The 288,358-nt window shown below is 38.2% G+C and overlaps 5 protein-coding genes and 1 non-coding gene across 12 annotated transcripts; 4 read left to right on the plus strand and 2 right to left on the minus strand.

The window, feature by feature from the left end:
• Positions 1-11,429: 11,429 nt before the first annotated feature.
• On the minus strand, positions 11,430-54,405 carry C7 (complement C7). 3 transcript variants are annotated; one of them, XM_039331825.1, is made up of 18 exons: positions 54,331-54,405; positions 40,538-40,593; positions 37,048-37,120; positions 34,984-35,125; positions 33,984-34,134; positions 31,952-32,090; positions 31,238-31,372; positions 29,251-29,494; positions 25,673-25,786; positions 25,071-25,237; positions 22,584-22,812; positions 21,393-21,564; positions 19,562-19,649; positions 18,862-18,994; positions 17,329-17,520; positions 14,944-15,040; positions 13,859-14,043; positions 11,430-12,643 (listed from the first exon to the last, which is right to left on the minus strand). In XM_039331825.1, exons 1-18 carry the CDS (start codon positions 54,334-54,336, stop codon positions 12,450-12,452), a joined length of 2,517 nt encoding a protein of 838 aa, XP_039187759.1. In that variant the 5' UTR covers positions 54,337-54,405; the 3' UTR covers positions 11,430-12,449. The 3 variants fall into 3 exon arrangements, with proteins under 3 accessions (XP_039187759.1, XP_039187758.1, XP_039187756.1); XM_039331824.1 differs by lacking the exon at positions 54,331-54,405 and adding an exon at positions 40,914-41,052; XM_039331822.1 differs by lacking the exon at positions 54,331-54,405 and adding an exon at positions 40,813-40,857.
• RPL37 (ribosomal protein L37) lies at positions 54,329-58,323 on the plus strand. The gene is made up of 4 exons (XM_039331829.1): positions 54,329-54,468; positions 56,329-56,464; positions 57,341-57,425; positions 58,206-58,323. Exons 1-4 carry the CDS (start codon positions 54,466-54,468, stop codon positions 58,273-58,275), a joined length of 294 nt encoding a protein of 97 aa, XP_039187763.1. The 5' UTR covers positions 54,329-54,465; the 3' UTR covers positions 58,276-58,323.
• Positions 58,047-58,126, plus strand: LOC120302841. Its single transcript, XR_005555237.1, has one exon. It is a non-coding gene; the product is annotated as a small nucleolar RNA SNORD72 (small nucleolar RNA).
• Positions 58,324-64,677: 6,354 nt separating the features above from the next.
• Positions 64,678-95,530, plus strand: PRKAA1 (protein kinase AMP-activated catalytic subunit alpha 1). Of its 3 annotated transcripts, none has more exons than XM_039331826.1 (9): positions 64,678-65,324; positions 78,457-78,598; positions 80,043-80,136; positions 82,833-82,977; positions 84,675-84,762; positions 86,479-86,703; positions 88,681-89,164; positions 89,277-89,403; positions 90,841-95,512. In XM_039331826.1, exons 1-9 carry the CDS (start codon positions 65,222-65,224, stop codon positions 91,083-91,085), a joined length of 1,653 nt encoding a protein of 550 aa, XP_039187760.1. In that variant the 5' UTR covers positions 64,678-65,221; the 3' UTR covers positions 91,086-95,512. The 3 variants fall into 3 exon arrangements, with proteins under 3 accessions (XP_039187760.1, XP_039187762.1, XP_039187761.1); XM_039331828.1 differs by lacking the exon at positions 64,678-65,324 and adding an exon at positions 65,340-65,452 and having other exon boundaries at positions 90,841-95,530; XM_039331827.1 differs by lacking the exons at positions 64,678-65,324; positions 78,457-78,598; positions 80,043-80,136; positions 82,833-82,977 and having other exon boundaries at positions 84,719-84,839; positions 90,841-95,530.
• Positions 95,531-97,383: 1,853 nt separating this feature from the next.
• TTC33 (tetratricopeptide repeat domain 33) lies at positions 97,384-136,997 on the plus strand. Of its 3 annotated transcripts, XM_039331807.1 has the most exons (6): positions 99,012-99,078; positions 99,433-99,449; positions 101,552-101,666; positions 115,339-115,420; positions 120,478-120,609; positions 135,711-136,997. In XM_039331807.1, the coding sequence occupies exons 3-6, from the start codon at positions 101,662-101,664 to the stop codon at positions 136,056-136,058; spliced, it is 567 nt and encodes a 188-aa protein (XP_039187741.1). In that variant the 5' UTR covers positions 99,012-99,078; positions 99,433-99,449; positions 101,552-101,661; the 3' UTR covers positions 136,059-136,997. The 3 variants fall into 3 exon arrangements, with proteins under 3 accessions (XP_039187739.1, XP_039187740.1, XP_039187741.1); XM_039331805.1 differs by lacking the exons at positions 99,433-99,449; positions 101,552-101,666 and adding an exon at positions 97,384-97,703 and having other exon boundaries at positions 98,849-99,078; XM_039331806.1 differs by lacking the exon at positions 99,433-99,449 and having other exon boundaries at positions 98,940-99,078.
• Positions 136,998-139,208: 2,211 nt separating this feature from the next.
• On the minus strand, positions 139,209-158,374 carry PTGER4 (prostaglandin E receptor 4). Its single transcript, XM_039331810.1, has 2 exons — positions 156,663-158,374; positions 139,209-142,173 (listed from the first exon to the last, which is right to left on the minus strand). Exons 1-2 carry the CDS (start codon positions 157,491-157,493, stop codon positions 141,586-141,588), a joined length of 1,419 nt encoding a protein of 472 aa, XP_039187744.1. The 5' UTR covers positions 157,494-158,374; the 3' UTR covers positions 139,209-141,585.
• Between the last annotated feature and the right edge of the window lie 129,984 nt (positions 158,375-288,358).

Consider the following 288,358-nt stretch of genomic DNA (forward strand, 5'->3'; position numbering starts at 1 on the left):
CTGCATATAAGGTGCCTCCTTTTGGTTAGACCAGTGTTTCTCGACCTTAGCAGCTTTAAGATGTGTGGACTTCAAGAATTTAAATATTAGAGGAGGTGATAAGCTGCTAAAATTGTTTGGAACTGTCATGACAAAGGGAGAAGTATTTTTTTATATTTCTTTTTTTCCCCTTTTTTCTCTGTATCTCTCCTCCCTTTTTTTATTTTTAATTTTTTCCTTAATTTGCATTCATTTCTTATCTTACTATTTTTAAACTTTAACAAAAAATATTACTTAAAAAGAAAGGTTGAAAAACCCTAGGTTTGACTGATATTTGTAGGGCTTTTATCCCTTCTGCCTCAGTTGAATTTCCTTTCTGTACTATTTGGCTTCTTCCTGACTCACCTTTTCTCTGTAATGGAGTGCACAAGCTACAGTCCATTACCTATAGACTGAATTAGATAATTCAGCCTTTTCTACCATCATGTTATTTCCTAAAGAAAGGTTCTTTATTTTCTTTCACAAGAGTACCAGCCTTACAAATACATGCTTTTTTAAAAAAAAATTATACACCTAATTTTAGTGTTCGTTTCCCTCTTCATTTTTTCAGGTTTACAAAGTTATCTGCTGACCTGGGTGGTTTGGATTGATGTAGTCTTTGTGAGGCTTCACCTGAGTTTTTGGAACTAACAGCAGGACCTAGCAGTTATTGGGGTGGAAGGGTAGCACTTTATGATCAGCAAACTGTGGCCTCTATCTAGAAGTCCCTTTTCCCCAGCAGCAGAAATAACTGCAAGCAGGAATAGGGAGTCTTTTGAAGAGGAAGAAAAGTAAGAAGGAAGCAGTAACAGCCTCTGGGGGAGCCTTGACCTTATCAGGAGGGAAACTTACTTTTCTTGATCAGCTGCATGGGAGTTTTCATCACCCCATATATTAGAGGACTGCAATCTTTGGCAATGACCAGAATAGAATAGAATAGAATAGAATAGAATAGAATAGAATAGAATAGAATAGAATAGAATAGAATAGACCTTGGAAGTCTTCTAGTCCAGCCCCCTGCTCAAGCAGGAGAACCTATACCATCTCAGACAAGTGACTGTCTAGTCTCTTCTTTAAAAACCTCCAGTAATGGAGTGCCCACGATTTCTGAAGGCAAGCTGTTCCACTGGTTAATTGTCCTCACTGTTAGAAAGTTTCTCCTTAATTCCAGGTTGCTTCTCTTTTTGATCAGTTTCCAACCATTGTTTCTTGTCTTGCACTCTGGTGTTTTGGAGAATAGTTTTGACACTCTCTTCTTTGTGGCAGGCCCTCAAATGCTGGAATACTACTATCATATCACCCCTATTTCTTCTTTTTTTTAAGACTAGCCAAATCCAAGTCCTGCAGCCTTTCTTCAAGTGTTTTAGTCTCCAGGCCCTTGATCATTTTAGTTGCTCTTCTCTGAACTTTTTCCAAGGTCTCAACATCATTTTTGTAGTATGGTGACCAAAATTGGTCACAGTATTCTCACTAGAGTTTTATAAAGTGGTACTAACACTTCATGTGATTTTGATTCTATGCCTCTGTTTATATAATCCAGGATTGTATTAGCTTTTTTGGCTTCTGCTGCACACTGCTGGCTCATAGTCAACTGATTGTCTACTAGGACTCCAAGGTCCTTCTCACAGTTGCTGTTTTTGAGCCAGGTCTTGCCTAATCTGGACTTAAACCTTTGATTTTTCCTGCCTAAATGTAAAACTTTGCTTTTCTCCACATTAAAACTCATTTTGTTGGATAGGGCCCATTGTTCACCTTTGTCAAGATCTTTTTGGATCCTGAGCTTGTCTTCTGGGGTGTTGGCTATTTCTGCCAGTTTGGTGTCATCTGCAAATCTGATGAGTTCCCCTTGTATTCCCTCATCTAAGTGATTAATGAAGATATTGAAGAGTACTGGGTCTAAGACGGAGCCTTGTGTTATCCCACTGCCTACTTCTCTCCATGTGGATGTAGTACATTGAGGACTCTTCGCTGAGTATGGTTTGTCAGCCAGCTATAGATCCCACTTTTGCTGTCTATCCCACATTTTTCTAGTTTACTAAGCAGCAAGTTGTGGTCTACTTTATCAAATCCCTTACTGAAGTCTAAGTATACTATGTCCACAGCGTTTCACTGGTCTACTAATTTAGTCACTTTATCAAAGAATGAAAGAAGATTGTTTTGGCATGATCTGTTTTTGTCAAACCTGTGCTGGCTACTGGTTATAACTTTGTTTGCTTCTAGTTGTTCGCAGATCTGTTTTTTGATTATCTTTTTCAAGATCTTCCCAGGTATTGATGTTAGATTGATTGGTCTGTAGTTTTCTGGGTCTGTTTTTTTCCCATTTCTTGAAGATGGGAACCACATCAGCTCTTTTCCAATCCTTAAGTACTTCCCCAATGCTCCAGGATTTAAGGAAAATATGGTGCAATGGTTCTGAGATAACATCTGCCAGCTCCTTCAGAACTCTGGGATGTAATCTGTCGGGTCCTGGTGATTTATATTCATCAAGGTTGGATAAGTGTTCTTTTACCATTTTCTTGCTTATTTTAATTTTTGTTTCTAGTTTGTCTTTTGCAGTAAGTTTTTTTTGGGGGGGTATGTTGGGCTATAATTTCTTTTTGTGTGAAGACTAATGCAAAGAATGAGTTAAGCAGTTCTGCTTTCTCCCTGTTGCCTGTTACTTCCTTGCCATCTTCTCTCTTTAGTGGATCTATAGTTTCCTTGACTTTTTTTGTTATTAATATGTTGAAAGATTTTTTTTTATTGTCCTTGATTTCTGTTGCAAGTCTTCATTCATTCTGAGCCTTTGCTTTTCATCATTGCATGTTCTGGCTGTTTGCTGATAATCAGTCTTAGTTATGTGTCCCTCTTTCTATTTTTTGTACTTGTCCTTTTTGTCTTTCAGTTTGTCAGAGAGAGCTTTGTGCAGCCATGCTGGTTTCCTCTTGAATTTCTTGTTTCTCTTTTTCAGTGGTATTGCGCTGGATTGGGCCCCTATGATCATACTCCTCAGAGTTTCCCATGCTTCTTGAGTTGTTTTCCCCTTTAGGATTTTCATCCATGGAATCTTTCCTAGGTTCTCTTTGAGATTGTTAAAATCAGCTCCTTTGAAGTTTAAGACTCTAGTTGGATTATTTTCTATTGTTTGTGTTTGCATTATATTGAATTTCAGTTTCACCCAAGGTTCTGGCAACTTCAATTCCCTCTATCACTTCTTCTCGATTAGTAAAGATTAGGTCCAGTATAGCTTTACTTCTAGTTCCCTCCTCTACCTTTTGGGTGATAAAGTTGTCGGCTAGGTTGGTTAAGAATCTGTTTGATCTATTTGTTTGATTTATTTAGCACTTTCTGGTACAACCTTTCAGTGGTTATACCTTCTACATCCGGAAGGGGACTACTACTGTTCCTATTATCTTATAGAGTTTCATCTTCTCTTTCAAGCTATTCAACCTCTAGGTGAAACTGCTGAGGAAAATCATTCAGAGTTTTGAAGTGATTTATCATTGTAGACAGAATTTAACAAGCTCCAAGAAAATAATAGACATCCTTTAAAATTTCTTACAGTCCATTACAGACTTGATGGGAGAAAACAAAGCTAAAATTAGATTGAATAAAGCAAAAATGCTTTTACTAAATAGGAAATTAGGTTCAGAAATTGATTTCAGCCCTTTTGGATATAGTTGAATGCCTCCTCAATAAGAAAACCAGCACCTTTTCCTCCTTAAGTGAAGAGATCTAATATGATATAAAGTTTAAAGTGTTAATCTAGGATTCTGCTGACCAAAGTTCCTGTTACCCTATGGCAGAGGTAGGCAACCTTGGCTCTTTTATGACTGGTGGACTTCAACTCCCAGAATTCCTGAGCCAGCATGGCTCAGTTTGGAAACCTCTCCCTTTCCCCTCAGCATGGCTGGCTCAGGAATTCTGGGAGTTGAAGTCCATGAGTCATAAAAGAGCCAAGGTTGCCTACCCCTGCTCTATGGTTATGGAAGTATATTGAGTGACTTTGGTCCAATATGTTTTATAGGGCTGTTCTTGTGGAGAAAATGCATATGAGAGTATAATTGTCAGCTCTTTGAGATATTCCAAACCAAAAGCATAAACCATGAGTACTAACACTATCTTTATTGTAAGGTTACAGTAACAGAATCTTGCAACTCTAAAAATATTTCTCCCCTTTTATTTTGATTTTCCAGAAAACTAGGGAGGGTCTCTTCTGAGATGCTTCCTGTTGAGTCCTTGGCAAAAAGCAGACACGAGAAGCAGTTGTAGTTCTCAGGTTTTCTTTTATTCTGCATTCAGCTTACAGGTGAAGGCTTCAGCAACGCCCAAAAGCTCCCAGCTTCTTATATAGGCAATTCCCGGGTCAATGGGTTACTTTTCCCGTGCCAGCACCCGCGCATGCGCACAGCTTGCACCTGCCCGGGACTGCCTGCAAACGCCCCGAGCCCGTTTGCAAGGCTCGGGACATAACACCCCTTTCCCCCGGGCTAAGACTACTACCAACATACAATTGTTTCTTGATGCAGTGTTCTATTCCCCAGTGCTCCTACTGTTTACTGGCTTTTGTTTAGCCAGCAATGTTATGTAATCCTCTAAGTACTTAGGAGATTTCCTTGCTCTCTGTGACCTTCTCAGCTCTGGGTTTCTGACAGGTGTTCCCTGACTGAGGGGAGACGTGAGCCTGTTCTCCTTATCATGCCTTGGTGCCTTCCAAGGACTGTGCCCCAATGCCTGGCCTGCTTGCTTGCCCACCGTGCTCGTCAGGCCAGGGCTTCTGTCACTTTGTGACCTGGTTGACCTGCCTAGCTGTAGGCCCTCGGGCCCGTTGAAGTGATAGCCACTGCTGGGCGTCTCTGTAGAAACTCCTAGGTCCATCCAAGACCTGTCAGGAGGCTGTCCATCCCCTAAGCCCCGTTCTGTGTCCGGGCTTGTGTGGGTTTCTGTGCCTTCCCAAAACTCAGTTGCTCCCTGATTTGGGCTAGAAGTGTTATGGTTGGGACTTGGTTCCTTGACCACCTCCCTGTATGTTTGACCCCCTGTAGGACTTGGGGTAAGGTCAGGCCAACTCTGGGGATTATGTGCCAGCTCTCTTGCAGGGTATGCTTTATTGGGACGCTCCCGGGTATCCTCCCTGACTGGAGTGCTGTGTGGTGTAGATGGATAGTGATTGTGCCCCCGGGGTGACTCCCTGGCTGGAGTAGGCGTGAATGCCTGATGATTGGGTAAGCCCCATGAATTCCTGTTTGGGGCACTCGCGGAATCTTGGAATGGGCCGTTTGTGGCTCCATCATTGGAGGTGGGCAGCAGCTCGTGCCCTTCCCTTTGCTCCAAAGGGTCCCCCTCCCCCCCTGGAAAAGACCCAGGAGTCTCAGCTGGAAGATCCCGCCTAGGGCGGAGTTGGTCGATGTGCCGGCGCAGGACACGACCATTGTCCAGGGCTACCTTGTAGGATAGAGGACCTGTGACCCTGGAAATAGAAGCGGGGACCCATGTATGACCAGGCCCGTAATTGCGAGTCCAAACCGGGGCACCCACAAGTAGTTGTCTAGGTGCCCTAGGATGTGAGGTAGATGAAGGCAGTCTGTCCGGATGCAACCGGTCAAGCTTCGTAGTAAGTTTGCGCCCCCAGCGAAGTTCAGCTGGGCTTCTCCCTGTAGAAGTGGATGGTGTGGTGCGGTAAGAAAGGAGAAAGTCAGCCAACCTGTGATGCCAGTCCCCATAGGTGAGTCTTTTCAAGGCGTCCTTTGTGATGCGGACCATGCGTTCAGCCATACCGTTGGTGGACGGGTGGAAGGGTGCAGACGTGGCATGATGAATCATGTTAGCCTGTAAGAAAGCTTGGAATTCGGAGGAAGTAAATTGAGGGCCTTTGTCAGACACGATGACATTTGGGAGCCCTTGTGCAGCAAAAATCCCCCTCAGTACCTGGATAGTCTTTGCAGTGGTGGTGGATGAGACAGGTACAACCTCAAGCCATTTTGAATGACTGTCAACGAGGACCAAGAAGAACTGGCCCTGAAAGGGCCCAGCGTAGTCAATGTGCACCCTAGACCATGGGGACTGTGTATCCTCCCATCTATGCACAGGAGCTTGGGGCATCTCTGGGCGAGAGCGCTGGCACAGGTGGCATGCATGCACCTTAGCCTCAATGTCCTTATCTAAACCAGGCCACCACAAGTGGCTGCGCGCAAGGGCCTTCATGCGAACAATGCCAGGATGACCCTCGTGGAGGGACTCTAAGATCCTAGTCCTCATTGAGGTGGGAATGACAACTCTGTTTCCCCAAAGCAGACAACCCTGAGAAGTGGACAACTCGTTCCTTTTGGACCAGAAACTCTGAAACTCAGGACTAGGGCAGTGCTCAGGCCATCCAGACAAAACCCAAGAAAGGACACGTGAAAGTGTGTGATCTGTGCCTGTTTCAGCGGCAACATCCCTGGCATTCAGAGGGGACTCGGGCAAGGCTTGGATGGATAGAATGTTGACAGCTGGCGCAGGGTCAGCTTCTACTACTGGCAGGGGCAATCTACTGAGGCCATCAGCATGGCCCATTTCTTTCCCAGGCTTGTGGAGTAAGGAAAAATCATATGCAGACAGAAAAATAGACCACCTAAGCATTCTAGGGGAAATGATTTGGGGAGTTTGTTTACGTGTGGTAAACAGTCCCAGCAGAGGCTTATGGTCAGTGAAGACCGTGAAATGCCTGCCATACAAGAAATCATGGAATTTTTTAATTCCAGCAACAACAGCCAGAGCCTCCCTGTCTATCTGAGCGTAGTTGCGCTCAGCAGAAGACAGTGTTCTGGAGTAATATGCAACAGGAACCTGAGTTCCATCAGACCTGAGGTGGCTCAGGACGGCTCCTACCCCTTAAGGGGAAGCATCACAAGCGATGCACACAGGAAGGGACTCATTGAAGTGTGTAAGTACACTGTTAGAAGTGAGTAAGGCCTTGACCTCATTGAAACTAGCCTCATGTGTTTGTGACCACTGCCACACTGCTTGTTTGTCTAATAGCCTGTGAAGAGGCTCAGCTGCACTAGCTTTATGTGGAAGAAAGGAATTGTAGAAATTTAGGAGGCCCAGAAAGGCCTGAAGTTCGGCCTTAGACTTTGGCCTACGTGCTTCTAAAATGGCAGTTAGTTTGGATTCAGCAGGGTGAATCCCAGCAGCATCAATTTTGAACCCCAGAAATTCAGTAGAAGGCACCCCAATTTTGCATTTGTCTTTTTTGAGCTTGAGGCCTGTTTTCCTGAATCTTAACAGAACAGCCCTTAGCCTTTCAGCTAGAATGTGTGTGGAGTCTCCTGCAATTAAGACATCATCAAAGTAGGGGCAAACCCCCGGTATGCCCCGTAGTGTGTTTTCCATTACGCTTTGGAAAATCCCAGGAGCGACATTCACTCCAAACTGTAGCCTTTTTACCTTAAAGGCTCCCCTGTGGGTCACAATAGTCTGAGCTATAGCAGCATCATCATCAACAGGCAGCTGTTGATATGCTTGAGCTAAGGTCAAGCTTTGCAAAAACGCCCCCCCCCTTGAGGGAGGCCAGAATATGACTGACCACAGGAACAGGATAGGCATGTTGCTGCAATGCCTTATTAAGAGTGCATTTGTAGTCAGCACAAATGCGAATGTCCCCATTTGCCTTTAGAGGCGTGACAATGGGGGTCTCCCAAAGGCTGGAATTAACAGGTTCTAGAATTCCCTGTTGGATCAGTTTGTCTAACTCAGTGTCAATTTTACTCTTTAAAGCAAAAGGGACCCTTCTTGCTTTAATTCTAATGGGAGTGACAGTGGGGTCTAGTTTTAAGGACACAGGGGATCCCTTGAATGTGCCCAGCTGGGGGCTGAAGACATCTGCAAATTCTTTGCAGACTTCCTGTAGGTCGAGTGTTTGTAAGCTGTTGAGCCCCGTGACGTGTATCCCCAAGGCTTCAAACCAATCGAGTCCTATGAGACTCGTTCGTTCACCCCCTACTACTAATAGGTCTAGTGGACCTTCAAAATTCTTATACTGTACGTTAAGGGTGGCCTCCCCCTTAACACACACTCTCGAATTTTGAAAGTCTGTTAACACAATGTCAGAAGGCCTTAATTTAGCCTGAGTTCCACTGCCGGAACAAATCTTCCTAAATGTATGCAAGGATATGATTGAAAGGGCAGACCCCGTGTCTAGTTCCATAGTTAAGGAACCCCTTGTAGCTTCACCTTGATTGACAGCTTTTTCTTGATGGGCTTGTGTGTGCCTGTCCTGAAGATTCTCCTTCGCGAAGCGCAAAAACCTACCCTATTCTGGCTGGGGACCCTGGTACCTTTCAGGTGCAGTTCTTCCTGAGGTTGTACCTTTCGTCAGCCCAGACACACAGCTGCAATATGTCCTTGTTTTCCGCACGCCCGGCAGATAGCGGAGCGGAACTTGCAGTCGGTTCTCCTGTGGCGACCTCCACAGCCGATGCACTTGAGGGGAGCTGAAGAGCTTCCTTTCTGATTCCCTTCCTTTGCGGGGTGGAGGCGGTCGACTTCCTCGTCCGGATCCTCCTTGGAGTTCCCTTGGACGTCCTCTTGGTGCACAGATGCAACATCTGGACTGTTCCTGATCGGCCGCATGTTCTTGACAGCGCCGCCTGCTGCTTATTCTGCGGTGACCTCTCTTAAGGCATCTTGGAAGGACAAGTTTTCTTTGGCGAAAAGCCTCTGTTGTAAATCTCGATGCCTTAAGCCGCACACGAATCGGTCCCTCAGTCGTTCTTCGAGGTCCTTGAACTCGCAGTGCTTGGCGGCCTTCCTCAATGCGGTGATGTACTCTTTGGCCGACTCTCCGGATCGTTGATCCCTCTGCTCGAAGGTGTGGCGCCATGCGATGACGGACATCTTGGGCTGGAAGTGCTCCTTCAATAGCTTCTTTAGATCTGCGTAGCTGACAGACTCTAATGGGACAGGTGCTGCAAGGTTCTCTGCGATTTCGAAGGTGTCTTGGCCGCAGACACAAAGCAGGGTGGCAGCCTTCAAGCTATCTTCCCTCACTTGGTTCACCTTGAGGTAGTTTTCCACCCTGGCTACGTAGGAGTCCCACCGCTCTGGATGTGAGACGTCGAACTCCGAAAGCCTTCCAACCTTTGCCATCTTCAGGAGATGGGTCTATCAGCCAGCCTACCCCCGAATGCACACTGGATTGGCGGGTAGCTGCCGAGTCAACTCCGTTCCGCCGCTCAGGACTCACTTGGGTAAGCTTACACCTCTTCCTTTCCAGACGATGTAAGGCATCCCATCCTCGTCGCCAGTGTTGAGTCCTTGGCGAAAAGCAGACACAAGAAGCAGTTGTAGTTCTCAGGTTTTCTTTTATTCTGCGTTTAGCTTACAGGTGAAGGCTTCAGCAATGCCCAAAAGCTCCCAGCTTCTTATATAGGCAATTCCCGGGTCAATGTGTTATTTTTCCTGCGCCAGCACCCGCGCATGCGCACGGGCGCTGGCGACAGCCTGTCTGGTCCCGGGAAGCTTGCACCTGCCCGGGACTGCCTGCAAACGCCCCGAGCCCATTTGCAAGGCTTGGGACATAACACTTCCCATGCCCCTTTTCTTTCTGTGGGCTTAGATACCTTTTGCATGATGATTTATAGGCTGTTGCTCTTCTTCCTGTCTCCCAAGATCATTTCCATGTACCATTACACTTATAAACATTGGTTTGAGTAGCTGGAGGAAAAGTAAGAAATAATTGTACTAAATAAATAATTGAATAGGTGGATATATATTCATCCTGGAATTTTTATACCAATCTTGAATATTACTGATTCCATTATATTTTCATTATATTTTGTTCCCTTAACAAAAGTGAAGGTGAGTGCCCTGAATTTATCATTGTGCCCAGTAGACTTTCCGAGAGGTTGAGCTGATAAACAATCCAAGTGAAGGAAAAGTGCCAAATCTGTTGATTAATGACCACGCTCTAAGTTATGGATTAACTTGAAAGCCCAATAATAGTTTTTACTGCAAATTATCTCAGCGATAGCAACAAAACTCATTTTCACATGAATATGCTTAGAACTGTAGCCATAAAGCTAGGCATTCTGTCTCTTGCTGAGATATTAAAAAAGGACTTATGATGGAAAGATACAGAAGGTTGCTTTATATCAAACTAAACTCAGAAATGAAGGTCTAGCAAATGTGCCTTATATAATCCAACAGACAATATGGACAGACATAAGAGGAGCAAAATACATTAGTCTGGAAGTAACAGTATAATAGATCATCTTTGTATGATCACTCTACAGTATTCAGGGATCTTGAGCCCTGAGCCATTAAAGAAGTGGGTGTATTATATATACAGTACTTCCAAAGTTTAAGCTAGACTTGCCTTTGTTCAATTATTTGTCTGAATTCCTGAGAGCTTTGAAAGTGCATAAAGGGCAGGACTATGCAATACTTAACTCTAATTTCTGCCGGTGTGTTCTACCCACTTCTTTTTCAGAAAAATCAAGGGAATCATGGAATAAAAAGGGGAAGAAGAGGAAACGTTATAGACAGCTCTATCCCTTTATGTAGTATCAAAACTTCCATGTTTCAGGGGAAGATATTTTTGTTGTCTGAGAATATAGATGAAGTTTTTATAAGTTTTACAAAAAAAGGGGGAGCTTCCAGAATATTCTCTGCTTCAGAAATATGTTGACCCTTTCAGTCAGAGATTTGTTATTTTTTCCACCAAAATTTAGCAACATGGTTTAAAGCTGTTTCTGCTATGGGGGAGGGATTGTATTAAGAGTAGAAATGGGGGTAATTTGCCTCTCACAAAGAAGTCTCCCATTCTCATCTCTAACCCTACCTTTCCAGAGCAAAAGAAATAGGTTGGACAGAGTGGCCACGCCTCACATTAATGGGTCACTAGAAGGTCTCTCATGACCCTCAAATTCAGAATGATAAAGTTCAGCTCTGAATTCTCAAAATTTCATCTCTCTTGCATTCAAATCATGAGAAGTCTTGGAGTAGGGGGGGGAGAGAGAGAGCATATAGCACATGACTGGAAGACTGCCTGCCATTTCAACCCTCTTGCAGGGGTCTTCAAACTTGGCAACTTTAAGACTTGTGGACTTTAACTCCCAGAATTCCTCAGCCAGCCAGGGCTGGCTAAGGAATTCTGGGAGTTGAAGTCCATAAGTCTTAAAGTTGCCAAGTTTGAAGACCCCTGCTCTATTGGCTTTTATCATTAGGTTCATTTAGATCTAAGTGTTGCAGGATGAAGGCTTCCTTTAAAGGCTGATTGCTCTTTTTAGCACATGGACTGATGATCCCTTATCCCTAAGCTGTACAACAATTGTTGTTACTCTATCACTATTGAGTTTCATGTTTGCTGAACTCCAAACTTGCTGAAATTCTTTTGAGCTTGTTCACAGATCAATAAAGGTAAGGCTTGTGAACAGAAATCACACTGCCGCAATTTTTAAAACATGATTTATTGACATGAAAAGTCAACTTCTGTGAATATTTCAGGATTGTTTGTTCAAAAATTTTATCAAAGTTTATTGTAAGATAAAGCTACAAAAAGAAAAGTTAGAAAGTTAAGAGAAAGGTGCAAAGAGAAAGTAACACAATAACAGGTGCAACTTCTAACTTTGTTCAGTGCAGTAGAGTACAAAAAAAAAAAAATTACAACTCAACCTTTAGTCTCACATTTCTCAACATTTCAAGCCATTTATATAACAACAAAGTCATTCTGATCATTAAAACATACAGTCAAAGTGATTTCAATTTCAAGCAAAAAGTCCAGAAGCAGAATATTTCAGGATTGTTAAAGAGATCTACAACCCCAACATCTCTTTCTTTGTTTTAGTAAGACAAGGTGAAAGAGATGTGGGTTATGTCAGGTGTCCAGAACCATCTGCCAGGCAGAATGCAGACCGCTACACACAACTGTTAGCCTGCCAAATGCTAACATCATTACAGTTGTTAGCTAGTCAAAATTTTCTTTATCCCTTAGTGCAGAAGTACTCAATTTAAATTCCCAGGCCTATAGAAGTGGAAATTATTAAAAATACTGTATAACTAAAAGTAATTACATTAACAGCAGTTAATTTGCAAACAAAATAATACTTAATTAGTTTTAAGGTCTTTTTCTCAGCTATTATTTTTTGGAATGTGGTCTTTAGCCTTATCAGTGAGGCCAAAAGTGATTCCTGATCAGAAAATGTTGAATATCTTTTTCCTACTGGGCTGCTCTAAATTTGGGGATATTCCTGCAATATGGATAAAATCCATATAAAATTGAGTGGGCTGATTATTTTCCAACTTTTATTTGGGAAGAGAATATACACCAGTAAAATATTTGCAAACCTTTCTTGTCATGTATTATTTAACAGAAAGAGATATTTTGCAAATTTCAATAGCACTGTCTCTACTTTTTTGCCTCTTCATTGTTAATCACATTGTTCACCCAGTTCTATTACCAATGACATTAATTATTGGGAAGTTTGTTGTATAAGACAAGGTCTTATGCTAATTACACTGACATTCTCTCCACTGCATCTAAGGATGCCGGCCTCGCATTCAGTCATAGTCTGTTGGTCAGGACTTCCATTCACACTGACACAAATGCTTGTTCCAGTTTCACCGCATTGTCCAGCTTCTCTGCATGTGCATGTGTTGGTGGACTCTAAATAATGAACAGTTGCAAAGTAGGAGGTTAATGTAATGAAAGCAGAAAATCAGATCTGTAATACACAAACCAACCAACTTCAACCAATTGTTGAAGTGAGAGTATTAGTTTTAAAAAAAGCCAAATTAATATGTTTATGGCTTGAAAGATATATTAGAGTTTTCATCAACAGTCTAGAACTATGCTGACTCAGGAATTCTGGGAGTTGAAGTCCATGAGTCATAAAAGAGCCGAGGTTGCCTACCACTGGTCTAAAGTATTCTCCCAGGCAAGGGTAACCACAGAGTATGGTCAGAAAAAGTTAAGCTGGTGGCCAAGATGATGTGATCAAAGCTCCAGTTATTTTTTATGTGTGTCATGTGTTTATATATATGCAACACACATAAAAAAACAGATATTTGATCACACTGTTGTAGCTACCAGTTTGATTTTTCTGAAGACTCCCTGCAGATACCTCACTTCCAGGATAAAACAAGAAGCAGCCATAGATATAATAGTCAGTGTGTGCACATGTGTGGTTGAATTCCAGTGACTGCCTGGACAAATTCATGTCACGTTTTCATGGCAGGATTTCAGCAGTGATTTGCCATTGTTTGTTTTTCAGGACTGAGAGACTGACCAGCTTAACATCACCAACTAGCTTTGTGCCTAAGGCAGGACTAGAACTCACAGTCTCCTGGTTTGTAACCCAGTGTTTTAATCACTAGATCAAGCTAGGTTTTGTAAGATATTGCTTGGTCCTAATTCCTTCCTCTGCTCTTTGCCTTGATAATTTTCCCTCTGAGTACTTTGAAGGGCATAACTGAGCTGTGGTGGCGCAATGGTTAGAATGCAGTACTGCTGGCTATTTCTGCTGACTGCCGGCTGCCAGCAGTTTGGCAGTTCTATTCTCAAGGTTGACTCAGCCTTCCATCCTTCTGAGGTTGGTAAAATGAAGATGCAGATTGTTGGGGGCAATATACTGACTCTGTAAACTGCTTAGAGAGTGCTAAAAAGCACTGTGAAGAGATATATAAGTCTAGGTGTTATTGCTATTGCTAAAATGGGAAATGTGAGAACATTTTTTAGCAATTCTGAAGGGACAAAAAATCCCTCTAGGGTCAACTTGAATGAAATTGGGGGGAGTGGGGGCAATAATCACCCTGACTCTTTATCAGAGACAGATCCAAATTTACAGTCTCTAGCTTTTGTAAGTAAGGAAAAATCTCTTACCATCACAATCTTCCCACAATTGACAGGAATCACAACTTCGCTCAGGTACAGTACGGTCTTTGCAGTTTTCCTCACCCACTAAAATGTATTGCCTATCCCTACATTCAAGGGCATGTAGCTTGCAAATAGTTAGCCATATGCTCCTCTGAGTTTTGGGGTCAGTAGCACAGACATCCAGCGAAGAGCTGGAAAGAAAAAAAATAACTCCAGCAAATCATCCACAACACTTTTCTGACTTTTAACAGCAGGTACACACTGTCTGAATCCTCCAGGCTGCATGAAGTCCTTGAAAGCTTAGGGTGAAACCTCCAAGCTCTGCTGCCAAATTGCAATTCTTAATATGCCAAAAGAGGACAGTATTACACAAATGGAATTTAATCATGTGAATTGTCTTTAATATAAATTAGCTGCATACATTCATTGACTAGTATGATGTCCTCAATCTCCATACATTTTCTGACTTTATGGTGGAATTCAAGGGCAAGTTCAGATGTAGCCTGGGGCTGGAAACTGTCAACTATCTAAGGACAGGATTGCCTTCCTCCCACCTCTCCCGTAAGCACTTCACATTCACTGTTTCGGCAGGAGAGGAAGGGTAAATAGAAATCATTTCCTCAGATCAAGCTCAACTCATCTTGTGTCAAAAATGCAGGAACTAAAAGGGGGAAATTATTGATTTAAAAACTTTAATAAAACAGAATTTTATATCGTTCTAGCTCAATGCCAGGCCATGTTAATGGCAGGGTTATGCCAGCAAGTCATCTGTGTGCATGTTGCTCCCAGTGGGCACTGTAAAAGATGGATATTTGTTTGAATAGTGCCACATTCACAGTAAATATCCTTGTCCTCATGGAAAACCCATGGGGTCTTTAATTTTAGCCAAATCAGTGCACAGTCTATTCAAACACCTCCAAACCATCCACTCCTCCTCCGAACTTCAAGGTAACTCCTCAAGCAGTTCTATCCAACTATGAAGATAAGTTCGTTTTTTTGCAAATGAAGCACCAAACTTTTTAATTCATCCAAGACTCACACATTTAAAATTTTAATTTAACCGAAATGGCGTATCTGTTAAATCCACTCACCTGCATTCGTTCGGCAACTTACAAACACACTGAGTCTGATAAACTCTCTCCCATGGTTGGCACTGAATCACTGTTGGATGTGTAACTGGAGGAACAACTGAAATGTAAGAAGAAACATAGCATCACTAGGAGAAAATGGGAAGCCAAAGCCAGCACAGCCTCAGGAGTTTCATCAGGGGAGGATACATGGACCAATTGTGAATAAGGGATATGATGGCAGCGCCTGGATCGGCTGCGGCTGCATTGGCTCTTGAAGGTGAAAAGTTTTGGGAGGGATATTAAGGGATATGGGCCACATGATCAGGAAGGTTTTGATGTGTTTGAGCAATGTGGTAGAACTAAGGTAACATACAACTGACAATCTTTGCTGGCATGGCGAGTTTCTAGCTGTTTCAGAACTGTTGGTGAGACCGTTAAAAGTCGTTTTTTTTGCTGTATGGAAATTTGTTTGGAAAAAAGAACCTTGGCTTTATGGTTGATAAGGTATGATAATTAATTGAATGGAATTTGAAATTTGTGTAATGAATTGAAAGGAATTAAGGTTTAACATTGTTTTTTTTAATTAAGTTAGTTATCATTGGAAGAAAAAATGAATGAGATTGCTGATAAAAAGAGGGCTGAGAGAGATTAAGAATTTTAATATATTTGGTAGAGATATTTGAAGTGATAATTTGTTGATGTAAAACAATATTTGATTATGGTAATTCTAAATTGATAAAGCTTTAAAACATGTTGAGTAGTAATAGAAACTTAAACTAGAAACAGAATATATTAAATCTATTATGTTATCTGTGAGAAATAGAGAGATGATAGCGAATGTATTAAGTTGAGCTGTTTTTGTATGTTTTTTTTTTTTTTACCTTGGAATGTTTGCTTACCCAAACACCACAGTGTGTCTTAAATATCTTTTGCTAAATTAAAAAACTAATAAAATATATTCAAAAAAAAAGTCGTTGGTGCTGTTTGAAATTGTTCTGCCAGCAGCAAGGTCTGACTGCTGGCCCAGCAATGGATTCTATTGCAAATCAGAGCTGTTTCCAAAGGAGGCAGAGGAGGAGAGGTTCCGGGGCTTACGGAGCGAAGGAACTGGATGAGGCTGCCGGCAGGCCCAGAGGAAGGGAGAGAGGCTTTTGGAGGAGTTGGTGATGGTGGCAGCATTCTCCAGGGGCGAAAAGAAGCAAGGCCTCTTTAAGGAAAAGATGGAAGAGTCAGGATCAGAAAAAGGAAAGGAGGCAAGATTGTTGTGCAGGAATACAAGCTAATTTGAGGGCTAATCCACATAGAGCTCTGTTTCCATCTGTCCTGTTTGCCATCGTTCGCTCCCTAGACACTAAAATGGACGATCTGAAACTTGAGCTTGCCACAAACAAGGAGTGTATATCGGAGGTGGTGACCCTTTGAGAACTATATGCAACGAAATTTCGTTTTGATGTATGCCAATTGGTGTACATTTAAAGTGACAATAAATTTATTATTATTATTTATACTTTAATGACAAAATTAGGGCTTAACTTTTAGAGCTGGGGCAGTTTTATGGCTATTGAGAGTCCAACTACATAACAACTGTGCTTATAATCACTTCATTAAATGTACTCTATGGCTACTGCAATTATAGGAAGGTTTAAACCAGGGGTGTCCAACTCTGGAAACTTTAAGACATGTGGACTTTAACTGCCAGAATTCCCCAGACTGGCTGGGAAATTTTGGCAGTTGAAATCTACAAATCTTAGATTTGTCATTGTCAAGGTTGGACACCCCCGGTTTAAACTATTGCTCTTTGATCATGATTAAAACAAAAATTATGTTCCACCATCCACTGCCATCCAATACCTATCCAATTTTAATATTTGCATTTTAGGATATGCTGTTGTTTTATACACATACATATAACATACAAAATAACTCTTATATTTTTAGGGCCCCCTTTTAGTCTTCTGAAACCCAGCTTCCTATCATTGGAAGAAAAATAGAGATTAAAAGAAATTTTTTGACTGCAAATTGGCTCATCAGAAGCAATCACTTCATGGAATACAATTATTGCACTCAAGCAAAAAATGGAGGGTACATACTTGACCTTGAAGAAAAGTTCATTGATATAAACTTCATTCATTAATTTTGAGGAATATAAAGTATACATACTACACTTAGGACAAGCAGTGTTTGGATCAGGGCTGGCTTAAGACGTTTTGCTACCAGAGACAAAAAGCTCCCTTCATTTCATGTATAACAGTTTGCTGGATTAGCAACTGGATTAAGAACAATATTTGTGTCTCTACCACCTCTAAAGATAGCTAATTAGCTTACGAGGCATAGATGATGATGGTGGTGGTGATAGCATCTACTAAACTGGTGCTATTTTTTTAACTATTTAGAACTGAATCATACCTTGGTTTTGGCAGTGGATTTGAGCAAGGTCAGGAGACCATTTCAGACTAGGTTCACACAGAAGAAGAGATGATCCTACCAGCTGCATGTCATTTGGGCAGGACAGGTGAATTTTCTCTCCAATCTGATAGGAAGGCTTCAGTGGATTTCCTCTCAGTCTTCCTTCAAACCTTGGTAAAAGACAAGCTGTTTCTAAGAAAAAAGAAAGAGGCAAAGACACAAATATTTTCAATTGCTGTTTTCTATTTTCCTGTTGAAGACAGTAGATGTTACCTTTTTTAGCTGCATCTTAAAACTGGATCAGAAAATAATAGAAGTGATATGAGTGTGTTGTATAAATTGTATGTACTGCACATCTATTTTTTTCTGTGTTTTTTTTCTAATTTTTCCCCTATTTTCTGTTCTTGTCCACATGACTTTTATTCTTTTATAATGTGGGTGATAAATAATGTTGACCCAGATTAGATCCCGACCTGTAAACTGAGGACTAATATTGCAGAACTAAAACTGGGCTATATTTTATCCAAGCATATGCAGTTATATGTGAAGAGATTCAAATGATCTTCTGAAATTTTCCAATCACATTGGAGTATAATTTCCAGGGCCCTTCGCCAGCGGCTGTTGGTGGAACTGCACTGCCCATGCCTTCGCCTTTGGGCTGCTGAGCGCCAGTCTGCACGCCTACTCGGTGCTGAGGCGCTAAGCTAAGGGTTGAACCTGGTGCTGTTTTGGCCTCACGGGGCTCTTTGCCCTCCTGGCTATGCTGCTCTGGGTTGCTCCTACCTGGCGCAGGGCGAGTTGGCCCAGATCTTCCAAGTGATCGCCATAGGGCCCCCCTGCTGCTGGCCTGCCAGAGGCCTTTGCCAGCGGATGCTGGTGGACCGGCAATGGGGGGTGCTCCAGTGGTCGCATGGAAGATCTGGGCCAACTCGCCTCACCCCACACTAGGGCTTACTTTCGGGGTAGGGCTTATATTAGACCCACTCCCTCCCACCCCAAAAATCAGCTGGGGCTTACTTTTGGAGTAGGGTTTACTTTTGGGAAAACATGTTATTACACCACATTGGCTCTAAAGTTAAAGCTAATGATGGGAAATTGGAGAAAGATAAAAAGAAGTACTTCTTTACCTAGTATATATTTAAAACTCTGGATCAAGGCCATTTCCTTTCCTATCAATACCTGACAAGTTGGTAAGAAAATCCAGTGAAGTCAATACCCTAATGCAGTGTTTCTCAATTGCAATAGTTTGTAAGATGTATGAATTTCAACTCTGTCTGGGAAATTATGAGAATGAGGTTGGGGAGGTTGAGAAACACTGTCCTAATGGATATCAACAAATATTGTTTCTTCTAGTTGAAAGGGCTTATTCCTCCCAATACCAATCTTTAGGGAATACCATCCAAATAGTGATATTATATTTATATCCTACTTACAGTCGTCCTAAAGTTATCTATTTGACCATAATGGGAACAGATACAGGACTAAACAGACTTTTGGTCTGCTCCAGCAATACTCTGCTCTTTTTATACATACTCTGGCAGCTGATTTCTCCAATGGTCCATTTCAAGCCTTCAGCACAGGTAGCAACTGGGTTTCCTACAATTACATATCCAGTGGTGCAAGCATAATGGATGCTTTTCCCCACAGGATAGAATGAATCAGCATCCTAGGAAAAACCAACAACCTTGAGAACCATTGAACCAAACAAACAAACAAATCTTTATATGCAGAATATTCTTACAGAATATATCAAACAATACAACAGTAGTTTCTTTTTCTTTGGTTTATGCATTTTTAAAATATCAGTAAAGTTGGAATTAAGTACGTGTTTCTGCAGAACAGTAATAAAACTGCAAAAAAAAAACCTCTAGCAGTAGAATAGTCTCTGCACCTTTGGTGAAAGTAGTTAAGAAGTCAGAACTTCTTGCGTATCTTCCAAAAAGAGGGACAGAAAAAGGTAAAGAGAGAAAATACTTCAGTAGATGGAAAGTAGTATGTCAAAGAATTGTGGTCCTTCTGTTCTAGCTGTCTTATTCAAGTGTCCTTCCCAAGGGGTTGAACTACCAGGGTCATGCTAACAGGAAAATCAGAGTGTTGCCATGCCAATGCACCAAAGAATACCAGATATGGGGCTTTTTTCTGAATAAGTCAGTATAAGATAATAGTCTAAGTTACAGCTCTGGATTGCACACAAATTTGGAATACAAATAACATTCTTTTATGTTTTACCTACTTGAACATATCCATTTTCCAAGTGAGGCGGTGATGGGCAGGATTCTCTGACAGTTCCAGAAGTATCAAAGCAGTGTGGCTCTATTGTTCTATAAAGCAAAACATGATATATTTGTCACCTTTCATTTCAAAATGCTTTGCTTTTCTATCTGTCATCTATGTCTGTCTGTCTGTCTGTCTGTCTGTCTGTCTGTCTGTCTGTCTGTCTGTCTATCTATCTATCTATCTATCTATCTATCTATCTATCTATCTATCTATATTTCTCTCTCTCTTCCTCATTTATTGCATTTCTACATTTTCCATCTCACTTAAGTGACTCTGGGTCGGTTTACAATAAAAAATGTACTGTAATATAAAAGCATAAACAAAAAGAGTTCAAACAAAAACAATGTTAAAAATTTAGCTATTAAAAAGTTGCAGAGGCAGAGGGAGCAGCCTCATATCATCAACCACCGCCAGGGTTGCATATTGCTCTTAAGTTCCCCCATGACAATTGACAGAGCCAGATCTTAACTCTCCTTCCAATGGCCAGAAAAGTGGCGGCCCATCTAGCCCCTGGGAGTAAAATGTCCCAGAATGAGGGGACTATGGCAGAGAAGGTTCTAATTGAAGACACTATTTCACAAGATTATTCAACATCAATATTATATATATATTTCTAAAACTTGGATTGCTAGCAAAGAATTAAGGGAGAACTGGAATAGCTATTTCTTCCCTCCCTAACACAGCTGGCAAAAGTGAGACAGAGCCTGTGGCCTAGAGGTTAATACATCTGCCTAACATGCAGACAGCCCAGGTTCGAATCAGAAGGGTATGTCTGGTTGAAAAGAGCTAAAGAGTTCAAAATAGCTATTCCAGTTCTCCCTTAATTCTTTGCTAGCAATCCAAATTTTAGAAATGTATATGATGTCACAGTTGTGACTGCTGCCTGTGGATGGCTCTAGTTTGAGCTGATACAAGGCAAAAGATTTCTCTCTCCCATATTTGGGCAACAGGGTGTAACATACAGCACTATATATATATATATATATATATATATATATATATATATATATATATATATATATATATAAAAACAATAAAATATATGAACACCAGGAAGTTATAAAACTACAGAGACAAACAATGAGGATATAGTTTTGAAAGAGGATCGTAAACAAAGAAATAGGGGGAGAAGAAAAATAGGGAGTACCAAGAAGGAGGATGAGGAGAATAAACAACATAAACACAGACAGTGCGCATCTAATTACGTGGAATTAAGGAGTCCCCCCGACTTACAGGTATGCAAAGAAGGGAGGAAGAGCTGCGGTACCAGCACAAGTAAGGAAAGTGAGGAAATTACAACTTGCAACACAGAAACTACGATCAAAATGCAGGCGGATTGGCTGGGACCCATGACGAGGTCAATAAGCCGGGCGCAAAGAACGCCACATCTATAAATAGCTTCTCCCATTGACTGGAGACTACCCTGATGATGCTGGCAGATGCCAGCAAAAGCTTGGTTTTATTCTGGTTTTATTAAAACTTTTTATAGTTTTATAACTTCCTGGTGTTCGTATATTTTATTGTTTAATATGAGTCTACCCAGGAATCACTGTTTTGTTTTTAATATTCTTAATATATATATATATATATATATATATATATATATATATATATATATATATATACACACACACACACACACATATATATATACATATAATCCTCTCTGCAATTGATAATAATTTTAATATATTTAATGCTGAATAGCCTTGTGTGTGATAGCATGCATCAATGTTAAAAATACTTTTGTATGTTGATCTTAAATTGATTATCAATAGTATTCCTACCGAAAATATTGCAACTCTTCATCCTCACACTGAGGGTTTTGAAAGCTTTCACCAATGCAAGATTTTCCACCACCCCTTGGGGAAGGATTATTACAACTCCGACTTCTGGACTTCCTTCCATTAGTACATGGGCTCCAAGAAGACCAACAGCTCCAGCCTCCATTAATGACTCCTGTAATGTGAAAGAAAAGTTCACCCATTGTAAAATTGTAATTTAACCCCATGTTCAGGTCTGGAACTGCAATATCAGATATAAGACAGAACACCCCTGATGCAAGTCCATCAGTTTTTCATTTTAATATCTTCAGAACCCAAGTCTTCAATGGAGGGATTTTTACAATGAATGCTCCTTTTTTCCTCTTCTTTTTCTAAAATGCTTTGTTTTCATCTTTTATTGAACGTGACTTGGTCTTTTCTTGACCTGGAGCCTCTATCAGTACTTTCTAGCATCTCCAACTAATAAAGGAGGAAGCACATTAAATTCTGTGAAGGCCCTCCTGTTGTTGTTGTTGTTTTCCTTTGAAAACATACTGTTAACTCATGCCTTTTGTTTTCTGCCAAGCTTCCTCCTTTTGCAGTTGGGATTCAATTACCTCTAAGTACTTGAGGAATGTATATAAATTATTTTCAGACCTTGTGCTACTTTAAGAGATAGGAGAAAAAGTCTGTTCTTCCTTATTCTGGAAGCAAGTTGTTCCATTGATTGATTGTTCTAATTGCCCTGATAGTTAGAACAATTAATCAGTGGAACAATTTGCCTCCAGAAGTTGTGAATGCTCCAATGCTGGAATTTTTAAAGAAGAGATTTGTCTGAAATGGCATAGGGTTTCCTGCCTGAGCAGGGGGTTGGACTAGAAGACCTCTAAGGTCCCTTCCAACTCTGTTATTCTGTAACTGGTACATAGCCAAAATCAACTTTAATGAAATGTCCACCAACTGGTATTAAATCCATCCTCTGTAGCAACTGGGAACATTTGTTTCAACTTCTGCTGGATAAAATACACATTTGTTTCAACTTCTCCTTGTAGAATGTGGTTTCAAGATTGCTCATTTGCTTTTCATAAATACAATAGCAGAACGTGATACCATACAATAGATGCTAATAAAGAATCAAGCGTGGAGAAGACTGAGCGTTACGCGTTGTCCAGACTACATTAAATCCCTGACTTCTATGAATGAAGAAATACTTACCTGGCTGATCTTGTACAAGAGTTCCCAGTTCACAAGCTGCTCCAAAGGTATATGGCTTGCAAAAACACAAGCACTGAGTTCCTTCCACAGCTGGCTCACCACCATTCTGACATGGCTTGCACTTGCAGGGGTCATTCTCACTCAAATAGTCTTCAATTGCTTTTTTCAGGTACAGTTTTTTGACTGAGGCACATGGTACTTCCTTCACCAACTCATAGAGGGGTGCCAGCTATATAGAAGGCACAGTTAAGAATTCCACTTTCTGGTGAGATACATCTGGTATACCTTAACTTGAGTTCTAAATTAAGTCTACACAGAATAATGAGCACTGCCTGTAACACTTCACATTTGCATTAACATCAAAAGGAATATATACCCACTCTCTCAAAGAGCTTTCCAAAATTCACGCCTACTGCATCAATGACCCTATCTAATTAGCCCCTTCTCCTTTTGCCAAGACTGATTTGATCTTGGGATTTGGGGATTATGGAGACATGACGAGGATGGGGAACAGATTAGCATAACAATTACTTGATAGAAAGAAGGATGAAAGGCATAACTGTGTAGTTTCTCTTTGTAAAATTTAATAATAATAATTTTATTAAATTCATTAAATGAATATGCTGCCAGAAGCCCATCAATTTCCTTTCTCTTTCTTTTTTTGTTTTTATTGTATAATTTTGCTATATTGAAAAGTTGTTATACAGACAGAGAGATAGATATTGCTATATATACACTTAATTTATGTACAGTAGTTACCTCACTGCAAACTGATTTCCTATCCCAAAACTTTTAACAGTAACTGTGACTTTTTAACAGCAGCCCAAGTCCCTTTTATGGTTCCACAGTACTTTAAAAGTAGATTTTTATTCTATAACCATTTTTTCAGTGCAGGGCTGGCAGATACATTTCTAAGGTAAGTTTAAAAAAACAAACAAACCAAAAAACCTCACACCAATAATATCAAAAGTGAAAAAAGGAAAGTAGAAAAATAAAATCCACAGTTAAAAGTAATTCTGATGCAAATCAAACCTTTTAAGAATTGAAATTACATTTGCCTTGCAAGATACCATCTGTTTAACATTTCTGAATAATGAAAAACAGAACAACTGCTTTGCATAATATAACATAAAATAAAGTAAAAGAGGATTCAGGCAAATGCTTCAGGGACAAAAAAACAGCAGCGTTTTGACACCAAAAATATAATCTGTAGAAGGGGGTGGAGGGAAGAGGAGGGAAGGGTTACAGTTATTTAGAGACTTATAATTAATCAGTAATCCATGATACTGCTTGCTGTTTGGTATTCAAATATAAGAGAATTTGCCTCTGTGGGTTCATAGCTGATATGCATTTAAAACAGATCTCCTAGCTATTCTCAGTACAAATCTATGTACATTTTTGCATAGTTTATATCTAACGTAGTATAATTTCTGCTTGCCCAGAAGGTAAAAACAACCAGACACTTAGACTAATTAAAATATTTTAAATAATTTGCTGACAAATGCAAAATGGTCACAATCACTTTGCTTTCACTTGGTTACTCTTCTGTTTAGCAAAGTTAACAGCAAGCTGTTTTTATTGTCAACGGCAATTTTAAGGAACCAAAATATAGGAAAGCAAAGCAAACATTTTATTTTTATTTGAAATAGGAAGGAATGAAATCAGCTTAGAGCTGCTGATGCTCCAATACAGACTACTGGGATGATATATATCAGGTGGCCATAGTTAGGTAGAGAGATTATGTGGGTCAGGAATTCATAACTCTAACCCTAACCCTTACCCGAGACTTCAGAGCTGTCTTTTTCAGCCTTGGCAACTTTAAGATGCATAGACTTCAGCTCCCAGAAGTCCATGCATCTTAAAGTTGCCAAGGTTGACAAAGATTTAGAACATCAGCAATTCCCATAAAAAGCAATCACATGCCCCCATATAATTGTTTCTTTTTTAAAAAATGCTAAAATCTGGTGTGAGATTGTATGCTACTAAGACCTGAGATTCTAAAATCTAACAAGATCTGATAATCTTGCAAGGTTTGAATCATCTTTTATAAAGCGCTTGAGAGAAGGATGCCTGTCTCTATATACAAGATGGCACCTCATACTAACTCCCAGAACACCTGGTGTAGATTCATGATAGCCTTATTCAACCTCAGGAGTTAAAGTCCATACATCTTAAAGTTGCTGAGGTTGAGAAACAATGTGAAATACAGGGCTAACATATTTAGGCTGCAAAAATCTAAATTACCACCAGAATAGTAGCAGATACAAAACACTCTGCTGCCATCTAGCAGTGATCAGGATGCATACAGCCAATATGGTAGGCCTAATGAAGTAAATGAAAATATTAAACAAGTTCCATAGACCCTTATGTATTTAGCAGTCATGGGGTAACCAGAAGCAAGATCCCATTAATTATCTTTATGTATGAAAATGCTGGGCTTTTGCTTATGCAAAAGGCTGTGCCAAATCTAACCAATCAAAGTCTTACCTTTTTTTTAATAACTTTAGGAAAAAGAGACACTGAATGAGCCCAGCGGGAATATCGTTCGGTATTTGCCACTGGATTGTTCACGTCTATGAAACTTAAGCCAGCCACAGTTCCAGGATCCCCTCCCTCTACATATGGGTCAGCTCTAATCTGATCATTGCGGACTCCTAGAAGGATAGGCAGATAGGTAGAGCATTTTAAAGTTGAACAACTTATATTGCCCAACAATATGAGCCCCATCAAAAGGATCGTTGTAAATCATGAGTGCTCTTTAAGAAGTTTATATTTAATAAAAATACAGAGCTTAAAAGAACTACATCCTTATTTTAAACACAGAATCCCAGCCTCTTTTAAGGCACAATGGACTGGAAGACTAGCAGTGGACAGCTGTGACCTTCTAGATGGCTATTTTGAAGAGAAAATGATTCTTATTGTCTCACAGCATTTGTACTTCGAAAGAAATGAGCAGAAATGTCTTACTCCAATAATATAGGAGTTTAGTATTTCTAGAATCATCCTATTATTTAAAGTCCTTTAATAACATGGAATGCTGACAGTGAACATTCTCATATTTTCCTGGGAATATACCTGTAGTCCCTTACCTGAAGATTGCTTCAAGACTTCATTGAGAGTTTCACATTCTACTTTCTTCTTCTTTACAAAAACATAATTGTACCCAGAAGTAGTGCATTTGTGCATATCTGTTAGACTGAGCCCTAATGAAACAAACAACCATCAGATAGGTTACATTGTACTAAAGTGGATTAGTGCACTCATTTTGCAGATTGATGGGTAGCTCTTGCAGAGTTATAGGCCCCAAGTTAACCCTATTATTTAAACAGAACAAATATGCTTACTTTAGGAATTAAAAGATTTTACTTTTCTGCCAAAACCAGTGGCAACCCACCGGTTTTAACAAATTATCTCGATAACGAATAGAATTTATGTAATTCAGGAATTCATAAAAGCAATCCATGGATGGAAAAGGAACTCCAATAAACCAAATACAGGCAGTCCTTGACATATGACCATAACTGAGCCCAAAAGTTCTGTTGCTAAGTGAGACATTTGTTAAGTGAGTTTTGCATCATTTTACGACCTGTCTTGCCACAGTTGTTAAGTAAATCACTGCAGTTGACAAGTTAGTAACATGATTATAATAATAATAATAATAGTAAAGTTGGAAGGGACCTTGGAGGTCATCTAGTCCAACCCCCTGCTCGGGCAGGAAACCCTACACCATTTCGGACAAGTGGCTGTCCAGTCTCTTCTTAAAAACTTCCAGTATTGGAGCATTTACTGCTTCTGGAGGCAAGCTTTCCACTGATTAATTGTTCTCACTGTCAGGAAGTTTCTCCTTAGTTCTAGGTTGCTTCTCTCCTTGATTAGTTTCCACCAGTTGCTTCTTGTCCTGCCTTCAGGTGCTTTGGAAAATAGCTTAATTCCCTCTTCTTTATGGCAGCCCCTGAGATATTGGAATACTGCTATCATGTCCCCCCTTGTCCTTCTCTTCGTTAAACTAGACATACCCAATTCTCGCAACCGTTCCTTATATGTTTTAGCCTCCAGTCCCCTACTCATCTTTGTTGCTCGTCTCTGTACTCTTTCTAGAGTCTCAACATCTTTTTTACATCGTGGTGACCAAAACTGGATGCAGTATTCCAAGTGTGGCCTTACCAAGGCAGTGAAGAGTGGTATTAATACTTCACGTGATCTTGATTCTATCCCTCTGTTAATGCAGCCTAGCACTGTGTTGGCCTTTTTGGCAGCTGCAGCACACTGCTGGCTCATATTTAAGTGATTGCCTACTAGGACTCCGAGGTCCCTCTCACAGTTACTACTATTGAGCATGGTGCCACCTATGCTGTACTTGTGCATTTGGTTTTTCTTGCCTAAATGTAGAACCTTGCTTTTTTCACCATTGAATTTCATTTTGTTAGTTAGTGCCCAGTGTTCAAGTCTGTCCATATCCTTCTGTATCTGAAGCCTGTCTTCTGGAGTGTTGGCTATTCCTGCCAGCTTGGTGTCATCTGCAAATTTGATGAGTTCCCCATCTATCCCTTCATCCAAATCGTTGATGAAGATGTTGAAGAGTACTGGGCCCAGAACAGAGCCCTGGGGCACCCCACTACACACTTCCCTCCATATAGATGCAGTTTCATTGAGGACCACTCGCTGAGTACGGCCGGTCAGCCAGCTACGGATCCATCTGGTGGTGGTTCTGTCTACCCCACATTTTTCTATCTTGTCAAGTATTAGGTTGTGATCTACTTTATCAAATGCCTTACTGAAGTCCAAGTAAATTATGTCCACAGCATTCCTCTGATCCACTAATTTTGTCACTTGGTCAAAGAATGCAATAAGATTTGTCTGGCATGATCTATTTTTGACAAACCCATGTTGGCTTTTAGTAATGACTTTGTTTGCCTCTAGGTTTTCGTTGATTCGTTGTTTGATTATCTTTTCCAGGATCTTCCAAGGTATTGAGGTCAGGCTGATAGGTCTGTAATTTCCTGGATCCATTTTTTTTCCTTTTTTGAGGATGGGAACTACATCAGCTCTTTTCCAGTCCTCTGGTAGTTCCCCTGTGTTCCAGGATCTTTGAAAAATATAGTTCAGTGGCTCCGATATCACATCTGCCAGTTCTTTGAGAACTCTGGGGTGTAATCCATCTGGTCCTGGCGATTTGAACTCATCTAGGCTGGACAGGTGCTCCCTAACCATTTTCTTGCCTCTCTTAACTTGTGTTTCTGTTTTGTTTTTTATGGCACTATTTTTGATAGGTTGGTCTGTTTTTTCCCTTTGTGTAAAGACAGATGCAAAAAATGAGTTAAATAGTTCTGCTTTCTCCCTGTTGCTTGTCACCTTCTTGCCACTTCCACCCACTAATGGACCAATCATTTCCTTCACTTTGTTAAGTGAATCTGGCTTCCCCGTTGATTTTGCTTGTCGAAAGGTTGCAAAAGGGGATCACATGACCCTGGGACACAGCAACAAGCATAAATATGAACCAATTTCCAAGCATCTGAATTTTGATCACATAATCATGGGGATGCTACAAAAGTCATAAGTGTGAAAAATGATCGTTAGTCATTTTGTAACTTTGAAAGGTCACTAAATGAACTGTTGTAAGTTGAGAACTACCTGTAATGCCATGAACTTTTGTTAAGGACAAAAAATGGGTTTAAGGAATACCTTAATAAAATAAATAAAATAAAATTCATAATGCTTACAAAATAAATAAATAATATTCATAATGCTTACATTTGCTAAATGAAACTAGCAAGAAATTTCATACTGCAAACCACTCCAGAAATAACCCTGTTTTCATGCCCATATAACATACTAGAGATTCACATAATATTATTTATAGCTGAAAACTTTATGTAGACAAGGTTTAACGAACTGGAATTTCAATGTTAAACAGGTTAAGTCAATGTCTCAGGGCCAAAGTGGATAGAAAGTTTTTAACGTCTGTAACCTAGGCACAGAGATATACTTTAAAAATGATTATTTTTCTCTCTTTGAAATCGCAGAAACAATGGATCTAGTATATGGCATGATTTAGGCATTGTGTTACAACACAATTGTGCATTTTTTTCATTTGGTTCTCAGAAGTGTTTTAAAGCACAACAGGGCATGAATGTAGCAACCTCATGGCAAATCTTTAAAGCAACCATAACTTTTCCAGAAACATGTTGTAGCTGCAAGAAGCAGCTGTAGAAATGTAAGAAAAGACCCACCTATATTGTACCAAAAGCAAACTCACTTAGTTGTACAATGCCATGACTTTAAATACAGAACTGCATATATTCAGGCTGTGGCTTTTAGTTTTCATCATAATGGGTCATTTTCTCTGCCTACTTTGCTCTAATTTATTAGGAAGGTAGAAGCTGCTGTAAAACATGAAATATTGATACTGGCACAGAGCTGTGCAGTAGAACATAAATACAGAGAGTTTCAAAACTATACTAATATGTGTAACCACCTACAAAAGCTCTTCCCACCTCAACCTACCCCCAATAAAAATAGTGAACTCCAAGACAAAATGATCACGTTTCTCCTTGACTTGTAAAAGAAGCCTGAACCAAACCAGTAAGAATCCAAAACCACATGCAAAAATAGAAGACATTTCACTCATAAAGCCTTGGTGTTGACAAATGAGTACAGTAAATGTTACCTCTTGAGCTAGCTTTATTTTTAGAGACATGAAAAATGGCTTTGTAATATCCTCCCAAAGATCCAGAATGCAGGAAGTGCGTTCCATAAAGTTCAATTAGTTGGTGATATGCATTATACTCATAGAAAGAGGGCAGTCTAGAAAGCTCTTGCCAGAAGGACTCCGCAAGGTTTAAAAATGTGGGTTGATTGTTGAGGAACTGTGCAACTTCCACTGAATTTTCAATCACCATAAGATAGTTACTCTGGAAAGATAAGACACAAATCAGGCAGCTCTTTTTCACAAGCATACAAAGAGGATAGACATGTCAATTGAATGGTACACTGCATGTACCATACTCGGGTCATAGTGTCAACCTGCACTCTTCAAAATTCAGTTATTGGAGCCTGCTATCCTGCATGTGCTATTCAGTAATATACAAACAGAGTCTTGTACATAGAACTTTGAAGTTTACAGGCAAATATCTGCATTTGTCTCAAGTTAGTCACATAAAACTCACCTCAGCCTATCAGTGGTTCAAAATGAACCTAACCTCTCCTCTCCTCTCCCAATGGCAGTCCCCAACCTTTCTAACTTGGCAGCCCGGCCCAGCATGGGAGAGGCGTGTGAGTGGCAGGCACCTGCAAACAGCTTCATTTGAGCGAATGGTGTGTGCACACGCCCTCCATTCTCATGAATGGAGCTTCATGTGAGCGGAGGGTGCTTGCATTGGTGCATGAAGCTCCATTCGCGCGAGTGCAACTTCGTATGTGAGAGCCAGTGCCCTCTGCTCGCACGAGTGGAGCTTTTCAGCTTGCCCATTTCTCCCATGGCCAGGTTTCAAACAGAGAGTTGGGAACTCCTGCTCTAGAATCAAGACCCAAAGACCAGTCCAAATGCTCTCAGCAACTGATACCATTCTTATTTTTTCATGCATATCTTGAACTTAATCTCTGTTAGAGTTATTAATGACCTGATATTAGAGATTTGTGAGACAATGAAAGGAAAATGTTGCTTCGTCTTCTTGCTGTCCAGAACACTGTTTATGACCGAGTACATATTAGAGTAAGTATTAGGCATATAGGAGGGCTTCTGGTCTTTCATGAACAAATGGATAATTATTTGTGGTTACATAGTTTACTACATGCTTTCTTGATTCAAGTCAATCTTGATTATTTGATCCAATGAGCATGTAATTTCTCTGTTTTTTTAAGATATAATTTCCAGTTTTGTATTTATGCTATTCTCTTAGAAAATGGTTTGAGATTCACATAATGTGAATAGCCAACATGACGATGATGATGATAGACTATGATGTCAGCCTTCCAGATAGATTACACTAATTCTACTTCATTGTAAGGCTTCCTAAATAAAATCTTGCAGGACTGAAAGCACATATCCTTTACAGCCCAAGAAGCTAGGGAGGTCCCTTCTGAGTCTCTTGCTCTGCCTACTACCAGTTTCTGGCTATGCCTTATTTGACCATTCTCTTGGCAGCATACCATCACCCCATCTTCCATATACTATTATAGATGACTGATTCTAGCAGAATCATTGGAAACAGCTTCTGTTAATAGAATAGGAGAGGATACGCTCCTTTCTGCACCTCTCTACCATCACTAAAGCAACCCCCAAATCTGTTGCAGATCATTCCATTTCCAGACCATATTTTTGATATTTGTTAGAAAATGAAGAACGCCCCTTTGCATTCACTAGCAGTTTAGTCAATTTCACATTAGGTGTAATACTTGATTAGTAAGGAAGCTGATTATTTCTTTTCTAGAGCCTCTCTTGAATGCAAAATGGGTCCTGCTGCCAGCAAAATGGAAACAGTTCTTGGCCTAAACATATTAGCTGAACTTGTATTTTGCTACAAGAGCCGACTTCAGATTGTTCTGAGTAATTTTGAAGATAATGTAAAGCTCTAAAAGACACCACCTCTCCTCCAAAGATAAGTCCGCTTCACTTTTCTGTCACTAGAGAAGGAAGAAAGCAAAGCAACACATACCTCTGAATGGTCTTTTGCATATTCTTTTTCTCTGTAGTCATGGAAATCATTTCCATTAGCGCGACCCTCTGTCTCTTTCATATAGGACCAGCTACTGTTGTAAAATTCAGTATTGAATTCATTCTCAATTTTCACCTGTACAAAGAAAAAAAAGATATTTGATGACTCATTAAAAACAATACTGTTACATTCTGGCTCTTGAAATGAATATAGATTGCCTCCATAATGCAGCTTTTGTCAAGATGAAATACTGCTGATATAAATGCTACAGGTGCTCCTAGAATTTGCAGCAAGCATCCTGTCTGGAAATATTGGGAGCTATTAATTCAAATACATCTGGAAGTTGCTGAATTGGAATAACACCAAATTAACTCCAGTCAATAAATGCAAATTTCCTCCTATTTTTTTATGACCACTGCCAGATGGGCAACCCAGATGGTGCCTAATGGTAATAATACAAGTGGTGAGATGTTGGGTTAAAAAAGTATTCAACCAATGGAAACAAGAAACAGTTATGTGGAAAAAAAACCTCCTATTCTTACTAAAGATATTAGTAGCTGCTGGTAGGAAGAGGTTGGATTAGCTCTTTATCAGGCTGTAGATAGCAGCTCCATATAGTCCTAACACAACATCTCTGATGTCAGATGGTATCTTTTAATGTCTGGTCATGGATAGATTAGAAATATATCAATAAGGAAAATAAACTAATCACACCTCAAATGTATAAGCAAGGACATTTTCACTCAGCCGATAATATTCTCTCCGGTCACCGCTGAAGACCTTCCGACATTGGCCACCAAAACTCTTAGTGTCAATGACCATACCTTTCATTTCACCAGTAAGGGCATCAAAGCTGCAAGCAAATAAAGTTATAATGTAACTATAAGTGCAACATCTAGAATGTGCGCTCTGGAACTAATCATTGATACATCTACAGTTAAACTATGGACAGAACAAGACAGCCATGATGAAGTTCTGTAAGCCACAAAGCTGATAGCATATAACAGCATGCTACATAAAGAGGAACGGAATTGCTCTCTGTATCTTATAATACTAAAACATTTTAATCTCTATGGCAACTGTCTTTGATAAGCTACATTTTAATCCCAAATTAACATAACAATGGCCAATCTCCTCTCATCTTTTTATTCAAATGAAGCCATCCACAAGGCCACAGTAATGCATAAAGCGTATAATTTATAGGCTTTGAAATAATATCCTAGCCTTTGTGCTGAAGTACCAATCACTCCATTAAGATCAACCGGCCAAGAGACTGGAGAAAAGCAGTAGCTATTTATGAATATCTCTGCTTCTGCAAAAACATGCTTAACCATGGTTTATTGAACAATCCCCAAATAACTGAGTTTATACAACATGCTGTATATCATGTCTTACAAACCATGGTAGCTGAGTGTACACCACATGCCAAACAACCAAAGCCAAGTGACCCCATTATTGCTCTGTATGATATGTCAATCCAGCAAAGGGGCAATCCAGAATAAAAGGCCCAAGCATTTCAGATGATATTTTTACCGGTTCTCTTCCTTCTTATAGGATCTATAATTGCTTTCCCCAATCTAGATGTCTTCCAAATATCTCAGCTAATTCCCTGAAATCTATTAGAGAATTCTGAGAATTAAAACATGCAAGTGGTAGGCATCCAGGTTGAACAAGATTGGCCTAATAAAAATTCACTGCCAAAAATATGAGTGCAACTGGCTGCTCAGTTTATGGAATTTGCTAAGTGAACTGAACAATTATTGAGCTATTTCCATACTGCTCTTACATATCTGAGCATTCACTTTCCTGCCTAAATCTTTTTTGACTTCAGGTTGGCGATTGTGGCTCAATTCAGACAGAAATGTTCTTCTTTCCTTCTATAAATAAAATATCAGAATAACCAGATAAAATGTTTTATTAAAACACAATGATGTGTTAAATGATCCTTAACATGATAGCCTAACATAACATGAAAACCCAACTTCAGTCCCTCAACTAAGGTTGCATAGGTTGAGGAGATGTTATGATCTAATTGTCCAGAAATTCCAACCTGGGAAAACAGTATCTGTTCTAGAAAAAAAATAAGGAATGGAATTTCTCTTTAGTCACAGTAGTAACAAAGAAACTAATGTGGATTATTACAGACTATCCTAAATTGTAAATATTGGATAGAGATGTGCAGATGTATATAAAAAGAACTGATGCTCTCAGTATGGAAATTGGCTTGAATTGCACCACAAAGAGATTCTGCAGGCTTAGGCAAAATGATATGCTTTGACTTCAGCCTTTAGCATGCTACTAATTCTCAACATAGGAAAATATATATTATTTATTTTATTCAACTTAGGTGCCGATCAACTCCAGTTGCTTACAACATTAAAAAAAAACCACAATACTTTACCATCCAAAAAGCATATCACAGGGACAAAAGGACAAATTTGGTCAACAACACATGTCAAAAATCAAAAGGGGCTCCAACCATTCCAATCAAATCTGATCTGAGTCTTCCTCCAATGGTGCTCCAGATGTCTCTTCTAGTACTTCATCTCCAAGAACTCCTTGTTAAACCAAGGATCATACACAGGGAGAAGCTGAATAAGTATTGGTTGAAAGAATTAAGTGGTCACGATTAATTGTAATAATTAATATAGTAATTATTAAACATGCTGCCCAGAGTTCCTCAACAAGGGATTGGTAAGTAAAAAGTATAACTTTTTCGTTCAGAAGAACAACAAAAGCAAATTACCCTCTTCCTGTAAGCATTACATTAGGAGGTGATCTAAGTGGGGGCTTCTCGTCACATATTTTCTTGACTTCTTCACAGTTATCTTCATCAGAGCCACCTTCCAGGCAATCTTGATCTCCATTGCACATCAATGATTTGCGAATGCATTGTCCTATTACCATAAAAATAGACAATAGTGATAGGTAAGATCTATAAGGAAAACCAGAATTGATGAATAAATTGACCTCATAAAAACACAGTGTTGTTTGATATCTTGCTCCGGTGTTTTGGCACTGGATGTCAACGCTGCAAGTATTTTATATTCTTGCTTTTGACAATATGCAGAATTGTCTGGTAAATGTGGGGTTGATGAGGAGCAGAGGGGGCATTGGGGGTGGGGCCCGGGAAGGAGAGAGGAAGAGGGCATCTGACCTTCACACTAATTGGATAATGTGAGGTATGGCGGCTGGTTTGGGGAGGGAACATGCTGGTGATTTGGCTGCTCAGGGGAAGAGAGCTTGAATCCTGGCGTCCCTCCGTTGTGCCTGTGCCGACATTTTGTAGCAATAAAAGACTTTGGGGAGAATAAATGCCTGGAGGTTCTTTGGAATGTTTCATTAGCCAGAACCACAACCCTGGGGCTTATTCAATGGTCCCTCTACCACAATCTGACAAACAAAGCTGAAATGTAATTCTGTTAGATAATTTTCTCTACTGTTTCTTATTTACTTCCATTTTCTGTCACTACAGAGCTATCTTTAAGAGATGACCAGGCTGAGCCCGAAGGAGGGGGGTCAAACATGTCACAAGTCCCTTTGTGCCCGCAAGAGATCTAAATCCATCCCACATTGAATGCCTTCTTAATTCCCGTTCATTTCCCTTGACCATTAGTAGCACAAATTTTTGCAGAGAGCTTAAGTTTGCAATAAATCTTTACCCTCATTTGAATTGCCCGAATGTTCCGATTTTCCCTAGCACTTGACACAATAAGCCAGTCACTTAAACTCTTTAAGCTGTATACCTGAAGAACATCTGAAACGGTCACCACATCCTTCTTCTGTTGGGCAGCCTCTTGTGGGAACACATGCACGAGTTTCAAATGAATTTCCTGAGCATGGATTTCCTTCAAACTGTCCATAAGTTGCTATACTTCGCCTGCGAATCTAAACCATAACACATTAATTTAGGATTGAAAAGGAGTGTTTTCAGTGAGAATATTCTCTTGGGCCTAATTCATCATGACACATGCTGATGGTTAGTGAGTTCTGGGAATAAGCATTTTTTTTCTTCTTCCACATTCTTTCTTTCTTTCTTTCTTCCACATTATAATTCTTTCTGAACCCTCCCTGTTGTTTGTATTAGTCCTGTTGCTGAGAGAGAGAAAAAAGAAAACGTAGAAAAAAAGCGTGCTTGTCTCTATTTTGAAAGTGGTATATGTCTATGTAAAATTACATACCCATCAAAATTAGGGACCAGTCACTTATTAAGAATTCATGTCAGAATAATGATAACTATACAGCCTTCTACAGCTTGACAGTCTGATGGATTGGATTTGAAATTATGGAATTCCACAACTAATTTTTTTCCTGGTTGAAAAAAAAATTGCCCTAGACAAGGAATCTGATTTTGCATGTTAGCTCTGTCTGTAATTTAATGGCCAGAGCAGCAAGCAGAGGGATACCTCAATTTCTGCACTTGCAGCTTGCTCCTGTAAACACATATCCAGAGAGTCTTAGTTAAAAGCCTGATACTGGGGAGAAGAGAGAGAAAATGAAAAAGAAAAAAAAGAGGATAATGAAATAAGTTGAAAGAACACAACATACCAGAAAATTCAGAAAAAAAATCTACTGTATATGTATTGTATCAATAATCAGCTGAAAATATAAATTAATCAGAATAGAGCTGGAAGGGACCTGGGACGTCTTCCAGTCCAACCCCCTGCTCAACAGGAGACCTTATACCATTTCGGACAGGTGGCTATCCAGTCTTTTTTAAAAAAAACCTCCAGTGATGGAGCACTCACAATGTCTGAAGGCAAGCTGTTCCACTGGCTAATTGTTCTAACTGTCAGGAAGTTTCTCCTTAATTCCAGGTTGCTTCTCTCCTTGATTAGTTTCCATCCATTGTTTCTTGTCTTGCCTTCTGGTGCTTTGGAAAATAAGTTGATCCCCCCTTCTTTGTGGTGGCCCCATAAATATGAGTAAAATGGTTTACTCATAGAGTATAATGAATATAATATTTAAGGCAACACAAAGATGCCCCTTGGACAATTCTCTAAAGTATGACTTCTTGTTATACTTAGAAGTACTATATATTGTTGCAATTAACAAAGGCAACTTATTACCAGTACTTATTGTTTGTCAAAAGGGAATACTAAAAAAGAAATGTAAGCTCATAGAGGGTAGAGCTGTAAGCAAATAAAAGTTTTTTTACATTGCATATTATCAGTGGCATTTCAATCTTAGCTTCCATTTTTTTTTTTTTTTTTTTACTTTCTGGATAGTACCCTGATATGATAGCTTCAACACTAGTTTTAACTCGCAAGTGCTAAACAATACCGTACCACTAAGCCTTAATTTAGCATCTCCAGTACAGGTAGTCCTTGACTTACAATAGTTTGTTTGGTGACCGTTCAAAGTTATGACAGCACTGAAAAAAGTGACTTATGACCATTTTTTACACTTATGACAGTTGCAGCATCCTCATGATCTCATGAACAAAATTCAGATGCTTGGCAACTGACTCATATTTATGACGGTTGCCGTGTCCTGGGGTCACATGATCCCCTTATGCGACCTTCTGACAAGCAAAGTCAATGGGGTGCCAGATGCACTTAACAACCGTGTTACTAACTGTACAACTGCAGTGAGTCACTTAACAACTGTAGCAAGAAAGGTCATGAAATGGGGTAAAACTCACTTAATGAATGTCTCACTTAGCAACAGAAATTTTGGGCTCAATTGTGGTTGTAAGTCAAGGACCACCTGTATATAATCTTCTAAGAGTCCAGAAATATAAATCAGCTCATGATTTTGGAGAAAGTTCCAAGCAATTAGATATGCAGAAAATGTTTATAATACTATACCTGTGTTTTAGTACAGCCATCACACTCTGACCAAGGACCATATGGATTCCATCTGCAGTGGACTGGATAAATGCTATTGGATATTATGTATGGAAAAAGAAAAAAAATATTGTCACTTATTGCAGCATTGAGAGAAGAGATATATCACAATAACAGAGTGCTATAAGATTTTTCATTGAAAAAGTCCTGAATTGGGAAAACCTCCTGATTGAAAAATTAAAAAGTTGTTGCCATTAGGTCTTAACATTAGCTATTTCTAGCTTTTACCTGAGGTTTAACTACAAATTTCTAGATACTTCCCACCTATCTATATAAATCTGGAAGTCTGAAAAGGTTAGTCAAATAAATATGGTGACCATGCTATAGAATTATTCCTAATAATTTGAAATAAAACAATAAAAAACGATAAAACCCTAAGTTAAACCATCCTACTTACAGGGTTATTTATATAGGAACAATCTTCATTTTCTAAAAAAAATCCTCATAATGTAGTACTGGATCAATGTTTGAGACAATAAGGGGAAAAAGCCAGTAATTTTTTTTCACTACCACCAGAATGTAATTTGGAGATAGAAAATGTGTATCACTTAGGCTCCCTCTCCCATTTATTACAGAGACTTAGTCTGGCAGTAGTTCAGTTCTGTAAAATCATTAGTTATGTTAATATCTTGTTGTGGCCTCAACAGTTTAAGTCTTTGAACTGGAAACACAAAAAGATATTCATTTTTTTTCTGATTTGCCCCTTCAAATTGTTTAGAAACGTAAATGGTATAATGAGGATTAAACTAGGGTGATTAAACTTTTTTAGGGTGATTTATAGAGCAATTAATTTTTTTTAATCTGGGTATTGGGTATTATTTTGAACTGCCTACGTAGCAGTTCAAAAGCATGCAAATGTGACTAGATAAATAGATACCACTTTGGTGGGAAGATAAGAGTGTCTTGGTGTATAGTCATGCTGGCCACGTGACCAAGGGAATGTCTTCGGACAATGCTGGCTAAGAAAGAGATGAGCACCGGCCCTAGAATTGGACACAACTGGACAGGGGAAACCTTTACCTTTCTTTACCTTTATTTTTTCCTATTCCACATGAAAATATTTCTTAGTCAAGAATGTCTGATGTTTTGTGTGTAATAAATACACAACCACAAACACATAGCCATATATATTTTTTAAGTTTTAAAAATAATATTTTTATTATTTTTATATATTTATATATTTTATATGTCTCTTTTGAATGTTATGTAGATGTTGCTTATCTCTAGGTGCCTGTTGATGGCCAATTTGTCTGAGTACCAGACTTCCAAGAATTTCTGTAATGTTTTTGAATTTGGCTTCTACATCTACAGTATATCTATATACCATACCATCCAAAAGAGTCAGTCAAATAGCCAAAAAGGAAACAAAAGATCAAAACATCTCCTCTCCAGCATTCAACACCCAGATAAGCAGAGATTATCGCTCAACCATCAAGAAGTAAACAATACCTTTGTCGATCTTGGACAACCCTATTCACGGAACTACCAACTGAGACAAAGTGGCTAACAATAAACTACAACTAATCAGGGAACCACCAAGACCATACCATAACACTGATGGGGCAAATCAGTAGCATATATAAGGAGAGAAAACTCCACTTCCTTAGCACTGATGATGTATTCTAGGGTAGTAATGAAACATCTGCAAGAAAATAACCAGGGTGAAAGAGCACCAAGAACCACATACAATCAAATACGCCAAGGATTCCCGATGTTTTTTTTTAAAGACAATAAAAAAGATCATATTTTAAAATGTAGATTATGTTAGTATTGCTGGTGACTCATTTTTTTAGATCCAGGGGATTATTTTTAAAATTACTTGAAGTAAACAAAATTGGATGATACATTTTCAAAATGGAGATGCACTGTATATCTATTTAATATGTGTAGACCAGTGGTTCTCAACCTTTCTAATGCTGTGACCCCATAATAAAGTTCCCCATGTTGTGGTGACCCCCAAGTGGGTGTGGCCACTAATAAGAGGGAGTAGGACAGCTAGGGAAAAGGGAAAAAATGGCGGATAGCGTGGTTTGGCGACCCCCATGAAATGGTCATTCGACCCCAAATGGGGTCCCGACCCACAGGTTGAGAACCACTGGTGTAGACGTTTACTTATGCTTGTGTTTATTTTCTTTTTCCTTCTATTTTCCTTCCCTTTTTGCATACAATTATTTTAAATCTTGTGGAAGTAATTTGGTCGGTTATTTGATTATTAAAGTAAATGACTACTAAATCCTTTAGTAGTAATTCCAAAGAAACAACTTGCCCTTTCTGCAGCTTTTTAAAGCATACATATTCCCCCCCCCCCAGGAAAAATGTAGCTATTTTAAACATTTGCAGCAGAAGCTAATCTTGCATTCCTGAAAATATAGGAAACTTAGAAGCAGAATACAATGATGATTCCACCTCCATAAACTTTTGTGAATTAGAGTGGATAACTAAAACCTTGTGTGGAAGCATTCTGTTCTCCAAATACAGCTTTCGCTCACTTTTATCTAACTGGGTCCTTGGTCCTTGAAGCCGTCATTCCCAACAGTGTCCTTCTGATATTGAAACTACCACTCCAAATTCTCACCATCATGTCTGAAACTACTGTAGCAGGGAATTCTGAGATTGCAACCCAAATGCTTCTTTATTTCTAGATAGACTGCTCAAAAGTGCTAAAAATTGAAACCAATTGTTTAGCACCAGAAACCACATGGGAAACGGCAATCTTAATAATTTCATAACATTGTGCAAATAAATGAGAAAGGGCTGTTAAAGCATTTTGTATGCTTTTAGAGTCCACTCCCCACTTGCTACCCCCAAGTATTCAACATCGGAACAGAGGGTTTACAGAGTAGCTACTTCGGAAAAACTCCCACACTTTTAACAAGAAAGTTGTTTCCTTCACCACCCAGCTAAAATAAAATAAACTGCCAATTGAGAAAAATGGATTTCATAAATTCTCAACTTCTAAACTGAACAAATTAGCTTCTCCTGTTCTTGGGTAGTGGGAAAATCTCTCCCTTCTAACTGGGAATTAAGGCAGTAAGTGGTGTTGATGGAAATGGAGCCAACAATCAGTATTTAGCAATACTCAATTCCCACCAAGAGGCAACCAGTGCAGTTTTTGGAGTGCTGGAGAACCATGATTTCTTAAGTGCAAATTCATTACAAAGTTTACTGGAAAACTTTGGACCAAGCAGCATCCTTCATCTGAAGCAAGCTCACACTTTTGTTCCAAAGATAAAAGGAGAAAACTAGGTATATTTCCTTATATACACAATGGGGTGGAGCGAGGGAGGTGAGAAAGAAAAAACAGGAGAAATGAAGTGTTTTTTAAAAGGCTATGGTTAGCTTCAACCTGAGCACGGGAGCTCACCTTTCATTTTTGAAGCACTTCTTTGCACATCCCATTTTTGCTTATTAAGACACATTCAGATTTATTTTTAACACAAATTCTACTTACCTTGAAAAAACAGGAAAGCAGCCTGTAATTTCTAATAGAATCAAAATGGTTAGAATCTAAAGAGAGAAGAAAAGGAAGAAGACATTACTAAAGGGATGTGCACTTGAACTAATATTTTTACCTAATCTTCCAATATATTAATGAAAAAAAGCTCTGCTGAAAGATGCTTTGCTAACAATACTGCTGTAGTGGCTTAACAACAACAACAAAAACAACAACAATATATATACATATATTCCAGTTACTGCTATCCATTCTCTCCCACCCCAATTTACCCTGTGTTTCTGGAGTTGTGAACCCATGTTGTCCTTTTCTGCTTATAAAACAAAGTCTATCTTTTATAGATTTATAGAGATTGGCTCAATGACTTTCTTACCTTCATGATTAGAGGAAGCCTGCCCTGCCCACCCAGCAACTAGGAAAGGGAAAACTTTCCTTTGAGACGGACTGCACTTCAGAACTAGGCGGGTCACTTGTGAGTCCAGTTATCTGGAAACTGATTCAGTGCTGGGCTGCTTTGCTTTTTCTTTCATAAGATAAACTCTAAGCAACACTATGGAATGCTAACACTAACTCATAATCTCTAGGGAGACAAACAGTTTGTTTTCAAGCTGTTCTTAAATTTCTGAAAGTATTCAAATTTAGTTTATAAATATTTCCATATCCTGCAAAGACCTGGAATGTAGTTCTGGAGAAATATTTAGAATATTTGGACAAAAACAGAATTTAGAAAGCTGTTGTCAAATCTATCAAAGCCAGGCAAACAGACTAGGTCTGCAAAAATCTAGATGACTGCTGACTCTTCAGAGCCATCTAGTGCTGGTCCAGAGTTTTGCATTCCAAGTAAGTTATGTAGCTTTAATCAAAGTTTATGCCATTTATTTTGAATGGTCACGAGTCACTAAAAGGCTTGGCTGGTAATAGTTCTGCCTCCACTTCTTTTTAACCAGAAGTGGCATGATATTCAAAGTGACAGGATTTCAGTTCAGGACCCACTGCATGAAAACAGAGCTCCCTAAAAAAAAGCAATTATTTTTATTCAATTATGGCCAGTTGAAATTTGAAAGTATAGTTCAATGTCACTTATTTAAACAATTGTCATCTTTATTTCCCAGTTGGTAAAATTGTATTTTCTGCATTAAATCCCCAGGTCTCTTTACTATTTATGAAATATAGGCAGGATTGGTCTTTTTTTTGTTGCATAGTATTTACTGAATATTGACCTCAAGTCTCAAGAAACACCAAAGTTTTAGATTCTTGCTAAAAAGGAAAGTAATTTATTATTTTAATTTTTCAAAAAGCTATATTGGTTTTTGACAAAAAGGAAATTCAGAATCCTTTCTTCAGAAGGAAATCCATCCCAGGGAAATCCCCTTTCCACTTTTCTGAAACTATAGGTATTTTTCAAACTTCAGCTATAACTTAGTCATAGCAGAATTTATTATATTTAATAAGAAAAATGGGGAGGGAAATTTTTGAATTAAAGAAGGAGTATAGGGAAATGTAATAAGAAAGTGAAAAAGAAATAAGAAGAATCACTTTTATGTTAGAAGGGCAGCAACAGTATACAAATATGTTAAATAAAATAAAGAAAAAAGTAATAAGGAAGTTATATTTATATTTTGCCTTCTCTAAGGTTACATAATAACTTCCTCGTCTCCATAATCTACCCTTTCTAATCATCAAATCTATAAATCATTCATTTTTTTTCCACAGAAAGTGGTTTTTCCAGTCACTAATAAATCTAGTTGTTGATCTGTCTCTAAGCAAAGGAGTTAATTTTTGCCACTGGTTCCCATCATTTTCCCCAACCATTCCTCTCTCATGGGTATGTTGCAATCTTTCCATTTTTGCACATGTAGTAATCTCTTAACAGTGATCATAGATAAAACTAATCTTCCATGGCTCTTTTTAAATTATCTGTCTTTTGTCCCAGCAAAAAAAAATAATAATTCTGGTTTCAGTTGAATATTAGTCTTTAAAATTCTTTGTATCTTTGCATGTATTAGAACTCAAAGTTTTCTGACTTTTTGACAAGTCTACTGGGTATGATATTGTCCACATTTCTAACATAAATTTAAAGTACCTTTATAAATTCTAGAAAAATATTTTCTGGAATCATATACCAATGGCACATAATTTTATAAAAATTCTCTTTTAACTTATAACATAGTCTGAATCTCTTCAACCATGTTTTCCCACTGTTCCAATACTATATTATAGTTAAAGCTTTGAGCCTATTTTATCATTTATTCTTTCACTTGTTCTTCCTTTGTTTCAAATTTCAGCAAGAGTTTACATATAGTTGGAGTTATACATTCATCATTTGTACATAATTCAGCTTCAACTTCTGTCTTCTGCTGCTCAATTCTAAACATCCTATTACATCTTTCGCTAAATTGTGCATATGAAAACCGTTGAAAACTCCCAGTTGCTATCTTGGTTTCATCTTATATTCTCTATGTTCTTGTTCTAAAAACTGTCAATAGATTAACCATTTGCCCTTACTGGCTTTTTCTTTCCTATAAAATGTTTCTTGTGTAAGAGACCCATAAAAACATTTTTGGGCACAGTCTGAGTTTAGATTTATTTCATATTTGCAATATGGCACTTCTAATATAGCGATTGTTAAAAGCTACATTAGTCTTAACTTTATTTTACCCTAGAAAACCATGCCATCCAAACCTTAGATTGTAATCTAGCTATATCATTCTCTTATTTCTCAGCAGCACCCATTTTTTTATCCAAACCAATAGCAGTTTGCAAAATACAACTCCAATCCTCCTTGTTCCTCAGCATCTTGGAGAACTTCATATTTAAACCTTTGCTTTTCCCCTTAGCATACAAATGGAGAGATATTTTTCTGACATTGTTCAAATGATGCATCAGTTGTTCAAATAGTTATTCGGATTGAAACAAAATATCATTCTAGGCAGTATTTTCATTTTTATCATAGAGATTCTTCCCAACAATGACAATTGTATTTTCTCCCATCCCAACATATCCTGAATGTGACAGGTGAGCTGACTCTGGACTTGAGGAAACATTATATTTTAATTCTTCACCTATGGTTGATTAATAACAAAAGATTATGCATGGGAATGCCTCTTCAGTCCCATGACGTTTATACTGTGGACTCCCACAAAGTTCAATTTTATCCCGAATGTTATGAATAAATGATTTTTTAGGCAATTTAAACTTTAGAATGAGCCATGTGCTGATTTCACTTAAATTTGTTTCTCATGTTAATCATAAAGACATGAAAAGAAAAAAGGCTCTGAATACTAAACATTAAAATGGACTGGATGAGAACTGAAAGACAGTTTTAAAATTAACGTTTGTACAGCATGCAACTATGTGGTATGGGTTACTTAGGATTTCTTTTACAAACTAACTGTAGGCTACTTTGATCCCATTTAAAAATCTTGAGAAAAGGAGAAAATCCAAATAACAGAAATTGACCCTGAAGAAAGAATAGTGAACTATAAACATTACTTTTTTTATCATTGGTATTCTACAAGATTTGTTCTTCTCTATTTGCCAAGGAAAAACATAACGCTTATAGCTCTTTATTATTTCTTAGTGGTTTAATCTCAGATTACCTAAAGGACATTTTGCTACATGCCTCTTTTCAAATGCTAAGTTTACCAAAAACAGCTTATTAAAATGAGATGAAGTAGTTGGTGCTCCGACTTTAGGCAATTCTCTTCCTTGGCACTATCTTTATTGTACCTGAGTCCTAGTGGGCTTCAAATATATTTACTTGTATTCCGTTTTTATTATTTTTTACAAATAATTCAAGATGGTGAACATATAGTAATCAATATACCTTACTCCTCCTATTTTTCACAAAACAACAACCTTGCAAGGTGAGTTGGCTGAGAGAAGGTGACTGGCCCAAGGTCAACCAGCTGGCTTTCATGCTAAGGCAAGACTCACGGTCTCCTGCTTTCTCATTTGATGCCTTAACCACGGTACCAAACAAATGTGCTAGACCCGCACTTTGTCCACTCCCATTCCTCCTGTGGGTTGATAGAGCTCTTATCTGACCATTGCCTTGACTGCAGCTCTTCCTCCAATCTCCCAAGGTTATTCTCATAGTCCATTACAGTAAGCAATCAATCCACTCTGAAATGTTATATGACACTGAGAATATACTAAGATGAAAAGGTTACAAGATGTTGCTAAAAATATAAACTGCAACAATGATGTTTACTGCAATATCGCAGGTCATTGAGGGATAACTTTGGGCCCACAAGCGTCTGCTACCCTCACCCACTGGGAAACTTGTGCAATTCCTCCATGGTCGCTAATCAATTCCCCAGCCGGAAAGGAATTGTTGGTCCTTTGCCAGTAATAAACCAAACAGTGGGGCAACAGATAACTAGAGCTCTACAATATACCAGTGTTAGCCCGCTGTGTTTGACCAGGTTAAGGAACAGTCATGGCAGGTTTCTTTATTATTATAGCATACAATAACAGAAACTTGAAAGCCTGCTAGAAATTCTGCTTTCCCATTTCATACCAAACAACCTCTAGGTCAGTGATGGCAAACCTTTTAGAGACCGAGTGCCCAAACTGCAACTCAAAACCCACTTATGTATCGCTGGGTGCTGGGTGGGTGTGGCCTACTCAGAGGGCGCAGCTACACTGGGTGTGGCAGTCTGGGTGAGCGTGGCCACTGGATGGGTGTGGCTGCAGTAGTCATGGCAGACTGGGTGGGCATGGCTAGGGTGGGTATGGTCACCTTGATGTTGCTTATGGGGAGGGACACATGTGAGAGCCGGGAAGGGCAGGGTTGGGGGAGATCCAGGGGGTCTATGGTGGGTGGGATGGTGGGCTCCCCAATGGCGGCTCCAGGCTGGCTTGCCTTAGGCCAGTGATGGCGAATTTTTAGAGATGTGTGCTGGGGTGATGGTGCGTTCCCACAGAGAGGGCTCCGCGTGCCGCCTCTGGCACGCATGCCATAGGTTCGCCACCACTGCTCTAGCTAGAGTTGATGAGAATCAGCTAAGTTTTTCATGCTTCCTTCTTTTTCAAAAGTAGGCAATGTTTTATGAAAGTACACCCCTCTCCATAATGGTTTGCTCATTCCTTCCCACTTCCTAAGGCCAGGTCTAGATTTCTTTACTTCATTATTAATTGATTAATATTATTAATACATTCATACTGGCTGGAATATTCTGGGAGTTGAAGTCTGCACAGCTTAAAGTTTTGAAGGTTGAGAAGCACTTGAATTATGTGTTAACATGTCGCTCACTTACATCATATGAAATTAGTAGGAGGAACATTTTATATAATCTGAAAACAAGGCGTTTATTTATCATCTGAAAGAATGATCTTGACTCCCCGTTACCATTGTTCTTATAAAAAAAGATCTTCATCAGTTTTCCTTTACAGTCATGGCAGTTTTAAAATAATGGCAAAGACTTAAAGGTCACATTGAATATAAAATGGAAAGAGCAGGTAATTTTTGGTGTGTGTGTGTATGTGTGTGTTTGTGTGTGTTAGAAATGAGTGGATTTTTGTAATACAAGTATTTTCATCTTTGTTTTCAGTCTAAGCTGCAAATGGAAGGGAGGGAGGAAAGGACAAAGTACACCCGAAAATCACCATTTTACTCCTAAATTTTGATGTCCAAGAATTTGGGGAGCTGCAACAGAGATGAGCACCATCCTCTAGAATGGGACGTGACTGGACAAGTGAAACCTTTACCTTTTCTTTAAAACAGAACAGGAAACTGAATATAGTTAAGAGGCTCCAGCTAATCCCTCCCTGGTCCAGTGGTCCTTTCTACTGAGGTATCTACTGCACCTGCCTGAACAGAAACATTAGAATAAGTCTCAATGAGGTTGAGGGGCTGGACAGAATTTATTTTTTCAATTATCAAATTTATATGCTGCTTATTCAACATGAAAAGCGACTCTGGGAGGCTTACAATTAAAATCATACATGTACAAAATATTAAAAATGTTAAATACAGAGGCAAGAAGCAAAAAAGTAAGACCACTTTAGAACTTAGCTTTCCCTAACAGCAGGTAAATCATAATTGGGACTCTGGAACTGCTATGGGGCTACACAAAGTGGTCTTTCCACTTGATGAACCTGAACCGGTAAAGGACTCTTTTCTCCTGTTGTACCAATTACAAGGGAAATGTACACAATTCTATTCTGCTGAGGAAATGGGCAGCTCCTATTTTGCCCTGTGGACAAAATTATATATCTCATGTGACCTCACTGGGGATTGCTCTGTCCAGTTACCTGACAGAAGACCCCCTGCATGAGATTTGCTTCCAAACATGCACAGGTAGAATTGCACTGTAAACACAACAAGCATCAATATGAAAGAAGTAGAAAGTTAAGGTAGTCCCTTGGTATTTAAACATTTTCCTTATTACTACATGGCTGTATGATTATTTTGGATCTATTTATTTATAACTCACATATTCAAAGCAGCCAACTGCTTGATAAACTAAACATCTGCTTTTGAATTATTTATGGTTTAAGTAAAAGTATTTCAGCAAGAGACACATGCCAAGATTGGCTTGGAATATCCCTTGGAATTGAGGTTTGCATATTTCTCAAAGATCATAAAAGGTTTATATATGGAATCATTCAAATATTTAAGAAAGTATTGTTAGCTTGTGGTGTCTAGCTTTCTATCTGTTCCTGTCTTTGTATTGTAGTGCAATAAATACACTGGTTCAACTATGTTAACTAAACTCAATTAGCCGAGTTACATTTTTTGACGTGTTCTATTTTTTTAGTCCTTTAACTTTTTTGTAATTACAATTGCATATATTGAAGTGACATATTTAATTTATATCCTACTTCTCTAGAAGAAAAAAAAACTGGCTTATAAGAACAGAGGATATAGTACTGTGCAAATATTATATATGAAAAAAAAAACATTCTGTACTACTGTGCTCTTCACTCCCAATCTCCATTGCGTAATGATACGGTACTACGATCAACAGCATTTAAAGCCATTGAGAGAACAAGGCTGTATCACCCCATCCTAGTTCTACCAAAGAAAAGCAACAAATGCAACCAATGCTCTCTTGGTACTGTATCCTGGCTTGAAACTGAAATAAAATATATCCAAATAATCAGTAGATTATTATAATCTAGAATCCTCTGACATTGAAGCCCATTTATCTTCTTAACAATCTTCCCCCCAAAAGAAAAACTTGGAAACTGGACAGACATTATTGCTGAGGCCAATTATGACTTCTTGAGAAGTCATTCTTCATAGCCAAAGAAATCACCCCCTTTCTCAAAGAAACCTTTCTAGTTTTCCATGGCTACAAACCAGACACAACACAAAAAAGCTAGATGAGGTACAGTATACACCTGGAGCGTGATGCATACTTTAAAATAAGACACAGCTCCTTGAATTTTATACAGAGGGAAAGTAGCTCCCACCTGGAGGAAAGTATTAGGGAAAAGATAATGCTCTTATTTCTAAATCCACAGCAAGTATTCCAGAGACAATGATACGGAGAATGCATTATCTATCAGGGCCACAAGTTAATTTATGCAATGATGTATTCAGATCTTTGGCCTGGGAAATGTAGATTATTATTTTTTTTGCACTCATGTTAGAAGCACTGAGGTGCTTTCAGGGTTCAAATGATCAGCTGGTGACATCACTGTTGCCCTGGGGATACCTAGTTGGGGGCTCCTTTCATGTCCCTGGCAGGAGCTGGATTGAAGGAGGAGCGCTCAACCCTTCCTCACAGAAGCTCTTGGCTCTCGAACGCGAGTTTGCTAATCTCCTGCCCAGCATTCCAACCACTTGAGCCATCGTGCTCCTGAGCCACCATACTCCATGTAGAATTGAGCAAAGTAAAACTGAATATAAAAGGAAGATAGCAATAGCAATAGCATTTAGACATATATACCGCTTCACAGTACTTCACAGCCCTCTCTAAGTAGTTTACAGAGTCAGCATATTGTCCCCAACAATCTGGATCCTCATTTTACCGACCTTGGAAGAATGGAAGGCTGAGCTGGTGAGAACTGAACTGCTGGCAGCCGGCAGTCAGCAGAAGTAGCCTGCAGTACTGCATTATAACTAGTGCACCACCACAGCTGAGGCAAAAGGATGCCTTGACCACCTCATTCTTCATTTATTTGCCCAGTGAAATAATTCTTTTCAGATGTGGTTCACTAAAATACAATACCATTAAGAAAATACTTCAGAAATTGTTGTATATTATTAATTAGATGACTTCTTGTTGCTTATGTCAGGCATCTAGTACTGGGATAAAAGAGAAGGCACTGTTTAAAAGTTGACAATAACTCCTACTTCTCAAAGGTGTATTCCTGTTAATAATCTGTTGTTTCCATATTAGTTTTCACCTGTTTTGATACGATAAATAAGATGTCTTTTTCCTTAAATTTCATTTTTTTCTTTGGGTTTTAATTTTAATTTTTGCATTTTACAATGTTTCCTATTTATGATCTGAAGGTTGCTGCTGATGAAATAATCAATCCCTTGATGCCTTTGACTGTAAACATACTCTAATCTCTCTCATTTCATTATCTTTTTGTTCCCAAATGCCAACTCTTTTTGCTTTATTACTTCTGCAGATGGCAAGGATCAAATAATGTCTGGAAAGAGATAAAATGCTGACTTGTTACATTTTAAGCTTGTGAAATTGGTTTTCGGCAAGCTCGTTTCTTCTAGCAAATGTCATCTGCCTTTTTCTAATTAGATGTAATTGGTTTCAAAGCTCTTAAGGTATTTATCACATTTGGGGGACTAATAGAACATGCCTGGGGGAATGTGCCTTGTACAAATGTGTCAAATGACATTGGGTTTATTTATTTATTTCTGTAGCCCAGATTTCTCTTTCTTTTCCCCTAAGGCAAGGGTAGGCAACGTTGGCTCTTTGGCACAGCTGGCTCAGGAATTCTGGGAGTTGAAGTCCACGAGTCATAAAAGAGCCAAGGTTGCCTACCCCTGCTCTAAGGGAATCAATTCTTTTTATCAAAAAAGAAACTTTTTGTGGCACTCAAAGAAAACAAAGGATTTATTGAGACCTTTCTGTAGGAGGTTAAATGCTGTATTTTTTTTAATGTAGTGTTTTTCCAAATACATTAAAAAGTATCTTAAAATGAATTTGAAGCTGAAAAGAGGATAAGGGTGGTGAAAAAAAACCAAGATGTTGAGGCGCTGGAAAGTGTGCAGAGAAGAACAACAAAGATGATAAAGAGTCTGGAGGCTAAATCATATGATGAACAGTTGAGGGAACTAGGGATGTCTAGCCCAATGAAAAGAAGGATTGAGGAGAAACATGATAACTGTGTTCCAGTACTTGAGGGGCTTCAGAGAGAAGATAGATTGACTTATTCTCCAAGCATCAGGAGGCAGGACATGAGAGAGATCCAATCTAGAAGAAGAAAATTTATGATAGTGAGAACAATTAATGGAATAGCTTGCTGTCTAGAGTTGTGGGTATTCTATCACTGGAGGTTTTCAAAAATAGACTGGACAATCATTGAACTGGGATAGTATAAGGCTCCTGTCTTGAGTAGGGCCTTGGACTAGAAGATCTCTGAGGTACCTCCCTTCCCTATGATTCTATGTTCTAAATTAGTGGTTCTCAACCTATGGGTCGGGACCCCATTTGGGGTCGATCGACCATTTCACGGGGGTCGCCAAGCAAGGCTGTCTGCCATTTTTTTCCCCTTTTCCGGCAGGTGCCTTACCTGCCTTGGGCTGGGCCAGCTGGTGGCCCAGCCAGTGGTCGGCCTGCTCCGTCTCTGCCGCTTGCCAGCTACGCCTCGGCTGGCGCAGGGGGTGGCACCACACATGCACGGCGCTCCCGGGCAGGGAAAGTCCTCGACCTACGACCGGTTGGGTAGTCCTCGACTTATGACCAGTTTAGTCCTCGACTTACGACCGGTTGGGGGTCGCAGCATTAAAAAGATTGAGAACCACTGTTCTAAATAAAGCTTGATCATGAATCTGCTTCCTGAATTGTGCAGTAGGTTTCTGAAAGTGGGTGAAATAAATGAAAACTAGTTAGAAAATATACACCTAAATCTTCATAGAGTAAAATGTATACTAATGCATATTACACAAACATGTATATTTTATACTATATTTTAGCACTATGCATACTATAGTACTATACTATACATTATAGTACATTTTATTACTATTGTTGTTAACTACAATAAACTGCAGAGATACTTTCCCCCCTTACTCAAGAAAATTCTATGGGCAGAATGTCTGTACAGAATGACTGTTCCCTGTGACAAAAGGAAAGCCTAATATTGTTTCTTCACTATAAAAAGAATTGGGAAACAATCTAGGAGTAGATTGGGGGTCTCCCATTTTCCTAACCTATTTCTTTTTTAAGAAAAGGTTTACAAATAGGGAACCATTGTATTTATATTAAGAAATAAAAGGAAATGTATTTTGCTATAATCTTCAAATGCAACCTTTCCCAGTCTGGTATGAGGGACGTTAGCGCAGAGAAGGAAATATTAAAAGGACAGAAAAATATATTTTTCCTCAAAAGGATTTTTAAAACCAGAAACCAACCTGTTTGCCCCAAGCAGGAGCCAGCCCTATACAAATGCAGATGTAAAATCATCAGAAAGTTGGAGCCAGAGAACTCAAGAAGACAAAGAGAAAATCTGCATACCCCACCCAAACTCTAGGAGTCATTAGACCCATCACCAGGGAAGCAAGATATGATAATACGATATCAAGGCCTAGAATAACACTCAGAAATAGCCTCAAAGTTCATGCCAGGAACAGCAAACTATTCCAAACAAAAGGCTAGAGGGGGTATAAAAACCCCTAGCCCATGTGCTCAGCTCCCCTTTTTCCCTCTGGTCTTTCCTGCAAGAACCATCTTTCTGCCTCTTCAATAAACTGTAACCTTCTTCCCAAAGCAGTCGCCATGTTGCTTATTTATCCCCGGCTTGGATGAACCAGGATGAAGACTTTACTTCCCACAGGTATGTTGTCTAACATTTCCACCATTTTATGCAATTTGAGCAATTTAGTAAAAAGTTTAATACTGTAATACATTTTAACATTGTTTAAATAACCAACGAATAAGTAAAGCAGATTAACGTAAGATTTAAAACCCACAGACATGTAAGTTTTTTCTTAGATATCTTGGAAACATTTATTTCCTGGACATCCTGGAAAACTAAAATCAGCCCTGGTTAGTTTTTGGAAAGAAGACCACCAGGAAAATCCCAGACTTGAACTACAGTTGGATTTTGGGGGGGGGGGGGGAATCCAAGAAAGCAGCAATGATGAACCATTGCTAGAAATCAAGTTCAGCTCAAAGGAGACTGTACATAACTCTATTTATGAAAGAAAGATTCCATATTTTTCCCATTTTCATTACCCCTACTGACTTTATTTACATCACAATAATTAAAATCATTGATTTCCCCTATCATAGAAATCCTGGTGTAGGTTTAAGTGCCAGTGAATTTACAAGATTGTAAATACACTGACCTCTGGTGGTCAATTGTAGGAGAACCATGTTAGTCTATTCAGAACTGGTTTGATAAGGTACCTGTAATGCATTTCCATGCAACCTATATCTGCATAATGATCCTGTTTCTCCCCCCCCACCCCAATTCAAACTGAAATCTGAATCAGTCAAGGCACTTGGTGTGACTGATAAAGTGAGCTGTAATTCACAAAAACCCATGCCTTTAGACATTTATTAGTTGGAAAAGTTTCCTTCTGATTTTTTGACTTCTAGTGACAAATCTGTGTGCTTGTCACACTATGTTATTCATAAACAATAATTACATATAAGTAATTATTGTTAAGCATTAACAGGACTTCAAAATTCATAAACAAAACACACAAATATCTCTTATTCCAGCCTGTTTTCATTGTCCCAAACTCACATCAAAACAGAAAATTTAATGCAGTGTTAACTACATAAAGGATGGTAGATTTTGACAGTGACAAAAGGATTGTGATAAATAATTAAACCTAGTGATTAAAATATGAAATAGGAGCAATATACCATGTTGTTGAAATGGAATAGCATGGGTTATTTCATCTTCTCATAATCACTTAAAGGTTTTCTGAAATTATTATTTTTATATGATCTTTGATACAATCTATGTTTGAAGATAATTTGTACTTATCCACCCCTTTTTCAATACCAGGTAGCAAATTTAGGGGAATAAACTAGAGTTATTATTTTAAAATTTTTATCTGTAAACATACAACCCCTTCCTCTTTTTCTTTGCTCCCAAGTCTTATCTCAGTTGTTGTTTTTTCTAATGTTTTTAAGAGTTTGTAAACCACCCAACAGCAATCAGGCAACATAATCAATTTAATAAATAAATTAAATATTAAATTAAATTAAATTAGAATAGAAGAGCTGGAAGTCCAGCTTCTAGTCCAGCCCCCTGCTCAAGCAGGAGAATCTATACCATTTCAGACAAGTGACTATCTCTAGTCTCTTCTTAAAAATCTCCAGTGATGGAGCGCGCACGATTTCTAAAGGCAAGCTAATTGTCCTCACTATTATGAAGTTTCTCCTTAATTCCAGGTTGCTTCTCTCTTTGGTCAGTTTCCAAACATTGTTTCTTGTCTTGCCCTCTGGTGCTTTGGAGCAGGGCTTTTCAACCAGTGGTACAGGTACCACCTGTGGTACATTGGCACCTGGCAGGTAGTACTTGACCATCCTAGAAAAGTGGTAGTGGGGGAGGGGAATGAGCTGAACCGGTGGCAGCACCGCACAAGCCTGAGCGAAAGATAGCTGGAGCTGCAGGGCTCAACGGAAGCGCCAGGATCAGTGCTGCTTTCCAGCTGATCAGTGCTTCTTCGGGGCTGTCAGGGCTCAGTGGAAGTGCCAGGATCAGCGCCAGGCTCCAGCTGGAGCTCGGCGCTGATCCTGGTGCTTCTGCTGATTCCTGAAGAAGCACCAATCAGTTGGAACGCAGCACTGATCCTGGCGCTTCTGCTGAGCCCAGAAGAAGCGCCGATCAGCTGGAATGTTGCAGCATTTCCAGGGTCTTGTGATTTACATTCAGATGCTTGGCAACTGATTCATATTTATGACGATCACAGTGTCCCAGGGTCATGTGAAGTGACCAAAACCTGCTGCAACCACCCAGCAGATGGGGGGGGGAATAAAAACCAAACACCCACCCACTCCACCCCCGCTGCCAATCCTCAACAGAAATGTTCACAACAGTGAAAACCTTGGACAGGAGGAAGAGCGCCGCCAGGCGGGCAGGCGTCTTGCTCGGCTGTGGCTTGGGGGGCACTTTTTAAAGTGCCATTGTAACTTCGAACAGTCACTAAGCGAACTGTTGTAAGTCAAGGACTACCTGCACTTTATTACTTTTTCCTTTTTTTGATCATCAAGTTTTTGACACCTTGCTAGGTGACTGGTGGTACTCGAATGTTGCCATATCCTAAAAGTGGTACAATGGGTGAAAAGGTTGAAAGGCCCTGCATTGGAGAATAGTTTGATTAAATTAGCATTATAGTTTGGAGGGACATTATCTCGGGTTACATTAATTCTTGGAATTGCATCTGATCAGAGGAGGCTTTATGGCTATATTTGTACGATGCTCCGAGGTACAAAGCAGGCAACTATACTTTACCCAGTTGCACAAACCAGCCCATACTGTATTTATAATTCAAGTGCCTGTGCGAAACTAGGTAACTGAGTGGCGCTAGCTAAGTTCAAACGAACCACGTAACGCTCCTCTGAGTCCCGCCCTGCGCAGAAGGCGCTGTGGACGTCATTTCCCAGCTAGCCCAAAGCCTGGCTTCTTACGTTCATCGCTTTTCCTTCCGTCCTGGCCTTGGCGGACTTATTCAGTGGGTGCTCTCTCTTTACCGGAAGCGTGTGGAAGGCATTGCGGAAGTGGGGGCGGAGTTAGTTCTTTCTTGTTCTGGCGGCTGAAAGAGAATGGTGAGTTGATGTTGTGCGGTGGAAAATCGGTTTCCATCCAGTGGTTTGGGAGACTTCTGTTCCCGTGATACGGGAGGGAAAATGTGCCCAGAGTTTATCAGACCTAGAGAAAGGGGTATTTTCCCAACTCGATCCCGGTTTCATACAATGGTTGACAACGGATGATTTCTGTCCCAAATCTAGGCCTAAGTAGAAGAACGGTGACTTTTCAGAGGTTTGTTGGGCATCTCTGAGATGGGGTGAAGGGCCAGGCGGTTCTCACTTTTAAGAGGAAGGAACAATTTACGAGGTTTTCTACGCGGTTGTTTGGGTTCAAGTTTTTCCTCTCAACTACTCTCAACTTCTTGTAGTTTCCCCAGAATGAAGCGTGGTTCTGCAATTCATTACGCAGAATTTAGAAGGCGGGATACCGTGTGTGGGTTAACAGGTTTCAATTACATCTCTTATTCAGAGGCGTTAGCTTGAGCTCTGGGATCTAGATACGTTGCAGTTAGATAATTCAGGAATCCTTTAGTTCAAAGGCGTAATAAGGGAAGGGCACGTAAAGATCTGCAGCTTTTGCTCATACCATGTCTTCTTCTGCTTTGCCGTTCAGACGTGCAGTTTCTTCCACCGTGCAGAGTTTGTGCCTGATCTATTGATGCTAGTTCTCCCAATGTGTGATCTGAATGTTTTGGGATACATTATCCATCAATCTTGATCAGTATGGGATATTGCAAAGTGTTCTAAATAGAGAACAGCCTGCTACTAGAGCCTATGTAGATAATAATTTACTAGGATTTAGGCAGTGAGTTAAGTAATAGTTAAGAGCATAAATATAATATCTTAGTGAATATTTGAGTTTAAAAGTGCTTTACGGTTGATCCCAGAATAACTTTAATTTCAGTGTTTTGCTTCACCTTTCTGGCTAATTTAATTTGTTCATAACTTTATATAATGGCTGAAATAATGCTATTAGTAAACCATGTTTTCCTATGTCAGGTAGGATTTCAATAATGTTGTGTTGTGACTTTTAAATCAGCATACATAGTATCTCTACTGTTAAATTCAGTTAATTGAACACTGAGTTACCTTTACATCAACACAGCTATAACAGCTAAAATATGACATAACAAAGGTACAAAACCTGTTAGGGTTGATGGGAATCTTTATTTTACTTTTGCAGTTATATTTTAGGAAATAATGGTTATCACCTTACCTTAGCCAGGAAGAGAGATTCTAAGATATTCTGCTCCTGAGATAGAAGGCAGTAAATAGCCATAATTATTGGTGACAATTGACAACTAATTCTCCATTAATTTGTTTACAGACTTTTGAAGACTACATACTTTATAAAAAATTATGACTGCCCATTTTAAAATGCATAGCTGTGTGGTTAACAATTTACTAAAACATTTTTTTAAAAAAAATAAAAGTAAAAAATAATCCAGTACAAAAGAAAACCAAGGTGCCATATAACAGACTTGCAAAATGGGCGCTTCTTGTCACTTCCCTGTCCTAAGGCCTAGGGATAAAGCTTTAATCCTTGTCTACAGACATGGATTTCTAAAGAGTTTTGTTGTACTTTTCAAATAAACATACAAAAAGATTTTTATGTAGAGAGAAAACATCTCAATAAATTTTGATAGGGTATTGCTTTGGTTTTGCTATCTAGAAGTTTGCTTAAAGTTTCCACAGAACTTGTGAAAGTGAATATTTTTCAGGCATGGTTTTTGACCAACTTGATGCAAAGCATTTTCTCCTGTTAGTTACTGTTGCTGCATCAAAGTGTCTTAAGAATCATCCAGATGTTATAATCCAACAGGTAAGAGTTGCAGTAATGTTATCATTTGTGTAAAGTAATTTCCATGTCTGTTTCAGACAAAAGGAACATCTTCTTTTGGCAAGCGCCGCAATAAGACACATACTTTGTGTCGGCGATGTGGATCTAAGGCCTACCATCTCCAGAAGTCCACCTGTGGAAAATGTGGATATCCTGCTAAACGCAAGAGAAAATGTAAGATTGTCATTTTTCAAAGTACAGGAAGTAACTTTAGTATTTAGAGCATGGAACTATGCATTGGCAAGGATGGACAAAGTGGGCTGCCGTTGATTCCCCCCCCCCAGAAAGTTAACTTGTGTCCCTGGGATTTCCTGATGCTTGTCCATTGTAGTACTAATTAGATCCATGATTAGTGGATCATGATCAGTAACATATTTGTCAACCAGCTACGGTTGGTTACATACTTCCATCTGCTATAAAATCCCTTCCCCACTAAACAATATTGCAATAGCAACTAGCTTCTTAGCAAGGTGTTAGGTATTCTGTAGGATATTTTTATGTCAGGCTTTTATTTATCGAATTTAATTCAAATGCAGTGTATCAACAAAATGCTTCATATCCTATTAAATTTCTCCTGATTCATTGCCTTCAAGTCACATTCACTATATGGACATACCTGCAGTTTTCTAGACAGCATTTGCAGAAATGGTTTGCATTTTCTTGTTCCTAGAACTGAGCAGAATGGCTATTGCTGACCTTTATGCCTAAAGAATGAATGGAGCTCAAGACTTCCGTGCTCCTAATCTAAAACAACCTCTAGACCAAATTGGTTTTCATCATAATTTTACTGTGTTTAATTTTTCTCTATTTGGAATTGTTTTCAACAAGTTATTACTGGTCTAAAATTATATCAAAAATATTTTCATTATTTTTCTCCTTAGACTTCTCAAAAAGTGTTAACATGAATGTGGGAAATAGAAGCTTGTACAGGGATGGAAACACTGAGGCTTGGATTTCTGTTGGGAATACAATGGGGCACTGTAACTGGAACTCCGTGGAGTAAAATGGAGTGTAAATTGTGTACCACCATTTCTCTCCCCCCCCCCCCAGATAACTGGAGTGCTAAGGCCAAAAGGCGCAATACTACTGGGACTGGCCGTATGAGGCATCTAAAAAAAGTTTACAGAAGATTCAGGTAAGATCCCTCTAAATTTATCTTGGCTGAAATTCAGAAGTATCAAGTTGTTTGGCCAGAACAGTGCAGCCAAGAGTTCCGAATCACAATATATCTGTTTCATGCGTATTCCTACAAATGCTATATGCCACCCAGGTTCATTTGTCTGTGGGTGTCCATATAAATAAATGATGCCGAGACTTTTAATGGCATCATTACCATAAGTACCACCGAGATTTTATCATTATTCCTTGCAAAAGCTTAATCAAATCTCTGTTGAGAGGAGCTTGATTTCTGATGGTTTCAAGATAAACTGTGTAATTTTGGGGGGGCCGCAGTGCTGAAGTAGTTTTGTATTGCCTTCTTTTAGGTTGTTTTATCTTTCCTGACGGTATCCCATCAGGAAAGTACTAATAAGGCTCCATTTTGATTGGATTGCCATTCCACACAAGGTTAAGGCAAATTCCTTTGGAGTAAATTTGAAATGTTTTCCCAAATCATGGTTAATGATTTATTTCTTTAGAACAGCTTTAAAGGACTCTAACCTTGTGCTTAAATGTAATATAATTCATCCAAATGATTTGGGAGTCACAACTTCAGCTTACTTTGATGTGCGAATGTGGTTGCTATATGGATTTTAGCAGCTTATCTGTGATGTTCTTAAAACCAAAGTCTGAACATCTGATTTCCTAAGTGATTTCATTTTGTAACTGAGATAAGCTGCTTTTGAAAAGAAAAAAAACACAAATAAATAGAAATGCTTAAATGCAAAAAGTCCTGTTTCTTCTTTGCCTTATACAGGAATGGATTCCGTGAAGGAACAGCGCCAAAGCCCAAGAGAGCTGCTGTTGTGGCTTCCAGCTCATCTTAAGGACTCAGATGTTGATTTAAAATAAATGGCTACTCTACAAAAACAAAATGTCATCTTTATGCAGTGTTCAGTTTATTCAAATTTGGTGATTCATCTTGTTCCTTATTAATCTGAAATTTGACTAAAATATGGAGTGTTTTTTCCTCACATATACAAAGCACATTTCTTAAATCAGATTTGTTTTAACATTCAGTGGAATGTTCATAATTAGGTCTCTGTTTTCATATACATAATGCCATTTGAGCTATAATTGAAATCTTGAACTGGTCAGACCTGTATTAATGGGAGATCCATTGTACTGTGATTTCTGTGTTTCAGTATCTGCAATTTGACTACAATTTCTACAGTATAATCTTAAGATAGAGCAGTGTTTCTCATCCCTGGCAACTTGAAGATGTCTGGACTTCAGCTCCCAGAATTCTCCAGCCAGCATGTCCACACATCTTCCAGTTGCCAAGGTTGAGAAATTGATTCCTCAAACCCTGTTCTCATGTGGTGGTACGCAAAGTGGGAAATTGTCCTACGGAAATGCAGAGCAAGATTTTCCCACATTCTGTACGTAGCACTAAAGGAAATAACACCTTAAGAGGTAGGGGCAATGAATAGGAAATAGCTTTCTTGTAACTACATGTAGTATTTGACTTACATTAATTTTGTGACCGAAGTTACAATGACTTATGACTGTTTTTCACATTTAATGACTGTTGCAATACCTCTGGTCACATAATCACAATTTGGATGCTTGACAACTGGCATCCATTTGACAGTTGCAGTGTCCCAGGATTATGTGACTATCTTTTGTGACCTTCTAATGAGCAAAGTCATGGGGAAGCCAGATTCACTTAATTGTTATTAACTGCAGTCATTCACCTAACAATGTGTGGCAAGAAAGGTCATAAAATGGGGCAAAACTCACAATCTCACTTAGCAATGGAAATATATTGGGCTCAGTTATAATTATAAGTCAAGGACTTATGCTTTTAGCCGTTTTTTTGTGAGATGGAAAAGTCTCCCAACTAATATTTAAAGAGCACTTGTACCATGTTCTCAAAATTGCTCAATAACCTCAAAAGTTAAGACAGTTGATAACAGTGGTTGGTATAAGTATGTCATAAAATTGAGTTCAAGTCACTCAAAATAAGAGTTCCAATAATTCTTTTATTGTGTTACTCAGACAAAAAAGCAAGGTGAACGTGCAATTAAACTTAATAGTTCTTTTATATATTACTTGTCTAATTTCAAAGTTAGCTTACTTCAATAAGCTATGCTAACTAGACTATCAAGAAACTACACCCAATAAGGCTACTCAAATAACTATGCCCAACAAGGCTATTCAAATACAGAAATTATACCCTACAAGGCTATTCAAATATCTATACCCAACAAAGCTACTCAAATTACTGTACGTATTGTTGCCCAACTAGGCTACACATTCACACAATACATACGGTCAAAACATGTGAAAAGGCTGTGTTCGAGTGGGCTGGGAGGCAGACTTTGGGTGTCCCCTGTTCCAGCAAGAGTCAGGCAGTTTGGTGTCTGGGTTCATTCCACTCTCCTCTTTATACCCAACTTGTTTGTTCTGAATTCATGTGTATCTTACCCTGGTCACATCAGGAACTTAACATTGTTACTCCCTGTTCTATGATTCCATGAAGAAATAGAATCCACTGTATTCCTTGCACCCACTAATGTTCCACCTGGTGTCAGCAATAATTCACTCTCATCCAAGATCCTGCTTTATCAGTGATACACACATTCCAGCAACGTGAGTTTCCCAGTGGGTTCAGGAAAAGGCTAGGTATGGTTGTACTATAGGCCCACTATACTCATGCCTTACTCTAATATATATTATACATTGTGTGTCATATTTGTAATATATTCATAGCATATAACATGTAACAAGTATTGGAAAAATTGCTTTGGAGACATGAAGGATTCTAATGAGCTGATAATTTGATGTATATGCTTGACCTATGGTTGGATCCAGACTTTGTCATGAGTGATCAAAATCAGTTGGGCTTTAAATCTTAAACGTAATTAATAAAATTTTTATTTAGTTAAGCACAACACTTAACAAAACAAAACGTAAAGCCCTATTGGCAGCAAAACATTACAGTATAATAAACAATATAAACTTGTCTTAATTCTAGCACAAGCATAATATAAATTTATAATGATTATCGACTCAATTCTTCTGGCCTCTCTGCCAAAACTAACCTAGTCTCTCAGAACACGACTGCGAGCAACAGAATTAAGTCCTTTTTGCAATTTTCACAAGATAATCTTTAATAAAGGTTCATACATTTACCTGTTCAGAGTATAACTAGGACTTAACATGTTCAGCAGTATCAGACTTGATAGTATGCTCCTAGGGAATGCATGTGATTCAGTAGCTCTGGGTGGTCTTTCAACATTAAAGCAAAAAAGTGCATTAGATTTCAAATATGAACTGAAGTGAGAAAAATCCCTATATACTGGCATAAAACAGGAACTCTGCAGAATTCACTTTTATCTGAATAGTGTTCGACATCAGTAACTTTCTTCTAGATTAGTGGTTCTTAACCTTTTTGAACGAATCGCCCCCTTGAGCCAATGAGGAAGTTGTCATCGCCCCCCTCCCCCAACATAACCTCTCAATCACAACATAGGAAATAATTCTTCAATTTATGCAAACACTTTTTGTTTTCTTTAAAATTGTCATCAGGACATATTGATGCAAATAATTTATTTCCAGTCTTTTTCCCATATCTCATATTCTGGCCAACGGTGCGCCACTGAATGGGTAGAGGCTGCTGCACAATGCGCATGAAGATAAGCGATGTGTCTTCACATATGTATGGCGTTCTGTATTGAAGCTAACTGGAGGAACATTTGAAAACAATTCAATCCACTAATAGCGAGCGATCTGATATTTTTGTACAACAGATATACAGCGATTCACTGTACGAAAAAGTCTCAAAAGTGTCCCCAAAACGTCTCGCTCCATTGCCCCCATATCGCCCCCTTTTCATTCCTTTGCCCCCGCGTCGCTCCTTTTCGTTCCATCGCCCCCCTGAAAAATGAAATCGGCCCCACAGGGCAATATCACCCAGGTTAAGAACCACTGTTCTAGATAAAGCTGCATTTTGGATGCTATGAGAATGTTTATAGAGACCATCGATGGGATGGTAGAGACTATATGTACTTAGCTCCTATGGGTTAATAGACAGTTGCTCTGTGCTGATGCTCTACTTTACCAGCCAAACATACAATAAAGTACCACTTTGCAGTAAAGTAGAAAAATCCCAGATTGATTTCCTTTCAATACTATTAAAATGGCAATTGGGTGATGGGAAAGATTTAGTCACTAAGTGGAGAGCATTAAAAAAATAGTGTGGAGAATAGATCTGTGCAAATTAGCTCTGATTCAATTCATATGGAAGGTTTGAGATTCAAAGTAGGCTTGATTTGAATACTGCATGATATGATATAAAATATTTGCCCATAGAAATAATTGGGAGACTTCCAGACACCTGAAGCTGCTTTATTTTTGGGGGAAGAATAAGATAAAAAGGGCAGAGATATTGAATGCCCTTCATAGGGTAGTAAACCCACTGAGGTTCAACTAGATGGGCTCAAGAGTTTTACTGAAATTAAAAATGTATTTCTCCATAATGTCTTTTTAGGGCAGACAAAGTAGGACTGGAAAAAATCCAACTTGGCTTCTAATGTAGTACAGTTTATAAATATTCAAAACACTATTAATAATAAGTACCTACTTCTTCCCTTGCTTTTTTGGAGTTCTCTGAGCTAGTGCAATCCCACCACTGATCTTTAGGTTTTGGAAGGAAGGAAGAAGCCTAGCACAGGTGTCTGGAAAGCTCAGGAAGGACCTCTTCCACATTGCCAAGATTTGATGGTATCACAGTTGCAGTCTGCAGGCAATATAATGCAGAGACAGTGGAAGCAGGCTGACAGAGTGAGATACAGTGCCACAGAGATAGATTGGCACAGAGTAAATGAATTCATTGCCTTGCTTTCATCTAGTTCTTAAAAGCAGGAAATGCTTCAGACCAGCATCTTCACAGATCAACTCATTATTATATGGAGAGACTTAAAGTAGCCTTAATCATGCAGTATCTAAAAATAATAATATTGGACCCAGAGTGTGCATGGACAGCCTTGAGTCCATATTCAGAGCTCTCAAAGATGAACTGAACTCCCATTTATGCTGACAAGATCATCAGGAAAGATGTGCAATGTTCCATTAGCACAAGAGAGAGAGCAGCATTTAATATTTCTTTCTGGCTGGCTGGTCAGCTACACTAAGGCTGAGAGCTGAGAAAGCTGAATGATGGCCAAAACAACATTAGCCTTACTAGCTGCAATACATGTTTGGAAAGACAACAAAGATCCTGGGCACTTAAATGGTCAATTAGCAAATTTCCAGTGTTAGCAGCAACCAATTGCTATTATTGGTTCTCACATTATGATATCTCAGTTCATTCACATCTCTAACCCCAATACATTTTTCAGAAAAAAACCTGTCTTATTAGGCTTATTAGGTATGTTTTTTAAATTTAAAACTTTCTCAGAGGAATTCTGAATGGACTGGACTCTCTTAAGATCACGGGCATTTGGATATTTTGGCCATAATAAACATTGAAATAAAATAAGATTAGATTATTTAGATAGGCAAACTTTCAGCCAGCTTTTCCTGGCACTTTAGGAAGATGCAAGTTCTAAAATATCTAAAAATTTCCTTTGCCTTTTCCTTCTCCCCCCCCCCTTCTCCACCCTTTCCTTCTCCTCTTCCTTTCCCTTTCCCTTTCCCCTCTCATATGACACTAGGTGTCTTATAATTTATAAAGCTAAAACGCATCCTTACAATAAAATTCACAACCCCACTATTCTATCTTCTGCCATGCAATTAGTTTCTTGCCTTCTTTCAGTTTGGCAACTAGGGTTTCTTACCAGAAGGACATTGAAAAACATCCTACTATAATTAGAAAATAACTTAAAACTCCAAGGTTATGGCTTGGTGATATTATTCTAAAAATTTTAATAATTTCAAGGATTGTTCTTGTAGAAGATTTTACAGTAAATTCCTAGTAATGTCATCACAGAAATAGTCCCTTTAATTCTTAGGAGAAGTAGAGCAAACTTTTCATTTTATTCTTTCAGTACAAGGCAGTAGATTTACACATTTTGAATGAAAAACTCAACTGGTCAAACATTAGCAGATCTGAAGACAAGAGCCAGTATGCTTAATATGCCATTGCTTAAAAGGAAACAAACCATTTGGGGTCAATTTCAATAGGGGTTTCAGTGTTGAAAATGCTGTATTTATCCCAGGCAAACCAAAGGAGGATTTTTTTTTTCTATTTTTAACTTTTCCAAAGCCTATTGAGCCTCTGTTCACAATCTCCATCAAAGAAAAGGTTAAATGACTACGCTCCAAGCTAATCTCCTAGAATATATTAACTATCTTTCCCAAATAATACATTCAAGTTGCAATGTTGTGCAATGAAGACCAAGTTAAACCATGTGGCCTGAAATCAATAATGGTGATTGTATTTTATTTGTCAGAATCTCAAAGTACTAAAAAAATAATAGAATCTCCCTAGAGTCTTAGAAACTTAGAGCTAGATTCAGCCCTCTAATTCACTGTGTTTAGTTCAGATCCTCATTTTAATTAAATGTGATTCAAGCAAATCTTCATTTAATCTCAGATGGGCAAACTGCCTGCCCATATATAAAATAGAGAATTTGGAGAATGCTCCAAATCCTATCACTGGCTTATCTTAAGAGATAGGATATAACATCTTTTTGGAGAGTGGATGCATTTGAAAATAATAAGCAGCAAAGGAAGGCAGTGGACCTGGCCAGGAGTTTTGGGCAGATCTATGCATTTGAGATTTTAAGCCTTCCTGCTTACATTTTTTTACATCTTCCCACTTTTCTTTACATTCCCTTGAAGAACTGGTAGGAAAATCATGTCCTTCAATTTCTAATTTACTCCTGGAGTCCAGCAGAATAATTTTCAGGGCTTCTGAAAGCTGAAACTTGGGTTTGGGGCTACAGATAGTCTATCTCTGATCTATGAGAGTTGTTTGTTAGGCTGAGAAGTTGCACTAAGCTATATAAGGCAATGGTTTGATATGAGATGTAGCAGCTTCCTGTTTTAGTGTTCTTATGTTTCCCAGTCTGATACTTTCTCCCTTTCCCAGGGAGTGCTATTGAAGCAAATATTTCAGTTATGATGGAAATGAGTATCAACTCATACAGGAATCGTGGATGTGTCAGCTCCATGGCATGGCCGGCATCAAATGGTTGCTGTGCAATTAAACCAGACATAACTGCATTTATTCAGTTCTATGCAGAAAAGTGTTTATACTACATTCTGAACTGTAATTTGGTGCTGGAGAATGGCTGGAGGATGCATTCTATTTTGCTTCAAGACTTATTCCTAAATGACATACTGTACGCAGAAAACTGGCAGTTATGTTCTGAAATAATGGGTGAGGGTTTGGTTTGGTTTTTTAATGGAAGAACTGTTAAAGAGCTTTTTATTTGCCCCCTAACCTGTTGCACCTTTTCTCCTGGATCCTTGGCCATAAGTCAATTTTTGATTTTTCAGTTTATCCTATAGTCCTGGGATTTACTAACAGCTTCCCCTCTTCCAAGTGTTTAACCAAATTCATCTCAGCCTTAGCTTGCGAACCAAATGCATCTGACTCAACAATAATCTTTGTGCCCTTCTTGTACAAAGGCAGAATAAAAACAATGATCCCATAATTAGGACTAGGCGCGGGCTTCCGCGATTCCGAGTCGGTCGGGCGCTTAAGGGACCGCATCCCTCTCGTCTCGTTGGGCTCCCTCGCCCGCCCCTTCACATTACACGAGTGGGAGGGGGGACCGTCCAGGCCCTGCTCTGGTGCGCAGGCTCGGTTTTCGGCGCAAGATGGCGGCGGCGGATAAACAGAAACATGAGCATGGGCGGGTGAAGATCGGGCACTACATCCTGGGGGACACGCTGGGCGTGGGCACCTTCGGTAAAGTCAAAGGTGAGCGCTGGAAAGAGAGAGCCGAGAAGCGGGAGGGCGGTGGTGGTGGCGGCCGGAATGGCGAGGAGACCGGACTGCCGGCCGGCTTCCCCGCCCCCCCCCCAGTTCAAGGGGCGACGGTGGTGAAGGTGAAGCACAGGGCTGCGTCTTCTCACCCGGAGGGGGGTTCTTGAGGGAAGCGCCCCCCATCTTTTTCTCCTGGGGGAAGGGTCGTTTAGCATTAAGGAAGGGTATCCGTGGGATTGCCCTCCACCCTCTCCCGGTTTGCAAGAACCCTTCCCCCCCTTTTTTAGGGCGGAAAAGGGGGTGATCTGATTATTACAGCGCACTGGAGCATCCTTCAATCCAGATCAGTTCATCCATCTAATCTATCTTTATCTAATCTCTGTCTGTCTTTCATCTTGGTGGGGTTTCACATCCATCAGCCCAGGAACATCCCCCCCTCCCAATCACACACTTTTGGCTGGGGTACTTTTAACTCTGCTCCAATAAGGAGCCTCCGATGGCTGCCGAGGGAGCGGCCCGATCGGCTTCACCCCCGCTTTTTTTTGCTTTGCTTTCCCCCAGTGGCCCCGAGGCCGGCTCGGATTCCTGCAATCTGACTGGAAACCGCGATCTTTCAAAGGGCTTCCCTGCCTAGGACTGCAAACGTCTTTTCTATATTGAGGGGTGACCCCCCCACGCCTGCTTTTTTATTTTAATTTTTGCAAGGGAGCCGCACAGAGTTTGTTCCCTTACGCGCTGGATTGCTGTGCAGGCAGTTGCAGCCTTGGGGATGGCCGTCTTGGGACGGGACTAGAGGAGGGAAGAGGGAGCAAAAATAGCGTCGGGATCCAAGTCCACTTTTAGACTCTCCCTGTTGCTGTTATACCAACCCCCTCCCAATTATGTTCTTCCTGCTGGGCTGAGTTCCGTATTATTGCCCCATCTAGTTTCAGCCAGTTCAGTGCTGCATCCTCTTGCTGTTCTCTCTTCCACCCCATAACTCAGTTTACTGAGATCTCTGTTGGAAACAATGAGTTAAAACGAGGAGGTAGAAACAGCAATAAAGGTGTTTGAGGTAGAAATGAGTTGCCTGTCCTTGGAACACTTTCAAGGAGGTTTTCAAATTCTCTTCAAAAAATGAATGGTTTGCCTGGAAGTGTTGCATTAAGTTGTATGTTTGTACCTATGTGCATGCCATTTCTACTTCATTTTCTTCAAAGTTTTTATTTTTAAATTGTGTTAAATGCTGTGTTTTTTCCAAAATAATAAATCTGAAATCACTGTTGAAAGCATGCTGAAAGGACAGATTGCCTGATACAGAACCTTAAAGGGACTTTGCTCAAGTGTTATTTAGTTAGTTAGTTAGGTCTTCATTGAAAGGTACAAATATTTTAAATCTTGTAATCAAATCCAAAGGCATTTCTGTGGATCAGCAAGGAATGTTGGTTTTATATGCTTGATAAGACAGGTTTTATTTACAAAAGTAACTTTTCTACAATTATATGTATTGATAATACAATAAATCCAACTTTGCAATGTAGTTAGGACTCATTGAAAGAATGGCAAGGTGTTTAATGTTATACTTAAAATGTGATGAACTAAATAAGAATTTGCTCTTCTAAATTCTGAAATTGGTAGTCATGTCTTCTTTGGGAGCATATTCCTCACTTGTTGCACTAAGATAGAGTCCAAGAAGTCATCAATATGACTTAGATCTTACTGAGTTAGCATACACATACAAAGATGTGTATGCTAATATATAGTCTACCTATGAATCAAGGACAGAGGAACATTTTGAAGGAGAATACTGTACTAATTTCATTCTCTTTTTATTCTGTAAGCATTTATATTCTTGTTCCTTTCATATTTTGGTAACAGCTTTTGATTTTCAAGATGGCTGTATTCTTTTTTGGGTTTAATTAGTCCATTGTGTCTTGTAAGTGTGATGTGTGGTATTGTGCTTTTCCAAAATATCATATGGAGAAAGGGGTAACTATTTGTTGCTTTAAAAGTATTAACTCTATCTGGAATTGTTCAGCTGCAGTATAGGTGAACCATAACAAAAACAATGCATGTTTTGTGCCTGACCCCAGGGAGTCTTGCTGTATTGTAAAGCTAAATAGCATACCATTTAGATCCTCAAGGCTGCTTTCATTATAGGAGCAATCTTGGAATTACTGGAACATCAATAATTCTGGAAAATTCCTGTCCTCAGGGATCATATAAAAAAGCTTTATTAGATGCAGCTGGTTAAATTGTGTACTCTTTTGAGCTTTGTCTGCAAAATTGCCATAATTATTTGATGGCTAACATTTGACAATATTTGCTCTTTCACAGCAGATTCTCTAGGCACTATCAGAAGTTAGACTAGTGGGAAAAATCCTTTTGAAAAAAGTCTGATTTTGCAGAAAAAGTATAACAGCATATTAAAATGCTGTCATTCTTTCAAAAAGAGATAAAGTGATAGATCTTTTGAAATGACTCTGGGGCTTTCAGTTCAATTCCAATTTTCACACAATCGTATAGAAATTCCTTCTATTACTAAATTGCATTGAAATTTTCAAAAAGTAATTATATATTTACTCTTTAATCAGCTCAATTTATGCATATGGCCATGTTCTTTAATTGGGTTTTGACTGAGGATTGGCTGGTTTTCTAATCCATGAGATACTCACCTGTTCATTAGAACAGAAGAAAACAATTGACCAGTTCTTGCCTTTGGTTAATTTGGGCCCAAATGCTAAGACTAAAGGGTTCTCTAATAAATTGTGATGCTAATAGACTAGAGCATTTATGACAGTCGGTAGTAAAAAGTAAGGAATGGATTCTGAAGTACCTTGTAAAGTAATTTTTAAGCTTACCAAACTAAAGATGGGTACAACATCTGAATTCATCTCCATTTTCTCCCTTCTTATTCAACATTTCCAAGTGATTTATATGCATGTCAGGTTGCTAGCTACTATAATACTGTACACTTTAGTTAGCTTAGCCAACAAGGTCAAACCTTACAGCTTGATTCTTCTGTGCTCCTTTAATAGAAAGTCTCCCAGAGCTAAAACAGAGGTATCCATTAGTGTTCCCAGTATGTGCATATGAGATTTAATTGATCGGATTACTTTGTGATACTATTAATAAGACAGTTAATTGGCAAAACTGCTTAAAAGCAAGATAAGAACAGCATCTGCAACATAGCTGTCTAATATATTTTTAAAGTAGATTATGCTACCAGATTAATCAAAATCTTAGTTGAGAAATTGACTCTGTTCCAGCAGTTGCTGTCTGGACAATGCTCAGAAATATTGTGCACATATGTTGTTATTCTTAATTGTAGACAGGATTTTTGAATTGGATGAATCACTAGATGCAAGATCAAAGTGCCAGCTTCTAATGCTTTTTTTCCCAGCAACTATGACTAATGCTAACATAGCTGAATTGGGATAAAGGGGAAAACTGATAACTAAGTCAAGACAAGTTCTCCATAGCTTCATATGTAGGAATCACTGTGTGTAATGTCTTTAAATCAGTATAAAACATTTATATTTGTCTCTTAACAGCATGCTGGAACACTTTGATTTTGAATTTAACAGCTTTGAAGTTTGATAGTATAGGGATTTGGACAAAAGACATTTGATTATTTCCTATATATATATATATACACATATACATCTTTTTCAGGGAATTACAACTGAATTGCCATTGAATGAAGTATATTTTGTAATACAAGCTCTTCCCACAGTGCTTGTCATGAAAATAGTTTTCTTCTAAGTGGCAGGAACCTGTCAGTTTGAATTACTTTTGTATTTCATGTTGAGCCCTGATTTAGATAGCTCCATAAATACTTAAATGCTTTGAGAATGGTCCTAGATCTTAAGAAACATAGGGCAAGCATGTACTTGACAGATTTTGACTAATGCAGTGCCATGCCTCAATATTGTGTTGAACTGACTTTATTTAATTTCTGTTTATAAACAAGTGGAATCTTGCTCTCAGCTCAGCTTGTGGTTCAGCATTTCTGCAAACAGACATGTAGTCTTTCGGCTTCAAAATGAATTTTTTTCCTTATTTCCAGGTGAACTACCTCAATCAGAAATGATTAACTTGAAGCCTTTGGATAATCCAGGACCTGACTTGTCCCATCTTAATCCTAATATAATCCAGTTATGATGAACATCCCTTCCCCTTCCCCAATTTAACTTCTAACAACAAAAAAATCAATACATAATCAAGGGGAGTCACAGCTATTATGCCTATCGAAATAAATATTTTCTTTCATGAACTTATTGACAAGTTTATATGAGACTCTATGTACTATATTCTTGAAAAATGTTCAAGATTCTTGATACTTGTAAGTTGGATTGCTTGACTTCTAGATGGAAGATCCAGTACTTCTGCCTTATATTTGGTGTGGCAATAATTTGCTGGAGAGTGGATTATGTGACCAATGTATTCTGGGATGTTCACACATTATAAAGCCAAGTTTGAAAAACACTGATTTAATATATATTTCCATTTGAGTAAGTCCTATTATAAGTATGCATGAAAGCAGGAGCCTACATCCTTAAAAGAGTTTTCTTGGTTTTTTTTCTGTCCTAAAAGATTTGAAATAAGCTTTGAAACTATTCTGGTGGAAAATTTAAATATTTTTATTGTCTTTATTTGTCGCTAAAATTTTTATTTTGTGTTCCAAATGGCAAGGAAATTTATATGAGGCAGTGCATTGTTTGTGTCATGCAGTTGCTTTGGAAAATGTTGCGTAGCACTATCTACAGTAAGATTGAGAGAAATGATAATTACTTTTTATACTGTCCAGACTATGGCAATTATGGTGTGTCTTTGCTGCTGCTAAATTTATAGTGTCATAGATCCTTTTTTAGGTTGATCCAGACTCAAGAGAGACATAAAAACACTGGACCTTGGACAGATGTTTTCTTTATATCTCTCTATAAGGCTTGGGGAGATGTTTTATTTTGTAAAAAGAAACATAAACATGATATATGAATGCTTCCTATATTCTTTTCTATTGCTATCTCTATATTGTGTTATTACTATGATTATTACAGTATGCTATTACTATTCAATTACTGTTATTTTATTACTCTTATAATTATCTATTATCCTCTGTACTATTACTAGTATGCATCAATGTTTCTTTCTTAAGCTTGTTCTGTCTTAAGTCCCCTTCTTCTCTCTGAGATTTCTTCTTATTCTGTTGATGGACAGCATGTAGAGCTTTTTTTCTCTCATTATAGTTTCTCTTGCTGGGCTGCTATACTTTTCCTCCCTTTTGGACCAACCATTCCTGAAGGGAAAAATACCTTTCATTTGGCTGCTGTACTCTGCTTGCTTGTGGCTGCAGAGTTCCAACATGCGTGTCTCTTCCCATCTTTCCATACACCTGTATTAAGGTTGCAGCTTTATTGGCATCTCTGCCATGCTGACACTGGAGAGAAGGCTCAAATGGGAAGTCAAAAAGGCAGCGCAGGGGCCTGCAGTTTTGCTAAACAGCCTCTCTTCCACATACAGGGAACTCTTATGTGCAAACATGGGACATTCTGTGGATTTCTGCTTAAGGAATTACATTAAGTGGACTGAACACCTTTAGAAAGATAATATTAATTGAAGGAATGTGGCTTGATGTTCTCTAAATTTTGTTGGACAGCAGCTTCCTGGAACTCTAACCACGTGGCCAAAGATGCAAGGTGTCAAAAGTTCAGCAAAATGTGGACATTCACAAATTCTTCATTAACTAATCTGATTGATTGATTGCCAGAGCTCCTTTGGTGTCATTTTTTTTATAGTTTACTGGACTGTATGTTTTCTGTTCATAAAAGCGTAAGATCTAGTTTTAAGCAAGACCCTTGACTGGAATTTGTATTTTATGTATCTTAACTTGGATTTCGCCTAGACTTTGTTGTGAAAAACAATATTTGTGTTCTAACATTGCTGTTTTCTCTTTTTGCTCTTCGGCACAGCTTTTACACTTCGGTTGAAGCTTTCCTTTGTAATGCAGGACGTATGCCAGGCTAAATTAATATTCTCAGCTTTGTTGTTGTGCTTTGTGGGGCGTGACAAGTTAAGGATAATGGGAACCCAGTGCAATAATATAACATTCATTCCTTCTTTAAAATTAATTACTATGTGCTGAAGAGAGACAGTGGTCATTCTGTCTGCAAAATCTAAAATCTGTCTGGGCTCAGCACATCTTAACCGAGATTTAGTTTGTTGAGAACCACTTCATTTATACTTGTAATGTTTGTCCATTTGTAAACATGGGGCTAATTATAAACAGTTGGTCAGCTGTGATAAGAAATATGCCCTGCAGAGAGGAAACTTTTGTTGAATGGAAAGATAGTTCCTTTTTTAAATTTATCATTGTATTCCTAATGGTCACTGGATGAGCTTGAGAGCAAGGCAAGCAACCTAAACTAAAAATGTCTTTGGATTATTTATTATTTAAATTGTTCATGTGCTACTCCAGTGGCTCTAGAGCATGGGTGTCAAACCTGCCATGTCACGTGACATGTTGCGACGTATCACAACTTTTTTTACATTGCCAGAGCTGGGGTGGGTGCAGCCCATGGGCCAGCAGTTTGACACCCTTTCTCTAGAGAGAGAATTATTAGTACAGTAAATATTGATGAACATTATTAGTGAAATAGAATGATATATTAACTATGAAGAAGTAGCATTTTCTAATCTCATTCTTTGGGGCAAGATGATCCTTCAAAAGCAGCATAGGGAATTCCTGACGTATAACCACAGTTGGGATTAGAATTTCCATTGCAAAGCGAGGCAGTTGTTAAGTGAGTCATGGACAATTTTATGATCTTTTTTGCCATGTTCGTTAAGCAAATCACTGCTGTTGTTAAATGAATCATGCAATCATTAAGCAAATCTGACTTCTCCCATTGATTTGCTTGTTGGAAGTTAACTGGGGAAGTTGCAAATGGTGATCACATGATGTGGGATGCTGCAATCATCATATACATGCTGGTATGTGCATTAAATACATGCTAGTTTCCAAGCATCTGAATTTTGATTGTGCAATCAGTCATGTGAGTACTAGTCGTAAGTTATTTTATTCCATACCATGGTAACTTCAAATGGTCACTGAATGAATGATTGTAAATTGAGGACTATTTATATAGGCAACTTTTATGCTGATTCTGAAAGTCACTCTTCTGCAGCCCCTAAAACATTCTCAGAATTTTATAATGTGGTTGGAAATTGAATACATGGTTTTCTACCATGTTAAGGCACAGGTATAATGCCAGATTACTATAGCAATAAGTGCTAAAGAGTTTTTAAAATGCAAAGATTCCTCCCCCCCATTGGCAAAAATAGACAATTCAGGCTATGCCCAATTCATTGTCACATGAATTTCCATCATCACTTTGTCCATTGTGGATTTACATTTTCTAAAATATTAAGTGTACATGGTTAGAGTGAGTAAGAGTTTGTTTCTTGACTCTCATCAAGAGTCTTGATGAGAGAAGGACTTTTGCCTCTGTTTTGACTTTTCCATACAATTATTGTAGGAATACTTGAACTGTGCTTTGAGCTTCTTGATTCAGATGCTGAGATGGAAAAAATGAACAAAATGTCAGTGCATTTTGAGTCACCCCTTTTGGAGGTGCCTGATTACCAGCCAAATATTTTTCTTCTTATTATTGTTATTAAAGTCTGCAAATAGACTTGATTGGCTTTTCTTGCAATCTTTGAGAAATGGAGCAATAAAGCTTAATGACTTCGTCTTTGAAAAACTGTGAGGCAACTGCCAATAGCAAAAATAGGAGGATTTCATTGCAATTGTCGAATAGCAACCTGGGTAGAGAAAGGTAATTTTGTTTTTTTCTTTCCTTATTTGGAAAAAAAAACTCACTTGAAATTCACTACTGTACACTCATTGTGTAGTTCCTTGTATTTAAGCTGCAGCTTTAATCACTAATGTCACCAAGACTTATCTATTCATTATTAATGTGTATTATGCCTCATTGTGCTACTTGCTGTATACAGTCCTTTGGTATTATTTTAAAATGGAAATAATTTTCACTGTTGGTTGTAGAACATGCAGTTCTTAACTCTGTCTTTGCAGGCCTAGAATCCTACCTGATCATGCTGCTTGAAAGTTTGATTGAAAAATGTGGAAATTGAACAATCTGTTGTTTTTCTCAAAATAATAATAATAAAAAGCACCATCCACAAAGAAATTAGGCATATTAAGCTTGATGTACCTGTTGTTCTAAGAGGGGAAGAAAAACAGATGGAAATTTCAGCTTTTTCTTGTCTGGTAATATGGTCGTGTCCTGACCATATGCCCTGCAAGCTTTGTAGGCTGAAAATAATACTGTATTTGCTTTAATTAAGGCAGAAGAACTTATTGTATTTTCTGGAATTCTAGGTTGGCCTTTGCCTTTTAACGGAATTATTTAGGAAAAGAGCCTTCCCTTTAGAAGAAATTAAAACAGTTTTTAGGTGTAACCCCTGTCATTCATATCTCTGACATCAGATATTAAAACTAAGTACGTATGACCTGGTCTGGTCAATAATAAGAATAAGATAAGACTGTAAAAATTGTATCCTTCCTTCCTTTCTTTCTTTCTTTCTTTCTTTCTTTCTTTCTTTCTTTCTTTCTTTCTTTCTTTCTTGGTTTTTTTTTTTTTTTGCAGAAATACAGCAAGGAGACTTCATTTCTCTTTGAGATATTCTTGTCCTAACAGGTATATCTGTTGAAATACATAGCTTTAGACTAAATTTGCAGGCTTACTATATTCTTTGTTTTGGCAAGTTTTTCATTGTTCTGGCAAACCACTTCCTTTCACAGAAAGCCCTATTTTTACACTTTATGAGTTCCTGAGATGTACTGTTTAAGGCAGTGACATCTATTTGTGCGTTACTGTACTTGTAGGAGACTGGATTCTTCGTTGTTTTTAAAAATCAGTGAGCTTCACTTAGAGTTTGGAATACCGAGTGGTTCAAAGATGTATTCTGTGAAGTTTTGATTCTTCTTTCTGTGTCATGTCACACCTATTTATAGAAATTGCAATTCCAAATATCTGTGTGCAATCTGAGAATATTACAAGTCATGTGGGCATGTGAGATTCTTCTATATTGCTTGTTTTAACTTCCCACTGGTAGATAGATTCATTGATAATAGTACATCTTTAACAAAGCGTATACAAATCAAATATGGAATATTTATTGCATGCAGAGATGCTGTAAATATATACAAGTAGTCTTCAACTTAGGATCACATTTGAGCCAAAATTTCTGTTGCTAAGCGACACAGTTATTAAGGTAGTTTTGCCCCACTTTACGACCTTTTTTGCAACACTTATTAACTGAATCACTGCAGTTGTTAAGTTAGTAACATGGTTGTAAAGTGAATTTGGCTTCCCATTGACTTTGCTTGTCAGAAGATAATCACATGATCCCAAGACAACGCAACTGTCATAAAGACATGCCAGTTGCCACACATCCAAAGTTTGATCAGGTGAGCATGCTGCAATGGTTGTAAGTGTGAAAAATGGTCATAAGTCACTTTTTTCATTGCTGTTGTAACTTTGAATGGTCACTAAGTGAACTGTTGTAAGTCAAAGACTACCTGTATTTGTCTGTCATTTTGAAATTGAAGCTGCTGTATTTGAATGTGGCCAGGGGTGTCAAACTCGCTACGTCACGTGACGTTGCGCAACATATCGGACCGGTTTTGCCATTGCTGGCAATGGGGTGAGCGCAACTTCCACGTGATCCATCCGGCCCATGGGCCGGCAGTTTGACACCCCTGCTCTAAGCCCATGGATACATAATTGTAAGTATCATTATTGTTATTAAGAATAATCTGTACAATATTTACAGCATTTTTCTCTTGTTTTCCATGGCATTGCTTTCATACTTTTCTTATAAGAGACAATTTCTGTTGGAAGCTAAACTTCAGTACACTTAATTGCTTGATGATTAAAAGGAACGCTGGAAGATTTTTGAGTAGAAGTTTTCATTGTGTTTTATAAATAAATGGGAAAAGCATCAGTTTATAATTTATGTAGCTCTACATTTTTCTGTTCCCAAAGACACTCATGCAAAACAAAGTTTGAAGTTTTCGTAATAGGAATGTAAAATCAAAAGCACAAGAAACAACCTGTGGGACTTATAGGAAATTATTGTATGCAAAATATAGATCTTGTAGTATGATTGTAGATAATTCACATATTCCAACTACAAAACAGGTAAAGTCAAACTACAAACAATATGGACTCTCAGTAGCATCTGACTTTTAATAATGAGAAGTTCATTGCAGCTGTTTTTAAAATCAGAAAAACTCTGCAGGATAGTGTTTTACCATATTTTATATAATTTCGTATATAGCAACATTTGACCTACTAGTGCTTTTTACCAGGATGATACAATACAGCTAGATTACTATTTAGAGATAGAATTTGCTGAACTCAATTGAAGTTGATATGGAACTTTTCAGTTTTTGTTGCTTTATATTCTGTTTTCTAAAAGTACATGCATTTTAATTATTATTTTTTGTAATAACATTTCCAGCAAAGTTCTTTTCGTAATAATAAATGCTTGTAATAAATTATAGAAAGATGGGGATGCACAATAAGAAAGGGTAATGGGAAAGAAAAATAACACCCTCTCATGGTTTGGAATAGACTATCAAGAGTAAAGAATAGGGAGAAATAGAAAAAAATAACTCATCATTTCCATAAAAGAAAATAGAGGTAATCAGATAGGTGAAATGCCCGCCCAACCCCCCCCCCCTTCAGAACTCCTAAGATGATTGGTTGGACACAATGAAGTGAATAATGATTAAAGGAAAGTTTATCTGTTAAGGTTTTTTTTCTATTCTTCTTCCTAACACGATTGGTGGAGCAAGTGGTGATAATCTGATTACTTCTGATTTTGAGGACAGAATTATCAATTAATCCAATGCTGCTTTCTCTCCTCTGCTATTAACAGTAGAGTAACATTGCCAGGAAGGTTTTTTTCATAAAATAATTTCATTACTTGCAAAACAGTCTCAGAACACAAAACAAGCCAATAGAATTGGGAGAATCAGAATCTCAGGAGAGGCAGATGTGGAGTGTTCCATAGGGAAGGTGCAGCAACAAAGAAGACGTATTTCCTGGATTCTACTAGATGATGCTATTTCATGGAAGGGACTTGGAGCATACCCACATGCAATCCCACATGTAACCAGAATGCCACTGAATTGAACCCAAAAACCTACTGGGAGCCAATGAAACTATGTACTAGTGGCATTACATAGTTGTGCCAAGGTGTACAGTCTATAAATTCTTGAGCATCTACAGCTTTTAGTGCTTTTTAACGGCTGTCCTGTGTAAAGCAGGATATAGGAATCCAATGGAGAAGTGACCAAGGCATGACTGACCACAAGCAGAGCCTGGTAGTCCAGGATTAGTCACATAAGATGGATTTGTGCAAAGGTCTTTCTGCCAAGGCTCCCACCTATTTCTCAAGCAGGAGTTGTGAGTCCAGAAAGATTTTCAAATTATGCACCGACTCTGGGTGAGTGTTACACATCCGTGTTTAGTGAAATAGTTCTAGATTTGGGGAACCCTAAATCACAGCCTATCAGTCCTATTAGGATTGAGTCAAAGCCTGTTATTCCCATTCAGACACTCACAACCATAATACACAGTCTTTAGCCCATCACTTGGATCGTTCAAAATAGAGAAGCATATTTGAGTATTATCAGCACATAGCCCTTTGCAATAAATTACCTCACCCAGCAATTTCATATAGATGTTGCTGTTTGGAGACTTGTGGGAGCCTTGAAGCTCCTGCAGAATAAAGACCATGGGAAAGTCGCCACCCTACCCTGGAATTATAGAGGAAGGAGAACCATTGTAAAAATGTGCCCTTTGTTCCCATCCCTCCAGATGGATTCCATATTCCATGAAAATCAGATGGATTTTATGTTCAGATGGATGATCAAGGAAGGCTAGTACACCAACCCCATTCCAAATGCACCATAGATTGTCTCGATGCTGTAACCCAGCCTAAAACCTGACTCAAAAGGGTCTTGATAATTTATTTTCTTCAAGAGCTGAAAACCACACATCTTCTCAAGAACTTTCCCTAAAAAGACTGGCCCAAAACTTCCACAGAGAACTCTAAGGCTATCAGGAGTGATCTGTTCCTGCCAAGGGACAGATGACAAGTCTCCTAACGCATCACTGCCCTGAGACAAAAACCAAGTTTGAGAATTGGGGTGGGGGGAAGTACGAGGCAAGGAATAAAACTTCTGTTGCTATAGTCAACATTAATAAAAGTAGTTTGAGTCCTTTGGTAGGATTGATTGGACATCACTCTTGCAAGTCTGACTCTGCTCTGTTTTTTTTCCGGTGCTCCCTCCCCCCAAATGAAATGTGAATTAGGGAGGTGTCTGCCTGATCCACTTGCACATATTTTCTTCTTGTTTTGCACTTAAGCCATACAGTATTTTTTCCCTTGTCACTTTGGTAACGGACATGGTGTATCTCTATCAAGGTCATTGTTTTTTACTCATTTACACATTCAACCTAGCAAGAACTAATGTCTCTCTCCTAGCAGCCATTTTTAAAGACTGCTTACAAGTTCAGATGTGCAACATACAGCGTTCTAGAGACACAATTTTTCATTTTCCCCCAGATTGTGCTGATCTGGTCATTAAAGAAATGGTCCTGCAGATTTTCAGAACAGGATTTGGTTTGTGGATGTGAAATATTCTACCTCTAGAATGGTATATTTTGTACACCTTGTTCACAATATTCTCTCAGAATCCTACATCTGTTCACTTACTCTGCCAAATAATATTCTCTGGATAAAGATGAAGTCTCTTGTGACTTCTGGTGACTATATGAGTCTGCCCATGTTGTTTTCTTGACAAAATAGTAGCATCTGGGAAAGGCTTTTAGTTCTGGGGGATCTTGAATGCTTTATAAAATATTGCTACAAAATCATACTGTAGATTTTTTGAATTTATTGTCCGAATCTAACCACAGAGATCTATAAATTTCTGCCTTTGCGTATTGTATGAATTCAGCCATTTTTTTATTATTCACTGATCCCTAGTTCAGCAAACAATGACTTTATGCAGTGTGCATTTGTTAATAATTGTTTATTTTTCTTGTAGTTGGCAAACATGAACTGACGGGGCACAAAGTCGCAGTGAAGATCTTGAATAGACAGAAAATTCGGAGTCTTGACGTTGTGGGGAAAATCCGTAGAGAGATTCAGAACCTGAAACTTTTTCGGCATCCGCATATAATTAAACTGTAAGTTTCTTTCAGAATAAGCTCTCTTATTTGGGGTGTTTCTTAAGAAACAGAGTATTCTTGTTCAATGGATAAAACAAATGTAGCCTGTTTTTCAGGTACAGTCCTGTTTACGTATTGTGGTATAAATCACTAATGGTAGACCACCATTTATAATTTGGATAGAGTTGGGAAACTGATTACTTCAGTATCAAATAAAGGATTGTTGGTAGCCATCCCAGTAATGAAAATAAATAGTGACTCAGTGCCTGAGAAGTGATGTATTTGGTGGCAAAAAGGAAGACAGGAAAGAAATATTTTTATCTAATAAGAGATAGGATTCCTTTTACCAAAACATGGGATGACAAACTGCCCCTGCCCTCAGAAGAGACTTAATGGTATGTAATAATTGCCTCGGGAGTCTCAAGCCAGTGTTGCTCTGTGTTTTGCCTGATGAGAAAAATACCGTGATTGTTATCTGAGTAAAGGAAAGGTTGTCCTTTATGGTTATAGAACAAAGGTCTTTAGTAGTGCAGCAGTTGAGTTATTGCAGAAGCTTCTCCTAGTCATTTTGTTTTTCTTACCCATTATGGCTTGCTGGGATTTGGTCCTTAGATTAGCAATTGAACTATTAAAGGGTAGCTAGTGGGAGTCGACAGCAGACATATATCTACTATCAGTGGAAAAGGGAAGGAAGAAGAGAATCAGATTTTGGAATGGGTCACCTAATAAGCTACATGTTTGTATTATTTATTTATTTGTATCCTGACTTTATTATTTTTACAAATAATTCAAGGCAGTGAACATATGCAACACACCATTCTCCTCCTGTTTTCTCCACCACAACAATCCTATGAGAGAGAATAACCAGCCCAAAGTCACCCAGCTGGTTTTCATGGCTAAGACGGGACTTGAACTCATGGTCTTTCATATGTTACAGTTTGTTGGTTATCCTAATAAATACAATTATGCAGTGACCTTAAATAGGCTTGTAAAGATTCCCCCTTTCTTGTGAAATTGGATTTTTAAATATAGTCAACTGATCAAATTCCGTGTCAAGTCCCATAACTGAATCTTCTTTGCTATCGGCTTCATGTTAAAATGTAATAATAGGAAGAGGAATTTTTAAGTCTAATGGGAGTCCTTTTCTAACATGTTTTTACTAAATTGCTTTAAGCCCTGGTAATGGTTAGGCTGCTATGGCAATTGCTGTAAAAATGTTACCATATGTGATGTGACCGTTAATTAATAGGAGCCATGAAGAAATTTAAAAACAAACATTTTTTCTTCTGCACTATGCTTTTGGTAGTGCTGATACAAAGGGAATAATCCTGTTTTAACTCAAGTCTTGGTTCTGGCTGAGCATGTATGTGATTGGGCTACTAATCTATGTGTAGTTTTTCAAGAGCCGTTTAATTTCATATACTGAATATATATTAGCAAATTAATTAAATGTTTTTCTCAGGTACCAGGTTATCAGCACACCGTCTGACATTTTTATGGTGATGGAATATGTTTCAGGAGGAGAACTGTTTGATTATATCTGTAAAAATGGAAAGGTAAGGAAGTCCAATTTCCCCAAAATGTCAGCTTTTCATTTTGAAGCCTTGCATTGTTCAGAGTTGGTTCAATTATGCCCCCAGAGTCTTTGTAAAAAAAATGTGCTCATGGTACATCATCTGTTCATGTGGGTGTTGGTCTTTCTCTCTATAATATGAACAAAATCCCAGTTGCACAGTTTGTAGGAATGAACAAATAAATCCTTCCTTGCTTGCAGTACACTTAGGCAATAAACTGTCACACTCTTCTGAACTTGCCATAAATTAGTGGTACTGTTTTCTATTATTTTGAATTTGGACACGCGCAAAAAATGAACTGAAACCTTAAAATGTTTCTAGAGATGGTCATTTCATAAAATTATCCCTCTGAAACCAGCTCCTATTGAAATGCATGGCACAGCCTCACCAGCTTTGCATAATTGATTTTACTTTCTCCAAATTTGTATCAAAAGTTGCCCCTGCTAATTTAAAGTAAAACACACACACATGTATATACAGGTAATCCTTGAGATACAATCACTCATTTATTGACTGTTCAGAGTTACAATGGCACTGAACAAGGGGGACTTAAAACTGGCCCTTGATGTTGCGACCATCACAGCATCCCTCCAGTCACTTGATTGTGATTTGTGTACTCAGCAATTGGCTCACACTTACGATGATTACAGTATCCTGTGGTCATGTGATTGTGACTTTTCCTGTCAGCATCCCACAGGCAAAGCCAGTGGGAAGTCAGCAGGAGATAACAAATTATTCTGGCTTCTACTGCTTTTTCTCTAGAGGAGCCATTGGGTAACATGGGATCCTGCATTCCATAGTGCCTGCCCACAGTATCACCTGCATTCTGTAGCACCTGTCTGCACTCTGTAAATGCTTGCCCAGGGCACCTGCCCAGCCATGCTACATAGTGCCCGACTGCACACTTTTGTGCCCTGCTAACAGCATCTGCCTGCCAATGCGTACTCTATAGCACCCACTCTAGCAGCTCTTCCCTGCCAGCCCGCTTGTCTGTGATGCGCTTTCAGCGCTTCTTCCAAATAGCTGTCAGGTGAGGTCTTTGCTTAATGACCTACTAACAACAGTAACAGGGACTGCTTGGATTGCCATTGCTAAGGGATGTAATCACTGGCAGCAAGTTGAGTGGTAAAAAAATTGAGATGATGATAATAATAATGATAACGATAACAATATTAATGTAATCATGTATGTGATTGGGCTACTCATTGTGCATCACTTAACATGAAACTTTCTGTCTCGATTGTCAACATTACCTGAGGACTACCTGAAGAAACATGGAGATGGATACACACACACACACACACACACACACACACACACACAAACAAATACACATTTATCAATGGATTTTCCAGGTCTAGATCTTAATGTCTCTGGAAAGTATTCCAATCAGTAGTTCTGATCATTAACCATTTACATCTTAGCAGTAATCCATGTAACATATTTTTTTGGCATTTGTTCAATTTTCAATGTAAAATACAGGTAGTCCTCGATTTACAATCACAATTGAGCGCCAAATGAATGTTGCTCAGTGAGATATTTAAATGAATTTTTGCCCTATTTTACGACTTTTCTTATTTATTTATTTATTTATTATTTATTTATGAGACTTATATACCGCTTTAAGTGCAAGCACTCTCTAAGCGGTGTACACCAGTAAGCAATGTATATATATATTTACATTGCCCCCAACAATCTGGGTCCTCATTTTACCTACCCCGGAAGGATGGAAGGCTGAGTCAACCTTGAGCCGGTGAGATTTGAACCGCTGATCTGCTGAACACAGTCAGCTAAAGTGGCCTGCAGTACTGCACTCTAACTGCTGCGCCACCTCGGCTCATGTTGCCACAGTCATTAAGTGAATCACTGCTGTTAAATTAGTAACACGATTGTTAAGGGATTAGCTATGGTTAGGAAAAAAAACCTTTGGGATTTGGGGGTGGAGGTGGGGCAAATTCTCACACAGTGAGATTCCCGAATGGAAGAAGAATGGCTGGATTTCTTCACTGTTATTAATAGAATGATTAATATTTCTACTATTGTAACATTGCATTAATTTTTAATCAGAAAATATGTCCCCATATTATGTAACATTACAGTTTCCATAGAATCTTAATTAAGTTTTAATGTTGATTTTTAAACCAGTTTACATGATTCCTTTTCAACAAAGTGAGTGTCATATATTTTCTTGATTGTGATTTATTAATCCCACCACCCTCCAGTCCTGTAAACTTTGTTGATGGAATATCAGTTTTTAACTCAGATAGTCATACACAGAGTAATGGTAAAAAAAAAAACAAAACAATTTTAGGACTGTGGCCACAACTATGTGGTAGAAGCCCTTCCCATTTTTAGATGTGTCATGAGCAGGGCTTAAAGAGGGAAAGTGCTTCAATCATAGCTGTGGCTGTCATCTTGACTGTTTTTACTCATCTTGTGAACACTGCTAAACTCAGAAACCCTTTTCCCTTCTTCTTCTCTCACCTAATTTTACTTATTCTTTTTCTTACCCTTTTCTTCTACATACACGTTCTTTTAAAAGTCCCATTGGAGAATCTGGTAATGCTGCAAAATATTCTCCTTTGTTACTAATGCTGAGACAGTTTGTGGTGTATGTGTGGTTTTTTTTTTAAATGTACTCTCTCTTTTTTGTCACATTTCCCCCCTCAAATAATTAGCTTGATGAAAAAGAGAGCAGACGTCTGTTCCAGCAAATTCTTTCTGGTGTGGATTATTGTCATAGGCACATGGTGGTCCATAGAGATTTGAAGCCTGAAAATGTACTACTTGATGCGCACATGAATGCCAAGATTGCTGATTTTGGTAGGTTCTGTTTAAAGCCTATCTTTATAATTTGCTTGTTTGTTGAGTGTTAAGATTCAAATACCTATTGCTACTTGGATGGCAATAGATAGCATCAAGGATTTGTCTACTTTTCTTCGTTGCCATCTAATGGATGGCTGGATTTTGTATTGCATATGTAGTAGCTAGGTCTATCTTAGTTGGTTTTAACAATAATATTTTACTTTGGTTTGATAGAGTTACGTGCTACATGTTACATGATTTTTTTGGGGGGGGGATGATGGAGAATGTAGCACTATTTCCTGTCCTCTATTTTCTAGCTAAGCTACTGATTCGGGGGCCAAAGGAGACTTAGTGACAGAATAGCACCTCGGGCATATGTTCAGATCAGAAAGGAGCATGCACATCCTCACGTCACAAACAAGCAGAGAAAGACAGATGGATTTAGAGTTATTTTATGAGCTTGTGAATAATCTCTTCTTAACTCTGTTAACTCATACATATAGAGATTTTCCCTCCATTGATACTTTTATTTAAGGGGGAGCATTCTTCCCTTTGCTGTCAGCACCCAAATCTTAAGGAGATTTTGGGAGGCCAGTAGAACAGAGTTAAAATTGATTCACTAGGGAGCATATTGCTTCTGATTCCAAACCAACCAAAAATCTACCTCCTTTATTTATAGCCTTTAGGCCAGAGAACACTGTAAGAAATAACCCATTAGCGTATAATTATTAATAAAACTAAAAAGATATAAAATAGAATAAAATTACATACCATATATTAAAAGTAATATTGATAAACGTAACATTTGCACTAATCTTCAGTGATAGATGGGACAGGTGGCATAAAGGTAGAACAAAATTGAGCAACCTGGAAAGATACATTAGAGCAGGGCATTTCACAGATTGTACCACTTTTAGAATATGGCAGTGTTCGAGTACCATCAGTCGCCTACCATCTCTCTCTCTCTCTCTCTCTCTCTCTCTCTCTCTCTCTCTCTCACACACACACACACACACACACACTTATCTCAACTACGTGATTCTAGGTGGCTATATTTAACTCTTGAATTATGAAAGTTCCACTAAGCACAATTTTCTGTTGTAAGGTTGAAATTGTTCGTTAGTTTATCTTATTTAAGTACTGTCTGCGAGCGGCCTTCTAGCAAATCTTTATTGATCTTGAGAATCTAAGCAGAATTTGGCCTGGTTTATACTTAGATGACATACTTCCAGGAAATTACAGCTCTGTAAGCTGAACAAACATTCTAGAAGGACATAATTGAACTATTTCCTTATTGTTACCAAGAAAATTATATCAGTATAATCACAAATTCCCCAGGAGTCATACTTGATTTGAAGAAATCTTTTGAGCTGTCAATAAAGTTGATAAAACAAATATGATTTTTTTTTTAAAAAAAAGTAATGCAATTTTCTTCACGTGTTTTCTTACCTGGCATTTGCATATTAGCTACTTAGAATAAAACTTGATCCTTTGAGGGCATTTGTCTCTTTCATATTGTCACATTTTTATAGAGGTTTTGCAGTATTCATTTCTATTTAGAGAACCATTAAAAAAAAATATTACACACGCGATTCTGATTTTATTCCTGCCTGTGGTATTGTCATTGAATAGGATAAGATCTGTTCTCCCTGAGAAGTTTAAATATCTGTTAATCTTTTTTGTGGGTCTTCATTTGAACTCTTGTGCATTTTCAGGTCTCTCAAATATGATGTCAGATGGAGAATTTTTAAGAACGAGCTGTGGTTCTCCTAACTACGCTGCTCCCGAAGTAATTTCAGGAAGGTAGTTTCTCTTCTTGGATAAATGTATATATGTATGCTCAAAATCAAAGCCCTGCTCTTCAGTGTTAAAGCTGCAAGGTAGATTGAGAAACTTCCAGGTTTGGAAATTTGAAATTCCTGGCTTTGATGGCTTCTTTTGATTATATCTTAAGTGTTTCTGTGCACAAGACAGTGATTGTGATGATCACACGTCACATCAAACCACGACTTAACATAACATATGGCAAATTTTTATTGTCCTTCTGCACATCAGGAGGACTTCTGGAATTTTAATTTTAGCTTGACCTTGTGTTTCAAACAAGCCAGATTATAGTATTTGAATTTGGGTTGTTCAGGCATTTATTAACTATAATTCTTAAGAATGATTTTTACTTTGGACAATATGACAACTATAAAAAATGCAGATTAAAAGCTTCCAAACTCATCATTCAGGCAGCGAGGAGGAACCTAGAAGTCAAGGCTTGCTGTGACGTGCACTTTATACGTTAAATCACCGATGCCCAGGATTTTATGGGCTGAGGGCAACTTTTGAAGGGTGGGCAAGAATCTGCTTTAGACTCTCTTTTTGTTTAATTATACTTAAACTTTAATAATAAAATTGGAATACAGTTAATAAGTTTTAATGTGATTAATATGTTTAATATAAATGTATATATTGCCTTTCTTTCATGGAAAATCACAATGTGCCAAGTATCTTTGAAAGAGCCTTAGGAAGCAGAAGAAGGTACTTCTGTGTTGGACCATGATGTGCAAACAAATTTCTGACTTGTCTAAGTTCAAAAATTTGTTTTTGCCGATATTAATTTTAAATGTTTTAACATACTAATTCCTGACCCTAGAAGAAGACAAACAACTCATTTCTTTTGTTTGAAGTTGCAAAAAATACAAGGTCCCAAGACTGGTTTCCCTTTTGGCTCAGAATAATTATAGCATGATATATATTGTCAGAAACACATTTTCCAGATTAGAAGGTTTCTTTCTGGCATTTTAATTTGGCAATTCGATAAAAGACTGTGATACTTTGAAAATGTTTTCAAGGTTCCCAGATTATTTTATACATTATACAATTCTGTGATTGTATGTTATATTGCTGAATATAAATTTGAACTACACTCTTCATTCAAGGAACTCCTGAGCATATTTTGTTTTTAAGCTCACAACAGTTCCTCAGTGTAATATGATCTACGCTTTAACTGCAGCTAATAAAGTCAGGAGTGAGCATGGTGTTTTGTATGGCATCATCTCCATGTGAGGGAAATGATTCCATCTTGTCTTTACCTTAAATTTCCTATTCCTCTTACCTTAAATTAGTCACTACATAATGCTAATGAGGGCTAAAGTAATCAAAACATGCATTTAACTACTTTCTGAAACGTAAGGGCATGGTTCTGTTGCTTTAGACACAATGACTAATCCTAGATTAAGCATAATTAGATAGAAAGGAGACTGCTCAGAGAAGGGGAGAAGCTATGTCATGCTACCAATGTATAAATCAGTAGACAATGTTGGACTTATATCAGCCCATTATATTTCTGACCATAGAACTGAACTCACTTTGCCAGTTTTGTTATTTTATATTAAAAATCAGGAGTTAACTGCATGGATATTAGTGCTTATGCAGTCTTTCACAGACATTGCTAAAAGGCTAATAATCCAGTGTAACAGTAGCTTATGTTTATTTTTTACTTGGAAAAAAATTATGATATCCATTTTACAGGTTATACGCAGGGCCAGAAGTAGATATCTGGAGCAGTGGTGTTATTCTCTATGCTTTATTATGTGGAACTCTTCCCTTTGATGATGATCATGTGCCAACACTTTTTAAGAAGATATGTGATGGTATCTTTTATACGCCTCAGTACTTAAATTCAGCAGTAATTAGTCTCTTGAAACACATGCTACAGGTGGATCCTATGAAGAGAGCTACAGTGAAAGATATAAGGTACCTTACGCATCTGGTTTTGTCACGGATACAGTTATCATTCTAAAACGGTGTGCAAGTTTTATTCAATTGTTGGCTTCACGTTGGCTTGGCTGTTGTATCATATTAAGCCATTTTGTGATTAGGCTGAGTTGAATCAAAAGAGAGTTGGATCAAAATTTGAGTCCAATACACTCTGAAGTCATGTTTGTTTTAGGTTACCTAAAGATTAGATCTGCAATAGAAAGCATCTATTTCTTTATTTGAATTAAGTGCACATTATCTTTGCATATGAATTGAACTAAATTTGTCTTCATGTAAATTATATATAAAATTAAGCCAAGATCTAAACTGGCTACCCAGAGTCATCTTGTAGGGAATATAAGGCATAAAAAAGAAAGAAAGAAAGAAAGAAAGAAAGAAAGAAAGAAAGAAAGAAAGAAAGAAAGAAAGAAAGAAAGAAAATAAACTAATGTTGTGTTATAGAATTCCCCAAACACAGGAATAGTCATTGTTCAAATTGTGTGTCATCAAACTTGTAGCCCCTAGAAGATCATAGAATCACATGGCCAAAATTTTTTGGTAAAAAAATGTTTGAAATTGAAAGAAGAGAGTATTTGTAACTCAGGGTTGAACTAACTATAGTGGGGATATCAAACTGCCGGCCCGTGGGCTGGATGCGTCACTTGGAAGCCGTGCCCACCCCATTGCCAGTAATAGCAAAACAGTGCCGATACGTCACGCGACGTCACGTAACGTCGTGAGTTTGACATGTCTGAACTACAGGGTCTTTGGTACACTGATGTTACCTAATTTGTTAATGAAAACAACCAAGCTCAGAGAGCATCAAGGCCCCCACAAATGCTTGAAAATTTGGCACCCTAATTTTCACTCAGTTTTGGGGGTTTCTGGAGAAGCAGTTTAAGTGCAAATAGGCATTTGAGATTTCTGGGAGACAAAGCAGTCCTGTTCCAAATTTTAACTCTCCCTCCGTTTCAAAAAAATTGAGTGAAGATTTTTCATCCTATTTTTTACAGTGATGACACCACCCTACCAGAAGGTCTTTTCCAGCCAACTAGCAAGTCAGGAAACTCATTCCAGGCCCCAACCCGGGAGACTTTCCTTACCCCTGAACAAATTGGTTTTCTCTCCCCTGATGTAGTTACTCTACAATTCTCATTATTCCTAATCAAATCTTTTTGGTTTATAACCTCTGTGTTTTGAGGATGGCCCAACTCAGTAAAAACAAACACATTCCAAATTCATGAATTGTTTTTAAAAGGTACTTAATGTACCAATATAAAAAGCATATTGTTATTTTATATTGCATTACTAATTTCATTTGATTTGTTGATACCTTTGTGAAATTTTACTTTAAAAGCAGTACTTGCAGAAAATCTGTTTCTTAAAAAAAGCTTCTTTTAATATTTTAAACTCCTATGCTGATTTTTAAAACTTAATTTTTATATTGTGTAATTAAACATAATGCTCTGAATATTTTTACAAATAACATTCATATGGAATATTCACACTGTAGAGGTTAAAGAAAAATTTAACATTTCATTGTAAGTGCAGTACTGTAACTTATTCCAACTGCCTGTTTTAATTATAAGGATGACTTATTTCATATCAGTAAGATCTTCAGATTTATAAAAAAAGAGGAACAAAATTGCTTAAAATTATAATAATAACAATAAAGTTGGAAGGGACCTTGGAGGTCATCTAATCCAACCCTCTGCTCAGGCAGGAAACCCTATACCATTTCGGACAAATGGCTGTTCAGTCTCTTCTTTATGTTTGAATCTGATGGTTATTACAGTCAAGCATCTAACTGGACTTTATTTTCAAGTTCAATGAAATCCATATATAGATTGGAAGAGGAAATGTTTTTACCTATTTTAGTATATTTTTTTCTGTGTAGTTTGCATGGTTTGTCAATAAAATATGGCAAAATGGTTGAACAGCTAGCTTTTAAAATAGTTCTTGCTTTGCCTCTAGGGAACACGAATGGTTTAAGCAAGACCTCCCCAAGTACCTCTTTCCTGAAGATCCTTCTTACAGTTCAACTATGATTGATGACGAAGCCTTAAAAGAAGTCTGTGATAAGTTTGAATGTACAGAAGAGGAAGTGCTAAGCTGCTTGTATAATCGCAATCATCAGGATCCTTTAGCAGTTGCCTATCACCTCATTATAGATAATAGAAGAATAATGAATGAAGCAAAAGACTTCTACTTAGCTACAAGCCCACCAGATTCCTTTCTTGATGACCATTTTTCCCGACCTCACCCTGAAAGAGTGCCATTTTTAGTTGCTGAAGTACCAAGGTCACGCCACACACTTGATGAGCTAAATCCACAAAAGTCCAAACATCAGGGGGTCAGAAGAGCTAAATGGCATTTAGGAATACGGAGTCAGAGTCGGCCAAATGACATAATGGCTGAAGTTTGTCGGGCAATCAAGCAGTTGGATTATGAATGGAAGGTGAGATTGCTTAAATTGTCTCCACGCAAATGGTGATTTCAAATAGAGATAATGACAATCAATGTAATGATTCTTTTCATGTTTTCTGCTAAGTTTCTACTTTGTTTCCTAGGTTGTAAATCCATACTACTTGCGTGTTCGGAGAAAGAATTCAGTAACAGGCACATATTCCAAAATGAGCCTGCAATTATACCAGGTGGATAGCAGGACTTATCTACTGGACTTCCGTAGCATTGATGGTATGTGAAATTGGTTATTTGGAGGCAGCCTCTTATGTAGCATTTATAAATGGGGAATAAAAATTAACTGTCTGCTTTCTGTGGTGCTTATGGTGGTGCTAATCTGGATCATGCCACTACAGATTTAAAATTAATTGCAAAAATTAAAATCCATAAAAACCATAAGTAGCTGGGATTTCATGTTGCTTCTGTCACTCATCCAATATCTGCAAACCAACAGCAATATATGCTTCATGGTCGGCACAGATAGAATCGTCAGAAACTGCAGTAAAGCACCACATGGGAAAATATTTCATCCATCCACTATATATGTTGATACATATAATAATAAGCTTTTTTGTGCAGTCTCAAGGCTTTTGATCATAACTCAACACAGCTATCATATATACTTCTTGACTCTAGATATTCAGAATCAATGGAATGGCAAACACCAGGGCAACCTGGTCTCTTAATTGGTTGGCCACTTATGGGAAAAGATGAGCTTTTATTAAATTTAGCAAAACCTTTCTAATAAATTTTAATAATAATCAATAGTGATAGGCACAATCCCAAAAGATCTGGACCAGCACTTGAATAGAATTGGTATTGACAAAATCCCCATAAGTGAGTTGCAAAAGGCACTTTTACTTGCAATTGCATCCATCCTTGGATGATACACTTAACACCATCAGACAACAACATCTGCCTATCCCAGAACCAGGGGAAGCACTCTCTAGATCAGGGGTCGGCAACCTTAAACACTCAAAGAGCCATTTGGACCCATTTCCCAGAGAAAAGAAAAACTGGGAGCCGCAAAATTTGTGCGTGTGCACACACGCGCAAGGGAGGGATTGATTGAAGAGTTTAATTAAAAAGAAATAGAGGCTGCTATGCATGAATTCTCTCTCTCTCCCCCTCCCTCTCTCTCTCCCTCCGTCTCCCTTCCTCTCTCTCTTTGTCTCCCTCCCTCTCTTCCCCCTCCCTCTCCCTCTCTCCGATCTTCTGCTCACCTGGCAAGCTGGCTTCACACTGTTCTCGGACAAGCTGACACACATTCTTATTGGGTTGGCTCTCTCCTGCTCTTGGTCTGCCAGTCCTCTTTCCCCACTCTGTGTGTGTGTGTGTGTGTGTGTGAGAGAGAGAGAGAAGGGAAACGCAAGTGCCTCTTTCTGTCCCTCTTTCTCTGCAAAAATGGCAGAGGAGGCTGGGAGCTGCAGGAGAAGGCTCAAAGAGCCACATGTGGCTCCGGAGCCGCGGGTTGCTGAGCTGTGCTCTAGATAGATAAAATTGCCAAATCCAGTCTAAACACCTGGCTTACTGTGCAACCAACTATAAACAATAATAATGGTAAAATATTCATTCTGGATTTATAGAACCTGGCAACTTTAACCTTTTGACTTTCTTACTAATTTTTCAAATTGTCCTAGCTTTTAATTTTTTTCTTTTTCCTTGTCCTAGATGAAATCATTGAAGGAAAATCGGGGACTACCACTCCCCAAAGGTCAGGCTCTGTGACTAATTACAGATCTGGTCAGAAGGACTCAGACAGTGACGTTCCAGCAAAACCATCTGATGCATCTCTTACCTCTTCAGTGACCTCTTCACTTGACTCTTCTACAACTGAATTGACCCCAAGATCAGGGAGTCACACAATAGAATTTTTTGAAATGTGTGCAAATCTTATTAAAATACTTGCACAATGATTTATAAGGTTGGCTTTTTTTTACAGCAATAAGCATGCCGAAAAAGAAAAAAAAATCATAGTCAAATGCTTCCAATTATAATCAAGTTACAGTTAACTTTGGCACTGAGAAGACTAGCCACATTGCAATTTGCACAGGAATTGAACTTGCATTTAGAAGCAGTCTACACCTCATACTGCATCCTTCCCAAACCAGACGTCCTCCAGATGTGTTTGCCATTCTGTCTGCAGATTAGGGAGGGCACATCTGGAGGTTTCCAGGTCAGGGAAGGCTATCGTTAATGTACCGAAGCAAATTACGATTAAATAGTCTACTGGTATGATGTGCAGGTACAAGAACAGTATGTTTTACATTGTGTATCATTAGGGCTTCACGGAGTTTGACCTTTGTATGCTGATAATTTATTCCTTTTACAGTACATGTGCTCATTTATGAAATCAAAAGGCAAAGTTTGCAAACCGTCTTTGCTTGTATTCTGTTGTATCAACAAAAGTGTTCCCCTGTCAAACAGCACTTCAGGCATCTGGCACTTACCCCAAGTTTCCAACAGCCAGTGGTGCACTTGAGTGGAAAAGACAAAAAAAAAATGGTACCCTGCTTTGACCAATTTGGACTTTGTTCTGAAAATGATAATACCAAATATAACAATGTCCATTTTAATTCCATGAAGAGAAAGGCAGGGTCTGAAAATCAGTTGCATGGGTTTTCTCCAACATCTGTTACATGTGACGAGTTTCAGAAGCACTTTGTAAATGGTGAGGTGAGTGGTGTTTTATTGTTCCTTGGAAGGCAATCAGAATTTATAGTACGTATGCACAACTTCTGACCATGGATCTAAGCAGGTGACCTTAGGGAGGATCCATGAGATATGGGGGTTTTTTTCCTCCCACCACAGCACAAGTGATCTGTGAGAATGATAATATGCTTGACCAGATTGCATGTTTTCCGACCCATGTTGGGTCCGTGGAAGCAGTTTTTTTTTTGCAATCACAGGATACGGATTCTGTGCCTGAATCTAAGCCCAATGGTTCCATGACTGATAGAATAGCCCAGACTGGTATATCCAGTTGTTGGAATCATGTCCTGCCCTGCCCTGGGATTTCATATAGCTGCTGTTTTCATATAGCTTACATACCGATCTCTAGCAGACAACTCTTCTAGTAAGAGTGATTTGGATTTTGCCTGTGTTGCATAATCACTTTTTTATACTGCTTTTATATATACCGAATTAAGATTTCTAAAAGTTTTGAAAGATGAAGTAACTTTGGTTTCGTTTTGATATGTATAGAACTTAACTGGTTAGGTCAGAAATGAGTCAGCTGCCACAAATTAAATATTCTTATTGAAAAACCACTAGAGAGAATCTCCCCCTCTCTGCTGGGTTGGGTTTTTTTTATTGGATAAAAGAGTTATTGGACTAATGAGTTAAAGGAAGTTTAATTTGAACTAATTAAAATTATAGAATGGTGTTTAAATGGAAATACTGTATCATGTTTCAGCAGTTCTTGTTTGGTGAACAAATAACACTTAATCATGATTTGCACAGTTTGATTATTCTTGGCATTTAAGTAAAGATTCCAAATGTATAAATCCCATTGAAATGAGATGAGTGTTTGAGTTTATTTTGCTCTCCTCTCTGTTTCTTTTCGTTACCACAACTGCTATAACAAACCAAGAGGTTATTTTTTCTTTTTATTGTTGACAGGAATTCTCTTTTATTTGCCCACTGTAAAGGAGGATTTATCTTTTAGTAATAATTCTTGAAAACCTCAGTTTATGTGACTTAACTATACTTGCTGAATTGGTCCTAGTTTTGTTATCAGTTGTGCTAATAGTATGGAAGAAATAGGAATCCTGGGATATTGTTCCTTGTCAAGATAAGAGAAGATAAGGCAGCTGTCAGAGTTTTCATTTTAAAAACAGAAAAGATGCTGAAATTGATCTAGCCATGGCTTTGCTTGGTACAGATGCAACACTTTAGTCAGGGGTAATGCAAATGCACTAAGTGAAAATTTCAGAACATAAACAAATCCTCAACTGTGATTTGATATGCATATGGTTAAGAAAAATCCATTAATATGTGATTATTAATGAGACATAGGGTAAGGTTCATATATCAAGCTATGGCATAACAGCTTCTGCCTGGCTTAGCATGTTGTATGACCCCAGCTATTACACTGTAAAGCTAGGCTAGTTGTAGCTTATTTAATAGGCTGTGATTCAGCAGACACGGATTATGATGTGTGTGCCCAGCCAATTGTGGCTTATTCAACAAACCATGTTTAAGCAAACAATGAAAAAGCAGTGTGTGAGCCTTCTTATAAGACGCACAAATGTCAGAAAACAGATCTCTTAATTTGTCTTGCTTAATGTGGTGCCTTTGGAATGTTTTGCAGTATGATTTCAATTATCACCAGCCTCCAATTTCCATGCTAAGCAGGGATAATAAAAAGTATACACCAGCCATTATCAAGGAGACACCAGCTTGGCTTCATCTTGTAAAGTCAAGTCTTCTACTGTCATGGGAATGTGTAGCAGAGGTTCCCAACTGAATTGTGCCAGCAAAGAATTTAAGAACAGCCGATAAAGTGATGCTTGGGTTTGAATACAATAATGTATATGTAGTGAGTTTGTACCAGCAACTCAAGATGTGCTGAAGAAGACTGGTTCAGTCTATAAATGCATGAATTCAGGAGAAGCACCGTTTTAATACTATAATTAAGTAGAGATTGGACTGCAAAATTTGTGCTATGGTCAGGAGGTCCTCAAAACTGTAGCCATGGATTTTGCCATGTGCTGGCCTTTTTAGAGGTGAACACTTAAGGTGATCTTATGTTATAGTTTCATACTTTATTACTTCCCAGAATTTAAACAGTAATTTTATAACTGTACTCCAAAAGAGATAAAGTGTGTGGGAGGGAAAGGGCATTGGGGTGTGTATGTGTGTGTGGGGGGGTTAAAAGGAGTCAGTAGCCAAATAGTGTTGCTGTGATATATAAAGAGAGATGGTTGTCTTGGGGACCAAGTAATAGTCCTATTCTTACTTTGCAACAAGAAAATAAAACTACTTATTACATCTTGCTCTGCTACAATTACTGTGATTTTTTTTATTTATGCAGTTAATGGAATTGTTAATATTGAACTTGGCAAATGGCATAAATGACCCTTTTTTTCTTCATAGCTCAAAATGTTTTTGGCAAACTACAATCTTAAATTTGGAAAAATACCTAAAAATAAGTGTGTAAACCATAAGTGACATGTTTCTCTGTTTCAGTGGATCCTAAAGTAAGTACAACCCGAAGTAAAATTGCTTTGACTTCAAGGGTTCCGTATTTTTAAATATGTCTGCATATTTAACTGTAGCTTTGGTATGTTTCCTGCTCAAATCCAGCTGAAATGAATGGAAGATATCTGCTCGCCTCATCAGTTTGATTTTATATTCAGTGTCTACATTAAGAAATGTTATCATGTATAAAACTTTTTTTTAATGTATGTAACTTTTATTGAATTGTTGGGGTTTGTGTGTGTCACATTATCAGGCCTTAACTTCTTTGGAATATGAGGCCAAAGTACATAGCAAAAAGGTACAGCTGCCTATTCTTAACTACAGAATTTTGTAATTTTTCTTTAAAAGCCATTTCAATGTCCCTTTTTAATTTTTTTGTTAAGTTGGGCAGAGGAATAACTTGGATGCATTCAAGCAAAAAAAATGAATCAATGTTTCGTAACAATTTTTAGACTTAGAGTAAAATATTGATGTTGAAATTACTTTTTTTTCCTTTTAACTAAGGCCTTGTGTGGTCCTATAGTGGAGGCCTATTTGCTGACACTTCTTAGTGACACAAGGTCAGGGCTGTTGATCATAAAATATGAGAGCTGCTTTGCAGAACTGACCATGATGGGAACTGTGAAGAAAAATAACCTGTTTTAAAAGTGAAAAATAACAGAAGTCTCTAGCTTGACTAAGCAGCATATTCAAATATTGCTCCTTTGGGCTCATTCCAGTAGAAAAGCCTTCAGATGATCTGTTTTTATTACAAACACTTCATAATTAATTGCTGAAAATGGGGGGGGGGAGAAGTAAGAAGTGGAAAATTTGTGCAATGTAAATTCTTAACATTGGTAAAAAGTAAAACTCCCATCCATCTTAGTAGTGCAATCTTTCCAAAGGCTGATTTTCACATGTTTTGTCATTTTTAACTTTTCAATCATATAAAATTTGAGATAATTTTGCCAATTGATTTTTACCATTGTATTGCTTATGAAATGGATGATCACCATTTCTCAGAAACAATATGTGCCTACTTTTATTCCATATTTTCTCTCTCTCTCTCTCTTTTGGGGGGAATCAATATTGAATGAAATTGCTTGTGATAGCTGTATATGACCTGTTACTTTTAACAAACATTAAACTGTATGCAAGTAAACTTTGAAATTTCATGGTATAGTTTCTTAGCTTCCTTAATATTTCTGTCAGTTCTTCTTAATTGTTGATGATTTTCTTAACATTGATGGAGGTTTACTACAGTTGGAGAAATATATTCGGCATTGGGTTAATAGCAACTTCTGATCCTCCAGTTTTTGGTGGAAGTGATAGCTCAGCAACAACTGAAGAGCCTAATCTCTGACCCCAGAGACCAAAGGATAACAATACTTTCAAGATGTGTTTCTGAGGAATCCCAGCCTTCCTAGAAATTTGTCAGGGTTTCATTAATGGTATCATTACCATTGCCAATCAGCCACCAAGGCTTGGGGGATTTGATGAGTAAGCTATAAATAAGTACACATAAAACACCTTCGTAGTGCAGACGAGCTCTAGTAGTTTGTGGGTATAGTAGTGTGAGATGCCTGGAAGGAACAGACCTGATTGCCTATTCCTGACCAAGCCCGGTATAATTTTCTCTGGCAGCTGTTCTCTAGATAGAGAAGCTGAAATCATGAATATAGCCTGATATGGTTAAGTCAGCAAAATTATTAAACCATAACCTAAGTACGAACTCAGCTCATTTTTATGTGGAGTATACGACCTACTGTATCCTTCCCCAAAGTGGATGTCTAGGACTACAAAATTATGTTGTCACCGCAATCCTAATCCAGTGAGAAATGATGGAAGGAAAACAACTCAAATAATGGTTTCATCATGGTGGTATTTGGAGCTGTATTGGCTGATCCAGAGAAGGATTTAATTAATAATTATACGGGAGATCATCCTCAAAGACAAACTATCTCCTTACTGCTGTCGAGAAAATTAGGCAAATTTGCCCAAGCAATTATTTGGAATCAAACTTGCTTTAAGACGGGTGTCCAACCTTGGTAACTTTAAGATGTGTGGACTTTTAACACCCATAATTCCCCAGTCAGACAAATTATTCTCTAAAGCACCAGAGGGCAGGGCAAGAAACAATGGCTAGAAACTAAGAGAGAAGCAACCTGAAACTAAGGAGAAACTTCTTAACAGTGAGGACAATTAACCAATGGAACAGCTTGCCTTCAGAAATTATGGGTGCTCTCATCACTGGAGCTTTTTAAGAGACTAGACAGTCACTTACCTGAAATGATATAGGACCAGGTTCTCCTGTTTGAGCAGGGGGCTGGACTAAAAGACCTCCAAGGTCCCTTCCAGTTTTATTCTATTTTAAGGGTTATTCTACGACAAAGGAGGCATCCCTCTTGCCTAAGGAAGGGGGGGAACAGATGAAATAAACCTTCAGGTGCTGCTTGTAACTCATTTTCCTTCATGATTCAAAGTTTTAAAAACTTTTTTAAACTTTGAATTATAAAAGGAAGGGTGATAAAAGAGGCAGTTAACAGTGTCTAGGGATTTCTGCATTCAACGTGCCCATTTCTTCCTACAACTCTTTGACATACACCTGCCTCACACACTACTGACATGACATAACTTGCACCTAATCAGGACGGTGTCATTGTCGGAGATAATGAAAAATAGAGAAAGAATGTGGATTGGAAAAGGGACTATAAATTTCACATTGTCTCTTCTAACCTGAGGATTGGGTGAGGGAATCTTGACCCAATAAAGCAGGGGTGGGGAACTATGCACCTTGTATGACTTCTGGACTTCAACTCCCAGAATTCCTGAACCAGAAATGCTGCTCAGGAATTCTGGGAGTTGAAGTCCACAAGTAATAAGTCGTTCCCCATCTCTGCAGTGCAAAGAAATCAAAGTCGCAACACGTTCTACGCAGCGAGTGAGACGGTTCAAGTTCTGATGCTAGCCAATAGTTGCAATCCGTGTCGGTTACGTGATTACATATCTACTAATATGCTCCTGCGGTGCAATCTCAGGACTCGGCTTGCTGTGGGACTGTATTGACTTTGGAGTTCCTCCATTGTTAATTTTATAAACATAACGAATGGTCTCATGGTCGGTGCACAGAACGTATTTTTCCTTTAATGGTGCTCCCCGACCTCCGCTCCGTTTCTCCCTCGACGCTAGAACTGACCTTTCCCGCCCCCCACACCGTAAAAGGAAAGCAGAAGTTGAGCATAGAGTTTGTGACATTGCGCAGAGCGCCGCTATTTCCGGGTTTGCCACTTCCGGTTGGTGGTTAGTCTACAAACAGAAACTAGGAAGACGTCGCTGGATTGGGAGGCTTCCAGGTAATCATGTTACCTTTCTTTCCACTGGATTCTGTCTTTTTTCTCTCCTAAATTTTACAAAGGAAACACATTTATTTCATCTTTTTACATTTTCATTATATAAAAGGTGGATTGGGATATTTGAAAAACAGCCCCAACCCATGATGACTGCCTTGTATTCCCAAGACTTTCGGAACTACAACTCCCTTAAATCCCACCGCGAATTGTAGTTCAACGGAGGCAAAATGCCTGTCATGCTTCCAGCAATGGCACATGTTGTGTCTGTACTGGAAGATACTATTTGATTAATACCTCTTCATGTGTTTAAAAATTTAAGAAACCCGAAGGGTGGGAATGCTGAAATTGGCCCTTGAATCTTGATTGTCTGAATCCTCGTGGATTTAAATGAGCTGACATATATCTAAACTCTGTCTTTGGCTAAAAATTATTCTGAAAGTAATAATATAAACATCCATGAAAGTAAAGGCTAACATTTTATGATTTAAGCCAACTTCTGAAACTTTAAGATATGTGGACTTCAACTCCTAGAATTCCCTAGCCAGCATCTGTGATTTTGCTTTTAATTCATTTGAACACCTGTAGATACCAAAATCATAAATTGTAAGCCAATTGTGTTAGCAGAAATTAAGACTTTTTTGAGTAAATAGATTTGTTACTTAGGCTAGATCAGTGGTTCTCAACCTGTGGGTCGGGACACCATTTGGCGTCGAACGACCATTTCACGGGGGTCGCCAAACAATGCAGTCCGCCATTTTTTCCCCCTTTTCCTTAGCTGTACTACTCCCTTTTATTCTATTGGCTTTTGAAAGCCAATAGAATAGACTCTCTTGAATAGAGTCTAATTCTATTGGCTTTCAAAAGCCAATATGAATTGTCCAGGCTGTCTCTGCCCTGCTGAGCCCGCCAAAAGTCCCATTCTGCAAACGGTGCTGCACCAGTTGAGTAGTCCTTGACTTACGACCGGTTGAGTAGTCCTCGACTTACGACCGGTTGGGGGGTCGCGGCATTAAAAAGGTTGAGAACCACTGGGCTAGATTACTTACAGTAATATGGATTACCTATGTAAATTGATGTGACAAATTGAAGTAGAGTGTTTACATATAGATAAAAATTATACAAATAATTAAATGTGCATTCTTTCTCAGTTTTCTGGAATGGCGTCCTTTGGATGGAAGAGAAAGATTGGTGAGAAAGTATCTAAGGTAACATCCCAGCAATTTGAAGCTCAAGCTGCTGATGAACAGGACCTGGTTGATGATAATGAAGTTGATTGGCTTCATGAGGCCAAAAGGAAAAAGGGGCTTCTTCTAGAAGACTGTGTAGCCCAGAGTAAACATCTGAAGGATGAAGGTGCAATTTTAGCTGAAAATGGAAGGTATGGCTTTCCCCCCCTCTAGATGTATATGTCCTGTTCCATATTAGATAGCTGCTTATGTTAACCCTTTGTTTTATTTAAAACAGTGTTGATATTAATGTTATATTGATGTTGTAATGATCTAAGTGTTGATTAATCCACAGTGATGGATTCATACATAATACTTTCATTATAAAACACGGTTTATGTATCACAGTGATAGGGTTCAGGATTCATACAACTTACTAATTCAAATGAGAGAAGTTCTGTTACGGTTTAATGCAAGTATGAAGTTAGTTAATGTCTTCTAATCCTAAGTTGTAGTTTTACCATTTACAATCATGTCTTTTCTTTTTCATTAATAACACTGTGCAGTTTCAGTAGTAACTTTGGTGAGTATTTTTAAGTTAAGTGAATAATTGCATTTGTTAAGTTAGTAACATAGTTGTTAAGTGAATCTGGCTTCCTCATTGACTTTGCTTGTCAGAAGGTTACAAAAGCTGACCACAGGACATTGCAAATGTCATAAATATGAACCAGTTGCCAAACATCTGAATTTTGATCATGCGACCATGGGAATGCTGCAATGGTCGTAGGTGTGAAAAATGGTCATAAGTCACTTTTTTCAATGCCATTGTAACTTTGAACAGTCAATTGTTGTAAGTCATGGACTACCTATATTGATGTATCGTTTTAATGATGGCCTCTTATAGAAATGGAAAAACTCAGATTTTCCAGATACTGCTTTTTTACTACTGGCTTGCCACACCGTTGGCCTGGTTGAACTTGTTTTACCCTGGATCAGGTGTATCCAACCTTCATGCAGCACTGGACAGTTAGTAATCCGCCCCCACATTGTAAAATTTTAACATTATGATTTATATACATTAATTATATATTTTATATGCAGCTCAAGATAATTCCTCTTCACTCAGTGCAGCCCAGGCAACCAAAAAGTTTAAACATCCATGTTAATAGATGTCCCTTTCTTTTATTATAATCAGAGGCTTTGTAAACTCTTATGTTCTGTTTTGCTATGCCAGTTATATTTAAACAAATAGATGAAAATATAAGTAACTGAACTGATTTAGTTACCATATTAAATATAAAGGTCAGAGTTGTTTTACATATTACATGAGACGGATTTGACTTTCCTTCTACCTCAAAGGAACCACGGTGAGTCACAACTCTAATAATAGTTTGTGACCCATTAATACTCCATACTTTAATGTTAAATATATACATTGAAAGCATCTCGTAGGATTTAAATTAAGCGGCCTTCTATCAAAAATGGACTGTTCAAATCTGATCTCTGCAAGTGTATTTATTTGGTGGGCTTGATATAAAATAAGGTAAATATTCTCTTAAATTTGACTGGATCTGATAATTATATATGTCTGCATAATTTCTTTGTCAACATAGAAGTGGTTTGCCAATGGCTTTTTCTGGGTTTTTTTTTTAAAGTTTCCAGTTTCCAGCTGTCCTGGTAATCTCCTACCCAAGGTTGAATTGTAATGTGCAAATGCAGAATATTAACCCTGAATTTAGAGCCTTCCAAAGATTATAATATAATTAGCCACTAGATGACAGTAGCACCCACTTTCATGCATCATTTTTAAGAAATATTTTCCTTTTGTGAAGTGTGTACAATTTATATTCATATTACTCCTGCCAAAGGTTGTTCTACATTTTCTATAGCAAAATTCAACTTATTCTGTGCTTTGTGACCAAGCACTTCTTGGTCACATAAGAGTCTGCTTTATTTCTTACAAAAAAAAAAAAGTAAATCCTTATGCTGTGTCAAGGGTGATTGGCTTCTTTTCAGGTCTTAAGAACTGAACTAACCACTCTAATTGCTGGCTTTTCAAAGAATGTTCTGGATCAGGAAAGCCAATTGGAAGGAGCTTCCTAAAAGGGCATCCTCTAATTAGGAGGAGGGGCAGTCTAGTGGATTCCAAATGTTTCAATAACCCCTCTTATCCCCAGCATCATGCCCAAGGACACAGATTCTGGGAGATGTAGCTTGAACCAACTAAGGGCAGCATGTTTTCTCATGCCAATTCTAAAATGTGCTGCATCCAAAATGCTATGGCGTCTTCAAATGTCCCTTTTGAGGTGATGAATGCTTTGATTAAACCATTCTATGTAGAACAGCTGATCTGGCATATTTCAGAAGAATTGTCCCAATATTTAGATCAGTCATCATTCTGAAATGCTAAAAAGAATTTTTCTGAGTACGGTAGTCTTTAAAGCTCATTTCATATTTTGCTTGCCTCGTGAAATGTCTTCAGTTCTTACCTGTATAACTTTGAAAGCATAATTTTTTGACACAGTCCTCATTTAGGAAGGTATGTAAGCCTAGTTTTGAGGTTCTTTTTGTAATTTTCTATTTGGTTAAATGCTTTTCATATCAGTGTATAAATATGTTCGTATTCTAACAAAGTTAGAATTTTTCAAAGCCCATCTTATCAAACTTTGGAAATGTTTCCTGCAGGAGTTTGATTATGCAACCTCTGTCAGATAGAGCAACTTCCATTTCAGTTTTGTGGTGTTGTGGATGAAAGCTGGACATTCAAGAATAAGACTGTCTGCCCCTGTAGCAAAATGAGGTGAGAATTACTGGATAGAATTGTGAAAGGGTTGAATATATTGCACCATCTAACATTGTAGCTGGAAGAATACCATTTTTGAATGCGTCTCCATATTTAGTAGAAAATAGTACTTTATATATAAAAAATGAGCAACTGGTGAGACAGGTCATACATAGGTGAACACATTGATTTTTGTATTAGTTCTCTGGTTGCAGGGAGTTGTCAGCATGGGGAATATTCAGAAACAGTTTCATCTATTCTGTTACTTCATCATTTTAGTCAGTTTCTTGTATAAACCAGACTTTGATTAGTATCCCACTGAAAGATTAATTAGAGCTATGTTTTGAAATAATAACCCAACATTGTAGAGTTTCTGGCTTATTGATGAGAAACATACTTACAGAAACGTACTATTATGCTTGAATTTGAGTTTGAAGCTGTATTAGTCTTTCACTGCAATGAATTGAACTGAGTTTGAAGCTGGTTTTCTCCTCCCTGATTTGTTAGAAGAACAATAAGTTAGGATCTGGATTCAGACATAACAGGAGTTCTCCCCCCCCCCAATCCATTAGTTTCTACCTAGTTCTATTACTTTTACTGGAAGAAAGAAATGGATGGATGAATATTAGCAAGTGCAGGTTTATTGTTGCTGAGCAATGGGCCAGCATTCTCAAAAATCTGACTTGTTCAGTTGAATGAAATGTTTGAATTATGTCTAGATAGAGCAATGAAACTGAAGTTATGAATCGCCTGCTAATGTTGAGTTGGGAATGGAGTAACTGAGGTTCGCATTCTGCCATGAAACCAATAGATCAGCTTGTTCAGCCATCATCTCTCAGTCAGTATGGCAATAGGGAAAAAATGAAGTGATCTTAAATATGGCCTTCAGTTCCTTGAGGAAATATGCATGATGTATGCATACATATGAATGATGTATGAAAGTGTAAAGTGAGGGTAAACTCTGCAGGGGTTTTTGCTAATGCAGGTAGTCCTTGATTTATGAGCACAATTGAGCCCAGAATTTATGTTGCCAAGTCCCATTTTACGACTTTTCTTGCCACATTTATAATAATAATAACAATAATAATAAAGTTGAAAGGGATCTTGATGGTCTTCTAGTCCAACCCCCTGCTCAGGCAGAAAACCCTATACCATTTCAGAAAATGGCTGTCCAGTCTCTTTTTAAAAAGTTCCAGTGTTGGAGCATTCACAGCTTCTGGAGGCAGGTTGTTCCACTGATTAATTGTTCTCACTGTCAGGAAATTTCTCCTTAGTTCTAGGTTGCTTGCCTGTTTGGTCAGTTTCCATCTGTTGGTTCTTGTCCTGCCTTCAGGCACTTTGGAAAATAGCTTGACTCCCTCTTCTTTGTGGCAGCCCCTGAGATATTGGAACACTGCTATTGTGTCGCCCCTAGTCCTTCTCTTCATTAAACTAGACCAGTGGTTCTCAACCTGTGGGTCGGGACCCCGTTTGGGGTCAAACGACCATTTCACGGGGGTCGCCAAACAACGCAGTCCGCCATTTTTTTCCCCCTTTTCCTTAGCTGTGCTACTCCCTTTTATTCTATTGGCTTTTGAAAGCCAATAGAATAGACTCTCTTGAATAGAGTCTAATTCTATTGGCTTTCAAAAGCCAATAGGAATTGTCCAGGCTGTCTCTGCCCTGCTGAGCCCGCCAAAAGTCCCATTCTGCAAACGGTGCTGCACCAGTTGAGTAGTCCTTGACTTACGACCAGTTGGGGGTCACGGCATTAAAAAGGTTGAGAACCACTGAACTAGACATACCCAATTCCAGCAACCGTTCCTTATATGTTCTTATTCTTATTTGTTAATCACTGCAGTTGTTAAATTAGTCACATGGTTGTTAAGTGAATCTGGCTTCCCCACTGACTTTGCTTGTCAGAAGGTCACAAAAGATGGTCACATGACACTGCAGCCGTCATAAATATGAACCAGTTGCCAAGCATTTGAATGTAAATCATGTAACCATGGGGATGCTGCAATGGTTGTAAATGTAAAAAACAGTCTTAAGTCATTTTTTTCAGTGATGTAACTTCGAACGATTATTAAATGAGCTGTTGTAAGTCGAGGACTACCTCTATATACCTTAGGTAAACAGCTTGGACATGGACATTTTCATCTAGCAATAAAAGAGGAAACCTTTTGCAGGCTCATTGAGTATTTTTCCTTCTTTGCTCCCATACTTTTAAAAATAATCTCTCCTCTCATTCTTGTCACTTGTTGGCACTTAAGCAGAGTTTGAGTTCTAGAATATTGATAGTTTTAAAAGCCATTAATTACTTTGCTTCCTGCTGCTTTACTGCTTTTCTGATTTAAAAGGAAGTTATGATGAGGGAGAAGGCTCCTAGGATTGCTTAAATCAGCTGATGTCTGGCCCAGTGACAGTATAAAGAAAATAATCACACTTTTTGCTGATAGGGCCATACAGTTATGCAAATTTGAAGTACACTTTCTTTCTAAAGCAGTGCTTCTCAACCTTTTTAATGCCGCGACCCCCAACCGGTCGTAAGTCGAGGACTACTCAACCGGTCGTAAGTCGAGGACTACGCAACCGGTCGTAAGTCGAGGACTACGCAACCGGTCGTAAGTCGAGGACTTTCCCTGCCTGGGAGCACCACTTGGGTGGTGCTGCCCCCTGCGCCGGCCGAGGTGTAGCTGGCAAGGGGCAGCGACGGCGTAGGGCGACCACGGCTGGGCCACCAGCTAGCCCAGCCCAAGGGAGGTAAGGCACCCGCCAGGCCCCACACGCGCCAGCAACCCTCCCTGTGCCCACCGGCCTCCCACCTCCCACCCCTGGCCCTCTTTTACTTACATTTTTAGTAGTTGCTCAGCAGGGAGGGGTGGAAACTTCCAGACAGCTCGCCTTCACTGCAGACAACTTGCAGCACTGTTTGCAGAATGGGACTTTTGGCGGGCTCAGCAGGGCAGAGACAGCCTGGACAATTCCTATTGGCTTTTGAAAGCCAATAGAATTAGACTCTATTCAAGAGAGTCTATTCTATTGGCTTTCAAAAGCCAATAGAATAAAAGGGAGTAGCACAGCTAAGGAAAAGGGGAAAAAAAGGCGGACTGCATTGTCTGGCGACCCCCCGTGAAATGGTCGTTAAATGGGGTCATGACCCACAGGTTGAGAACCACTGTTCTAAAGCTTTATATGACTAACAAAATATAATGCATTTTTTAATCTCTGTGTGAACTTTAGATAGAGTTGAATAACACTATATTGTTTCCGGGATTCTTCACTTTGAAATGTGGCAAACGTTGACTGAGGAGAAAGTTGCTAAGGGTTGCTCAATCAGTCAAGGACATTGGCACTTGTTGCATCAATACAGTGTGAGGAAGTGATATTTTTAATGAGCCTAATCTCAGGGGACATAAAATGGCTGTTTTATAGCATGTAATATTGCTATGCATCAACATCAGAAATGATGAAGATATGGCATGGATCTTTAAGGATAAATATTTGCTCATGACGGCATTGCAGGGACTGAGATTTCTCTGGGTCAAACCAAACACCGATCAGCTTCTTCATATGCTGTAGCCACATTTAACGTTACAAGAAACGCAGACTGTTATTTAAGAAAATCCTCTGCAATGTCTAGCCACACTTTCTCTCAGTTAATGGTCTCCTTTCTCTTTTGGAATGACTGAAGAACCCACAGAAACTTACTACAGGTAGTCCGCGTCTTACAACAGTTCATTTAGTGACCTTTCAAAGTTACAACGGCACTGGAAAAAGTGACTTACAACCGTTTTTCACACAACCGTTGCAGCATCTCCAGGGCCACATGGTCAAAATTCAGATGATTCACAACTGACTCATATTTATGACGGATGCAGTGTCCCTTATGACAAACAAAGTCAATGGGGAAGCCAGATTCACTTAACAACCATGTCCCCAAGTTAATGTCTGTGGTGATTCACTTAACAACTATGGCAAGAAAGGTCGTAAAATGGGGCAAAATTCACTTAACAAGTGTCTCTCTCAGCAACAGAAATTTTGAGCTCAATTGTAGTCATAAGTCGAGGACTACCTGCATATGTTCTTTGGAAGGTTGTTCCTGAATCTTGCATTTCTGACAGTGAACAAAACAATGTAGGAAAGCAGAAGCAGGAAATGTATAACATCTGTTAGATTGCTGTATCCACATAATGCATAGCATACAGTCATTAGTAGGAAGTCTCTGTTAAAACGTTGGTGTTAGATTGGCAGAGGCTGCAATATACTATTTCTTAGGAAAATCAGGCTTTTGATTTTATGTACATCATTATTATTATGATTCATCGCAGTCAGCCAGATGTTCAGAATGGATTTGGCATTTTTGTCTGCCTATCGAGTCCTTCCCAAAAACCTGGACTAGGCAGATGCAGATGTTTGATGGTGTTACAGCTATTGTGGCAGGATGTAAGCTCTTCCAAATAAAGCTGCCTTTTGTAATTGACTGATAGTGACTATGTCAATTCCAATGGTGTTCAAGTGGTCCTCCAATTGTTTTGAGGTTCATTTATATCCTGCCTTTATTTTGTACAACTCAAAACAAAGAATATAATGCTGTTGCCTTCTAGTTGCCCAACCACAACAATTTTATGAAGTGGGTTGGGCTGAATGACTGGCCTAAAGGCACTGAGCTGGCTTTCATGCATAAGGTAGTCCTATAACTCATGGTCTACCACTACAATAAATTTGCCTAAAAGTTTTTGAAATTAAGAACAGTTACCTTTCAGAAAACTTGATTGTTCAGTAAATCAGCCATAAGTGAACAGATCTTGGCTGCTTCAGTTCTAATTGTTCAAAGCTAAAGTTGTAATGAACTCATGTGGCAGATCGCCAAACCATTCCGCCAGTCACAGAATAATAAAAAGCACACATGCATCCATTGTGTCAAAGAGGCAACAGAATTCTTTTGCAATGTTACTGGTTATATAGTGAGGGATGTACATAGTGAGGTAAGAGACAAATCTTTTCAGCATGATATGACAGTTTTGTATTACTGATCTTTGAAAAGTGTCCCCCAACACACTTTTTAAAGCTCTTGAAAATCGGACTGAGCTCTCTTTTCAGATAAAATTAAAATGAAAACATCTTATTGCATAGTAGCCGTACATTGACCTGATTAGCAAAATGATACTCAACGATTCAGCCTGCAGGAAATGAGATATGTAAGAACTTGTTTGTAGCTGAGATAAAATTGAAAGAAATGGTTGTTGGTGCTTACGGCAACTGGAGGATTTTCTACACTGCAGATAAACTCAGAGTAATTGTTAGTGTGTTTGCCAATATTGCAAATAAAGGTGTTCAGCCTTTTTTTTAATAAAAGTTTTATTAATTTTTAAGAATTACAGTCTCTAGTGCTTAGCAAACAACATGTTGTCTGGCTTCAAATATTTAACATTAACTTCTTTAATATAAATCTGTTCAGTACTACACAATGCAGTATTTTTTTTCCCTGATCCTCCTGTCTTCTCCATATTTTTTCCATTTTCCCCTCATTACACAGTTACAATTTTTGGCACTATTAATGTATACAGAGTTAAATATAAGCATCTTCATCATATTTTGCTAATATACAAATAACAATAATATCAATTCATAAATCAATAATGTCAAATCATAAATCAATATCCTGTTTTTCGTACTCTTGTTAAGGTTTGATTTCCCATCAGTATTTGAAATATCTTTGTCAGTTATGATTTTCTCAATATTAATTACATTTATATAGCTAAAAATTTTATTCATATCAATACTCTTATCTTCATATTTCCCGTATTAAAAAAAAGAAAAAATGCTATCTTAGTTCTAAATCATATCTCTCATTATAAAAGTCTAACTATATCTAAGGGTCATCTGTTCTTTTAATCTTATTCAAACAAGTATTTAAACATATAATGCCCCCTCTAAAAGGTCAAATCTTCTGTTTTTTAAATCTGACTCTCACTTTGTTTGCCAAGTAGCTTTCCAAGCCTGGGCGATTACATCGCCCAGGAATTTTCTTTCTATTTTTGTAAAAGTTGCTTGGCATGAGGAAGGCAATATAGGTAGGGTATTTTTGGGGGAGAATTCCATCCATTTATATTCCTTGAATAACTCCCAGTTCCTTTCTCCCTCCATTTCTCTTTTAATTCCCTTTCTCCCAAGTTGTGATATTTCCCCTAATAGCTCTATATTCCATTTTTTAAAATCTTCTTCCTTGCCATCAGATATATTTTGCAGACCTAAGGGGTAAAAGGTCTTTTGCATTTTCATTGTTATAGCTAAGTCTTGCAGTATTTTGTTTGTATATAGTCGTTTATATTCCCTTCTTTTATCTCTTCCATCTCTTAATCCATTTCCTCTGTTTCATCTTCTGATTTCTGGTTTATTTGTTCATACTTTGCAGTCATTATCTGGGAACTTTTTAGTTGTAGATTTAATTTGGAGATTTGCTCATTTATATTGACTAAATTGTTTTTAGTCTCATGATTTTTTGTAATGTCCTCTTTGCATTCAACAATTGTTTGGTGAATTAGTTGTGGCATAGAATATATTTCTTTCTGAAAGGTGTTTGTTTTTTTGTGAGGCATCATTCCTGGAGATCCTCTAGTACAGTGTTTCTCAACCTTGACAATTTTAAGGCATGTGGACTTCAACTCCCAGAATTCCACAGCCAGCATTGCTTAAAATTGTCAAGGTTGAGAAACACTGCTCTAGTATCACCAGTCTCATTAAGAGTAGATCAAAGTTTCCTCTGGTTTTCTGGTCTTTATATGTATCCTATATAATCCAATAGATTCCAAAGTATAGGTTCAGTCCTGAAAGCAATATTTTATAGTGATCCTTTGTCTCAAGTATCCAAAAATTGTCAATCAGGCAAGGTTGTAATCCACAGTGTTCAAAGTGTTCAAAATGTTTAACCTCTCTGAAAACAGCTCAAAGGTTTCTCCCAGCCAGGCATAGTCCAAGGTAAATTTTTTCTTTCTCTGCCACTAGCTCTTGAAGTTAAAAGTCCAAGCTCAGTAGGTATTTATAATTCAAAAAAGTCAGAATGATAAGTATGCCAAAATATTTTCTTTTATTGCCAGCTATTCTCCCGAGCTAGGAATCACCCGGGAGCCAGGAAGCAAATTATAGTGCTATACACCAATTCACCACTAGATGTCATTCAAAGTCCATTTTCCTCTCTTAAAACAAAGGATTGATTTCTTATATTTTGCCTCAATGTTTTTTTTTCAAAGAGAAAATCTTAACAGTTATCTCAGTTCTCAAGTTTATCAAAACTGTAGCTTTATGTTACTTCCACTTCAATATTGTATGTTTCTGTCCCCCATAAAATTAAAACGCCACTTCTGTTTACATTTGGAGGTTTTAGCTTCTTGGGAACCTTTCCCAGGGAATTCATTTGTTAAATAATAAAGAAAGGATCAATATTCTCACCCAGTTCCAAATATGCTGTTTATGATGTATTATTTAGTGCTTTTTTCTTCTTCGATTGTCAGAAGCTAATGGCCAGCCACAGGAGTGTAGCTGGTCTTTCCCCTGCCGGTTTGGAGGGCTTTCCTTAGATCGAATGGAAAGACCACCATCTCTCCATGATCAACAAGGCACCCCTCCTTTTCATCGCCTCTTCGGGGTGATTTTAGGGCCCCCAACAGGGCAAAATTGGGCGTGGAAGGCAGAGCTCTGCCTTCCTGCATACCGTCTTACTGCGACGCAAACCGGAAGTCCAAGGTGTTCAACCTTCTATAAGCTTCCATTATCGGTGGGTTATTTTAGTTAAATTTATTACAGTCCCCCATCCTGCCAGTCTGTGTGCTCAGACTATAGTCCATCTTCCCCCATCTATTCCCCCTAGATAAGCTTCAAGTATTCCTAGTAAGCATTTTCTGCAGGATGGGGATGATGGGAGTTGTGGCTCAGTAGAGTTCAAGAAACTGCCTTACTGGAGGGAAGACCAGTCAGGGCTCCACAAAACCCTGTTTCATTCTTCCATTATTGTGTGGAAGAAATTAGGGCCAAGGAAAGACATTGCCCTAGATTGCAGCTGAGTTTGAAATTCTATATCAGTATCTTTTCAAACTTGGCAACTTTAAGATGTATGAACACAGTAAAAATCTTTTGAGGTTGTTTTCTGAAATCCTGGGTCCCCCAATAAGTTAGCCTACTAATCCCATCATTCATACCAGCATTACTATGCCATATGGAGTATTTGGTGGTAAATCCTTAACAGGTATAGATGCATTGTGAGAGTTCAGTGAGTGGTTTTATTTATTTTTGATTTCCAATAAAATAGCTTTAATGAAAAGCTCTTTTTCTGAAAAGAAACAATTAAATGGATTTTTTTCCCCTTAGAAATGAAAATGGAGAAAGGAAGCAGCCTGTTGTTTCTCAAATATCCAGCTTATTACTGGTGGAGTTTTGAGGGAAGGAGCTTTCAGAAGCCTCTAAACAGGAGGTTGGGGGTGGTCTGCATGTCAGCTAAAAGTTGTCTCTCTGATTTTATTTTTATAAGTATCTTGGAAAGGTTTTTTTTTAGAAGGCTTCATAAATATATATATATATTTAAAAATACTGTTTTTATTTTAATGTGTTCATGGCATTTTTACTGCACGGCTTTGTTTGTGAAACAGTGTGTCTGTGTGGTCTCTTCTTCTAAAGTGTTTGAAATGGCTGATTCTTTAAATGTGGGCTAAATAGGTCACTCACACATATGTATAATCTCATAAAATTCAGACATCCTAAATGCAATCTCCAAAGATACCTTTTTTCTTCAGTTTACACAAACATGTAAAAAAAGAAAGATTAGGAATGCATATTTTAACTTAAGGAAAAATGTCGCAAACATTCTGCAAACTTTATCTGAGAAAAAAAAACTCCATTGCCTTGGAGTTATAAAAGGATACCCAAATATATACATTTCTTGGAAGTTTCTGCTTTTACAACTCAGGAAGATGATTTATGGCAGCTGAGAGACTGCTTCAAGATTTATTGTGGAAGTGTTATTATGGAAATTTAAATATCAGTAGTAATGTAATTGGTCATCTGAGTTTTAAATTTTAGTCAAATATATTTATTCATTCATTTGATTTTACCTATCTCAACAAGTGAGTCTGGGCAGTGACAAGCTTAAAATGAATTAAAAACAATTCCCATTACACATCTAAAAATGACACACAGCAACTGAGGAAGATAACATAATCAATGGTTACTAGCACAACCAGGTGGTGGCACCCTTTAAGCAGTCTAGGCCCCAGGCTGAGCCACACACCAGATTTTCAGGGCCTACATGAGACCAGCATCCTCATCTCCAGATAAGGAATGTTTCATAGGATAGATGCTACAGCAGAAAAGGCACACTAATGAAACCCAGAGCATGCCCTTCCTGCCAAACTAGATAACTGGGGAAAGTCAGTTCTTTGGATAACTCTTCTCAAACCATGAAGGACTTTAAAGGTGGCAACCAACTTGAATTGCACCCAGAAGTATCATGCAGCTCACAAAGTAGTGCTGAATAAGAGGCATCCTTTACTACCTGTAGAGGCATCCTTTACTACCTGTACAGGCATCCTTTACTACCTGTATTCATGTGCTGAATAAGAGGCATCCTTTACTACCTGTACAGCTGTATTTTGCACCAGTTGAAACTTCCTAATACTCTTCAGGAGCATCCCTATGTAGAGTGCATTAGAGTAGTTCAAACAATCTCCCCACTTATGCCAGGTAAGACAAAGCTGAAACAGCACATAAGCATAAGCCTCATTCCATCTTCCAACTGGGGTGTGGGGAAGGAAAAACTCTAAATTCCACTGTCAAGAACCTGCTAAAATCAACCTCCGGCCCAGACTGAACAGAAGATTTGCAGTCTGGAAATCCATTGCAAATTGCCTGAAAGGTCAGGAAGCAAAGATCAAAAACCCCAGTGCCAGGGCAAAATGGCAAGCCAAGTGCCTCCTGCAACTGCTCTGGGATCCACAAGTTCCATGGTGACTTAAGGGAGGTAAGATGTCTACTGCTTTCCCCTACCAGACATAAGGACAAAACAAAGGCAAGATGGCTATGCTCATCTGGGCATCTTGTCTAGGCTGTAGGATGCTGGTTGGTTCTCCCACAGAACCACCAGCTTAGACTCCAACTGGGCCTTGATGGCAATATTCAAATACATCAGCTCTCCAGACACTGAACACTGGCGAGAATTCAGTCATACTCCTGAGATGGTGAAGAAAAAGCTTGCAATAAGCTGTTTGCCATTATCACACCCCAAGGGGAGACCTTCTGTGGCTTCACCAACCTGACATCTGGGTAGTGGCACTTGCAAAGATCTGATCACGAAATGCCCAGCTCAGCTAGACTCTCATGTAATTTTACATAGAACATTAATTGTACATAGAAATGTAAAATTCTGATTTAAAAGACTGAAATAGCCATTTTCTAAGCCATGTAATTTTGCATAGAAATTTTAGATAGAAATGTAAAAATTTTATGTAAAATTACATGGCTTAGAAAATGGCCATTTGCAGTCTTTTAAATGGTGAGTGCAGTTAGAGCAGTGGTTCTCAACCTGTGGGTCGGGACCCCATTTGAGGTCGAATGACCATTTCACGGGGGTCGCCAAACAATGCAGTCCGCCATTTTTTTCCCCTTTTCCTTAGCTGTCTACTCCCTTTTATTCTATTGGCTTTTGAAAGCCAATAGAATAGACTCTCTTGAATAGCCAATAGGAATTGTCAAGGCTGTCTCTGCCCTGCTGAGCCCGCCAAAAGTCCCATTCTGCAAACAATGCTGCACCAGTTGCGTAGTCCTTGACTTACGACCGGTTGAGTAGTCCTCGACTTACGACCGGTTTGGGGTCGCGGCATTAAAAAGGTTGAGAACCACTGAGTTAGAGTTTTTATATGGATGTGGATGTGTGTATGGAACGACTTAAATCAAGAACAAAGCACAGGGCACATATTCAGTATGAGCAAACAGTAGATGCAGGTTGCAAGAAGGCAGACAGATTAACATGAAAGACAACCAGACCAGAACAATAAGAAAAAAATTAAATCATTACTCTAATTGGTGAACAGCAGATAATATGGAAACAGCATGTCCCATCTTTTTGGTGGAAGTAGCATAACTCTCTTCCTAGCAATTTTGATTTTTGTTCATATCCAGTACTTCTTTATCCATTCAGATTTTTAATGAACAAGTTGTTCACATTTAAAGTTTTAAAATTAAACTGGCTATTAAAGCCTTTTTAGACATCTAATTTTCTAGATTAGTTTGTTAGTAAAGGTGGTAATTGTATCTTATTCACAAGGAAATTTTATTCTTTTCTGCTCTTTTATATGTAAGGAAAAAGCCAATTCATGTGCTTTCTATACCATGCTCATGTTGCTTTCTCACAAGACAAGTTCAAGAGTTTAAGCCTCGCTTCCCTTAAAGCAGCAGTCTCAATCCAGTCCATATTTAAGATAAGCAGGCTATTTCCATAAATGGTGATGATTACATAGCATCATAATGTCAACTCTTAACCACATAGATAGACATTCTGTAGGAAGATTTGTTGTAATCTGGTCCTTCAGGTTCCATAAATGGTAGCTTTCGATTTAAAGGACCTGCTGTTCAGCTTGATGAGTAATAGAAAAGAGGAGTATTTGTTTTGTAATAATTGTGACTAACACTTGCCTCAAATCACATAAGATAACCCAAGTGTCTAGCATCTGTTTTAAACTAAGTGCCCTACCTTAATGTACATCAGAGATCCTTCATCCATTTGGGTGTTTTGCTGGAGTGCATATATAAATGCAAAATACCCAGATGAAAAATGTACAGAAGGACTGAGAACAAACTACTATTTCCCAGCATTACATGCAGCAACACAGTATCAATCAGAACTCCTACATGTTCTGGCAGCCTGAAAACCATGTCTTTGTGTCCACAACTTAGGCTGGGCTGCCTCAATAAGGATTATGAGAACGGAGGAAAGAAATTGAAGAGGATGCAAAAAGTGGGAAGCATTTTATGCTTTCTCTTTGCACTGATTGAGCTTTGCTTCTGGATTTTAAGGATCTAGATCAGTTTACCTCAGTTTGGCACCCTCCATGTTTATGGGAGAGCAGCACCCATGCTGGATAAGAATTCTGGCAATTTCCAGTTCCAACTCATTTGAGGATGACAACTGGGGAAAGCTGATGATCTTCTGTTGGTGTCGCCCTCGTATCAACATGCAAAAGATAATTGTTGCACGAATGTTTTTCCCCTGATAATTTCTAAAAATTGGCTCATTGAGCAGGTCATATTTTGCAAATGGAGAAATATGTTTTTCTCTCCAGGGAAGATGGTCCTACTTCCTTTGTTTTGCTGACAGTATAAACTCCAGAAAGCTTAACTGTTACTTTAACTCCAAAGAAATGTTTTGTTTTGTTTTTTCCCGCCATTGAGCTTAATACTTTGCTTCTTTTTTTTTCTCCCTCAGATACTTTGAGTGAAAGATGAAATATTATCTATACTGATTTATTTATTTTAAAAAAGTTAATGACTGTATGATATTACAACAAATACAGTACAGTATTTCTCGTGGGTAATATGTATTTGCATTTTAAAAAATTACTGAGATCACATTTATACATTCAACAGCTCATGTAAGATAAGCAGATAGTTAAAAATATAAAAATTATAGTGCTTATTAAAAATAAACTTTTTTAAAAAACAGGAAACCCATTTCAAAAGACACTGATTATTATTATTGAAGTGTGTTATTAGCCATGTTTCTTTTAAAATAAATGATGCTCTCAGAATGTTAAGATGATACTATAAATTAATTTGATTTATACAATAGCTGCAGCCAAAAGTTGTGAGGAATGCTTTCAAAATTTAAAGATATTACAGTATTACAGAAACATATAGTGATTGCCAAATTGCCAAATTTTGAAGAATGCTAAGTCATCAAACAGTCTTCTGTGTAATGTTATGGCTTGAAGCTAGAGAATTTAGTTGAATTATTATTTTCCTGAACAACATATTTTCCCATGTACAGATCCTACCAACCAGTTATTGTATCTTTTGGGTAGGGAATTCAGAGCTATTCATTGCTCAGGACTCTTCTCTTTATGACAGATATCATACAGGTGCGTGCATATAGTTCTAAACATGTAATGCTTAGGTTCAGATTAACTGCATGTTAAATGAATATTTCTTTGTTAATTTTTTTTTGCAAGTTAGGAAAAACTAAAGCTTTGGGATAAGCAAAAGTACAGCTCATAGAATGGCTGTACACATACATGATATAGATCGTACATCTAATATGCATCTAAGGCTTCAGATCCTCGGGGCATACTGCAAAAACATCTAATTATACTTCAGCACCAGAGCAAGCGTTGGTTTAGATTTCTATGATAAGTTTGGGAGTGGGGAAAAAACATCTAGGAATGAATTTATGCAGCAAACAGGTAGTCTTTAGGACAGTGTTCCTCAACCTTAGTAACTTTAAGATGTCTGGACTTCAACTTCCAGAATTCCCTAGCCAACATGGCTGGCTGGAGAATTCTCAAAGTTGAAATCCAGGCATCTTAATGTTGCCAAGGTGGAGAAACACTGTTTTGGGAGATCTCTGCACAAATATATCACAGTTAAAAACTCATTTGGCACAATGATCAAGGTGCCAACCTTTAAAATATACATTTATAAGAATAAATTACTTCTTAACAACTTGCAGGTACCCGGAAGCTATTCACAAATGGGAAGAAGCACTTCAGTTAACCCCTGAAGATGCCACTCTGTATGAGATGAAATCACAGGTAATACTTGGATCATTTCTTTGCAATAGTAGCAAATGCAACTTGGTGTCTTTTTTATCTTTTCTACTAAAATCAGTAATAATTCTAGTCTGAAACAAAAATATACTCTTATTATTTGATATTGTTCTGAAGTTTTCCACGCTTGTCTTTCTTCTCACCCATCTTCCAAGTGAATGTCCTAAACACATTCAGCAGAGACAAATTTAGATTTTCTGCTAACTATATGCTTAAATGGCAAGCTGAAACTATTTACAGCTATGGATAGTTCACTCAAAACATATAGATACAGACTTAGAAGGTATTATTTTCACAGCTTTGTAAGGAAAAGCCTAGTTGTTGGATCACTAAATCCCAACCCTCTGTCTTTTAAATGTATGGGACTTCATCTTACATAGCCATCTGCCCATATAATTTCCCACAATGAATAGGAAGTAGAAGTACTGTTGCTATACTGGAAAATTCACCCGGAAGATCCAAATAATCATTTATTAGTTCCAAAGCCAGCAGGTTACAATATGTCACCGACCTCTTTGATCCAGATGAGCCAAGAGCACGAGCCACAAGGTTAAATTGATTTTATTTCAAATATTGATCAAAGACAGTACAGGCATGTGTATAGATTAGCAACAGGCTCCAAGTATGGAAATAATTGCTTCCCAACCGAAGGAGAAACAAGATAACAAGGGGGAACTTGAGTATCCTTCATGGCTTGGACTTAGTAAAGGCAAAGTTGGAAAATACTACATAGTATAACTTGTAGAAAGTACCAAGCTGGGAGAAACTACTGCCAAAACATCTGGTCTTAGCTCAGTTCAGCCTTTTCTTCTTATCCATAGCATTGGATCCAGGTATGAATGAGCTGCGTACTACTTCTAAAGGAAAACAGTGGGAAGGTGATTTGTTTTGAGACATCTTCCAAAGGTGCTTTTTCAAGAGGCAACTGGATTTTCTTTGTTTTTCCTTGAAGATATTTCGCTTCTCATCCAAGAAGCTTCTGAAGAACTGAAGAAGCTTCTTGGATGAGAAACTAAACGTCTTCAAGGAAAAACGAAATCCAATTGCCTCCTGAAAAAGCGCCTTTGGGACAATCATGATCTGGATAACTGAGAATCCTCATAGACACTTTGAGGCATCTGTTCTCTGTACTTCATGAAAAGGTTCTTGATGGACCCTTCAAAAGAGCCGATGTAGGAAGGAGAAACCAGCACTGTACTGAATCACTGCTGCAATCCAGCCTCCAGAAAATGGAAAATATTCTTTTTTTCTGCAATACAGATAGTCCTCGATTTACGACCATGCATTTTTTAGTAACCGTTGGAAGTTACAGTGGCTCTGACAAAAGTGACTTATGACCAGTTCTCACACAACCATTGCAGTATCCCAATGATCATGCGATCAAAATTTAGGCATGTGTCAACTGGCATAAATTTATGACAGTTGCACTATCCTCGGGGTCATGTGATTTCCGACCTTCCTATCTGGCTTCGGACAAGCAGAGTCAATGAGGGAAGCCAGATTTATTTAAAGATTGCATGATTCACTTAAAAGTGGTGGCAAAAAGTGGTGGTAAAATGCTTAGCAGTGGAAACATCGGGCTCAGTTGTGGTTGAAAGTCAAGGACTATCCGTAAGGGACATGCAACCCATACAGTTTGCAAAAGAACTTTGAGAACGAGGAGGAAATGCAAATATTTATGTATCACCCTCTTTTCCCCATTACTAGCCTTCTGAATGCTATACCAGAAGGAAGGTGATTTTGTGTTTGTTCCATGTTGTTACTTTGGAACATCAAAAGCCAGTCTGCATTTAAATTATGATGCTATGGCTGCAGTCCAAAGAGGCATGCTGTGCGTTCTACGTGACTGTTCTATCTTTCTAACCACACCATGCCTGATTTGTATGATATTTTTGTAAAAATTGAAAAAGGCTGTTGGATTCTCCCTGCCTTGATAAGTGCTCTATAAATGACTCATAGAAACTTTAAGTTGGCCATAATGTTAGGGAGTTTTTAATAATACATGTATATATTTGCATATGCCTGAGATGACTCTTTTTTTCATCCTGGGCTATAATGATAGTATAGTACTACTTTAAAGTCAAATAGTGAACTAAAGTAAGTTGTTTCTCAGTGGGCAACCTTAAATCCACCAGCTGTTGTGGGGAAGATTAAATAAAACAATCTGTGTCAATAGTAGCATCTGTGTCATGGAGCAAGCAACCTGTGACAAAAGGTGAAGTACCAGAAGAGGGTTTATTATTACAGATGCTGTTCGTAATTTCCATCATGGGCACAATGCATAGGAGGGCAATTTGAATTTATTGTTCTGATCTGGATGATGTACAAACAAGAATTGGGAGGAGATTCCCACATTGCATTTTTACAACCAGCAGCATCCTGTAATTGTTCCCATTTGTTCCCATTTCCCAATGTCACGTGAAAAGAATTAATACACATTAATGACTCAGGAGAGATTAGATCTGCCAAGCCACATGCTTTGTAAGCATTCCAAGCATGTGTCCAGATATTTTTACTTGGTTTTTGGATGAGATGAGAACAAACAGAATGAAGTTTATGTGCTGGAGACTATGCATCCAATTCTTTCTTTCTTTCTTTCTTTCTTTCTTTCTTTCTTTCTTTCTTTCTTTCTTTCTTTCTTTCTTTCTTTCTTTTCCTTCCTTCCTTCCTTCCTTCCTTCCTTCCTTCCTTCCTTCCTTCCTTCCTTCCTTCCTTCCTTTCTTTCTTTCTTTCTTTCTTTCTTTCTTCCTTTTTAAAAAATAGAACTAAAACATGCTGGCTGCTGATGGATCAATATCCTTTTGAGTAAGTTGGAAATGGACCCAGCCAGGTGCCAACAGTCATAATTTGAAAGCTGAACATATTATTCAATTCAAAAATTGATACACATTTGGAGTCATTTAGCCAAGCTTTGTTGGCTATTTTAATGAAACTAAAAATGGTGTTTCTAGAGCCAGGTATGAAATGCCGAGAATAACCTGCTGGTACTTGAATTGTTGTACTGTCTGATATTGTAACAAGTGACTGCACAATACTGATACATTTTTTGACCCCAAAATATACAAATTCAGTTTTTAAATAGAAAGCAGTTAGTATAGTTTTGCTTCATAAATTTTAAAGCAGGGTTAAATAGAATTACACTCTCCAACTAGGCATCTTCTAGCTACATGGATTTCTCAGCAATGACACTAGAGCACAGGTCAACAACCCATGGCTCCGGAGCCACATGTGACTCTTTGAGCCTTCTCCTGCGGCTCCCAGCCTCCTCCACCATTTGCAGAGAGAGGCACTTGTGTTTCCCTTCTCTCTCTCTCTCTCTCTCTCTCTCTCTCTCTCTCTCTCTCTCTCTCTCTCTCTCTCTCTCTCTCTCACACACACACACACACACACACACACACACACACACACACACACACAGAGTGGGGGAAGAGGACTGGCAGACCAAGAGCAGGAGAGAGCCAGCCCAATAAGAATGTGTGTCAGCTTATCTGAGAACAGTGTGAAGCCAGCTTGCCAGGTGAGCAGAAGATCGGAGAGAGGGAGAGGGAGGGGGAAGAAAGGGAGGGAGACAGAGAGAGGGAGGGAGGGAGAGAGGGGAAGGGAGAGAGAGAGAGAAAGAGAGAACTCATGCATAGCAGCCTCTATTTCTTTTTAATTAAACTCTTCAATCAAGCTCTCTCTCCCTTGCGCGTGTGTGCGTGCGCATAAATTTTGCGGCTCCCAGTTTTTCTTTTCTCTGGGAAATGGGTCCAAATGGCTCTTTGAGTGTTTAAGGTCGCCGACCCCTGCATTAGAGGCAGTTCTCGGATTATGATGGCAGTTGGGATCAGAATTTCCATCGCTAAGCGATGCAGTTGTAAAGTATCATGTCACATGACTGCATTTTTTAAATGATAGCAGTCCTGGCACTTGCTATTGCCATTATCAAGCAAGGATCGTGAATTATTAAGCAGGGACTTCCTTACAACTTCCTGCCAGCTTGCAATAAGCAAAATCTGCAGGGAAGGCAGCAAGAAGTCACAAGGCCTGGGGCTCACAAGCAAATCAATGGGCAGATAAAACTGGCTGTTGCAGAGTGGGAGAAGATATGTGAATGGCTGGCACAACATGAGCACAGCAGGGATGGGGGTGGCTGCTGCTGGGTGTGTGAGGCTGCGTAGGCAGCCACAGCAGATGGGGTTTTTGTGTGTAAAAAGCTATGGGTATGAAAGCAATTTATCAGAGCAATTTGTGACCTTCCCTGTTGGCTTCCCCATGAACTTTGCTTGTGGGAAGCCGGCAAAGAAGGTCACAAATGGCAATCATGTGACTGCGGGATTTGCAACTGTTATAAGTGCAAGCCAGTTGCCAAGTGCCCGGTTTGCAATCAGGTGACTGTTGGGCGCTGGGACAAATGGAACGTTGAGGGCCAGTTGTAAGTATCACACGTTGAGCATCGTCATAACTTCAATTGATGTAGTCAATTTTAGTATCAGGAGGCAAAAAAGGTGAAGCATCAGGAGCCGTGGTGGTGCAGTGGTTAGAATGTAGTATTGCAGGCTAACTCTGCCCACAACCTGAAGTTCCATCCTGACCGCCTCATGGTTGACTCAGCCTTCCATCTTTCTGAGGTTGGTAAAATGAGGATCCAGATTGTTGGGGCCAATATGTTGACATTGTAAACTACTCAGAGAGTGTGATAAAGCACTCTGGCACACTATATAAGTCTAAGTGTTATTGCTATATCCATATATTTTAAAATTCAGATTTAAATTGACAGTTTTTAATTTTATGAATCTTAAAATATTCTCAGGGTCTCCTCTAATTTTTCTTGCTATCTTTTAATCTTTTAATTTTCGGTCATTCTGTTATTAATCTCTCCAGTGTTATATAGAATATATTCTTCTGGTTGGCCATTTTCTTCTTCATATGTTTCCCCATTTTTTTATTTGTAACTCATCCAAAATTGTTGGGCAGCTTTTAAATTTGAATAAATAAAAGAAGAAAAAAAATGTCTGAAGCTGGTTTAAGTCTTTCTGTTTTCCCCCATTCTTTCTATTTAGGTTCTGATGTCTCTGCATGAAATGTTTCCTGCAGTGCAGGCAGCAGAGATGGCTGTCCAAAGAGATCCCCATTCTTGGGAAGCATGGCAAACACTGGGGCGGGCCCAGCTTGGATTAGGAGAAATCACATTGGTAAGGATGAACAGAGAATTCTATAGTACTTCTGACAGCCATTACACACATGTGCAAAAACCATTGTTTCAGGAAGTTACACACCTTGCTGTAAAGAATAAGAGCTAATGAATTATTTCATAAGCACAATGACAGTCATGGGTTTGTTCCAGGTCATTGTGGACCTGACTTACATAGGATACAATAGATATGGTTTTTATCTTAAACCAGGTGAAATATGTTCTAGAAGTGGGTATATTGCCAGCAGTCTAATATCTGAAGCTTTCTGTGCGACTGCTTTCTACAGAGAGGAAAGACTAATGCTCGTTCGTCTCCAGGTGCCTGATATGACCAGCTAGTTTTCATAGTGCATTTAATGATTTTCCCAATGGACTGGGAAGTAGCTTGGTTGAGTACCTGGTTGAATTTTGGAATGCAGGACCAAACAGAATACATAATGCATAGTCTCCTGCTCCAGTGTGGTTTAGAGTGTCTAATCCTGGTTAGGGAATGAATTTCTAATCCTGGAAGAGTGTTGGTTGGCCATTGTGATCAATTTGCAAATAATTAATTGTAGAATAAAATCACCAATATTCAATCAGAGCTTGAAGCTATAGTTGGATAGGGTTGGTAGAGGTGCTGAAGTGAAATCTTGCAATGTTATTTGGGATCTGCGTTTGTTGACCTTGAGAACTGATTGAATACTGAATTCTAGAGCTGTCATAAGTTCCAACAATTGCTAAATCGAGCATTTGTAGAGCAAGATTTACCTATAGTTTCCATCTACTGGAAAATTATTTTATATTCAGGTAATCCTCAACTTACAACAGTTCATTTAGTGATTATTTGAAGTTACAGCAGCACTGAAAAAAGTGACATATGACCATTTTTCACACTTACGGCTGCTGCAGCATCCCCATAGTCATGTGATCAAATTTCAGATGCTTGGCAACTTATGGTTGTAGTGTCCTGGGGTCATGTGATCACCTTTTGCGATCTTCTAACAAGAAAAGTCAATGGGTAAGCCAAATTCACTTAACACCATGTCACTAGCTTAACAACTGCAGTGTTTCCTTAACAACTGTGGCACGAAAGCTTATAAAATGAGACAAAACTCACTTAACTGTCTTGCTTAGCAACAGAAATTTTGGGCTCAGTTGTGGTCATAAGTTGAGGACTACCTGTACTTTCTACAGGTTATACTACTATGCTTCTTTTCTAGGACTTTGCCTTTACTAATTTCATACCATGAAGGATAGTCATGTTCCCCCTTGTTATCTTGTTTCTTCATCGGTTGAGAAGCAATTTATCAAATGCAATTCATCAAATACAAAGATATATGGAAGCTACAGTTAGCTGTTCCTTCTTGCATCTGTAATGTGTATTCAAGGGACTAGATAAAAGTTTGTGATAGGTAAAACACCCTTTTAGTTAGTCTGAGGTATCTCATTTTAATTTTCATGTCTTGTAGGATTTCCTAGAACTCTTTTTAATCTAGCTTGATTGTGAAAGAGATTGTGCAAGCAGAATTCCAGCTGGACTGTGACCCAATAATATTAGGAATTTGGTTGTAATTGTGGAATTTATTAACTTTGAATCCATCCCAAATGATTGCTAATTTTCTCTTTAATTTAACATTACGGTTTTCAAACTTCCTGCCTTCCAGAAATTGATTCTACATCATTTTAATTTCTGGACCACCCAAAGCATCAATTCTAGAAAGCATGAATGTTGCAAAGGATTCTGCTTCATGATCCAGTTATACAAGGAAACACATAAGACATGATTTTTTTACTGACAATACAAGTATACACCCTCTCACCCGTGGCAAACATTCCTGCGAGAAATGCAAAGGCAGATTTCTCACATTCATTTCTTACATTTTCTTTTCATTTCTTTCATGACAGTTTTTCTATTTGACTACCTAATGTGGAGAAATGATCAAGTATTTCACAAATGTATCACCAAGTTACCAATGCTTTCTGCTTTCTGCATTTGTACATTTAAATTTGACGAGAACAGGGAGGAAATTATAAACAAACACGTTTTGGTTAAGATTTCAGTGCAAACTTTGAACAATTAAAAATTCAGTTAATTGTAAAAGGAGATTTCTTACATCTATTCCTAACTACTTATATCCTGAATCACCCTGACAGTTTAATAACCATATATTGAATTATTTTAGTAGCATCCTTCACATGGTATCTCTCTCCCTTCCTCCCTCTCTCTCTTTTTGTAACTTCTGTACACTGGTTTCCTCTGAATATTTTCTTCTGGTATCCTTATTTCTCTTGCTCGAGAAAAGTTTCATTGCAACTTTTATAAAAGTTTCATTCTGGTTTTGCTTGGAAAACATGCCTTTTTCTCCTGAAGCCTTAAAATAGGGAATTTTTTTAATATGAAATGAAGCAATGGAGTATTTCTGTCACTCTTGTGCTGGGGTCTTCATATATAATCATATATAATCATATATAATCAGACATGTAATCTCAGGATATGAAAACCAGCAGTGTGAGTTCAGAATCCCTTGAATCTGTTAGTATATTTATAAGAAGTAATTTGAATTGTATTATGATGCGGTGGCTTTAACGCTGATTAGTGATTGGCTCAACTTAACAAATAAAAATATTCTTTCTCTTGAGGGATGGGATTTATTACATGGATGGCACGCGTATTTGGTTTATGATAAAAAAGTTGATCAGGTTTTTAAAACTCACATTTTGAGAAGTGCCTTGTTGCGTGTCTGGAAGAAATATTATTATAGGTTAAATTATAAAATTCCAATTTGGGGGATTCCTGGACACATGATAGAGGGAGTATCTAGGGGAGTATAAGATAAGACTTGGATAAGATTCCTTATAAGGAACTACTTAGTTGGTTGGGCGGCATTGGCAATTAAAGCCTTTAACTGAGTTGAAGCAAGAAAACATTGTATATTCTTGGTTTTATTATAATCAATTGTTAGTGAGGTGGAGTTTAGATCAAAAGATTGATATTACTTTAAAGGATGTGAATTTGGTAAAACAGATTAAAGATCAAAGTCGAGCTCATATAAAGAGAATTTATGATGCTTTAATAGAATTGGATTCTGAAATGGAGTTAGTTAAAGATTGTATGGTTAAACGGGCTCAAAATATTGAAGAGCCAATTTTATTGGATACATGGGAGACAATTTGGGTTAGAAATGTAAAATTTACTCAAGCGCAAAATTTAAGAGAAAATTTTTATAAAATGTTTTACAGTTGGCATTTGGATCCCCAAAAGTTGTCCCGCATATATCCGAATTTACAGCCCAAATGTTGGAGATCTGGAAATTTAGATGCAACCTATTTTCACATTTGATGGACTTGTAGAGATATAAGCTTTTTGGATTAAGATTTGGTGGAATATTCAAAAGGTTTTTAAGAGAAAGATAAAGTTTACTCCGCAATTATTTTTGTTGGGTATTATTGTAGATTTTGATATTAAAGAAATCAGTTTGATGTTGAATCTTATAACAGCTGCAAGACTATTGGTGGGGCAATATTGGAAGAAAAACTCACTGCCTTCCTTGGAAGAATGGATACTTAAGGTGTCTAATTTAGCAGAAATGGCGAAAATCTCCGCCTACTTGAAGGATCAATCACAAGAAAAATATATTATGGTTTGGATTAAATGGATTGATTATATTCAAAAGAAATATGAAACTGAAAAGTATTATCTTGCATATGTGTAGATTTTAGATAATCATTAATAGTTTTAATTACATTATTATTTTTGTTTTAACTTGTTAATATTTGTTTTGAAAAGGAGTTAAAGTGTGTTATGGTTCTGTGTGATAGTATAGTTGGTTTATGTTAATTAGATTATGTTTGTTTATTTGTTACCCTGTAATCAGCTCTGGGAAGTGGGGGAGGGGGGGAAGGAGTGGGAGGGGTTTATATTGTAGTAAATTTGTAAAACTTTTAATTAAAAAAAAAGTAATTTGAATTTTTGGTAATGTGAATAGTGTATTTGCATTCCAATATGAAGAAATAGGTTGAGGGTTTTTTCATTAATGCAAATTGCTGTCTTATTGCCTGTAACTAGTTTTGCTGCATTAATAAATCTACCGTATATGCCGCCGTATTAGGCGACCCGGCGTATAAGACGACCCCGTCTTTATAGCCGGGCCGCATTCCTAGAATGTCGTCTTATACGCCGGAAACTACCAGTATTTCTGGCGTATAAGACGACTCGGCGTATAAGACGACCCCCGTCTTTGGCGCCGATTTCAGCGCTCGCGGAAGTCGTCTTATACGCCGGCATTTATGGTACATTGTATTTATATTTGGCAAGGAACTTTAGGTAGTGATGTGACCTTTGAAGACAGAATTTTTGATAATGGTAGTGAATTGAGGAAATGTGTTCAACAACTATAGTAGATTTTGCATTCTAGAGTTTAAAAGCTACACCTGGATGAGAGGTTTCACAATCTATTCAGCAGGGCACAAGAGAAATGGGTATAAAGTACCTCAGCCTAGATTGCATTCATTTATCTATTCATTCATTTAATTTGTATGGCTGCCCATTTGAAGCAAGTGACTCTGGGCAGCAGATAGTCACAAAATGAATTAAAAACCAATTTATAATAACAATACAACAAAATTATGTATATGTGTTTATGTATATGTATGTCAAGAAATATTATAATTCATAGATATTAACCAGAAAACAGGGTCCACTCACTTGGGACCCCAAGCCCTGCACATAACCAAGTTTTCAAGGCCTTTCAAAAGGCCTGCAGAGTTTGGCCATCCTAATCTCTAAAAGGAGAATATTCCAGAGGGCAGGCACTATCACAGAAAGGGCACAGCTCCTGGTCCCCACCAGCTCACATTCCTTGGCTGATGGGACATGGGACAAGCACATCCTGCCAGACTGGATTGCAGGGGTAGAAATGACTGGGAGAAGGTAACTGAACCCAAGCTAGGAAGGATTTTGAAAGTGACTACTAGTACCTTGAATTGCATCTAGTCATGAACGCAGCTCATGAAGCAGTGGTGTTACATGTGTTGAGTAACCAACACCATTTACTACCCTTGCAGTTGCATTCTGCACCAGCTGAAACTTCTGAATGCTCTTCAAGGGCAGTCCATTACAGTAATCCAGGTAGGATTTACGATCCGTTCAGCAGAAGGCCCTTAAGAGCCAGAACCATGTTAGGCTCTTTTTTATATGCAGGGTATTTTTCATAGAGTCTGTTTGTCTAGTAGCAATCCTTAGGCTCATCTGCTGTTTCCTTAATCTTCTTCACTTCTGACCCTCTACTAGGATTTCACTAGCCCAATCAGACCTACCTCTAGCCTAGAATGTCCCTTCTCAACCATCCATTTAGGTCAGAGAGATAGATCACAGCAAGAAGTCCAAAGTTCTAGTAATATTTGAAGAACTACAATCTTGCTATGTTGTGCTGTATTATCATTATACTATAATAAATATAGGAACATCAGCAAAATCAACATTATAGTTAGCAGTGAGTTCACAAAAGTTTAGCAGCATGTCCTGAAACCTGAGTTACACCATATTAAGTTCATAAACACCTAGTTAAGCAACTTCTGTTATGGTTTCGAATAGAATGTGTTGTTTAGTCTCTCTTATGTTCATGGGTCCATTGTTAATATCAGCATCAACTAAGTCACATTTATTGCATCATATTAGGCAGATGTTGATTCCTATGCGAAATGTGACTTGTTAAGGAAGAGTGGGGGATTTGGTCAGTCAGAAAGATTTTGATAAATAATATATCCCTTGCAATCAGCCTTTGTTAGCCAGACTTTCTTTTGCTTAAACAAGCTTTAAAAACTGGTGGTATCTGAGCAGTGGGAATCTGGTGATCAGATACCCTGATATTAGGGAACTATGAGAACTGCCAAATTGCTGAAAGAGAGAAAAATCAATAAAAACATAATGATGAAAATGCAAGCTAGCAGGAATAGGCAAAATGCAACTCTGCTTCCAATACCTGGATTAAAAGCTATCTTGTCATTTCTGCTTAATTTTAGTTGAAATTAAGAAATAGCTGTTGCTAATGTTCAGTCATTGTTTAGCCAAAAACGTATTCTATAATTCTGTGGTTTTATGTTATTGAACAAGAAACTCTTGCTGATGTTAATGTTTTCATATTAGATTGTGAAAGGCTTAAAGATTTCTCAAACGTTTTGATGAATAATATGAAGTCAAACATACTTAAAATTCCAAAAATGAATAATGAGTGAGACTAAGATAAAGATTTTTCATAAACACACAGCTTCAGCAAACAGCTGAGGGCTATTTTTGATAATTACCTAGATGGTAAAGAGGACATGTTTTATACCTGAAAATATTTGTTACATTTTCTTGCAGAAGGAGAAGCGTTCAAAATCCTTCCTTTTCTTTCCACATTGTAAAGAAAATCTCAATAAGAATTATATTTATATAAAAAAGAAAATATTGCATCAAGTTCTTACAATACACTAAATTAGAAAAAAAAAGGACTTTGGTAACCCATGAGTCAATACATGAACCATGCTTGAAAACCATTTTTCCCATTGTACTATGGGATATCCTCTCAGAGTTGTCAAAAACGAATGGTACTTTCCTGCCATTGTGAAACAGGAGATATTATTATGTTAGATATATCTAACATAAGCCCTAAAATAGTTGAGCATATTTTTTCTGCAAAACAACATCACATAAGCTCTTTCCGAAAAGTTTAAGAAAAGGTAAACCTTGTCTCTGCCCACAAGGTCCTTATCCACTTTAATCTTCTACCTAATGTATATTGTCAAGCACAGTGATACACATTTTTCTCCAGCTCATTGGGGAAGCATTCCAAAAAGTGTTGGTTTTTTTTTAAAGTTTTTTATTTATAATACAGTTAAAACAAACATGGACATAACGTGACGTTCCAGAATAAATATTCCTAACATTTTGTTTTTCTTAATATGCAAAATTAATACATAATTCTTGATCTCTACATAAACATATTTTATACAATACAGTTATATATGCAGTTATATATATTTCTGTCTTAACACTAACTTGAAATCCGAGCAGTTCTCCTTGAGTCACACCGGTAATAAAATTTGTCCTAGATTTCAAAATAGTCTGATTCTGTCTTATCCTTCATTTCCATTGTGACCCTATCCATTTCAACACAATGATAAAATTTTATATAAAATCTCTGCTTCTGTTGGGATTCCTTTATTCCTCCAATTTTGAGCATACACCAATCTAGCAGCCGTGAGAATTTGTAACATCAAATAAAATACTCCTTTGTCGTTTTTCTGCGTGGTTATGCCTAGTAGAAAGAGTTCTGGTTTTAATTCTACCACTAACATTAATATTTCTTCCAGCCATTTTTTAACCTTATTCCAAAAATCACTCCTGGTGGGCACTCCCATCACATATGGTAGTATGTCCCTATTGTCAATTTACATTTCCAGCATTTAGAAGAAACATTTGGACCCATTTTAGCTAATCTTATGGGTGGGAGATGCCATGTGTAGAACATTTTGTAGAGATTTTCTTTATAGGAGGTGGCCAGAGTGAGCTTCCTATTTCTTATCCATAATTCTTGCCAGATGTGCAGATCAAAGTTGAGATCAAAATCCCTGCTCCACGTTAATATGGTCTCTTTTACCTGTTCCTCATACATTGCCTGCTCTAACAAATAATGATATTGTCAACGCTGCTAATATTGAATATTCTTGCTTTGACAAAATATGCAGAACTGTCTGGTATTTTTAGAGTTAATTCAGATGACAGAGCAAAGGGAGGGGAAATAACAAAAGCCCGGGAACGGAAGTGAATCTCTGCTCTCTGGGCTAATTGGAAGATGTGACTTGTGACTGCAAGATAAGGGAGGGGTTTAGCAAGAAAAGTTAGATGCTAGCAAGAGGAATTCAGATTCTGGCATAAACCTCCATGATGTGCCGTCAATTTGTAACACGGTTAATAAAGGCTTTAGCATAAACATGCCTGGAAGTTCTTTGAAGTGTTTCATTAGTCGGAACCATGACAGATATAATTTTTTAATCTTTTTATCCTCTGTACCTAATAATATTTTATCCAGCCCTACCGGTTCTAATTTTATGCCTAACTCTTTTTTATCTTTCCAATATCTCGCCTGTAATTGAAGGTATGCCCACCATTCTAATTCTAGCCCTTCATCTTGAAGAATTTTCCTGGGTTTCAATTCACCTCTCTCGTCTAGAACATTTTTATATGTTATAATCTTTCCAAGTTGGATAAACTTTGGGTATACGTGCATTTCTAACGATGAGATCCAACTGGGGACTTGAGTATAATTTGGTTGCCAGATTTTAACCCATACATCAATTAGAGCTTGTCTGATATACAATAATTCCTTCGGAAATATTTGTGTGTCTGATATTTGTGATCCTATAACATAGTGTGCCATCCTGTTTGTAAGTCATGACCTTCCAGACATAATAATCTCCTGTTCTTTAATAATATCCAATCCCTTACCCATAATAATACTATGGCCTGATAATACTTTTCCAGGTCAAGGAGGCCAAGTCCCCCCCTTTCCTTTGAATCCTGCAGTAATTTTAATTTAATTGTTGCTCTTTTTCCTCTTTTTCCTTTTTCCAAAATTATTTGAGTATAATTTTGTTAAAGTTTTGAAAAAAATTCTTATCCAATTTTATGGGTATACATTGGAACAAAAATAAAATTTTCGGTAGCACATTCATTTTGATTACAGCAATTCTGCCCATAAAGGAGAGCTGTACGTTGGTCCAAGTATCTAAATCCTTTTTAATCTGTTCAATTAACTTATCATAGTTGTCTCTTTTGAGTGTAACACATCTAGCAGTTAATTGTATCCCTAGATATCTTATTTTGTTCGTAATTTGAATACTTATTCTGTCAACCAATTCATTTTTCTGTGTTTTAGTCATATTTTTGATGAGCATTTTAGGTTTTTTTTTATTTATCTTCAGATCTGCTATTTCCCCATATTTACTCAGTATTTCCATCAATCTTGTCCCTGATTGTAATGATTCTTTGATTATAAAAACTAAATCGTCTGCAAAAGCTTGTGTTTTAAACGTTTCTTTCTTGATCTCTAAACCTTTAATCTGTTCATCTTGCCGAATTACTCTGATTAATACCTCAAGAGATAATATAAACAACAGTGGCAACAACAGACAATCTTGCCTCGTGCCTTTTTGAATTTGAAAGCTATCGGTCATTTCTCCATTAATTACTACTTTTGCTGCCTGTTTAGAATAAATTGATTTGAACATATTTAAAAATTTTTCCCCAAAATCCATATACAATAATTGATTGAACGTAAAATCCCATTTCACATTGTTGAATGCTTTTCGTGCATCAAGAAAAATTAAACCCATTTGCTTTTCATTATGCACTTCATAATACTCCAAAACAATCTTGACATTATTTCTTATGTATCTTTTGGATAAAAAGCCATTTTGACCAGAATGTATAAAATCTGCTAGAAATCTTTCAAATCTTTGCGCCATTATAGCCATGAAAGTCTTATAATCCGAATTTAATAAAGAAATGGGTCTATAGTTCTTAATATGCGCTAGGTCTGAATTTTCCTTAGGAATCAAAGTGAGGAGAGCTTCTTCCCATGAGGCTGGTATTTTAGCTTTTGTTAGAACCTCATTGAATAGTTCCAACAACATTGGGCTTAAAGATTCTTGTGCGATTTTATACATTTCTACAGGGGTGATTTATTATTTTTTTGTTTCTTTATTACCTCCAAAAGTTCTAAAGGTGTTATCTCTTTGTTCAACAGAGTTTTAAATTCTTCTGGCACTTTCGGTAGGTCAGTTAATTGTAAATCCGACCAACGTAGTAGATGTGTAGGCAAACCTTTTAAGCCCAAATCTTCCTTTTTGCCACTTTTCCAGAAACAAGGGAAAATCCCTCCTCCCCTCTTGTAGGCAATTGAAATCGTCAAATTTCTATCGAAATCCTCCGGAGTGCTCTTACACTGGATCCCTTCTGTCCAGGATCACTGCTCAAATAATTTTTGATTAGAGTTGTCCCGTCTCTGTCCAGCTATTCCACCGCTATACTTCGGCCAGCTGACAGCTGTCATTCTTTCGTGGCCACCATTGTCGGCCGTTTTCTTCCTCCGCGTGACTTGCCAAGGCTTCTCCTGAGTTCGCCAATCCCGACCGCTGTCTGGAACCGCTCTCCAGGACACCTTGTTATTCCCGGTCCCCCTCCAGGGAACTAGGGACTCCAAAAGGTCTGTCAAGCAATCAGAAACAGGGGTAGATGCTCCGGAGAGTCGTCCAACACACTCTTTCTTCTTGGCAGCTGCCCCCCCCAAAAAGACTGGGCCCCCCCAGTCAGATCTTGCTGCCGGCAGAACAATTTCAAACAGCACTAACGACTTTTAATAGTCTCACCAACAGTTCCGAAACAGCTAGAAACTCGCCATGCCAGCAAAGATTGTCAGTCATAAAAGAATTAAGGGAGAACTGGGATAGCCATTTCAAACTTTTTAGTTCTTTTCAACCAGACATACCCTTCTGAGATTCGAACCTGGGCCGTCTGCATGTTAGGCAGCAAAAAAAATCCGCAGTTGCGACTGCTGCCTGTGGATGGCTCTAGTTTGAGCTGATACAAGGCAAAAGATTTCTCTCTCCCATATTTGGGTCAACAGGGTGTAGCATACAGCACTCTAGATACATATATATCTAGTCGTCAAGAAGCAACACAAGACTGACTTTATGGGCATTTTGAATTCGGTATACCCAGACATCCAGTTCACCATGGAGGAACAAAATCAGGGCACATTAGCATTCTTGGACGTACTGGTGCAGCGCTAACTGGATGGATGTTTGACCACCAGGGTATACCGAAAATCAACATGTACGGATAGGATTCTCCATTTTGAGAGCAACCATCCGACAGCCCATAAAGCCAGCTGTGTTAGAACCCTATTTAAGCGTGTGGAATCACATTGCAGCACTGCCAAAGCAAAGAGGGAGGAGAGAAACCATCTTTTCCAAATATGTAAGCGCAACGGGTATCCGGCAAAATTTGTTAACCGGTTCAGTAAATCATCTGAACCCCGGAATAACCCCGCACCCCAAGAACCCACACCCCAGACAACCATACGAGTTACCCTCCCCTATATCCATAATATCTCAGAGGCTACAGCGAGAATCTTGGCACCATACAACATACAAGTAGCGCACAAACCAAACCAAACGCTACGAGCAGCCGTTATGCACCCTAAGGACCCGCTCCCCAGCATGGAAAGATTGGCAGTCATATACAAGATTGATTGTATGGACTGCCCGTGTAACTATGTTGGGGAGACTGCCAAACGAGTAAAGACCAGGGTCCACAAGCATAAATTGGCAGTAAGAAGGGGGGACCAATATTCCCAGATATGGGCTCACATGGCAGAATTGGGCCATAGATTCAATTTCAGTGAAGTTAGCGTGCTGGCAAGTGACAATACCAAGGGAGGCCGCTTACTTAGGGAGGCGTGGCTCTCTAATAACAGCTCTATTAATCGGCACGTTGACTTGTGCCCAGCATATGTGGCGTTAAGATCGTGGAGTGCGACCAACCAGCTGCCCCACTACTGACGACCTAATAACAGCCCCAATAATATCAAGGAGAATATGTCAACCCCCCAACTGGCTCGGTGTAGGCTAGGTGAGGAAGAGCAATTGCGGAGCACTCCTACCACACTTACAATGCTAGCACGGACCCAAAGGAACAGCAGAATGAACCTGGCGGCTTGCCTGCGCCTGGAAAGAGGCGAGGCAACCGATCTGGAGAGGAGGAGACGACCCCTCCGCTCAGCTGAGGCGGCTGGATTGAGGATGTGTGGAGTGCGGAGTGGGGCCAGCGACGGACTCACGGACGTCTTGGAGAGTGGGGGGAGGGATGAATTGGGATGGGAGAATGCGCGAGAGGGTGGAATTTGCGAGACCGAACTGTTGCGCCTTCCACCCATGGACCCCGAAGACCCCCACGATGCGCACACGGGCACGGGTGACGGAGGGGAGAGGGGAGCGAAGGAGAGGCACGGCGGCACTCGAGAAGATCTTAATTTCACTACCTCTCCCGGACCGAGCCTCCGAATTATAACGCGTGTGAAAGGAACACAGGAGGCTCAGGAAAGGGGGAGGAGGAGTAAGGCGGCTGAATGTAATCACAGCCAGGGGACCGCCCCCCCAGTAGACAAACAATCCATCAACCTGTCCCAGATTACCGGCATATCGCAGCCAACTCAGAACGACTTACAGGATTGCCCGGATGACAGTTGGATGGGAGGAGAAAGTACTAAAGTCAAAAGAGAAGGCTATCGCAAAAAGAACAGCCGAGCGGACGATGATTGGGAAAGGAAGGGGAAGTGTACGTTACCACTCAAACCTGATGGGGAGGATGGGTTGAGGAACAGAGATAATTTGAACGGTAGGGGAGTTATCCCACCCATCCCAGAATCGAAAGAAAGGAGGAGAGATGACAACACACACGTAACTAAGAGGAATAGGAAGAAACAAACCAATCAAGCGCAGTTGAATCAATTAGGCCCGGTGATGAGATCGAGGAGCCGGGCGCAGACTCTGACTTGCCTATAAAAAACTCTCACACTTTCTGACGTTCTAGCCCTGATGATGCCAGCAGGGACGGCGAAAGCTTGGCACTTTTTAATTAAACTTTTATAGTTTTACTACCCTGGTGTTCATTTTATTTCTTTATATATGTGTGTGTGTGTGTGTGTGTGTGTATGTATTATTTTTAATGTGATTGTAGCAAAAACTAACTTTCAAAAATCTCTGGGGACTAGATTTTTGGTGACAGTTGTAGTCCTAGAGTTTTGGGTTGTGTGTTAGTGCCACAGTGTATGAAAATCAGAATTTCTGTTCAGTGGTTCTTAATGGTCAGCATTCTCTCAAAAACCTGAAATGAGGTTCTTTGTTCTGAAATATGAAATCTGGAAGCTTTCCTGACTCTTGTAGGATTTAGAATTAAGTGACTTCAATTACCATGGTTTAATTACATATTGTCAGGATTTACTTATATGTTTCACGATTGCTTGAAGACTATGTTTAACCTATCGAATTATCTTTTTATCCAAAGCAACTAATAATCCATATATATTATTAGAACAAAGGGGCTTAGTAATTCAGATTTATAAAAGTAAGTAGTATTCAGCTGTCACAATTATACAGTGATAAATCTATGCTTTGGGACCTCATTTAAAAAAAGAAAATCAAAATAGTCCTTTTGTATTTTGTAACATTGAATTATTTTCATATTTCTCCACAATCTTAGAAGTCTATTGATGCTAACAGCTGTTGCTGGGTGGTGGACCCCAAAGAATTGAGCAGAATTATTTCAAATGCTTGCTAAGGTCTGCTCTGCTTGTACATTTATGCAGGCAACAAACAAGATAAACAGTTCAATCTGTAATTCAGTGCTTTGGGGCAGAGGTTGCAATAATCAAGACATCACTCAATGATGAGGCTGTAAATGTCTTAGCTCATTTTTTCCTCTGGATCAGAAGGAACAGAATATTTTTATAAATACTTCTGATATTTTTGAATAGCCCTTTAAAATAAAATGACTGTCATGTTTAGACATTTGACATTTGATGTATCAGAATGTTTCCAGGTTGCACAAAACTTTTAAAAAAATATCAAAGTCTAAAATAAATCCAAATCGGATTATATACAACTGCCATAGAAGTAAATAAATAATCCTAGAAACAATATAGCACATTTTACATTGTAAAGACACTTTTTAAACTGGTAATTGTCTTCCAAAACTGAAAAGAACAGGTGTGCGTGGTTGGGTTCACATGTTACTATAATCCATATTAGTAAATTGTATGAATTCAGGGACTGAAGCTTGTTTCTCGTGGCTGATGTCTTAGTATGTTATGTCAGTTCAGCAAATTTATTTTGGCCTGTAAACCATGGTTAAACAAGCCATGGGTTAATGTGATACGTATATGTGGGTGTGACGGAACTTCTTTTGTAAAGAAAAGCTTTACAATTAAATAGTTGCTCAGTTTTTTACTGAATACAGTTGAGTATTATTTCTCATCCTCAGTCTTACCAGTAGTTCCTCACAAACGCAGTGTGACATTAGCACCTCAAACTCACACAATATTTTAAACAGTGTTTTAACGAGGGAAATAATGGATTTCTAATTACTGCACATATGGCATTACAGATAGTCCTCGACTTACAACAGTTCGCTTAGTGACTGTTGGAAGTTACAATGGTACCAAATAAAATGACTTATGACTGTTTTTCACACTTACGACCATTGCAGCATCCCCCCATGATCATATGATCAGAATTCAGACGCTTGAGAACTGATTCATACTTATGCTGGTTATGATGTCTCAGAGTCATGTGATTCCCTTTTGTGACTTTCTGACAAGCGAAGTCAATGGGGAAGTCAGATTCACTTAACAACCTATTACTAACTTAAGTGCAGTGATTCACTTAACAACTGTGGCAAGAAAGATCATAAAATGGGGCAAAACTCATTTTAAAAAAGTTTAGCAACAGAAATTTTGAGCTCAGTTGTGGTCGTAAATTGAGGACTACCCATATAGAGATGACTTACTAGTTAAAATTAAGTACCATATTCAGCACATAATCATTTTTGTAAGAAGTACATAATTTAAACAACAAAATGAATAAAGACTAAATATCTTGTCCCCGTGACCGACCCAGTTTGGAGCTTGCAAAATGAATAAATGTAATTATTTAAAAAATATATTTCTTTGGCTATTATATTTCTTCCTAATCTTTCCTCCAGTAGCTCAAGATAGCATTCAGTGCTCGCCTTGGATATGTTGAATTGAATTTTAATAAACCCAGTTCAAATCCAATACTTGAACCACTTACCAAAGCTACCAATGAATACGCTGTATGTGTTTCAAACGGGATCAAACCAGATCCGCACATTTAAAAAGATCAGGTTTTGTATTATAAGAAGAATCTATATAATCCCACTAGATCTCAACACAGTTCCATAATAGGTCTCTTAACTCTTTCAAGGCATGAAAGTACTGATGGATTGGCAGATGCTAATAATGGCTATGTTTCCATGCTTGTTTTTTTTTTTTTTTACAGGCTATTCGAAGTTTTCAGATTGCCTTGCATATCTATCCACTCAACTCTGAATTGTGGAACGAAGATCTTTCCTGGGCAAAAAAATTACAACAACAGAAAAAAGCAACCAAAACTGAGACAGGAACACAGGGGGCTGAGAACAAAACTTTGGAGGAGCCAATTCCAGATTATGACTTTGAAAGTGATGAGATCTTGGCTGTGTGTTCTGCCATTGCTGAAAAAGAAAAAAACACTTCAACCTCTAAAAATGTAGTGATTGTATCAGCTTCAGGGACTGTTGAGACCGTAACCGAACAAGAGGAGTCTACAACGCTCCCTGACGGTTCTGTGTTTATCAAAGCACGATAATCCATATGGCCCCTTCCTGTAACAGCCATATATATGAGGAGTGGCTGTTGCTGTTCTACTTGCTTCCCATTCTTGAGTCACTGAGTAGTGGAGATCCCCATTCCATCACATTAAACAGCGACAATGTGTCTTGTAGGGCCAGAGGAGGCAGAATTTGGAAAACTGAACATCAGTAATTTCATTGCTGTTCTTCCCAGATTGAATGCTACTTTGAACAACACCTTTGCAAATTTGGCACCTTCCTAATGCCACGGCCTACAGGTCCCACAATCCACAGATAGCATGGCTCATGAGGATGATGGGTGAGGTTCATGGAAGGTGAAGTAGAATCCTCCTCCCAAAAGGCATCTCCATTGTAGAAACTTGGTGTTCAATATAGAAAAAAAAAAAAAAACAGAACATAGCATGTCTGGAAATAGTGGCTTTGAAAATAGGAACTGGAAGTGTTGGGTCTGTATATATTTACACTGCCAAGAATTACAAAACTGGAATGGCTTTGTAAGCTTGCTAGCAATTCACTTACATCTGTTCTTACTGTGATAAAGCAAAGCAGGGGATGAGGCAAAAATTTCACATGCTTATACAGTTGTGGTACGGAATGTGCCGAACATGTTTCAGTCTATAGTCTTTTGAGTCAAGGTCATTCTGTTATCTTAATGTAGAGACTCTCAGATGTAGTTCTCAGATGCTGCTTTGAACACAAGATATTCTCCTTGTTTTTCCAAATCCAATTATAAAATACTGTATATTCATGAATCATAAGGTGGCCTTTATGCTTCCCACTATGAACTTTTAAAGAGGGATTATTTTAATAAAGATACAGGTATTCCTTATTTAGTTGGGATCAGGAATTGCAAACAGTCAGTGAACAATGGATATTAAATGAAGTCTATCTGTATCTTGTTGAGAAAAATCTGTGTACTGATTTTAATCTTTAATCAAAGAAAAAAAAGAAAGATGAACTGCAGTGGAAGCAATTTCTAACAGCAATTTAAAATAATATAATTGAAATTGTGCATATTTAAACATGTCTATTGGAGGATAATGTTGCAATCTGACTTTATAAATTCTTTTTAAAGGATTATTTCAATCCTAAAATAAAACATAACATGCTGTAAAAAAAAAAAATCACAGAGCTTTTAGTATTTTGCTTGTGTAATGGATATTCATCCTAAAATCCTGTGAATGGGCAGTATGAAAATGCTGTGGATAAATTAATATGTCTAAGCCATCACTTAAGATGAGAAATGCAAAGAGGGGGGAACCACAAAAACATTCTTTTTAGGGACAGTTTGTTCTGCTTCTTTAGAGTCTTGTTTAATCCATGTTTGATGCCTTTCTGGAATATTCAGTGGGGAGAAAAGTATGTGTATAATTATGCTTCTTATGGTAAATCTGGCAATTCCTGTCTAGTTCTTACAAATAAGTTCTATGCATAGCATTTCCTAGGTTTAATCCAGAGGCTTTGTTGGTGGCCTCAATAAATTTCTTAAAGCAGAGGAAGTATTAGTCCAGCAGGAACAATTGGTACATTTTACAGAGTTGGTTATAATCATTTGAAGCAGTGTTTGAAGATCATTAGTTTTTCTGTCTTGCCCTCATCCTCATCCAGATTCATATGAAAAATTTTTCATAAATGTAATTTTCATAAATTGCCACACAAATCAAACCTTGGACATAGACTATTTAAGTCTTTGTCATGGAAGAAATTTTTCTGCCTTTTATTCAAGACTGTTTTAGCCACCTGTATATATATATATACATAATTCCAATATTTCCATTTACAGTTCGTTTAGTGACCATTCGAAGTTACAACAGCAGTGGAAAAAGTGACTTATGACCATTTTTCACACCTATGACTCTTGCAGTATCCCCCATAGTCACATGAGCAAAATTTAGAGACTTGGCCAACTGACTTATATTTATGCTGATTGCGGTGTAGTGATTCTCCAAAGCGCCTGAAGGCATGACAAGAAGCAACGGATGGAAACTAATCAAGGAGAGAAGCAACCTAGAACTAAGGAGAAACTTCCTGACAGAACAATTAACCAATGGAACAACCTGCCTCCAGAAGTGGTGAATGCTCCAACACTGGAAGTTTTTAAGAAGAGATTGGACAGCCATTTGTCTGAAATGGTGTAGGGTTTCCTGCCTGAGATGACCTCCAAGATCCCTTCTAACTTTTTTATTATTAACAGCTATGGCAAGAAAGGTCGTAAAATGGCAAAATTCACTTAACAGCTGTTTTGCTTAGCACAAATGTTGGGCTCAATTATGGTCATAAGTTGAGGACTACCTGTACTACATCCTACAAAAAAACAACAACTAGAAAATGAAATCACTGCCACAGCATTTACAGAAGACAGCCATAGCTCTGACCTGATTCAAGAAAGGCATTTTTGGAGCAGGTGGGTGAGGAGATGGGTGTGCAGTTCTAGAACTTTATAGCTCTTTAAAGGGGCTGTGTCTTTCCTCAGGATTGTGTGTCTGTCTTGGCAGCTGAGCCCTATTTCTGGAAAAGGATGCTTTAAATAGCAGACTGGGGACTTTTGCGCAATGGCATGGTCTGAAGCACTTTGTGGAATTGGAATCCAGATTGAATATAAATAGCGTAGATTCAGGCTTTTTCTGTCCATCTTGAATGCTGTTTTTGTTCAGTAATAAAAACTGTTCAGTAGGATGAAACCCCATGTCAAGGCTTTCCTTCCCAATATGTAGCTTTACTGAATAATTTCACGAAGCACTCAAACTTATTAGTTTGTTTTTTGTTATGTCTTAATTTCCAATGCTGGGTTATGCTTGGCATGCCTAAACTGTTGGTGACTATTCCTGTATTGTAACCAAACTTTTTCCTGTGTGAACAAAATTTGTGTGTAAATCTATGAAATCTAGAATGGATGTATTCAGTGAGCTTGGTTGATATAACTCAAGAAGAATCCCAGTTCTGTACACAATTCTGGACATAAGAATTTATGGGGTGAAACACAGAAGTCTTTTATTGAATGCTACCATATCTTTAGGGCTGAGCATTCTATATTTTCTGCCTCTAAATTACTGTTTAGAAATTGTGTGTGCTGGGTTTATGATTATGTGAGGGCCTTCCCATGAAGTTACATTAAGGATGAGTAAGCAGGCACAGATTCACACCAATTTCTTTACCCAGTTGGCATATCTGCATTTAATTATGATTTCCAAAAGAGGTTTGTGCCAGGACAGCCAGTTTCATAAGCCATCTCTGAAATTCAGCCTCAAAATTCTGATTCCAATGGAAAGCAATTTACATGAAAACCATAATAAGCAACAGAAGATGCTTTTTCCTTGACAAAAACCAGACCTTGAACATCAATACAGGATAACACTGGAACACAAAAATCTAATCCTTTGAACATGGCATACAAAAACATAAATTTCCAGTGGCGTTAGAGCTTTTTTTTTAATTGAGAAAAACTTTATGGCTAATGTTTTTCTAATCTTATATGTCATTGTTTTTAATAAATAGATCACATCATAGTAATTGCTTTTTCTTTTCAGTTCTAGTCCCCAAATCAGTTAAATTGATTTTTAAAACAGTCTTTCTTTATTCCAAAAGCATTAGTGCAAACTACAATATTTGCTGTAACAAATGTTAGAAATAACTGAAAAGACACAAAAACAATGGTATAGTTTTTCATGCTCCAAATTCATTACAACTGAAAATGGATAATTGCAACATACATTCTGAAACAACCATCTCTAGAATACCTTGCACATCGGTGTGCACAATAAACATATTTGGAGTTTCTTGCATTTCTTCTATAGCAGTCCCACCTCCCAATGCTTGGATATACAACCCCTAGAATTCTCAGCCAACAAAGCTGGTTGTTTGAAAATCTTGATCAGTTTAATACAGGCTGGGGAAGACTGATGTAAATTGTAACTACAGCAAGGATAAATGGAAAAATATTGCTCACGTAAGCATTTGGCAACAATATCTTCATATAAATAGAGTGGACTGTATAGAAGATAAGAAAAATCTTTCAACAGGATGCTTACGAGAATGGTAATGCCATGTACAGCTGCCAATTCCTATATGGACATTGATAATGCAAAGCCTGATGTGTTGCTCATTTGTATATGTGTTAACATTCATAGTAAACCTAGGAGTTGCCGTAAGTATACAAAGAGCAGTGGCTGTACAATTGGCGACATAAGATAGCCCTAAGATTATGATCTTTTAAGGTGCTTTCTTCTACTAAATTCTGAAATATCTCTGAGCAAACACATTTTGAATTAAGTAAAGAGGATGTTGACTGGATGCATGTTTTGGACTTTGATTTTGCACACATGTGAAAAGTGCCTAAATCAGCAAGAATCGTTAATTGTAGGATGTACTTCTGACTAATGCCTCACTGGGGCATCCATACATAGCAGATGTTAACAGAACTGCATTATTAGCTTAGCTAGGAACCATTGCATTTTGAAGAGAAATTCACAGTACATTTTTAAAATTTATTTTTAAGGATGTGCAGCTCTATAGCTCTGTCTATGAAGTCACTAAGTCAAGCTCGACTCAAAAGAAGACTTAAGAAAATATGAGAAACATTTTAAAAACATAAAGCTTTTATTATTCCTATAGTGGCATCAAAACGTATTTCCATGTAATTCCAGATTCCTCGACTGGTCTCATCAATCAGCTCTCGTCTGGCCTGTTGAGTCTGCAAATTTGAAAAATCTAATGCAAAATTTAACAACTTACATTAAGAAGAAAGGAGGGGCTGACCATATTATTTTTTTCTATACTTTGTATTAATAATTAACCTTCTCACAGAGAAGAATATACATTCCTTAAATACAGTCAGTCACAATATTTCAGCCAGAAAATTCACATTTTTTCACCCCATAGAGAGATTTATCAGTTCCATATTCACTGGACCAGTTTGTTCCTTCGTTAGCAACTATCTTGCAATTAATTTCTCTGAACTATGAACCAGGAGGGAAGGATGGAGTGGAATAAGTATGCTTCAGTCATGTACAGATGGAGAAGATTGGTGACTTTTTCCAACACAAACTTTGTGAAAACAATCCTATCTCCCAGGGCAAGTTAAGGCAACAAGCAGCCGCCTGTGCTTCAGACACCAGTACATTCCTTTGTTACTTTGGCAGGGTTTGATGGCAGAGGATGATTCTCTAGGGCAATAAATCCCTGCAGAAACCTGTGCTTATCACATAACAGGAAAGATCCAGCAGCCGCATCTTGGAACCAACCTTAAGGGAGATGTAACTGCTGCAAATGAAGATGCTTAACTCTGATGGTGACTAGTTCAATGTCTCACATGGATTCCTGCCTGATGCACATTTCCAAGTCCATCTTGCCCTAAATGGCTATTTTGTCCCCAAGCATAGGATAGGGAAATCCAGATAAGCTTCAGGTATATGCCTTAGCTAGGTCAACAGAATGGATGGCAAAGATGGGCATTTGTATATTCTGTTGTATCAGTTCCTGCCTGCTTGGCTTAAGGACCAATTGTCTCTTACTTTTTTCTACTGCTTATATACACTTCTCTGACAAGTCCAGAGTTTCACTGGGAAAAGTGACTTGAAGGGAGCTGCCTTTAGGAGTGTTACTACCACAAGGCTTTAGTTCACTCACCAAAAAGGTATTCTCACACTCTTGCCCCTGCGAGGAGTCTGAGGTGTTTGAACTCCTTAAGGTCCTTATAGATGTAGTATCTGACTGAGTAAGACAGCTGCTGGCTCCCGGTAACAGCATTCGGTCACCGACCGTCCTTTCACTTGGCTCCAGCGGGTATAGCAGAGTCTGTGAAGTGCTACTGATCTCCCTTAACTCTCGGGAGATGAAGGAGGGTGAGTGGCTGGCTGTGACAGAGGAGGTCCGGCGGCCATCGGCCCAGTTGCAGTTGTTGCCTGTGTGCTGCCGGCGAGCCCCACCTATGCGGCAGAAAAGACACTTGACCTTCTCAATAGCTTTGCTCAAGACTGTCTTGCGCAGCAGAATGTAGACCCATGGATCCAGGATGGGGTTCACCGAAGCTATACGGATAGCTTGTAAATCTGGGTTCTGCTGAATGTCTTTTACTACATCTGGACGGTACAGTTGATTCACAAAGACACGTACCTGGAGAAGGAATGAATACATGTGTAAATAAACTTTATTCATAATTTGATGACTGAAGGCCAGGCTGACTTTTCAAGACTAAGAGTTGGCTTAGCATCTGACTGTTATAACAGGAAGGGAGATGGGAGAATGGGTAAAGTACATGGCATTCTGCAATGTCAGATGGGAGCTATTTTCAGAATGGGAAAAAATTTCTAGCCACTTGATTTCAAATAGAGATAAAAGACCTTTCCCCTTTTTCAGTTTATCTAAGTTAGCAGAACACTCAAAGGTCAATTAACCTTTTGTGAATTATTTTCTGAAAAACTTGCTGTCCCTACTGTATTCTGAATCCTGAATTTAGAGCTCAGAGGTTTTTCAGAGTTTTCATTTTCATTTAATAACAAATTCTTTTCCTTCTATAACCAAATCTGCTATTAAGTGTGTTGGATGTGCAAGGAACCACAAAATATGCCCATGAGCCATTCTGGCAGATCCAGCCAATCATTAAAAGCTCTAATCCCACTACCCATTGCCAGCCCACCCCCATAAATACATGTTTGGAAATAAAATTATAGCTATTTTTCTACCTCACAGGCAAATTTTCTTTCAAGGATGGGCCTAGAACTATGGATTCTTTGAGGTTAGAACACAGCTTTTGCTGGAAGACTGGAACATTCAAGAAAAAGTTGTTGCTTTTTTAATATCTTCCAAAGTTTGCCTGTAGTAGCTTGTTAAAAGTTATTTTCTTGACAGACAGCTTCCCTGGAATGAACTTCTTTTTTTTTTCATATAAAGAACATGATAATGCACAGTACTCAGGCTCTTGACAGTCTTTGCTGCCACTTTGGCAAGTCCTGCTAAAATATATTACAAAAATGCTGGCTGTAATCCCATGAATAGTTTTAACAAATGCACAGGAGAAAGTGAAGCCCATGTCCGTGGAAAGTGAAGCCCATGTAACCGTTTCCATAGGTGGCTTGTTGATTGGTTTATTTATTTTATTTATATTTTGTCTTTATTAATTTTATAAACAATAAGAGCTAACATCTAACACTGTTTCCTTCTCCTATTTCCCTCACAACAACAACCCTGTGAGATGAGCGAGAATGATTCGTCCAAGCCTAAGGCAGGACTTCAACTAACAATCTCTCTGTTTCTAACCCATGCCTTAGCGACTGGACCAAACTGGTTCTTGTTTCAGCAAAAAGTTTTAAATTTTAGATGTTTATGGAGATTCTCAGTCATGGTGTCCCAAAGGTGCTTTTTCCCCCCCAAAAGGCAACTGGACTTGGTTTTTTTGCTTAAAAAGAGATTTTGCTCCTCATCCAAGAAGTTTCTTCAGAACTGAAGAAGCTTTTTGGATGAAAAGCAAAATGTCTTCAAGTGAAAACAAAGTCCAGTTGCTTTTTTGGGGGGAAAAAGCATCTTTTAAAATTTAGATGCTTTTGTGTAGAGACTGAACCTTCGACCTGGAAGCTGAAAATAACCCCAAACTCTTTCTTGTGATCCTCAATGCTTTCCACTCAAATTCTACAGCAATTTACCAAATATCAGAAATACTATTTCCTGCTGAATTTAGTTGCATGAACAAAGAAATTAGATACTACCCACATTAAAAACAACAAAAGTCCCGAAAAACATCAATGCCCATTTTGCGTGGCATTGATATGCTGCATTTCTCCTGTGTCCTTTGACAGACAGCCAGACTCAGAAGTCGACACCTGAGCCTTGCAAAAGACATGACTGCTTTAGTGATACAATAAAACGTGATTTGTATGTGTGCTTGTGTGTTGCAAAGCAGCTCTTTCAAATCCTTTGCCCAGCCCTAATTTGTGAGCCTGCTAACTGAAACAGATTTCCAGACTCCTCTATAATTTTAAAAAATTAGCATGTGCTTGTTAGCACAACACAACTTGAAAGTATTGATCACTGTACTGCATATGAAATGGAGTCTGCATATGTCAAAAAATGTTCGAAATTTTGCATTTCATACAAGCCCAAAACCCCTGCAGAAGTCCTTAAAAAGTTGGGTGACTTTAATGAATGACAGAGAGGTCCTGTGTGGAAGATTCAAAGGACTTCTGAATCATATTCCAAGGGTATGCATCTGGGAAGTAAGCTGGACTTTAGCAACTAAGTCTGGGTTGCAGTTGTGAAGGGCACATAAGGACTGTGAGATATGCCATTTCCATCTCCCAGGCTGGAGGAAAATTGCTGACTGCAGAGGAGAGGATCCGGTAGGGGATTTCTCCATTTCTTGCCTACAAGTTTCAGAGATTGGCTTCTTCAGCAATGGGAAGTTCCAAGATCAAAAATACCAGAAGTGGGAGAGTCTACCTAACTGCCCTTCCTTTTATTTATTTATTTTCCAAAACAGGAACTCTTTTAATTTGTAATTCACAAAATTGAATAATGATGGAGTTTTCAGGACTGTCCAGTGCTTTGCAGCAGTGGAGAAAATAAGCACTTGAGTGCTCAAAAACAGCAGCCTCTGATCCAGTATGACTGCTGTGTAAACTGCAGATTAAGCTCTGTTTCAAATCTAAACTCTTGCTAGGTGAAGTTATGCAAACAGCAATATCTACCACAGCTGCCTGTAAGTACAACATGTAAAAATGCTGATCTTTCTGCTCCCATTCTCAGCCTTTTGTACTTCACCATGTTGGAAATAAAATACTTCTTTCCCAAAAAGAAACTATATTTACTTTAAAATATTACTGGATGTACTCCATGTAAAACAGCATGCAAAGGTTATTTATATTCCTGTCCCTGCAACCAGGCATTCTCCAGTACTGGAGATGGAGAATCCACCAATGGGTTTTCTCTGTCTGCCTGCTCTTGAGACCAAGTAGCCAAACCTGACACACTCCCTCTTGCTAGGAGACCCAGTCTAACTTGGTCTCAAGCTCTTGAAGACGTATCAGGTTTGGCTCTCAGCAGATAGCAGGTTAGAAAACTACATTGGTGAATTCTCCTTTCCTATAGTTATCCCAATATTTGGCTAGAACAATAATTTGGAATCCCTTTAACAAAATTCCCCACAGCACTGGGCTCAGTGCTTATTCAATCGCATAATCCGAGGTTTGTAAAACAGCATGCAAAGGTTATTTATATTCCTGTCCCTGAAACCAGGCATTCTGCTCTCAAGCTTGAGAGTTGGAGTTGCTTGAGTTGAGACTTCAAAGTTGAGTTTAGTTGAGTTGAGACTTGAAAATAAAAGCATGATCTTCACTTTGCTGGTTGTGACACTGGAGTTAGACTAGCAAACCTGCACAGAAAAGGCTTCCACGCTTTCCTCCCACTCATTGTATAGGTTGTCATCATCCATATGTACCTTCCTTACAGGCAAAACAATAATATTTGTGAATCTTTTAAGTATTAGAAAATATGGAGTATGTTATATTTGTTTTAACTAAGGCTATAAACTTTCATACTAAATCATGGATACCTATGCTAATCAAAAGAACTGGAATTCACATTCCTATAGGGATATGTGGATACTGGCACATGACCATAGCAAGGAATGAGAAAGAACATTTCTTCTAATAATCAATGGTTTTTATTAAACTGTAAATCATTGTAATTGCAATTAATTTTATGAACATATATATCCAAGAACAATCCTCCCAGCATGCTTTTCTCATTCATTTTCATATTTGCAACTTTCAGGATAAGCAAATATTACCTAATGCTATTACAGCACTTCGAATTTTAATAATTGAGTTATACTGATACCACCTGAAATGTACATTTATTAATCTTTATGTGCTAAAAGATTTCTTGTTCTTTAAATATGACTCTTAGATCTTGTACGTGAGTTGATTGAGTCCAATTATATTTTTGCAGATCAACTGACCAGAAATTTAATGGGCTGAATATAAATGATCAGATTTATAACCACTAGATGGCACAATAACTACATTTCTAGTAGTTTCTTCTCTTTCCTGCTATCTAATTTGAGAAAGCATGAAAAAGAAGTAAGACAGTTGATTACTATAAAATCTTGTTCTGAATCGTGGGATCAAACCCAACATTTGGTGTTATATAAGATAAAAGTGATGACAAAAATAAACAAAAATAATTTAATTGAACAGATTAGAATATGCAAATTGAATGTACAGGTCTTTCATCTAATTCAAAGTACCAACTGAAGTAGTAATTAACTTTTATTAATTTATCTATATGTCTATTTATTAGTATAGCTTAGGTTAGACAATCCAAAATAGTGTTCTGGAAATCTCTACATTCTTTTCAATGAGACTAGTTAATGGTGAGACAATTTTTTAAAACATTTTCCATCATTTGTGATAGAATATGGCCCTTTAAGCCCTCACAGAAATTCCACAGCAAAAGCTCAATTCTTCTTCAGTAGACCAGTTGCTACAAGAAATGTTCCATAGAGGTAGACATCTCAAAAACAATGACCTGGGGAAGTAATTCTTCGCCTACGCTTCTTTGCAATTCTTTGCAATTAACATTTTCAGTGGGGAAAATGAAGGAACTATTAAGAGGCTTGCCAAAGACTACATACCTGCAATTCCCAACAAACAGGAATTGAAGATACACCCAATTCTGAAAATCAGTCCAATCCAATGGAGTATTTGCACTGACTAGTTGCACATTGATAAAAGAAATTAAGATGAAGATTAACCAAATTCCTCCCTCTCTCCCTACAAAAGCTACATTTTATCTTAAAGTTATATGATTTCTGGGCTATTCTTTCTTTCTTTGGGGTTTCATTGAAGATGGAGCTTCAATGTTTGGGAAAATCTAACATTACTACATGGAAGACTAATTTGATCAAGGCTAAAAGTAATATGGGAAGAACCAGTAGAAATTCCTCCTTTTTACCTTATGGCAGATTCCCCTATTTTGAGGGATGTTGTACAGCTGCCATGGTTCAAGCCGGCTGAAAATTATGGCTATACTAGGTAGGAATCATGGAAGGTGAAACTAACCCAATTTGGGAATTATCAAATGTTCTGCAGTTGTCCTATGTAAGCCTACAAACTGTATTCTTCAGAGTGATTATCAACCTGCCTGATCTTTAACAGATAGATTAATAATTTGATAATTAACAGGGAATGTGTAAAAGTCATGTGAAAAAGTCATTTCCTTGAGTTAAATAGACAAATAATAATGCCTTGGCATATAACAGTTCATAATCATATTTAAATGAGTGATAAATACTGTACTGTACTGTCTAATAAATAACTGACAAGTCTCAAGATAAAATAATATGGGGAAAGCAAGACCGCCAACACAAAAGATCCCAAACAAAGGATTCTGGAGCTTTCTTTACATTTATACAGGGCCAAATGTAAGATAGTGTTCTTAGTTTCTTTCAGATCCATGCTTAAGCAACTGTCACTATTTCTGAAGATGATACTGTGGCCAGAAGAGCTGATCTGAATTTCTTATGTTATAGATAGCTTCCTCTTTTCTTTTCTGCACTAATGAAATTTCTGATACAGTGATTTCTGCTTCATTTCATAAGGCCATTCCAGGGAAATTGATTCATGGTTTAAATCCCACTTGTACACAAACAATAAGTACATTACATTTAAAAGCCTTCTGATGTACAGGTCTTCTAGCAATGTGAATCCTCTGTTGACTGAATACCCATTGCATTGTAATGGCTTACCTCAATGTTTCTCAACTTCGGCAACATTAAGCTGTGTGGACATCAATTTCCAAAATTCTCCAGTCGGCATGGTTGGCTAGGGATTCTGGGAGTTGTGGTCCACACATCTTAAAAGTTGCCTAGTTTAAAAACTACTGGTTTAATGGATCACAATAGAAACCAGCTAGAGAGAAATTCAAAAGTTTCACTTTTTATCAGAAAGTTGAGCCAGTATCAAACAAACAAACATCCTTCCCAACAAGATATAGCATTTCAGTTTGGGAAGTGGTTCAGGGAAACAAATCTCCACATCAGAAAGCAAAGTTCTACTGAATCCCTTCTTACCATCAGATTTGGTTGATCTAATTGCAACTTAATCAGTACAAATGGTAAAGTTGACGGCGATAGGATCCACCCACTCACCCACAAGAATTGCATAAACAACAGCCTAAAGCAAGAAAATGAAATCCATAGCAGGAGCAAAATCTGACACACATTGCAACATAGCTTCCTTCAAACCAAGCTCAATGCTTGGTGACTTCATAGATGCCTCCATGTATTTTGCTTGGCAATAATACAGGAACGAATCGTCACAGACTTTTTCCAGAAAGCTCCGCCCAAAACTAAGTGAGATCAGATCTGATTAGTACTTTAATTGGGAGAGACCCAAGAAATTCCAGGACAAGATAAGAAATCAAACAAATGAAGAACTATACAACTATTTCTCTACTGCCTGGCAACAATATGATGGGTAGGAGTCAAATTCTATTTGAGATAGTCTTTACTTTAATCAAATGTAATACTAATTGTAGCCGTGGGTAGGAAGGGGGATGGATATATATAATTCCTATGATGAATTTTAAAAACAGGCATCATTTTTGAAATAATTCCACAGTTCAGAAGTATTACTAGAATGCTAGATTCTTGAAATAGATTTCTGGGCTTCATCCATGTTGGAATTGCCACACTTTTACAGTTTACCCCTGAATGCTACTATTGTTTATTCCTCCAAAATTCGAAGAAAAGTGTTACCAAAGAACACGTTACTTAGTCTTCTCATATTGATATTTGGATCTTACACTTTATATTAACATATATTAATTCAAGTATTTCATGCTGAAACTTTAAAAAAAAATGAATCCACAAAATGAATATCAACTTACGACCATTCTGTTACGGTTCCGGCTAATGAAACACTTCAAAGAACTTCCAGGCATTGATTTCCCTAAAAGTCTTTTATTGCTTCAAAATGTAGGCACAGGCATAAAGCTTTTTGCTAAGATCTAAATTCTCTTAGATTATCAGCATGTTCCCTCCCTAAATTAGCTGCCATATGTCACATTATCCAATTAGTGTGAAGGTCAAAGGTTTCCTTCCTTTCTCTTATGCTCTGCATTAACTCCAAAAATACCAAACAGTTCTGCATATTGTCAAAGCAAGAATATACAGTATTTGCAGCATTGACACATTAGTTTAGCAACTGCTTGAAGTTACAATGGTGCTGAAATAAGTGACTCACAACCAGTAATTACAGTTAAAATTTCCAGGCATCCCTGGCAGTTCTATGATCAAAACTTAGATGCTTGGCAACTGGCAGGCATTTACAACAATTGCAGCATTGTGGGGGTGACATGAGACCTTTCCAGCCAGCCTCCAACAAGCAAAGACATTGGGGAATCCAGATTTACTTAATGAACATAGTGATTCATTTACCCGTGGTGAAAACTCACTTAACAACTGCCTTACTGAGTGACAGAAGTACCAGTTCCAATTGTGGTCATAAGAGAAGGATTACCTGTATTACGTCTTCCTTAGTTAAGCTTCTCTGCCTTTCATAATCCTTTACATTTGATGCAATAATAAACTGAAGTAATGATAATAGTTTGGATAGTAGCAGGTTTAAAAACTTCTCCTTTATCCTCTTAAAATATACACATGCAATTATTGTGGGCCCAGTTAACTTTGGCATAGATTCTGTTTTTGCCTGAGGTGATCTGAATAGAAGCTTTATGTAAGTGTTTTGCAAGCTACACCTAATTCAGGTCAGAAGCCCTGATCCTTTCAATGCTGTAATCCTGAAAACAGGTGAGCTGGAATAAAGATATGGGCAAACCAGGTCAGAACCCAGATTTGAGGTTAATTCAATAAAAATATAAGAGCTCAGCTTGCCCACCTCTGCATTAGCAGATCAGCTTTGCCCAGTTAAAGTTCTCAGATGATTTCAACCAAAGCTCTCCATTTTTTTTATCTAGTCCAAGGAAGACAGAACTATCCTCTACTGTAAAGTTACCTGCTGCCTGCTTTCAACAATCAGGATCTAATCCCAAACATGACAGCTTAACCACCAGCTTCTAAATACTTGCAAAATAAATTCATCTCAGTTTCAGGAAAGAAGAGTGTCAGATGAACTTGATTCCGGGGTATGTTTGTATTTAGGAGTCAATTTCTGATTACTCAATAAATAGGACAGCAACTTTTTTTATCGAAATGCAGCCTGGGGGAGGATGGCCCTTTTCTCACATATCATTTTTCCCCATCTGATTTGCCTGAGCTCCCAAACTGGGTGTGAAATAGGTCCTGAGATTCCTTCCAAACATGATGGCGGTCTTCCATACGTCTGCACAACTCAGAGTGCACCAAGAACAAACTTTGGGCTGACTACAATCCCACGGATCACACTCTCCCATATCTAGGTCCCAATACATAATTTGAAGTCTTACTAATAGTACTATGAAACAGGCTACATCATGAGTCAACCCCCAACCTCGGATGAGCTGATATCCAGGAAAAAGTATTTTTCCCTCCTAAGTGCACGCCTAAAGCATGTCTTACCAGAAAATGTTTTTTTTTTAAAGTAGTTGCCTTCTACAGCAAACAAAGGAGGAGCTATCCACAATATCTTTACATACCCTCATAAAATTCTCTCTATCGCATTCCGATACATGACTTTATATAGCCAGCTGGTTAATATTAAGCAGGAAGACAATTTACAAACTAACCTTTGCCCAGAAGATCTTGGTGCCTATTTAGCACAGGTAGTCCTCAACTTGCGACCACAGTTGGGACCAGAATTTCCATTGCTAAGCAAGACAGTTAAGAGAGTCACACCCGATTTTATGACTTATTTTGCTGGCTTTTGCCATTTTCTGTTTTAAAGCAAATCACTGCAGTTGTTAAATGAATCAGACTTCCCCCGTTGACTTTGCTGATGGAAAACTGGCTGGGAAAGTTGCAAATGGCAATCACATGACCCCGGGAAGTTGCAACTGTCGTAAATACACGCCAGTTGCCAAGCACCTGAATTCTGATCATGTGACCGTGGGCATGCTGCAATGGTGGTACATGCGAGGATGGTTGTATGTCACTTTTTTCAGTGCCATCGTCGCAAAAAAAATGGTTGTAAATTGAGGACTTCTTGTAAACTATCACAAACCTGGCTTGTGCTGTGATTCAGGCAATGGCTCTTTTGACTACGACTTCTGCTGACCACATGAACATCTCTATGCAGATTACTGGGCAATGATAAAAGCAGCTTTTTCCAGAACTGTTTCTTTTTTCTTTTTACTTTTTAAACTTGTTTCTAGATCTAACCGATAAATTTCCCAGCTAAATTGTATAGCTCCATGTGCTTCTGAAATATGCATTGGCTCTGCATACAAACCAGCTAAAAGGGGTACATCTTGTGGATGATCCATGTCCTGAAAGGTCAGTTAGGAACTATTTTATTTTACTCATTTTACCCCATTTCTTGTTTTCTTGCACAGTGGATATAGCAGGCTCTTTGTCCCCAATCCATTACCACTTGTCAGGGACATTAAAGACTCTAATCTACCTAATATTAAGAGAACTTGTACTGCTACGGCTTTGCCATCTAAACTAAGATGCAAAAAACAGATTTTTTTTTTATAGGAGGAAAAGTTTCTGTACATTAAAAATCTTGGGAAGGAGAAAATAGTCCTATACTCTGATGACAGGGCAATCTATTTTAATTTTATACAAAAATCAAGAAGGCACCACAAAGTTCCCGCTCTTTTAAAGGGCCTGAGACATAAAGGGGGCTGGGCTTCAATCATGTCTCCAATGTTATCATTTTGAACACACTCATACTTGCCTTCTGTGAATGTCTTGGCTATTAGGAATTTTGATGGTGCCTCAAATAATAACAATAAAACTCTCCAGGTGAATGTACCCCAAAATCCCAGTCATTTGAAATTGGTGATACTCATTGGAGGTAATTGTTTACATCATGGAAGAAGGAGAAAACGGGTAGGGATTAAATTAAATATAGGAAAAAAAAATTGGTGGTATAGAAGTGTTTTTAAAGAAGTATGTATACAAAGCTTTCCTATTTAAAATGAATAAATTATGAAGACCCTGTTCAGTTCTGTTCCTGCACCAATTTCTATAATCTTCACTGTAATAAAATATCGGATCTTTCCACAAATAATTACAGCCAACACTGAATTATATTTGAAAATAAGGGTAATATGTCTTTCAGAGTGAAATTCATAATTTCTGACATGCATCGATTCCCAGCATATCTCACTACAGAAAGTACAGTACTTGGGAAACTCCACTGGAATTTCAAAGACGCATATGCACTGGCAGTCAGTACTCTAAATGTTAACAATGAACAGAACATGAAATTTAGATTAACAAAATATACTATGTCTAAATAAATAAACTAATATTTCTTTAACATAACATAACTGTTTTACATAACATTTTAAGACACTGGCTGGGTGCATGACATGTTGAATCACAAACTCTCCAATTTATTTTAATTTAGCCTAGTTCACTGAGTCAGCCCAGTCTATGAGTAGCTGGCAGGTGGTTAGGTCTGCTATACTTAAAATCCCATAGAGCAGCACTGCAGTTCTCCAGTGTGTTATACCAAAATAAATTGTGTGTACTGATATAATCTGGGTTCAAATTCCTGTTCAGCAAGATAATTCATTGAGTCAACCTCAAAAGTTATTGTGAACATAAAGCAAGGGGAAAACAACCTATATATAGCTCTGAAGTCTGTTGGATTCATACAAGGGCCCTGACAATGAGTCTATGACAGTTTTAATTCACAAGTAAAAATAACCCATTTTATTTTTCTATGTGTTTTCCCATGCTTTCACTTTCTTCAAGTTTCCCAGCAGAGTTTGTTTCTATATGATTCTTTCATTGCTGAGATTATTAGGAAATGAAAGGGTACCAGATTCCAAAATGAGTGCCAGAGGGTTTTACAAATTAAGTTTACTTACCATTTTACTACTTTCATAGTCAATTAACCCTCTCTAATAGCAAGACATTGAGCATGATAACATTCATTGTTTTCCATTCCTTTTGTTTTTATTTTAAAAAAAAAAATAATAGAAAAAAAATTGTTTACTGAAACATTTTTGTCAGGTGTTTGAAGGCAACATCTTTCCTTCAATACAAAAATTCTGTAAAATTTCATATCCCCACCAGAGTCCTGCTCTGTATTATCAGAACCAGCCTACATGCATCTTCATATATATAAAAAAAGATAACTACCCACAGACAATACTGAATTTGGACTAGTCAGAGGTATGTTGAAATACCCATTCATTCATTTAACAGACAGGTGAGGATCAAATCATATTCTTCTAGTGTCTCTAAGCTTCTTCACAGGTTCACTGCAAAGATAAAGCATGTAGACTCCATGTTGTTTGATACATAAACATTGTACTGAATACAACACTTTTAATTTGAAATAAATAATCAGCAGTAAATTGATTCTCCTGTTATCAAGTAAGCACCTCTAAGCATATATATTGAAAAATCAACTTAACTGTATTAAACTGTATTACGTAAGCATGTAAGTGACTATTTGTCCCAACTTGGCATCTAACTACTGTTTCCAATAGACAGTCTGGACAATAATTTCTTATGTTCTGTTTCAGTTTGGATCTCAGCTGGATTTAATAAGATCTCCAATGGAACAAATAAAAACATCCAATACAGTTTTCTGTTTCCATAGCATTTACTGTATTTAATTTAAAGTTTTATGAAATGTTTTTAGTCTTCTTCACTACGAAACACAACTAATATACAAGTGTTTTCTTATCCATTATCATCTTCTTTAGGCAGAGAGATTTGTACTTTACTTGTATCCGTGAATACAATTATCAGATACTTGGCCACCGATTCCTGCCCTTGGGTGTCTTAATCACAACATTTGAAAGTCAGAGGTGTCACAAATGTTGCTTTGCCTTACACATTTGTGCTCATCTCAAACCTTCTTTCCAGCATTCTATGAAATGCTGAGAAGGTGTGTGAGCAATGATTCTCCTTCTTCTATTAATGAATATATTAAAGGCATGAAACGGAAACTATCTCTCTTATTAGAAAAAAATATTGCTCTTTTCTGCCTGATTGAAAAATGTAAAGGAATGAATCCAGTCTTCTAGAGGTATCTATTATGGAAAGCAGAAGCCACAGGCACATGCCCCAAGTGAACTAGCAAATGGGTTTATGATAATACTTTAAGGATTACTTAGCCACAATCTGAAAAAATCCCACACCAGGGGTGTGTCACATCAGGAAGTAACAGCACCTTCACTCAGCTTGTAAAAAACTAAACAGATATAGATCTAATCAGTAATTGGATGAAAGACCACCAGTGCTATAGACTAGCTTAGAAAACAAAAGTCCCTGAAGCAAGGAATCACAAGCCATAAATGCGAGGGTGTGTTGGGCAGCCATATAAATCATGAAAGAAAAAGAAAGGACAAAAGTTGTATGAATATATCCATGTAGTCACCCAAAGTCGAACACAACTCAAGGGATATCTTATTTTTATCCTTTCTGAGGAGTAAGTAGACTTGACCACTTCGCACTGTAAATAAATGTGATAATACTGTATAACTGTTTCTTCATGTTTAAAAGTATTGAAAATTTAAGTCCTTTCATAAAGTAAACAAACAGTTGCAATAAAAACAAGTAGTGTAGCATCATTTAGCTTTTACAAGCAGAAACTGATATTTAGAATATATAGATGGAAGAAACAGGTAACTCATTATTGCAACAATATCAAAATGACTGAGTTATTATTACATTATTAGAACCAAAAACACTTCTGTGAAAGGAGGAAGTGAACCCAATTTTAGCTACAGTATTTCCCCACCAGAAACACACAATTCATTAAGCACAATTTCCTCTTGTCGTTATCAGGCTGCACATGAACTCTCATTTTGCAAGATGATTCTGAATTGTAGGAGTCTGTTTTTCATATCCCCCCATCTGGGCTATTTCCATCTGAAAAGATAACAAGCACTACAAGAAAACAATTATCCTTAATTTGCTACCAGATCTTTTGTAAGGAAATTACTGACCACCCTTTATGTTTACTTTCACCACTTAAAACAGGACTCATTGTGGTATTAAGTCAAAGATCATGGAGCAAAATGTAGTCTCAGTAAGAAACACCAATAGAAAAGTGTACAGTTACACACTGAAGAACATGACCTGGACTATTTTTAAAATGCACTGATATCCCAGACCAGGTATGCATAGCTGGATTATTTTAATTATGTAGCAAAACTGGCCTAACTAGTAAAATTATAGCATTTAGTTGAATAACTCAAGCTTGTGGTTTGCCCAGTCTCTCTTGGTCATGGATTTCTCTGCTAGGAAGCAATTTTAGATTATCTCTTGCCTATAAGAAGCCCCCTCAACCATGCCCAGCTGTATTCTCCATGTTCCTCTCCAAAGTACCACTTAGCTTACAGAATAAAGGGAAGGATAATAGCAAGCATGCCCTGTCAGTTGTTTAATATATCCCTGCCAAGAAAAAGGAGCTTGCTGCATTTTATTAGAAAGTTTACAAGAGGGGGCAAATCTTAGCTAATCCCATAACTGCTGTTACTCCTTCTCTCTTCCTTAGAGTCAACAGGAAAAAAATCAATGCCTACAGCCAGGCACAAAACAGTTATCTAAGTTGTCCATGCAACAATAAATAACTGCATGAAACTGTCATAGCCCTATCATCATCACAGGAAAAATCTTGCTTTACTTGATGTAGAACACTATTAATTTTATTTCTTCTTAAAGTTCCAGAAAAAAGAAATTTGGGAACCAGTCTTTATTAAACTGTTAAATCTTTTAACCTGATATACATATTTCTAATCATTAAAGATACTTTAACATTTGTTTGCTTAAGTGTATCTGGGGACCTTATGCTAATGCTATGAATACTGAACTGCAAGTAATTTCATAATAATCCATTTTGGCAGAAATGTTCTGCAATTTCAGTATGTCTACATTAAGCCACACTTTAATTTGTATTTCTACAACATCCCATGAAAGCTACTTATATTTTTAATCATTCAGTCTATCCAATAACCTAATGAAGTAGCAAAAATTGAATATAAAGCTGCAAAGTTATGCATCTGAAAAATAACTCCTTGAAAACACCATGGTACTTTTGAAGAAAGTAAAGGGGTACTATTTTAACATCAAGTAATATGCCACAATTATTCTGTGTGTCGATTGTTTGCATATTGCAAGAGCTCCTGACATTTTAGGGAACTTAAAACTGTTTTCTTGCATGAGGCTAAAATTGACCGTAAAGAATTTCTTTACAAGATTGGCAATGATGAAGCTGAGTTTGGATCTTCTCAGCTCTATGAGCAGGTAAATAGCTAAAGAGCAGGTCAAAAATATTTGTTAGTATGTTGTGTTAAATGTTAGTATCAAGTCAAGAAAAAAAACGGAAGTAGATTCGGCTCCTTGCTTTTTCTGGGTTAAAAACGTTTTAGATTACATGTGTGGCAACTACAAAGGAGGAAACATAATGTTGCAGCCACAATGTTCCTCTAAAGGAAATTAATGATGATATTGGAAAGAAAAGGATAAGCAGATTACTCACCACTAGAGGAATGGAACAAATCACTACGACCAAAGAAGTGGCAATGAGCAAGATGACCATCTGGATTTCTGCACCAGCCATGCGCCGGAAGCTCCTGCGCCGGCGAAAGTCTGACAGGCGGCTAGTGGCATTGTCTGTCCCCAGGGAAGTGCGCCGCATAAATTGCCTGTGCATGCGGATCAGGGCCATGCACACCAAGATGTTGGAGACCACCGTGACCATGATGAGGAAGGAGCTGAAGCCGGCATACATGTACGAGAAAGCAGCATGGCTGGACGTGTTTGTCTGCCAGTCTATGAAGCACCAGGTGTACGGGTACTGGAGCTTTGTCTTCCCCAAACCCATGCTTGGCATAGCACAGAAGAGGACGTTGGAAACATAGATTGCAAAAAGAGTGAGCGCTGCCAATTTCTTATCCACATAATGGTTGTAGAAGTAGGCATGGTTGATGGCCAGGTACCTCTCTATGGACATGGCGCAAATGATGCTGAGTCCAGACAGGCCAAAGAAGAGGAGGATGAAGCTGCTGTATTCACACAGGGGTTGGCCACCAGGCCATTCGTGTTTCACGTATGTAGCAATAGTCACTGGGCTGACCAGGCAAGTCCCCAAGAGGTCAGTGACAGCCAATCCACAGACCAGGGTGTAGAAGGTGGTCTCTTTCTGCTCCTTCCGGGATTTGCAAAGAACCACAATGGCTATGAGGTTCCCCACGACTCCAAAAATGAACATGACCATGGGGATGGTCAGGGGTTTGCCGTTCTCAGCCAGTCCACCTGTCCCATTAGAGGAGCTGTTGCTAGTGGGGAGCATGGTGGGGTTCAACGCCATGGCAAACCTTGAGAAGACCCAGCAGAGAAGCGTGGAGGAGAAGTGGATAAACTACAAGGGTTAAGGGTGCTAAAGTTCAGTTCTGAGAGGAAGGGAAACAAGAAGACGGCAAACATAAGGGGACAAAAAAACCCTGCATTTCAGAGAGAGAAGAGAAGTGAGAGTGGAAACGAGTTGAGGAGTTATTCTTATTTCAGAAAGATGGAGGAAACAGTAACCCCAACTCCTCAAAATAATTCTGCAAGTCAGGAAGGCATAGACTTGTGGGTGAGTTTCCTGCCTGATTCTTGGGATTGTTTGACCTTCTATTCTTCAGTTTTAAAAATCGGTCCTGTTTTTGTCACAGTAGGGCTTCCCGCGCCTCTTCGGGAAAAACTAGCTGTTTTTCTTCGTTTTTCAGATTCCCGAGCGAAGACATCTATCTCCGAGCAGACCAACGTCAAATAGATTTCTTCCCACGGCTTCGCGAAGCCACCCTGATTGGAAAGTTTCGTGGACCCGATGGCCCGCGGGTTTCGAAAACCGTTTCTCGCGGTTCCTCTGGTTTGCTGGAGGCAGCAGCGGCGGAGACTCCGCGACTATCTTATCCGTCTTCTCCGGCGGGGGTCCGATCACAGCGCGGTGACTTTGGCAGCAGAAGCCAGAGCGATACATCTCATTCGAGGCTCCCCATAGGAGAGGAGCTGGGGAATCGGGGGAGCCAGCGATCGCCCGGGGATGCGGAGGATGCCGCGCGGACAGCGGGTGCCCCAACTCAGCCACTCTTCCCGCGCCAATCATGTGCCTCTCTGAGCGCGGCGCTTACTCACCCTTCGGAGCGTTTGCAACTTCGCTCCTACAAATTTCTCGGCAACGGAGCCGCGCTTGGCAACGCCCACCTCGCTCCTCATTGGTCCATCGGCTGGAGAGCGAGAGAGGCGCGGTTCAGAGGGAGCCGCTTTGCACGGAAAAGAGCTTTTCCGCGAGCGGGGCGCGAGTTTCGCGTGTCTGTCACTTCGGGAAGGGGTGCGGCTGGGGGTGGAGGGGGGGTCCTGGCTGCGCATGACTTTTCGCTCAGCCTTCTCCAACCGGGCCCTCTCGCCACTACCCCAGTCCGCAATCGTAGGCGGGGATTTCACCCAGCGCTCCGACAGGCGCGTATAGAAAAAAGCGAGGCTTAACTTTTGGGGGCAAAAGGGTTTTCTCCCTGCTTCGCAGCCCCGGCTGGGATGAGACCTGAGTGGTGGGTTTCCTGGAAGTCCGTAGTTTCCCAGGAGGCCGGAGCTTCAAGCCTTGGAGTGCGGAACTAGAGGAGAGATCGCTTCGTTCTTCGCATTTTAGTTAACGGAATTCAAGGGTCTTCAAACTTGGCTCTTTTATGACTTGTGGGCTTCAACTCCCAGAATTCCTTAGCTAGCGTGCCTGGCTGAGGAATTCTGGGAGTTGAAGTCCACAAGTCATAAAAGGGCCAAGTTTGAAGACTCCTGCTGTAACTCCTTTCCGGGTCAAAATGCCTAGCAGCGGTGTGTGCATTAAACTTTTGGCAACTTCAAGAGGTGTGAACTTCAACTATCAGAATTCCCCAGCCGGTATGGAGTTGAAGTCCACACCTCTTGAAGTTATCAAGGTTGAGAGAAACTGCATTAAAGTACAGGTAGTCCTCGACTTATGACCATAATTGAGGCCAACATTTCTGTGACTAAGTGAGACATTTGTTAAGTGAGTTTTGCTCCATTTTACAGCCTTTCTTGCCACAGTTGTTCAGTGAACCACTGCAGTTGTTAAGCTAGTGATACTGTTGTTAAGTGAATCTGGCTTCCCCATTGGCTTTGCTTGAGACGGTCACATGACCCTGGGACACTGCAACTGTCATAAATATGAATCAGTTGCAGTATTCTCAGAAGATAAGTTTTCTCCACCATCAAAGTTCAAAAGTATCAATGCTTTTCCTGTTCTGCTTTTTTAAAAATTTAGAATTCACTTTCATAAAGTGTCATAGAGAATATTGTGGGTGGCATTATTCTGTAGATAAAAGATATATCATCACATTTGAATATGTTTCCCAAGACCTTTGTGGCTCTCTACCAAATGCTAATCTGTAGCATGTTTCTTGACAGCTTGTTCTTCTGCTTTTGACGGTTGATCCCAGAAGATGAAGCTATCCACCACTTCAATAACTTTACTGACAGTTCTAAGACTTATTATTATTCCTGTTGTTGTCATTAGTTAGATCTTCGTTAATCTTAGTCTCATTTTGAACTCCTTGATGTTCATTACTAGATTTAGCAGATCCTTTGCATCTTCAAAGGAGTGGGCAGCTGATAGCTCAACAAGCAGCAAGCACCTATGATTTGCCTATTAAGCTATAATATGGTTGCTTAGTAGTGATGTGTTGTTAAACCTACATTTAATATTTAGCATATTGGGTGAATCCAGGCAAAGCTTCATCCAGTTGTTCACCATGGGGTGGGGATCAGGTCCAAGGCCAATAGTGCCTTTAGAGAATTTTAGACCTTAAACTCAGAGGAGTGATTACATTTATTTATTTATTTATTTATGAGACTTATATACCGCTTTAAGTGCAAGCACTCTCTAAGCGGTGTACACCAGTAAGCAATGTATATATATATTTACATTGCCCCCAACAATCTGGGTCCTCATTTTACCTACCCGGAAGGATGGAAGGCTGAGTCAACCTTGAGCCGGTGAGATTTGAACCGCTGACCTGCTGAACACAGTCAGCTAAAGTGGCCTGCAGTACTGCACTCTAACTGCTGCGCCACCTCACATTGGGACTAGAATTGGGGAATAAGCCCCATTTGTTGTAGGAAATGCAGAAAAAAACCAACAAATAAAACAAGCATCCATTCCTATTGCTTTTAGAAAGCTAGTACATTAAAATGTGTCTTTTTGGAAATAGTCTATTCCAGTTGTTCTCAACATTTTCTTCACTGAGGATCTCCTTTAAATACCTTTTGTGGCCATGGATTACAAAGTCTTAACTAAAAATTTAAATCATAACATTTCTTCAAATCTTTGTGGATCCCCTGTGATGACATTGCGTGCCCCCCCCCCCAGATCCTGGCCTATTCCATCATTTATAACATGGTGGTCAACTGGAGATAAAGACTGAGCTTCTCTTAAAGACAAACATGAGGCTGAAGACAAAGGGAGGCCAGCATTGAAGTAGAGCAGACAGATGAGTTAAGGAAGGTGATTTTTGAGTAAGCTTTGATACCTGGAGAATAGATCTAGAGTGGTTTCAGGCAGAGAATTCCCATCCCTGCTGCCTTTCCATCCTTCCTTATTATGGTAAGAAGACAAACAAGCAAATGGCATGATGGGAAAACACAGGAAGATTACAGATGGGAGACTACAACAACTTGACCTTCCCATAAAATTCTTTAAGTGAGACTGGACAATTGCACAGTAAAACTCTTGTCAGGACATATGCCCTAAACTGTTCTAAGAACATAGACCAAATGCCTACAGATACTTCTCCCTTGTTACTCATTAATTAAAAGTCATACTTGCTTTTATGGCCAAATAATTCTTTATGCAGCATCCGATGTCTACTATTTCATTTCAACCTGTGTGCTGTTTTCTCATGCGTCAATGGTTTTTTTTCCCCTGGGAGCAACATTAAAATAATTTGTAATAATATAGACACTTTCATATAAACTTGATAGTAATTTCTGTCATGCACCGATTACAGAAAGCCATGGACTGCAGCCAGCTTTATCCTGTCTGTGTCTACATGAAAGCAACACCCAGATTATAAAGGAGATGCATCAGGATAAAGTGATAATATTAAAATCTAGCTGCTCTGTTTCAGGCTATAGAAAGAGCATTTAATTTAGTATTCCTTAATGAAGAAATTTCAAATATAAGCTGGAATTTTTCCCCTGACATGCTAGTTTATTTTATGCATGAAGATTTATTTTATTATTTAATTTATATCCTACCTTTACTTTGCACAGAATAATGTAGTGTAAATAATGCTCCTGCATCCTATTTTCTCTACATTAACCAGGTGAAGTAAGGTGAGTTGAGAGATAATGACCGCCCCCAAATCACCCTAGAATTTATGGTTTCCTAGTTTCTAATCCTGCATCTTAACACATACCCCAAACTAGCTCTTGATTGGGAAATATTAGCTGTCCCTGATGTTATGGAGTTGGGCAACTCTAAATGCAATTCATTAAGTGTCATTACCTCCCCAGAGAAGCATTCAAATGTCCTATATGTTACAGCTATTAACAACAGTAATTGGGACTGGGAATTTCTCTCACTATGCAATGCAGTCATAAAACATAATATCATGTGGCTGCATCACTTAGTGATGGCAATCCTAGCAGTCCTCATTGCTGTTATCCAAGGATTGCAGGCCATTAACACAGTGTTTCTTTAATGGTGCAGAATGGAGGAGAGATCACCTGGTATCCTACTTTCCATCTCTATTCTGCTGCCATTATATACATGAAAGGGTTAAAGCTGGAATAACCAAAGGGCCCTCTCTTGGGACTGTCTATGCTAATTGTCCACATTATTATTTTCAGTCACTCTGGAAAGTTCCTTTATATAAAGATAATGCAGATCAGGAATTAACATTTTTTTTCAGATCATGGAACTTATTTTTTTTTAAATTCCCAAAACTCCTGATCAAGAGTGGCAAAGCACCAATGTTGGAAAATTAGTAATAAAACAAAAAATAAACTATTTATTGCTCACCCAAAAATTAACATTTCCTATGTACGAAAACAAGACTCGCATTTCAGAATTATTTGGGAAGTTAATGCTTTAGCCAAACAAATCAATGTTGAATGACTGGGTGTAATTGCTTTTTCTGAGATCATTGTTCAATATTTGGAACAATTAATGCTACTTCTCAACATAGATCATCATTCTTGTATATGGTTGCGTTTTAACTTCTGTAGGGTTCTGTCACAAAGATAGGTTGTTGCAAACAACAAGATATAGGTAGTCCTCAACTTTCAACAATTCATTTAGTGACCATTTGAAGTTACAATGACACTGAAAAAAGGGACTTAGAACTGTTTTTCATACTTACAACCATTGGCAATTGGCATGTAGTTATGACAGTTGTACCATCCCGAGGTCATGTGATTACCTTTTGTAACCTTCCCAGCTGGCTTTTGACAAGCAAAGTAAATTGGGGAAGCCAGGTTCCACTTAATGACTGCATGATTCACTTAACAAATGTGGCAAGAAAGATCATCAAACGGGGCAAAACTCACTCTTGCTTAGCCTTGGAATTTTGGGGCTCAACTGTGGTCTTAAATCAAAGAATACCTGTATTGACTGCCAATTTCAAGGTATTCCTTTAAAAACTCTACCCAGAAATTCATAGGAGATAATGTTACTTGCAATGTGAAATTAGTTGAAATCTCTTCAGCCATTCCTTAGCCTTTAAAGGCAATTCAGATGCGACTCAACGGGACTTATGCCTAAGTAGGTGTGGATTGGATGCCACCTTGATGATTAAGCAGACTTTGTGGGGGACACACAGATGCATGTACACAAATCCAGTCTGCAACTTGAAACGTGAAGAGGGAGGCACTTCCTGGAATTGCTCTTGTGCTACTAAGCAAGTCAGAAACTTGTACCGATTTCTAACAGCCTCTGCTCTTAGCTCCCTCTGCTATCATGTCCTGCTTAATGCCTAGAGAAATGTTTATCTGAGTTCAGGGGAGGGGCAGGCAGAAATTTGGCTTGTGTACTTGTGCCTGTGGGGAGATTCAAGAGACAGGCAGCTTGTGAACACGGGTGATGACAAATGCGGGTAACATCCTGTCGGAGATAGAGGAAGAACCGCGTCAGATTAAGGGTTGGGTTTTTTTCTCCCCTGTAGAATCCAGTGAAGTTCTCCCCTGGTTTCCCCAGAATCCTCTTTGAAGAATCCCAGTGTAAATAGTTGTCATTAAGTTTACTTGAGGGACCATCTATCTCTCATAGTATCTTCCTAGCTGATTCGGTCCTGTTCTAGGCTTCTTTAATTAAGCAATGGGACTCTGTTGGTCAAAAAGCCAAGGACATGGTTCTTCACCCTGTCTTTGGTGTAAGGAGAAGGAAATACATTGTTTCATCACTCTCACCATCTTTATTTTTTAATATAAGAGACTCTATGTAGCACAGGGTTCAACTTGGAATATTTGTGTTCTCTGAGCTTGATTGTTTGTTTGCAGACATTTTATTACTTCTCAGGTTGCACTGAAGTATACTGAAGATGTTATCTAGTTAGGATAATGAAATGTCTGCAGGTAAACAACCAAGCTCAGAGAGCACCACAGAGTCCCTTTTATTTTATGTTTTATTGACTTTATGGTAATTTCCTTGTTTGATTGTTGTGAGCCTCCTTAAATTATTGAGAGTTAGGCAGCATACAATTCTTCTTCTTCTTCTTCTTCTTCTTCTTCTTCTTCTTCTTCTTCTTCTTCTTCTTCTTCTTCTTCTTCTTCTTCTTCTTCTTCTTCTTCTTCTACTCCTCCTCCTCCTCCTCCTCCTCCTCCTCCTCCTCCTCCTCCTCCTCCTCCTCCTCCTCCTCCTCCTCCTCTTCTTCTTCTTCTTCTTCTTCTTCTTCTTCTTCTTCTTCTTCTTCTTCTTCTCCTTCTTCCCTAAGCAGGTCAGACCCAAATAGTATTTCAGTTGGCTGTTGATTAAATTGGGAAGTCAAATTGGGAAGAAAGCAAGGCAAACCACTTCCATGTGGTTGCCAAGACACTGACATGGAGGGTAGTCATCAGAAGACTAGCTGGATTCAAATAAATCCTTAATTTCCAAACCTCTGAAAGGTGTACTCAAATACTATTTTCTGAGCTAATGGCTAAAAAAATGAAGTGGATGTGTTCATGTTGAGCTCAATTGAAGGGAGCCAATTAGTCTGTATGTTGCTGCCAATATGACACTGAGCCCTGTCAATCTGTGAAGACCTTGAAATAGCTGACACAACAGAAATCATTTTTTTTCCAAACAGAAAAATGTTTAACAAGCTATTTGCTACAAGATTCCATATAGAATTTATCTTTTTCTTGAGCATGATTTGAATAACATGATTCCATTGTAAGTTATGACAGTTAATGGATTGCATAAAAATGTTCTATCTGTGGTGTTCCAGGTATTGAAGCTGAGGTCCTTTTCTAGAATCTAAGACATATTGGAGCAATCAGAACGAACTCATATTTTTTGTATCCAAAAGAAGATAGATTATCTTGTTGATGGTAAGAGAAATGGAATATTATCAGGCTAATAAAAATCCTTCCTTCCTTCCTTCCTTCAAACAACAAACTCTGCCTATCCCAGAACCGGGGGAAGCACTTTATAGATGGATAAAAATGCCAAATTCAGTCTAAACCTCTAGCTAACTGTGCAACCAACCATAATACCAATTGATTATTATTACTACCATTATATTGTGCCTGAGGAAAATCCAAAGTTTACAACTTGGCATCATCTTTTCAAAGAATCATGAAGCAAGTGATATGCAAGCCTCAGGACTAGAATAAATTTGATATTGAAATAATTAGAAACCAAATCAGATTTGTTCCTAACTTGTTTACTAGGGGCCCCAAAGATTGCCCTCCCTTGTCAGCATTACAAGCAAGGATGGGGGGAAGAAGGCATTTTATTTAGAAAATGTGAGCGGAAGGAAAGGCAAAATATGCCCTTACAAAACAGTAACCCTGATGAAAAAGGCCACAGAAAAATTCTATCAGAATTCTCAGTGCCAAATCTACCACATCACCATAGACCAGGAGTCCCCAGCCCCTAGTCTGTGGACTGGCACTGGGCTGCGGCATGCCAGAAACCAGTCCACACAAATAAGCAAAGCCCCATCCGCAGGATGCAGGCAGCATGCAAAATCATGCCCCCTCTGATCCGTGAAAAAACCTCTCTCCGTGGAACTGATTTTGGTGCCCAAAAGGTTGGGGACCTCTGCCAGAGACTATTGCTAAAATTAGAGTATTAAGAAAAAGGAAGGATGAAAACTGACCTTTGTACATGAGTCTGACCTCCTGACCTCCTTACAGTTCTGTGTTGATTGAAATCACAGGACTGTTGTCAGGAAAAACAAAATAACTTAGCAGTAATTATACATTACCTATATAGTAACTATAATTTTCATAGTTAATGAAGGGAGGATCTCTCTCTGCTGATACTAAGGAATATTGCTCTATATTATTATTTATTTCAGATGTTCCACCACAGTTGAAGCAAATTAAATTAATCCTAATCAATAGGCTAATCCTCACAACTTCCTTTGTCTCATCCCAGCCTTCACTGAAGACAATTTAAATATCAATCTCTTCTAGTTTTTGAAAACTGTTTTTCTCTGTTTTCCCAACAGAATTTCAGCTTGGCCATGAACTATAATGTTTTCTTGACAAAATGGTTAAAATAGTGTTTGCTGTGGAATTCTGGAAGTTGGAAGTCCACACAACTTCAAGTTGAGAAACATTGGATTAAAAGGTTGAAAACTCTCTGCCACTTCAGTGGTTTCACTATCAGTTTTAAAACTAATTGTTACAGCTGTTGTCGTTAGCTGAATTTGTATATGTGATTTTAGTTCTATTTTCTCATTGGGTTCCTTGACTTTTATTAGTAAAGATTGCAGATAGAGTTTTAAATCAACAGAATTTGGTATTATTTTTGACAGAGTAGCTTGCTTAATATTGTATATTATGGCAAGTTTGCATAATTCATATTCATAACTTATTATTTATCTATTGATCAAATTTATATGGCCTCCCATCTCACAAAAAGTGACTCTGGATGGCATATAATTTCTCTTCACTGAGAAATTGTACAGCTATTTATGTCCTGTTGAATTGGGCGGGAAACAGCTAGTCCTCGACTTACAGCCATTAATTTAGCAGTTACAACAGCACTAGAAAAAGTGACTTACAACCGTCCTCACACTTACGATTTTCACAGCTTCCCCATAATCAAGTGATCAAAACTCCAGCTCTTGGCAGTTGTCCATATATTTATAACACTTGCAGCATTGTTCATTTGTAACCTTCCTAGCCAGTTTCTGACTTGCAAAGTCAATGGGGGAGGTCGGCTTCTCTTAATGACCATGAGATTCACTGAACAACTGCAATGGTTCACTTAACAAAAAGTTTGTAAAATGTGACTCATCGCCTTGCTTAGCAACAGATTTTCTGGTCAATTCAGTTGTGGTTGTAAATTGAGGACTATCTGTAGTATTTCCTCCCACTTTGTGGAGAGGGAGGGGCCTGGGGAAGCAGCCCCATCTCCCTTTGAGGGCACCTTGTGCTGCTGAAGGGTGTCCATCTAGGAGTGCGTTCCTAGAGGGGGCGGGGCAGGAGAATATCCACATACCTTTAAAACAGTGGTTCTCAGCCTTTTTAATGCCACGACCCCCAACTGGTCATAAGTTGAGGACTACTCAATCGGTCATAAGTCGAGGACTAAACTGGTCATAAGTCGAGGACTTTCCCTGCCCGGAAAGTGGTGCCGCCCCCTGCGCCAGCTGAGGCGTAGCTGGCAAGCAGCAGAGATGGAGCAGGCTGACCACCGGCTGGGCCATCAGCTGGGCCCCATGCGCGCCAGCAACCCTCCCTGTGCCCGCCGGCCTCCCACTCCCCACCCCTGGCCCTCTTTTACTTACATTTTTAGTAGTTGCTCAGCAGGGAGGAGTGGAAACTTCCAGACAGCTCGCCTTCGCTGCAGACAACTTGTAGCACCGTTTGCAGAATGGGACTTTTGGCGGGCTCAGCAGGGCAGAGACAGCCTGGACAATTCCTATTGGCTTTGGAAAGCCAATAGAATTAGACTCTATTCAAGAGAGTCTATTCTATTGGCTTTCAAAAGCCAGTAGAATAAAAGGGAGTAGCACAGCCAAGGAAAAGGGGAAAAAAATGGCGGACTGTGTTGTTTGGCGACCCCCGTGAAATGGTCGTTCGACCCCAAATGGGGTCGTAACCCACAGGTTGAGAACCGCTGCTTTAAAAGAAAAGATGGGCATGTGAAAACAATGGCTGATCATGGTTTCCTGAGCCAAAAAAGTGATCTCAGTGTTCTAAAAATTGAGAAGATTTTCTGCATCCAAGAAATCGCTGCCTATGGGCAAAAATAATACAAAGCCCTTAGCAATCAACTTTGGTGGTTTTTACTGCTCTGGAGAGATTAATTTGCTATCATATGATCAGCTGGCAGACGCCCAGGAATATTATATATCAAAATGTGCTGCTAAAACATGTGAAGGGTGTGCTTTCTTAGGTAACCAAAATGGAGAAATGTGTCTGAATGAAGGGCAGCATCAATGACCGTCAGGAAAACCAATGCCAAGCTGTTGTGACGAGTGGGGGTGTGTGGGTGACTCACTGTAATCTGTGGATACAATATTGGGGGTTGCTATGGGTTTTGGATTAAGATCTGGTGAGACCTCAGCCCATGGCAGCCTATTCCATCGCCGTGTTTAGACAAGTAAGTGTCTGCTGTGATACGTGAACCAACAAATAGGTTGGCATAATTAAATAAGAAGAGTGCACGGAAATGAAACAGTAATGCACCATTATTCTAGCATAATGATACAGTAGCTATATTGCTCTTGTAATTTATTAGCAGTAATTCAGCATTACTATACTGTAATGATGAAGCCACATCCTTGCCTAGTGGAACAGCTCTCTGCAAAGACAACAGAATGAATGGGATTTCCAGTAGTGTGCCTGGAGGTATTTTTCTTGGCACCTATCAGGCTTCCTGTCCCACCTGAGCTTTTTGTATTAAAAGCATACATTTTAATTAAAAAAAATGGGAACCTGCCATGCAGCAAAGCACAGTACTAGCCTGTAGCATCTTATCTGATTCCAAGAACATCCATGGGCTCCAATGGGAAAGTTAATCTTTTTTAGAATAGGGCAATAATGGGGATTCAGTCCAGACCTTAGTTTGGAAAGTTATCTAGCAGCTCAGAGACAGAATAAAGGTAAACAGGGATGGAAGTGAGTGCCCTGCAGGAAAGGGCCAAGTAGCATTCAAGCTTACCATTAGCTTTTCCCAGGGCAACTATTTTCTAAATAAGCAGGTTCTCCCCTTTCATCAGCAGCCATTTTGCAAAATGCCTAAACATGTTCTCTTTTCCAATAGCCAAAACATCTCGCAGTAGTTTAGCATTCTGTGGTTGGGTTTATACAATATGCTAAATCCAGGCAAATTGAGCACAGTTGTGTTAAAAAAATATACTATGCCTAAATAATTCCCTGAATCTTACAATAAATCAATCAGTTAATATGAACTTCAAGTATTCCACAAAGAAAATGTCATTCTGGCACAGGGTTTAAAGAAGAAGACTATGCCAATAACCTACTGAAGCCAGGGAGTAGCCAGATGATAACTGCCTAAAAGAGCCTATGCAGGCATCAGGTATCTCTCATTAAAGGAATGGCTAGTGCAAATGTGTACATTAGTGCACAAACCAATTCAGAATTCTCTGAAATCTCTACTCATACTCTTATTCATCAGATTGAGTAAGAACTGGTAGGAAAATGAGGGGGAAATTTTCTGAAAGTCTTAGACTCTTGGGTTTCATTTTCACTCAACATTATGCACTTCTAATTGTAGCAAAAAGCAATCTGTTCTAAGAATGTCTGGTTAGGTAAAAGGCTTCTGAAATCTGACATCAGGTTAGTGTTCAATCAAGGATGAACCATTTTACTCTTTATGGATCACAGAACTATTATGGTTTTCCAGTGAATGATTCATACAGACGATAGAGAATTCTTGCCCTGGTGAATTCTACAGAATTTCATATTTTACTTCCTGTGTTCTCTGTAACACAAGTTACTGATTCAGCTTGGAGGAAGAGAAGAACAGTCTCATTGGATCTGAATGAAGCATGCTGGATATCTAATATGGCATTTTATATTTAGCATTACCTGGTCAGACGCCTTCTGGGAATATTTAAGTCATGGATGACGTCAACTGCATCTCACTGCTTTGTTTCCAACCTCAGAACTTTACTGTTTTGGAAAGTGTATTTTTCATTTCATTAGCACTATTGTTAAGTACTTCGTTCATGTGTGAATGATGAAGACACATGGCGATGTTAAACAGCTCTTTCTTCTTTTTCTAACAACACCTGAACAACAACAAAAGGCATGCAGGCCTTTTTATGTGGCCAGGAACCCGGACAACGTCCACCGATAGAATAGAGCGTTTTCGCGCCTTGTGCATGCGCACAAGGCTGGCGCCGCTCTAGTCTGGTCCTGGGCAGCTTTTGGAATGCCCAGGACCAATGCAACGTCCTGAGCCTGCTTTTGCAGGCTCAGGACACAACAACTATCATAACATAAATGAATATATCCTCTGGGAGCTTGCCAAAACTTTATAATGTTTATCTAAGCTGACGGACATCACATCCATTTTGCAGTAGTGCATTCTAAAAACTGATTGCAATACCCAGTATCTGAAACACAATCTGAAACCATTAGTTCTACTAGCTAGTAGAAGAAATCTGAAACCATTATTAGCTGGGTTCACATTATACCTTTAGTCAGAGTGTTAAAATGTAGTAACTGCATTTGCACAACACGCTAAACCTGAATTTATCTTTTAACTGTGATTATTATTATTTAAAAATATATAGCTTAGCATGTTTCCCCAATCATCATGTTTGGTTAGTTTATACTTCACTATACTGCAGAGACCCAAAATATTCTTATTTTAGGAAGCAAGTTAAGTACATTGCATAAATCCAGCTTTTCTGTAATTTACACACACAAAAAAAGCTTTGCAGTTTTTGCATTCTTTTGAATTTATCCTACTGAAGCTAACATTTTTATAACTTAGGAGACCAGCTGGTCCTGTAAAGTGTTTATCAATTTTGACTTATGTTCTTTGGTGTGTGCCTCTGCAATCAGGCGAGTCATCTACCTTTTACCAAGTAAAAGAAAGTAGCTGTAACTTTATTTACCCAAGGCAGAAGCTAGGAGGAGAGAATAAACAGCTCAAAAGAGGAGTGTTTTTATAATCATAACAAGCAAAAGTTAGAAGGAGTGTGCAGATATGAACCTGGTTCACATACTAAACCATATGTAATAAGATGTATTTTTCTTTAGCACGGCAGCAAATATAGCCAAATAAATAGTTATCTCTTGTCAGCAACAAACCACTGTTTGAAAACATAATCCATTATTGTGTTGTAATTCAAGTCCTAAGCATTGCCAAACAAATAGCCTATTTAAAAAAAACTCTGGTTTGTTCTCTGTTTGTTCAATAAATCACTTTTAAAACAAATAATAGCTTTGTGTTATATGCAAGAAAAGTTATAGTATTAAAACTAAATGAACAAACTTATTTTGGGTAAAACTAACCTGCCTTTGTTTTTGTTATGAAAAGGACTAAGTATCTCTAGTTTCACTACAATAGGAAACACCAGGATTTTCATTAGCAAGCTTTAGCAAATGTACAGTACAATGAAACTTTTGAGTTCTACTTGGAAGAGCCACAAGAAAGCATTTATATTGTTATAATGTGCATACGTTACTTTATTTCCACAGGGAAATAGCTAAGATATACATGTAAAAAATCAGCAAAAAACCCACAAATAAATACATTTATGTACTAGGCCCATGCAGTATTTCAAGCTATAATCTTTGTTGTCCAAAAATAACTTATTAAAATCGTTTTACTGGATATGCTGACAATTTCCTGCTATGACTTAACGTATTTATTTTATTCTGACTGTATTACATATTAAAAAATGAACTTTGATTCTTTGGCATGTCCTCAGTTCCATTTACCCCCAGCACAAACTTGTCTAGCACAAACCTGCCCAACACAAACTTGTCTTTTTTGTTTTCTGCTGGGTCTTCATGGTGTTATGTCCCTAACCCATGAATGAAACAGGCTTAAATAATCCTTCACTATACAATTGTTGAAGTAGCATTTTCCCTTATTTCAACACAGAACAAGGACAGACTCAGGGTGTGTAAAATTTATTAGGCTTTGTCACCTATTTACCTTGGAGAGAAATCAAGTGACTGGCAGGAATTAGGAACAGAAGAAACAAAGGCAGGATAGTGATCAGCACAGAATAGCAAATTTAATATTAAGATAGATAAGATAAAATAACCTTTATTGTCATTTTCTACTGTGAGCATATTGGCACACATTAAAAATGAAATTCTGTTGCCCGCTCTCAAAAAAAGCTTATATATATATCCATACATAACACACATATAATATCATCATCATCATCATCATCATCATCATCATCATCATCATCATCATCATTTTAGCCATTGTCTATCCACTGCAGGATAAAAGTTTCTTCCACATGTCTCCAATCAATATAGTCCTGAGTACCATATATATGGTTCAGAATGTTACAATACAGCCAACCACCCAGGATGGTGGAACACAGAACACCCCCCCACCACCAATATATATAGAGAGATGGCAGCTTCGATAACACTTTGCTCGCACAAGCACAAAGCTGAAGACCCTAGCCTGAAGATGATGAGTGGGACCTCGTTGAAACGTCGCCAAGATACTCTCAATCTTACATGGGAAGATTGTGTCTGTGAAAATCTACGAATATATATATGTATATATGTATCAGATATGTAGATGACACTTTTGTAATTTGGCCACATGGGAAAGAAAAACTGGACAACATCTCAACAGCCTACACCCCAAAATACAATTCACGATGGAAATAGAAGCTAACAACCAACTCCCCTTTCTGGACGTCCTAATCTACAAAAAACTCAATGGCTCCCTAGCACACACCACCTACCGGAAAAAAACACATACCAATCGCTACTTAAATGCACAATCCCATCATCACCCTGCACAGATCAACCTCATAGCCAAGACCCTCATCTCCAGAACCAAATGCCTAGCCGACAAAACCACCTGAAAACTGAATAACACACTCTCACAAATGTATTAATGTCCAGTGGATTCCAAAGAAATACTATTACCAACCTAATCCAAAGGGAAACACCCCCCCAAGGACTGAGACATAGAATAGTACAATGACATTGCCCTCTTCCCCTACATCAAAGGCACCACAGATAAAATCAGTAAAATTCTCCACAAAGACAATATCAAGACAGCCTTCAGCACCAACCAAAAAATAGCCAACATCTTAAGAAACCCCAAAGACACGATCCAGCTAGAAAACCAAGGAGTCTATGAAATACCATGCAAAATCTGCCCAGCCACATACATTGGACAAACTAATAGGAGAATAAATGCATGCATCGCAGAACACAAGAACGCAGTCAGAAAAGAAGAAAAAACTTCCTCCCTCTTCCAGCACCTTAAGGCTACAGGAGATGAAATTGATTTTGAAGGAACCAAACTAATCTCCAAAACTGAACACCACAACAAGAGAATAATTATGGAAGCCATCGAAATAGAAAAACACCCCCACAACATGAATAAACGTGATGATACCTCCCACCTACCAGACATCTGGAAACTAGCCCTAATTAACAAATGAGTCCTAGCCACGAAAACTGACACCGGACCCAGAACAACACAGTACGCCACCACCATTCACCCTCACCAGACCCAAACCCAAGCCCAAACCCATCCCTCAGACGAAATGCAACCACCATCCAGAAACCAAACCACGACAACATCACCAGCTGCTGCACCTCCCTCCGACCCCCACACAAAGCAAACAGACACACGCCATGAACACAGAGCTAGACCGCAAACTCGGAGCCAAACCAAAGCCCGGTATGTTACTTCACAGCCTTCAGCCCTGGACATCACATCACAGAACTCAGGAGGCTACAACACTAAAGCTCAGGATGTTACAACACAGCCAACCACCCAGGATGATGCAACACAGAACTCAGGATATCACTAACTAGATCTCAGGAGGTCATCACACAACCCATTACCCAGGTCATTATAACACAAAAGACTAATGGGCACACAGCCAGCACCTCAACTACTCAGGATGTTATGAACAGCCAAACAATCCACAAACAATAGCTCCTACACAGCTAACCAATCCACTTACAACAACTAAGCCAGCACTCCACACCCCCCACCAATATATATAGAGAGATGGCAGCTCCGATCACACTTTGCTTGCACAAGCATGAAGCCAAAGACCCCAGCTGAAGATGACGAGTGGGACCTCATTGAAACAAGGTTGATGCTATATGGAACAAAACTGTGACTGAATCTAGATATTCTGCTTCAGATACCATGAAGCTTCCTTCCAGAAGGTAACAAGGAAAACTGGTCATGGAGAAGTTGTGTAGTCTCTCTGACAATACAGCAGATCCTACTCAAGCAGAGCTTATATGCTATGTCCTGGATAGAAGGAAGTGAATTACCAATAATCTTTTCTGCCTTCCTCACCACTCTCTGAATAGCCTTCCTGTCCAAAGCTGCAATGCTTCCAAACCAGACAGTAATGCAATAGGACAGTAATGCAATAGACAGGACACAGAAAGTGCAGGTGCTGCTGTGCCTGCTTCACCAATATCTCACTGTTGAGCAACCAAGCCAACCTACTCATCAATAATTTTCTACTGAAACCGAGGAGGGATGGTTAGGACTATAACTCAACAGAGAGGAAACGCTGTTTGTAATATTAGAAGCTTCCAAAGAATTAGCTTGATTTAAATTTTTTATGACTATATTACTAACAACAGTCGTAAACAGATCTTATTGGAAAAGATAGCTTAAAATTTCTTTACATAATGAATAAACTGGCAAGCAATGTGTCTTGCAAAACAGAAATGTCTTCCAGATCACACATTGCTCTTGATTGAAGGAGTACATCTCCATCTAAGGAGAGAGATTGCATATCCCTGTACTGAGGTGGTCCTAACATTCATAGCTACTCAGTCTTAGTAGGATTAAGCTGAAGATAGTTCCTCCCCATCCAGATATGCACATCTTTCAAGCACCAGGAGAGGACCTCCATAGCCTCACTTGGTTGACCTGGAGTCAATAAATGTGATCAGTTATTATCAGCATACTGGGCATATGACCTCACCCAGATGGAGAACAAGAGGGGAGAGTGAGTCAAACCTTTTGGCACTTCAAAAGTGAGATAGCCTAAGGAGTGTCCTCTGAATCAAAACCAACTGAAACTGTCCACAAAGAAAGGAGAACAACTGTCATACAATGTTGCCCCTCATCTCTCATCCCCAAAACTGGCTTAGAAGGATACTGTAGTCAATGGTATCAAAAGTTCCTGAAAGACTGAGGCGCACAAGGTTAGATGCATGATCTAGATGCACTACAACAGGTCAACTAGATATGCAAACAAAGCTATCTCCATACTAAATCCTGACCTGAAATGCAACTGAAATAAGTCTAGATAATCCACTTCCTCCAGGGTTCTCAACAATTGCAGATGGACCATCTTTTCAACAACCTTCTCTAAAAAGGTGAAAAAATGGGGAAGATTCATTCCTTTGACTGTTTTGAGCAGGATGGTGAAGGCAGAATTAATTTGTAAAATCAGGAACCTCTGGAATAACTTTTTTGCCCTGAACACCAGCTGTGTACTTTGACAGTCTTCCTTTTTTATTTCAGTAGTTATATCTAATTTTAAAATTAACATAAGTTTTAGACATTGTCACTTTTCTGTCTTTTTCTGACATTTACACAACATTTAAAAGGAAAGAACTGCTATCATATGGTGTATTATAAAATGAAGCAGAGCTGAAGGCTGGAATTACTTTCATCAGAAATGAGGTGTTAGGTTAACACTGCATAACTTCTTCAACAAAACAAAGGATCAGACACATGATATTATGTCTCAGTTCAAGAATTTGAAGTTGTCTTAAATCCACCACATTCTAGTTTAACCAGTTTGTGGATCAAGCTGAGAACAACTTCCCTGGTAACCTTTGACTTTAACTCTCTAATCATATTCTTTTTAGAGTCTACAGACTCAATAGTTTTAGAAATATGTATTTTGTGTGTCGATGTTAGAACATTTTAAGAAAACAAAGGCTGGATTTGGTATAGATTCTACTCAAGTAACCCAGTTGCTTGATTATTCTTCTACTTGGATGTGCTTGGGGGAATCTTTTGTTACCACTCTGATAACTGATTCCCTCATGCAGCACACAAGGCATTTCCCAGCCTTATTCTTCTGAAGCCCCATTCCCTCAATATTCCATATTTTCCAAATATAGCTTCTACAATAGTCCGTTGTATATTTTCCCAGGATGATCAGATTTGTGGACAAGAAATTGAAATCTTAAAACATTAAATTTGTGCAAACAGAAATCTGAAACTATGAACAATCATAATTTCTATGCAATTGGACATCTACAAATATCTTCTTTCTTTCTTTCTTTCTTTCTTTCTTTCTTTCTTTCTTTCTTTCTTTCTTTCTTTCTTTCTTCTCTCTTTCTTCTTTCTTTCTCCTCAGATATATTTATCAAATCCAGGGACAGCCCATTTCATTCACAGAGTGACAGATTCTTTGGTTGTCACCATATTCAGAGGTAAAAAGAATAGAGTCCCTAGGATAATATACATTTTGGCAGGTTGCTACCCATAGTAACGATCAGCAACATTTCTATCTATTGTTATGATGAAGAAGAAAAGAGCAAATCTGAAAAAGGGCCAAATCTGAAAGCGTTCATAAGGATAAAATTTTTAACTGTTGATATTTATGATTTTGCTTTACAAGGGAAATTCAAGAGCAAAACCAAGTAAAAGCACCTCATCTAAGAAAAAAAATCTGCTGTAAGATCAAACAATCTATGTAAATTTCTTTTAAAAAAACAATCCAATTTTGATATTTTTCTCAGGAATGTGAAAGGCTGTGCATTAAGTGGAATCGTTTGTACGATAAAAGTTAAATGAGCAAAATAAGGGACAAATTTTTTTTTTGAAAAATAAATAAATAAATTTAAATTTTTAGCTTTCTGAAATAAAGAACTATTCTTTGTAATAAGGATGTATGGTCACTATATCTAAATTTAACTTTACAAACTTTATAGACTTAAGTTAATGACTGCAGTGGACTTTGATGAGCTGCTTAGAGGCAAGAATCTTTGCTTTATTGAGGTGCAGGTGCCACACTGTTCATCTCATCAAGCCAACTTGTGTAGCTATAGCTGCAATTCAGTAGCCGGAAGTAGTTTCGTTGATGGTCAATAGCCTCTTCCTACACAGTGTAGGCATGGAAGCCTTTTCTGATTGTGGAACATTTGGAAATCAACCTACAAGCTCGGAGGATGAACCTTCACCCTCATCCTACACCCAAGCTACAGATATTCGCCACTATTGCAAAATTACAGGTAGTCTTCATTTATTCATGGTAATTGGGACTGACAACTCTGTCATTAAGCAACATGGTCATAAGACACAACATCATGTGACCAGATTGATTTACAATGGCAGTTCTGGCAATCCCAGTTCCCATTGGTAGGTGAATCCCACATGGTTGTGGCATTCTATGGTCATGTGATCACCATTTGCAACCGCCTGCCTGTTTCCCCATTAATGTTGCTTGTCAGAAGCCAGGAATGAATACTTCAAATGGCAACAAATGACTCAGGGACACTGCAACATCATAATTGCAAACCAGTTGCCAAACACTTAAATTGCATTCGTGTGACTGCACAGATGCTGAGATAGCTGTAACTTTGAGGATGGTTTGTAAATACCAGCTCTTCAGAACTGTTGTTTGTTTGAATGGTTGCTGAACAAATGGACATTAAGCAAGAACAATCTATAATTAAATTTAAGGCACACACATTAAAGTTCACTTAATACATAAATCCTAAAACCGAGTTGCCAAAACACAATTGCTGTGTTTATATAGTATACCATATCCAAACTCATTCCTCATTATGGCTTAATGGGATGGACCTGTTCACACAACTTTGGAAGACAATTTTCTTGTTCAGATCTTTGGAATGAAGCAAATTTGAAAATTTGAGATATGATGGGTGTACCCAGAGTATGATTACCATTAGAGGTCTGCTTGTTCAAAAAAGTAGCTGTCTCAGTGGGCATAGCCAAGTCATTAAACTATTTTAGTTGTTTCCTTGAAGACAAACTAGATGCTGTCTCTATCTCTGCTGACTCATTGTGAGGCCCAAAGGTTTTGCTGCAAATAAATACGATGCTAAAGGCTGGTCCTTCCCAGTATTTCAACTTCCCTTTATTTATTTATTTATTTATTTATTTATTTTTAATTAAAATAAAATTTTGAATTACAATTAGAGCTAGAGTTAAGGTTAGTTGGATAGTGGTAAAGGCAGAGATAGAAGTTGAGGTTGAGACTGAGGTCAAGATGGAGATAGAGATAGAGATGGAGATGATAGAAGTAGAGATGATAGAGATAATACAGGGATAGGGATAAGGATAAGGATTGAGAGATTGAGAGATATATGTAGGGATAGAGGTACAGGTAGAGATAGAGATAGAAAGACAGAGACAGAGCCAAAGACAGAAATGGCACAGGAATTCTGGTGGCCCCTGGTTGTGAGCTATCTTCCATGAAAGAGAGTGACTTTGCTAAGTACTCCTATTGTAAAAGTTCTGATATTGTTTTAGCATAGTGGGGAAAGTTTTAAAATAGCATCCTATATTATAAGCATTCTAAGTTGGGGGTTATTAATGATTTAAATGAATGGTTTTAATAACTAGGTTTTTCATGACTGAGAAGTAGACTATTTCCTATAAGTAGACTTATAAGAAAATATATTTTTGGTTCAGTAAAAGCAAGACATACTGAAGCTGAAGTGAGTTATGCAGTGAACCATGTGAACTCAACTCAGCTTACCTAAACATTTTGCTGCCCCTGTTGAACTTAATAGTTTAAGAAGTTGCATGTTTATGGCTTATTCAGTTGTACTGTGGCCTCCAAAACAAGTGTTCTAAAGCTTAGGACACTGTAGTCAGTGTTGACATAATTGTAGTAACAGATGTGCTATCGTTTAATAAATATTACTTGGAACAGCAACAAGGAGGCCAAACCAACACCTTGTTTTATCAGTGTGAAAAATCATATCCACCTTTCAGAAGGTATTGTGATGACAAATTGCCAGCCATTCAAATCAGATCTTTTCATTAATTCATAACATCTTGTACTTACTAAGATTATCTTTATTTCAAAATATAGGTGTTAAACGGTAGGTGTTAATGTTATCATCTGTTTACAGAGGCGTTTCCCTGCAACTATATTTTCTAGAACATTTAGGGGAAAATGAGTAATGCAAAGCTGGCTTGTTTAGATGTTACTCTCCATATTTCACAGCTTATGGTTTATATATGCTCTCTTTCAGGACACTCTGCTCCCTTTTTATGTTCTCCCACTCTCCAGGTTTTCTCTTTCAACTGTTAGAGGACATTCGATGATCACCAAATACCTTGAGTAGAGACAACACATTATAAAGGCATGTTTGCATAGGTTTAGTTTTTATTGGGCTTTGTGTACATGTGAGTGTGTTCTCTTTTTAATGCTTACTCCTGGCAAATATAGTATCCTCTTTCTTTATACACAGATAGTGTTATTTTTGTCACAGAGATCCATGTTTGGGAAAGAAGTTTGTTATTAGCATAGGGTATGGAGCAAGGGCAGGTTATATGGTGCATTTGGGATCAGTCTGTCATAATTCTTGATATTGGCAATGCTGACTAGGAAAATGGGAAAAAGTACAGCTTGCTCAGCTGCTACTATCTAACCCCTCATAATAGTTCCTCCATCTACCTATAAACAGAGATTTTTGAAAAGCCATCTTTCTGTAAAGAGAAAATGGTTTAAGGGCGAACCTGATTAAATTTGGAGTCCTTTTACTTGCAGAAAATGTGCAAATCTGAGAATGACGCCTTTTGTGTTCCCATATGTCAAGGGAATTATGAAGTTGACCAAGACCTCGGTTTCCCAGGAAGACTAACCAAACTGATCTCTTTGATCAGAGAAAAGACACTGACTAAGTTTAGTGCTTGTGTGGAACAGAAAAAAATGAACATGATATATGATTTTGATAATTAGAAAAAATGGTTTATATAAAAAAATTGAAAATCATGCTGTAACCATAGAGTAAGAGGTTAATACATTTATAACCACTGGAAAAGAAAATCGCAAGCTGTTTCTTAAATATTTTTCAATATGTTTATATTTTTGTTTTCTCTTTTTTCTTTTGCACTTTCACAGTAGCTTTGTTTTTTCTTTCCCTCTTTTCTTCTTATCTTTCTTGTTTAACATTTTAATAAACTTGTTTTTTTAAAAAAATCTCGAGATGACAATTTTGCACCTGTCCTCAGCAATTTCAGGGCAGAGGGTGGGTTGGTGAGAAGTCCTGCCTTATCCCATCTCCTGATGTGACAAGGTGCCTCTTGTTACCATTATGCTCCATCCATCTCCATAGACACATGTACATATTTTTCTCTTCCACAAAATGGAAGTTTAGCAAAGAAAAAAGAAATCCTGATGTGTGGGGGGGAGGGCACTGGTTTCTCATGGACTAGCTAGAGCTTGGGAATGCAGAATGAGGTGGTCAGCATTGGAACATCTACCTAACACCATAAGGCTTCTCCAGACAGTAAATGACAAAAGGCCAGTGGCTGGATGGAAGTGCTTTTGATCTCAAGAACATGGAGCAACAAGAGGAGAGAAATAGCAACAAGAAAAACAAAAGGGAAAGGAACCATCAAGGAAAAGTCCAGCCAAAACAGGAAATCAATGCAGTGCAAGCTTGAATATAGAACTATGTATACTTCAGATTACACTGATCTGGGCAATTTAGCTAACCACCATACCATGATTCTTCTTCTTCTCTAATCTCTTGTCTTATTCTCAGTATTTTTTGAGTGGAAATGGTTGAAATGGTTTTTTTTGGTTTTTGTTGTTAGGAAATTCTGGCTGAAGAACAGTTTGCAATGCTTTAATTTAATAATTTAATTTAATAATTAAGGCAACGTTCCTCAAATTAAGTGCTAGTCAGGTATATATATTGGGCTATTATCCTGATCTTCCCAAGGGGATTGGAATGTAGTCTAAAAAACAACCGCAAGCTTAGAAAAGGTGAAATACAATCATGCTTAGATATTGCCCCTGTTTTCTTTCTCTCAGTCCCTGAAGAGAGACTGAAATATTGTGTCAACTGGATCACATATAAAGAGACAGAGTATGTGGGTCAACAGAAGCAGAAGAAAGTATTTGCATTCTTGCAATTCCACGCTGATCTTTACTACTGACTCTTGTATTTTTGGCATCTGACTAAGGGTCAAACTATGTAGTCATATATTTAAGTGAATGGTGCTTTACCTAGCTGATTCTGATTTGTAGCATGAGTGGGGATGGAAAGGGACTCTGAAACATGCTTTCCATCCAGTTAGGATCTTGCACCTTTTTTTGTCGAAAAATTCCCATACTTGGACAGAAAATAACTACCACTGAAGTGGAAAGCAGAACAGGATCCTAAAGGCACATTAATTTAGATCAAAAGCCTTTCTCTGTGGTTAGGGCTCTAAATCTGTTTTTTGGCCAAAATAAAAGTAATCACACTAAGCTTAAATATAGGTGACTCCTTTCTTAATTTCTGTCCTGGTTCAAAATCATCTCCAATCTGTAAGGTAGTAGCAGTGTTGGGGAGCGGAAGTGATTTATTTGTGGTTTAGCCACTGTGTAGTTGTTTCATGACAAACATGTTTGCTTCTGTTCTTCTAAGATTCTGTGGTTCCACTTCCCCACTGGAGAAATTGAATATAATTTTCTGCAAGGATCATGCTGGCTTGGCCATTCCTCCTGAAAGAAGCTGGCAGGAGGGGGAAATGGCAAGTATTTTTGTCGATTGTTCCCTTTTTCTGCTTTAAATCAAGGGTGAACTCTTCTTTCTTCAGGAGTAAAGCAAAGAAGGATTTTTATTGTTGCACAACTGATAGCCACTTTGAGCAGGATAATTCTGTTCCTTCTTTCCTTTCCAGTTCAAGTTGGAAGAAGTGAAGACAATCCCAAATCACTCAGTTTGGCCTTGAAGTAGATGGCATATTGTCATAGAATACAGCCAAACAAATGCACTTACCAGTATGATATACTCAGCCAAACTTCTCCAATTGCTCCAGATATTAGTAGAAGCAACAGAAAGTGATGGTCACCAGCTTCAGAATAATAGGCTCAAGTGAGTGAGTGAAGATGGGAGCTTTTATACATGCATGCCAAACCATCAAAAATGTTGGAGCTTTGATTGCTCGGCTGCTATTTTGAAGCAAAGGACTATCACAATGGACCCTCCCAGATTGGAGGAATACATCATCACCTTAAAACTCCCATTGCATTCTTGCCAATATATAGTAATCCAAAGTAAGTGCATTTTAAACGTGACTTAGAAAATAAACAAAGAATAAACCAAATCTCGGTCTTGTTTCTCTGGCTCAGTGAGCATTGCCTTGAAAAAATTCCTACCCTGCCATTAGTTTGCTTTGCTGAGACATTTGTAAGGGAAACTCTAGTGAACCATTAAAACCATGCAAGAATGTTAGGTGTTATTTTGATATTTGCTGACTCTACAACTGAATATGATGTCATGGCAAATTTGGCAATCAGTAGCAACTAGTCTAATTAGGCTCTTTATTACTCCAGAATCACGAGCAGCAAAACTTCAAGGCCATCTGCTACAGAGCAATGGTAGAAGACTGCCCTCATTATAGTTTGTTTGTAGGATTTTGTATATATATTTATCTGCACGATCCAATCTGGGTTGGTCACCAGGTCCAGCGATTTAGTCTTGCAAGCTTTTGGACTTGGGTTGGAGCCCATCCTCAGGGAACTTGTCTCTAGCAGAGTGTGTGTTAGAACTAGATAGATATCTAGCTACAGGTAATACAGTATGCTGGGGTAAATGGATTGTTTAATACATTAGTTGTTGTTTAATCTTCTTAAATAGCCTACTGTAGATGCATTGATAGGCTTGAAATAGGGGTCTCCTTTACTTATTTTAAAAGTTTGCAGTATGGGTCTTAAAACAGGATTTTCCCCCCTGGATGTAGCATGACAAAGCTATTAAAATATACTCAGATAGTCAGGTCTGGTTAAGGTTTGCTTATGTGCTTTGTCACAGCTTCTGACTCTTAGTATAGATTTCATCTGGTCAAGACAGTGTGAGTCTCCTTTAAAGGTCTGACTGCATTGATATACTCGGATCTGTGTTATCTCAGAATGTTCGGAGAGCCAGCTACACAGAGCAAGAAGCAAATATAGTTTGCGGAAAAATGTTAAGTCTTGGAGAGGGGGAGAGACTATGTTTGAGAACTGGATGATAGCAGTGCTGACTGATTTTCTTATACCATTGCAGGTTTTTTTGCCCATTTACATTTATTTATTTATTAATTTTTTATCCTGTCTTTGCTACTTTATAGATAACTCAAGGTGGTGAACGTATCCAATATTCCTTCTTCCTCCTATTTTCTCCACAACAACCTCTGAGTTGAGTTCGGCAGAGAGAAGTGATTCCCCCAGCTGGCTTTCATGCCTGCTGGTGCAGTGGTTAGAATGCAGTATTAGAGGCTGACTCTGTCCACAGCTGGAGATTGATCCTGACAGGGCTTGAGATTGACACAGTCTTTCATTCTTCTGAGGTTGGTAAAATGAGGACCCAGATTGTAGGGGGCAATATGCTGACATTTGTAAACCACTCAAAGTGTTGAAAAGCACTATGGCAGTGGTTCTCAACCTTCTTAATGCCACAACCCTTTAATACAGTTCCTCATGTTGTGGTGACCCCCAACCATAAAATTATTTTCGTTGCTACTTCATAACTGTAATTTTGCTACTGTAATGAATCGTAATGTAAATATCTGATATGCAGGATGTATTTTCATTGTTACAAATTGAACATAATTAAAGCATTATATGTAATTATATATTGTGAAATATTTATTTCTAATTATAAATAAATGAAATTTTGTCTTGAAGCATGGTGTAGCATGGGTAACAGTCTTAATATAACAACAGTAAACTACATTGCTACATTTTGCGACAGTATGCAAAAAAAGCCAACCTCAGTGTGAAGGTAGAGATTGCTTCTTTCTCAGCAGATCAGAAATTCTCGGGGCAGTCTTTGCAAGACCACAACGAAAATGGCATGAATGAGAAGTATACAAATCCATATACTAAGTCAGAATATCAGCAAATAGCCCAAGCCTGCAAAGATGAAGTGAGGAAAGCTAAGGCTCAAAATGAACTAAGGCTTGTGACCAAAGTCAAAAATAACAAAAAAAGCTTCTTTCAACATGTAAAAAACAAGAAAAAAGTGAAGAAAATAATTGGTCCATTAGTGCAGGGCTTTTGAACCTTTTCACCGATTGTACCACTTTTAGAATATGGCAACATTCGAGTACCACCAGTCAACTAGCGAGGTGTCAAAAACTTGATGACCAAAAAAAAAAAAAAAATGGAAAAAAGTGATAAAGTACAGGTAGTCCTTGATTTACAACAGTTTGCTTAGTGATTGTTCAAAGTTACAACGGCACTGAAAAAAGTGACTTATGACCATTGCAGCATCCCCAGGGTCATGTGATTTACATTTCGATGCTTGGCAACTGATTCATATTTATGATGGTCACATTGTTCCAGGGTCATGTGATCGCCTTTTGCAACCTTCTGACAAGCAACGTTAATGGGGAAAACCAGATTCACTTAACAACCATGTTACTAATTTAATCTCCCTCTCCCTCTTTCTTTCTCTCTCTCTCTGTCTCCCTCTCTCCCTCTTTCTTTCTCTCTCCCTCTCTCCCTTTCTTTCTCTCTCCTCCTTTCTCCCTCCCTCTTTCTCTCTCTCCCTCTCTCCCTCCCTCTCCCTTTCTTTCTCTCTCCCTCTTTCTCCCCTTTTCTCTCCCTCTCTCTCCCCCCTCTCTCTCTCCCTCTTTCTCTCCCTTTCTCTCTCCCTCTATTTCTCTCTCTGTCCCTCTCTCCCTTTCTTTCTCTCTCCCTCTTTCTCTCCCTTTCTTTGTCTCTCTCCCTCTCTCTTGCTCTCCCTCTTTCTCTCCCTCTGTCTCCCTTTCTTTCTCCCTCTCTTTCTCTCTCTCCCTCTCTCTTTCTCTCGCTCTCCCTCTCTCCCTCTCTCTATTTCTCTTTCCCTCTTTCTTTCCCTCTCTCTATTTCTCTCTCCCTCTCTCCCTCTCAAAGATCCTTAAAATCCTTAAAAGTTATGCTTGGGTGGAAGACTTTTTCTTTTACAGATGGGGTGGGTTAGCAGACAAGTACTCAAAAAAAAAAAAAAAAAAGGAAAAAAAGTGCGAATAGGCGTCCAGTAGCTAGCTTGAAGTTTGAACAACTTATTTCTCTTGCCACTGGCTTCTAGGAGGAACAAAAGACATCCAGCACTGCAACCAGGCACCCTGGACTGGCCATTCCAGGGCTTCCTGCACTGGCTGACTTAGTTGTCTGCAACCTCCTATTGTCGCTTGAGGGTGAGAAGGGATACGGGCAGGAGAGATTCCTTCTTTCTCATTCAAGAAGAGAAGTTATGCTGGACCATTGACTCTGTATCAAGCCTCTTGGGCCCAACATTCGTGGGCAGGCAGGATCCTGCCCGCCGAGCCACCACCTCCCCATTGCCCTCCACGCTGGCTGGCTCCATTGCCAGACCTCCCAGCTGACAAGCGCACATTCAGGAGGTTGCCAGCTGATGGGTGCAGAAGATCGGTGCCGCGGTGGCCTCCCAGCCACCCGCTTCTTCGGCTGGAGCAATTGCCAGGGCTTGCATGGTCGCTGGCGGCGGGGAGCGCATTAGCGGCCATTGGGGACCATGCCAGCAGTTCTGTGCCACGGAGGCTTGAGGCGCAGGATGCAGAACGGCGCAGTGCTGTGGGAGGCAGCAGGACAGGGGGGAGGGGTTACCTGCATCCTGCCGGCTAAACTCTGGAAGCCTGCCTGAATGAAGAATTTTAGGGGGAGTTGAAAGCGAGACAGGTTCCTAAGACCATTGGAAATATGTGTTTTCTGATGGTCTTAGGTGACCCCTGTGAAAGGGTTGTTTGACCCCCAAAGGGGTCGTGACCCACAGGTTGAGAACCGCTGCACTATGGAGTGGTGTATAAATCTAAGTGCTATTGCTATTGCTATTCCTAAACTAGCTCTCATGGATTGACAATTAAGATTTTCCTTTAATCTTTCAGAGTTTAAATCCACATGAAGAATGGAAGGCTGGAATTTGGGTTGTGACATCATATTGTGCATTCTATCACTCCATTAATTTGAGGAGGGATGTCTGTTTTTCATTAGTGCCATTGAATTGGGTAGTAAATCATTGTTTTAATTTACATAATGGCATCATTCACTTCAATTTACAATATTTGTACAAAGATGTCATTACATGAAGATACAAATGTCACTGCACAGAGGTTATAAATGGACACAAATGATATAATCTGGATAATTTGCATAATGGCTTCTTGTACAAATGATAAACATGGCAGCAGAAATTTGGTTTGCACCATGTGAAATATGTTATATTGAAGTCTAATAGGTTTCACTGTACTGGAAAATGAATGTTTTTTTATCTTCTGGTTTGCATTTTGGTGCCACTGAGCTACACAGCTGCCATGCTGGGAGAATACAGGAGTCCAGATGTATTTCTGCAGATGAATTAAGGACCTGTGTGTATGTTTGTTCCCTGTATTTTCAAAAACCTGAGACTGGAAAAAAATATCAGCAATATGCAATATGATAACATCAAACTCAGTAAAATGAAACACTAAATAAAACATAAGAGAGCAACTAAAATAGCATACATCTGAGTAACAAATCTAAGTAGTCATAAATTCTTTGGCCTCGCTGGAATTTAGTTAAGTCCTACTGCAGGAAGGATCTTGATCTGGAGATGTCCTTATCACAGTAACACAGGTTGCTATTCATTAATAAAGGAAATGTACAAACTGTTTTATTTATTTATTAGATTAAGTTCTAATGTTACGTTCAGCCTGTATTATGCTTAAGTCACAGTGGCATACATTTCTCTCACAACAACACTGTGAGATAGGCTAAACTAAGAGAAAGAAGGCTAAATTCAGTCTTTCAGCTTCTAGTCCAGCATCTTAATCATTGTACCAGTCTGGCTCTTTTAGTGCTCTTTAATTAGCTATCTTTTTAATGATGATCTAACCATTGTATCTATGATCATTAACTTTGTTTCTTGTTACTTTAAATTACTTGTTCCAGAGCAGACATGTCAAACTTGCAACATCATGTCAAACTCGCAACATATCGGGGTAGTTTTGCCATTGCCGGCAATGGGGTGGGCGTGGCTTCCACGTGATGCGTCTGGCCCGTGGGCCGGCAGTTTGACACCTCTGTTCTAGAGTCAACCCTATTGACCAGCCTGGCCTGGCATATTTGCTGGTGTTATATCCTCTATCCTTGTTGGCCATCACCAGACTATTGCCTTGGTGTTTGAGTCCCAATTGATAGAAATGATTTGATTTCTCAAGTCTTTGTAACAGGTGTCAAACAGATAAGAGGAACTTGAAATTGCAGTTTAGTGAGATCTGGAAATCTTTAGCAATTGATTCCCAAGACTCCAAACTAAAGAGTACTTTCTAAGTCTCTGAATTTAGATTTCAGAAGCAATATACATTCCACTGAGGCATTTTGCATTGAACAACAACAACTCATCAATGGTTCTAGATTTAATATAACACTTAATAATTTTTATTAAACATTGCTAATGTTCATTGACCTCCTTTTTTAGTGTCTGCATGCAACTTCTTTTATTTGAATAATTTGTTTGTAACATTTATTCATCATATTCAGAGCAAGAGATCAGATTCCTGCTATTAGGAATTCAAATGCATTGTTGTTGTTGTTGTTAATTGCGAAGTCGTGTCCGACCCATCGCGACCCCATGGACAACGTTCCTCCAGGTCTTCCTGTCCTCTACCATCTTCTGGAGCATTAGTGCAACCTTTTTGGCACCAGGGATCGGTTATGGATCAAGGACGGATAGTTTAAGTTTCACTCACTTGCCTGCCACTCACCTCCAGCTGTGCAGCCCAGTTCCTAACAGGCCACGGACTGGTACCAGTTGGGGACTCCTGCATTAGAGGTTTTCCTTCAATAGCTATTTCTCTTTAACATGAAGTTTCTTTCTTTTTTGTGCATTTAGGTTAAACTATGTGAACTTGAGTTTAAGATGTCACAGGATTTAACTTGAAATACCACTGTGTGGAAGCAATTTTTGGTAGCCTCTAGAAGGGGAATTTTGTTACCTGATTTGGGGGTTGTCCTGAATTTGTGTTTGTTACCTTGTAACCTAATTAAATCAGTGGAATTAATTCAATGCAAGATGTTTTGAAGGACCGTAGCAAGTACAATAGAGATGAATAAATGGATAGATAAAGGATTGACTTATCCCATATTTAATATTTTTAGAATTTCAAAGTCTTTCTATCTCATTTAAGAAAAAATATTATCCAGCAAAAAATTATAAATGTTTAGCTGACAAAAAAGGCTTGTCTCTTATTTAAGTATTTGGTACTATTGCCACTATTGGCACTGTACTTTTTTTTTCCATGAAAAGTTCTACAATTTTTTTTATCCCCCCCTTGTAAAAAACAAATTGAACCAAGCCAAATTCTTACTCATTAAAAAAAAAATCTCCTGTATATATTTACACGGAAAATGCATTGGAGCAGACTATCGTGTCTGGAATAGTTCTGTTTTGCTTTGAGACCTCAGACTGAATCAGTGAAATGGATCAGTTTCAGTGGTAGGATTCAGCCGGTTTGCACCAGTTTGGCAGAACCAGTAGCTAATTTGTTGTTGCCCAGGCCCAGAATGGACTTCCAGAAGCGGCATCCACACAGAGAACCATTTGTTCACATATTTTAATCCCACCACTGATCAGTTTGATTTGGCCACTTTCCTTTGATAGAAAGACTTATGTGTATTTACAAAAGACCTTTTTTAACCACTCCAGGTCAAAGCAGTAAACCTGCTACAATCCAGCAAATTTACACTCAAGGGTTATTTTAATGCAGGAAGTGTTTCTAAAATATTATACACTTAAAGTGTTCCTTCAAAACTCCATACAGTCTAATAATTGTGGAAACATATTTCTCTGAAGGTATGCAGCCATTATCCCAGATTAGATAGGATGGCCATGCTCCAGGTCCCCTTCCTTAATTGATGGCCCCTGAGTGGATCTTGGAGGCCTGTCTCTCAATGGCCTTTGGAACACCCACCCCCCATCTGAGATCAGAGGGATTCCTACCCTTTTTGCCTTCTGCAGAGCTGTGAAGATCTAGCTCTTTTCCTCAAGCATTTGTTAAGTTGGCTAGGGTTGAGCTGAGTAGTTTGGTACCAGGGCTGGGGGAGGTAGTTTTGTTTTTAACCATGTTTAATGGATTGTTGTGAGCTGCCTAAAGTCAAGGTATAAGATAGATAGCTACAGAAGTCCTGAAAAATAGTTAAAATAAATACATAATACACATTTCATCACAGGTGATGTACAGGTAGTTCTCGATTTACAACCATAGGTTTAGTGGCTGTTCGAAATTACAATGGCACTGACAAAAGTGGCTTACAAGTTGCTATTCACACTTGCAACCGTCGCAGCATCCCCATGGTCATGTGATCAACATTCAGATGTTTGGCAAGCTAACATATATTTATGAGCATCCTGGGGTTACGTGATCACCATCTGGAACTTTCCTAGCCAGTTCGAACAAGCAAAGTCAATGGGAGAAACCAAATATATTTAATGATCATGTGATTCATTTAACAATTGCAGAGATTTGCTTAACAGCCATGGCAAAAAAATCAGGCACAACTCACTTAACAATGGCTTTCTTTAACAACAGAAATTCTGGTTCCAATTGTGGTCATAGGTCAAAGATTACCTGTATGTATAGATGTACATATACAGTATGGTAATTGTTTTTGTTTTTTTTAAAGTCTGGTAAACTTATAGTACTGCTGAGCTATTTTGAATGAGACAGAGAGACCTTTTCTTCGTCTTGCGCTATTGATTATTTTAGAGATTTGGAAAAGATAAAATAATTTTCTTTGATATACATCAGACCTTCAGAACATAAATGCAATCTCTCATTGCCTCATCTAGATTTACTGCCACAGAACCAGCAAAACAAAATGATAATTTAAACCCACCCCCTGCCAGCAACCTCCATGACAGAATTACTTTAATATGAATGAAATTAATATGAGCGAAGACAGAGAGAGATAGAGCGGAAGTTAGGGAAATTAACTTGATTCATAATGCCTGATTAACAACTCAAGACAAACACATATTTTACAATGCAGCTGAGCTCAGATGTAATAGGTGAATCAGTCATAATTTAGTTACATAATAGATGCCACCCCTGATGTCCTGACTTTCTTTATAGTGAGAATGTGTCATGAATGTTACTTCATGCATTTCTAATGGAAAATTTAGTTAAAGATTTTTTTTCTCTTTTTTTTAAGCTCAATTTTTGAAAGTACTGGAAAATTACAACGTCTTTTCATTGGAGCTGATTTGGAAAAATAGAAAGAAAGAGGAAGAGAGATGGGGAGAAAAGAAGAGGTAGATGCAGTGATGCTTTAAAATTACACACAAGCCACATGAATGTTCTCACCCCAGTGACAAAAAGCGGCTCTTCCTGACTGACCTTGCTGCAATGCAAGTGGGATAATGCCGTAGCAGCATCTGTGCTTTGCATACTCGGTTGCTGGCAACCTCTGTTTTTAACAAATCCCCAAATTGACAGGTGATGGCCCAGGTAGTATCTTTCAAGCTGAGCATATGTTGAGAACCCTGATCTATACTGATGTTAAAAAATATAGATTTATTCATCTTTTGTGAATAAAAAAGACACTGAAATGAGTACACGTTCAAAGGGAATGAAGGCTCTACAAACAGCTGTCTATATCCCATTGATCAGAGTTGCTATCAAGAAGAAGTTAGAAACTTCTGCCACTGAGCAGTTGTAGCACTTCATTGTGTTACTGAATAATTAACTGGGAATTCTGAGTAAGTTCAGAATTTAGATCTTTGGATGGGCAGTTCACTATGTCCAGATTGTTTTAGGCTAGGGCTGGCTAGCTTAGGGCTATATGTCATCCTTATAAGCTGGAGGACAGGTTCTAGAGACCAGTAAAAGTTATTACCATATTGTATTTGTTAATGAGACAGAAAGAGGAAGCTATTAGAGGTATGTATGACTGGAGACTAATCCTGTATTTATTAAACACAAAGAGATAGATCATCTTTGGGAAGCTTCAAAAGTTAAGATGTTAGATGAAACTACACATTTAAAAGTTCCATCCCTTTTTTACATGTGTCACATATGCATGCATATTACCAAGGGCAGATCTTTGGTCCTAAAGTCCCACCACTTTGATTTTTTTTTTTGTCTCACCTGGGGATGTTCCTGTAGGAAAGAACTATTGTTCTGATTTCAGTCAGCATGTATTCATATTCAAAAGCTGTGTCTGGAAGTTGAGTCATGGCAACTGGACTTCCTTTTTTGTTGTTTGCTTGAAATGTTTCACTGCTTAGGAAACCAGGGTCAGGATTAGGGTTAGGGTTTGGGTTAGGTCTCCTTGGAATCAAGGCTGAAAACTGATGTCAGGGATTGATTCTTAGAGGTTCTCTAAGGAATGGAATGGTGACAGATTTTCATTCAGTTTTCTTTGTGGACCACAGTAAAATACATGGGAAAACCCATTTGTTAATGAAAATGAAACTAGGGTTAGGGTTAGGATTAGGATTAAGATTCGGGTTAGGTCTCTTTGGAGTCAATGCTGAAAACTAATGTCAGGGATAGATTCTTAGAGTTTTTCTAAGGAAAGGACTTTCCTCCTGACTTGTTTAGGGAGCATAATAATATACATGGGAAAATCCATTGTTAATGAAAATGAAACTAGGGTTGGGGTTAGGATTAGGTCTTCTTGGAATCAAGACCAAAAACTGATGTCAGGGATCAATTCATTGAGTATCTCTAAGGAAAGCTTTCAGACAACCCTACCTGGATTACTGAAAATCATCATCAATATTTAAAAGCTGTGTTCTTGATTCAGAAAAAGTAGGTTGTCTCTCTGAGACCAAGTAAGTAAATGGTTCTACACATGTCATGCTATAATGGAATATTCATTTAATGAACACACTTAAATAGGACAGACATGACCATATGGCTTCCCACCTTGTATGTTCATAGTCTGACAAGTTTCAAGGCTGAAGGACTTAAAACTACATTTAAAAGAGGAGTTGAATTTTTGGGGGTAATAAATTCATTTCATAAAAGAATGTATGTCAGTGTTTATTGCCACAAAAACCCAGGCCCCAAACATTTGGGACACAAAACTAGTTTCTGCAGAAGGTCACAGCTAGCATCCATACACAACAGGTAGAGCTGAGCCAAGGTAGTGAAAGAAAGCAAGATAAAATTTAAATTTTTCATGTTCACTAAACATATATTTTCAATGTATGAAATATTTAAAAATTTTCTCCATTTCACCCCTTAAACAATACCTTTTAGTGGAAACTTTTGTAGAGAATTTCATCCAAGGTTTTGAGACCTATAGGGTGATGTAACCCTATTCTAACTGTTATAGAAACAACTTCTCCTGCAAGAATTCAGTGTGATGGACCATTGTTCCCCACAAAAATTATATTTTGCTAAGCTGAGTTTGTGGTACTATTCAGTTTAGTTTCCTAGTACTACTGTGAGGTCACTAACTCTATGCTGTTACTGTTTTCCTGCAAAATCTCCAGAATGTTTATTCAATAAAAAGAAAAGGCAAGGGTTCTATATTAACGAGCCTTCAAGGCAATATGATCCTTCATTGAAGCACTGACTTCCTACCAATACAACATCCACTTGGCTAAAAATTACTTCCCTGTCACATTTCTAAGAGACTGGTAACCTGTCAGGTAGACTCCCATAAAAGAGGAATATATTGGATTCATTATCATTTAGGAATAATGGAATGGACTTTTGAACTACTATAAACAATGAATCAATATCATTCGTAGTGAACAGAAGCTGAGCAAAATTAGACAGCAGAGTTTGTTAAGTGAGTTCACTGTTGGTGAAAGAAGTATGGGCTTATGCATTCTTCACCATGAATAATCTGCATAGTAAAACTTACGTTTGTTTAGTATATAAAAAAGGACATATGTCTTTAAGACTTCACTCAGTGGCATTACGTAACCATCAGTATATAAACATGTAATGCTATATTCATGAATATATATCTTTGAAAGAATACAGGTTCCTGCTTGATTTTCCTTTTTGATTGAGCTGAATAACTTCTTCCTTGTTCAATATGCCAAGATGATTTGTTCTGTGAATATTGGAACATTTTTGCATAAAATTTACAATGTATTGACAGAGATAACCCATAAACGCTGAAAAAGCATAAAGACAGCTCAGAGCAGCAAAACAAAACAAAAGCAAAACAGTGACTTCTTAAGCTCCAATGATGTCCACATTCTAGTAATTGTCAGTATTTGGAAGAAACTTACAATTTATTCTAGAAGGGGAAGGCCCTTTAAGAGACATCACAGGAAATAGGGAGGCATCACCTTTAAAGACTGTGAGTAGCTTGACTGCAATCATTCTGTGATATGTAATCTTCCAATCACATCCTCTGTCTTGTCCTTCATTCTTGTAAATAGAGATTGATGATGTGGCAGGTGCCAATTAATCCTCAGAACTCTCCTAAATTGTCCCAATTTGCAGAAAGAAAAGCAAAACAAAGCTTAAATCTTACGATAGAAGGTTTTGATCTTTTCTCGTAGGCCTTTGATATACTTATTTCAATGAGTCCCAATAATAATATCATTGCACTTCATCAGTTTCATTTGATAACTCCTCAGTGTCAAGTGAAATTATCTCATCTTTGGCTTTTGATCTTTGAAGATTTCATGTTTTGGAAATGATGCCTGTTCCATGGCCTAAAATTCAGGAATTTAGGGTAAGCTATCTCAATGTAGTGAGGATCCACAGTTCTGTAATCTGGATGAGCCAAAGCTATAACATACCATGCTATATCAGTAAAGGATGAAATGAAGGCCAGTAAAGGAAAGCTGAATTTTGGTTCAATAGAATGATTTTGGATACTTAGTTCCTGGAATTAATGGTACTTGCTTTTTACTTCTCAGTCTTTCAAAAGCATTATGCAGACAATTTACTATCATTTATCTTCCACTGACCTAAAATGCTCAAAACAAGGAGATAGAACATTTATTTGCTGTGCCCTGCATATCCTACCCCATTCTATGCCAAAAAGATACATAAGAAATTATTTTCATCACATCCACACTTTTAATTAATTCTACAAGCATTTTGCTGATAATAGACCTATAAATAAAAAAAAATCTGACCACTGTCCAGGAAAAAGGAGCTATTAAGCCATTTTTTTTCTTTGAAGAACTGATTAGGATAACTGAATCCAGGAGGTGGGGTGAGGTAAGAGTTCCTAAGAAAGAAGTTACCTACAAGTTCCTTGGTGTTGCTGAGGGTGCTAAATGAAAGTAAATCGTGGTTTATTTAAGGCACATTATTATTTAAATGGGTAATACAATCTCTCTATTTGCTGTGCCTTATCATATTACCCTCTTTCCTTTTTCATAATGGGCAAAGGTTGCCAAGCAAGAGGTAAAAGACAAACAGCAACACCCAGTATTTTGGCAGCTTCAACAGGCAGTTAAATGGCATGCCTGGAATTGCTTCTGGACTAGGCCTGAAGCCTTGACTTTCTTTGATAGAAATATTCTGCTTCATGTTCCCCATGCAAAGCCAACCATGACTGAAGTTCTTCCTTGCTAAAAAGGGGTGGGTTGCTTTGCCCATATTTGGTAATCATTTGCTTGGTTGCAAATACCCTGCAGCTGTCTGGCTTAGCCAATATTTTTTAGCTTTACAGTAGCTGGCATGTCAAAAGAAAAACAAAAGGGTGAACTTATTTATTCTAAGGCAGGGTAATATTACTAGAGGAGAAGACAGGCTACAATGTAGGGCTCTTCTGAACATAAAATTTAGATGTTTGCCTCTTATGCTAAGACTGACTGACTGACTGGATATAGACTTCACTGGATTCAGAACACCATTTCAATTTCAATCAGAATAAAGCTGAAAGGGTCTTCTAGTCCAGGGCTTTTCAACCTTTTCACCCATTGTACCACTTTTAGGATATGGCAACATCCGAATACCATCAGTCGCCTAGCAAGGTGTCAAAAACTTGATGATCAAAAAAAAAAAAAGGAAAAAAGTGATAAAGTACAGGTAGTCCTTGACTTACAACAGTTTGCTTAGTGAAAAAAGTGCCCCCCCCAAGCCACAGCTGAGCAAGACACCTGCCTGCCCACCTGGTGGTGCTCTTCCTCCTGTCCAAGGTTTTCATTGTTGTGAGCATTTCTGTTGAGGATTGGCAGTGGGGGTGGGGTGGAGGGTGTTTGGTTTTTATTCCCCCCCCCATCTGCTGGGTGGTTGCAGCAGGTTTTGGTTACTTCACATGACCCTGGGACACTGTGGCCATCATAAATATGAATCAGTTGCCAAGCATCTGAATGTAAATCACAAGACCATGGAGATGCTGCAACATTCCAGCTGATCAGTGCTTCTTCTGGGCTCAGCAGAAGCACCAGAATCAGCGCCCAGCTCCAGCTGGAGCCTGGCACTGATCCTGGTGCTTCCGCTGAGCCCTGACAGCCCTGCAGCTCCAGCCATCTGTTGCTCAGGCTTGTGTGGTGCTGCCACTGGTTCAGCTCATTCCCCTCCCCTGCTACCACTTTTCTAGGATGGTCGTGTACCACCTGTCAGGTGCCAATGTACCACAGATGGTACCCATACCACTGGTTGAAAAGCCCTGTTCTAGTCCAACCTCCTGCTCAAGCAGGAGACAAGTGACTGTCCAGTCTCTTCTTAAAAACCTCCAGTGATAAAGCACCCACAACTTCTAATGGCAAGCTGTCCATTGATTAATTGTTCTCACTGTCAGAAAGTTTCTTCTTAATGTCAGGTTGCTTCTCACTGATGCTTTGGAAAATTAGTTGACTCCCTCTTCTTTGTGGCAACCTCTCAAATACTAGAATATTGCTATCATGTCCCCTCAGTTTTTCTTTTCTCTAGACTAGCCAAATCCAAATCCTGCAACTGTTCTTCATATGTTTTTGTTTTTAGTCATCTTAGTTGCTCTTCTTTGCACTTTTTCCAACATCTCAACATCAACATCTTTCTTATAAGATGATCAAAACTGGATGCACTATTCCAGATGTGGCCTTATTTTAAAAAAGGTGTTGTTCTGCAATAACTATAATTAAGGTCAAATATAGATTAAATCCCTACTTTAGATTTCTACTTTCTGCTGATGTTCTCTGGCCTTCTTACCTTGAAGGTGTTTGGACTAGATGACCTCCAAGGTCCCTTCCAACTTTATGATAATAATGATGATGATGATGATGATTTCCTCTATCCTAAAAATATATTTTGTCCTGTTCAATGGATGCTTAGATTTGCAGGCCATCAAGACCTAATCCAGTTATTTTTTACACACGAGATGCATATCTGAAAGAAAGAACTTCTGGAGTTTTAGCCCTTAATATAGAGGCATCCATTTTATATTTAGATAAATGCAGGAAATCTGGATGGAACCTAAACATGGGTATAGTGGACTTGATTGCAGTTGGAGGTAGATGGGAGGTATATATGCAATTTATACTGTCAGGTTACATATATAGTACATCATTACCACTCTGGATTCACAACTCAGCAAGGAACAAAGTGTTTAATTAATTTTAATATTCCTGTGCTTCATCCCAGCTCCAGAATGACTCTGATGGTCATAATGAAGTAAAATTTTTAAAATAGCATATATCAAAGAAAAGCCAAGGCAGCTGATTGGAAGAGCATTGGACCCTTCCTACATTCTTGTAAGATTTTTGAGTTCAGTCAAGTACCCTCAACTTTAGAGTAAAAAAAGAATATATTGCTGTAAGATACTTTATTAGTGTAAAGTAGAATCATTTGGCATTTTGCAGATGTCTTCTGTTTTTTTTCTGGACTTCTTTATGAATTTGAGACTAATAATATTTAGAAAGGAAGTCATACACTGCTTAGCACTTTGTAGCTTTCTGCTTTGCACTTTGACAGATGGTAACTGAAACTTCAAAATGCCAAATAAGGCAAGGGTGGGCAAAATCTTTTTATAGCAATTTGGTTAAGTAGTGGTGGCCTAGGGCTGAAACAGATATGCCTGCTGGGGAAGTTTCATTTGTAAAGTTTAAAAGCATAATTTGAATGAGAGGAGGAGTTAGAGATCTTAAAATGTCCTTAAACTGTGTTGCCAAATTTCAGGAGAAAAACACTTCACAGGTTTGGTGGTAAATGACAAGCTGACTCTGAGATCCTCATAAGGTTGTGGTTTATAAAAATGTACTTAATTTCTTGTCAAGTATCTTTTAAAATATTTTGTTAATAGCTAATGCTATACAGTAAATGCTGCTGGGATGGGTAATTCTCATTTTCAAAGGTGCTCCCAATATAAGATGGATGAGTTATGCTGCATCCAGTGAGCTCAAATATCAGTCAGTATTTTCCAGATCAGATTTCTTGCTTATTTTACTTGCTCATTCTGCTGTATCATTGGCCTGAAGAAACATTGGACATGAAGAAGTGTAAATGAAATCTTCTGCAAACATTCAGAAATCTGAGGAGCAAACTCTGTGAAGTTAAGCTATCATTCACATCGATCTTGAGATGCTATGCCTTGCAAAAATAGATTTAGATAAGATTTGACTACTGATTTAAATTGATCCTTAGTTTTTGAATAGAAAATAGGGGAACATTATCTTTTCTTTATATTCAAGTAAACACCCTCCCGATTTAGAATTCCAATGCTCCAAATAAGCAAGGATGACTTCCAGAATCTCCACTAAAAAAAGATTGGGAATTATTCCATGTGAGCTATTTTTCCAGATGCCAATATGGCTCAGAATACTTGAACAATTGATATATAGTTTCAATAGTTTGTGAAAGACTGGAAAAATCAGGAAGCCAAAATTCTAACCACCATTTTAATCTATTTTATAACCTTAACCTTCGATGTCAGATTAAGAATGGGGGTGGGGAGGGAGGAGAATGCTTACCTTGATAACACCAATTGTCATGCTTGTTTATTATATCAGCTCTGGTAAGCTTTTGGTGTGAGAGGACCATGAAGGACCTTTTGTTTTTCTATGGGCTGAAGGCTGTTGTAGGAATTATATTAGACAAAGTAGTTAAGCTGGAACACAAACATGGGTATTTTCCATTTCTCCCCTTGCTTTGGAAAGATATGCCCAAATAAACAACAAAGGTTAATGTAGCTTCATATTTGAAGTAGAATCAATAGTTTTTGATTGGCCTGTTTACTAGTTAAATAATAAAGTACTATCAACTCAGACCTCTACCTTCATCTGAGGGTTATTTCTAATGGTGCCAAAAGAATTCCCAGATGTGGGAATGATGAAAGAGTACTTCTCTACATTTTCAGTCTTATTCCAAGGATTTCAATGGATTGGAGAGATGCCAGAAGCAGCCCTCCAAGTTTCTTATATTGGTTAAAAGTATTATAGTTATAATTATTACTAGTTGCTTTTAAAGTACAATTTTTTTCAAGCACCTTAGTCACTAATATTCTTACTATTATAGCAATTATTACAATTATTAACAGCAACTAGGATATTGCTGTTCATATGTTACTAGAAAAGCATTTCTAAGTCCTTGGTTTTGACTGTGGATGTCTGTATATAGATCTATGTATAGATGCATAGATCTGTCTATGCTGTTGAATATGAGATCAACTATCAGGCAAAGTTTATGTTTTAAACACTGGCTTATTTATACAATATCTTGTTTGATTAGGAATCTTAGATGTGTCAGCTGCATTGTTCTCACCTACTTTTGTTTCTCCCCAAAACAAACAGAGAGGGAGAGAGAGAGAAAAAGGTTTTTAATTCATTGGAAATTCTGAAGTAAACATGTCTCAATCTGTTGGACTCCACCCCTTCCATCAGCCTCATTCAGTTTTTTTTTTCCCTTTACATTTTTTTGGGGAGGGGGGGTTTCAGGTCTAGATAGTAACTTTGGGCTTTTAGATAGCTGGAGGTAAAAGGACATGACACACAAAACTGCTATATTGGGGAGTATTCATTGAGTTTTAATGTCCTTTCTCATCTTCCATAATTAGGACATTTACTTGGCATCATTCCTCACGATTCTTAGGAATACTGGCTGGCTGGCAGATATGTGAGGCACAGCAAGACTGAACATGCTTATTATATATATATATTTATAAACACACACATATGCACATGCCCATACACTTGCATCTATATCTGAATATTTGTTAGCTGTATCTATATCTATACATGCCTTGCAGCTGTAATACATATTATCAAACCTTGTTTCTGATGCAGCATCACATTCAAGATGTTTTTGTAAAGATGGTCTCAATAAGAATATTTTTCAGAGATGAGATTTAGGTTTTGTATTCCTTCTTTGCTATCTCTATTAAGCCAGACTTGAAGATATGAAAGACACAAAGTAGTTTTTCTAATTTCCCTTAAATTACAGTCCAACCGAACTGAAAATTGCTTCAGTTCTTTTGATTAAGGATGAGCTGAATAGGATAGGACTGCTCCATTTCATTGCCTACTTTGAAGAATTCACATAAAAAAATCTGTAAATTAAACTCAAAATTCACTGTGGGATCTTTTTTTTTCTTTTCAGGAGAAAAAAAAACTTTATAAAAAGCTTGGCAAATGTCCAGAAGCTTTAATCTCTTTCAAAAAGAATAGTTTGTTTTTTTTGTATTTACTCAACTGCCGTATGACTTAGCAATATCCTGTGTTCCAGAAACTGTTGGAGACAAGACACTACTTTTCAAGACTGCTGTGTGCTCATTGGACTTAGGAAAATTACAAAAAAGTAGAAGACAGCCTGTCAGCCAACTTAGTTTAAAAACTGAGTATAACCTTTATTTGGTCTCAAAATGGATTTTTTTCTCCCTGGGAAAGATGCATGCAAGGATGTCCACAGAACATGGTAAAGAAAGTCAAGATGGCAACTTTGATGTTATGATTGAAACTCTGACTACCCAGGTTTCATCCCCAGTTTTCATTCAATCCCACCATGGCAGCAAAATTTCCAAATTTATATCTAACATAATTTATAGCAATATTGTCCCAAAGGTCTTTTTTTCAAAAGGCAAAGAGGGGGAGGGATACGACACCATCTATCTTCTGTTTACAGCACAGTCCTTTCAGCAGTTCCAAGAAGGTTCCACACTCCTTTACACTAGTAAGGTGATCCTGAGGGCACAGATCAATGTCCAAGTGGCCTCAGTGATTCTCAGAAAGAGTGCTATCGACCAGATGACTGCAGGGAATACAAATCCGTTCAGTCAGAACTGAAGAAGCTTCTTGGATGAGAAGCAAAACATCTTCAGGGAAAAACAAAGTCCAGTTGCCTTTTGAAAAAGCATTTTTGAGATAATCTTGACCTGGATGGCTCAAAATTTCCAAGGACTTATAGCAGTACTTTTTTAAAATCCCTATATATGATAGAAAGGTTAATCCCTTTGTATTTTATCCAGAGGATTTTTTTTTTAAAAAAGACTACCTTCTTCCTAGTTTGATTAAATACTACTACTACTACTACTACTACTACTACTACTACTACTACTACCACCACCACCTAATGTTAAATGAAACTATCCAAATTTTGAAACATTTTGTTTTGTGGAGGATATTTGAGAGGCTAAAAAGATGTGCTTATTTTAATGTGTTGATTTCTTATATATTTAATTACTAATTTTAATGGGAATATGGTTTTTTTCCTCCTGTTTCAATTTAAATGATATTGTGAACTACCTTGAAAGAGTTATATGGGATGCTACAACCTACTTGAAGTATTAAAATATATTGAGTTAGCTTATTTTACTTCTGAGCAGGAAATAACTTTGAATTACTTCCTAAATGATATTAGTTACCCAATTTAAAAAACTGTTGGAAATAGTGAACTTCTTAAGTATACTGGATTGACACTATCACCTTGTAAGAATCTGGACATTCCAAATTTTATACATATTTCTATTCTGTTCAAAAAAAATGGTATGCAGGTTTCATAATAATTAATCAGTTGTGTTTCTGTTAGGAAATCTGAAGTCAACTATTTCCATCATTTTTGTATGCCACCTTCTTCAGCTTCTGCTGTTTATCAACCTTTGCTCTAATGTATTGCCCTCTTCATTTCAGTTCTCATTCATCACTTTCTAAATTCTTCTGTTTCTACTCCTGCAATCTTCATGTTTCAGAGGCCTGCTTGTCTCTTCTCCTGCAGCTTGCTATGAAGACAACATTTTTGATACTGGGAACATGATTATACAACAGATCCTGGCTGTAACATTGGTGGTAAAAGAGAAAAGGTTGACTATTCATTAAGCTAAACATGTCAGACCTTTGATAAATATTTTGCTTACCCACATTTCAAGATTTTCCTTTCATTCTCAATTATGACCAAATTACAAATATCCACATGACTATGTTGGGAGCAATCAGCTGTTTTATGCCAGGGAAAGTTTCATTTAGAACAATCTGGTCTCCAGAATCATTTGGGCTGTGGGGATGGGCATGGTACTGCATAGAATTGACCATGTACTTCTCAGCAATCAGGCTTCTGAGCCATTAAAGAAATCCATGCATAAATGTATCCAGGACCATCATCGGGATTTTTTAAGTTTCGGCTAAAATGTAAAGGTCCAGTTTTTCCAGAAATATGTAGATGGGACCATTTCTTTATGTCGGAAACAAAATGCTTTTGCTTCTGGACAAGAGGCTTTAGCACTCTCTGCCTTCTAGGTGTTGTGGATGTCAGAGAACTGAGCACAACTTGAAGAGGAAGATCACTTTTTATCAAAACAGGGACCATTGTTTTCCAGTTTACAAAAGAAAATGAATGGGAAACAATAAACTTTTATAGAGATTATAAACTATGGAGTAGGACATTCTAGAGTTCTGATTGACTGAAAATAACTTGAGACCATAGAAAGGATTTTTCTTGTCTAGGTATGACAAGAGTCTTTTTTGTTGTTGCTAAGAACAAACACTTTTTGTAAAACACCAACAATGAAAATGGCCAATTTTTCTATGTTAACGAGTATTGGAACACTAATGGGATTAGACACATGTTCTCCATTTATAATAGAACTCCATTTAGAATAGGAACCATGGTGCTGCAGTGGTTGGAATGCAGTATTGCAGGCTGACTCTGCTCACTGCCAGAATTTGATCCTGACAGGTTCAAGGTTGACTCAGCCTTCCAGTCTTCCAAGACTGATAAAATGTTTGTAGGGAGCAATATGCTGACTCTGAAAACTGCTTAGAGAGTGCTGTAAAGCACTATGAAGCAATATATACATCTAAGTGCTATTGCTATTGCTAATTATTTAATTTTTTGTTGCAATTCCCTTATTAGGTTTGTGTTTCATTGGGCTATTACCTGGGCTGAGTTCTCACTACCTTGTCAGTTTCATCCTATTTTATTAAGGTGAGTAATATGCCTTTCTCTGGGTCAGAAAGGATTATGGAGGGAGTTGTTTAAGGATAACAATAGTTCCTTTGGGTTTGACAGGATTATATAAAGTGGAGAACTGAACCTAAATTCATAAGATCAGGAGAAATGTCCTTGGAGTAAACCTACATTTTGTTTTGTCTCAACACAGATAGTTGTGGAACAGTCTTTTTTTAACTAGAGGCTTCATCTCGTTTCTTCTAATCCATCTATCCATTAAGCTCCTTTAGCTTTCCTGTGGTGGCCTTAAATCCACTGGTGAGATAGGAAAATTTTCTGCCTCTCCCAATAATTAGGTGTACCTATCCTTTTCTATGGGTTGGAATGAGCACTTGTAGATTGAGCAACTAAACCTCCTAAATTTCTAAATTTTCCAATCATTCATTTTCCAATCATCCATTCATTTTTTTTATTCAGTGATCTTTTTTGTAATGCCTTGCTTTTGTTTTTCCAGTAACTGGGAATATGATGCAAATATCCTATCTCAGCCAACACAAGGAACCTTGCACAGAACTTGAGAGGCTTGCTTTTCAAATTCTGGTTTGTTGGCCACTTCTTTATAAAGGACATAGCTGATCATTATCACTGAAGAAAGTGAGAGAACAAATTGGGTTTTAAAAGATCTTCTGAAAGCTTTACAGTGTCCATCTAAGTTTAATTTTCTTGCCTGTATAAAAGGCATTCCTTTGTAATGTATTTAAGATCAGATTCAATGTTGTGTTAATAGAAGACATTTTGTTTTAAAACACTTGAAATATTTGACTTGTACTTTTTAGACTACATTTTATTTATCCACTTAAATCAAATCTGTATGTTGCTATTGCCATCTTACTATTTTTACTTAATTAGGTTCTGAGTAGTATGGTATAAATGCTTCTCTGTTAGATTTTAGGAGCTGGTTATCCTGGCCTTTTGCCAATATTCCATAATCTATTCTTCTTAAACAAACTATAGAAAGACTAAGGATTTTTTTTAAAATACTTCAATATAGTTACCATTAAAGTCCAAATTTATGGGGAACAGCATTTGGACAGGCAAGATGTAGCCGAGCCACAAAATAATTCTGAACCACTGAGAGGTCTGTTGGTCTAGAATTTAATTAAGAAAGAATAATTTTCATCAGACACAGGAAATGGCGGATGGGATCAAATGTTAAACCACAAACCCAAGTCAAACTAAAAGGTAGAATTGATAGTCTGCGGAACCACAGTTACGTCTGCTATCTTAGAGGACAGCTTGTGATCTTTAGCGGAAAAGAAACCCTGTAGAATATGACCTTTTAGACTTCATGACTAAGACATTTGGAAAATGTGTTTTAAAAATGAGATATGTTTCTGACCAGAAAAGAAGTCAGAAAGATGAAGGAGCATAATCTCAAAAGCCCAAAGATCATATAAAATCCAAGAAACATGAGAAAGTGATACAGAGAGAGTACTGTGGTGTTAGACTGCATTTATTTCAATATATGGACACAGAACTTTAATAGGTGCATAGAAATGAATCTTTGAGATTCATGCTGATTCATCATTTCATAGACATTTCCCGCTATAAGATTTCACAATCAATTTCTTAAGTCTGTCTTGAGAATTTATGAAGTACAGGTGTCCCTAATTCTTCTTCCAGTGCATCTTTACTGTACTTTCCAACTGATTTACCCTTATTCTTTCCTTTCTCTAGAGCAGCGGTTCTCAACCTGTGAGTTTCACAGGGGTCGCCTAAGACCGTTGGAAAACACATATTTCTGATGGTCTTAGGAACCGAGACACCGCTCCTCTATCCATCTCCAGGTGGATAAAAACATGGGGGGGGGGTTTTTTGCAAACACCTTAATTGAGTCTCCCCACCCCCATCTGTGGGATTTTCCTCGGGATTGCTAGGAGCTGCACTTAAACTCGGAATCGCCCAGCTGCAAGCGAAGAAAAGGGAGTATGCGCGGGCGAGAAAGCCAGCAAGCCAGCCTGCCTGCCTGCCAGCCTGAATTGCGAACTTCCCTTTGCCTTTTTCGTCGTGAATCGGGAGCAAGCCAACCTCGGGATTTTACTTCCTCCCACCTTTAAATGGCTTCCTTTTATTCTGCCTCCCACCTGGTCGGGATCCAAAGGCAAGGCTCCGATTGGGGAAATGTATACTCCACTGCCAGAAATTGTTAGGAAAAAGAAAATGCATTCTCATCTAAAAACATTTAGATGAGAATCAAGTGGAAGGTGAAAATGTTGGAAGGAGGGAATGAAATAGCTGGAATCTGACAGCTGTAAAGTCATATCCTTCTGTTTTGGAAAACCTCCATGAAAAAGTAGTCACGTAACCCCTTGCTTCATCCACAAAATGTTACAGGGGTTCTGATTTTTTATTTATAACCCTTTTCCTTTCTTCATTCTCTTGCTGCTTTTCCTTCAATTGGACATGTGATCAAAATGTGGATGCTTGGCAACTGGCCTGTATTTATGACGGTTGCAGTGTCCCAGGGTCATGTGATTATTTTTAGCAATCTTTTGACAAGCAAAGTCAATGGGGAAACCAGATTCATTTAACAACTGTGTTCCTAACTTAATAACTGCAGTGATTCACTTAACAACTGCAGCAAGAAAGGTCGTAAAATGGGTGCAACTCACTTAACAACTGCCTTGCTTAGCAACAGAAATGTTGGGCTCAGTCATGATCGTAAGTTGAGGACTACTGTAGTTGTGGAATCCCTTTTGTTGGATGGCTCTATCTTCTGGACTCTAGAGTCTGATCCTGCATGTCAGATATTTACATTACGAGTCATAACAGTAGCAAAATTACAGTTATGAAGTAGCAATGAAAATACTTTTATGGTTGGGGGGGGTCACCATAACATGAGGAACTGTATTAAAGGGTCGCGGCATTAGGAAGGTTGAGAACCACTGCTCTAGAGAATATAAAGGGTTAAGCATTCACCCTTTATATTCTCTCTAAGGCAGGATGGGCCAAATGGAAAACAGAAAATTCCTGGCCACAGACTTTGATTTTGGAGTTCTGACACCACAGTATTTGCTTTTTTAATTGGCAACTTCAGTAAGGGCGTTCAAATTAGCAGCCTTGTTGGTGGGAAAGAGTTGTCCTTAGGACCTTGCTCTGCAGATGTGTAAGGAATTTATCATAAAAGCAAGAAGGGTGCTTTTACTCGCTGATACATATTCTTAGTGGAACCACAAATTGAACAATTGGTCCTTTCGTTTAAATATTTGCTTTCCACAAAAAAGGAAATTTTCATTAAGAATGTCAGTCAAATATCACAGAAGCTAGTAGAAAGACCTTCATTGTTTCCAAAACATTCCAGGATTTATTTCCAGTAGCATATTTTTTTTTTCTGGGGTATCTTTCAAAGACACATTTTCGTTAGACACTTTTGCCAACCACAGAGATGATAACATGACATGATTCATTGCCTCCTTCGCACTACGTTTTACACTTCAAATAGAGCAGAAGGTTTCAGCTACATAATTAGCTCAATGGGCATCACTGCCATTCTGTATGACAACATTACAAATCATATTCCCAATATGATGATTTGGTAATGGCATGTTAATGACAGTTGTTTATCACCTTAATTAAAACAAGAGTTTAACTGTCAATCCAACTTGTTAATATTTATCAAATGATATTTCAAATATAGTCATGGGTGCAGATTTAGAAAATGAATACATTCTGCTATCTAATCAACATAAGTTCATTTGTGGGTGAACAATGAAAAAAATGTGGCTATTATAGTAAATAGTTAGACTTCCCAATATCTTCTGTTCATTCATGTGCTATATTGCTTTAGCATGATTTGTGATTTCCCACAATTCATGAGGTCTTGAAGATGTGGGTATATCCCCTGGCATGGGGGTCAGAAAATAGGGTACAGCCTATGAGATGTTTATGAGATTAGATTTGGAATATTTGTTTATAATTGTATCCTGGCTACTGGCTATGAATTTTTGCTATATTGTAATTTGATATATAGTCCCTGCTTTTCTTAAGAAGTTTTCCATTTGCTTTGATACTTGATATCTGCTTCTTTTTGGCATGTTATGCCTCTAATGGATGGATTAAATATTTTTCCCCATCCTTTCTGGATAAGGCATGCTTTCCACATTACCTCTGGCAGCAGCATGGAAGATAAATTTTCTTACAAATATTCAAATTATACATGCTTTTCTTCCATTAATAGCTGTTCTTCATACCTTGCCTTTTACAAACTATGTGCTGGATTTTTTTCTCCCTTCATAAAATGTGAAACAGTCGAGAAAAATGTGACTTGTAAAAAAAAAAGTGAAATGGTGTCACTTTTGATGTAATGCAAAAGTGCTACGTTCCCTGGTTAGAATAGGAAAGTACATCTGAAACTTTTATAGCGTAATAAATGTCGTAAGCCTAGCTTGTAATCCATAGTTCAAATGACTCTGCTGCTTGAGACCTATGCAGCATTCTCCAATCATTAGCCTTCCAGAATTTTATCTCTCAGAATTCCAATCTAAACACGCAAAAAAATGTTATTTGTCTCCTATGAAAGAAAGCCAGAAATTCTCCTTAAGGTGCTGAATTTCTGTTCTTTAACATGACTTCTGAAAGAGCAACTACCCTAGCTTTTACTCATCTCCTTTTATTATGGGACATTGATGAAAACTCTTTCTCTGTTAACTGATGGCTTAGATATTTTTTGGACTTCCTCTTATCTTTTTTTTTTTTTGGCACAGCACCATTTTACCATATCATAGTTTCTCACCTGGCATTACCAGCCATTAGCCAAGAACACCGGATGTTTGTTTTGGGGTTGCAACAAGCAGTGCTAAGATGACTGCAGCTCTCAAATGGATGGTGACCTTTTGCTTCTGTTCCAATAATGTATGTACACTACATCTATTAATCACTTCAAGTAAACAGAGGTCTCATTAGGTGACATCGAGTAGAACAAGCACAGTATGTAACAAAAACATGAAGTTAAGAAGTGCAGGTATAATAGTGGTATTGGTTCCATAAAAGTCCTGTTTCTGGGTTTTGCAGTACTTATAATAGAAAAATACATTAAATGATAGCAGTTGGTCAGGCCCCATTATGCTTTTCTATGGGCTTATTATGATATCTGTCTTCATCCCAAGAAAGGAACCATGTTTTGCAACAAATTCAAAATTTCTGGGCTTTGATAACAAATCTCTTTTGCAACTGGCATACAAATTCTGGCCTAATCTAACCAGGACTATTGCCAACCTATTTCTCTGCTCATATAGGATGGATGGGTTTATCCATAACAATGAGCTATGTTTTAACTCTGGTGTGGAACAGGCCACAGCATAATGCTAAGTCATAAAACAAAACGGCTAGATTCATACCTTGTGCTACATCAAAGCAGACAAATACATTATGTTGAATCCACCCTGTGGCTGGCTCAACAAACCAATCCTGATTTAGCATTATGCATGGGCAGCCTCATTTTCTCTGTACTAATTGGATAGGCCTGGGGTAAAAATGATTAGCAGTTCTAGTAATTTGCATTTGATCTTTTTCAACTGCTTATGCAACTTTCCTCTCACTAATCTTTAATACCAGGCATTTATGAAGCACAGGACAAAAAAATTGGGATTGCTCTAATCCCAGAGCCCTTTGCTTGCACTGCTAATATAAATGTGATTTCTGTGGAGGCAAAAGTGGCGGTCTCTATTGACCTGAAAAGAAAGGGATGCTTTACTGCATACACCCATTTCCTGTGCACAGTCAAAATATTTTCCCTCAATTGCTCTGAATGGGGAAGCTCTTCCAGGGTGTAGTTCTTTCTTATCTGTTTCATCTTTTGAACTACGATTGAAATGTAGTATGTGAAACAGTGGTTCTCCCTTTAACTGAGAATGAGTTATATGAGTATTACCTGATCCTTCTTAGGGCAGGCAAATTGTTCAATTATAACTGAACAATTGTAGGTCGATGTTAAGCAAATAATCTGTACCTGTTGCATATTAAAAGGTTGCAATAATCAGGGGACGTGCTGAATATGAATATGAGGTCAGGATGCCTCTGTCCTTGTGCCCCATCTGACCATCAGCATTGTGGTTTGGTTGATTTATCTGTCAGTTTGTGAAAATAATGGGCTGTCATTCAAATTCTAAACCTTCTCATTTGGCAAAAAAAAAAAAACTTCATTCAGTGACTGGTTTGATAAACAATGCTATCATGGAGTCTGGCTTAAAGTGTTGTGGAAACAATCATGCTACTACACAAATCATGATGTACAACTTAAAAACTATTTCCTATTAAACCTGGTTTATTTAAAAAAAATATGTTGCTAAATGGTCTAGGGCAATATGTAAGTCAATTTTCTCTCAAGGTTACAAGGTGGAAACTTTATGACTTTAATTGTGGGTCAATATATATGGTGGTGTGACTATATCTGTATCAATATGGTACAAAACAGTTACAAATAAATAGAGCAATCACACCAATCAATTTCTCCATAATATGATACCAGCCAGCCTATTGCTGTTAAAATGTCCTTTTCATAGAATGTACAACCCATCTCATTACATGTAACTGCAGTTTGGCTTTAAGAGTAGCACTAAAAGAGGAGATAAAACAAAGATTATATAAATATGATTTCATTCTGCCTGAAGAGAACATGGTGTGATTTATACACTGAGTAATTAGCAATTTAAGAGATTTTCTCTGGTAAGATGAAGCCACTGTATATTTTAGCTTGGAATTCTCAGCTGTCCAGTGTTTAGTGAGATAAGTTGAATAAGTGATCATTTGTTCTGGGTGCTGTTCCTATTGTTTCTTTTATTACCTGACTCAGATTAGCAACATGATTGTGTAGTCAAATATATTTATTAAGAAGCACACATGCAGAGAAAAAGCTCTGCAGTATATTGTTATAAGCCTGCTACAGTGCTGTCAATTAAGCATTTGAGAAGAAGAGCAATGAATGCTGTGCCAAATACTTTCTAATTCTAAGAAAGATTTATTTATCATTATCAAGAAGGATAGAGTGGTCCACCTAACATATTCTTCCTGCACTAAATCATCACAACAGCTCTCTGAGGAAAATTAGGCCAAGAGAATGTAAATGGCTTAAAATCAAGATTCGGAATATGCTAAGAAGTTCAATTTGGTTTGCTAAACTGTCTCTTTAACTGCTAGACCACATTGAATAGCTCCAACAGAAGAGAACACATGTAGTTCAGGCTTGAATTGCTGGGTTTGTTACCTTGTTTTGTAAATTGATCCATAGATATAGAGCAGTCCTTTAATTGTTCACACTGTCTCCAAGTTCTGGAAACATTATTTACTATCATTGCTTGGCATTCCACGCATATGAATTTTTAGTTAATTTTGCAACCTCAAATTCAGTGTTGACAAATTTTGTTCTCAAACTTTCTCACATTTTAAACAAGTGCTTCCCAATTTTTTTCCCTTTATTACCCCCAAATCATTTATCAGAAAGTTCTTATTTAAATGTTCCTGTTGTAATTGATTAATGTATTGTTTTGTTTATGTAATGTAATGTATTGTTATCTAAAGAAAAACCACTTTTACCCCTTGGATAATTTACCCAGATTTGTGAAGCACTACCTTAAACTAAGAGTCACCAGGCGCAACACATAACAAATCCTTTTCTCTGATGGATCATCTTTTTCTTTAGGGATACATCGCAAAGATAGTATATCTCCACCCCGTGTCCTTTCAGTGAAGCAGTCGATGTGATGTGCCGGTGCCTGGAAGATGTGAGGGTCTGGATGGGGGTGAACAAGCTTAGACTCAACCCTGACAAGACCGAGTGGCTCTGGGTCTTGACCCCCAAGGGTCATCCTGATGGTCCATCATTAGCCCTGGGGGGGAGGGTAAATTTACCTCCCTCAGTGCAGGCACGCAACTTGGGTGTCCTCCTGGACTCACAGCTAAATTTGGAACAACATCTATCGGCTGTGGCCAGGGGGACCTTTGCCTAGGTTCGCCTGGTGCACCAGTTGCAGCCTTATTTGGACCGGGAGGCTCTACTCACGGTCACTCATGCCATTGTCACCTCAAGACTGGATTACTGTAATGCGCTCTACATGGGGCTACCCTTGAAGAGCGTTCGGAGGCTGCAGTTGGTTCAGAATGCAGCCGCAAGAGCGATTGTGGGTGCACCAAGGTACACCCACATGTCACATATCCTCCGTGAGCTGTACTGGCTTCCTGTGGGTCTCCAGATGCAATTCAAGGTGTTGGTTATCACCTTTAAAGCCCTTCATGGCTTAGGACCAAGTTACTTACAGGACCGCATACTGCCGCATAGTTCCCAGAGACCGGTGAGGTCCCACAGATTGGGCCTCCTTCAGGTCCCGTCGGCCAGACAATGTCGGCTGGTGGGCCCTCGGGGAAGGGCCTTTTCTGTGGTGGCTCCGACCTGGTGGAATCAACTTCCCCCCGAGATTCGAACTACTCCCACCTTGCCGGCCTTTAAGAAAGTCATTAAAACTCTCCTTTTCTGACAGGCCTAGGGTTGATATCCCCGGGGGGGCCGGGATACGACTGGACACGCTGTATGAATGCACTTATTTTATTGTTTTATTGTTATATTTATTGTTTTAATTTTGTACGCCACCCTGAGTCCCTAGGGATTGGGCGGCATATAAATTTTATTAATAAATAAATAAATAAATAAATAATAAATAAATAGTCAGTTCATATCCTCCATACAAAGACAAATTAAAAACATATTTAAAATTAAGGTTTTGCTCAGGTACAAAACAGGAATATTATTTTGCCATATTCAAACAGAATACATGATGAAGAATTCCTTTTAATACCAGTATAAGGAAAATACTGTAAATATTGCATTGGGTGTCAACAGTGCAATTCCAGACATGATTATCTGTCTGATAGTTCTGGTATCAAGCCAGAAAGTCCAGCTGGAGATCAAGGCACCATTTCTAGATGTTAAATACAATCAGGTTCATTTTAAGCATTTACTAATTGGAAAGAAATGCTAACATTTATCCATAGCAATGAGGATCTAATTATCCTTGGTGATTTTAATGACTCATATATGGGCTAGCGTAGCAACATATGCTACTTGAAGTAGATGTACTTATAGTTCCCTGATTCATTCAAGTGATGGTAGCTGAATCTTTTCACAGATTAAAAAAAAAAATTGATCCTCTGTGGGAATAACTGTATTATCACTCTACTGCCAAGATGTTGTATTATTCTTTATGCAAAGGGAATGAGGGAGATGTAGCAGCCAGCCAATATAGAGTAGATTCTATATTGATTCTATATGGATTCTATATCTATATCTACAGGGGTATTTATGAGAGAGGAAAAAAAAATAATGACAGCAAAAATGAAGAGAATTCACTTTACTGTGGCTAAAGCTCACGGAGACTTCTTTCTGAAAATCCCCACTTTCTTTACTGGCACTTATGGTACATCAGAGTCTTCTCCGCCCTACTGCATATTTCTATTTTAATTTTCTTTCAGTAGAAGCATGATAGGGATCACTCACTCATTAGCAACAATGTTCATTTGACAAATCCATCCCTCCAATGACTATCTGATCATGCAATTCGGTGCAGCCACATGCTTATTCCTAGAAATATTGTATATCTGGTGGAAATTAATAGTTTTAAAGTTGAAAACTAGGCAGATAGCCCTCTGAATGAACATTTCTAACATAAGATGGCCTCAATCACCCCATTTGCAAATTCAGATAGAAGGAATTTGATATAAGCTAAGGGAGGTGGATTCACATTGATATTTTGCAAGGTTACATAAGCAGCCATAAGAGAAGATGTTTAGGGATTAGAAGGTCTTCCTATTTTAATGTACAAATGTAACTAGAACACCATTATAATGGTTCGGGTTGGGTCCTTTTATCTTTGCAGAGATCCACCTTTGATTGGTCACTTTTCCCAAGGTGATAACCCCCTTCTGCTAGGTAAGAATAATTTCCTCTGGCATACTGAGGAAGAAAGTGTGAAATGCTTTCAGTGCCTACATGTATAAAACTAAGAAAAAGCTCTCTACATTATGATGCAAACATGCATGAACAAGATTTTATATGATGACCTCTGATCTGTTTTAGAGACAACACAGACAGGGAAATTCCCCTCAGAAAAACAAGGAAAGAATTCTGAACAGTTTGTCCTTGTAAAAACCTCTATAGCTGTCTTGGAAATCTCAAAATATTTTCTGATTTTATTTGCTTCTCTGTTCTTTTTGCATAAAGATCAGGTCATCTCTCACCCCAGTACTTGGCATACACAATCTTCTGTTGGATCCATTGGTGAGCTGAAGTTTATCAACCATAATTTCTTTGCTTGCATCGTAATATTTGCCTGAAATATTTTTCTGGTTCAAAAAAAAAAAGAATTACATACTCCCCAGTTTGAATCCTAATATATAATAATATATCTATGTAAAATAGCAAACAGACTTGAAGGTGAAGATCCCTAAAGCTGATAGAAAGGATTCCCTAAAAGCAGACTGTCTTAAGATGGATGTACTTTGAACTATTATCTTAAAAATGAGAAGGGCCAAATTCTTAATGAGAAGGTGGACAATACTGGGCTCTTAGGTTGATGTGATGCTCCCCTCCTCATTTGTATCCCTAGAGTAAAATAGTAGGTGGAAGTCTTTTTTCATTTGGCTTCAGACTGAAAAAGATACAATAATGAATGCAGCGGCTGAATATAGCATTTGAATTATTAAAACCTCTGGACTGATTTCTTTCCTTTTTGGGGAAGAGACAATATGGTAGGTCTGCTGTCCCCATACCAGTCCCAGATATGAAACTAAGTGGGCTGAAAAATTTGCCTCCTCCATACATGAGTCAGTCAGGTTCCTACATTCTCTCTAGTTAGGACAACACATGTCCAAATGCAACAGATAGGTTAAAGAAGTAGCCCAGCCTTGTCCTTAGGCTAATAGAGAGTGTGGGTAGGACCTGACAACCGGATCATTTTGGGCTTTGCAGTCCTCTGAGAAATCCTCTTGCATGACTTGATTTCTACTGGGCTGTGCCCACCTTAAGTTGTAGATGTGCTAATTGGGATTCCTATCTGGTGACTTGACTCAGCCTCAGCACTTGATTTTGGCACCTTGCCTGTGTCTGAATTGTTGATTATGTCTGTAACTGTTATAGCAGCTTCTTTATCTTCTTTCCTGTCACTATCTTTCTGCATGTGAAGATGAGGTAAATGGAGTGGCAACTGAATATGAATTAAAGAGTGATGTTGTGGCAATGCCATCGACCTTATCTGAAGACCGAAGCCTACTACAAAGAAAAGGCACATACACTCAACAATATAATTAGGACATCTTGTCATGCCCCATTATATGGCTAGCCAAGACTTGAAATTAAAACAGGTGCATTGTTATGCAGCAGAATGCTGAACTCATTGCAGTCTTGAGCTCAGAATCTTTACTTCTGAACATGTGCTTTTTTCAATAGAAGAGAATATCTATAGCTCAGGTTGAACTGTAGAGTCTTTGGGGCTTCTGAATGATATTTCATTACCAACTAGGGTAGAAACTCAAATTATAGAAAATTCTGAAGTCCAACATCCCATTTGGACCTCCCCAAAGGATTTAAACTGAAATTGAACAATTGTATGGTCCTGACTTGATTGGTAGACAATACATATGTATATTTGGGATATTTTTTAAGAGACTGTGATGTAAAATAATAATTTAGCACGCATACATGGGAAATGTATAACTATTTGTAGACCTGCAACACAAGGGGGGAACTTATTAGATTTGTTTGAGATACAGGTATCAGAATTCAACCAGAGTGGTTATAGGTTTGCTATACAGGTAGTCCTCACTAGAAGAGTTCATTTAGTGACCACTTAAATTTACAATGGCACTGAAAAAAGTGATTTATGACCATTTTTTATAGTTACAACTTTTGCAGCATCCCCATGATCATATGATCAAAATTCAGATGCTTAGCAACTGATCCCAAGGTCATGTGATCACTTTTTGCGACTTTCTGACAAGCAATGAGGAAGCCAAAGTCACTTAACAACCGGGTTACTAATTTATCAACTGCAGTAATTCACTTAACAATTGAGGCAAGAGAGGTCGTAAAATGGGGCAAAACTCACTTAACAAATGTCTCACTTAACAGAAATGTTAGACTTCATTGTGATCGTAAGACTACCTGTGTATACTTTATATATATATATATATATATATATATATATATATATATACACATACATACATACATACATACATACATATATATAAATGGAATGAATAAAGCGCGTTCACCAGGAGAGTTTAAAGTTAAAATACTTCAATTAAAGTATTTTACTATATTAAAAGGTTGCCAAGCTTTCGTTGGGAAAACTCCCCAACATCTTCAGGGCTGAGAGACCGTTTCTAACAAGGTGATTCAAACGGGTTCCATTGAATCACCTTGTTAGAAACGGTCTCTCAGCCCTGAAGATGTTGGGGAGTTTTCCCAACGAAAGCTTGGCAACCTTTTAATATAGTAAAAAATACTTTAATTGAAGTATTTTAACTTTAAACTCTCCTGGTGAACGCGCTTTATTCATTCCATTTATAATTATGCCCGGGAGTCGCATTTTCACCATCATTATTGAATATATATATATATATATATATATATATATATATATATATATATATATATAGTAAAAAAGAAGCGATCACCAGGAAGTAAAACACCAAGGTTTTAATAAATAAAATCAAGCTTTCGATGGCTAGCATCTGCCATCATCATCAGGATACAAGCTAGCTAGTGAGGAAACCTGCTTATAAGCATAGCCACACCTAAACTCTACGCATGGACCTTGTAACAGGTCCAAGCCGACTAATCCTTACTTCACTTACAGCCTTCAGTGATTCTTTCTTTTAGCTCTTACTTACATCCATATAACCACCCATGTTTCCCATAGTTAAAGGGTCCCCTGCGCTATTGAGTTGGTTCTTCTTCCTGTGTTTCTCAGGACGTTTCTCTCCTCCACTCCTCCGGCACACATCGTATTTCATGCCGGGGATTCTGTCTCGGTTCTCATTTTTTAGTGCCTTCAATCCTGTCACTCCTCCAACCCCCCCACAATCCTTGCCATCAATCTCATCCACACTTTTATTTCCCCCCACTGTGTCGCATCCTCTGTGCTCCTCCTTCGTGCCATCCGGTGCAACTCTCAATCCGGTTGCCTCTCTTTCAGTCTTCCATAACGCTGCTCTCCGGGAGTGCGTGACCACTCCCATAACGGGATGACTGTAAGTATTGATCTTCTGTACATCCATTGAAGGCATGTCTCTGTCTCGGTGGCTCTGATCGGTGCGGCTGCATAGCAAAGGTGTTATTCTGCCGTTGCTCATAGTAGGTTTTGCCTTTTTTGAATTCCTATCCATTTCCAAGGCACCGGCAACCAGGTGCGTTGCAGCGGAGGCACCATTGGGGACAGTGGAGCCGATATGGTCACTGGGGTAGTGAGTTTGTTTTGTATTAATTGGGACACTTGTTGTTCTTATTCTTGAGTATTGGGTACAATGCAAGGAGGTGTCTGGGGCATCCGAGGATGGGCCACTGATATCAATAAATTTCTTAATTAATGGTGGATGTACAGATAAATCGTTAACTAAAGGGGGTCTAGATTGTAGATGTCTCTCTTCTTTGTTGCCAGTTTCATCTAATGGACACCCAGAGTTTTTGTTACTCTGATGTTTTTTCCTAGGTCGTCTACGCATTTCCCACGCCTTCATGGTCTGATATGCTGGGCGTAGGTCCACATGTCGATTAATTGACATGTTGTCTGAAAACCAGGCTTCTTTGAGTAACCTACCACTCTTAGAGGTGTCACTGGCAACCACCCTTACATCGTCAAAATTAAATTTATGACCAAACTCCTCCATGTGAGTCAGTATTTGGGAGTATTGCTCACCTCTTCTTATTACCAGCTTGTGTTCCTGCATTCTTGTTCCGACCCTTTTAGAAGTTTCCCCCACATAATTGCCTGGACAGTCATTACAGTTAATCCTGTAAACGACTCCAGGTCTCTCAATTATGGGGAGTGGGTCCTTTGGTCTCATAATGCAGGAACGCAACGTCCGGTCAGGTCTATGTGCAACCCTTACACCATAGGGTGCCAATAGTCTGGTAGTGGCTTCCGAGATGTTGCTAATGTTGTCTGGCAGAAACTCAGTAATTGTATGTAGTCCTCTGTGCTAGGAGAATTGGGGTGTTGTATTTCTCCTTTTTGCAGAAGGAGAACACATGCCAATGTAACTACATTGGAGAAACATCACAAAGACTTAAAACCAGAATCCATGTTTTGGCAGTAAGAAGACAAGAACAATGCTCCCATGTCTGGACCCATATAGCTGAGCATGGCCACACTTTCAACTTTAAAGGAGCAGAAGTCATTGCTCATGATTCCACCAAAGGAGGCCGTCTTTTAAAAGAAGCTTGGTTTTCAGACTGTCATTCTATTAATAGACACATAGACCTACTACCTCCTTACCAAACCCTAAAAAGACATTTACAAAAACATAAAATACCTAAACACTTCAACCCGACCGATAATAACACAAAAACACCACCCCACCCACTTATCAAACCCCAAACCAACACAATAGATATCCTTTCTACAACACAATCCTTTTCATCAAACCTAATTAAAGAATATAATTCTAACACAACCATGACAACTCACACAACCAACACACCATGTTCTGATATTCTCACACACAGAAACAACAACTCCCCTGACCACAACATCCAGGACACAAACATCCAAAACGTAAATCCTGCAACCTCACAAGACACTCACACACAACAAAACATACACACACAACACCTAAGTAACAACAGAATATTAAGACCAAGACCAAAACTCCCCCCTGCAATGAAATATGACTTATCACATTCAATGGAACAAAATATTACAGCCCAATTCCCAAACACCACAAAACCACCCACAACTAATAAGCATAACAAACGAATACACACAAACATTCCAAATAACCGTACCCAACAAAACACACACACACAACAACCCTACATCAAACAAACTATACAATCCAAGAGGCTGGCTAAAAGGCATGCTGGATCTACGCGCCAAACAGCTGACAAGCGCGACTTTTAAAATATTCTTGAGACTGACTGCTCTATGCCTTTAAGAGCTTCTTAAGCACATTATGTGCACATGCCTCACTGCAACCATTGTTTTTTTTAACTGTTATGTAAATTTATGCACACACTCCCCCTTCTCATTTAGTCCTTTGCTCTGATGATGTTAACAGGTTGTTAACGAAAGCTCAGCAATTAATAAAAAAAGCCTTTTATCTTACATCCCAGAGCTCTTTATGGTGTTTGTATGTAGGTCTTTGGTTGTTCGAGTTTTCTCCCGCGTAAAATTGGAAGTGTCTTGGCGACGTTTCGACGAAGTCCCATTCGTCATCTTCAGGCTGGTGTTTTCAGCTTCGTGGTTCGAAGAGCATGAAGCTGAAAACACCAGCCTGAAGATGACGAATGGGACTTCGTCGAAACGTCGCCAAGAGCACGAAGCTGAAAACACCAGCCTGAAGATGACGAATGGGACTTCGTCGAAACGTCGCCAAGACACTTTCAATTTTACGCGGGAGAAAACCCGAACAACCAAAGACCTACATATATATATTAAAAATTACATTAAAAATTGAAGAATATATATATGTGTGTGTGTGTGCGTGTGCGTGTGTGTTCTGTCTGGTTTGCAATTCTTGTTTTGTTTTTTATTCTGTATTTCATAAAAAAAAAAAAAAAGAACAATCATATGGTTCCCAGAGTTTCTTACTTGCTATGGAAATTCAAAAGTGTGATTTGCAGCTGTCCTTTGGCATATTTTATTTATGTTCAGTGTTTTAAAAAGATGAAGGTTCACTGATTTTTATGATGGTGATAATGATGCTGATGTTATATCAAGAGGGCTTTGAGCCTGAAAAAGGTTTCCCATTTGTGGTATTTTATTTTCTTCCTAGTTAAAAATCAGAAAACCAGGTCTTTATTTCATTATTCATTAGAATTATAGTGTCTACTGTTTAATTTAGCAGTGTTACTGTTAACCCTAGTTAATATAGCAGAAATAGACAGTCTTAACAACAGAAGGATAAAAGCACTGAAACCTTCCAGATATTTTATATCACAAGGGGAGCTAACTGGAATAAATGATCCTGTATCAAATGTAAAGCTGCTTTATTTGGGCTGCAAAAATCAAGCCACTAGATAATGCAAAGCATGTAGGTTGTATACCTTTCCCACCATTTACTAATCAACTGGACTTTTATAGGCTCAGCCAGATCGCCCTAAAGATTGAGCACCAAGGTGAGACAGCTAAGCTTGTGGAGATAGCAAATTATGCAGGAGATTGAAAAGAATTGTTGTAAGGTTCAAAGGTATATCTCCAAATGGCCCACACAGACCACAAAATAAAGTTGCATGCAAGTGATTGAGAACCAATGGAGAGAAGTGGATAAAATTTCAAACTGGAATCAAGGAAAACCGAGTTCCAGTGCCTGCTAAGCCTGAAATCACCAGCTGAACCATTTGAGTTTTCATGGTTGTTGTGAGGCAAAAACTTATAAAGAGCTCCTTAGAACAGTGTTTCTCAACCTTGACAATTTTAAGGCATGTGGACTTCAACTCCCAGAATTCCACAGCCAGCAATGCTGGCTGTGGAATTCTGGGAGTTGAAGTCCACATGCCTTAAAATTGTCAAGGTTGAGAAACACTGCCTTAGAAGAAATGTGGCTTCTCTGGAGATGTCCTCAAATATACTAATCTCCACCCTTAGTTTCTTACAATCTTGTTTTAGTTACAACATCCTAATGCCAATTTCAGAGATAGGCAACTTGGAAGTGGTCCCTCTCATGAACCCTCAGAAGATCCCTAATATGGGTCTGGCTCCTTAAAATATGTCACACAGAGTCTGGCTCCATCACTCTAGTGATGCCATCACAATGCTCCTTAAGACCTTTGTAGGCCAACAGTTCTGCACTGAAAATAATTTGGCTCCTAATACAGACATAGAAAGGCGACAATTAAAATCTTTGTCTTTTTCAATTTATCCCTTTGGCAACCTCACTCAGAAATAATCATCACAATTTGGAAGTACTTTTTTAGAAACGAAATGCCTTTGGGGATATCAGTTCAGCTCTTAAATATTTCATTAGCCCTTACTGTTCAGTAACTTAGCTTGGCGAATTATGACTTAGTAATGGGAGCCAGCTCTTTAGCTGATTTGCTGGAAGGTGTTTATGAGATATAAATTGAGGCACTGGATAGGAATTGAAATCCCAACTGTTTTGCATTGATCTGTTGTGTTTTGTTCTTCCTTGGCAAAAGTTTAGAAAATCTATTTTTTTCTTCCCAGTCAGTAAAATATTAAAGATAGATACAATTCCTGAAAGCAGATCTCATAAAGTCTTGGAACAGCTTCCCTGGGTCTTATAGTTTCCAGATGTATTGAGACATGCAGACTGGGAGTTCTAGGAGTTGTAGTCCTAAAACATCTGGTGGGAATTAGGTGGGAAAGGATTTAAAGTTGTCATCAGTTATCTTTGGCTTGAGAGTTCAATAAATTGTGCACTGAAAGTGAAATAATGTGTCATGGTTATTGTCCCAAATTAGTATTCTTCCTTCCAGAATTATTGACAAAATAAAAATGGAGTAGTCTCATAGCATCCTGGGCGAAGTAAATGCTTCACATAATAATCATTATTTCATTTTGCATGTTGAAACTTAAGAATACAATGGGACTTTCAAGAAATAAGACTAACATTGTTGGTTGGTTGGTTGGTTAATTTCATGGTTTTGTTCTTTCAATCTTATTATTACATTGCATACAACTTTGATGAAAAAGGTTTGTTCTTATTTTTAAAGTTCACAGGAAAATTGCAGTGCATTTTTGTATGCTTTTCTCCAAATGCATGTTTTAGCCTCCAGTCCCCTGATCATCTCTGTTGCTCTTTGCACTCTTTCTTGGACATTTTAAGCCTGCAAATGCAAAATTATATTTAATCCTCAAGCAGGCATGATGGATTACAAAGTGCATTACTGCTTTTTACTTTTTCATTGTGCTCTTCTAAAATCTTTTCAATCTTGGCAGCCCCTAAAATTTGTCAACCCTAAGCTGATGCCTATTCAAGCCTTAATCTAGAGCTTTAGTCTCTTCCCACTTTTCTGTTTCAAGAAAGTTTTCCTTCCTGTGGAAATTTGTATATTCAGAATAACAGAATAACAGCTTTGGAAGGGACCTTGGAGGTCTTCTAGTCCAACCCCCAGCTCAGGCAGGAAACCCTATACCATTTCATATTTGTGTGTGTGTTTATATAGATTGTTTAAAATTAATTTAGAATTAATTTTATTAAACATGTGTATAGAAAGTTTAAACATCAAAATGTATAAGCAGACCTAAGCCTGAAATTAATTTTTTGGGGGGAGGTCTCTAATAGTTGCTAGAACAATCATTGGGACTAATAATGAAGCAATTACAGTACAACATTTGCTTTGCATCTAGAAGGTTGGTGGTTTGAACAACCCCCCCCCCCCGTGTGTGTGTGTGTGTGTGTGTGTGTGTGTGTAATTTAATTAGTATTTGCCTTTCCTGAGCTACTGGCTTTCAGTGGCTTTCTAAAGTCAATCTGCTAGTGCACTGTTTTATTATTTTTCCTGCTTGAAATAAAAATAAAAAAACAAATATTGTACAGTAACTGCTATGCTATTGTACGGTTAAGATTAGTTCTAGAAGACATCCGAAATCATAGCAAGCACTGAATCAGCTGAGGGGGCATGCCTGTCTCTGCAAAATAGCCGACTACAAGGATAGGAAGGAGTTACTTGCTGGCCTGTACTGGAGACAGGGTAAACTGGCCATATGGATGAGCTCATTGAAAGGAACAAGGAAAGTTGGATAGATAAACAAATCTTCAACAAATGCCAACAATACATAGTAACCAGCCTGCTGTCCTGCAAGCTGGATTTCAGTGGGAATTAGACATAGCCTTCCCAGTTGCAATCACCCATGAAAATTAACATTCGAGTGACAACTAAACTTTTGGGGGAAAATTGTACTCCGGCAGCTCTTAGAAATAGACTAATATTCCATATCTTATGTCTAGAAATGGCCCAGCTTCTAAGAGTTTCTAAGAAAGCTGTCATACTATAATGAGGACTGCATTCTGATTTAAGCTAAACTATAGATCAGTTTCACAAAGCGATAGTGATTATGTGCCATTAAGTTAATGTTAACTCTTAGCAACCACATAGGATTTTCTTTAGGATGATCTGTTTCCAACCTTTCAGCACTTCCAACAGTACTTGCATCATAACTGTAATTGTGTCCATCGACTTTGTTGTTGATCATCTTCTTCTTGTTTTTCATTCTATCTTTCCCAGCATTAGAAAGAGATCTAGGTCCTTCTATCAAGTATCTTAAGTAGGATAACTGAAACCTGGTCATTTGTGTCTTGAGTGAGAATTTTAAGTTGATTTATTTGAAGATCCTTTTGTTTGTTTCCTTGGCTATCATAGCATTCTCAGAAATCTTCTCCAATATCAGCATTCAAAAGTGTCAATAATCTTTCTGTTTGGCTTCTTCAAAACCTATGTGATTTTTATAGAGTGTTTGAAATTTGTGTAGAGATTGACCTTACCAATCTATCTATTAAATGTTAGGGCAGAAGATATACTTGGATCTAAAATGGACCCAACATCTGTTTGCTGTTCATTAAAGCAGCCTGTCTTTTCTCAAGTCTTTCTGTGTGTCTAAATGTTTCTCAGTGTAGTTTCACATTCCCTTTTGCAACTTTTTCTAACTTGGCTGATCAATTCCTCCAAGCTATATTTAATATATTAACTGAGGGATTTTTTTAAAAAAACAGACATGTATTTAGAAACATGAGACTGTATTGGTGAAGTGTGAACAATTCCTAACAAGGATACAAGCAGGATTTTCCACATTCAAGGGTTATATATGATGCAGAAGAAAGTGAGGAAGAGATGGAAGGCCATGAAAATAAACATTTAAAGATAATCTCATGTTGGTTTTGGGAAAACATGGCAAAAAAATGAAAACTTTGGAAAAATTCCCAGCGGGCTGGGCACTACTGAGATACATAACATGTTTTCATTACTATTGATCTCCAAACACTCATGTAATAAAACAAAGCAGGAAATATTAAAGCCAGATGGCATGGAACTAAAATAGAAATGGACCACATGGGACTTCCTTGCTTTCATTAGAGGCCATCAGCATTCTGACCATAGTGAAGCAACTCTCTAATTCCATACACATGGCCATTGTAATCTTTATATAAATACATAGCTTTGAAAAAAATAAATTTTTGTATGTATTCCTAATTTTTCAAATATGAGTGTGAGTCAGTCTTTTTATAAGTTGTTCCAGAAATCCTAAAATAATATGCTTTGACATTGTTGGGAGGTTTATAGATATTTTTCAGATAAATACAATCTACTGGCTGGGATTTCTGGGAACTTTGCAACTTGGCTGGAGATGCTGGCTTACTTCTTTAACAGCCCCCTTAGAAATAAAGCTGGGCAAATCTATTGTTTGCCCATTTAGCAGTTTACAGCTTTTAAACAAGTTCAATAAGTTTAAAAGTAAAGAGCAAGCAAGTGATGGTGGGGAGTGGACTTTGATTGGTACTGTCACTGTGACCCCAATGCATTGGAAGAAAAGTTTCAATTGGTCCAAATAAGAACAAAGCCCCACCTCACCAACATGCAAGTAGGATGTGGGTGTCCTGAAAAGGCCAGAGTGGGATAAACTGTTAAAGCTTCTCTTACCACTGTGCCAGGGCCATGGTCACTGTCCCTTATGACAATGATGGCGAATCTTTTAGAGACCAAGTGTCTAAATTGCAACCCAAAACCCACTTGTTTATTGCAAAGTGCCAACATGGCAATTTAACCTGAATACTGAGGTTTTAGTTTAGAAAAAACAACTCATACATTAACATCTTTTGTCTTAAAAGAAAAACACAATAACAGAGCTTTTAATGATACAAACAACTTTTTATTGAAAGGTAAAAGTTTGCATTTGGCATGCTTTTGAACAATTAATGTGATTTTTGCTGTTGTATGCATGCTGATAATTTGGCTAACCTTGGCTCATACTTTGTAAGTTTGAGAGCAATACATGCAGCACTCAGGTCATCTGTTAGTCTGTTTCTGGTGTCAGATTTAATATAATTCAAAGCTGAAAACAGCTGCTCACAAGCATAAGATGATGCAAACAAAGTAAGGAAAGCAATCCCAAGTTCATTTTCAGAACTAACTGTGCTGTCCATTGTCATCCCTTCTATGTTCTCAAGTGTTTCACACAAGTCCTAGAATGTGTAGTGCACATTTCCCATACAGAGGAGGTATGCAGACCTCGATCATCCATACAAGCTCTCATTTTCCCATTAGCAGGAGCACAGGTTGGTTCCTATGGACAGCAGCCAATACAAAGTTCCCCTGACAATCCCAGTACAATAAGTGCCATGTTTGTCCTATCTTCTTATATAGCACACACACCAGTTTCTTCCTCACTGATGATATACCCATCATTACTTTGGGAAGGTTACCACTAAACACATAATTAATATCATTTTAACCTTGCTGGATCTGACTACTGAGAACAATAAAAATACCAAAAATATTGGCCATTTCAGTGTTACTAAGGACAGAAGAAGGGAAGTGCTATAGTACTTCCAACTCATGTGGATTACAATAATCCTAAATGGAAAGATTAAAATGGTCTCATAATCAAGAGTTCTTCTCTTTTAAGCTGATCTGTTCAGAGGAATAATAAAGAAACACTTCCATTGCTCAAATTTCAACAAAGGAGCAACAAGGCGACAACATGAAAGACAATTTGGGTTGTTGGTTAAGCACTAGGCTAGAAACAGGGAGATTGCGAGTTCTAGTCCCGCTTTAGGCATGAACGTTAGGGCAGTCATTCTGAGTGACTTTAGGTCAGTCACTCCCTCACAACTGAACTCATCTCACAGGGTTGTTGTTGTTGTGAGAAAAATAGGACGAGGAAAGGATATTAGGCTTGAGTTATTTATAAAGGCAGGATAAACATGAACCAAGATGTACCTCAGCAGAAGGGAGTGAGGGAATGGGAGCCAACCATATAACATTATTAAACAGACCATGATGTTAACAGCACTATGAATTTCCCCCTCCCCTCCCCCCACCCTCATTTAAAAGGCAGCTCTCATCCACTCCCAAAGCTCTGAATGTGGCAAAGCCTCGACCGCTCACCTCGGGGTGGGGTCTGGGCAACTTTCTGGTTAAGCAGAAATCCTGAGTGACATTGATTTAGTACAGGGAAACATCCCTTTTTTACAGTGGTACTGGGACTAAGTCCCTCTCTAGTCTATTTGTTTTCTGTCAGTCAGTAGCCAAGTGAAAAATTCTTATTCATTTTTGGAATCATTACATGTCAAATCAGAATTTAGACACTAGTCAATAAATCCTTGTACTTAATTTTGAATTCAGCTGTGCTATTTACTCCTCTTGGCCAAGGGCTTTCCCAACTACTAATGGATTATGTTGTGAGAAACAATCTTAATACTCCCACACCTGGAAAAAAACCTGCTTTTCAAAATCAGCCTGAACTTCATCGCATCTTAGAGTTTTGGAATACAGAATACATTAAAAAACAAGATAGCAATATAGAGGAATCTTTTATAAGAGAAAATGAGATGTAAGGAGAATTAGGCTCAAAAATACAGTGCCATATATCATCGTCCCTCTGAAGACGTTCATTTGCCAATATCCTTACCTGTATGTCTTTTTTTACCTTTCTCTTCTTTTAGTGGCTCATTTCTCCTCCATATAGTAAAATTAATAGAGATTTCTATTGCCTTATAAACTAACAAATATATAATAAATATATGTGACCATTTCTGCATATACATAATTAGTCTTCTGAGACAGGGTTTTATGCATGGGCAAGAGAGAAAGAGAAAGGGAGAGCAAGAAGAAAAGAGAGAATGCCTTAACAGATTTTGGAAGGAAATAAAATATAGGAGGTGAAGACAGATGATTACTTACAGAAAGTAACCATTCATAAAAACATGTGCTGGGTGTGATATAAACATTGTCACTATGGTGAGTCAATTAACACACATGTAAATAATTATCCCTAAACATGACTCTAACCTTTCTCTGAATTCTCCTTTCACTATTTCCACTTTCCCCCCAACCCTGATCTTTAATGTTTCTCAGATTGCCTCTGATGAAATACTACTTCAGTTATGAAAGCAGGCAGCACAACAAATATATTAACTATTAAGAGTATCTTAAGACATTGGTTTTGTTTTCCTTCTTCATGTTTTTGCTTGCCCACTGGGCTATATAGAACAAAAAATGGCCTAGAAATGGATCCCCTAATATCTCCCTAACTTTAAAAAAACCTGCTGAAAATACAAATAGCAATAGAACTTAGATTTATATACCAGTTCACAGCCTAAGCGGTTCACAGAATCAGCATATTGCCCCCAACAATCTGGGTCTTCATTTTACTGACTTCATAAGGATGGAAGGCTGAAATCAACTTTGAACTGGTGAGAATCAAACTGCTGGCAGTCAAAGAATTAACCTGCAATACTGCATTCTAACCATTGCACCACAGTTGCTGTCAAATCCAATGTCCCTGCTTTGTCTTCTATGACCAGATTATAAGGGTCAAGAGAGATAAGAAATTGCAGTGGATACCATCATTTTAGGAGAAGATGATTATTCTCCTTGTTTCCCAATCAAAAAATGAAACAGTCCTCAATTATCAATATATTTTTAAAGGTTAAAAGAAAGATAATGTTACTGTTTGTGGTGACTGAGGGATTTCTTATGATATTATAGAAGGAAAGTCAATCAATATCATGAATATTCAGAATCTGTGGAATTGTTTCTCATATATTCTTAAGAACATATTTGGAAAAGAATGAAAGCAATCACTTCCAAACCAGTAACTGTTACACAACTCAAGTTACATTGACCTTTACATGCATTACACAACCAAATCATATAATTTTTTATTGGCTTGAACACATCATTTCAGTGAAAGCTGGACTAATCCACATGTTCAACATTTATTTCATTACTTTTGTTTGTGTTGTTTTCTGGGAAATATTTGCTGGTGGTTTCTAGGATGTGATTCAACACAAAATTAATTAAGTTCAAGCCTGTGCATTTCATTAACTTCAAGATTATGTCCTCACTTCCAGTCCTGTAACTTATTTGAAGGTAGCTGGACATAGCTTTGCCCTTTTGTAATATTGCTGCATGAATTCTGCCAATAGGAATGGGAACAAGCAAAACAAAACACAGTTCTCAACAGAGAATGCTAACTAGCTATTATAGCTATCAAGCCAGTTTTTGATTCAATTGGTAACCTTACATTTCAGATTGCTAAATATTGTTGATTAATGGTGAAGTCCTACTGCTGGGTCACAAAATAGAATACAAATACTTTAATTAAAAAAATAGCATATATTATAAGTACAGTCTTAAATTATAAATATCTTCCTGTAATTTATTTTTTCCACTGGTGTAACAGAATATAGTATTAATGTATACATTTTACAAAAACAAAAGCCAAACACCAGAACAGTGAATTATTTTAAAAATGCACAATATGAATGATGAATAAAATTATAAATAAAATTAAATTATGTACAAGCAGTTACTAGAATGGCTAAGCCTATGGCTGGATATCTAGATTGTTTAGCTATAGGACAGCAGTGTCCTCAAAATGATGTAGTTCTTGCAGGGATCCAGGGAACCTTCTGAGGGGGCATTCCATGGCAATAGGATATAAAGTTTGTGGGACATTCCCATGGTCATTGTTAGTATTATCAACTAGCCCTCATTTGTATTTCCAATATTGGTACCTGCCATGGTTGGTTCAGATCCGGTTGAGCACTGTCTAATTTTTCCTTGAAACATCAAAGCTGAATGGGCATTGCACTGGATCAGACACTAAATTAAACAGATCTGGGTTAGAAGTTGCCCATTCCTGGAGCACAGGTTTATGCTGCATCAGGAGAAATCTGGGAGCATTCTTTCATTACAATGTAATGGTCTATTAGGCATAACCCTGGAGATAAAAATAAATCATCTGGCTGAGTAGAACATTCCCTTATACTTAGCATCATGGATTAAGAAGACATTTTCAGTATCTGCACACTGTGCTATCATTTCACCATCTTCACTAGAGTCACTGTATCCCCATTATATGTTTTGGCTATTAAACTCACCCTTGATTACTGCAGGATGTTGTATATTAGACAACACGCTATAGTCCCATAATTATGTGGATAGTTTATACAGTACAAGTTTGCAATTTCAATGTTGGCAATTTTTCTATGTGTGACAAATACATTTGATTCGGTACATCTGTTCACATCTTGTACTTGGTCAATATAGTTTTTTATGTAGGTAGAAATGCTATACATTGCATGTTAAATGGTCACAGTCAGAGAATATTCTAGGACTTGACATCTATGTTTAAGTTGAATTTCATAAGCACAATGAGATCCTTGTAGTAAGACAATATTCACAAGCCTTAGAAAATTTTCAATTTAGAACTACTCATATCTTCTACATTAAATTGTACAATTTTCAGGGCATCTTCTATGTCCTTCATCAATTGTTTCTGAAAAGAGCCATTGTTTTTATTTTCAATATTCAAGCTGCTTCTTCTTGCTGGTAAATCCTTGGGAGGTCCAGCAGCTAGAATGTGCAGACTATTTAGCCATGATAAAGTCAAATTCCAGAGAAGAAGTTAGTAATTCAATAAAATACATCAGAAAATCCGATTGCTAATGAAAATGAAACTAGGGTTAGGATTAGGGTGAAGGTTAGAGTTAGGTGTCTTTGGAATCAAGGCTGAAACCTGATGTCAGGGATGGATTCTTTCAGGATCATTAAGGAAAGCAATGATAGCTTTTGATTCCAATTTCTTTGTGGATCACAGTAAAACACCTGAGAAAATCCCATTGCAAATAAAAATGAAAGTAGAGTTAGGATTAGCGTTAGGGTTAAGGTCTCCTTGGAATTAAGGTCAAAGCTGATGGCAGGGATAGATTCTTAGAGGATCTCTAAGTAAAGCGACAGTGACAGCTTTTCATTCGGTCTTCTTTGTGGACCACAGTAAAATACATGGGAAAATCCCCTTGCCAATAAAAATTTAACCATGGTTATGGTTAGGGTTAGGTCTCCTTGAAATGAAGGCCAAATGTCAAGGATTGATTTATTGAGGATCTCTAAGGAGAGGTATGGTGACAGCTTTTTGTTCAGATTTCTTTGTGGACCACAATAAATTGCCAGTGAAAATGAAACTAGGACTAGAGTTAGGGTTAGATTTAGAACAGTCTGAGATCTCCTTGGGTTGAAAGCTGATGTCAGGGATAGTTTGTCAGGGGTTCTCTGAGGATGGCAACAATGATAGTTTTTTGTTTGGACTTTTTTGTGGACCACAGTCAAATACATGGGAAAATGTCAATGAAAATTACACTAGATTTAAGGTTAGAGTTAGAAATAGGTCTCCTAGGAGCCAAGGGTGGAAATCTTATGTTAGATATAGGTTCTTAGATTGTCTCAAAGGAAATTGACTGTGACCAGCTTTTTGTTCAGAATTGTTTGTGGACCACAGTAAAATAAATGGGAAAATCCCATTCCCAATGAAAATGAATCTAAGGTTAAAGTTAGGTGTTCTTGAAATCTAGGCCAAAAAAATATGTCAGGGATAGATTCTTAGAAGTTCTCAAAGGAAAGCAATTGTGAGAGCTTTTTTTTTGTATTTCTTTCCTGTATTTTATCATGACCTTATTTAATATGGAAATGTGACCATCCTGGTCTGTACTTTACTGGTAATTTAGAGTAAAATTGGCCTGATACCTTTTTTGCCATGCTTTCCTGGATTGGTCCCATCGTTCTTCCATAATGATTTTAACAAAATATTTTGTTCTATAAACATTATCATGTTACATTAACTTATATTTTTTCTATTTGATAAGAAACAAATCATTGAAATTTGGAGTAGAGAGTGCTATGTTTCACTAGAATTATTAATATCTTAATTGGGGAACAGTAGGATCCCAACTTACCTGCCCAATGTAGCAGATTCTTTCATTACTTGTAAATATGAACTTTTTACTTCACTAGCTAAAAGGCAACATTTTTATAATTACAAACATAAAGAGTTATGATTATTTTTCTAAAAAATATCATTGCTAGCCACAAAATAGCTTTTAAATAAAATCTCTTTCAGTAACTTTATTAAGAACAAACTCAAATGAAATTACTTCCAATATATGTAATATGGATTACTTTAGGAAACTAACATAGTTGGCTTGCTAGGACTGTTGACTCTTTTAGTCCCTTTCTTGTGGTTCCAATTGCATGGATTTTTCTTCCATTGTTTTTTTAGCAGTTCCGGGTTCATGTACATCAAATTCCTATTTGGCTTTACTTTCCCAGCAAAACTTCAGTGAGCTAAACAAATGTTTCCACTTTTCTGGTGTAATTGTTAACTCTTGTTCAGATCTAGAATACAGAATAATAGAGTTGGAAGGAGTTCTTGGAGGTCTTCTAGTTCAACCCACTGCTCAAGCAAGAAATCCTATACTATTCCAGACTAACACTTCAGGTGTTCTTCATACTATCCCTCTGTAGATGCAGCCTAGGACTGCATTAGCTTTTTTGGCAGTAGCAGTACACTGCTGGCTCATATTTAAGTGGTTGTCTCATTTGGCCGCATCTTGTTTCTCATACTCTCAGTTTCCTCTTTTGGGGGGGCAACCTTCAATATCAACACATTTTATCATGTGTATTGCTGCAACAGCAATTTTATCTTGTTCAGTTTTTTTCTTTTCTTTTCCCTGTTCAAGATTCCCCCAGAGTCAGCTAATAGGCTTAATTTCTCAACAGTCAACATTGAATTATCATGCATCCTCTTTCTAAGATTGAGAAATTGATGATACAGCAGAAGTACAGGATATACAGTCATCAGAATCACTTTCACTATGTGGAAATATGGTTTAGGTAGATTTTATAGCTCAAGCCCAAGGTCTGTAGGTGGCCCTTGGCCTAATTTCCAGTTGCTCATAGCATAATTTCAAAAGCCCTTTGCAAGAGATCTATTCATACATTCCCTAAAGGCTTCCTTTTGAGAGAAAGAAAAATTATGGGCCAGAAGAAAAGGAGTATCAGAAAGGAAAAAAAGTTCCTGTGAAAAAATGCCAATCCCATGTTCTACACCCATATATTCAAGGAGCTCATGCAATGCATGAATAGTACTTTGCAAAATGTAAGGCAAAGACAGGCAGGACCTGAATAGATGGGTCTGTGGAAACAGGTGCCCAATTTCTGCTGCAGCTGAAGCCTATAACGAGAAGGGATGAGGCCTCCCCACAGCAGTCTCAAGCAAAATAAGAGCTGGGCAGATCCCAGTTGCTTCCATTTACATAATTGGTCTTAGCCAGCTATCTGTTTCAAATGAATGTGCTACACATAATCCTCACTAAATGACCAATTGCTTAGTGACTGGTGTTTGAAGTTACAATAGACCTCCCAGAAGGTCCTTACAATTTGGTCTTGAAGTGTCAGCCTGCACTCCTCCCCCATGTGATCACATTTTGACTCACCTTTACAGCCATTGCTAATGTCCTGCAGTCATGTGACTGTGATTTTCAATGCTTTTTTTTTTTTTACTGATTTCCGGCATCTACTTTTGGTATCCAGCAAAAAACACACATTGGATAAAACAATTTTGCTTAACAATCATGGACTTCACTTAATGACTGCCGCAAAAAATATTGGACATGCTTAATGATTGTGCTGAGGATGACCTATATCAGTTTTCTACTGTATTTTGTGACAAAGGATTTCTACTAAAATAAGCTCTTGAGGCAGCACAAATAATGCCAGGATACATTTTTGCTGACTGAACCACTGAAATAATCTATTAGGACAAGTCTATAAACCAAAGGCTGGAAGCTGTTCTCCCACGTAAAATTGGAAGTGTCTTGGCGACGTTTTGACAAAGTCCCATTTGTCATCTTCAGGCTGGTGTTTTCAGCTTCGTGCTTCGAGGAGCAATGTGTGGTCTTAGCTGTTTCTTCCCTTTAACTGCCAGTGGAGGTATGAACTGATTGGGTGGGAGCTTGACTGTGTTCTGATTGGGTGGAGGTGTGTTCTGATTGGTTAGGGGTTTGGCTATGCTCTGATTGGATGGGGGACAACAAAGTCCCCACCCAAACAGAACACTTCCCTAGCCAATCAGAGCACAGCCAACCCCCCATCCAATCAGAGCACAGCCAACCCCCCATCCAAACATATGTGTGTGTGTGTGTATTTATGTATGTATTTATTGCTTGACTCTTGATTTTGCTGTTAATGAACAGAGGGGTTTCACAAGCAGCAGTGAATGTGCAGAGGATAAAAAAAAAGGAGGGGAGGGGAAATGATGAAAACTGAAATTAAGAATTTTTTTAGTCCATTTTATTGTAATAGTGTCACAGGGATGCCAGGCTATACTGATGACATTGTTGCAAGAAGCCAAGGCAATAAACCTCTCTCCCATAAGCCAAACCACAATTCTGGATGAAACCACACCAAAAAATATTAAGCAATCTTAGAAAACCAAGAAGATAAAACAGAAATGGTTTTACCGGCTTTAGCTGCATGAAGCATCCTGTTTGGTATGTTGACTATTATGGACTCTCAACTTATATGATGAATGCCAAAGTCACATGGCAGTGGGGATCTTTCTATCCTCTGAGGACAGTGTGGGAAGGTTCTTTTAGTTTAAGTTTCTTCAGAGTACTATTCAACAAAGATAATTCGCATTTACTCTGGCACCCTTCTGTGAATATGCCAGGGACTGAACTTCTTATGATGATGTTTTTTTTTTTAGTGTGAAAGATATGAATTGAAACTAATTACCATTCTTTTCTTGATGAAGTCATCCACTAAGTATTCTCCTTACACTGAAAATTATATTGAAAATGAGACACTAATGTAATAACCGTATAGCTGTAATGGATAAGAGAGAAGGGGTTTTATTTGATTTTTTAAAATCTGAAAAGTGAATATTGATTCGAACTAAGTCGATAAATGGAATTTAGTAAGCAGGGCTTTCTGGCACAATTCCAAATTCAAATAAGAGGTAAGGCGCTATAATGGAAATGCTAAAATGCTCCTAGAACAAGGGAAAAGTTCAGAGGTATCTTCAAGATATGGTCAAAACAGCCTAGATTAGGGGTGTCCAATCTTGGTAACTTTAATACGTGTGGACTTCAGCTCCCAGAATTCCTCAGCCTGGACACTCCTGGTCTAGATGTTACCTGAAACCATGACACACAAACAAACCTGATCATCTCTTGGAAGTTATATTAGCTGTATAATTGGTAGCATTTATTTCCTTTCCTTGGGAATCATTTTTTTTCTTTTAAATAAACCACACATGAGCCATCCTGCCAAAACCAGAAGCTTCCCTTCCAGGATGTACATTTTGCCCTGCAACTCCCAGATCTATTATTATTCTAGTGCATTGTTGCTGGTCCTGAGAGTGATTGGTCATATCTTCACTAGGTGAATAATGCACTGAGAAAAAAAATCTTCAAAGAAACTATTGTTTAAATCCGTGATTAGAAAAGGGTTCAGGCAAATTCTCAGAAGTGACAAATGAATAACTCTAGTAAAAAAAAAAAAAAAACAGTGTTTGTTCTCATGAAAGCATCCAACCTGTTGTCTTTTAGTGAGATAAGTTCAATAAGAGCAACTCTGTTCAGACTAAAACCACAATCCATTTGTTCTAGTAGCACAGTGAAAACATGTGCTTATCTCTCCATTGAAACCAAGGGATTTATGTTTGGTTGAGCTCAACATTTTTAAGGATCAGTTTCTAGTCAGCAATTCCAATGCCTGCAACTTCCGATAATGGGTTATGAATGCAGTCATAGCCATTGCTTTCTTGGGCAAAAGAATGTTAGTGGCAGGTTGTTGCACATGGATGGCTTAAGATTTCTCCTCACAAAGGTTTCTGGAGGAGGCGTAAAGAAAATGCCAAGAATGCGAGAGCCATTTTGATGAGGGCAGCTCCTTTTCTTCTTTGTCTTCCCCCACCCTCAGATAGTTAAGGGAACTCTTTGTGCAGATAAATCTTTGAGGACATTCAGAAGGCTCATCTTCATGCCCCATGAGGCAGATAAATCTTTGAGGACATTCAGAAGGCTCATCTTCATGCCCCATGAGGCCATAAGGATATATCCCAGGAGCCTTTTTAGAAGACATCTTCATGATGTCCATTCAAGTCATCTCCAAGCTACTGAAGAGGCATCAGATGCATTTAACTCTTCTTGTTTAAAATAGCACTTTTCCCCTTCTCCCAACATGTTTTGCTGTATGAATGAGATGTAGCACCTTGTTGTTGATGTTGGTGATAATGCATCTGCCCAATTCCTATGGGATATATAAAGTTATGGTGAGCATGTCCTCTTCCCTTGGACTGCTAAGCACTGTCCTCCCTGATAATTTTTGCTTCTGTTGCCAGGGAGACCAGGTGCATCTGCCCATATACATCTGATTTCTGTTTTGGAAGGTGCATCAGCATTGGGTAGGCTCCTTTTATGTACAACTTTTCAAAGATCACTTGACCTGTCTTTAAAAAAAACTAATACTTCTGTCCATTTAAACCAGTGAGTGCACTGATCCTACAATTGCTATGATATAGACTCACTTCATAACTTGCAAATGACAAGTGATTCAATCTTCACATGACATTGATTCTAAGCAAAGCAGAGGTTAAAAAATGCTCTTTTGACATAATTGCATAAAGTTGCGATGCAGCATTTGAACCTGCTTGTAATCCCCATGTATTTTGTTGTTGCTTCAGTGCCTGCATAACGTCATAATCTTGAGGCACTATAGAACTGTTAGTCAATTACCTCTTCTGTGCAAATCTAGTATCTCTATAAAACCATAAAGGCACAGAAGCTCTAGTATCTTCTATAAAACCATAAAGGCACAGAAAAGCCACAGAATATAATATTAGGTGCAATATATTGTTTCCTGAAATGCTTCTCCTTCTCTTCAATCCTCTTATGCTATCACATATTTTTAGCAATGTGAGCAACAACAGAATACATCTGAAAAGCCAAAAAAAGACTTCCTAAATAATGACACAAACTTAACAACAACAAAAACACATCATCAAAGCCACTTCTATAGTATATTTGTCTTCTGAAATACATTTTTCGTCTCTCCGAGTGATTTGGTTAGCTGGTGGCAAAAAAATCTAAGAGAGAGAGATATGCAGAGAAAACAGCCACTTCTGCATGATGAACCTCTATGGTGGAATCACCAGCTGAAGCTGGTGATTTACTTCCTTTAGGGCACTGTTTCTCAACCTTCACAACTTGAAGATGGGAGGACTTCAACTCCCAGAATTCTCCAGCCAATAAAGTCCACCCATCTTCAAGCTGCCAAGGTTGAGAAACACTGCTCTAGGGGAAGTAATGAGACATTTCACCTTGGAGTTGGTGGAAACATGAAGTGAAATCCTTAGATCTATATCTGCCATTTCTCAAGGGAAGGAAGACATTCTGGTGAGATTCTTGTAATATATATGATCAACAGTAAAATATGTACTTGGGTCTATTCAAGAGTATTTCTGGTTGCTTATGCCTGACACATCACATGAAGACATAATAAAGCACAATAAGAACACATGGAACCATAATAAAGTTCATTTATTCAGTCACATCTTGCTAAAAACACAATAGGGAATTATTAGCTTGGGATTAAGAGTTAATACCAATAATAATAGCAAGCATATCATGTGAACCCAGCCAGAATGAGCTAAATATGCTTTTGCTCTAGAGGATGTGTAGCTTTGATTTACAAAAGCCAATGAAGAGAGCTCTCCTGTTTATGTAGGCTGTTCTTTTCCTAATAATTGTATTTTGGATTGCATCCTAAATTACGCAACTCCATTTAAAATCAGCCAAATAACAAAGCAAAACAAAAACAATAAATAAAACATAACACAGGATGAAGTCGTTAATCTACTCCTTTTTATTCTTTTTAATTCAATTGAAAGCTATTACATAAAGGCGTTTGGAATTCTGTCTATTCATCTATCAGCAGGATAACTCTTCAGAAACAAAACAGAATGGGACCAAATGTGGTCAGAGGATCTAGCAAAAGAAAGTTGAGTTTAAAACTGAGCCAAATGTACCACAGGTGGTACCCGTACCACTGGTTGAAAAGCCCTGCTGTAAACCACTTAGAGAGGGCTGTAAAGCACTGTGGAATAGTATATAAGTCTACGTGCTTTTGCTATTGCTATTGTATGTATGTTTAAAATAATTTTCAGTTGAATGTTTTCAGACTGATAAATATGTATAAAATTGCAAGAACAGAATAGAACAGAACAGAGCTGGAAGGGACCTTGGAGGTCTTCTAGTCTAGCCCCCTGCTCAAACAGGAGAACCTATGCCATCTCAGACAAGTGACTGTCCAGTTTCTTCTTAAAAACCTCCAGTGATGGAGCACCCATGATTTCTGAAGGCAAGCTGTTCCACTGGTTAATTGTCCTCACTGTTAGGAACTTTCTCCTTAGTTCCAGGTTGCTTCTCTCTTTGATCAGTTTCCAGCCATTGTTTCTTGTCCTGCCCTTTGCTGCTTTGGAGAATAATTGGACCCCCTCTTCTTTGTGGTAGCCTCTCAAATACTGGAATACTGTGATCATGCCATCCCTATTTCTTCTTTTCTTTAGACTAGCCAAACCCAAGTCCTACAGCCGTTCTTCATATGTTTTAGTCTCCAGGCCTTGGATCATCTTAGTTGTTCTTCTCTGAACTTTTTACAAGGTCTCAACATCTTTTTTGTAGTATGGTGACCAAAATTGGTTGCAGTATTCCAGATATGGTCTCACTGGGGTTGTATAAAGCAGTACTAATAATTTGCATGATCTGGATTCTACGCCTCTGTTTATGCAACCCAGGATTGTATTAGCTTTTTTGGCTGCTGCTGCACATTCATTCATTCATTCATTCATTCATTTATTTATTTATGAGACTTATATACCCCTTTAAGTGCAAGCACTCTCTAAGCAGTGTACACCAGTAAGCGATGTATATATATATTTACATTGCCCCCAACAATCTGGGTCCTCATTTTACCTACCCCGGAAGGATGGAAGGCTGAGTCAACCTTGAGCCAGTGAGATTTAAACTGCTGACCTGCTGAACACAGTCAGCTAAAGTGGCCTGCAGTACTGCACTCTAACTGCTGCGCCACCTCGGCTCATTGCTGGCTCATTGTTGGATCATAGTCAAGTGATCGTCCACTAAGACTCCATGGTCCCTCCCACAGTTACTGTTTTTGAGGTCTCACCTAATCTGTATTTATATCTTTGATTTTTCAAGCTTAGAGATATTTTTATTTAGCAATGTCATTTTTGAGACATTAAATTATCAAATTATTAATTGGAACAGGTCATATTTCTAAACCTAAAAATAAGATTGCTACATTGTGTTTTCTTTCATTTTGGACAATCCTTTTCCTTTAATCTGCATTAAAATCAGAACTCCATGGAAAATCTTTCTCCATCAAGATGAAGGACATGAATTTTCAATGTGAATGAGCCACAAATTCTCACAAATGACGATGCTTATTAAAGTATGTCCCCTATATGAATGTTGTATGATTTATTTATTCATTTTGCCTTTTCAGCTCCTGTCAAAGATGTGGTGTAAAGAAGCTTCCTAACAGTTAGGACAATTAACCGGTTTCAGATGGTGCCTCAAAACTTTTTATCTGCAGAAGTGAATCTAGAGAGGACTGCACACTGTTTGTGTGTTTGATACCTCTTTTTGAGTCATTGTAAATGTTGGTTTGTAGCCTAATTTGTGATTAAGAATATGCAATAAGAAAAGACAACTCTAATAAATCCTGGAAATATTAAATAAAAGTAGAAAACATGAATATTTTTTGTCTTGGTTTACAGGTTTATTTAATTTACAATTGCCTTTGTTTATTCTGTGCATCTTTCAGATCACTTAGTTTTGATATAAACCACATAGGAAGAGCCATCTCTTTTATTACTTTTCAGCATGTGCTAAACAAAACCCAGTTTTTGTTCTGGGCCATTACATAAAATGTGGTACAGCTGCAAGATGCATTAACTTAGTTCAGCTCTTTCTTGTTTAGTGGAACAAGCAGAACTGTGAGATTTATGGACCTGCTCCTTTTAGATTCCTGTGTGTTTTTCATTAACTAAATTTGAGCGTGGGATAATCTTAATGCTCTTGTCCTCATGAAAACACCTATAAGTGAGGGAAGCAATAATTAGGAAGGGAGTAAATGTGCCACAAAATAAACATGTTACCAAATTGCATGTAATCTCTGCTGAATCAGGGGATCGAATTCCTCTCCTGAACTTTCAAGGACAGCATCAACTAAAAATAACTTTTAGGCAATGAACATAACTGGAAAAACCTGTTATGGGATGCTGCAATCATTTTAAAAAGAGTTGGTGGCCCATAGCAGGGGTTTCAGTCATTTTCAGGCCCACAAGATTGTTAATTTTTTTAAAAAAATCCCGGATCTGCTCATCAAGAGATAAAACTCTAGACATAGCTGCATTTGAGTAAACTTTGTTTTTTAACCCTTAATGTTGTCTGGAGCCCCATCAAGTTCTTCCCAAACTTAAAGTTCTACATACCTTGATTTAAAAATCCTGATTTATCTGTTTCTAAGAATAACTGATGCCAAGATTAAAGAAGGCATTTTTGTTGGTCCACAGATCAAAAGCTCATCAATGAAAAGCAGTTTGAAGATCTGTTAGTGGGGCCAGACAAAATTTCCTGGAAAACACTCGACGATATCATTGAGAATTTTCTTAGCAAATATAGAGCACCAAACTACATTTAGCTGGTTGACAAATTTTTTACAGCATACATGATGACGAAGTGCAACAAGTCACTGAAGATTCAATTTCTGCATTCACACTTGGACTTCTTTACTGAAAATCTAGGTGCAATCAGTGATGAACATGATGAAAGATTTCACCAAGACATTATCACAGTGGACAAACAGTATTGCGGCAACTGTAATTCATCAGTGCTGGTTGATTATTGCTGGTCACTGCAGCAAGATGTATCAGATACTGAGCACAAATGAAAATCATCAACAAAACACTTTTGGCTCTGTCGAATTTATGCATCAGAAATATGATGTGATTAAATACATTATAGTCATTAAACATTGATTTCATATTTTTCAAGATTCCTACATGATAGAGTCATACTGAAATTATATTTATGTAGTTTGATGAGGCCTAGCATATTATCAAAAGTTTTTTTAAAAAAGCAAGAATTTTGAAAAAAAAAATGGTTGTCCAGTGAATCTGATCTACTGTATATGCTGTAAGAAATGACTAAGATTAAATCACCAGCACACACTATAGCATTGTTATAGTGATACCATAAAGATTGTATGATTCATATGATAAGGAGTGAGTGTAAAGAAGAGTGTTAGATGTGTTAGTGAAGCTAAAATCAAGAACACAGAATCAAGAGCACAGACAGATGAACCAGGGCCATGAGTACTTTTCTGCCCAGTTCTGCAGCTCTGAAGTATGGTCTAGGGCTGAGCAACTTATCCTGAATTCAGCCCGTTCATCCATCAAGGTGTCTTGGAGTATGAGCCAGTCAAGAAATTTAACTTGTAAGCTTTTTTCCTCCTGTTTTTAAATCCATTTTGATTCCTGATGATGGTTTGGAATATCCCTGCAGTTGTTTTGGGAAAATTTTCAGTAAGTTTGCCATTGCCTCCTTTCTAGGGATGAATGAAAGTGATTGGTCCAGGGTCTCCCAGTTGGCTTTGTGCCTAGGGTAGGACTAGAACTCAAGATTGAGACTCTAGAAAGAGTACAGAGGAGAGCAACAAAGATGATTAGGGGACTGGAGGCTAAAACATATAAGGAAAGGTTGCTGGAATTGGGTATGTCTAGTTTAACGAAGAGAAGGACGAGGGGGGACATGATAGCAATGTTCCAATATCTCAGGGGCTGCCACAAAGAAGAGGGAGTCAAGCTATTCTCCTGAAGGCAGGACAAGAAGCAACGGATGGAAACTCATCAAGGAGAGAAGCAACCTATAACTAAGGAGAAACTTCCTGACAGTTAGAACAATTAACTGGACAGCCATTTGTCTGAAATGGTATAGGGTTTCCTGCCTGAGCAGGGGTTGGACTAGATAACCTCAAAGGTCCCTTCCAACTTTATTATTATTATTATTATTATTATTATTATTATTATTATTATGGATCATCACACAGTCAGCCAGATGTTCAGACTGGATTTGGCATTTTGTCTACCTATCGAGTCCTTACCCAGGACCTGGGATAGGCAGATGTGGATGTTTGATGGTGTTACAGGTATCGTCGCAGGATGGAAGCAGTTCCTAGTAAGGCTGCCTTTTGCAATTGACTAATAGCGAATTTGTCAATGCCAATGGTGTTCAAGTGGTGCTCCAGTTGTTTTGGGATTGCACCCAAGGAGCCTATTACTATTGGTACTACCCTTGCTTGCTTTTGCCACAGTCTTTCTATTTCTATTTGTAGGTCTTTGTATTTTGTTATCTTCTCCAGTTCTTTCTCGTCTATTCTGCTATCTCCAGGCACTGCCACGTCCACTATCCAGACTTTTTTGTCTTTCTTATCGACAATTGTTAAGTCTGGGGTGTTATGTTGCAGGTGCTTGTCTGTTTGAATTCTGAAGTCCCAGAGCAGTTTAATTTTATCATTTTCTATGACTTTCTCTATTTTATGATCCCACCAGTTTTTGCTTACAGGCAAATGATATTTTTTTGCAGATCTTCCAATGCACCATTGTTGCTACTTTGTCATGCCGCTGCTTGTAGTCAGTCTGTGCAATCTTCTTGCAACAGCTTACCAAGTGGTCCACTGTTTCTTCAGCTTCTTTGCATAGGCGGCACTTACTGTCTGTTGCTGTCTTCTCAATTTTGACTTTGTATGCGTTTGTCCTTAAGGCTTGGTCTTGTGCAGCCAGAATTAGTCCCTCGGTCTCTTTCTTCAATTTTCCTGCTCTTAGCCATTGCCAGGTTTTATTATTATCTGCTTTCCCAGCTATTTTTTTCATGTATTGGCCATGTAGTGCTTTGTCTTCCCATGCCTCTATTCTGTTCTTCATTTGGTCTTTCCTGTTATTATTATTATTATTATTATTATTATTATTATTATTATTATTATTAGTCATCACACAGTCAGCCAGATGTTCAGACTGGATTTGGCATTTTGTCTACCTATCGAGTTCTTACCCAGGACCTGGAATAGGCAGATATAGATGTTTGATGGTATTACAGATATCGTCGCAGGATGGAAGCAGTTCCTAGTAAGGCTGCCTTTTGCAATTGACTAATAGCAAATTTGTCAATGCCAATGGTGTTCAAGTGGTGCTCCAGTTGTTTTGGGATTGCACCCAAGGAGCCTATGACTATTGGTACTACCCTTGCTTGCTTTGGCCACAGTCTTTCTATTTCTATTGTAGGTCTTTGTATTTTGTTATCTTCTCCAGTTCTTTCTCTTCTATTCTGCTATCTCCAGGCACTGCCACGTCCACTATCCAGACTTTTTTGTCTTTCTTATCGACAATTGTTAAGTCTGGGGTGTTATGTTGCAGGTGCTTGTCTGTTTGAATTCTGAAGTCCCAGAGCAGTTTAATTTTATCATTTTCTATGACTTTCTCTATTTTATGATCCCACCAGTTTTTGCTTACAGGCAAATGATATTTTTTGCAGATCTTCCAATGCACCATTGTTGCTACTTTGTCATGCCGCTGCTTGTAATCAGTCTGTGCAATCTTCTTGCAACAGCTTACCAAGTGGTCCACTGTTTCTTCAGCTTCTTTGCATAGGCGGCACTTACTGTCTGTTGCTGTCTTCTCAATTTTGACTTTGTATGCATTTGTCCTTAAGGCTTGGTCTTGTGCAGCCAGAATGAGTCCCTCGGTCTCTTTCTTCAATTTTCCTGCTCTTAGCCATTGCCAGGTTTTATTATTATCTGCTTTCCCAGCTATTTTTTTCATGTATTGGCCATGTAGTGCTTTGTCTTCCCATGCCTCTATTCTGTTCTTCATTTGGTCTTTCCTGTTATTATTATTATTATTATTATTATTATTATTATTATTATTATTATTATTATTATTATTATTATCGATCATCGCACAGTCAGCCAGATGTTCAGACTGGATTTGGCATTTTGTCTACCTATCGAGTCCTTACCCAGGACCTGGGATAGGCAGATATAGATGTTTGATGGTATTACAGATATCGTCGCAGGATGGAAGCAGTTCCTAATAAGGCTGCCTTTTGCAATTGACTAATAGCAATTTGTCAATGCCAATGGTGTTCAAGTGGTGCTCCAGTTGTTTTGGGATTGCACCCAAGGAGCCTATGACTATTGGTACTACCCTTGCTTGCTTTTGCCACAGTCTTTCTATTTCTATTTGTAGGTCTTTGTATTTTGTTATCTTCTCCAGTTCTTTCTCTTCTATTCTGCTATCTCCAGGCACTGCCACGTCCACTATCCAGACTTTTTTGTCTTTCTTATCGACAATTGTTAAGTCTGGGGTGTTATGTTGCAGGTGCTTGTCTGTTTGAATTCTGAAGTCCCAGAGCAGTTTAATTTTATCATTTTCTATGACTTTCTCTATTTTATGATCCCACCAGTTTTTGCTTACAGGCAAATGATATTTTTTGCAGATCTTCCAATGCACCATTGTTGCTACTTTGTCATGCCGCTGCTTGTAATCAGTCTGTGCAATCTTCTTGCAACAGCTTACCAAGTGGTCCACTGTTTCTTCAGCTTCTTTGCATAGGCGGCACTTACTGTCTGTTGCTGTCTTCTCAATTTTGACTTTGTATGCATTTGTCCTTAAGGCTTGGTCTTGTGCAGCCAGAATTAGTCCCTCGGTCTCTTTCTTCAATTTTCCTGCTCTTAGCCATTGCCAGGTTTTATTATTATCTGCTTTCCCAGCTATTTTTTTCATGTATTGGCCATGTAGTGCTTTGTCTTCCCATGCCTCTATTCTGTTCTTCATTTGGTCTTTCCTGTTATTATTATTATTATTATTATTATTATTATTATTATTATTATTATTAGTCATCACACAGTCAGCCAGATGTTCAGACTGGATTTGGCATTTTGTCTACCTATCGAGTTCTTACCCAGGACCTGGAATAGGCAGATATAGATGTTTGATGGTATTACAGATATCGTCGCAGGATGGAAGCAGTTCCTAGTAAGGCTGCCTTTTGCAATTGACTAATAGCAATTTGTCAATGCCAATGGTGTTCAAGTGGTGCTCCAGTTGTTTTGGGATTGCACCCAAGGAGCCTATGACTATTGGTACTACCCTTGCTTGCTTTTGCCACAGTCTTTCTATTTCTATTTGTAGGTCTTTGTATTTTGTTATCTTCTCCAGTTCTTTCTCGTCTATTCTATTATTATTATTATTATTATTATTATTATTATTATTATTATTATTATTATTACTCTTTTTAGCCTGATGTTTTAACCACTGTAGCAGACTGGCTTTCTGTGAGTACTTAGTATACAATTTGATTTGATTTAATAGATTAGTTGGATGGAAGTTAGCAGGATCATCCTTTCATGCTTTGGTTTTATATAAGAACTATAACAGCCCAACCTCAAAGCTTTGGAATATTGGCAAAGGGGCCCTTGTACTATAAAAAGAAAAGACACTTGATGCCAAAAAAAGCAAATTATAATTTATAACTTCATAGGTAGTGAGATATGAAGCAGAGACTTTTTTCTGGTTTAGACTATTTAAGTAGGACTTTAATTGTTGAACATGACTACTGAAGTAAGAAGTGCATGTCTAATTCCAAATCCATACAGGAATTCTCTATCTGCACATATAAACTGGAAAACTGAGGTTTCTACATACCAATGGTCGCTAGACGAGAGGTATCATTTGAAAAAGTTGAAGCTACTAACTTTTTTTTTTTAAAAGTAGGGTTCTTTGCATGGGCCATAGCTATGAGGCATTGTCAGGACACCTTCCTTCCTTTATATTTTTTTTAGTAGCTGAGAGAGGAATGAGAAAGAAAGGTCTCTTTATATAGTTTAAAATATTGATCCAGTGTCTTGGTACTCATAGTCAAATGAACCATAATGCATCCTTGGATGTCTTTTAGCAATGGAAGGTTGTGAAGTTGTTAACCATGGCTGAAACATCCTAATGTATTATAATTAATCAGTAAGATGTCCTCTGAAGAACCTTCCACTACTGCTGAATCCAGTAGGTTAGTTAATTCCAATATAACAAATTGGAGATCATAACTCCTTGCTGAGATGGTCATTGGGCAAGAGGTCATAGTTGCAATATGACAAGGTTATAAATGCAACCTGCCAAAGGTCCTTAGAAATTACGTGCTCAGGAAATGATAATTTTCAGAATGATTATTTACAGTAAACTAAGATTACTTATCTGCAATATCCCAATTGATTTAACAGTGAATGAGTAGAAATATAGTACTGTAATCCAATAAATATCTTTCTTTGGGTAGTCATCATTAGAGAACCTATTTAAAATTAACATATTTAGTTAGATGCTACTCCTCACAATGGCTAGCTAACCACAAATAAGCAAAGCCCATCCATGTTTTGGTTTGTTTTTCAACAACATGAAAATAAAAATAAAAGGTTAGTAAAATAATTAGAAGAATTTTTCAGATGCATCTTTTATTTGTTTTAAAGCAGTGGTTTTCAATCTTTTTAATGCCGCGACCCCCAACCGGTCGTAAGTTGAGGACTACTCAACTGGTCGTAAGTCGAGGACTACTCAACTGGTGTAGCACCATTTGCAGAATGGGACTTTTGGCAGGCTCAGCAGGGCAGAGACAGCCTGGACAATTCCTATTGGCTTTTGAAAGCCAATGGAATTAGACTCTATTCAAGAGAGTCTATTCTATTGGCTTTCAAAAGCCAATAGAATAAAAGGGAGTAGCACAGCTAAGGAAAAGGGGAAAAAAATGGTGTACTGCGTTGTTTGGTGACCCCCGTGAAATGGTCGTTCGACCCCAAATGGAGTCCCGACCCACAGGTTGAGAACCACTGTTTTAAAGCATTCATATCTTTGCTATTCAGGAGGAGAGAGAGAGAGAGATGAAACTTCAAGAATTTGCTCAAGTACCCTTTTTATGAAAGTTGTTGCCTTCTGTAACCAAATAATCCCAGGTCAAAGTAGGATGACTTCTCAAATAACAATATAATATATTTCAAAACTAGCTAATGCTCCTTAGACTATATAATCCTTGCTGTGTGAGGCAAATCTTAAACATTTTGATAGCCATGAATTTGTGGTCTAAGCCATAGAATTATATGCAGTTGTGAATTTGTTGCATCATGTAAGCATTCCTCCTATACTCAGATTATTGTAGTTAATAGCCAAAAAAAAAAAAAAAATCCTCAGCATTTAGGGTAGTGGTATTTACCTGGGATGTAAAAAAAGTGTATTTTTTAAATATCTTGTAAAAAGGTTAAGGTGGTCTCTGTGAATGCCATTTTGGCTTTTTTAATGATCTGATTTCTCTTTCCCCCAATGATCTGACTTAGGTTGAAGCATTTATTGACACCAAAGTTTGTATACTTTTATATACAATGATACAGTTTTTTACTCTGTATCATACTGAAAATGCTTTTGAAATGTCCCTTAACCACAACCAGCAAAACCAGTGAGGTATCTTGCTACTCTTTAACAATTAATTATGACATAAGTTTCATGGCTTACAGCCCACATCAATTATTTCAAATAATTATTAGTGCCCCTGTTTTTTCTGCATCCACTCACCCACCCCAACATTGCCATTTATGAATTAACACCATCTCAACCATGCCATTTTAGATGAATGTAGTTCAAATAAAACTTCATGCAGCAGATGAAATATTCATGAAGGTCTATCTTATCTTTCTCAACCTAGTGAAGGATTCCTGAGGAGCATTAGGTTAGATTAGCCTTAATATTGGAAATCTGGATTTAGTAAACATACAAATGTCTTATTTGCTAAACACAAATGTTTCTATTATCTAAACTGCTTGGATATTTCATTAAGATTGTATATGCTGCTCAGTTGCAGTTCTATATGTACAGAATTTAAAAAGAATTTATTTCTTGAGATTAATTAATTTTTTTCAGTTTCTTTTAACAGTCTTTTTAAAAGCTGTTATTATTATGAAGCATTGTACAAATTTTACAGATACATTCTGAATTAAAGTTTTTCCTTGCTGTTCCATAAACATTTTTCAACATATTCCCTTTGGGATAAAATTTCAGGCCTTTTTGCTAAACTAGTATTAAACTTTATGAATTAACTACGGGGATGGTTTTCCAGAAAAAGCAAAGGAACATAAGACTTAAGATAGATAATGGAAAAACATAACCCACTTAAGATAGATAATGGAAAAATCCAGAGAACATCAGGAGGTTTACTTTTGTTTTATGGATAGCAACAAGGAGTTTAATTGTATAGAACATGCCAAAAAGTAAAACATATGAAGGCTAATGGGTGGGACAGATGATTGTTCTTCTAAGGAACTTTTATAATGAATAGAAAGTTGTGTAAGAATTAGAGAAACGCAGTAGTTCAGAATTCAACAGAAAGTGAGACACTGATGAATATTTTCCATATACAGGTAGTCCTCAAGTTATAACCCTAATAGGGCCTGTCCATTATGGTCATAAGATACGATGGTCAATCATAAATCAGGTTGCCCATGTGACTTACCTGATTTTATGTCCTTTTTGCAGTGGTTGTAAATTGACTGCCATGAACATTAAATAAACATTGTGGTTCTTAAGTGATTCAATGGTTCACTATGGGCTGGTTTTGCTGAAAACCAGAAATAAATGTTGGTTTTTAGCAAAATATTGTAAAATATGGTCGCCTGACCATGGAATGCTTCAAACAACCGTAAATGTGGGTTAGTATGAAAGCACTAACTATTTGAACATTATTATAGCATGGGTCAATGACTAATGCAAAATAGAAGAAACAAAAAGAAAATAGAGCAAAATATCCATGTACATATAGACAAAGCCTATAAGTAGATAAATTGAAGATAGCATTAAAGCATTATTATTGACACTAAACCTATGAAACCTGTTGAGCTGATCTAGTTAGCTAACATGGTAAAACCTATTATCTATAAAGTATGTCTACCTTATTGTCTACCTTACCCTTGACTGAGTATGCACAAGAAGAAATAGTGAAGTAGGAGGCAGTAAATAACTTTATGGCACACAACATTAAAGTGGGATGCAATAGACAATTTCACCTTCCTAAGCCTACTTTTTTTCACCAATGTGCAAAAATGTAAGGGGCATACATTTTTATGTGGCTTCAGAGTAAAATTTCATAACTTTGCCAAAATATTAGGAGATATATTCCACAGCAGTAGCTGAAGGTAAAATCTGAGGACTTCCGGTTTAAACATTTTAAATAATCCTTTGGTATCTGGCTTATTCATAAAGGGAGCAGCTTATAAAATGAAAATTTCAGATATGCAGATATGAATTGGGTCAGGTGTGCTTACTTAATCCAAGATAAAAGAATATTTAAAATGTGTCATTATGAAAGTAAAAATGGAAAATGAAAAATTTGGTTAAATGTAAGGAAACAAAGATATTATCAAGCAGCAAACTCAGTGAGCTTAATGTTTATGGGTATAGAGCTGAAAGTTCATTGATAATATGTTTGATGACAAAGATAGGAGCTCGGATGAAAGCAGCCCATATAAAAAAAGTAAGGCTTTGTTGTAGCTGCCATATTGAATTATTATCCATCTGCTCATCTCGCATTGATTATTTTAAGCAGCTTTAGATTTCTATCTTCTCTTCCAGTCTCTGGGTCTCTATGGGCATTTTGGCCTGGGATGTGGGAGAGACCAGACCCTTGGCTTTTTCAGAGGCAGCTGCTTTCCTAAATGCATGACTGATGTTTTTCAAAGAGCCTTTGGGGTCTTGTGCATACTTCTTATTAGGAAGGTACAACTATTTGAATTTGGAATTGAAAAAGGGCCTAGGCATGCTACTATTGATTAAACTTTAGAGAAGCTATGACTTTAATGGACTCATATGGTAGCTGTATGATCTATTTGAAAGGGTGCAGTCTTGTTGATGCCTCCTTAAGCCTTCTTAAGTCAAGCACACTTTTTTGTGTGACCTGCCAGCTACAGTTGCACTCATCTGAACCACCACATATTAAGGAGAGCAACTAGTTGTTGTTTTTCCTACCAGGAGATGCTTAGTGAACATAGCCAGGTGAATCCACCAATCCTTATTTACCTTGGGTTATATTTAAATAATAAAGATAGCACTAATCAGTGAGCTTATTATATAGCTAACATCAGTGCTTTTTTTGTAAGAAAAAAGGTGCCAGAACTCAGCTCCTCCTCCCACCAGGTCATTCCTTGATCGGCAACCTTTCACTCTCCTCCCAAGCCAGACTGCCATGCTAAGGTGGATGGGATGGGTGTTTTGGAGCCAGGGGGAATGATGGTGAATGGCTCCACTGCCACTGTGCACCACTGGAGGCGCTTTCTTTAAGGTTCGCCTCGCAGATCACCTGCCCAGGTGCAGTTACCTCCTGATCCTCCTCCAACACTCCTGTGGCTTGTGCAGTGACCGAGCAGCACAAGCCTCCCCCGCCACCTCCCCCTGCCAGTTCTTTGTTGTCTGTTTCATGGAGAATGGAGAACATAGCAGCTCTGCGCAAGGATGCAGAGCAGAGAACAGCACTTGCTTGCTGCCCTGCATTGCCCCACGTCTCCCCTCTCCCTTCTGGAAATGGCAGTCCCATTTCCTGCTGCTTCTTCTCCTGGAGCAGCTCCTCCCTCTTCCCAAAAGCATTTCTTTGCTAACCTGCTTTCCAGCTCTGGCGTGTTTCTCTTCTGCTGCAGGGAAACAGAGTTTGTGGGACTAAAAAAAGTTTAGTCAGACCTTCCAACTCCTTGTGAGATTTTTTTTTTTTTTGCAAGAAGTTGGAAGGTCTGACTGAACTTTTTTTAGTTCCACAAATTCCATTGAAAAAAGGTGCCGGAACACCGTTCTGTGCGTCCTGTGACAAAAAAATCCCTGGCTAACATTTATTATTATTTTTGTTTGTAAAGTACCTAGAGTCACCTAGAGCAGTGTAGAAATCTAATAAATAAATAAATGGAAGAACAGAACAGAATAGAATAGAATAACAATTGTCAGTAAGGATACTGCGAAGCATGGTAATGTACTTTTCTCCTGGCTCATGAAAGTAAAGCAGTTTAACATGGTCACCTGGTTCTGCCTAGTATTAAAAAGTTTTGAAAAGTGTAGATGATGGTGCATAATTCTCTTGGAAGGCCTCTCTCCCTTTTGCCCAATTATATTATATTAAATTTATATAACTATGGGGTTGGAACAACTTTCTCATCCACAACCAATTTAGGCTGGTCATAGATTAGGTTTTATTAAGATAAAACAAAATTCTTCTACTGAAATAGAGACCTTTCTAACTGAATGTCAGGCCAATTGCCACCACCATTTGCTACTCTATTATTACATTCATCCATGACGCTACCAACATTTTTATGAGTTAAGAAGATTTTTCTTCCCAAATAGGGAAAAATGAAGTTCAGCAACCCCAAACAATCTTTAAGATTTGGGGAATTCACCATGAACTTGTCAGGCTAGTTAATCTTGCTATAATTCATTTGGAAACCAATTCTTGAGTGGTAGAGTTCCTAAATAACCATGCTGTACATTTATTAATAGTCTGCCAGCTCAAACTGAAAACTAGACACCTAGTATTTATAGATTTCTGTTTCAAAAGCAGTTTAGTTCTTTATCAAAGTGGTTGTTTAATCATTCTCTTTAATTCATTAGAAGCAGGCTGGTTTCACATACTGCATTTATCACTAACAATAATCATACTTTGTTGTATGTGGCAGGCCTATTCATATCCAAATACACAATCCACCAAGTTCAATAGACTACAGATGATTCTTAACATAGTTTCAATGTTTTCCTTGAGAAGATCATCATCATCATCATTATTGGTTCCTTTAGCGCAAAGCGCATAGGGCAGCAAGCTTCTACCAATGAATCCTATCCATGGCAGTATCTTTGGCATCTTCCCGTTTGATGTCCACTGTCCATAAGTCATTGTGTAACATCTGACACCATGTTTTGTATGGTCTACTCTGCCTCCACTTTCCCTCTGGAAAGCATTTTTCAGATATCAATATTTTGACAAACAAAGAATAGCTAGTTAGAAACATTCGACTTTCTGTCACAATAGCCTGCAACTTCCTGGATTACTAAGCTGCAAAATTTCTTCATTGGTGACACTCAGAATCCTCTGTAGGCAAAGTTGATAGAACACATTGAGCTTTTATGCTCTGTGTGCTGTTATTGCCCATGTTTCCTTGGTGTAGATCACTGTTCGTACAACTGTCTTATAAAGTCTTATCTATTGTTAGAGATAACCAAATAAGTCATAAGCTCTGGCATACTGCTGATGCTTTACCAATTCTGTGTTTGACATGTGCATATATGCTCCCATCTTGTAATAAGATGCTACTGAGATATGTAAACTGTTGGACATGTTCTATTAGCTATTGTCCAAATGTGTTAGGAGGGCGGTTCCCAATTAACATGACTTTGGTGTTATCTGCATGTAGGCAAAGTCCAATTTTTCTAGCCTCAATGTGTAAGGACCCACCCCACTTTGCATCTTAAGAAGACAGAACTCTTGGAATATTTCTTCCAACAGGCATCCTTTATTAAGAGAAAATGGTTGCAGGCATTCTAGACAGGACTTGGGACCCAAGCCCTACAGTTCAAGGTTTTAAGAGGTCCCCAGCAGCCCCACCCCACCCCACCATCTTTCCAGTGACAATCCCAGGCGTTACATTTCCACCCCTTTCTTCCTCACTGCCGGTGGAAGGGAGACTTCAGAGAGGAGTATATGAAAGCTGATGGCCCCATTGTTATGATTTAGTTCTTTTGGTGGTATCCACATTCAACCTCTTTGAAGTTGTACCGAAGGAAGTGAGGGCCATAAAACCCCTTTGTTCACCCCCCTTCCCCTTCATTGTATGACAGAATCCAGAGAGGGCAGAAATGGGGTTTTCCATAGTCGATAACTAGAGATGAAATATAATTGGATTCTGACATCCTGCCCCCTTAAAAATAAGATAGATTCACCTGAAAGAAAACAAAACAAGTATAAAAGTTAGTCAGGCTTGTTAGGATACTCTCTGTGAAACGTCTTTAATAGCTTCGGGGCTCTGACATGATGTTTATGGACCCACTCGTTTTGTGAAGCAGGGAGGTGTTTCCATGCAACTAGGTACTGAGTCGCTCTATGATATCTCCTAGAGTCTAGGATTTCCTTTATTTCAAAGTGTTGTTCGCCCTCCACCATGATTGGAGGTGGCGGTGGGGGATTTTTGGCCATAATGGTGACTGATGCTCTCTTTTCAGCAAGCTGCAATGAAAAATTGGGTGTATTTGCCTGAGATTTTTGGATAATCCTAATTCTACTGTTACTGCGTTTATGATTCTTTTAATTGAAAAGGCCCTATATATATTTTGGTCCAAGTTTTTTTACAGGGTTGTAGGGACTTTAGGTATTTTGTAGATAAGTACACTATTTCACCTATACTGAATGGTGTAGGCTCAACCCTTTTTTTATTGTCTTGTGTTTTGTATGCCTGCCTAGCTTCATCTAGTGCTTTTCTAACTATTGGGCAGGTGTTTTGTAATTGTTCCATCCATTTTTTCAGTGATGGGATCGCCGGTTCATTTGGGGTTAATTTTGGCATGGGATTGAAACTTTGACCAGTGGCTATTTGAAAAGGAGTGTAACCTGTGCTGGAGTGGACTGCATTATTGTAGGAAACTTCTGCAAAAGGGAATAGGTCCATCCAATCGGACTGTTGGAAATTAAGAAAGCATCTTAAATATTGCTCAAGTACTGAGTGACACCGTTCTGTTTGTCCATCCCCTTGTGGATGATGGCTAGATGTCAGTCCCTGAGTGGTCCCTAAGAGGGATAAAAATTCCTTCCAAAATGCAGACATAAATTGCACTCCCCTATCAGAGATGATGTGTTGGGGTGCCCCATGCCATCTGTAAATGTGCCGGATGAAAAGTTTCGCTAAGGCTTTTGCAGTGGGAATCTTTTGGCAAGAGATAAAGTGCACCTGTTTGGAAAACAAGTCCGTGACCATCCAGACAATAGTATTCCCATTGCTTTCTGGTAATTCCACTATAAAATCCATGGCTATTTCCCTCCAGGGGACTGAGCGATTTGCCACTGTTTGTAACAGTCTGGGCGATTTCCCTTGCAACCTCTTTGCAGTTGCACACTTTGGGCAGCTGGCCACGTAACTTTCTATGTCCTTTTTTATGGATGGCCACCAAAATTGCCATTTAATTAAGTGTAATGTTTTTACAAATCCAAAATGCCCTACTGATTTTGTGCCGTGGCAAAGCTGTATGAATGTGACTCTTTGGGTTGTTGGTATATATAACTTTTCCCCCACCCAAGGCAGCCCGTCTCTCATTGTGCACACATTTTTGTTTTTCTGGAACCATTCATCTGTTTCCAAACTTTTCTGGAATTCAATTCCAGTTTGGCTGCCCAGCTGTGGTTTTAATTTAGCTTGGGCTCTGGTGATTACTGGTGCTGCCAGTTGTGATTCTACCATCATTGGTTTAGAGTCGGTGGCTCGCGTGCTGTTATATTGGGGCATGCAAGATATTGCATCTGCCAGGAAGTTCTTTCCCTCCGGCAAATGCTTGAGCGTAAATTGGAACTGGTGAAAATGCTGTGACCAGCGGGCTTGCTTGGGGTTGAGCTTCCTGGGTGTTTTCAGGGCTTCCAAATTTTTGTGGTCAGTCTACACCTGGAAGGGGATTTTGTTGCCTTCAAGGAACTGGCGCCACATGAGTAATGACCAACGTATCCCGTATGCCTCTTTCTCCCATACGGGCCAGCACTGTTCCGTTTCCATGAGTTTCTTGGATGTATATGCACAGGGTTGCAATACCCCTTCATCATTTTCTTGTAATAGTACAGCCCCCACTGCCACATCACTTGCATCCGCCTGTATTACGAAGGGCGTATCCATGTCTGGGTGCCTCAATACTGGTTCGGCAGAGAAAAGTCTCTTTAATCTCTCAAACGCTGCTTGGAACTCCATTGTCCATGTTAGTGGCTGGCTAGGTTTTACTGAGGACGCTCCCTTCATTTTTAGTGAGTTTGTGAGGGGCAGGGCTATCTGGGCAAATGAGATTGGTTGTTCCAGTCTCCTCGACGGAATGCCCAGATTCCCCACTAGCGTTGGGCTAATGAGGCAACAAGTGCAGCCAGAGTCTATTAAGGCTTTCACCTTCATGGCTTCGGGCATGAGGGGAATTAATATAGTCACTGTCTTGAGGATGGGTGCGATGCGTCCACTTACCAGGGGTTCGCCCTCCAAGCTGTCATCTAAGGCATCCACCAGCCCTGTGGTGTAGGCTGGAGTTCTTTCCCCCTGATGAGCAGAGGTGGGGGATTCCACAGCCTCCATCAGTCTCATGGCAGGTTCTTTTGGCTTAGCTGGAGACTTTCTGGATTTGCTGGCCGGTGATCTGTCTGGGTTGTGCTGGGGGGCTTTTGAGCGGCATTCTACAGCTGATGCCTTTCTCTCCTGCACTTGAAACACCTCATTTGCTTCTTGGCCGTAGCTGATGGTTTCACTGGTTTGGTGTCAACTCAGGCGGTGAGCGGCTCCATGTTTTCCTCGGCGGTGCCTCTTCAATATGTTGATCTCTGCTTCCTTTGCCAAGACGTACCATTCCTCAAGTTGCTGTGGGTCCCCTCAGGGCAGGCAAGCATCATATAGGTCATAATTTAGTCTGTCTTTGAAATGTCTAAGGAGGATGTCTTCCGGCCAGTTCAGTTGGCTGGCAATGGCCCAGAATTCTTGTGTATATTCGGCTACTGGGCGTTTGCCTTGCCTCATCATTTTTATCCTTTCATGGGCTTTGCAATCAGCCGGGGGTCCTCAAATTGCCTTCTCAGAGAGGACATGAAACGGTTGAAGTCATTGAGCTCTGGGGCATTGGAGTCATGCAAGTTCACCAGCCCATCCAGAGCAGATTGCATGATCCGGATATGGGCTTTGTCGCTGGGGATGTCCTGCCCATATTCCTCCATGTAGCTGAGGACTTGGGTAAGGAAAAGCCCCAAGCGTGTTGGCTCCCCCTTGAATTTCACATCCAGCAGTGGGAGTCTTTGAATGGACCGGTGCCTTCGTTGTTGGTGGTAATGTCTTCCATCCAGATCACCATCTGTGGGTCAGCAGGGAGTGGGGACTACTGGATCAGCAGATGTCCCCGGGGCTGCAGGTTCCACTTCCCCTTCGGTGTCTCTCTTTTTGTGGTTCCAGGACTGGAGCGGCCATAGGGCTCAGAATTCTCCTCTCCTAGGGGGCTTAGAGTTCTCTTCATCAGGTCGATAGCTTTCTCTAGGATCCAGCCTGAGTACGGTGCCCAGCTAACTTCCTCTTCACTTGCATGCAGAGATTTCTCCATCTCCTGCTTCCATTCTGGTTAGTTGGCCCCCCGTCTCAGGGTCATCTTTCTTGATTTCTTTTCCCACTTGCCTTTTTTTCCAATGCCCATTGACCACCGAGGTTTGTGGTCCCGTGTTTCCACCACCTCTTCTCCTGAGGAATCTGACTTTTCAGATCCTGACATCTGACAGGTTTCAGTTGGGGCAGCGGCTCCCTTTCCAGGGAGTTTTCTCCCTTCCTTGCTCCGCCATCTGACATGGTAATTTTTGAAAGTCCCCTGGCAAGGTTCTCCCTTCCAGGTGGACTAATTCTGCAGGTCCTGTCTAATGTAAGGACCCACCCCACTTTGCATCTTAAGAAGACAGAAATCTTGGAATATTTCTTCCAACAGGCATCCTTTATTAAGAGAAAAGGTTGCAGGCGTTCTAGACAGGACCTGGGGCCCAAGCCCTACAGTTCAAGGTTTTAAGGGGTCCCCAGCAGCCCCACTCCACCCCACCATCTTTCCAGCGACAATCCCAGGCGTTACATTTCCACCCCCTTCTTCCTCACTGCCGGTGAAAGGAAGACTTCAGAGAGGAATAGATGAAAGCTGATGGCTCTATTGTTATGACTTAGTCCTTTTGGTGATATCCACAGTCAATCTCTTTGAAGTTGTACCGAAGGAAGTGAGGGCCATAAAACCCCTTTGTTCACCCCCCTTCCCCTTCATCGTATGACCGAATCCAGAGAGGGCAGAAATAGGGTTTTCCATAGTTGATAACTAGAGATGAAATATAATTGGATTCTGACACAATGTCTAAGTTGATAGTCATGTCCTGCAAGGAGGGGCTAGTTTCTGACAACAATGCAACATTGTCAGCAAAATCAAGGTCAGCGAGCCTGGTGTGATTTTTCCAGGGATTTCCAGCATTTAGTCCATTAATTACTTTCCACATAACAAAATCTATAGTGAGGAGGAACAGAAAGGGTGATAAAATGCAACCCTGCCTATCGTAAGTATTGATGTTAAAAAAAGTTGGTGGCTCCATTATCAATCTTTATATAGCAACTGCTGTTATGATAGAAATTTTTGAAGATGTTAATAAATTGATCTGAGATACCATATCTTTTACAGATAATAATAATAATAATAATAATAATAATAATAATAATAATAATAATAATAAAGTTGGAAGGGACCTTGGAGGTCATCTGTCCAACCCCGTGCTCAGGCAGGAAACCCTATACCATTTCAGACAAATGGCTGTCCAGTCTCTTCTAAAAGACTTCCAGTGTTGGAGCATTCACCGCTTCTGGAGGCAGGTTGTTCCACTGGTTAATTGTTCTAACTGTCAGGAAGTTTCTCCTTAGTTCTAGGTTGCTTCTCTCCTTGCTTAGTTTCCACCCGGTGCTTCTTGTCCTGCCTTCAGGCACCTTGGAAAATAGCTTGACTCCCTCTTCTTTGTGGAAGCCCCTGAGATATTGGAACACTGCTATCATGTCCCCACTTGTCCTTCTCTTCGTTAAACTAGACATACCCAATTCCAGCAACCGTTCCTTATATGTTTTAGCCTCCAGTCCCCTAATCATCTTTGTTGCTCTTCTCTGTACTCTGTCTAGAGTCTCAACATCTTTTGTACATCGTGGTGACCAAAACTGGATGCAGTATTCCAAGTGTGGCCTTACCAAGGCATTGTAAAGTGGTATTAATACTTCACGTGATCTTGATTCTATCCCTCTGTTAATGCAGCCCAGCACCGTGTTGGCCTTTTTGGCAGCTGCAGCACACTTCCGGCTCATATTTAAGTGATTGTCCACTAGGATTCCGAGGTCCCTCTCAGAGTTATTACTGTTGAGCAAGGTACCCCTTATACTATACCTATAGATTTGGTTTTTCTTGCCTAAATGTAGAACCTTGCTTTTTTCACTATTGAATTTCATTTTGTTAGATAGCGCCCAGTGTTCAAATCTGTCCAGATCCTTCTGTATCTTAAGCCTGTCTTCTGGCGTGTTGGCTATTCCTGCTAGCTTGGTGTCATCTGCAAATTTGATGATTTCCCCATCTATCCCCTTGTCCAAATCGTTGATGAAGATGTTGAAGAGCACTGGGCCCAGAACAGAGCCCTGGGGTACCCCACTACACACTTCCCTCCATGTAGATGTGGTTCCATTGAGGACCACACGCTGAGTACGGCCGGTCAGCTAGCTATGGATCCATCGGGTGGTGATGCTGTCTAACCCATGTTTTTCTATCTTATCAAGTAGTAGGTTGTGATCTACTTTATCAAATGCCTTACTGAAGTCCAAGTAAATTATATCCACAGCATTCCTCTGATCCACTAATTTTGTCACTTGGTCAAAGAATGCAATAAGATTTGTCTGGCATGATCTGTTCTTGACAAACCCATGTTGGCTTTTAGTAATGACTTTGTTTGCCTCTAGGTGTTCGCTGATTCGTTGTTTGATTATCTTTTCCAGACTCTTCCCAGGTATCGGGGTCAGGCTAATCTTCCACAAGGAGATGCCTAACATTTAACCTTCAGCTTGCATCCTAATGATTAATATACACTTAACTCCTCTGTTCAATCTTACAGGCACTTGTTATAGAACATTTTTGCTGATGTATTCTGTTAGAACACATATGTCCAAGGAACATTATCTGCCCGCAGATGGAAGATCATTCCAATTGGTTCTCCATCACCAGGAGGCCAAGGTGTCTTAATTATTCCAGGAGATGCAAAGAGTAGGCAGGATAGAATAGAAACAATAAGACCTTCAGGTAGAAAGAACATAAACCCAACACAGGCAATCATTCTCCCTCTCTCTTTGTTGTGCAGCTTTATTTGAAAACCAAAATTTAGAGAAAATCTATTACTCACTTCAATCACAGCTTATGTTGACACAAATGACCACAGAGACCTCAAAATGAAAATCTTAGGAGGTTTTATTGCTTGTAGACTGACTCAGTTGTTATTACTAATAGCTTTCTTGATTCCTGATGAGCCTGTAGAATACAATATTTGCAGCAAGGATTGTTGGGAGCTTTGTTTTTGTTGTACTTGGAATGTTTACTTATTTTTAAATATCAGATGTTTTGAGAATAGCCAGTTGGACTTGTTTGGACATCTATAAAAAAGAAACTAATTAAAGACCCACATTCATCTTAATATTCTTGCGCATTATTCCATGCTATCAATTTATTACATTTTGTCTTAGCTAATTGATTGAGTTTCACTAAATTGAATATCACAAATAGTTCACCTTTCTGAGGTGATTGACATTGAGCTAACTTAGTTGATAAAGCAGAAGTGGTCATACATTTTTTAATAAAGATGAGACTTAGGGCATCATAGATCCTTTTCTTGTAGCTTGGTTAAAACACTGTCCGTGAGCTGGAAGGAAACTGTACTGGTATAACATTTGTTCCCATGATAGTAATTTCTTGCCCTTTCTGTGGCATGATGGATGGATGTTTCTTAAGTGGATGCATTCCTTGCTTCCTGGAACACATGAAACAGCTGAATAATATGAATGAAGCAATATTGAGGGATTTGATGGATTCTAATAATTTAATTAAAGCAGAGACTCTCCCACACTTTGAGTGATTTTGTCCTTTGTTTTTCAAACCCTTTCTGTCCCCCAACATCTTCCTTGGTAAATGGCTGCCAGATCATTTTCAACCAAGGTATACAGGAACCTCCAGCTCTTTTCTGCCATCTTGTGGTTGCCTGGATTTTAGCAGTCCAGATTGGATTGTTCATAACATCATGCATCTCTCTTTGCTAGCTCCTTCTTCAGTCCATCTCATTGGCATGCAAGTGATTTCGTTTAAGGAGTTAATAAGTGCTTTGGATGGCATCAGGTATTTAGCCAGCAAGAACAGTTTAATTGGTACTTAGATCTCATTGTCTGAGAAATCAGAATGAGAAGGCTAATTAGTTGCCAAGAAAGAACTCTAAGTCTTACACATCCTCACACGTCCACCCACTCTAGTCTGCCTGATGGGAACTCGCTTCAGTATTCCTGTAGCTGCTTTTCATGCTGAATTATGAAAGTTAGAAAAGCTGCTAAGGTGGAAATTATACTTGGAAACTGTCAGTGGCCTCCTGTTGCTAGCTTTGCCATTTTACCACATCCTCTGTGTACTATTGCAAATGCAAACTCAGAAATGCATACATTCTGAGAGAAAAGCAAAGGCCTGCTTTCACCTTGTTCTTCTTTTTTCTGAGTGTAACAGTTACATCAGAAAACCACTGCTATGTGCAGCTTAGCTGGCCAGTTAATAGTATAGACTGATATTTCTCAACTTTTAAGATGTGTGGACTTTTAACTTCCAGAATTTCCTGCCAGGATTGGTGTGCACACACCTTAAAGTAGACAAGGTTAAGAAACAGTAGAAAAGACTATGCAAAATTTGATGAGGACTTGGATCTATAGGATAGGCTAAAATGCAGGATACTAGCTGAAAAGCTGTCTATTACTTCAGGGATCCCCAATCTTCAGTCTGTGGACCAGTACCAGGCTGCGGCATGCCAGCAACCAATCTGCACAAACAAACAAAGCCCCATTTGTGGAACGCAGGCAGCACACAAAATCACACACTCTCCGGTCCGCAGAAAAACCTTTCTCCGTGGAACCGGTCCCTGGTGCCCAAAAGGTTAGGGACCTCTGTATTACTTTATATTATTTAAATTTCAGTTGGCTCTTCTGATTGGCTTGTGTAATGTGTAGTATTGACTGGTATGATATATAGTCACCAGAAGCATTCAATTCAGGAGTGTTTTCTTAACCTGCACATAATGTATCTAATAAGAAAAGAAAGGAAAAGAGTTCCTGATGATTTTACTGTTAGCCATTGCCAATTATAGGGGACGGTGCTCATCTCCAATTCAAGGCTGTGAGCCAGCGCTGTCCAATGATTTTCCATGATTACGTGGCCAACATAATGTTGCAGAGAGCTGTTTCCTCCCTACCAAAGTGGTATCTATTTATCTACTCGCATTTGCATGCTTTTATTACTAGGGGGCAGGAGCTAGGCGAAGGTGGGCCCTTACCCTGTTGTGTGATGTCTTGAACCCCAGTGTCTTAACTGCTGAGTCATCGCATCACCCATGTCTCCGAATAGCTGGCTGGATTCAGCATACTGTGTAAACCAGGACTGTGTGCTTCAATTTTGGTTTCCCATCTAGAGTTAGGGGATGGTGATGCTTTCTTAATTTGATTTATAGAACTGTCATGTGAATGTTAGAAGATACAATGGGATTCACAGAAGCCATCTCAGTAAATTTCAGTCTTTAGACATGTAATCCTTCATTTAGGAATTGGTTTGTTCAGTAGAAGGCCGATGATCACAACTTGGTAAGAATAGCACCATGCACTAATTTAATCATTGTAGTTAGATGATAAAAGGAAAAGGATGCAGTTAGTGGTTGAGCTGAAGAGGAAATTTTGAGCAAGTATTCCTTTGCCATGCTAGCTAAAGCTGCTCATATTTCCTCACTGATGCAATTACTGAAGCTACAACCTCTTTTCTTTATGGCTGCTCAACTTAATACCTTTGGATAGTAAGATCTCTCTTTAGCTGCACTTCACTGTGTCTCTACTATTCTTTCATTACACTGTGTGATCCAAAAGGTAAGGTAAGGAACATAGATATTGATACACCTTGCTTGTTTTTTAACGTTACTTTGAGGTTGTTCTTTTTTATGACTCACAACACATCATGAGAAACCTTGAAATCAAACATAGCTTGGGAAAATGTTGTGGTTGTACTGAGATGGTTATTTTACACACGTAAGACAACATTTGATGAAAACACATTGAAATGTGCCATCAACAGGACCAAATGTGTGTGAGGGTTTTTTTCTTTCTTTCTTTCTTTTTTTTTTTTTTTTACAGAAAATCCCCTGCTATGAAAAGAGATGCTTTGGAGTAGTCCGTTCTCCTTGTTGTTCAGTTGAGAGCTAAGTTTCTTGTTTATTATGTTTCCATGCTTTCATAATTAGATCATAACATTGTGGCCTGTGTGGTCTGGTCACTAAGGAACTTCTCAAAGTGCACACAGGTACGTTTGTGGTGATGCAGTCAACATATAGTGTGCAACTACTTTGATATGATCACAAAAATTGCAACCAAACGTATTTCACAAATGGAAAAGACAACTCATAAAAAGCAAAACTCTATGATATAGTTAAATAAGTAGCAACTCTTAATTCTTTTTCTTACTAATATACAAATTTAAGCTTTTAATTAAATCAGTGCCTTTTCTTAAAACTTAGACCCTACCCATTCTCCTCTGTTTGAAATGGAAATAGAAAGTTTAACATTATGATGCATGAAATTATCTTAGGTAGTATTAGATTTCTACTGGTAAAGAGAATATATATGTTGTTGTGTCATGAACTGGCAAATCAATAAATGATGTGATAGCACAGCTTTCATATTTTATTATTATTTGTGGCAGGTTAGTTCAGAGGAAATTAGAGAATATAAAAAAATAAGGAAAGGGTAGAAATAACTTCCTTTTGTTGATGCTTGCTGTTTGCTTGGAAACATCCTTCTTGAATGGTTTGTATTGCAATTAAAATCTAATCATCACATTGTAGTTGGCTGAATATCATTTTTAAGGCTGAATTTGCTTCATTAACTGAACCTATGCCAGAATATATCTATGACCGGGTTCATACAACACACATACATAAATCACATCATTGCATAGCAAAGTTGTGAACTTAACCTATGGGTTTATTTTTGAACTCATCTTTTACATTGTCCATTATCTATTGGGAATTACATCATTTTAATGCTCTGGAATTTGCCTTTTCTTCTTTGTTCTCTTAATTTTCCATCTATTTCATATTTGTCAGATAACAACTGGAAGATGGCTCTCTCTCTCTCAAGACATTGTTGTCGCTTGTCTTCCAATTAAAGAGATCACTTAAGTCACCAACTACTTCAAATTATACACCAAGAATTACAAGTAGTCCTCTTTTAGAGACTGCCTCGTTTAGCAATTGTTTGCAGTTCTGATAGTGATGAAAAAGTAACGTTATGACCAATCCTTGCACTTACAACTTTCACAGATCTGTAAAGCAAAGGAAAGCAGAAGTAAACTCATTAGCACAGTCATGGTTTCATTTAGGTTCCTGCTTTGCTTAATGACTGAACTGCCAGTTCCAATTATGCTTGCTAAATGAGGACTACCTGTATATGCAATAACACATGTTTAGGCACGCTTAATGGGGCAATTATAATTCTAGCGTAGTATGCTACATCAGCGAACCAAAGTCATGCGGTAAGGGAGCAAAAATGGAAGACCAAAATTCAAAGTGCAGTTCAGCTTTGATATTGGATGTGTATCTTGGTCAGTCAGAGTGTTTTCCTCCACTGCACTAACACTTAAAATTAGGATACTATGTGAACCCATCTCTCAGTTTAACATAACCTATAGCAGGGTGGGTAAACTTTTTGTGGCCAAGTGTACCTTAAGTTACCTGCTGCTTCTATAAGAGCCCTGAGGATATTGCTATGCAAGGATGTATTTCCTGTTGTGCTGTTTGAAAGCAAATTGGGTCTACCAGATATGCATTAAAAAAATCTTTACAATTGAATTGAAAGTGTTAACCAACAGTAATGGTAATTTTAAAACCTATTGAATCAAGAATATGTTCTGCAAATTCATCCGGCTACATCTTATTGATAATATAGTATTTCACATAGCACCATTTCTGTGTCATTAGAAGAACAACGAGTGAGTTTATTGTTGGATCACTAAAACTTCAAAACTGTGACACCCTTAGATGGAGCTGATCCTATCACTGGAATGAGGTGAAGTTTCTGGATGGTCATATCCCTAGGTTTGATGGTTAGGAAGGAGGCAAAAATTTGTTCAGGTGAAGATGTTTTGGGGCACAAACATTTATTTATTGAACATATTCCTATGCTGCTGCAATTAACAATTTTCACACATAGAAAAGAGTACTTTAAAACACCCATGGTATAATGTTGTTGTTGTTAATTGCGAAGTCGTGTCCAACCCATCGCGACCCCATGGACAATGTTCCTCCAGGTCTTCCTGTCCTCTACCATCTTCTGGAGTCCATTTAAATTCACACCTACTGCTTCAGTGACTCCATCCAGCCATCTCATTCTCTGTCGTCCCCTTCTTCTATTGCCCTCAATCTTTCCCAGCATTAGGCCCTTCTCCAGTGAGTCCTTCCTTCTCATTAGGTGGCCAAAGTATAATACCAACCATTAAATGTTAAATGAATCATTGTAGTTGTTAAGTTAGTAATGTGGCTGTTAAATGAATCTGGCTTCCCCATGGATTTTGCTTGTCAGAAGGTGACCCCAGGTGACCATTAAATAAAGGTAAAAATGGTAACATTAAATCAGGCAAAGGGTCTCTAAAATAGCTCAGTCTTCAATAATTTCTAGAAAGCAACAAATACTGGAGTTCAATATTCATCCTCTCTACAGAAGTTGCTGCTGTTTGTTTTTCAGGCATTGTTTTATTTGATGTATCTCATATGTGCTAATGATTAGGGGACTTGAAGTTTGAAAGGTTCTAGATTGAAGAAAACACCCCCAAATCATGCCAAGTGCTATACTAGATAGAAATGAAGGGCACTGAATCCCAGCAAATCTAGAAAACATCTGATTGGAAAAGTCCATGATTTTTTTCTTTGATTAATTATGTGCCATCGAGTACTTGTCAAGTCTTAGAAACCAATATATATATATGTGTGTAGGCCACGCACATAATCACATGATTGCATTTCAGGCAACTGGCTCATATTTATAACCAGTTGCATCATCCTGTGGTCACATGACCATGATTTGCCATGTTTTGTGCTGGAAACTTGGGGAAAAAAGTTCATTTAGGAGAATGGATTTGCTTAATAAATGCATGATTCACTTAATAACTGCTGTAAAAACAGTTGAAAAATCGGGTCTGGTCACATGGGCACCTTGACTTATGATCACAATGACTTATGATAAAAATCCTGGTCCCAAATGTGATTGTAAGTCAAGGAATAACTGTATATTTTCCTTGCATGAATGCTTGTGCTCCAGTAAACAATCCTTAAGATACCAGAAAACTATTTGCTGATTTTATTCTAAATCAAATACATTGCACTGAACAGAATGTAAATATAGGAAAACCCAGTTGCCATTAAATCATCCACATGCAACTGTCTGGTTTACATAGCCAGTTTGCAAAATTGTCAATCATAAGAATCTGTAGATTGACCGTGGCATAAGCAATTGGCATCAAAGTGTTCAAATCTCCGAATCACTGCCTAAAAAGCAAACAATTGCAGAAGCCCTTTTGACAACTGTTTTTGATCTCTGTCCTTTCATGTTTCCTTTTCTATTTAAGGCCTCCTGCTTAGCTTTTCTTTTTTCGAGGAACCAAAGAACAAGCAGGGACTGGAGGCAGCAATGGTATTTTTCATTACAACTGAACATGTAGTTTCCTACTATTATTTCATGCCAACCTTGCAGTTTTATGGCACAAGTGTCAGATATATTGCTGAAGCTGCGCAAAAAAGACAAAACATATTGTTTTGCATTGTAAAACCACAAATTAGTGGGACAGTTTCTTCTCCAAAGTCTAATTTCTTTTATTTCTTTTTTTAAAAAAACAGACTGAGAAAAAAATGAACTGTTAAATATTACTTCAATATAAACAATGCTCATAGCCTAAAGATGTTTAACTAATTGGTTTTCATTTTAACTCTGATGTATACTAACATTTCATATTGCAATAAAATAGGCATATTGTAAAAAATAATAGCTATTGGTCATCATCAGAGAAAGTTGGGAACAGAAATGCTTCCATCTATTATAATATTATTATATTGGTGGTGCAGTGGTTAGAATGCAGTACTGCAGACTGCTTCGATTCTCGATTCAGCAGTTCGATTCTCACCGGCTCAAGCTTGACTCAAGTTGACTTAGCCTTCCATCCTTCAGAGGATGGTAAAATGAGGACCCAGATTGTTGGGGGCAATATGCTGACTCTGTAAATCACATAGAGAGGGCTGTAAAGCTCTGTGAAGCGGTATATAAGTCTAAGCACTATTGCTTAGACATATTATACTGGGGGAGGAGGGTCAACCTATTTTCCGAAGGACCAAAAGGCAAGACAAGAAGCAATGGATAGAAACTGAACAAAGAGAGAAGCAACCTAGAATTGACAATAAGAACAATCAACCAGTGGAACAGTTTGCCTTTAGACATTGTGGGTGCTCCAACATTGGTGGTTTTTAAGAAGGTACTGGACAACCATTTTTCTAAAATGGTATAGGGACTCCTGCTTAAGCAGAGGGTTGATCTAGAAGACCTCCAAGGTCCCTTCTAACTCTGTTATTCTGTATTTTGCTTCCTTCCAGAATAATACTGGAATACAGTTATTCTAATAGATCTTTGATGTTATAGTGTAGTGGATAAAGAACATTGCCTTGAGGGGCAGAAGGAAGATTTGCTACCAAGGAACAATCAGAGAAACGAAACCTGAGCTCAGGCCAAGAAAGCAATTTGAAAAAATGCCTCAGTCAGCATCCCCAATTCTCATGAAGACAAAGAGAAGAGAAAGTAGCACATTGAGCCTTGAAAAATTCTGTTCCTTTAGCTGTTCTAATAAAGGCAGATTAAATCTGCATCATGCCCATTTTTTTAAGTCTGGTCTACCTAATAAGGTTGTTAATTATAACTATAAAGCTAGCTCACTTTTTGTTGCACTACAATATATAGTAGGCAAATATTGTCAAAGCTATAGATTCCCCGATTGTAATATATGGCTGTGAAAGCTGGATCATCAAAAAATTTAAAGAAGAAAAAAACCCGATGCCCCTGTATTTTGTTGCTAGAGGAAATGATTGAAAATCCCCTGGAGTACAAGAACAAATAATTCAATACTAGAAGAAATAAAACCAGACTGTTCTTTGGAAGCATTAATAATGAAGTTAAAGCTTGAATATTTTTTACATATGATATAAAGGCAGAATATAAAGGCTGAATAAGACTCTTATTCTTGAAAAAATCATTGACAATTAAAGATAGAAGATAATGGCTAGATGCTAGCAGCGATACACAATCAGGAGCTTAGAAGAATGCAAGGAAGCAATTACAGGCTGATAATCATCTGGATGACAATTTGACAGAAGTGATTGGAAGTACAATAGCTCATGTCAACTAGAAATTAATCCATGCTGTCTCATTTTGTTTATGATTTGTTTATGATTGTTTATGATTTTGATTGTTTTAAGCCTGAGCAGGGGATTGGACCTCCAAGGTCGCATCCAACTTAATAATAATAATAATAATAATAATAATAATAATAATAATAATAATAATAATAATAATAATAAAGTTGGAAGGGACCTTGGAGGTCATCTAGTTCAAGCCCCTGTTCAGGCAGGAAACCCTACACCATTTCAGACAAATGGCTGTCCAGTCTCTTCTTAAAAACTTCCATTGTTGGAGCATTTACTGCTTCTGGAGGCAGGCTGTTCCACTGATTAATTGTTCTCACTGTCAGGAAGTTTCTCCTTAGTTCTAGGTTGCTTCTCTCCTTGATTAGTTTCCACCCGTTGCTTCTTGTCCTGCCTTCAGGTGCTTTGGAACATAGCTTGATTCCCTCTTCTTTATGGCAGCCCCTGAGATATTGGAATACTGCTATCATGTCCCCCCTTGTCCTTCTCTTCGTTAAACTAGACATACCCAATTCTAGCAACCGTTCCTTATATGTTTAGCCTCCAGTCCCCTAATCATCTTTGTTGCTCTTCTCTGTACTCTTTCTAGAGTCTCAACATCTTTTTTACATCGTGGTGACCAAAACTGGATGCAGTATTCCAAGTGTGGCCTTACAAAGGCATTGTAAAGTGGTATTAATACTTCACGTGATCTTGATTCTATCCCTCTGTTAATGCAGCCTAGCACTGTGTTGGCCTTTTTGGCAGCTACAGCACACTGCTGGCTCATATTTAAATGATTGTCCACTAGGACTCCGACGTCTCCCTCACAGTTACTACTATTGAGCATGGTGCCACCTATGCTGTACTTGTGCATTTGGTTTTTCTTGCCTAAATGTAGAACCTTGTTTTTTTCACCATTGAATTTCATTTTGTTAGTTAGTGCCTAGTGTTCAAATCTGTTCAGATCCTTGTATCTTAAGCCTTTCTTCTGGAGTGTTGGCTATTCCTGCCAGCTTGGTGTCGTCTGAAAATTTGATGAGTTCCCCATCTATCCCTTCGTCCAAATCGTTGATGAAGATGTTGAAGAGCACTGGGCCCAGAACAGAGCCCTGGGGCACCCCACTACACACTTCCCTCCATATAAATGCAGTTCCATTGAGGACCACTCGCTGAGTACGGCCGGTCAGCCAGCTCTGGATCCATCGGGTGGTGATTCTGTCTACTATACATTGTCATTCTATACTATTCTAAATGGAATATGGCATCCAGCTTTGGTCACCACATTACAAAGAAGAGGTTGAGACTTGGAAAAAGTGCAAAGAAGAGTAACTAAGATGATTAAAGGCCTGAAGAAAAAAAACATATGAAGAACAATTTCAGGAATTGGGAATGGCCAGTCTAGAGAAAAGAAGGACTAGGGGTGACAGGATAGCAGTATTCCAGTATTTGAGGGGCTACCACAAAGAAGAGGGGGGGTCAACTTATTTTCCAAAGCACCAGAAGACAAGACAAAAAATAATGGATGGAAACTCCATGGAAATAGAGAGAAGCAATCTGGAATTAAGGAGAAACTTCCTAACAGTGAGAACAATTAATCAGTGGAACAGCTTGCCTTCAGAGGTTGTGGGTGCTTCATCACTGGAGGTTTTTAAGAAAAGACTGGATAGCCAACTATTTGAAATAGTATATAGGATCTCCTGCTTGAGCAGGGGGTTGGACTAGAAGACCTCCAAGGTCCCTTCCAGCTCTATTTTGATTTAAATTTAAGTAGTATTATATTTTATAAGCTTCCCAGAGTCTACTGGAGTGGATGGCTATATTGAATCTAAATAATAGTACTTGGAAAGGACTCAATAGATAGATAAAAATGCCAAATCCAGTCTAAACATCTATCTGACTGTGTGGCCAACTATGACGAGAAAATCTCCTACCGAGGACTATCTTGATGTGGTTGAGGGGTTTGTGTGCTCTGGAAGTTATGCCAGAAGTTCAACCATATTGGACAGGTCTTATCCTAATTCACACTACACTGTTTTATGTCTCCTGCCCTAAGATATCAAACCACATAGTAGGCTGTATTACTATTATGCTCCTCATCTTTCCTATTACCTATTCTTTTAGCATCTTATGACTATAACTTTGTTGTTTGTATCTTATAATTTATATTGATTGTTTTTTATTTAGTATCCTGTTATGATTTATGTTGATTGCTTTATTTAGTATCCTATTATGATTTATATTGATTGCTTATTTAGTATCCTGTATCACTGAGTGTTGTATGGTTGGTAGTAGAAGAAGCCAGCCAGCTAGCTAGCTATTGAATCATTTTAATTTCCAACTCTCCCCTCTGCTTCTCCTCAGAAGCTCTTTAACTAAAAAAACAATAAGAATTGAAACTGAACAGCAAGAACAGCACAAAAACAACAGAATAAGGATGCATGCATTGAAGCTTGTTATAAAGAAACAGCTAGCAGTTCAGATGGCAGATCTGGATGGAAAAATCCAGATTCAAGTTTCAATTTACAAGAGAATTCACAGGATAGCTTTAGACTAATCATGGTTTCGCAGGTAAATTGATGTATAGGTTTATTAACAGAGAAATAAAATTAGGAGGCATTTATATAATTACCTTGAGGTTCTAGAGCAATAATAGATGTCACTGTTTCAACCTTGGCAATTTTAAGTTGTGTGCACCTCCACTCCCACAATTTTCCAGCCAGCCTGCTGGGATCTGAAGTCCATGCTCTTAGATTTCCCAAGGTTGAGAAACATTGATGGATATAAAGGCAATAAGTAAATGTACAATAACAGCAAGTTCTTCACCCTTACAATATTACAATCCAAATGATGTCAACAAGAGTTCACCACAACTCAGAAATTCCATTCCAAAAACGTATTTCCCCTCATCCTCCTTCCAAAAAATAATGTGAGCTTGGTTTTGAGTGTGTTGTCTTTCAGTTTTGTACTCATTATTTATTTTATTCTGTATTTAATGTTTTCATAATTTTTTATTGCATGCTGTGTTGCTCTTTACAATATTATTATACTTTAGTGATTACTTTTAAACAGCTGTGGTGCTGAGCAATTCGAGAATTTAAACAAAGGGCCTTTTTCTTTCTTTTTTTAAAGTACATTTATTTTATTTTATTATAAAAGATAAAATACTAAACAGAAAAAAACAAACAAAACAAAATATAAATATAAATTATATTTATATCCTTCTGTTAACCATCTGTTATTGTATTTGGGTGTAGAAAGTCCACAAATGGTTTCCTGTCCAGTCTCTTATAAAGCTGTTTAGTCCATTATCTCTGATCAAAGCAGTTAATTTCATCATCTCTGCTAATTCAGTCAATTTTAAAATCCACTCTTCAACAGTTGGCATCCCTTTTTCTTTCCAGTGCTTGGCAAGTATAATCCTTGCCTCCCTCACCATGTAAAGCACCCCAAATTGTCCATAATACCTAAAAGAAAAGCTTCAGGTTTTATTAATATTTGTATCTTAAATATTTTTGCATTATCATTGTTATGTTTGTCCAGTATGTTTTCACAAATTTGCAAGACCACTAAATATGATAAAATCAACCTGGATTTTGACTAAATTTACAACACTTATTAGAAGTCCCTTTATACATTTTTGCTAGTCTATCTGGGGTCAAATATCAACCATACATCATTTTATAAAAAGTTTCTTTCAAGCTATAATAATAAGGACCTTTTTCTCATCAAAATATTGGTTACAGTGGAATGGAGAGTTAACTAATCCTAATGCACTAGGCAGCCCTGGGGATGGCTGGGAGCCTGATGACTCTCCTGCTGCCTTGAATTTTTAATTTGATTTTTATTTTACTTGTCAGTTTTAATCTGTTTTTTTAATTCTAAATAACAGGATTATTACTTAGAATAAAAACAAAAATCTATGCTTTTATATATGCATTATGATTTTATTGGGTTGTTGTAAACTGCCAGGAGTCAGTTAGATGAGATGGGCAGCGTAGAAATTTAATGAATAAAATAATATAATGTGTCAGAAAAATCACTTTTTCTTCAAGAAGTCAGCAAATCCGTTACCTTTGCTGTACAGTGTTCCCATTTCTACTTGAGGAAGTGAAAACACAGTAATCATCTATTTAAAGCAGTATTTCTCAACTCTGGCAACTTTAAGATACAAGGACTTCAACTTTCAGAATTCCTCAGCCGCACACTAGCTGAGGAATTCCGGGCGTTGAAGTCCAACCATCTTATTGTTTCCAAGGTTGAGAAACACTTGAAGAGTCACCCATAAAACATAAGCTCTGATGCTTCTAAAAATATATGGCAGTTGATCTCAAGCAAATATAAAAGGGAACATTCACACTGTACTAGAAAGTCTATTAAAAAAAAATTCAGCATGCAGTAAATACCATAATATATTTAGATATTTTACTATTCAAGATAATCGTTCTCCATTTGCTCCTCATTGTGAAACAACCAATGAATATCAAGGATATTAATTTATGAAAGTTATGTAAAAGTTGAACTTTTTATGAAGCTGCCAAAATTGAGTTAACTCTGTATTTAGTATTTAGCATTTAATACAATTTTTTTTTTGCTCAGGGAAGAATCTATCCAACAAAGAATTTACAATGAAAAATTGTATACTTGACAGATATGCATCTAGTTTATGTTTAAATACTTCAAGAAAGAAAAATTTATCACCTCCCATGGCAATCAATTCTGGCCAAGGGTTGAAAAGTTACAACTGATAGGAAGTTTGTTTTAATGTTTAGCCTGTGAAGGAAGTGAAGGAGGCAAATGACATCACTGGAAATAATTCAGATTATATAAATGGCACTAATTGCTTTGTGACATGTCTGATAAAATTACATAATTTGTGTCACTTATATGGTGATATTGACGCACATGATATCACCTTGACATCTAGTGGATGTTTATATCAGCTTTCCTCCAGTTGTCATGTTTAGATTGTACTCTTGCCCTCCAAAGAAGTAAAGGAAGAACTCTCTGAATGTTTGTGTTTCAAACGTTGGAAGATGACTATCTACATCTTTCTTTTCCACAAGTCTATCTCCACTATATTTATATACTATCCCAGAAGGAAGGTGCTACTTCAAATGTATCCACATTCCTTTTTAAAAGCTTAAATCTTGCCTTTCCAATTTATTTTTACCCCTGTTTGAGCAAAATTATAGCAAACTAAAAGCAAGGGATTTGTCTATTGGTATGGTGGAATCTCCAGTTAGAATGGAAAGTGGAGTAAAGAGACTGGGGAGCTTGGATTTTTTCCAGTGGAGGAAGCAACAGGGGCCGGACCTCCCTAAGGATCATCGAACCCTTTATCTACTTGTTCTCAAGAGAATGCTGTTAGTCTGGTGAAATTCTTGTAAATAGGCAAGCAACAATAAATAAATTACTCTGATCAGCTGAGGCTGGTGCAATGGTTTAAGGCACTGGGATTATTGGCTGGAAAGCTGGAAGCCTAGGTTTGTGACCAAAGTGTCACACGATGTGGTGAACTTCTGTCCTCATCCCAGCTCCTGCCAACCCAGCAGTTTGAAAGCATGCAAATGCAAGTAGATAAAGAGGTACCACTTTGGTAGGAAGGCAACAATCAGTGGTAAGATTCAAATATGTGAACAACCGGTTTTCTGCCACTTCCAGAAGTCCATTCTGGGCCTGGGCAACAAAAAATTAGCTACTGGTTCTGCCAAAGTGATGCAAACTGGCTGAATCCCACCACGGGCCACAGTGCTCCGTAACACCATGCCTACTACATGACTGTGGAAATGTCTTTGGACAGAATTGGCTCTCAATGGTCTTGAAATGGAGATGAGCACCACCTTCTATAGTCAGCAATGATTAGCAGAGTAAAATTTGCAAGGGTCTCCTGATCAGCTCGTGGTGTTGTTTTGGTTCCTTGAATCTAACAATTGGCTTTTTTCTCTTTTCCATGCCCTTTTTGCTGAGTATTACGGAAGATCTGTTTGCCCCCTTCGATTTCGCTTTTGTGGCATGTATAAAAGGCAACCCTTTGTATGCCCAACGGACTTCCATGTAAATTGGAAACCTATATTAGGTCCACATTAAGCACACTTGGAAGCCAGCATGCATTTTATGTGACACACCTAGGCTTTCTCTCAACAAACACAAAATTGCTTACAAGGGAAGTCCGTATCATCTGAGTGACTTCAAGATTGTATGCAATCTCACTGGAGTATGAGAGTTTCCATTTTTGGATGTCCCAATGGGGCTTCTATTAACCCATCTTCCTGTCTTCTGAATTCATTGTGCTACTGAGCCTCGATCCTCATATATTTTATACTCTTTGCACTTTTGCCCATATTAGTATAGCTGTAAATCAGAAGTATATATCTTGAAGCTTGAGAAGAACATTCAACTCCCCCAAGGGTTGGCTCAACCACGGTGCCTTCCATAAAAGTATTTATTGAACATAGACAAACAAGAAGCAAAAGTCTCAATTGGGTTGAGATTTTTTCCTCAATAAAGAAAACTATTGAAATGTGCTCAGTTATGGTGACTTCTATATAATTGGTTTGTTTTGGCAATACTATAGAAGAGGTTTGCTGTCGCTTTCTTCCAGGAAGTTTTGTGATTTTTCTATTTTTGGTATTCCACAGCCTTGAGATTTCTGCCATTATCTAATATTATTAGAGAGGGAGGACACTTAGTTGCATAGTTAGGGATTCTGGTTATTTTCCCTTTACATGCTGAGTAACTTAAAATTCAGTAACATATTTTTTCAATTTTTTGGCCTTTCTGCAATATCTGCTAGGGAACTGCTTCATCTTATTTCTAATTCTCACTGCAGTATTTTAGTGACTTGGTATATTTTACACATATAATATATATGTAGGTACATCAGAACATCAGAATTATTTATGCAAGATGATTGCAGAAGATACAAATAAATCAACCTTCCTTCCTTCCTTCCTTCCTTCCTTCCTTCCTTCCTTCCTTCCTTCCTTCCTTCCTTCCTTCCTTCCTTCCTCCCTCCCTCCCTCCTCCCTCCCTCCCCTCCTCTTTCAAACTTAAAATCTAAGTTTTAGCAATGTTACGTAATGATTTTAAAATTTCCAAATTAATCATTTTTTTAAAAAATAAAACATTATGCTTCCCAGTGTTTATATTTCTATTTCTACAATTGGAAAGAAGTTAATAAAGTATGTATTCCGAGATCTTGGCAGTCTCTGAAGAGGAAGAAATGAGGTTGATGGCATTTGGCTTCTGATATTTTATATCCATGACTCTCTTCTGTTACCTGTTTGTTTAGTTCCCAAATTATGGAGAAGCTGCTGCTAACTGAAGCTTTTAACAGCGTTTTCCTTGATTTCTGAGCTATTATAAATTACACACTCTGTGGGGAGGCACACATGCGTGTGTGTACATGTGTGCATGTATGTGTGTTTAGTGCTTAACCTCCATGCTGTCTTTCAAACAGGTACCTCAATCATAAATAGTTGATAAGCTTGGGATCTCCTCTCCTCCCCTCCCCTCCCCTCCCCTCCCCTCCCCTCCTCTCCTCTCCTCTCTTGAACAACATATAATCAATTGATCAATTACGATAAAATATAAATGACTGATAGCAGCTATGGCAATCATAACTGATAATAAAGATATTGAAGCAGTAAATAGCTTCTGATTTCAAGGATTTACTATCAACAGTAAAGGAACCTGCAGTCAAGAAAAACATGGTAAACACTTGGTAGTGTAGCAATGAAGGCTTTGGAAAAGATATTCAGATGTTGTCATATGTCTGCAAAGAATTCTGCAGCAAATGGATTTCCCTGTGGCACTGCATGGAAGTGAAAGTTGAATTTTGAAGAAGCAGGACAGAATGAGTACAGTATTAATGCTTTTGAACTTTGATGTTTGTAAATATCACAGATGGCCAAGGAAACAAACACATGGATCCAAACAAACTATCCATCCAAACATCAGGGTGGATGGACGTCATTGTTGAAGTAATGGTTACACTGCTGGAAGACCTAAAAGGTCATAGTATGGACAAACCATCCTGGAGAGGGTATATTTATATGGTTGCTAAGGATCAATACTGATTTGATGGCACATAATAAATTCAAAAGATGCTAGGTGGCATGCATGTAAAAGATTTCATATATATCCTGGAAACATTATTTGTATCTTTGCTCTTGAGAGTTTCTTCCAGTTAACATAGATTATAGAGTAAAAAATGCAAAAACAAAAATCTAAAAAGAGTCTAAGAGTCCAGAATGAGGGGTAGAAACAGCAAATGGATAGGGGAACATGGCAAACTAAATCTATCATAATACAGAACACTCTATAATGACAAACAATAATTCCTTCCTTCCTTCCTTCCTTCCTTCCTTCCTTCCTTCCTTCCTTCCTTCCTTCCTTCCTTCCTTCCTTCCTTTCTTTCTTTCTTTCTTTCTTTCTTTCTTTCTTTCTTTCTACAGCAGAGGTCCCCAATCCCTGATCCATTGCCGAGTATCGGGCCGTGGCCTGTATGTGGCGGATGGGCACACAAAGCTGCATTTGTGCAAGCGATGGGTAAGCATGCTTGTGAGTGAAGCTGCATTTGCACAAGCAGTTCATGCAACCATTCCCTTTCTCCCCCACAGCCACAGCCATCGCTGGTCTGCCGAGCTGGAAAAGTTGAAGAGCGCTGGAATACAGGGCAGAGGAAGCTTAAGCTTAAGGCTGAAACAAACTGCTCAAAGAGCTGTGCAGTGCTTCACAGGATGCTTCACTTTGGTCATGCTTCCAGTAAGCCATTCCTCTGAAGCATGAAGCAAAACTCCTACGTTGCTTCACTTTGCCTGATCTCAGCCACCTCCTTCAGCCGCCGCCTTTTTGAATCAGTTGCAATTTGCCTCATCAGGGGACTTTGCATCACTCAAAAAGCCTCTTTCAGCATGTGCAGAAGCCAAAAACAGCATTGGCGGATGTGACAGTTGTAATACATGTAATTCAAGAGCTCTTTTTGATAAGTTGGATGTGGTTTAAGTAGCTGATAAAGCGATACAAAATGCCTCTCTGAGATTGATTGCAAGCTTACTTCCGAAATAAGGGTTGGTTAAATTATCTCCAGCAGCTGTTGATGCCTGGTTGTCCTCACTTCTTCCCACCGGTAGATTTAATGGCATCCCACCCTGGCCTTCCTTTGGACATTCCAAGGGACATTATTCCATTATTGTTGTCACAGCTATGTTTAAAGAACTCCAAACAAAGACGGATTCCCTCCTAAAAATGTAGGATGTGCAGCAGCCCAGATAACCTGTAAAGTACACATTTACAAGTGTTTTGCAGAACAAACCTAGAACAAGAATATTCTAGGAAGTTAAAAAGGCACCTATATCCCAGGTCGAGCTTCTTTGCATGGCCCAGCAGTTGTCCAAGGTTTAGTGCTGGAGTGATTATCTCACCTTGGGTGGAAAGTATTCTGTGACTCTGTGTACTGTCAGTATAGCTGGTAAATATCAAGCTTTACCTCTGGGAACTCAAGTAAATCTCTCCTTCCTTTTGGCAGAGAAAATAAAGACAGCTCTCAAAAGAATTATCATGCCACTGAGTACTTCAGGCCAGCAGATGAAACAGTGTGTGGACTTATTCTATTTGTTCAGGACATTCATTGTGACTTGAAAGGTCACATTCAATTTATCTGTGAGCAATCTTTGCCTTCTCTTCCCGGATGTGCCAGTTTGTATTCACAACCAGGGAAGATTTGTATAGCAAATAAACTGAGATACATCTTTGTTTCAAGTAGAACATTCAGGTGTTGTATTCCTGTTCTTTGCAGTGGAATTGATCACAGAAAAGGACATTTCTTATGTCTCATTCATCTCTTACTCATCATCATGCTTTCCTCACAAATGCACCCAAAACATGGTATTCCATTTAGTTTCAAGCTTGCTGTTCCCATTGCTAGTTAAAATGTTTTCTCTTACAACTAAAAAATAATAATAATGAATATTTTAAGCTAACTCTTTCCATGTTGAATAACAGGTTCAGTCATTCTTTAGAATTGGGATGAATTACTAGGTCTAAATGGAAGTCGTTTCACCAGGCATGAATTTCTGCCAATGTAAACTGTACTGCTATTTTGATCTCTTACACGGGAAAGCAGAATGGCTAATTTTATTTTATTTTGGTGAATATTCACTTCTTGGGTGGGATGGTTGCTCTGATGGACTCTCCAGATTGCCAGTCAGCGATGACTGATCATTCAGTAGCTGTCACTGGAATGTCTAAGCAGATGCACCAGAGGGCGGGGAGATTCCAGGGACTTTTGTGGTAGAAAGGAGGGAAAATTTTCTGAGAGAATCAGTTGCAAAACGGAATGAGAGAAAAAGAGCTGAGGGAGAGAGTTAATGTTTAAATAAACTCTTTGGGGCTGTGGAAGCAGAAGAAGCAGAGTTGGGAGGCATTTGGCAACTGGCTTGTATTTATGATGGTTGCAGCATGTGAGGCCATCTGCAATATTCTCAGTTGGCTTCTCACAAGCAAAGTATCAACTCTGCAATGAACCTAGCTGAAGCCATCTTGTTTATTTTCGATTGCCACAAGAATGGGGGAGGGGTATGGAGTTTTTATGCTAGTCTAAACAATTCTCTGTGCCATGGGAATCAAGGTCATTTTTGTTCAATTAGACTGGGGGCTGAGCCTTATGTTAGAAAGCCTGCCAAACTATTCTATTGGGAAACATAGTTGATTGCATAATAGTGGGGTGTGAAGTTTAACTTTGTAATAATGTAACTTTTTGGAGGGAACTTTAGTCTTGGTTTCACTTTTGACTGTGCCAATACTTTGTAACCAACAAACATGTTCTTAGAGGAAAACTCAAGCCTCGGAGTTCTGTTTTAGTTGGTCTCACTTACCAAAACCATGACACAAATGGGGGAAGCAAATAAATTTGCTTAAAGACCTTATAATTCTCTTTACAACTGCAGCAACTCACTTAACAACCATGGCAAAAAAGGTTGTAAAATCAGATGTTATTTCATTTAACCACTGCCTTGCTTAGCAATGAAAAATTTGGCCCCAATTTTGGTGGTAAGTCATGGACTATCTGTAAGCCATGGAGATGTGGCTGTAAAAGAGTTTCCCTTTTAGCCTGAAGGGAAAACAGTGCTTTGGAGCAGGGTTTCTCAACCTCAGCAACTTTAAGATAGCTAAGTGGAAGGAAAAATATTGGATCCTTCTGGAGAGTGGGTTTGTCCTTCCATGTGGTCTGCAGGCCAATATGAAGTGGTTGTATGTTTCCTTTAGATACATAGCACAGATACATACCTAGAAGTTGTACCTATAATTTCTTCTCATGGTCCCATTGACTGGAAAGTTGAAGACTTGAATAGCTAACACACACACACACATACACGCACACACACACACACACACACACACACACAGAGAGAGAGAGAGAGAGAGAGAGAGAGAGAGAGAGAGAGAGAGAGAGAGAGAGAGAGAGAGATACTACTCAGTAGAAAGAAACATTTATCTTGATTTTCATGTATTGCAATGTGGTGTGAAGCACACGGACGTGGCTATTATTGTTGTTTACCTAGTATGACAGAAGGACTTGGAAGATTTTGTGGCTTTAAAATCAAAGCCATCCAATATAATCCAATTTGGTGATCTTTTATTTGATTTGTTCTTATTCCAAATGCCTTTAGGGCCAATTTGCATCCTTCAGGAGCCAATTTGCACATTAAAGTAGGATATTGCAATGCTATATTTAGCAGACATCCCTAAACTCTGTATTTAGTCCATGGCTACGTAATGGCTCCCATCTGCTGGTTGCCTAGCAGTGGTACTTGATTCATAGAAGACATCCTATCCCAACCATTTGTCTTTAGAATCTGTTTTGTAAAGCCACAGTGGCTCCACCTTTTCATTTCCAAAGATTATATGCAACAATGAGTTAAGGATCACATATTAGATTTACCGCTTATCTTTCATACAGGAGATCAAGCTGTCATACATGGTGTGGCCTCTCCCTCCCCCATTCCATAAATACTATCTAGAAGGTCATTTGGACTAAGCAAATATGATATTATGGAGACATAGCAGAATCAAGGAGTTGCCAGTAAACGCTTGTAGTGTGGCAAAATACAAATGGGAAAATGTGCTATGGAGAAAGCTTCTCCTCAATCCTTCTCAATCTTAAAAAAAAAAAAAAAACATACAATATGTTAGAGAGAACAGGGGGCTGGGGATTTATTTTGACAAACACCCCCTCCCACATGGATGTGTCTGACTGGCATCTTCTACTCTCATTCCAGACACAATACTGAAATATTGTAGAAATATGTGTTAAATACCTTACTTTGCTGTCATTTGCATTTGCAGAATGATTTCTAGGCCTCTATTTTTTTTGTATTCTATTGCTTTGTTTTGGGGGTGGGGGGAGCCTTGTGCTCTTATTTCGGATGCTCATGATCTTTTTTTTTTTTGTTTTAATTTTTTTTGGTGGTTTATGACTTTTAATATGGGAGGTATCTCTTTGGAGTCAGTCATTTGGAGTCAGCCAGTATCTAAATCTGATCAATTAATTAAATAAATTCATTTAAACTGCAATCATATGCACCTATTTGTAAATAAGCCAATTTGATTTTTTTTTAAATCAAGAAATAGATTAACCATGCTGTGAATTCTGCTCTTCTATCTGGTTAATTTCCTGCCTTAAAAAAAAGCCCAATATTCTGATTTCTAGGCAAGAGTCACTGGGGAGGAGGGGGGGGGAGGTGATCCTGGCAGCCAGGATCACAAGGTTGAATCCTCAGTTCTCTTAGCATTGTTTGCAGATCCTGTGGATTAGGTCATACTGTCTTTTTTGATTGTTTGCATAACTTTAGATACTGTTATTTACAATAGGAATGCAGGTTAACCAGTAAAACACCAAACCTCCTCTTAAACATTTGATGCCATTTTCAGTGAAGACCACAGAATGTACTTTTGACCATAATGCGTAGTAGATACTTAGATCTGCTCAGTGCTGTTTGTCATGGTAACTTATTTACCTAAACACATTTTATCATAATAATCAGAAAAAAGCCAGTACTGTCCTGTACCACATTTCATGCTAGCAAATTCTAAATTTGAATTACATGGGGTTCTTTTGGTGTCTCTGTCTCTATCTCTATCTCTATCTGTCTGTCTGTCTCTCTCTCTCTCCACACATGCACATGTACATGTATATACACATACATTTATGTCACCAATGGTATAGAAGTGGCTTCTCTATTTCAAATAACATTTCTTATTATCCCTAACCTGCTGTGGGCCTATTTTTATGGTGGATGAACCCTCTGTCAGCACTTCATTAAATTGTGCTGATTGGTTTGCTTAACTAGTGTTGAAAGGAAGTGTTCTATAGAAAATGTTCCCAGTAAACAAGAGCAAACTATCTCATTACCTTCTATCAATATTAAATTTGCAGCACTGGCCATAGAAATCTTAATTAGGTCTAGGTTATTATGCAGGGTTTTATTTTGCTCTTTTGTTCTTATATTTTGCTCTTTTGTCCTTATATCTCTGCATTATTAGATTTTGTATGCTTTCCTTTCGGTGCCCTGTGGCCTTGCTTAGTTTTCTTAGTCGAAAGTCTTGATGGCTTTTTTAAAGCTTAGAAGATCTGTTATAGTATATGTTTATTCAGACTTACTTGGCCTATAGTATATTGAGCTTGCTTAATCAGATACATCAGGCATTAACTGTAGTCAACATATATTTAATTATAAATCTGATTTATACTAGTTCAGACATTTTTAGCAAGCAAGCAAACAAATACAGAATATTCAAATTATCCTTATTTGGCAAAACCATAGTCAATGCTTTGGAACAAGTCAAGATATTAAATCAACATTTAATTTTGGATCAACCTTTTCACAACATTTGAACAAATTCAACTCTTCCTGTTTTATATTACATTACGTTATTTTGGTGAAAAGAAATATAGCTGGGGCAAAATAAGTTTAAAAAGCTAATTTTAGAATTGGCTTATTGAATTAGTCTACAATACTAGACCAAGATTGGTGGTTGTTCTTTTATTGACTTATTTATGTTTTTAAAAAGTTTTTTTTTTAACGTTTTGTTACAATATTAGAAAATTATTCCTAATAACTGGGAATCATTCTATATTTGGCTACAAGTTACATCTGATCTGTAGTTCAGTCTTATATACAGTTTCAGGGAATATGTAGAGCAATGATTCTCAAACATGACAACTTTAAATCAGGTGGATTTCTGGGAATTGAAATCCACTTGTCTTAAAACTCTTGAGTTTAAAGTTGCTAAGTCTGACAAACACTGAATAGAGAAATTGTTTGAGTGCTTTCTCATGAGATGGAGGAATCCTAGCAGATAATCCAGTTTCTGCCTTTCAAAGCAGGGCAGGCCAGAAACAGATTCCAAAAGAACCACTGGAATTCTATTTTTAAAGGTATAATAAAACAATCTTGAAAGCATGAAAGATTATATTCTCTTATACTTCTTATACCAAAGAGAATAAAGGCAGAGCAATCTTGCATTTCTTTCTCATTTCCTCTTCCTTTCCAGGATTAAATATGTGTTCACCTAACAACTGTTGAATTCCTTCTTCAAAGCCATTTCTGTAGTCCTCTACACCAGGGGTTCTCAATCTTAGCAACTTTAAGATTTGTGGACTTCAACACCCAGAACTTCCCAGCCAGCCAATTTTCAAATCCTTTGAAAATTGCAAGATGCATTAAGTCCACATTCAGCAGAAAGATAAATTTAATTTGCCTTTTGAGGGAGCATGAACACTTTCGTGCAATTTCTTGTCTACAAAGCAAAAGTAATTTTCCATTTGCATACTTCTGTATTTTTCAGCTTCCACAAAGCTGGTTTTGCTTCCTCCCATCCAATTATTAACCTAGTGTGACCCTGCTTAGCTTGTTCACCAGGGGCTATCATTTCAGCCATCTTTGGTCATTTGGTAAGTTTTTTATTCAGCACATAACCCAAATAAACACCAGTGGTTTGTTTTGATTTTTCAGTTTCATACTTTCAGCTGCTTACTAATTTCTGCAAACATTTCTACTGTTTGTTTCAATCTATTATCCTTATTACAGATATTGATTTCTGTTTGCAGAGGCCAGAATAAACTACTATAGTCACTTGTCATCCCTAGTATTTACATGCAACTGTGTTAAAGTAGCCAAATGGCTCATTACAATCCAATGTTATTGGACTGACAAATTTCGTAATAGTTTGCCTAACAAATGGTGCTACTTTGCTAGACATCAGCCAAGAAAAAGACCTATAGAGCCACTATTTTGTTTCTAAACAAAAGTTGAAATCAACAAGTAATGAACTCAGGACCAAATTTGGGAAAACCACTGAAAAACAGATATTAACATAAATTAAAAAAACAGGAAGTAATCAAAAGCATTTACTCTATTTCAAGCTGATCAGGAGCTAAACATTGAGTGCAAAGACTATCTTGAGGTGGCCAGCACATACATATGAAAGTGACATGCAACAATAATAAACATCACTCTTCCCTCAGAACAAAAGTAAACTTCATGCTACTGGGAAGGGAGAATTTTTCATTAAAATCAGTGAAAATCTGCTATGAAAAAGCAACAAAAGAAAGAAAAATGAACAAAGGAAAAATAGTGATATGTCACAGTTACTATCCTGGAGAATAACTGCAGTTGCTAATGACAATCTATAATATCTTAACAATTTCTTCTCATTGAACTTCTCCGTTGTTTATGTATTAGTATATGGGTGCTTGGTGCTCTCTGACCTTGGATGATTTCTTGCAGATGTTTCATTACAAACTAAGTAACAACATCAGTGCTAGTAGGGAGTGGGGTTTGGTCTCAAAGTCTAAAAAAACATTTTTAAGGGATTTCACAGCTATCATATGTTTTTAGGTTCCAGGTTCTAGACCAGGGATCCCCAATGCCCAGGATGTTCAAGTGGTGGGTGTTGGAAGTAAAGTCTTCATCCTGGTTCATCCAAGCTGGGAATAAATAAGCAATATGGCGACTGCTTTGGGAAGATGGTTACAGTTTATTGAAGAAGCAGAAAGATGGTTCTTGTAGGAAAGACCAGAGGAGAGAAGGGTCTGAGCACATGGGCAGTAGGTTTTTATACCCTCTGAAAGCCTTTTGTTTGGAATAGTTTCCTGTTCCTATGGCATGAACTTTGAACTGAGTCTGAGTGCTTTTCTAGGCCTTAGTATCTGTGGTTTGGTCCTATTATGTCCCAAAAGTCATATCCTGCTTCCCTGGGGCTGGGCTAATGACTCTTAGAATTTGGGTGAGGTATGCAGATTTTAGATTTCTTTGTCTTCTGGCTCCAGCTTTCTGATGGTTTTACATTTGCATTTGTATAGGGCTGGCTACTGCTTGGGGCAGAGAGATTTGGGGCCAGGTTTGGTTTCTGCTTTTAAAAATCCTTCTGAGGAAAAATATATTTTCCTGCCCTTTTAATATTTCCTTCTCTGAAGGGCTCTGACTTCCACATGGGCAAGCAAGCGAAGCTTCATCTGCACATATGTGAGATCTAGGTTGTGTGTGAAACCATCCACTTTGTCCCTGGAAGACACTGGTCCCTGGGGACTGTTGTTCTAGACCAGTGGTTCTCAATCTGTGGGTCGGGACCCCATTTGGGGTCGAATGACCATTTCACGGGGGTCGCCAAACAACACAGTCCGCCATTTTCCCCCTCTTTTCCTTAGCTGTGCTACTCCCTTTTATTCTACTGGCTTTTGAAAGCCAATAGAATAGACTCTCTTGAATAGAGTTTAATTCTATTGGCTTTCAAAAGCCAATAGGAATTGTCCAGGCTGTCTCTGTCCTGCTGAGCCTGTCAAAAGTCCCATTCTGCAAACGGTGCTGCACCAGTTGAGTAGTTCTCTACTTACGACTGGTTGAGTAGTCCTTGACTTACGACCGGTTGGGGGTCATGGCATTAAAAATGTTGAGAACCACTGTTCTAGACAATGTAGAACCCTAAGAAGGTCATCCATAGCAGCTAATCTCAGAAGTACACGTGACATCTTCTCATAACTTTGCGCTCTTTTCCAGTTATGCCATACAGATTCTAGCCAGTAAAAAACTTCTGCTCTTAAGGAAAAACAGGCCTACATCTGAAGTGTCTGCTCTGGGCAATGTACAATATATTATAACCAATAAATAAAACAACATATAGAAATGAATAGAAATTAAAAATTAAATTAAAGTTAAAAATTTCAAAATTGTAGAATAATAATGAGAAACATCAAAAGGGGGCAAATTGGGTTAGGTGGGGTGGCTCTCAAAGGACTAGCCATAGTTGCAAGGTCTTTTGTGCCCTCCATGTAAGACTGAATAGTTAAGTTTTGACCCCTTTGTGGAATTTTACGTTATGATTATAAATTCCAATCCTAACTTAATCTGCTTTGAGGTCTCAAAACTGGAACAAACAATAGAATTTGCAATAAAGATATATAATTAAATAAATATTCTACATTCTCTGAATTGCAGATATATTTTGATAGTACTTTGTCAGCTTTGTATCCCATGGTCATCCTTCCTTGCTGCTACTTTTCAATTCATGGGAAAAGATTTGGCAGACTTTTTACAGGAAAGAACTTCCAACTGCTGCAATCAAAAGAGGAACTCTTATTTATAGAGACTTTCAAAATAGCTAACGGTTAGAGCTAAAAGCAGAAGAAAAGAACAAACTCCAACAAAAGGTTAGCAAGCCCAATGATGACTACATGAAAATTTATGCATCTATTTTAACAACTCTACCTCACTTTTCTACTAGCAGAGTGAAAGTGCCTATAACTTCTTTCAGAAGATTTTTTTTTTTCATTCTAAGGTCAAATTACAAGCAAATAAACTAAGGGTGAAATAAGCAGCAGCTCAGGAGCTCATAAAGCTACAAAGCCTCCTACCTTTGTAATCCCTTCCCTCTTGTCCCCCAATATGCCACCAAATTTTCAGAGAAATCTTAGGAATACTGATACATTTTTTACCAAAGGAAAAAAACACGCAAACATATATGAGGCTTATTTTGGGAATCATAACATCAAGAAAAAAAAAAGATCACTTCCTCCATGAACAAGATTTCTGAAAATGCTGGTCCCGCTTTGATTTTATTATATTAATATTTTGGCTAAGGTGTTCTAGTTATCTGAGTTTCCTTCCTTCCTTCCTTTCTTCCTTCCTTCCTTCCTTCCTTCCTTCCTTCCTTCCTTCCTTCCTTCCTTCCTTCCTTCCTTCCTTCCTTCCTGTTCTGATTAAATTCTGACATTCAAAGGCAGCAGGATTCAATTTAAACTCACTGAAAGACATTTCCCTAGAGATGTATTGCCCTTACCTCAATGACTTTTATTTAATAAAAAAGCTTGTCAATCCAATTTAATGGGAGAGCAACAAAATGCTTGAGGTTGCTTCATTTTTTTTGCCAGGATGGTGTGAAATTGGGAAAGATGTTATGACCCTTTAGAGAACATTAATCTTGCAATGTTTCACTACAGATAACCATTTGCATATTTCTTCTGTATTTCTCAGGAGGCAGAAACAACTGGAAAATCGAAAGGTCAGCCCCAAACAATCTGGCAAAGAGCCTCTAGAGAAATTGTACCTTCTTAAAAATAGAAAGTTTTAAAAACAAAAAGTAAACTCTTGATAAAGACTGAAAATCCCACCATCTGACTGGTTGCTTTCTGGACTGGCAGGTTTGTTAACATGTCCCTCACCTCTACTGAGAATGATACTTTATAAGCTACTTGTGCAACAATTAAAAAAATATATTTCTGAGAATATGTTATCACAATTCAAAAATCCATTGTACAATGACAAATGAATAGTATAAAACTTATAGCCAACAGTATAGAAACAAAAACACTAACTCAGGCTCACTCATGCTTTGAATTCTCACTCCTGGCAAGCAAATCTTAATAATAGTAATAGTAATAATAAAAAGTTGGAAGGGACGTTGGAGGTCATCTAGTCCAACCCCCTGCTCAGGCAGGAAACCCTATACCATTTCAGACAAATGGCTGTCCAGTCTCTTCTGAAAAACTTCCAGTGTTGGAGCATTCACTGCTTCTGGAGGCAGGTTGTTCCACTGGTTAATTGTTTTAACTGTCAGGAAGTTTCTCCTTAGTTCTAGGTTGCTTCTCTCCTTGATTAGTTTCCATCTGTTGCTTCCTGTCTTACCTTCAGGCTCTTTGGAAAATAGCTTGGCTCCCTCTTCTTTGTGGCAGCCCCTGAGATATTGGAACATGCTATCATGTCCCCCCTCATCCTTCTCTTCATTAGACTAGACATACCCAATTCCAGCAACCATTCCTTATATGTTTTAGCCTCCAGTCCCCTAATCATCTTTGTTGCTCTTCTCTGTACTCTTTCCAGAGTCTCAACATCTTTTTTACATTGTGGTGACCAAAACTGGATGCAGTATTCCAAGTGTGGCCTTACCAAGGCATCGTAAAGTGGTATTAACACTTCACGTGATCTTGATTCTATCTTCATAAAGAAATTTAAGCAGTGGAGTGAAACACACATTTAGAAGTGCTAGTTCCACAAGCACTCCAACAGGCAAGGTTTGCAGTGATGATAAATCTCATTGGTTTACATCAAGTCAGTATCAAAAATCCTAATGCACTACACCAGTATTTCCCAACCTTAGCCATTTTAAAAAGCTGGCAGGGGTATTTGGGTGGCTGAAGTTTACGCATCTTAAAATGGCTAAGGTTAGGAAGTATTAACACCTCTCTGTTTTCTTCACGTATTGAAGAACACACAACAATGCTTGAGGTTCTGCAAAATAAGAAACTCCTTGAAACACTGAAGAAAAAAACAAGAATGTCCAGACAGAGCCTATCCACATAGCATCGTTGCCCCAATCATTGCACCCTGCTGCTTCTGCAAAATTTAAGTGCATCTTCCAACCATCCAAAGATTTGTTATTCCTACTTAGAGGCCCCAAAAGTATGTATTAGATAAAACAATGGCAGCACAGTAAATTATAACAAACATTCCTCTTCCTCTGCTTGATATCTTCCAGATATGTTGGACAGTGACCCACCAGAATTCCAAGTGAACATCTCAATATTCTCTCACCAATGTAAAGTACAACATGAAACATGATCTTAGTGAGTCTGAATATCTTCTTTTAAGTTATGAGTGTTACCACTATTGGTAACATTTTACGGAATGTGGTTCATCTCATCAGACAATAAAAGAATGACTCACTGTGACTCAAGCATACGTTTAATTTATTCTGAATATTCCAAAATGCTGAGACTTACAAATAAGTCTACATAGAAGAACACACCCTTGTCAACGCTGTTGACAATTAATTAATTAATTAATTAAATTGATTAAAATCACAACCTTAAGAATGCCTGGCAAATCCATTTTGTTAGGCTTTCCAATTCCATGAGTTTCATACTCAGCAGAGATATTCTGGAATAATGCATCTGTTCACAGTAGCAACTCAAGCTATTTGATATTCTAAAGTATCTCTTACAGTGTAATTGATTTAATGGAGAATGGAAAACTCCAGCTCAATTCTCCAATTTCTCAAAATAGTAAAATGTAATTTTATGTGTTAGTTTAAAAGGCTGCATTAAATGGAGAAACACATAAAGAATAAACATGGACATCCACAGAACAGAAGCAGGTTGCTACTGCTCTAATGCCCTGCTTGGGAATACAGTGCTGGATTAGATAAGTGATTTGGTTGTTCTAGCAGACTTCTTTTTATGCTCTTATCAAATGCACACAGTGATGCTTCAGTCTGAGGCAATAAGCAAAACACAAAAGAGGAAGCTATTGACCTCTGACTTATACCCTCAAGAGAGCAGTGAGGAAATTCTTAATACAGAGCATGAATCACGAATTGTTTGTATTAGCAACACCAGCAATTAAGTCACTAAGTTTTAGTGGATTCCATTTTTTTAAATAACTTTCTTTTCTTTTGGGGTGAGTTCAGAATAAGTTGAATTGATTGCATAACAACTATGTGCCATTTTGATCTGTGGAGCCCATCTTTCCTGCTATTTTATTCTGCAATTACTATGCTGCTTCCCATCTAACGTAAGAAAGGTAGCAGAACATTAGCATGAGATCTGCCTCAGTTATCTATAAATAGAACATTTGGATGTTATCTCGATAGACTATTAAAAGGAATTATATATTCCCTCTTGAATTACAGACAACTTCCTATATATCAGCTGCTGGGATGCAAGGCTGAAAGAGAATCATTGTGCTCTTATTCATGATTGTTAACTTCTCGTCTGATTGCCCACCATATGATACAGAATACTGAACTAGGTAAGCCCCTAGTCTGACTCAGAATTTTCAGTATATTGTTATTTTATACAGTTTGTGATTGTGAATAAAGATTTTTTACAAATGAGAATATAATTGACCAATTTAGAGTGCAATGATACAAAAACAATGAAATATGTGTTATGATGTCATGATGCAAACTCTGCATTTTGCACTTGCATGATGGCCTCATGTACAAGTGCTAAGTAATGTGGTTTCATCATGATGTTGTGATGCACATTTTGTCCCTTTTCTTCATCTGTGCTATATGCATCCTGTGCACTTCTGAGTGTGAGGCTTCTTATTTACTGCTGTGTTGCACATTATCTGCTGAATGAATTGAGACGAGTAATTATGAATCATCTACTTTTTCATGGCAAAAGGGTGAATTAATTCAATTCTTTTCATGTACTTTTTAAAGAATTGTCAATCATCCCAGTGATGCAAGCTCTGGTTTTCAGTTACATATATTTCCCCTAATTTTTTCTGAACTAACTGGACATGTTCTTTGATGTTCACCTCTAATCCCTGGTGATCTTCAAATGAAACCAGAACAAAAATGGGAAAGATAGGAAATGTGTTTGTTTTTGGTATCACTGTGACATAAAAATGAGCTACCCTTGATGAGAAATAATGGGTGAGCAAGCTGGTGAGCACTTTCAAAGAGAAGCAATATAACTTGAGAATAATTACCGTATTTTCCGGCATATAAGACGACTTTCTAAACCATGCAAATTTTCTCCGAAGTCGGGGATTGTCTTATATGCCGAGTCATCTTATACGCCGGAAAATACAGTAGTGAAAAACCTGATCTTCTGAAAAATGGAATATGTAAAAAGAAATGTTAACAACAAATAGAAGCATATGATCTTTTCCTTGAGTTATAGATTCAGGAAAGTCTATTAATAGTCATATCAGGAGCAGTCCATTATATACACAGGAGCACTTCTGAACTGAGATCAGCACTGTCCCCCTGAGTCCTTCTGATGTCATGGGCTTGTGTGGGAGTTAAAGTTCAATTTTTGCTCCAGAGAAAATGCTTTTGCATATTTCTTGTGGAGCTGATAGGAGCTCTTACCTCATCCTGCCTCCTGGGATTCTCTCCTTCCATGAGGTGGGCAGGCACAATTGTTTTACATGCACTTTGTGTGGTGATGATGCATGGATCGTATAATCTGTGAAGAAAAAAAAAAGGTTTTCTTTAACAGCTTTTGCTTTTGCTATGGGTGGAATCTGTTGCAATATAACTTACCATTCTGCTCCTAGTGAATCTTATAGCAAATTTCTATTCCTACTAGAAATGTGTGTATTAGTCAAAATTTACTATGTGTAAACAGCATGCATTTGATGCATCCCATCAAAGTTTATGTAAATTATTAAGGAAGAAAATCTGAGTTGTACAGTAAATACATTTCATCCCTGAAAGAAAGCTGTACATTCATTATCTTGCATCCCTACTCTACTGTTTACATTCTCACCCTACCTGAAGAAAAACAATATTTCCCTTAAGAGTTGACAGACCAAGTTGCTTGAGTTAGATGATCCAGACAGACCTCTGGGATCTTGCTAGTTGTTCAGTTGTGCTGATTCTTATTGCTTCCAGATCTGACATACTAGATTACATCATCTCCAGCTTTTTTAAAAAAAATAAGACAAGAGCAATAAACTGCAGCATTTTTTTTAAAAAAATCAAAGATACAATCAATAATGTTCTTTTATTCTGTCATGTATCACCTCATATCATTTTGAAAATTCCAGCCTCATCTCCATAGAAGTCAATAAAATAAAATAAATCACCCAGTGATTTTTAATAGATTAAAATTTCCCCTCCTGGGGATTCTAAGTCATGAATTTTAAAAATCAGCCCTTGACTCTGCAATAAAATGGTTTTGCCCTTTGAAACCAAGGGGACATGGGTTATTTCATCCTGCAACACTAAAACATTAAGGTGATTTAAAACAGGAATCAGATTGTCTAGTTTTGGAGTTTTGTCATGTTCTGCAAGTGGGTAAATCAAAGAACTTGGAAACGTTTCAGAAATAAACTGTTAGAAAATACACAACTCAGAAATGATCTAAAGATTTTTAAAGATTTTTTGCAGCTTCTGAAAAAGCAAAAAAGAGACCTGGATTTTTCCCCCCCACAATGAAAAAGTTAATACCTTCAAGAAATAATAGAAAAAGT

This window comes from Crotalus tigris, unplaced genomic scaffold (genome assembly GCF_016545835.1).
Source record: "Crotalus tigris isolate CLP2741 ecotype Arizona unplaced genomic scaffold, ASM1654583v1 scf7180000024438.1716836, whole genome shotgun sequence".
Classification (NCBI taxonomy): Eukaryota; Metazoa; Chordata; class Lepidosauria; order Squamata; family Viperidae; genus Crotalus; species Crotalus tigris.

Coding starts and splice junctions, on each gene's coding strand:
- C7 (XM_039331822.1), bottom strand. CDS start 40,839: ATGGGTTCACAACTCCAGAAACACAGG. Junction 29,495..31,237: donor ATGCAAAAGACCATTCAGAG/GTATGTGTTGCT, acceptor TTATCTTTCCAG/AGTAACTATCTTATGGTGAT. Junction 25,238..25,672: donor AGTCTTGAAGCAATCTTCAG/GTAAGGGACTAC, acceptor CTATCCTTCTAG/GAGTCCGCAATGATCAGATT.
- RPL37 (XM_039331829.1), top strand. Junction 56,465..57,340: donor TGCTAAACGCAAGAGAAAAT/GTAAGATTGTCA, acceptor CCCCCCCCCCAG/ATAACTGGAGTGCTAAGGCC. Junction 57,426..58,205: donor AAAGTTTACAGAAGATTCAG/GTAAGATCCCTC, acceptor TGCCTTATACAG/GAATGGATTCCGTGAAGGAA.
- PRKAA1 (XM_039331826.1), top strand. CDS start 65,222: ATGGCGGCGGCGGATAAACAGAAACATGAGCATGGGCGGGTGAAGATC. Junction 65,325..78,456: donor CACCTTCGGTAAAGTCAAAG/GTGAGCGCTGGA, acceptor TTTTTCTTGTAG/TTGGCAAACATGAACTGACG. Junction 84,763..86,478: donor CCCGAAGTAATTTCAGGAAG/GTAGTTTCTCTT, acceptor TCCATTTTACAG/GTTATACGCAGGGCCAGAAG.
- TTC33 (XM_039331805.1), top strand. CDS start 98,858: ATGGCGTCCTTTGGATGGAAGAGAAAGATTGGTGAGAAAGTATCTAAG. Junction 99,079..115,338: donor ATTTTAGCTGAAAATGGAAG/GTATGGCTTTCC, acceptor AACAACTTGCAG/GTACCCGGAAGCTATTCACA. Junction 120,610..135,710: donor GATTAGGAGAAATCACATTG/GTAAGGATGAAC, acceptor TTTTTTTTACAG/GCTATTCGAAGTTTTCAGAT.
- PTGER4 (XM_039331810.1), bottom strand. CDS start 157,493: ATGGCGTTGAACCCCACCATGCTCCCCACTAGCAACAGCTCCTCTAAT. Junction 142,174..156,662: donor TTTGTTCCATTCCTCTAGTG/GTGAGTAATCTG, acceptor TTCCTTCTCCAG/GTACGTGTCTTTGTGAATCA.